The sequence below is a fragment of the Lepisma saccharinum genome, chromosome 22 (assembly GCF_977018435.1).
Source record: "Lepisma saccharinum chromosome 22, izLepSacc3.1, whole genome shotgun sequence".
NCBI classification, from domain to species: domain Eukaryota; kingdom Metazoa; phylum Arthropoda; class Insecta; order Zygentoma; family Lepismatidae; genus Lepisma; species Lepisma saccharinum.
The window spans coordinates 5,077,668-5,321,460 of NC_139250.1; the positions used below are offsets into that span (position 1 = coordinate 5,077,668).

Here is a 243,793-nt window from a genome sequence, read left to right on the forward strand (position 1 = left end):
TTTTGTTTTCGAGACGATGGCAGAGAATGGTGGTGACTCGACAGAGAGTGGACGAAATATTTTCACGTTGGCTATACTTCGATGGTCATAGCTGCTAAGGGTATGGTCACGCTGGTCGAAATTTTACACTGGTGTTCCACAATGGAAAACAGCATACATAAATACATGTGAGTAGTCACACTGGTGCCGTACTCTGGTGTGAACTGCCATGATCCACCGACCACGGATTAGAATGAATGAATTAATTAATTAAAATTTTTGGATGCGTCGGCACATGGTCATTGTGCCCATCCCCCCCAAGGCTAATGGCACAATCCCCCTCAAATCACATAATGCGTCCCCACGGGCCCCGAATCATGTCATTCGTCCCCTCAAACCATGTTATAATCTCCATAAAGTATTTAATTACGACAGCGTGTCTACTGACAGTAACTATTTTTTTAGCTTTACTGAACACTATAGTGCTTAAATATAATAAATTAAATTATATAAATATGCATTTAAACAGTGTTTGTGAATTGGAGAATAAGATTTATAAAATCCACACGTTTAACACAAATTGTTACACAACTTAAGATAGAAAATTCAACCTAGCCAAACAACTTGCTGCAGCCCCGCGACAGGTTAACTTTGCAGGAACATTTCACACATGTAGACCCAAACGTGCGCGCAGAATACAGTTCCGCTGCAATACTGCTGATTTCCTCGCTGCCTGTGACATGAACAGCTCGACGGTTGAGGCAAGGCTGGCACGGGAGATGCTGATCGCCGTTCTCGCGCGGATTAATACATAAACCTTGCTGCAAACGTAACCTGTCGCGAGGCTTAGATAGAAGTCTCTAAGCTCAGGGTGAGAATATAATACGTTTCCTCCTTCAAAGAACTCGCTCCCTCTGCTTGAGGTAAATATAATTATTTTGGTAATACATAACAATAATTACCTGGATTTTATCTTCAATGCAAATCTCACTTGTTAACGTAACATTGTCCTGTGACAAGAAGTTAGAAATGTGAATTTGAAAATATTTATTTTTCTGTTTTATCGGGTAACGTGCAAGGTGTTAACATATGAAGTACACTTAGTGCAACTATTACAGCATACAGGAAATCAATAATACAATAATATTGCTAATAGAAGTACACCGTCCAAATGATGCACCTGCTTTAAATTAAGCAGTATACCAACACTAAGCATTATGTTTTAAGAAATGATGTTATTCATAAATATCGAGAATATCGTCAATGTTTTGTAATGTAGCGATAGTATAAAACTTCACATTCACCCGAGTAAACATGAAACCGTTTCTTTGCAGGCTTTCAAGAATATTAATTTAATGGGGTGTCAATACTTTCTTAGGATCCCGCAATAGTTACTATTTTCGAACGTTCGGCGCCGAAAACGTGAGTTTGTCTGTGATATAATATTCGAACTCCCCCCCCCACTACAGAAATCCCTTAACAATCCAAGACATAACTCTTTATCAAGAGCTTCATATCTCCCCCCTTAAATTTAATACTCAATCCTCCCACCAAAATTTCCATGACAATTTTAGACTTACTGTTTATGTTGAAGAGTGGATATTCCCTCCTCCAAAACAAATATTTCTCAATCCCCGCACCAGAATTTGCGCAACAGTCTAAGACAAGAGTAATACACAAGAATTGGATGCCCCCTTAATTGAATGCTCAATTCCCCCTATACTCTGTCCCGGAAAATCTCCGGAGGAAGGTCGCGCATAGCGGCAGAGAAGGGGGGAAATCGACTGGGCAGAGCGAAGCAGTACACGCTGCTGGGAAAGCTGGTAACTGCAGTCGCTCCCCCCCCCCACCCCCTTCCATGCAATCCCAATACTCTCACATGTTCATTGGCGGAGCCGTCTCAGGCCACTTCTTGCTCAGACGCATTCTCGTTCGCCGGCTCCAGGGTATAACTCAGAGGCGTCTCGTGAACGCATGCGGTGCATGCTGCGCATGCGTCAATTGTTGGAGAAAGGACAGCTTGCTCTGCGACGACATTCATGAGCTTTTCTACATTTTAATTTCTTCATATAGGAGAAGTATTTATTTTACACGAGAGCGCTGAACTAAGGCTGTGTCCGAAAGGTGCAAGACCTTACTTGAAGCGAGCATCCTCCGAGTATGGTCTTGGAGTGCGGTCTTCAAGTCGTGAACTGGAAGTGAATGTCTTTCGAATTGCACTTCGACTGCAGCGCAAAATACGATCAGTAGATAAAACTGAGTACTCGTTGTTTTCCTCGCGTTTTAAACACTTATTTTTCACCATAGAAATCACATAGAATTTTCAAATGTTCGTACACATACGTTTCTACACATTAGAAGAACTATAACCAACAACTTGCTGGCCCATAACATATATACCTGTGTCGCTGGCTTTCTACCTCCGTGATTATAATCAAATGAACAACGAGTGCGGAAACAACGTGACCTAGTCACCAACCATCTGTACTGCGAGCTGTGTACTTGCGTGCTTCTGTTCTTGGCGCTTTCGAACTCTACTAGGTGACGTCACTTCCGCCAAGACCATACTTCAAGTCTGTACTTTGTACCTTTCGGACAGAGCCTAAGCTTATATTACATTTCTTGGAAACCGAAGTGAAAGAAAGTAATAATTCTTTTCCCACCATTGATGCATGCGTCACAGATACAAGAAATGTAATATAAGCTTCGTTCAGCGCTCTCGCGTAAAATAAATACTTCTCCTATATGAAGAAATTAGAATGTAGAAATGCTCATGAATGTCGTCGCAGAGCAAGCTGTCCTTTTTCCCACAATTGACGCATGCGCAGCATGCACCGCATGCGTTCACGAGACGCCTCTGGTATAACTAAAATACCCACCATAATCAAAGACTTAATGCTGATATTGAAAAGAGTTGGATGTATTGTCCCTCCCAACATTTAATTTTCAACCCCCCCCAAAATACAAGTGTCAATTTAAGGCCTAATATGTAAGATTTGGATATTGCCCCCCCCATAACACATATTACCCGTTACAATTCCCTTGGAAGTCTACAAATTGATATCTATACCTAGGTATAGCAGCAATGGTTAATTGACGTGAACAATGTAGCATTGGACACAAGTTTGAATTACCATTGAAATTTCAATTATAAAAATATCCCCCCCCCCAAAGCTCCAAAGTTGAGTGGACACAACATACGTCGAGAAACAGACTTGTGGGCTCCCCTACCCCTGTATACTTTTTTCCTTCATCTAATGGATTCAATATGGTGGATTTAAGGTGTAAACGTTTTACATATATTTTAGAAAAATATATAAATGTTGAATTCTATATTATTTGAAGGTAAAAAAATCCCCCCCAAAAAATCTGCACCATAATCCCCCGCCTGTGGGCACCCCTGATGCCAGGGTCCAGGAATTTTAAATACATTCAATTCCGTTCCAGGAGAGAAAACCAGCAAGCTCAAATGGGTTCTGGACCTTAAAGAACCTTTTTATCTGTAAAGTATTTAAATACCGTCCAGGAACCGTTCTTCCGGATCAACTTTAATACGGTTCAGGGATCTTCTTTCCAGAGCAATTTAAATACGGTCCAAATTCCATATTGAAATGAAACAATACGTAACTTGGACCGAATTTAAATTGTACTAGAAAAAGGGTTCCAGTCCTGTTACGGGACCCAATAGAATTTATAGTCTCCTGGACCTTCAACAACCCTGTTAAAAATACTAGGGGTGTGCGGGACAGAATTGGAACGTCTAATTTTTAAAATCCCGACGTTCGGGACGGGAGTAATTCACCATTTCCAGACAAAATCGGGAAGTTTTACGGACGGAAATGTTCAAAATTTAAACAGTGACTACTGGGACACCCTGTATTTTCGAACGTGGAAAGTATCTCCCTTGCACGGGGAGTTTTGTGATATCTGTCTTTAATCGACGCTGAGCGAAGGGGAGTGAGCTCGCCAGATGCCAGACGCCGAGCTACCGTGACAGCCTGGCGCCGAACCCCTGCACTCGCCGACACGAAAGAAGGAAATTGCATCGGACACGATTGCCCGGCGCTGGCTTCTGGTCGAGGCAGCGAAGAAAAGCAAAGGAATTAGACTGGAGTGAGTGCAACGCACGCGAGAAAACTGCTTGAACCTTTCGCCTCATCCCGCGAACCGTTCGCGAAGAAGAACAGTTCCGGAAACCCGTTCGCACACTTCTATTCGTGCCTGTTGCAAATAATTGTAGCACTGAAACTATTTGCATCCTTTAAATATGAAGGGATATGATTAGGGAGCGGAAGTTGATGAAATGTCATCTTTTTTCTGACATCTCGGACACGATGCCCATTAAATATACACAATATTACATTTCGTCTAGAACCCAAAAAAGGTAATTTTAAAGTGCATTTTTTTTGCCAATTTTCAGGTTTTAGGTCATTTTCCCCGATTTTAGGCATTTTCCCGTCATTTTTCGCAATATTCGGTGTATTGTTTCGTCATATTTTATCACTTTTTTCATTTTGGTAATATTCTTGAGTCTTTTCACCAAGGTGAACATAGGCGTATATAGATCTCGCAGAATTGCAATTTACAAGCACAGATGCGGGAAATTAATGCATTTTACACCAATTCATTCAGTGTATACGATTTTTTCATTAAATTGTTTAAAAAGTATTCGGTTGTTTCCATTGAAAATAGTGTTGCCCACGGGACGAGACGGGACAGGCTTTTAAAAATTCGAGACGAGACGAGATTGACCATGTGTCATAAGACAAACGAATATTTTCGAGACGAGACAGCATTTCCACGAGACTCCACGAGACGAGACAGGCCAAAGTCTCGTCTCGTGGGCAACACTAATTGAAAATCCTCGTTGCACGATTGAATGTGCATTAGGTATAATTTGGTGCCTTTTTTTAAAAAAAAAAAAAAAAGAACAAGATTGCATTTTGTTTAATTTCCTTTTCATTTCAATTTTTAACCTGAAACTAACAAATTTAATGGTCATTTTTTGCATTTTTACATCATTTTTTCCCATTTTTTTTAGGACATTCTATAAGTCATATACCTATATTTTTAGGTCAGCAACTTCCGCTCCCTAGATATGATAGAAACTACGGTCTGGATTTTTATGTATCCAAAACATGTGAAATATGTACATGAATATGTAGAAACAATCGATGAAATATGTGCAAAATAGGCAGGCCTGTATATACTAAAATATGTACGGATATTAATATCGAATATGCATAATATTCCTCACCGGCCCCCGTGGCGGAGCGGTTAGCACATCGCGCTGCAACGCCAGTGGTCCCGGGTTTGAATCCCGACCTGGGCATGGATGTTTGTGAGGGTCCATTCATCAATTTCATCATCACTCATTCCCATTTTCGCAAATTTGCCAAAAGTGGTATAAAAAGCGAAGTAAAATTAAGCAAATCAATAAACAATAAGCATATTATTCCTCATTTACCAGCTGCTTTTTTTTAGGTTCCTGACAGTAAAAAAAAGTAATGATACTAAATTGTTTACTCAATATTATTATATTTTAGGAAGTTATCCTTAAATAATGAAATTGTAATGTGCTACATTACATTGGAGAATTTGTAATCCAAGAAATTGATAATGTGGATGACACTATTTCAAGAATCAGCAGCAGTGAAGATATGGATTTTGCAGCTTAAATGACATGAGGGGGCCATGACACCCCCAACACCCTTTAAAACATTTTCTACTGGATCCCAAGGAGGAAAACAGCAGAAACATCAGAACCATAACCGGATAAAATCTGCACCGCTGTGGTAACCTTTGGCACGATGCCCAGGAAAGACACGTGGTCAACTTTTGATGTATGGCTTTGATACACCAACACGCAACACGTATTCCGCACACGCGAACTTCAGCTATATAAGAAACAAGAGAGCGAGTTTATCGAACAAATCATGCATAACATTGCATTGCTTCTCCACATTAAATAAAAGAGGTAGAATTATAAGGAAATATATATATATACGGCAGGACGGAAAAGGCCTTGAGTTCGACCCTAGCCTTGATAAAGTACGAGAGCACGAAGCGGGTTCGTGGTATTCAGGAACGGTTTATAGCAAGAGTTGCCAGGCCTCGTCTTGTTGAAATGTTGCCAAGTACTACCCACAAGAGCACGCTGGGACTATTAAAGCAGGACGGGAGAAAACATTAAGGTGGTATCTCGCTGTTCGACCTTGAAATGTTTTTGTTTCAGCCAAAATCAGCAATGCAGAGTGTTGAGCTGAACAGTGGCCCACAGAGGTCAGCCAACGACTATTGAATGGAGCGTTCTTGAAAATGAAATCCCGAAGTCCTGACACGATTGTCCCTCCGACACTCCAGGTTAATGCTGGATTGCTAAAGTCTCAGTCCTCATTGGAACGCCACTTTACTTCAAAGAAAGTTCCGAAAGATCAGCTTCCAACTGACAACCATATGTCAAGTCCGCATGGAGCCCTGCTCCCCTCAAACCTTTCCCACCAATAGCGTCCGTTCTAGGAACTTACAGTACTTGTCCATGTGGAGTAAATGCGTGTTGCCAATTCAGTTTCTTTAGAGATTTTACAACGTGAGATTGCGGTTATCTTTACAAGGTTGTGTTATTGTGTTGAACCTATTTCTTTACGCAATGTGAGACCTTGGAAGTATAACGTCACACTGAATAAATGGATGCCTGAACACTGTAAAAGTGACAACTGCGCTTCTCAGAAAAACAGGCGCTGGCTCGGAAACAGGTCGGCTTTCTCTCGAGCTATGTCAAAGATACCGAACTGGCGTTCCAATGAGGACTTGAACCATACTCAGGGGCCATTTCTCCTTGAAGTAGAGTAGTTGGTTAGCACATCGGATTGGAAGTAAACAAACACACAAGACTGTCGTAAGTTAGATCAACACAACCAGCAGAAAGAAATGTATTCACCTGAAGATGGGAGAAGGCAGAGGTGTGCTCATGTGAACTATTGTTGTGTATTTTAGTAAGAAGTACAATAAATTTTTCGAATGGTCTTCTGAAAGAAGAAAAGTACATTAACTGTAAAGCATACAACAGAAATATTTTTTTCTAAAATATAGGTAGATTATGCTACCCTCCGTGTACTTATATGGGTAGACATCAATTACACATATAACTATTTATTTTTATTTCTCTTCTAGGTTACAGTTGTTATAAGCATTTAACGCCGTTTATTCCTTCAAGAGGAAAAATTCACGACTAAAATTGGTAAACGCTGTAAGTGCCAAAATAATTCAAACACCGTTTTCCACGTTAAGAAATGTGCCATGCTTTATAATGTGGTAAACGTGAAAAGTGGCTGGTAGCCCTCTAAGTAGTTCAAAGGGCGTGTAAAGAGGTGACTAGTGTGCACGTTCTTACGGCCTGATGTGCTGAACGATGCGATTTTCCAACACTTTCGCTTTTGGCACTTACAACGTTTACCACTTTTAGTCCTCAATTCTACAATGCAAGCAATGAGTACACACAAGAATTATTTCCTTTCGTGGTGTTGAAGGATGGGCTCCACCCGAACATCTGGCTACTCATCTGTTTCTAATCCTGAGCAGCGATATTTATTCATTCATCTATTTCATCCCTTCACCACTCATACTCAGTGGCAGCGATTAGGGGGGCGAGGGGGGACAGTTGCCCCCCAATTTTCGCCACTTTTGCCCCCGCACTATTCTAAATCTTATCTACAAAGGGAAATATACTGTCTTTGCCCTACTAGTTTTGACACCTTGCCCACCCCCCCCCCACCCCGATTTGGGACCCAATCGCCATCACGTCGCTATTAGCCCAAGGAGGTAGAAAAGCGAGGTAAAATAACCAGATACAAATACAATCCACAGAACAACATCGAAGCGTGTTGCACCAAGTAGGTCACAAGGCATAGGCGACTCAAAATATTTAAAGGGGATGGGACGTGTAACTGGAAAAAGAATCCAATTTCCTGTAAACAGAAAGAGGATCGAAATAATTATAGTGCTCTGTTCATTTGTTAATTCGCTTTGGAGAAATAATTATATGAAGGGAACTGACCCGCAACTCCCTATGGAGTTGAATTCATTGTCTCCAAATCATCTAGTGCTGCCGTGAAAAACATTGTGTCAAAATCCGTTACGTTATGTGTGTGTGAAATGAGAGAAAAAATATTTAATGAAAATATTGTCTTGTTAACAGTGAAATGTAGTATACAGTATATAAATCGCAGCTATAAAATTTGTTTTAAATAAAGTTCTGTGAAATAATATCTGCTTTGTTTGCTCCTTTCTTGACAGAGATACCTGCGTCTTTGTCGAATCCTGTTCTACAGAGCATTTTTAAAACTCTGAAAGTGTAAATGCATTGGAACTAAAGGAACAGAACAGATGCTCAATTCACTAATCGTTATTGTTTAAATGTGAATATTGTAGCACAGACTCGTCTGCCATTTTGAACCCCCCCCCCTTATTCGGTTCAAATTCCAACCTCCGAGGTGGAGTGGTTAGCACAACGCGCTACGACGCCAGAAATCCCGGGTTGGAATCCCGGCCTGGGAATGGATGTTGTTTGTGAGTGTATCTTCATCAATTTTATCACATCACTCAGCCTCATCTTCGCGACTATAAAATGAAACCAAACCAATCTATGGTTCAAATTATCTAATCCAATAAAAGATAATGCAATCAAAAATGTGTCATGATAATCTACTCGTGACAAAGCCTCATCACACATTACCCCATTCTCCTAGTTCGGAAAGAGTCCACCGCAGATTTACAGTGCCCGATATTGCCACCTTCCGTTCGGTACACTCAATAAATGGGAAGAGTTAATGAAATGTGTAAACTCAACTTTTCATTGAGCGTTCTTCACACGTCCGGCCAACATTACACGATCTAAATAGGCTAAGCAAACAGCTCGTGTATTTGCTTTCGACGAGAAGCTGGTCAAGGTCTCCGTGCCAAACAGGTCTGCACTTAAACAACGTAAAACATGAAGTCCTCGCAGATCTCGTCTGCTCACGAAGTGAAGCTAAACCTCACTTTTCGCGTCTGGAAGGATGTGGAAGGCGAGGAATCAACAAAAAACCCAGACGTCCTACGAACAAGCACCGGGATATGGTTCTTCAGGGTGAGAAGAGGAATATGAAAGGCCGACGCTCGTTGGCCCCCTCCCCCCTCGAGAATCTGCATACACGCACGTGAAGTTTCTACAGGGAGGTTATTGCAGCATGCCACCGCTTCAGCATCGGCCGCTTGCCGGCCCAGTCATGCAACAGGTGCCGGCAAATTGCGTAACAGATAGCCCGTAACAGAAACCGCTTGTTTTGTAATGTTTCCACTTTTCACAATTACAGTTACAATTACAATTGAAATAAGCACGTACCTTGTCGCACGGATGCAGGAAAAGGTGTCCTCCCAAATACAAATATTTCCGGCACCTTATTTCTGACATCTAATCTTAGATTAGACATCGCTACTTTATCCTCAGTTGACAGAAAGGGAAGACAGCATCCCGGCGCATAAAGCAAACCGAAAGCGTAAAATGATATTTAAAAGTAATAATAATGATGATCACTAACCTCCTGTGTTATAAGAGATGTTGAAAATTACTTCCTTCAACAGCAATACAACACGATTCTTAGGTTCAAGAGATCCTGTCTATCGTAATCCCTGACCACTTTTCTGCAAGAATTCGTTTTCACGTAATTATCGTACATAAAAACTCTATGTTCAAGACTATATTTGTTTAACGACATAAGTAATGAATGAATAACAATTAACACACAATAAAGCACTAGCACACCAACTCAATAACACAGTATAAACAAAACGCGTACTGATAAACGCGAACAGAAGTGAACATGAATGAGCGTAGACTCACTGTCTGGTAGCCGACAGTGTTGCTAACCATTTTTCGGCAATGTCCCTACAGACGTAGTCAAAATGTCCCTACAACTGACCAAATGTCCCTACGCCAAGTAAAGTGACTAAAAAAAAAAACACCTCATGAGCATGCAAACAGAAGATAAAATATACACATTTACTTACCAAATCTTTCTGCTCGGTGCTTCCACAATTAATGAAGGAGCGAATTTACAATACAGGACCTCTCCCCGATTTTTTGTAATATTTCGCATACTCACTAATTGAGGCCTCCTAATCACGAATTTGAAGTTAAAATTTGGGGGGTCACGTGTAGAAATTGCAAAATAAGTGACATTGAGTGGTCCGCGATCGGCACGATTGCTTATTATTTACCGGAAGATTTTGTGTTTCCAATACTTAAAAAACGAAATATACATTCCTGATATTACTACGACCCCAAATTTTAACTATGTTTGCCTATCCTAACCTAACCTAACCGTACCTGAATGGTTCGTGGGGCTATCCGTCAATGGTTTGTTGGGCTACCCGTGCATGTTTTTTTCGAGCCCAAATTTTAACTATGTTTGCCTAACCTAACTTAACCTAAACTTACCGAGAATGGTCAGTGGGGCTATTCCTGAATGGTTTTGCGGTAATTGTGATTACGAACCGATAAAAAATATTATTTTCGTAGCACTTTAACGGCAAACGTTCATCATCGAAGGCCATTTTCGTATCCTGCAATTTTATGATTGATGTACTGTTGCCAAATTTACCTGTAATCAAATCAGTTCTTCTACATCGTGATTGTCGCTGTCACATGTAAGCACGTTCTTTGGGCAATATACTGAAATCCATAAGTTTATTAATTAGCCCACAGCCATCCTCCTGCACACTCCACCTAACAATCTGTACAACATTAACAACTTTTTTACTGTTCTCTTCCGCCATTCTTACACGATCCATGCTCTCCAAGTATGAAATCAACAGTGTGGCAACGCTGTAGACAGCGTAACTAATTTTAATTTGTTCATATCAACAAATATGGCTACCATACTTGTATACGGAGAATCATTGCGAGAATTGAAAAGCTTATTTTACAACTTCTACACGTTAATGAACATTTTTTCCCCCTCACCCCAACATGTTAACTTGAGATAAATCATCACGAATAATTATTTCGTGAGTATAAGACGTAGCATAGAAATTACAGAAGGGTCCGGTATTGTAAATTCTTGCCTTAATGAATAATAGGGGTGTGCTGGACAGAATTTTTTGGGTCGGGACGGGATCGGGACGGTAATTTTTTTAAATCCCGACATTCGGGACTGAAAAATTTGCAATTTCCCGACCAAGTCGGAAAATTTTCTGGACGGGAAATGTTCGAAATTTCCCGAAGCACTGGAAATCTCGAATTTTACAAGTCATTTTCACTTTAAGTGATTGTTTTTGCATTTCTAGAATAAAAACTTACAACTTTCGATAAGTTCCAGAAACTTACAAGGCAGAAAACGTCGAGAATTAACGACTTTTTAAAGTAAAGAATCCAGCACACCCCTAATGAATAACGTTGAGTCGTTTACTGTTGATTATGTTATTTGAAGTCATACATGCTGCTGCTGTGAAGAGATAGATGTTGGTTGGTGATGCTGTATTTCCTGCATTCTTTAACAATTTTGGTCCCATTTTATTTCCCTTTTTTGTTTTTGTATCACTTAACATTGAAAATATTCTTTCCGTTTCCGCGTTAGAATGCGGCAATGTTAGCACTATTTTCGCGAGAGTGGAAATGTTTTCAAAAAGGAACTTGCCTTGAAAGTTTTTGGTAACCGATAACATGTTCCAAAATTCTGATGGAGATCTGTTAGTTAGTTCTTTTTTCTCCTCCTCGCTAAAGTATCCAGATAAACTAATTCATAAAATGTAATTTACCAAGATTGAAAAAAGTACCTACGTTTTCCCTCATTTGGCAAAATCTGTCCCTACGTTCCTACGCGGGCGAAATTTAGTGAAAAGTCCCTATGCGTAGGGACATGTCCCTACGGTTGGCATCACTGCCGACACGTGCAGTATGAAGCGCCATCTCGCGGCTGACAACTCACCCAACCCCCGATAAGCTGCAGGCGCTGTCGCGACAACTGAGAATAAAGTAGCGATGACTAATCTAAGATTAGACGTCAGAAATAAGGTGCCAGAAATATTTGTATTTGGGAGGACACCTTTTCCTGCATCCGTGCGACAAGGTACGTGCTTATTTCAATTGTAATTGTAACTGTAATTGTGAAAAGTGGAAACATTACAAAACAAGCGGTTTCTGTTACGGGCTATCTGTTACGCAATTTGCCGGCACCTGTTGCATGACTGGGCCGGCAAGCGGCCGATGCTGAAGCGGTGGCATGCTGCAATAACCTCCCTGGTTATTGTACTCAAGGACAAGCAATTCCGCACCAATGCTTAGCTCCTGTAACTGTACTACGACGCACATGAGCAAAAAACAAGTCGATTTGACTTTCAGAAGAGCAAGTTAGACCGAAAGGAAGGTGGGATATGAGTGCATAGTAGCGTCACAGATAATAATTACGTTCTGTGCGCTGAAACATCTGCCTCCATTTGAACCAAATAAAGGGTAGCACCAAGTGGGATTCGCCTACAGAATACGAATTCGGATGAATTCGATTTCATTGCCGAAATAACGGGTGCGGGATTGCTGAGTTTGGCAAACCTTTACAGCTTGATAAAATAGCTTTGAATTATACTGGAAATTTGGCTGACGGTTCCCGATTAAAGATTAAGAGTGCACTCGAAATTGGAATAACGGTCTTCTATTAGGTTAAAAGATCGTGAGTTTGAAATTTGGACCTTGTGCTAACTAACTCTCAAGTCTTCTTAAACCCGAAGGTTTATGGCAGCAGCAAAACATGTTTTCCATCTGTCCCTATCCTGGGCAAGATCAATCCACTCTTTTTCCATCCTTATCGACTCCCTTTAGGTCCATCTCAACCGTATCCCTCCATCTTCGTCTTGGTCTTCCTGCAGGTTTCTTACCATCAGGTTTCCCAACAAGAATCCAGTATACTGTTCTTTCCTCTCCCATTCGTGCCACATGTAACATATGGACGGTTAAAGTTACAGTGGCGTAAGTCACTTTCTTTAGAAAAGCAAAGAGTCTGACTCACAGCACTTTGCTGATCAACACAACAGCTGTTTCCTCTTTAACAAGTACTTCAACTGTCATCTGTTGCTAGTTGAATGCATCTATGACTTACTTCACGTTTTCTGTTTACAGATTGACTTAACTCGATCTGGTCTGTGTCTAAGTATATTTTTTACGAAGTGACTTACACCACTGTAACTTTAACCCGTCCATATTGTAACTGATTGTGTCGATTCGAAATTTGGATAACAGTTCGTGGATTTAAAATTTTGCAAACTTCTCGTTTAATTCTTTACAAATAAAACATAATTTATTATCGAGTAATTATATTGAAATATTCCTACAAGAGTAGAGAATATATATATAAAGAGCTTGCCAATGAATATTATATGCCAAGACTTCTTGTGCAAATATAACAATATAATGCAAACAGTTCACTTACCTGTCACGTGTCTTCTTCAGATGTAAACCAGACAGAAATCATTGCACGTGTATGTATACCTGTAAGTATAAAATTGGGTTTTGTAAGCGGTCACTGGTAAAATGTGAAAAAAGATGTAACTTTCAATAAAAAATTCAATCACTTATTAATTTTTGATCATTCATGATGTTAAAAAAACAACCTTTTCTTAAAATGACTAGCCCCCCCCCCCCCCCCGATTTCACAGTGCGTAGTGGTAAAGACTGCACCACGGAGACTAACAAACCTGAGGGATGTAATCCAATACACTTGATGAACTTGGACGAAAAGTGAAAAAAAAGAAGCCTACTGTAACATTGAACCTAATCCAAGCATATTTATCTGGTGAATGAATTTCTCGTGGAACATGTCAGAGCTTCTACTATTTTTAGGTAAGATGGGATACTTGAATGAGTTTCAAGCACACATTTCTTTAATATCTCAAGAATCCTTGGACCAGTTAATCCAAAATCAACACCAGGAGCAGTTGACTCTCGCTTGCCTGCCGCTTGATTGGGAAGATAACATTTTTCAGTCCCCCCTCCCCCCACCCCTCTGTCTTCCTCTTGTTACCAGTCTCTCACTCTTGTCATATTTATTTCCCTTCCTCTTTCTACTCTCTCGTTCTTGGGGAGGGGGGCTCTGATCACTGAAATAAATTAATGTATGACTACCTCTCTCTCTCTTTTTAAAGTTTTGGCCTCAGTGTTCGGAATCTCATAAAAGTCCATGACTTCCTCAAAAATATCAACATTTTTATTCACAGTTCGAATGCAGTATATCAATTGTCCAGGGATGGATATGTCACAATTTTCGTCAATCATAATAGCAAAATATTCCTGACTTTTAATATCTGCTACCACGGAGCGCAAAACAGATCTCCCTAATATATCAATGATCTCGTTCTGAATGTCATGTGAGAGCCATTTGTAACCAGAACTACCCTAGTTCATGCACATCGTCTCTTGAAACTCTTTTTAGTAAAATTTTTAACAATACCCATAATTACATACTTAGTATATAGTAATAAGTCATGTGTTTTGCTGTCTCTGGTCATAGCCCCCCCCCCCAAAGTTGATGGTTTAGCGGTCTCAGCCCCCCCAAAGTTGATGGTCTAGAACACTTCAAATGTGTATTTAAAGTTAAGTTCATGTGGCACAATTCAGAGTAAACTTTACAGGAGAAGAAAATAATACATTAGATCCTCTTAAGCAAAATTATTTGGGGGGGCTCTGCCCCCACATCGTTAACATTGGTGGGGTTCGAGCCCCCAAGCCCCATGGAGTCGGCGCCTAGGGCATTGTCAATACCATAAAGGCATAAGGGTAGAGAAGAAGATGAACTCTAGATCCAGTACCGATTAGCCTTTCTCTACATAAAAGGAGTTTATACTGACGATTATACTGGTTGTAGGTGCAGACAGTAAAGTCACGTTAGGTCGCAAGATCGCAGTTCCCCATCCACAAGAAACATCCAACATCCAATGATCAAAATTCATGTGGATGTGATAGAGGAGATATAAGGGTGGCTACAACAATTATCCGTTCACTGTGCCTTGCAGCGTGGGTTTCCTCTGTTGTTTGAAAGCACATTTTTGATTTCAGCGAGTGTTTACAAACACACCCAAGAATGCAAATGGGGTTCTCAAAAATAGCTTTCCTCTGGGGCAAGAATTCGGATGCAACGTCTGCTCCACATTCCACATTCAGTGGGTCTTAACTTCGGCCACGGTTGAAAGACTCAGCTACATATGTGTCTAGACATCAGATATATTCCGTAACGTACACCCAACGGCGAAATGTCCACCACCATTTTAATTCGGTCTGTATTACACATTGGGATGACAATGAATTGAAATAATGACGTCAATAAGCAGATAACAATGCCTGCTTCGAATCAACATAGTTTCCTTCCTTAAAGCAACACAGGATGTAGAATAAAAAGGTAATTAAAATAGCGGTGAACAATTTGCCTATCATTATATTTGCCTTTGACTGTACAACTGATATCAAAATCATACGAAATTTGTATTCATACCACGATTTTGATTTGCTTTATTTTACTTTGCTTTTTGTGCCACTTTTGGCTAATTTGCGAAGATGAGGATGAGTGATGACATGATGAAATTGATGAATGGACACTCACAAATATCCATGCCCTGGCCAGGATTCGAACCCGGGACCCCTGGCGTCGTAGCGCGATGTGCTAACCATACCGCCACAGGGGCCGTATTCATATCACGATAACGGTCATATTTCATCAGAATAATATTCTCTGTAACATTAATAAGTTTCTAAAGTGAATAGAAGACATCTGAGGAACATCTTTTCTTACAGACGTTTTCTTGTTAAAACCTCAATTATACGGGGGCTGATCTTTTAGTAGTGGATACTATAGTGACACCGTGCAACGGAGCCAGGCAATGTCGTTTATATCAAAGGTTAGTTACATGCGTACCCTCCCTCAGAGCAAATGAACTCAGTCTTCCCACTCCATGCCCGTACGCAGTGCGCAACGTTGGGGCCTGGGGACTACATCGAAGACCTGTAAAACTTAGAACCACGTATGTATGCTATGTGCCTAGAAAATAAATAATTGCTACTACTTAAAAATCAGCCTATGTAGAAACGACACGAGTCCGAGATAGCCTTGTAGAAATCGAGACGAAAACGATGTCAGACCCTTCTAGACTTATCGAGACAAGACTGAGAACAATACAGAACCCTCTAAAATCAATTCGGAACAGACTTGGTGTCCGAGACTCTTACATATGATACATGAAAAATTTATCTCAACCAAATTTACTTTCCTACAAAACTTATTTAGACATATCAAATGGATGTCCACCTGATTGTTTATAGATAAGTCGTATGTTTTGTTCATAACAATTGTGCAGTGAGTCAATTAGTTTCAACTGTGAACCAGTGATGCGTAGTTGGATAAATATCCAGGATGAAAATATGTTTTATGCAACGAGACTAAAAAATTGCTTTAATGTGCTCATATTGCATCTCTTGCTAGATTTTCGCCTACAAGACAGATTTGCCTATGTGTCCAGGCTTTGTATTCATTATGTATATGTGTAATTAGTAAGTTACGTGTAATGCAAGGATCCAGGTAAACATGTAGTACAGATTAGCATACGTCATCAAACAGAAAGTCACAATTGACGTTGTTCAAGGCGGAAGGGAATGTTTGATCCATTGTTCGCCAGCACAGGATAAAATGAAACTCCAAACGTACTTGTAAGGCACCCTCATACTCTTCCATTAGTATGGTATTTGGTACTTTTCTTTTAATTTCCATTATGTTAATGATAGTCAGGAAATAATCCGATCATGATTGAAAAGAAATAAAAATAATTTACGCTTTCATGCTTATATGCTATTTGGAAACGACGCTTTTCTCCGAAAACATGCGTTGAGGAAGATTGAATTTTGTATTTGTCCTGTTCTACCTCACACTTTAATTTCCTTACGCTACTCACTACTACAAAAATGAAAATTAGGATAAAATTGTTGAAAGGATACTTACGATGAATCATCCTCAAGCCAGGACTTTAACGATATACATATCCTAATTTTGATATTTTCTATTATTGATTTTGAATATGATAAAAAAGAAAATTGAGAGTGAAAATAACTTTTTTTTATCTGAGCAAACTTTAGAATTATGCTCATTTTATAGGTATTTGAATTTTGTTATATTTGTTAAATAGGTTTTCGGTAATGTTCGTAAGCACCACTTATTATCCATCACATTTCTTGTTCTGGCCCTGCCAAACAAAAGACTGTCGACTTTGGCCAACGTTCCTGTTCCTTGTAGATTTCAGTTTAAACACCGCCTACTTTAAAAAGAAATGTCATTCATTCATTTATTCTTCTAACACTGTCAAATAAAAACCTGTCGACTTTGACCAATGTTCCTGTTCCTTGTAGCAAATCAGTTTTCAGTTCCTGTGTAATGTTAATGCATTTATGAGATTTACAATATTTTGGAAACAAAACATGATTCTTGCACTTTTACACTGTCTGTTCTGATTATATTTGACGTTGACATTTGCGTGCATATCCATATAAAATTGAAAAAAGAAATTGTTATTGTATTGAAATGTACTTGCATTGTTGGTTTTGATAACAAAGCGTTCAACAATGTATAGATAGTGTGGTTTTGAAGGACGTTTATTGGACTGACATGTGCTGTTCAGCAACAAAGACTAAACAAGACGATTCCATAGCACCGTGGAATCTACACAATGAGTGTTAATTTTTGTTATGCAACCCTTGCAAGTTTTTAAGTTCCTTCCTGCTTTTGCGGTGCATTTTCGACCAACAAATTAAGTAAGGAAAAATGGCGTTTAAGGAGAATGATACCTTATCGAAGAAATTCAGCAACTACGTGAGGAAGCTTACCTTTAGTGATTCACGATTCTCTACAGCCAAAAACTCGAGATTAGAGCGTCAATCTTCGTATCAAGATACATCTTCAGACAATGTTCGTGCTAGTGAAAGCCTCAAATATTTGCCGAATCTTCAAACATTCCTGAACGAGAAGCAAGTTTCTGGAGTTAAGCATACATCAGAGCTAAACCCAACGTGCAGCAGAATTGAGTTTTCATCTGCTTCAGCCGCTAATAACTTCTTGAACAACCCATGCGTCATGCAAAAGAAGTGGCGTCTATCCACAGACATTAAAGTTAGCAAGCCTGAGATTTCGCCCTTGACTTCTAACGAACTATCCATAGACATTCAAGCTGGCAACAAGAAAATATCGCCCTTGGCTTCTACCGAACTTACAACTCCTGCCACTAGCGTCGCTGCAGCGCAACGAACAGAGAAAACTCGAAAAGTTTTGAAGGCAAAGTTAACCCAAGAGAGATCGGAAGCTCGTGAGAATTTTGAAGAGCAAATTCGCACGAAAACATCAAAGTACATTGTGAAAATCAAGGATAAGAAATTATATAAACATGATCGCAATCTGTTCACGAGGAAGGTCTACACAATCGAACGTCTCTTCGTGAAAAGGATGGATCACGAGATGTCTAACTTGAAACACAAAATCGAAAGGATAATTGACCACGATTACGAGGCTAAGGAAAGTGACTTGACAAGATACAAAAAGCTTCAAAGCTATGAGATAAAAGGTATCATAGACTGGCTTCAAGCTGATTTAAAAGACGAACTTGAGCGAAACAATACTAGAGCATCGTACTACATAATCAAGAAATTAGTTGCTTTTTAAAATCTCAGTAGGAACCATGAAAAGAATAAACTGGAATTGGCTTACGTACAAGCAAAGAGAAACCAGATTCTAACATAAATTAATTCCATCTGTTAAAATGTCAATATGCTAGTGTAAAACAATTGTTACTTTTCTTGAGTTTTTTGCTTTCATTTTTACAAGCGAAGGATTATAGTGTTTGTTAAATATTTGCTCAATAAATTTAAATTTGATTTCTATGTAGAACATAGTGTGTATAAGTTATTGTACTTCGCTTTTCTACCTCTCTAGGCTCATCGCGACGATGAGGATGAAATAGTGACTACATGAAATTGATGGACACACATAGAAACATGCCAAGAGTCAAGCAGGAGTTGGGCAGGACAGTTACGTATATGGTAATTTTTAAAACCCTTGTCTTTGTCTAAATATTCTACGCCTGGAAATGAAAGTTCATTGGAGTATGGAAAGAACATTGTTGAATTGTTTTACTTTGAGACGAATCATATTAGCTTAACTTTAGCTGAAACTTAAGAAAGAACAAAGGAGCACAAAATGGGAGTTTAGAAGGTGAAGGTGCATTTAATTTCTAAATTACAGTGTCATAGTTACCCGTAGAAAATGTTCAAGATAGGCCGATAGGCCATATTTAATTAAGTCCCAGAGAAAGAGAGAGAATAAGTGAACTGAAAGAAACAAGACAGAGACTTACAGAAGAAAATAATGGAAGTGCAATGAAAGAAGGAATAAATAAAATAAGATAGGGAGGAAGAGAGAAGGTAAGAAGAAAATGATCAGAAAAAGTATCGAAAAATAAACAAAAGAAGGTGGAAGCAAGTAAAAATAGTCACTAAAAGTGAGAAAGGAAGGCGAAAATCTAGAAAGAAGATACAAGCAAAACAGAAAGAAAAGATAAAAATAAAAGCTGGAAAATACGAATAAGTAGATATTAATCTATTTCAATGGAGGATAAAGAGATTCTTCCCTTGACGTCCCATTGCACAAACGTTCACAGTCATTTTCTTGGTCTATAGGTAGCAGATACGTATATTCAGGGGGTGCTCGTTGCTATGTGAAGTACGTATGCATTACGTCATCTGGGAGGATCGGGTTTGACGGTGCTCGTTGCTATGTGCAGTAAGTTTGGTGCTGGGTACATTTAGCTACTAACACGTCGCAAAAATCGGAACAAGCAGGTTGTTGATTTTGTAGCGTTCGATTTATTTTTATTGTATTTTTGTACTTGTAGACTGCAATCATGTCTAATTGTGCTGTAGCAACCTATGAAAACTATAACCAGAAAACTAAAGGAACTGACATAAAATATCATAGATTTCCAGTCGATAATTGCGTAAGTAAACAGTGGATTCATGCTTGTAGACGAAATGTAAAAAACGCAAGTGTGCCGTGCCAATTATTGTGAAGAAGACTATGTGCGAGATCTAAAAGCAGAATTTCTGTATTTTCCACCAAAGAACGTGCTGAAGCCAACTGCAGTGCCATCGCTAAAATTACACCCAATTACTTTAGAACCAAATAATCGAGGAAATGGTGTAGTTCTTCTAAGCACTTACCTTCACAATATGATTCGCTTGTAGGACGTGTTGATAAGGTTTGCAGAGATGTACGCTACGAAAGACATGCAATAAGGAGACGTGCCCTAAACAGGCTAAAGACTATGCTGCCCAGGCCCGTAGCCAGGAATTCTTACTAGGGGGGGCAAATTCAATCCTAGAGGGGGCAAATTTTTAATATATTGTGTTGCATTGGCAGATATAGTAGGGTACAGAGGGGCACTTGTCCCCCTCCTCCAAAAGTGATATGTAACAGGAAAGATATGATATCTTTAAACTCCAATAAACAAAAAAATGACTCTTCGGAATACCAAAGAATACAAAGATAAAGTTTAACATAAATAGCGACTGTATCGACTTTATGTTTACAGGTTGAAAAGGTTAATAGACGATTAATATGTACCAACAGTTTTGGGCTTCTCTACAGAACTGATTAAGGAAGTCCTTTATAAATCGTGCTTCATAATGTTTCCCTCTAAGCCCTGCGTCAGGTCAACCTTGCAGCAGGTTTTAGCATATGTAGATCCAAACGTGCGCGCAAGAATATAGTTCCACTGAGACGGGTTCTATTCCGACACAACTGCATACTTGCAAGAAAACAGTTATTTAATTTGTAATATACAGACAAAATAATACATTGATTAGCAGGTATGGACTTAATTGGTTGCAATCACTGTGCAGACGAACTTAGAACCGCAGATTCGCCAACTCGAATCTGTAATGCGTTGAAGAGACATTGAAACTTTAGAGCGAGTCGAGCGAGACTGAATGCGTTGCAGAGCGCGTGAAATCGCTGATACCAGTGTTGCACCTCCCACTATTTTAACCCTATGTTTATTGTAGAGCGGCGAGAATGGCTGAATCTCCTGTTCAGCGCGCGGTTTTACCCGAATGTTATTTTGGGCTTCATCCGAAAGGAAATGTTCTTCAAAGTCAAGCAAGTTGTTTTAAATGCATAATCCTCCTTGCGGCAACAAGATCAAAGTAAAACAGGGCGTGAGGTGATTTGCCGTCAATGTGCACACGAATTGTATCACGGGTGTTGAATGATTTGCGGTTTGAGTTTAGCAAGAGGAAACGATTGTTTGTTGTTTGACGACAAAAGAATCTCCGCGGTATTAAAATATATCGCAGTGAGAAGAAACATGTTTATTATTTGGACGAGACGTCCTTCAACTCGGTGGGTGGGGGAAGGGGTAATAAAACATGGAAGGATACCACCATGCAAAACCACCGCCAGGGCTGAAGAAACCGACGATGAGGGGAAGGGGGAGGCTTATTGTTTCACCCACTGGCGGCAATGAAAGCTTTGTTGAAGGCGCATATTTACTGTTCCGCGCAAAGAAAGGGAAGGGTGATTATCAGCAAGAAATGGACAGACCAAGATTTGAATCCTGGTTTAGTGAAGTGATTCATAAATTGAAACCAGAGTAATAGCGACAGACAATGCACCTGATTGTATATATCACCAATAACAAATCATGCTTTTTTGGTGGTACAACTTGAAGTGCGTGTGTCTTACAGTAACGGATGTATTGCGAACGAAGCAACCAAGTTTTTCATAAATCTATTTCTTTCTAAACCAAAAACAATAATTTGTCATTAAATTCAAGAGGAGCCTATCGTTGTTTACTTTTATCTTTGTTTATTTTTATTTTTGCGTGCTCGAAATATACACACATGCTCTCATGTTTAGAAGTTGTTTCGCTCTTATATTAATGACACATTTATTAAATAATATATGCGCAGAAAGTACTTTTAAAATGTTATGTTTCAGGAGACAAAGAGAAGCAAAAATACAATCCACTTGACATGCATGCGGGTTTTGATGTGTTGTGCGGTTGGCAATACTGTAGATTTTCTCAGTGTCTCCGATGTAAGCAGCTCGGCGGTTGAGGAAAGACTGGCACGGAAGATTCTGAGCTCAGTTCTCGCGCGGATTGATACATAAAACCTGCTGCAAGGTTAACCTGACGCTTGGCTTAGTTTCCAGTATGCAAGATTTTTACGCACAAAGGAATCTAACGAGAAGCCAACACCACCATTGTGTTGTTATGCAAGGAAAATCGAATTAATTAAATCGGGCCGTCTCGGCCAATCCATTTCTTTGGGTAATTTTCATCCAGCCACTGTCGCACGCCCAGGCAGAAGTATGGATGGGCGTAATCAACAATCATTTGATCGAGCCATTTTTCCTGCCCCAAATCTTAAATGGCATCACTTATGAACATTTTTTGAGGAACGGGATGGCAATGTTGTTGGAGGATGTGCCTCTAGCTATAAAGACGTGACATGATTTATCAGCATGATGACTGCCCAGCTCGATCCCCCGATGGATTTGACGCCTTGCGACTTTTACATTTGGAGCCACATGACAAGCCACCGGTAAACTCGCAAGAAGAGCTCGGGGAGAGAATCTTAACAGCTGGTCAACACATCAAGGACACCATCACATCACGAGTTAAGAGACCAAATGTCCGTTAAAACCTGCGTGCCTGCATTCGTAACGGAGGTGCCAACTTTGAGCAAGACGTGTAATGTTCTTTAATTGTATTGTTCATTGATTCCATTCACATGAAGATGAATGAAGTATTATTTCTTGTACACAAATGTGAATGTTAGCAACATTTGTACCTTGTTGGATAGCAGATGACACGTGGAAGTAATTTAAGTAATTTGTACGCTTCCTGTCATACCATTTTTGTTATTAATACGTTGCCAAGTAAACTAAGAGTGCATTTTTTTATCATCACTAGTAGGCTTAGACCTACCCGTTACTTACATGTGATTGTTATTTGGGAAAAACTTTTTTTTTCAACGAACCACTTATTTGTTAGCTATCAGAAAATGCTGAAATAAGTTCCATACAATGATCAGTTTTTCTCAATTCATCTTTTTATGTGGAAAATTGTCATTTGTCATTGTCAGAGTGAGCACTTGCTTTGAGGCATTCTGTAAGTCAATGTCATGTTTTCTTGTTCATGCTCTCTGTAATTTGCAGTGTACAGTTACCCACAAGAATACAGTGAACAATTCTTTCAGACAAATCTATTTTTTTGCAGTCAAACGTAGCACACCCTATCTCTTCCACGATAGGTCCAAAATGAGTTCGGATTGTCGTTTGTGGGACGATTGTAGCCTAAATTGATGTGTCATACATATCCCTTTCTATTTGAAAATAGTGTGTGATATCCAATATGGCACCAATACCCACTTGCAACATGTGATTTTCCTCCGTCCACGCATCTCATTATTATTGGCCTGTGCCGATACTTTTGACTAAACCTGTGTGTATATATATATATATATATATATATATATATATATATATATATATATATATATATATATATATATATATATATATATTATGAAAATACATTACGTGATCAATTCATATGCCAAATTTTCTCTCAAATGTGCACGCTCCTTTTCCTCAAAAGAATTGTTCATGCATTTAAGCAGCAACAATCTGAAGTATATATATGGCCTTACTTCTCTCTCTGGAACGTTGGAAACGGCCCCGGCACCCACCCAGCGTCGAATGACATGGATACCTAAGGGAAACCCTGGGGGCTAAAGGCGGTCAGGGGCGTGATGCTAATCACATCACCCCCACTCACGACCGGATCAAGAAAGTGTGGGAGCACTTTACTTTTTTTTTTTTTTTACTTACTTCTCTCTCGGGTAATTTAGAATGCATTACAGAGAAAAATCATCTTGGGATCGAAGCGAGCAGGAAAATCTTAGATCCAAATATATGCAAACTGAAACAATATTGATTTAACAGGGTGCAAATAATTTCACGGGGTGCCATGGCATTCTCTTTAACTTTTTCTTTTATTTAGATCGTTTTGGCTCCCAGGGCTTTGGACTATAAGAATAGGAAAATGTGTATTCGCGAGCGAAGCGAGCAAGAAAATTTTACGAAATGTATTTTTATTTGTATAAAATTTGAAAGCGAGGGGGCAATTGCCCTTCTGTGCCCCCTGCAACTGCCCTTGGCCGTCTGGAAGAAAAATGCAAGAAAAACTTGAAAACTAATTCCATCTTGAATATCCATTTGTACTGCTATTCTTAGACTCTGCTAGTCATGATTCTTTACTTCAATGTTTGCCCCCCCCTAGATTAGACTTCCGACTAAAATTGGGGGGGGTGATAATGCCCCTGTCCCCCGCTGTGGTTGCAGCACCGTTTGTGAGTGTCTCTTCATCAATTTCACGTCATCACTCATTGTCACATTTAGCTCGAAGTGGCAGAAAGGCAATGCTAAGTAACAAAAATCGAACATCCATTCCCTCTCTCTCCCACATGAATCACTATTACCAATAGGTAGACTTCGGAAACAAAAGATAAAGCAGTTCAAACTTCATAACAACACATCCAACAAAAACATCCAAACACATTAGGTACCTTTCATACAAGACTTCTCAAAATGTCACAACTGTTCTAGGTACTGAAAATTACGAAATCATTTCCCAAAGTCGAATCTAGAAGGGATTTTCTCCACCTAATCCTAGTACGACATTATTCGTAATCCCACACACGTTAATAAATCACAAAATCAATAAGTGTCTTTGTTATGTTGCTAGAGTAGCCTAATAGAGGATATAATTGGAAAGATTAGTAAGAATTCCAGTAGGAATATGTTCTGTATTTTTCACAGGGGGGGGGCAAAGCAGGCTCTCAGGGGGGGCAGTTGCCCCCCCTGCCCCCCCTCTAGCTACGGGCCTGATGCTGCCCAAAAAGAGAAAAATATATAGACAAACTGCAAGCAATATTTCATTGTTGGAAAACATATTCGATCGTTTACAAAGGAGAAATACACATCTGCATAATGAAGCAAATAAATTAAAGATTACAAACAACCTCTTTCAACCGCTTTAACCAAATAAAAAAGTTCAAAATCTAGAACGTAACCTAACCGACAGTACTACAAGAGTTGTCATCAATATTTTGAAACTGTGTTCAACTAGTGCGAAGTACGTAGTGAGCCTAACTGATTTGTTAAGTACATTTTATGTAAGTCGGATTTATAATTATTAACAATTTCATTTAACACAGACCGATGTTGATTGTGATTTGTATGTTCATATTATTGTGAAGAACGTTGTCGGAAATGGGCATTTCGAAGATCGCGTATTAACTTTCACGCTATTGGAAATGAAATTTACTTTCATCTTCAATTCGAGTTACATAGCGTTGTATGCACGATGGTAAATATTGCATGAGTGAATATTACACCCATTATTGAAATTTTTGCAACTTTGTTCAATATTGGTAATTTACAAATACATTGTGGATAATTTTGTAGCCTTGTACTCAATATAAACCAATGGATGTTACATTATTTCTTTGTAGTACATTTCTGTAAAAAAGAGCAAGATCTATGATTAATGTAATGCAAGTTACTTCGTTATTGTACAAATGTGTGTCGCATATCAGCCTTGGAGTATATTTCCGGTTATACAACTCAGACACAAATGTAAATGTAAACTGAAAATCTGCGGACAAAGTTCTTTAACGATTAATCATTTGTACACTTGCACGGCCAATCATTGTGAGTTCATGTAACTTTTCTCCTTTATTGTTTAATTAAACAAAGAACTAAGATATTTTCATCGATATTCTCAAAGAGTTTCATTTACCGTGTGATCATGAATCTATTTCTATAGGCTTGAATTAGTAGGTTAAGACATATAAGTTTGATGTTCCTAGTACTCATCAAGTATTTCGAGTAGGTTAACTTAGTTAAATTAGTACTTGTACACTTTGTCTCGTCTTCTGCACGCGTTTGTATGTAAAGTTCTTAATACGAAAAAATACTTTTCAGAACTATAACTTGCAGCCAAATTTGAACCAGAGAAATTTAAAATATCTGCAAATTACAAACTGGAATTGCGTTTTCAAAGTCTGAAACTACTATCTTACAAACTATTTCATCATTCTTCCTCTACATAAAACTTTCCAAAAAAATTTTGCATGTGGAACTTTGATCCGTACGTAAATTATTGTACAGTAAATAAATATATGAAGAAGGTTGGGAATTCTTTCGAATTTAGAGTAAGTTTCAAATGCAGAGTAAAATTTTATCTAGATTGTATATTGCTTCTTTCACTTGATAATTTCAAATATAAAGTTACATTATGGAGAATGGTAAAGATTGGATTTTAAGTATATCAGTATAATTTTAATACTTTCTGATGTTACGTAAAATTTGAAATGTTCCTGGAAATGATTGCAACGTTCTGAATGAATAAGAAGGAACTAATCAGTCAGAAAACTAAATATTAGGCTTTTGTAGTGCGTTGTGTTAAATGTTGTAAATAGATTATACCGGACTACTATCGGATTAAAAATTAGGGATATTCAAGTTTGGACTCAATTAAAAGTTAATCAGTAGAACCACATAAAAACGAGTTACATCAAAATTCAGCTTATTCAATTCTGTGTTAATCTATAGTTACCAGTTTATTTTTGATTATGCCTTCTATTTTTATCATCGTGAGAACAAAATAGGATTATTTTTTAGTTTGGCAAATTATCGTTCTCTTTGAGATTCTATAAATAAAGAACGGGTGTTTTTTTTATATATAGATTATATATTATATAGTTTATTTATTTATTATCCAAACTCTAATATCCATAATTCATAATCCGATAGTACTCCTGTGACGTTCTGTGAGGCCCGTAGTACCTCGGAGGCCTCTGTCGATCTCCTTGGCGTAGTGGTTAGCACATCGCGCATCGACGCCAGGGGTCCCTGATTCGAATCCAATCGGGTCAGACATTGGTTTGTCCTTAATGAGAAAATTGAGAATTTAGTAAATGTGATAGTATATGTGAAAACAAATATTTATTGATTGATTTGCTTAATTTACTTCGCTTCTTGTGCCACTTTTGGCTAATTTGCGAAGATAGGGATGAGTGATGAAATGATGAATGAACACTCACAAACATTCATGCTCAAGCCAGGATTCGAACCCAAACCTCTGGCGTTGAAGTTTGATGTGCTAACCACTACGCCAAGGAGGCCGGCTTGTGGAAACAAAGAAAGAGATCCTCTTGTGGGTTTTACTTTCATATTTAAAAAAGACAGAAAAGCAAAAATAAACCAAATCTGTCAATCAATTATTTCTTTGTAACTCTTTCACTATGCAATTCTTCTTTAGCATGCAACGTTTCTTATTAAAATCATAATGCGATTTATAAAATGATGAAATCTGAAATTCTAATGAGAACACGGACAACCTTCTTTGTAATATATCGATCAGGTTTCAGAAACATGAATTTTTACAATACGTTTGCATGTGGAATTTTCCCTCTTTTAAAAGTAGCTTATTTTTAATTATGTTACTAATCATTAAAGGAATACCTCAATACCACCCCGAAGTATGATAATTAATATTTACCCCTCAAAACTTGGGGCTTAATTTTGTGGGGAAGGGGCATAATCAAACTTGGGGGGGGGGGTGCAAAATCAAACTTGGAACTTAACTTGGGGGGGGGGGGCAAAATCAAACTAGAGACTTTCCCTCTCCGAAACTCGCATAGAAATGATAGCGGCCGTTTGCTTCGGCCAAGCCCCGAACGAACATAACCGAAGGGGCACCGAGCATAACCGATCCTCCCACATGACGTCATGCGCTCGTGCATGATCGGCAATTTTCGGATGGCGCTACCTTATAGTATATTAAGTTACCTTGACGTATATTCACACAACCTGACTGGTCAAAAAATAGCAACATAAGCGTCCTAGATGCTTCCAGTACCACCACCAATTTTACTCTCGATTTCGAAGCTAGCATTTGATAGCATTTGAAAGGCATCAAGCCGCGCGTGCACAGAAACTTGCAAATCAACAGGTTTGTTTTTTCTATTTACGAATAAGTCAAGGCCGTAGCTCTCTAGTGCTTTTGCTTTACATATTCATGAAGCTGATAATGCATTTTACTGATCCATGATGTCATTTATAGTTTCGCAGCTTTACTGATGATTGAATTTCAGGTGCCACCGGGATAATTTGTTCGTTACGATTCAGTTTCGAATGCAGAAAATTGGAAAAGGGGTCTGTCTCGTTCTCGGTTTCCTCTAAATGGCTCTGGTGCGGGGGAGGGGGGCACACCCAGCTTGCAGCAAATGCTAAAACTAAATGCTAAGAGCTCTAAAGCTAGCCCTCCTAACCTAACCACATATGCATTATTAGACCTAAGTAGAATTGTAGGTAAGGAATTGTTAGGTTAGAAGGGTCAGGTTTAGAGCTCTAAGCATTTAGAGCGTGCTCCCACACCAGACCCACTGTAAATACCTGTCTCGTTTATGGTCTAAATACCCGTCTCGGTATCGTCTCGAAATATACAACATAAGCGGCTCTGGGGCTCACCGAGTCTCAAATCAATGGGTCCCTGGTGGCAACCCTGGAGAATAAAGGCAGCGGGAGCGTGGTGCTGATCACATCACCTCAAAAATAGCCTAGATCAAGAATGTGTGGGGACTTCCACATCCCCTGAATGTGCCTTAATGGCACTATACTGTATGCACGGGGAACTTTTATCTTATCGGTGTATGAAGGTCATCAAGGGAAACTACTTTCCTTAATGGTTATTAACGATTAACATTTGACTCCTCTTTTCGACGCTAACAACCCTCGAAAAACAAAGTCTTATCCAGGATATATGCAACCAAGCAGCACAGGCTTCCGATTCCCACTAATGGGTTGTTTGGTTTGGTTTGAGTTAGTGTTTTAAGTCCACTTTATACACATATAGGCTAATCGGGACTGGACCTACAGTTTAAAGTGGTACCACGATGTACCTCCACCGGGTATCAAACCCGGGACTCCTTCATTACAAGCCGACGACGCTACCACTGCGCCATCGGGGAAGCCGGTTGACTTTGTAATTGTAATAAAGATTGATTGATGTGATTTATGTTAATTCACTTTTCTGCCACTTTTTGCTAATAGCAAAGATGGCGATGAGTGATGATATGATGAAATTGATGTAGGGGCATTCACAAACACCACCCATGCAGAGGCCGGGTTCAAGTCGTAGCCACCACACTAACCACTCCGCCACGGAGGTCGGCTGCAATTACTATAAAGAATATTACTATATACTTTCTATAAATAATGTGGTAGATATCTGCTTGGTGTGTCTGAATAAGTCACGTAGTAAAGTAATTTTGTAATTTTCATTTTCTTACAAACGAGACAAAGAGTCTCAGATATTGTGTCAAATAGATAAAGAATTGAATATTTATTGAATGTAAAGAAAGGATGTTTGATCCAGTTGAGCAAAAGTGAAGTTCCTGGTATATTTTATGAATGTTACGTTATAAGTGGTAATATACCTTGCATAAATCTTCTTTGATACTGTCATTGAAAGTCGTTTGATCACAATATATTTCCTATTTATTTATTTACTTAAAGTTTCAGATATAGTGCTAAAAGACAATTTTGTACTGAAACTGTGCATAAGAATACAAAAACAACAATAAAACAAGACAATACGAGATAATCCTTAGCTTCCAATAAGTTTGGCGTAAATAAGTAACCCTCGATTAAACAACAAGCATATTTTCATTATTTAATTTTATTTATTAATTTTTGTAGTTAGTAAGTCTCTCGGGGGGTCCGGACCCCCAAATACGTCCTTTTATCTAGCCCCTCCCGAAAAATCCTGCGCACGCTAGTGACTAGTAAATTGAATCACCAGGAAGACGTTATGTTACACTGTCTGCTTTCTTGTCTGTTTAGTCAGCTTTATCATCTATGCTTGTCATCGAGATTAATCACCGATTAGAAAGTGACATCTGCCTTCATGTACAGCCTTGTCAGTCACGACGTTTATGAGGGGTGCCGTGTAGTTTCATTATCATATCATCTAAGGCGTTGCTAATTCTAGATAATATATACTCACATTCATAACAACAGCACTGAGTTCAATGATAAACATAATAAAGAACCTGGTTTGGATCCCTATTGTCAACCTCAACCATCTCTAACGTATTCATAACTCATCTTGTCTTAAGGTATATCATGCCACTTGCATGACACAAAGAGTATCCAAAATACCCAACAGAGGGAAAGAAGATTAGCAATAAAATTCAATCGTCACCATTCGTAGCAAAAAGGGATATTTTAGTTTCACCTCAAATGCATAACCTAGCTGCCATATAACACTACAAAACAACACATAAGCTTCCATTTCGTAAAGTGACCTAACAGATGGAAAGCCAATCAGTCTAAATAACACCAAAAAAACATAAAACTCGAATACAACGTGCTTAACCTAAGCAAACTCATCTTAAATATAAAGTTCGTCATAGATGTGCACACTTCAGAATCTAACCACGTAATATATATATATATATATATTCAGCATTCAAAACATTCATTATCATTATATTATGGTTGAGTTTGGAATGGAAAGAAAGCATTTTTCAAAGTTTAGGCGATCGTTTAACAATTCTATATCTTGATTCGTGAGTGGATTATTCTCTGTTTGGACATAAGCACGAACACAAAATAACAGAAGTAAAAGGTAGTGTAGAATAAAGGAAAATAGGACGTTGGGACACGTTTGCACTGCTTGAAAATCAAGTGTTCATAAATCTTTGTGAATACGTACTTTTAAGCAAGTTTTCTCTAACATTATATAGTTTGTATTGTATATCCAACAACAAAGTATGCATACCTAGTAAATTAATATGTTTTTTAACAAACAATAAACATGACGATCACAATTTTACAAACGTATACCTACTGCACTTTACCACAACTAATTTTAATCTCAGCAGACAGACTTTCTCAAGCGACTTTTCCTACAAATTCGCAAGGGTAATCAAGGTTATTGCAGACACAAAGACAGATGATGTGTTTAGGATTTCTCCGCGTGCCTTACGAAATGCATGCAGATGAGACATCTGGTGTCTAGCCGCAAATCAAAATGAATGCCTGGAGCGAAAAGGAAAGTGCTGTTCCAGGAGCTACGCTACTGTTACTCGATACGTCGAAACAGCAAAGTTAGTTGGTATTCACGATGCTACTTCATTCAATACACTCTTGTCATTTTTAATTTGCAGTTGCAATCAAATATTGCATCTGCATACGAAATACGCTTTATTGATTCAATCACTCATCTGAATTAAAATCTGACTGGCTCTGCTTATGCATAATGTATTGGCTTTCAATATGCTAGGTGTGCTCCATGAAGCCATGTTATCGAATTGCACTATTGTATCTCTTCAGTTGTGGTATGTTAAAATATGATTTGCATATTGCGTAAGGCAAGTCTATGTGGTGATTGAGTAAAAAAGTGACCATTTCAAACAATGTTTAATGACATTCCCTCCATAAATGGAATATTCGCAATTTGTTTATTTCTATTGTAGTTGTTATATAAAGTTTTCTCCACGTCTAATTTATGAACTGATAGGCTAATCGCGCTGGGTCTACAGTTTAAAGAGAGATGCGAACCATTATGTGCTTCCACTAGAATCCGGGACCCCTTGATTACAAGGTGACAGGGTTACCGCTATCTTTTAAAACAGGTTTGCCCAATTCTCTGTTGTTTTTTTTTTCATTCAGGACAAAGACAAACATGTCTTACTCGGGACCTCTGGCTTCGTTTTCGCTGTGATAACCACTCCGCCACGGAAGTCCGACTTGCTGGCTTGTAAAATCACATTTTACTAGGCATTAACCTTGTATAATAACCATTTCTATAGAACATATGTAATGCATACGTTACAGCTACGGATTGGAGACATGCTATTAGGTACTGTTTAAGAAAAACAGCCTCCCAAGAAAGAATATCATAATTACGCCACTGGTGTGGACCGCAGCGAAATCAATTATTTGTAGTAGGCTAGGCAGGGCCATAGACTATTCACAACTATACTCGGATAAAATTTTCAACTTTCCGTATGTTCTAGCAAATAAAATAGTTTGAAATGTAATGTAGAATGAAACTTAAGCCTGAATCACACGGGACTGGATATTCAGTAGGAACGCTCTAGTTGACGCTGGACTGGCTACCCATTTGCTAGTTTTCGCCTCACACGGTACTTGTTACATCGTACTTGTCGATAGTGTTTCGTTCCCATAATGGCGGCCGCGTGAGATGTATCACTTCACACTTTTAAAATACCATAACTATTCAACCGAGAGGAATATCGCTTCGTATTAAGTGGTTTTAGGTAGAGAAGAATGGTGGTGATAAAATACATACTTTACAACGTTCACTGTACACGTATGGAAGAATATTTTAGCTTTTCCAATTGTAAACACCGTGCACTCACCATAGACGGTGTAACTCGACGTGCCTTTCGTGCTGTATGTATTATACATTGTAATTGGAACAGCTAACCGAAATGATCCATGAAATGCTTTGGTGTAAAACTGTAAAGAACTATCTGTTATAAGATTTTTGGAAGGATTTACGTAGCATTTATGCCACGTCCACCGGCTTTGAGGTGGACGTGGACGAGCAATTTGAAGAATGTTGTAGGAGAATTACTGCTTTGTGCTTTTATTAAAAAAGGAAAAGTATGTACTAGAGATTGGCTCGAAAAAAGATATGGTAATCAATGCCTACCGAATAAGCTCTTTAACTCGGGTTTGCATTATTCATACATGAGATTCGCAGGATTCATTCACAAAAAAGTCAAACATTTATTAATACACTTGTATTGTAATAATAAGGATTTTCATTTTCAGCTAATTATATTTGTCACGTGCACATCTCATCGCTTTGCATAAATACTTAAATATTAATGAACTGAACACGAATGCACTGCACGCCATCTCTTTACTTTTCTTTTATCGATAAACGGAGAAACTGTAACATAAACAGCCAGCACTCGGAAACCACAGACATCAAAAAACGCTCCTTTGCAAACTCACAGATTATCTTCACATGGCCAAACTTTGCTCTGATTGACTGTTCAACAGAATCCAGTCAAGGAAAGCTTGTAGCAATAAGAACATGTCCTATTCCTCAAAACCAGTCAAGCAGTCAGCCAGGCAGCCATGATTTGAGGACTAAAAGTGGTAAACGCTGTAAGTGCCAAAAGCGAAAGTCTTGGGAAATCGCATCGTTAAGCACATCAGCCTGTACGAAAGTTCACACTAGTGCCTTTTTACACGCCCTTTGAACACCTTAGAAGGCTACCAGCCACTTTTCACGTTTACCACATTATCAAGCATGGCACATTTCACAGTTTAACGTGGAAAACGGTGTTTGAATTCTTGTGGCACTTACAGGGTTTACCAATTTTAGTCTTCATTTCTACCTAGAAAGTCAGTTCAGCGCCAACTAGGGCATTCCTACTAGAAATCCAGTTCCGTGTCATACGGGCTTTAGGGCTTGTTTTGTAGGAACAGGATCCTCCATTTGCCTGACAAAGAGATTGCGTTATCATTTTGAATTGGAGGTCCTGTCGCTTTCCACTTGTCGCTAGCACAATTGTCCCTCGTGATTGCTTTAATAGTATTAGCGACAGCAGCTCAATGAAGAGACTGAATGTGAAACGAATGCATCTGCATACGAGACGAAGTGAGACCATGTCTCGATCCTTTCACGTTTTAAAAAGCAGATATGTAATTGTTGTTTTCAAATGTCCCGACTTAACCAGAATCGTGCCTACAATAGCGCCACGGTACTGTGCCCTCCGAACTACATGCTGCCAAGTGATTTAACATTCGACACTAGCGCCACTGTTCCTAGGCCCAAGTTTCAAATATTGCGGTGCATCACTAGAAAAACTACACTCATCACATTCTGCTGCAAGCAACCTTAAAGACCCCGTAAGTAAAATTTATATTAATGTTGCCTCACTCTGCAATAAAATGAGTGCAACTATAACAGCATATCGAAGATCATTAATACATGTGATATTTCTAATGGAACAACTTTGTTAAAAATCTTGCACCTCTTTAAGCGATAAGTTTAAACTTGAAGCGACTCTTGTAGAAATTTTCATATTGAGAGAGAAGCGCGTGAACAATTTTTTTCGATCTATTTCTTTCAGTGGTGTGCCCAAGATTTCCGAAAGGGAGGGGTTATGCATACTTTTTCTTGGTAGTCAGCCCTAATTTTGTCATACATTCTTACCTTTGCCGTTCTATTTTTTTTTAGGAATGCTGGGCCAAACGGTGGCACTCCACTGATTTCTTGACAAACTGCCAATAATATTGATCTAATAGGACACCATTACCTTCACAATGTTTACTCTTTTGAATTTTATCTCATTTTTTTGTTCGTTCGGCGCTCAAAGCCAAGTAGATCGCCCCCTTGACCCTATCGTAACTTCTGCTCTGCTCGAAACCAGAAAACAGCTATTGTAACACACTGTTAAAATTAAAATACCGTAAAGTTATAGTTAAGATTTAACAGTCTGCCTGTTAATTCACATGAACGGGACCAACTGTCTTTAGTTAAATTTGAATATTGTTTCATCTATAAAGATAGATAATGATTATAACTTTCAGTTGAGTGAACCACAAATAGGCCTATATTCTTTTAAAACTGAATAATTTAATTGACTTTAATTAGGTTAACTATGTGATGGCCGTTAATACTAAAAAAACGGCCATTGCCATTTTTTAACGGTAGTTCGTAGTTTCTTAGACCTTCATTACTCCAGTCAACTTTTTATTAGCTACGTATCACCAGATACAATGAAATGAGAAATGATGGATAGGCCCCAGAGCTGCTTTTGCATGAACATCCACGGAAAAGCCTGCGATCAACCAGGAATCGAACCAAAGCTTTCTTGTGAGAAATTACAGGGACACCTGAGCGTCCAAAACTAACAATAGATTTTCGAATTTAAAATATAATGAAAATCACCTTTGTAGTATGTGACTTACATGATAAGCTGAATCACATTAATTTTGTTGCCCGTAGAAGCTTGCAAGAAAGAAAAAAGACAATCACCCATGAAGTAAGTTTATTGCAATATCTTTAGAATTACATCTGAAAAAGGTTATTATACTTGTATTTTTATATGAGAGAGAGAGAGAGAAGTCAAGTTGTTCGGAAGGACGTATTGCACCCACCATTTGAGTTCAGAGAACTTTTAAATTAGTCAAGATCAGATTGTGAAGGATAGTTAAATGACCTCTTCCATGTGGCAAGTCAATGGGAAATGGCATATATTAAACCTAACTTAAGACAACCTGCACGGAACTTCCGGTTACGAATGTATTATTGACCAGCCTGTCATTTTTACAGCCATTTTGTCACTATCGCTTCCGCAGTTGACAAAAAAGGTAAATCGCGTGAATGTTAGCTTAGCAGGAAGTGTTCTTATCTTCCGCAACACCGAAGGTTAAGCATGTTACTCAATAAAAAGAGCTGTTAACTCATTGCCCTTGGGTTTAACTTCGCCGGACAAGGAGCATCAGCCAGTTTTACCGCTGGCCAACGAGCTCAAAGTGAAAATCAAACTAGGTCATTGCAACAGAAAGCATATATTGACACGTTCAAAGTGTGTGGCTTTTGTTGTTAGTATACAAGGAGAACTAGTGTAACACCAATCAAAAGATATGATTAAGATAATTTAGCAATGGGGCTTGATGCGCATACCCTATCTAACAGACCAAACTTCTTAAAGTAATCTCGTACAACGACGGCAAATATACTAGTAGGTCTACAATCTGTACGTTTTCACTATAATAATTCGTCATATTTTTTTTATTTTGATGAATTGGCTCAGTTCCAATCCGGTTTATGGCAAGTCAGTATTTACTCACATTTCCCCAAAAATAATTATCTCATAAACTCTAAGAATATGACAACGAAAAATTTAAGCCTCTGAGGAAGGTTACTGGTAAGGTGATCATCTCACTCTTGACCAGCGTTTCGATAGGTCAGTCTCGGCCAGATCTCGAAGGCCAACCAGTGTCTTACCACAATCATGACGATGAACACTCGTCTTCCGGTTTCTCAACATGGTAAACCGGAAGTTAGTCAAGTTCACCATCTTTCCATATTTGTGAATAATGTGGGGGCTTGTCTGGGGTATTGAACTGGTACGGTCGGATGACGTCACGTGAATGTAGAGTTGGGGTGCATAAACTGGATCTACAGTTTAAATTGAGATCCTAACCACTGTGCAGTGTGCCACCAACGGGGTTTTCGAGATGCTATGGTCTTACATCAGCTTCTGTGATGATGTCACAGGACTCCGGTACAATTCATTTACAACATTTAACACAACGAATTATAAAAGCGTAATATCTAGTTTCTCTTAATGTTGCCTTCACCTCCAAGAACATTTGAAATATTATGTAGCACTAGATAATATGTAAATAATTTTGATAAATGAAAATTCCAATCTTTACCGTTCTGCATAATCTACCTTTTTAATTCAAATTACCAAAGGGAAAAGCGATATAGATTAAATTTTACACTATGTCTGAAACTTACTCTAAATTCGTAAAGAGTGCTCAGCGTACATATACTTAATTTAATATATTTAATTTGCTGTGTAATAACTTACAGCCCCAAGTTCCGCATACAAGATAATTTTCGAAAGTTTTACGTAGAGGAGGATGACATGGGTACCTGGGGGAAACCCTGGGGGGTAAAGGCGGTCAGGGGCGTGATACTGATCACATCACCCCCACTCACGACCGGATCAAGAAAGTGTGGGGCGTTACCCCGACACCCCCTATACGACTTCATGGCGTGGTGCTAAGCACAGAGGAGCACTTTACCTTTACCTTTAGAGGAGGATAACGAAAGAGTTCGTAAGTTTGGAATATCGTATTAAATATGTTCTCACACTTGGAATTTTCAGAAATTATTAATTTTTTGTGAACTCTGGTCCAAATTTAGATGCACAAGTTATTACAGTTTTACAACTTCTTTGGAATTATTTTCGCATTAAAAACTTTACATACAACGTGCAGACGAAGAGAGAAAGTGTACGAAGACATAAATGACCTATAACTTACTAATTCAAGCCTAAAGGAAGGAATTTGCCATGACACGGAAAATGAAACTCATTGTCGTTGAGGCCCTAACTTAACACCCCCAACGTGACTTCGTGACGCGATCAAATGTACAGAAACCAAAAGCGTAGCCTCGATAATGAAGTGCTTCGAACAATTTTCTCACTCCAAGTATCGGGTTCAAATCTAGCCCTGCCCATGAATGTTTCCTTGTGACTCTTCACTCAACCAATTCATTTAATCATCATTAACCCTCGTCGCGATTTGCCTGAAGAGGCTAGGAAAATACATAAAATAAGAAAAATACTCACAAATCTGTGCTTAAACTTATTCTTAAGTAATTTAGTTATGCGGAGAAAGAATTTCTCTGTAAAACCTGAATCACACGGAACTGGATTTCCAGTAGGAATGCCCTAGTTGGCGCTGGACTGGCTACCCATTTGCTAGTTTTTGCCTCACACAATACTTGTTATCGTACTTGTCGATAGACTTTTGTTCCCATAAGACATTGCGCAGATCAGACAATCTGTAAAGATGGACGAGCAATTTGAAGAATGTTGTAGGAGAATTACTGCTTTGTGCTTTTATTAAAAATTAAAAAAGAAAAGTATGGACTAAAGATTGGCTCGAAAAGATATGGTAATCACTGCGTACCGAACAAGCTTTTTAATTAACTCTGGTATGCATATTCATACATGCGATTTGCAGGATTCATTCACATTTTTTTAAAAAAATCAAACATTTAATTTAATACACTTGTAATAATAAGGTTTTTCATTTACGGCTAATCATATTTGTCACGTATACACATCTCATCGCTTTGCATAAATACCTAAATATTAATGAACTGAACACGAATGCACTGCACATCATCTCTTTTCTTTTTTTTTTATCGAGAAACTAACAAAAACAGCCAAAACTCGGAAACCACAAATTATCTTTACATGGCCAAACCTGTGGCCAAACTTTGCTCTGATTGGCTGTTCCACAGAATCCAGTCGAGGAAGCCAGTAGCAATTATGTAGAACATGTCCTATTCCTCCAGACCAGTCAAGCAGCCAGCCAGGCATCCATCACACCCGGGCAGGTAGCCAGTTCAGCGCCAACTAACTGGATATCCAGTTCCTTGTGATTCGGCCTTAAGTGTTTTTCAGTAAATTGAAACCCTCAACTTAAATATAGTAAGTGGGGAGGGCTACGAGGATACTCTATACACTCTCCTCTTTGATCTACCCATTTCCAAAAAGTTTTGCGAAGTCCTCCAACCTACGTCACTAACACAAGAAATGTCCTAAGAGCCTACCTGTATGTATACACCTTGATTTTCACTAACTTGTTTGTTCTTAAAAATAATTACGAATAGAAAACCTCAACAATAATAACCGGAAGAATTTAATTACACATTAACCTTTTTTATCACATACGATGGTGGGATAGAAGAGGTCAACCATAAGCATTTACGTCAACAACATAAGGAAGAAAACCCCAGAAAATGTTTTTCACCGATTGTCAAGGGTAATGAGAACTGAAGGCCATGGGCATTGTTCGGATGCAACATTCTGAGAAGCAGGCAGATAATACAACCTTCAAATTTCCCCTATTATCTAGCATGCTGGGGGATCACAATATATTACCAAAATCGTCGTGAGTATATTCTTCAGTTCGCGTTATGTACAAAATGTAATCGAAGCAAAATATACAGCTTTGAGTCTCAGAGTTCATTTTATGTTACAGCGGATTTCCCTGGCAGAGGTCAGATACGTTTCAAATATGACGCAAAATGTGAACAGTGATACCACGTGATACCCCCCAAAAAGCCCTCTATATTTTGTATTGAACTTGTAATTACAATGTAAGACTTACTTTGGAAACCAAATTATAGTCTACTGTTGCTGAAACCAATTTGTATTGTTACTACTATCCATAAAAACTAAGAATTATGTATACGTACTTTTATTTATAGCATTATTTGAAGATGTATGGAACAAAGAAGAAACGTTTGTTTAGAAGTGCTCTTTATGCTTATAGGTTATAGACTGGATCTACAGTTTAAAGTGAGATGGGAACCATTAAAATATGCCTACACCAAGAATCTAACCTTGGAGCCATTGTTTACAATCACTATGCTGTGGGTGGAGGCTCCAGATTTTTAAAAAAAGGAAACAAAAAAGGCCATTCTCGTCAGGTCATGCGATGAATGCGTTTGCAAATAATTTCCTGCAAATTTCATTTGAACAAAAAATGTGAAATTGGAAATTGCAGTATTGACTACTAAAAAAGAAGACTGTGTTCCTTCTCACAGCATTCCAAAGAACTTCTACGCGCGTTCGTGAAAAAAAAAAATCAACAGAATCATTATGGAAAGAGGAAGTCATTGAAAAATACATAGTCAAAGGTAACAGAAAAATAAATTATGTAATCAAATGAGACAATTAAATTAGTCTTCTGATACGTAAGCCCAACTTTCCAACTTGAACACTCCTACTTTTCTGTATGATTAAACCTCGAGCAACCTTTATTCATAGCTAATCAAATTAACTCGATGAAAAGATCCAAGTGGGAAGAAACGTTTCGTTGAGCTGTTGTAAGCGCGTTCAATGCTGCCACCTATTGGAGTGTGTGAAAGTTCGACTAATGTCGTGGTTCATTTGTTACATAGCACTCAGAATATTTGATGTGGGCTGAAAGACTATGTGGTAGGTCTTCGGGAACTGTGCACCCTATCTTGATTTTAATTACCGACAGCCTTGGTTCTGCAACTCGTTTAGGGAAGTAGTGAGGCTTCACTCACTTCAGTCAATAATCAGAAGCGGTCTCGAACGAAGCAGAAGTTGAACTTCAGATTGTAATTTGCAAACTGAATCCATGAAATGTGAATGATCACAACACGCAACTGCCGAGCTTCACAAATTAATAGGAGCAGTTGCTCTACGTATGTCGTCATTTTTCACATCTTTCTTTATCATTCAATTGCTTTCGTCCCATGACAATGCTTGCTTTTAGTCAAAGCTGCTTTGTACCCAGGTCAAGCTTTGAGCATTCTCTGCATACGTTTAAAGAGGGAACTTTGATCATGATTATCTTAAAATCTATGGACAGACAACTTTCAAATTTTACTTCAGCGCTGAGAAAGGATATATCTCGCGAAATATTGTTTGGTATTTTTATTTGCTGGATCAACGTTCCAGTAATGGGTTATTACAATTTTAACTATTTTTCACTTTCTGCATAGGGCAACACTGCTACCAGCCAGAAGACAAATACCAAGCAAACTTTAGCGGAAAAGATCATATTTCTCAGAACGGGGGCTAGAGGGGCACGTGGCTTAGTTACTGTACAGTGGGATCCATGAGTATTACCGTGCAAATTGTCAATGACTATTTTCATTATTTTTTCTCTTACATTCTGTGTGTTTTTAAGTGATGGATTTTTATGTACGCTGGTGTAGAAGTTGTCAACAGCTTGTTTTGAGTTTTCTTTCAATTCTTGAAGCTCTTATTGGGTCAAATAAAGTGCACGAATATGGTTATGGACAATTTGTACGATAATACTCATGGATCCCACAGTACCAGATCAGCTAAAATAAAATAAAAATGCGGAAAATATTTAGTTCGATCAGCATTTTGGGTTCGTGATGTATACACTAGTATATTATATGAACATCCAAAAAAGACAAACTTAAAATCAAATTTTGCAGATAATATTACTCATATTATAAACAAGTACTACACTAAACATCTACTCTAAATACTTCAATGAAAAATAGTTAACATGTAGTATTCATTGATTTATAGGAGGAAACCATAATGTAAATTTACAACCAAAAACTAAATTCACTACAACGTCTTGTATAAAACGAGTGGAACGTAACACATGAGAATTGTAATATAAATAATAATTTAGTATGATTAAAAACTGCCACTTTGCTAGGCAATGTAAGCCGGTTTTGTGATTGATTACGAAGAGTATAATATTTTCAAAATTCGACTACACCAAAAGCTTATGCCAGAGGTGCCACCAAAAGAGGGAAGGAAAGTTTTTCCCTGTTGAAAGCAATTTTAAAAGTGTGTTGTCTGGGAAGAATAATTCAGAGAGGAGAAAATTCCTCCTTCCCTTTCTTCAATTCGAATACTGGTAGTTGGTTCCTGGAATTTGTACATTAAATTTAACTCCATGCCTGCAGTTTGAAAATGAACTGCACCGTAAGCGAAAAGAGCTGTCACAAGAAGTATATTTTTTTTGTTACAACATTGTAATTAATTTACCTCTGACACAATAGTAGCCTACTCTTGACGTCATAATCTCTTGATGACTGTTGTCTAGTCACGCACACTTCATTTAAAAATGGAAGAGAGAGAATTATTATGTTTGGTAACAAGAAAGGGAAAAAGTACCCTATTCAAGGTTCTTCCTCTTGAGTCTATCTGCACTGGTACTGACCACGAGGATGACAGATCTCCAAGGCAAGGGTGTGTTGAAAGGGAATCCAGGGGGTTTAACTCCATTCGTTTACTGTTGCCAAAGTAAAAATACATTGTTTATCACATATACAATTATTATTGTTTTTAAATGTGGTAAAGGTTATCAATCAGAACAACTAACGTACACAAAATTCCAAATCTCAAAAACACCAACTCTATAAATGTAATTTACTCTGTAGAAAGGGTTGCCAGCCAGACGTCCTTTTATTTCAGACATGATCTACATTTTAGTTTTAAGGCCAGCGTCCGGGAGGAATTTGAAAAAAAATATTCTTAAATTTGAACATCACATAATTTGCAGTAATAAAATACGGCGTTCATTTGAGCAAACAAAAATGACAGGGAATTTTTTATACTCTATTATAGGTTAAGTAGATTCTAGGGTAATTACTCTACAGTATAAAAGACTTGATTGTAGAAATAGCCATTCAGCTACAAGAAATTAACACATTTTTAAATAATTAATCTGATTAATATAAATTTAATGGTTAATTAATTTTCTAATAATATATATCTATTAATTCTGTGCACAACTATAATTTATAATCATGTCAACCTGGGCATTGGTGTTCATTGTGAGTGTCCCTTCATCAAATCCATCTAATTATCACTCATCACTCATCTTCATCATCGCAAGTAGTCAAAAGTTACAGAAAAGCGAGGCTAAATAAAAATATACATATACTATCAAATTTAATATTAAGTGTCTCCACTTTTCTGCCAGTTTTGGCTAAGATGAGGATGAGCGATGAAATTGATCAGGGCACGGACACTCACAAAGAACGCCCATACCCATATCGGGATTCGAACCCAAGTAGTGTGATTTGACCTATTACTGGCACGAGAAATGATGAGCCCCCCTGAGGCAGATTTGCCTACACTTAAAACTTGCTCAACATGCCCATATGAGCTTTCTGCTCAAGTGTGGAACCCTGTCTAATCCAAGATTTTTGTAAAAATGCCCTCGGGAAGTTCCTGTGAAATGATGAGCCCCCTCAGATTGATTTGTCCACACTTACAAAAGGCACTTCTGTCAGATTGTTGTCCATAATCCTGTCAAAAATATGCCCCTCTTGATATTTTTTTTTGCCCACACCTAAAACTAAGCCAATATACACACACACACATACATACACTTATACACATATACACACATACATATACACACATACACACACACACACACACACACAAAGCATATTGTTGAACCCAACTGATATTTTTTATTAAGTATTTTTGATTTGAACCCCAAGAAATTTTATATAAATACCAAAGCCAAAAAATATTAACACACATACACACACACACACACTAAATATACAAAACACACTGCTCAACCCAACTGATATTTTTTTATTAAGCATAGAATTTTGATTTGAACCCCAAGAAATTTTATATAATAAACATAACAAAATTCTAATATTTATTTTTGTTTAACAGGAACAACAAGTTCTGAGCACATAAGCAGTTTCTGAGGAATACAAGGCAGCAGCAGCAGCAAGCAAATAACTTATAGAAGGCAGTGTGTATCATATCTAATTGCATGGATAATCTTGACACAGGATTTTTTGAGAGAAGATGTATTTCAAAATACATAAAATCTAAGTCACTTGTTGATGATTTAAAGCTTAGATTTTTTGGCCTGTCCGAGTATGACCTGTTTGCTGTGCAGAATGAAACTGAAATGCAGTGGGTGCTTGCCAGTGACAGGCCATTCTAATGCCTGTATCTCAATTTTATCAGTGAGTTTGAAAAATTTATGTACAGCAGGTTCAGGAGAATTGTTGGATTGTTTGTTAATTTTTATACAGACAGGTGCCATTATGATTTAAGGTTGAAATTGTTTGACAATTATTGGTTCAACAATTGCTATGAGCATTGTTTAGAGTATAGGATGTGCATGATTGCATCTCAGAGTTTAAATTGGAGACATTATAAATATTCAAATAAAATTATTAACAAGATATCTAAAAATAAGAAGATTGAATTTGTTACAACTGATAATGGGAATTTGTACAGTGGTGAAGATTTCAATCCAGAGTTTGTATCAAATTCCAACTATATATATTTGAATGAGCTTGTCATGTATTTTATAAGGCAAAAATTTAGAGATTGCACTTATGATTGTATTGTTGAGGCACTGGGGTAGAATAATTTGCATAACATATGCAACTGTGGGAGAGTTTTGTTCAGCCTCTCAGTGTGATTTCAGGCACAGGAATCTGGCAGTTGGGAATCAACCCGCAGCAGGCAGCCCTGATTATTTCAGCAGAGACAGCAATCAAGGTAAATAAATATTTGCTGCAAGTGTAATTTAATTCTCTTCTCATCAGTGTAACCCATTTCCTGTCTTATGCAGTTCCAAATCCCTGCCCCATCAGTGCTGTAGAAATATCAGCCAGGCTCGGGTCTGTATGCAGGAAGAGGCAAGACATTTGTTTGAAATCTGTTTTGAAGCCTGTACCTCATCACAGCACAGCTCTGTCAGAGGATAGGGACAATGAGTAATATCTGTAATTAATAATTCAGTAATCATTTCTAACAAGTTTAATTTTCAATAGGCTCTTCTCATCAGTGTAACACATTTCCTGTCTTATGCAGTTCCAAATCCCTGCATAGCAGTGCTGTAGCCAGGCTCGGGTCTGTATGTAGGAAGAGGCATAGTTGAAATCTGCTTGGGTATAATTTTTTGAAGCCTGTACCTCATCACAGCATAGCTCTGTCAGAGGATAGGGACATTGAGTATAAAATCTGTAATCAATAAGTCAGTAATCAATTCTAACAAGTTTAATTTTTAATAGGATCTTCCTGTCTTGTTTCACATGCAGTTCCAAATCCCTGCCCCATCAGTGCTGTAGAAATATGAGCCAGGCTCGGGTCTGTATGTAGGAAGAGGCAAGACATTTGTTTGAAATCTGCTTGGGTATAATTTTCTGAAGCCTGTACCTAATCACAGCACAGCTCTGTCAGAGATAGGGACATTGAGTATAAAATCTGTAATCAATATTGTCAGTAATCAATTCTAACAAGTTTAATTCTCTTCTCATCAGTGTAACAAATTTCCTGTCTTGTTTCACATGCAAATCCCTGCTCATCAGTGCTGCAGCCAGGCTTGGGTCTGTATGCAGGAAGAGGCAAGATATTTGTTTGAAATCTGCTTGGGTATAATTTTCTGAAGCCTGTACCCATCACAGCATAGCTCTGTCATTGAGTAATAATTAATAATTATTCTTGTCAGTAATCAATTCTAACAAGTTTAATTTTTAATAGGTTCTTCTCATCAGTGTAACAAATTTCCTGTCTCATGCAGTTCCAAATCCCTACCCATCATCAGTGCTGTAGAAATATCAGCCAGGCTCGGGTCTGTATGCAGGAAGAGGCAAGACATTTCTTTGAAATCTGCTTGGGTATAATTTTCTGAAGCCTGTACCTAATCACAGCACAGCTCTGTCAGAGTGTAACAAATTTCCTGTCTTGTTTCACATGCAGTTCCAAATCCCTGCCCAGCAGTGCCGCAGCCAGGCTCGGGTCTGTATGCAGGAACAGGCATAATATTTGTGAAATCTGCTTGGGTATAATTTTCTGAAGCCTGTACGCATCACAGCTCAGCTCTGTCAGAGATAGGGACATTGAGTAATATCTGTAATCAATAATTAATAATTATTCTTGTCAGTAATCAATTCTAACAAGTTTAATTTTTAATAGGCTCTTCTCCTGTCTTGTTTCACATGCAGTTCCAAATCCCTGCCCATCAGTGCTGTAGAAATATCTTCCAGGCTCGGGTCTGTGTGTAGGAACAGGCAAGATATCTGCTTGGGCATAATTTTTTGAAGCCTGTACCCATCACAGCATAGCTCTGTCAGAGATAGGGACATTGAGTATGTATTATTACTGTACCTGCCCCATCTAACATGTTGCTGTGTTTCTTCAATACATTAGTCATAATCAATAAAATATTCAGAACAAACCTCTATAAGATATGACAACCTGCAACAATCTGGATGTATGAGATGTTTTATTTTCTGTATTTTTCAGGCTCTCTTGTTACAATCTTGTTTCTCTCTCCAACATTGCCATCACTATAATTCCACATGTTCTATGCTAACAACTTCAAACCTGAAAACATATCTGTAATCAATAATTAATAATTATTCTTGTCAGTAATCAATTCTAATATTTAATTTTTAATAGGTTCTTCTCATCAGTGTCCTGTCTTGTTTCACATGCAGTTCCAAATCCCTGCCCAGCAGTGCTGCAGCCAGGCTCTGGGTCTGTGTGCAGGAAGTTTGTAGTTGAAATCTGCTTGGGTATAATTTTCTGAAGCCTGTACCCATCACAGCACAGCTCTGTCAGAGATAGGGACATTGAGTATAAAATTATTACTGCACTATATTTTAAAACCTGCCCCATCTAACATTGCTGTGTTTCTTCATAATCAATAAAATATTCAGAACAAACCTCTATAAGATATGACAACCTGCAACAATCTGGATGTATGAGATGTTTTATTTTCTGTATTTTTCAGGCTCTCTTGTTACAATCTTGTTTCTCTCTTCAACATTGCCATCACTATAATAATATCTGCCACATGTTCTATGTTAACAACTTCATAATCGATGCAAAAAAAATAAACCTGAAAACATATCTGTAATCTAATCAATTCTAACATTTAATTTTCAATAGGTTCTTCTCCTGTCTTGTTTTACATACATTCCATCCCTGCTCATCAGTGCTGTAGAAATATCAGCCAGGCTCGGGGGTCTGTGTGTAGGAACAGGCAAGATATTTGTTTGAAATCTGCTTGGGTATAATTTTCTGAACCCTGTACCTAATAACAGAATCACAGCATAGCTCTGTCAGAGATAAGAACATTGAGTAATATCTGTAATCAACAATTAATAATTATTCTTGTCAGTAATCAATTCTAACAAGTTTAATTTTTAATAGGCTCTTTCTGTTTTGTTTTACATACAGTTCCAAATGCCCATCAGTGCTGTAGAAATATCAGCCAGGCTCGGGTCTGTGTGCAGGAAGAGGCATGATACCTGCAGTGGTACATAAAATTTTGAAATCTGCTTGGGTATAATTTCCTGAAGCCTGTACCTCATCACAGCACAGCTCTGTCAGAGATAGGGACATTGAGTATAAACTTAATTGAAAACATATCTGTAATCAGTAAGTCACTAACAAGTTTAATTCTTAATAGGCTCTTCTCTGTGTTGTTTCACATGCAGTTCCATCCCTGCCCATCAGTGCTGTAGAAATATCAGCCAGGCTCGGGGGGTCTGTATGCAGGAACAGGCATAGTTGAAATCTGCTTGGGTATAATTTTCTGAAGCCCGTACCTAATAATAACATCACAGCACAGCTCTGTCAGAGACAGGGACATTGAGTATAAACCTCTATAAGATATGACAACCTGCAACAATCTGGATGTATGAGATGTTTTATTGTTTTTATGTTTCTGTATTTTTCAGGTTCTCTCTTGTTACAATCTCATTGCCCTGCCTCATGTTCTATGATTATATGTTCTAACAACTTATCTGTAATCAATAATAATTTTTCTTGTCAGTAGCTCTTCTCATCAGTGTAACAAATTTCCTGTCTTGTTTTGCATGCAGTTCCAAATCCCTACCCATCAGTGCTCAGCCAGGCTCGGGTCTGTATGTAGGAAGAGGCAAGATATTTGTTTGAAATCTGCTCTGAAGCCTGTACCTAATAACAGCATCACAGCATAACTCTGTCAGAGATAGGGACATTGAGTATAAATTTAATTGAAAACATATCTGTAATCAATAAGTCAGTAATCAATTCTAACAAGTTTAATTTTCTTCTCATCAGTGTAACAAATTTCTTGTTTAGTTTCTCATTTCCAAATTCCTTCACATCAGTGCTCAGCCAGGCTCGGGTCTGTATGCAGGAAGAGGCAAGATATTTGTTTGAAATTTGCTCTGAAGCCTGTACCTCATCACAGCACAGCTCTGTCAGAGATAGGGACATATATCTATAATCAATAATTCTCAATAATCAATTCTAACAAGTTTAATTTTCTTCTCATCAGTGTAACAAATTTCCTTCTTGTTTTACATGCAGTTCCAAATCCCTTCACATCAGTGCTCAGCCAGGCTCGGGTCTGTATGCAGGAAGAGGCAAGATATTTGTTTGAAATCTGCTCTGAAGTCTGTACCTCATCACAGCACAGCTCTGTCAGAGATAGGGACATTGAGTATAAATTTAATTATATTCAGAACAAACCTCTATAAGATATGACAACCTGCAACAATCTGGATGTATGAGATGTTTTGTTTCTGTATTTTTCAGGCTCTCTTGTTACAATCTTGTTTCTCTCTGCAACATTGCCATCACTATAATAATATCTGCCACATGTTCTATCTAACAACTTCATAATCGATGCAAAAAAATAAACCTGAAAACATATCTGTAATCAATAATAATCTTGTCAGTAATTAATTCTAACTCATCAGTGTAACAAATTTCCTGTCTTGTTTTACATTTCCAAATCCCTGCCCATCAGTGCTGTAGAAATATCAGCCAAGCTTGGGTCTGTGTGCAGGAAGAGGCAAGATATTTGTTTGAAATCTGCTTGGGTATAATTTTCTGAAGCCTGTACCTAATAATAGCATCACAGCATAGCTCTGATAGAGAAGCAGCCATTATAAATATACATATAATGCAGATATTTGTGAAAACATTGACAGGCAAGACAGTGACCCTGGAGGTAAATCCAGAAGACACTGTTGCTGCTTTATAGCTGCTGCTGATAATCTGATTCTGATATTTTCCACCATTGTTCCTATATAAACGTTTCAACATATGTTATACATATGTTATACATATGCCTATTAAGAATTAAACTTGTTAGTGACTTATTGATTACAGATATGTTTTCAATTAAGTTTATACTCAATGTCCCTATCTCTGACAGAGCTGTGCTGTGATGAGGTACAGGCTTCAGGAAATTATACCCAAGCAGATTTCAAAATTTTATGTACCACTGCAGGTATCATGCCTCTTCCTGCACACAGACCCGAGCCTGGCTGATATTTCTACAGCACTGATGGGCATTTGGAACTGTATGTAAAACAAAACAGAAAGAGCCTATTAAAAATTAAACTTGTTAGAATTGATTACTGACAAGAATAATTATTAATTGTTGATTACAGATATTACTCAATGTTCTTATCTCTGACAGAGCTATGCTGTGATTCTGTTATTAGGTACAGGGTTCAGAAAATTATACCCAAGCAGATTTCAAACAAATATCTTGCCTGTTCCTACACACAGACCCCCGAGCCTGGCTGATATTTCTACAGCACTGATGAGCAGGGATGGAATGTATGTAAAACAAGACAGGAGAAGAACCTATTGAAAATTAAATGTTAGAATTGATTAGATTACAGATATGTTTTCAGGTTTATTTTTTTTGCATCGATTATGAAGTTGTTAACATAGAACATGTGGCAGATATTATTATAGTGATGGCAATGTTGAAGAGAGAAACAAGATTGTAACAAGAGAGCCTGAAAAATACAGAAAATAAAACATCTCATACATCCAGATTGTTGCAGGTTGTCATATCTTATAGAGGTTTGTTCTGAATATTTTATTGATTATGAAGAAACACAGCAATGTTAGATGGGGCAGGTTTTAAAATATAGTGCAGTAATAATTTTATACTCAATGTCCCTATCTCTGACAGAGCTGTGCTGTGATGGGTACAGGCTTCAGAAAATTATACCCAAGCAGATTTCAACTACAAACTTCCTGCACACAGACCCAGAGCCTGGCTGCAGCACTGCTGGGCAGGGATTTGGAACTGCATGTGAAACAAGACAGGACACTGATGAGAAGAACCTATTAAAAATTAAATATTAGAATTGATTACTGACAAGAATAATTATTAATTATTGATTACAGATATGTTTTCAGGTTTGAAGTTGTTAGCATAGAACATGTGGAATTATAGTGATGGCAATGTTGGAGAGAGAAACAAGATTGTAACAAGAGAGCCTGAAAAATACAGAAAATAAAACATCTCATACATCCAGATTGTTGCAGGTTGTCATATCTTATAGAGGTTTGTTCTGAATATTTTATTGATTATGACTAATGTATTGAAGAAACACAGCAACATGTTAGATGGGGCAGGTACAGTAATAATACATACTCAATGTCCCTATCTCTGACAGAGCTATGCTGTGATGGGTACAGGCTTCAAAAAATTATGCCCAAGCAGATATCTTGCCTGTTCCTACACACAGACCCGAGCCTGGAAGATATTTCTACAGCACTGATGGGCAGGGATTTGGAACTGCATGTGAAACAAGACAGGAGAAGAGCCTATTAAAAATTAAACTTGTTAGAATTGATTACTGACAAGAATAATTATTAATTATTGATTACAGATATTACTCAATGTCCCTATCTCTGACAGAGCTGAGCTGTGATGCGTACAGGCTTCAGAAAATTATACCCAAGCAGATTTCACAAATATTATGCCTGTTCCTGCATACAGACCCGAGCCTGGCTGCGGCACTGCTGGGCAGGGATTTGGAACTGCATGTGAAACAAGACAGGAAATTTGTTACACTCTGACAGAGCTGTGCTGTGATTAGGTACAGGCTTCAGAAAATTATACCCAAGCAGATTTCAAAGAAATGTCTTGCCTCTTCCTGCATACAGACCCGAGCCTGGCTGATATTTCTACAGCACTGATGATGGGTAGGGATTTGGAACTGCATGAGACAGGAAATTTGTTACACTGATGAGAAGAACCTATTAAAAATTAAACTTGTTAGAATTGATTACTGACAAGAATAATTATTAATTATTACTCAATGACAGAGCTATGCTGTGATGGGTACAGGCTTCAGAAAATTATACCCAAGCAGATTTCAAACAAATATCTTGCCTCTTCCTGCATACAGACCCAAGCCTGGCTGCAGCACTGATGAGCAGGGATTTGCATGTGAAACAAGACAGGAAATTTGTTACACTGATGAGAAGAGAATTAAACTTGTTAGAATTGATTACTGACAATATTGATTACAGATTTTATACTCAATGTCCCTATCTCTGACAGAGCTGTGCTGTGATTAGGTACAGGCTTCAGAAAATTATACCCAAGCAGATTTCAAACAAATGTCTTGCCTCTTCCTACATACAGACCCGAGCCTGGCTCATATTTCTACAGCACTGATGGGGCAGGGATTTGGAACTGCATGTGAAACAAGACAGGAAGATCCTATTAAAAATTAAACTTGTTAGAATTGATTACTGACTTATTGATTACAGATTTTATACTCAATGTCCCTATCCTCTGACAGAGCTATGCTGTGATGAGGTACAGGCTTCAAAAAATTATACCCAAGCAGATTTCAACTATGCCTCTTCCTACATACAGACCCGAGCCTGGCTACAGCACTGCTATGCAGGGATTTGGAACTGCATAAGACAGGAAATGTGTTACACTGATGAGAAGAGCCTATTGAAAATTAAACTTGTTAGAAATGATTACTGAATTATTAATTACAGATATTACTCATTGTCCCTATCCTCTGACAGAGCTGTGCTGTGATGAGGTACAGGCTTCAAAACAGATTTCAAACAAATGTCTTGCCTCTTCCTGCATACAGACCCGAGCCTGGCTGATATTTCTACAGCACTGATGGGGCAGGGATTTGGAACTGCATAAGACAGGAAATGTGTTACACTGATGAGAAGAGAATTAAATTACACTTGCAGCAAATATTTATTTGCCTTGATTGCTGTCTCTGCTGAAATAATCAGGGCTGCCTGCTGCGGGTTGATTCCCAACTGCCAGATTCCTGTGCCTGAAATCACACTGAGAGGCTGAACAAAACTCTCCCACAGTTGCATATGTTATGCAAATTATTCTACCCCAGTGCCTCAACAATACAATCATAAGTGCAATCTCTAAATTTTTGCCTTATAAAATACATGACAAGCTCATTCAAATATATATAGTTGGAATTTGATACAAACTCTGGATTGAAATCTTCACCACTGTACAAATTCCCATTATCAGTTGTAACAAATTCAATCTTCTTATTTTTAGATATCTTGTTAATAATTTTATTTGAATATTTATAATGTCTCCAATTTAAACTCTGAGATGCAATCATGCACATCCTATACTCTAAACAATGCTCATAGCAATTGTTGAACCAATAATTGTCAAACAATTTCAACCTTAAATCATAATGGCACCTGTCTGTATAAAAATTAACAAACAATCCAACAATTCTCCTGAACCTGCTGTACATAAATTTTTCAAACTCACTGATAAAATTGAGATACAGGCATTGGAATGGCCTGTCACTGGCAAGCACCCACTGCATTTCAGTTTCATTCTGCACAGCAAACAGGTCATACTCGGACAGGCCAAAAAATCTAAGCTTTAAATCATCAACAAGTGACTTAGATTTTATGTATTTTGAAATACATCTTCTCTCAAAAAATCCTGTGTCAAGATTATCCATGCAATTAGATATGATACACACTGCCTTCTATAAGTTATTTGCTTGCTGCTGCTGCTGCCTTGTATTCCTCAGAAACTGCTTATGTGCTCAGAACTTGTTGTTCCTGTTAAACAAAAATAAATATTAGAATTTTGTTATGTTTATTATATAAAATTTCTTGGGGTTCAAATCAAAATTCTATGCTTAATAAAAAAATATCAGTTGGGTTGAGCAGTGTGTTTTGTATATTTAGTGTGTGTGTGTGTGTGTATGTGTGTTAATATTTTTTGGCTTTGGTATTTATATAAAATTTCTTGGGGTTCAAATCAAAAATACTTAATAAAAAATATCAGTTGGGTTCAACAATATGCTTTGTGTGTGTGTGTGTGTGTGTGTATGTGTGTATATGTATGTGTGTATATGTGTATAAGTGTATGTATGTGTGTGTGTGTGTATCTTGGCTTAGTTTTAGGTGTGGGCAAAAAAAAATATCAAGAGGGGCATATTTTTGACAGGATTATGGACAACAATCTGACAGAAGTGCCTTTTGTAAGTGTGGACAAATCAATCTGAGGGGGCTCATCATTTCACAGGAACTTCCCGAGGGCATTTTTACAAAAATCTTGGATTAGACAGGGTTCCACACTTGAGCAAAAAGCTCATATGGGCATGTTGAGCAAGTTTTAAGTGTAGGCAAATCTGCCTCAGGGGGGCTCATCATTTCTCGTCCTGGTTGTAGTACAAAACACACTACTAACCCAGGGCCCCTCTACGCTGTGCTAACCAGTCCGCCACGAAGGTCACGTACGCCAGTGTGTACGTGCACTGGCGTACGCAGGATATTTTTCGTGGGGGGTGGACTTACAAAGCTGAAGCTGTGCACAACGGCATGCACAAAAATACATTACGTATATTTAAGACTCTGCTCTCAAAAATGGCATTCGGAGGTTATCTTAAGGGGATTTTGCATTTTCCACTCTCGTTCTTCACGAGTCCATTGCTATTATTTGAAAATGTTGATTTTCTAAAAAACCTCGGAGGGAGCTGTAGCTCCATTAGACCCCTCTGCGTACGCCAGTGTGTGTGTGCCTGCAATGTAGCAGAGACATGTAAGAAAAATCTTTCAAATTTAAATTTGTATTTTTTTTTTTTAGAAATAAAAATTGATATTCATCACACAATTGTGTGCTCCAAACATATATTTTTAATAACTGAATCTTTAAAATTGCTTTAATTATTGTTAACTTGGAATTAGCTATTAACGCTTTTTAAAACTATCATGGTCATTTTTTTGGTAGTTGGATGGTAGTGGAAATTAACAGTCTAACACTGTCATTTCTGCAGGCAACTTTTTTGCAGTGTACAATCACGTCTTTCAATGTTGTAGAACAATAAACAGGTTGCTCAATCATGGTTTTTGCTCGCAGTAGTAAAAAAAAGAGGTAAAGACATCAGTTGTTAATAGGCTATAAGGCGTTGATTTCGTAAGGTTTTAGCATGCGATGGGTTTTACCCCTTTTATACAGAGGTCACGGTAAAACTGAGAGAAGGTCATTTACAATGCGTCTAGAGGTTCCTTATACAACTGTTGGATTTCTTTAGTTTGTTGTGTCATGACCTTTTTAGTAATTACATGTGTATTCACTACTTTATGCAGCATTTTGTACAACGTGCAGTTTAACCGGTATTATTTCATTATTTTTAAAGTATAATTTTTTACTTTGTGTAACTAAGCTTTAACTCTTCGTAGTAAAAGTGAAAAGTTTTCTAATTTTACAAAACGTTAAGTTGATTATATCGAAATTGCGCATTTGGGAGTCACTGATTATATGTTCGGGAAATATGGTATATCACATTAATTGCAAACATTCCATAGCAATATACGTATATGTATGTATATATGTATACATATATACATACAACCTAGGAGTCCCGGGTTTCATACCCGGTGGAGGCACATGGTGGTTCGGATCCCACTGTAAACTGTAGGTCTAGTCCCAATTAGCCTTACTGTGCATAAAGTGGACTTTAAACACCAACTCAATCAATCAATCAAACGCACATACAACCTGGGCCGACCTTCGTGGCAGAGTGGTTAGCATACCGTGCTACGACACCAAGGGTTCAGTGTTCGAATACCGGTCTAGCAATGGGTGTTCTTTGAGAGTGCCTCTTCATCAATTCATCATATCATCACTCGTCTTCGTCGTCGCGATTAGTCAAAAGTGGAAGAAAACGACGCGAAATAACAAAAATTAAAATCAAATTAAAGATACTCTCAATGATAATGTCCTGCATTTTGACTTAAAAGTCCTAGTTTTTTGGTAGTTGGTATAGTGTGTGTCCTATTTTTACTTATGGTAGTTCTAGACATATATTTTGTTAGTTGCAATTACGAAATTATTTAGTGACAACTGTGAACTGCACGGCGTGGTTACACATGTTCAGGACAACATTTCGATTTGCGAGGATTCGTAGCATCGAAACGAGACGTCAAGCAGAAAACGTTGAGAAAATTTGTTGGCTTTACACGATGTAAAAGCTTGTAAATGTTTCACATCTTCTTAAACTACGTATTTTGAGACACGAGACGAAACGAAGATTTGCTCTTTAAGACGATAACGAGACAGGTGTTCTTAAATCGAGACAAGACCGAAAACGGGACAGGCATTTAGCATGGCAACAAATTAACACAATCAAAGCATAATCGCATCGATAAGGTGGCAAATGTGAATCGTATAATCAAAAAATACTGCAATTCTGCTCCACTAGAAAAATATATGGCGGAAAGATAATCTCGACGCGTTAATTGTTAAAAGTAAAATATAAAGATTTCTAAAGCCCAACGAATTACAAGTTTTCAACTGCAGATCTTTAGTTTTCGGAATCGAAGATTGTTTCAGAAAGCCTCTTCAGTTTCTCTCCCTTCTCGCGTGAGGGCACCACTGCTCTGGATGAAGGTCGTCCGGTATAGACGGGTCCCCACTGTGAGTGGGAAATCTTCAAGGTGAATCGTTAACTTTGATGTCACATTCTTATTCGTGCGACGTAGATGTTCTCCGTCGTTGGGAATTTTTCTCAGAAGGAGGGATTTTTTTAATATAAAGTGAGGATAAAATTAAATCGGCAGAAAATCCAATATCGTGCTACCTTCATTTGGTGCAAAGGTACATAAACCTTAATCTTAAAATTCAGCTAGCTTATCTACAGGGTAGGGTTCTTTGTAGACAACGAAACCAGACAGGATGCCTTCCAATGGAGACGTTTAAACGAATATATTATTTAAACACAGGATACATGGAGTAAGAATTTTACATGATAAGCTACATTTTCTATAATTTTCTCGTTACAGTCAATTTTCATCTCAATATTCTTTTTATTATTTATTTTCTTTATTTGGATATTCTTCTATATGTACTTCCTTCGTAGTGGGCAGATCTGGATCGGGACTTCCTTCTCAATGGGCGGTCTGGACTTCCCTCTTAATGGACGTTCTGCGTCGGGACTTCCTTCTTGATGGACGGCCTGGATCGGAACTTCCTTCTCAATGGACGGTCTGGATCTAGACTTCCTTCTTAATATGGAGGATATGGACTTCCTTCTCAATGGACGTTCTGGATCGGGACTTCCTTCTTATCTTCTTTGTAAACTTCCCTCTGGATTTCAATTTAGGTTTTGACTATTTAACGAATGCCTTTATCCTTTTCCAACTTTTTCCTCCAAGCTTTGGGAATAATACTAATATCCTCCCTTGGGGCTGCAATTGGAACGCGCCACCACTAACTAGGTACAACAGAGTGTATACTTGGTGCAGCCGATTGACATGCGCATCCAAGTAGGTGCTACAGTTAAACTGCGCAACCAAAAAGTGCTGTGGGGCGTCGATCAGAACGCGCTCGCCACTGATGTAAACAAAATTTCCCCTATAGGAATGGTAAATCAATCATACAGATGCAATATCTGTTCAAAGACACAAACTTGTATCAGTGCTTTGACTTCCTTAATTTTCATATTAACTTACATGTGATCACTGATTTGATTTATAAAATATATATATTAATTTACTTCTTTCATATTTATTCTTTGTCTTCTTATAATATATTCTATTGTTTTTCATCTTTCCAATTTGCTTTGTTCTCATTTATAAAGTTATTCACATATTTTATGCCAATTCTTAACCTTGCACGCCTGGTGCTGCCATCTCTATTCGTCTTTGGCAAACTATTCACATTACTTGGTCCTATTGGGTACGTAACACAATATTCCCCCCGTTGGCCATAAAAAAAAATTGTCGTAATATATATATATATATATGCAGATACATTTTTTTTCAAATTATATATGTACAAGTCTATTATTTCTTCTTGACGCTTTCTTTCTTCTCTTCTGTACAATTATATCTTCTAATGTTATCTAAATTCTCTCTCCTTTCTACATCTGTTTTTATGTGCTTTAGAGGAACTGTATTTCTAAAAGTACTTATCACTTCATATGGGCCTTCATATATGAAAAATAGCTTTTTGATAGCTTTCTCTGAAGCTTTGCTCACCGGATGTGTTTTACAAAACGCCAAATCTCCTTTCTTGATATCTATTTTCTTAACCTTCTTCTCGTCCTTTGTTTTTCTTCTATTTCTCTTTTTATACAGCTCTGATATAACTTTCTTCATTCGCTCTTTTGCTCCATCATATCTGGCCACTCCAATTCTTCAATTGTTCATCTCATGCAAGTCTGCTCGTCTAACCTTCTCCAATATAGTCTTTACCTGACAATGTCCTGCCAAAAAAGTAATTTTCATTTCACCCTTTTCTTCTTTCAGCAATCTCTCTACAGATTATCAGTTAGCTCAGATTTTTCCGTTTCAAAGAACTCTCTCTCTCTTCTCTAAGTTGGCCATCTAAGTGTTTCTATCAGCTGCAACAATTCTTCACATCAGCCTTAATTTCATATCAGCATGTATCTAGATATATTTATTTTCTGTAATTACAACCCATTCTCGGAATACAACCGATTCTTCTTTAACTTCTGGGATTACAACCCGTTTCATTTGCACTTTTCTAAATACATGATGACTCTTAATCGTCTAAGCTTACAAAGAATATATTTTACTGATACTATTCGATCTTCTTTCATATTTTCTTCTCCTTTTCCTGAGAGTTTTCTTCGTAATTAACTTCCTTCAATGCCTAACTGTTCTATCTTCTTCGTTCTTCTGTTCGTAGTACAATTGAAAAGTTGATTTCCACTTTACATATTACTTTCTTTGGCATCTTTCCTTTTACAGGTTTGATCTTTCACTATAGGTCTCATTGTTTAATGGAGTGGTGACATAAATTAGCAGTTATCATTCTTTCTTAAGATATCACTTGCTGAATAGATTTTCCTCCAACGATGACTATCATATATATATATACGTATATCTTTTTACAGGAACTAACATTAAAGAACTAAAATTTTCTTTTTTCAAATAGATCATTACTATTTGCCCAAACTAATAATTCCACGAATTTTTCTTTTGGTGAACTGGAAACTTTTCATACACTTTATTAATTCTAGAAACGCTTGCCAGTCTGTAAATCATAACATCTCCTTCCTTTGCACTAGTCAGTCTTATTTGTTTCTTCCAATGATTTCAAATACTCGATGCTTGTCACTATCTTGTTTTCTTTCTCTTCCTCTTTTTCTTCTCTTTCTTTTATTTTCTTTTCTATTTTTCTCAAGATTCTTCTTCCTCCTCTTCCAACTTTCTTCCAATAAAGAAATTACTTTCATTTCTCTCTTCTTCCAATCTGGTTTCTGCCAAAACTTCTTCTGTTCTAGATCTTCATCAAATGCATGCTCTCCTTGTCTTTTCCGTCTCGTCTTCTTCTTCCTTCTCTTTGGCGAAGTAGAATCAAAATCCGTTTGATCTATGTCGACCCTTCTTAGCATATTATTAACTTTCTTCAGGTTCTTTTCTATTTTTAATTTTTTTCTCTTCTTCTTCTTCCATGTCTTTACGTGAATATATCTAAATCTCATTTTACTTTTCTTCCTTCTTTGTTTACATCTTCGGTTATGTGTATGCTTCTTTTCATCCTCCGTCAGAGACTCGTCACTGGAACTTTCTTCTTTCATCTTCATTTCGACATGTATTTCTTCGTCATTACATTGAAAAGTAAATTTTTCATCCCTTGCTATTCCTCTCTCTTCTTTGTTTCCTTCGCTTAACTTTATAGCTTCTTCGTCTATCTTGCTGTCATGCTCGTCATTGGAATTTTCCTCTTTCGTCTTCCAACTTCTATCTTCTATATAGAACTTCGCTTCTTCTATCTTGTCTTCGTTTTCTGTTATTCTGGAAACATCTACTTCTGTCTTGCTGTCATCTTCTTCTGTTCTTGAAACGGCTAATTCTATCTTGTTTTCATTTTTTTCTGTTCTTGAAACCGATACTTCTATCTTGTTTTCATTTGCATCTACTCTAGAAGATACTGCTTCTATTTGCGATTTATTTTTAACAATTTTTCTTTCCATGCTGTCGGTTCTGTGTATATTCTCCTCTCTAAGTTTTGAAACTTCTTCCTCGATCTTCTTATTTATATCCACGCTTTTGTTTTCAATTAGCAGTGTTGTTTCTTCTATCTTCTTTTCCAATGATCTTCTATTTTCTTCACATGTCTCGGTTATTATCTCGTACATTTTCTTGCTTTCATTTCTTACTTCTTCTAATTTTCTACTATTTTCATCGAGCCTTTCTTTCACTTCCTTGTTATTTTCTTCTAACTTTTCTTTTACTTCTCTGTTATTTTCTTCCAACTTTTCTTTTACTTCTCTGTTATTTTCTTCCAACTTTTCTTTTACTTCTCTGTTATTTTCTTCCGCCTTCCTATTACTTTCTTCAATCTTCTTCAGTTCTCTGTTATTTTCATTTATCTGCATTGGCAGCTTTTGGAACATTTCCATCAAGTTTATTTCTTCTGTCTTCTCCTGCTTTTCTTTTAGCTTTTCCTTCTTGCATTCTTTACATGTATAATCTTCTTCCCTTTTACTTATTGCTATGTATTTCTCCTTTCTTATTCCTTCGCACGTCCAATGTTTCATTTCCTTACATGTGACACAGAAAATAATTTCTTCCTTGTTTCCTTCCTCTCCGCAACAAATGAAAGTTTCCCTTTTTTCTCCGTCTTCCTTCATTGTAGCTTTCCCATTCTCATTTCCATCTTTATCCTTTTCCTCCATTTTCAATTATTCTTTCTCTCTTCGCTGTCTGGTTCCTAATTCTCTAGCCCCAAAAGTTGGTCGCCATTTATTTAATGCTACCTTCATTTGGTGCAAAGGTACATAAACCTTAATCTTAAAATTCAGCTAGCTTATCTACAGGGTAGGGTTCTTTGTAGACAACGAAACCAGACAGGATGCCTTCCAATGGAGACGTTTAAACGAATATATTATTTAAACACAGGATACATGGAGTAAGAATTTTACATGATAAGCTACATTCTTCTATAATTTTCTCGTTACAGTCAATTTTCATCTCAATATTCTTTTTATTATTTATTTTCTTTATTTGGATATTCTTCTATATGTACTTCCTTCGTAGTGGGCAGATCTGGATCGGGACTTCCTTCTCAATGGGCGGTCTGGACTTCCCTCTTAATGGACGTTCTGCGTCGGGACTTCCTTCTTGATGGACGGCCTGGATCGGAACTTCCTTCTCAATGGACGGTCTGGATCTAGACTTCCTTCTTAATATGGAGGATATGGACTTCCTTCTCAATGGACGTTCTGGATCGGGACTTCCTTCTTATCTTCTTTGTAAACTTCCCTCTGGATTTCAATTTAGGTTTTGACTATTTAACGAATGCCTTTATCTTTTTCCAACTTTTTCCTCCAAGCTTTGGGAATAATACTAATATCCTCCCTTGGGGCTGCAATTGGAACGCGCCACCACTAACTAGGTACAACAGAGTGTATACTTGGTGCAAACGATTTACACGCGCATCCAAGTAGGTGCTACAGTTAAACTGCGCAACCAAAAAGTGCTGTGGGGCGTCGATCAGAACACGCTCGCCACTGATGTAAACAAAATTTCCCCTATAGGAATGGTAAATCAATCATACAGATGCAATATCTGTTCAAAGACACAAACTTGTATCAGTGCTTTGACTTCCTTAATTTTCATATTAACTTACATGTGATCACTGATTTGATTTATAAAATATATATATTAATTTACTTCTTTCATATTTATTCTTTGTCTTCTTATAATATATTCTATTGTTTTTCATCTTTCCAATTTGCTTTGTTCTCATTTATAAAGTTATTCACATATTTTATGCCAATTCTTAACCTTGCACGCCTGGTGCTGCCATCTCTATTCGTCTTTGGCAAACTATTCACATTACTTGGTCCTATTGGGTACGTAACAATCGATACATACCAGTGGCGTGGCGTGACTTTTTCAAAAGTAGACAATTATTAACCATTGGGTCAAGTACAATGTTCAAGTACATTTTCTAGTTGGGGTAGATCGCAATTACTTTATTACGATGTGTTCTGAAATCAATGGGCCACTGGTCATTCGACACTAACAAGTAATTTGCCAATCATGAGTCGCCAAAATTGCTAAGAAATCTGCTACCTGCCTGGAAGATGAACTTATTCAGTGGCTGTGAGATTGTTCTTTGATTGTCATTGGCAGGCTCTGTAAACTGTATCACTATATTTCGGAATAGGTCTAACAGGTGTGACAAATGAATTTTTAAAAGTAGGATGACGTTCAAAATGTAAAGAAGCGCTATGTTTCCTTTCTGTTTGTTAGTTCCTCATTGGAGTACCGACAATTGCATGAGAATTAGAGATGTTCTCTCATTGGTTTCATCGTTATATCTATTCCTAGGTAACTAATTCTCCAGCATTCTTAAACCCGAAGGTTTATGGCTGTAGTAACACAAGCCTTCCTATCCTCATCACTGCAAATCTTCGAGAGGGAGAAATACGAAGTTAAACAATAAAATAGTACACAAACTACCTAATTCCTAAATGCTAAACATTGGAAATATTATAATTGGCCTCCCAGCCCCCATAGTCTAGCGATATAATTGCTGCGTTGATATCAAGGGGTCCCAGGTTCGCTCCCCGGTGGAAGTGAATTTCATTAAGTCATTCAGATTCCACTAGAAGAAGGCCCTATGGCGTAATGGCAACGCGTTGACTTGTAATCAAGGGGTCCCGAGTTCGATACCAGGTGGAGGCATATTGCACAATGGTTCGGATCCCACTTTAAACTGTAGGTCTAGTCCCGATTAACCTATCTGTGCATATAGTGGACTTAAATAAAAAAAAACAATTCTCGTTCCGATTAGCCTCTGTGCGCATAATAGACCTTATAGATCTTAATACAAATTCAATCAAGTAATCATTGAAATACGGTGCGAGTATTCAGCAGTCTTGTGCAATTTTCTTGTTCGCAGTCCTAGTCCTACATGTTAATTAATTATAATTTGTTAGGTTAGGAAATTATTGCTGCAATACCATAGTGGCCAAACTTGATTCTGTGCAGAAGAATCAATCTTTCAAGCACTTCTAAAACTATTGATCCAATTCTGTTCAGTATTTATGCATAACAAATTTAATTTAAATCTTCAGCAGTTATTTTCACTAATAAAAATGTCCAGTGCAAGAGTTGCAACTATATTCGTTGCTTTTTTGTCAATGTATTTGTCTCCTATATGTGTGTTGCTTGAGAGTGGCGCCTCATAAGTGGACGGATTTATCGCATCCTCCCCATTTTTAGCCCTACGTTCTGAATTCCAGTTGTTGAACAAGAAAAAGTAAGATATTTCATCATGGAAGAGAAAATGGTATCATTAACATACTTTCTATTCGAGGGTGGTAAGTAAAAGAGTACTCACATTGATTTATTTGATGCCTACTTTATTAAGTTAGTGGCGCTTTTCTGAAGCACGAAAAGCTACAATCTTTCGTAGCTCCCTACTGTTGTGATTTGAACGGTTTAGAGTTATGACACACTGAGGCAGAAAGGAACTAAAACTAAAGACCCTTCAGCAGCTGCTTGCAATGGTTGAAATATTTAAAATTGCTTTTTACGAACTTTAAAAGCTTTGTGTTATTGAAATGTGCACACCACCATCAACGGCTGCTTACGGCAAATCAAGTGTTGCCTTCGTAATCGAAATGGTAATAAGAGGTTGAGTGCTATATTTATTCTGTTCTGTGAGAAAGAGCTTGCAAAACCTTTGGATTTAAACAATGTTGTAGTGTAGCTGCTCATAAGAACAGACGTATCTTATCGTAGTTTCTTGCTGTGGTTATTTTCTTATTTTATCAAAAAAGTACTCACATTGTTTACATAAAAAGAGTGTTTGTTACGTGTAGTATTTATACATAGGTATATCCAGAGAGTTGATAATGAGTGTACTTTTTATAGTGTATTTTGTTTACTGTTCATATGAATAGTAAGTATATGATATTTTTCCTCTCGATAATGGCTTAAGAAAATAAAACAATATAATTATTGCATTTTATTTGATATAAAAGATTCGTACCTGTGGAACAAAATGCAACATAACATCTCAGTGATTTATCTTTGGATCTGACTGTAAAGTAGGTCACTGGTAAAATTATAGTAGTAAAGTATTACGTAATTACCTTTTAGCCGATATTAGTTAGCCCCGAACTCCGTACCCCTCCCCCACTTATTTTAGGCTGGCGCCGTCACTGGTACTACTGTTGCCAGCTTAGTTTTCAACCATTGACAGAAGCCTTGGAGCAGCGATGCCAACCCTAGCACAATAGTGCTAAACCTAGCATAATTTAACAGTCTTTGGCACCTAGCACCCTGTGTTTAGCATAACAGCCAAATCTAGCATAATCTTAGTCTGTGGCATAATCTGCAACCGTCGGTAGATATTGAACTCAAAGGAAAGTGCTCTGAAGAAGTAAAAATAAAAGTAACTGCACATCTCTATTTCAGGAGTGGACATATTTACAGCCAACAAGAGAAAGTAAACCTGCCCAGAAATCCCGTCTCCCACCAACGTCTTTCATGTCTTCCACATCTTCCTGCCATAAAATCGAAGAGGAGGGTTGGGGCGGCCCACCCTCAATAGCTAGTTTGTTCTTTCTCAGCACCGACACAAGGGGTGCCATTTGCGGTGCCTGTATTTTCGCAAAGAATGTTTAGTAGAAAGTTGGATTGACAAATAAAGCTCATGTGTCACCCTCCTTTGTCGGCCAATTTTGACCATCCTTGTCTTCAGCTTGTGTTCGATTCGGTCGGCATCTTACCATTTCGCAAACTGTCTCCCGCGGCGAAAAAATCGTTGTTCGTGTGTATGATTTTAATTCTTCATGCATGCATCTTTCAGTGTATTTTTGGACTTGTGTTTGAGTGTGTCTGTGAGTGCTTTCTTTTTCCTGCTTTTAAATTATTTTTTTGTAAAATATATTTGGAACAATTTCGAAAAATGAGTACTAATAGCAAATGAAGTAACTATGAAACTCCCGAAAAGTAAAAAAAAAGACCGTGGGGATTTAAACCAGAAATGGGAGTCGTATGCTCAGAAATATAGAAAGGAGTGGGAAACAGGCGGGTTTTATTTGTTCGTTTGCTGAGTACCTTTTTCTTTTCCTTTCCTTTTTTTTATTTGGAAATGTTGTTCGTTTACATAGAAATGTATTGTATGAGCATGTGAACGTTGTAAAAAACGGTGTGTGTGTCTAGCGGGGTGTTGTTGGAGGTGGAAATGGATTAATACGTCCTTCCATATAACGCAAAAAAAAAAAAAAAAAAATCAGTAGCATATGAAAGATATTTGTGGATTATACACCTCCCCCGCCCGTAATTGAAAGGGAACGACGCTTATACTGTGTCATGTCATCTTCCGTCTCCCCACCTGCTAGAAAAAAATATGTGAAGAATTTTTACAAATTTACTGAGCCACATGCCCTAGTTCAACCCTTGGCAAGGTATGGACATGTAAGTTTGTTTTTCCATCCCATAGTCCATAGGCCATTTCATCAGTTCTTCATTCACTCTCATTGTCGTATAAACTTACTCCCAGAGACCCTAAGGCAAAAAAGCGACTTAAAAGAAATAGATATTAGGGTTGGATACAATATAACATCTAAAAATAGTAATAAAATATATTGTTAATAATAATAATAACAACAGTAATACTGCCCTAGCACAATTGGGTGGCGTTCTAGCATAATTTCACAGTTCGAACAGCACTTTTCGTAGCTGAGGGGTTGGCAACGCTGCCTTGGAGACAGCACGTGATTTGTCCTCTGCCTACCAGGGGTCGCCGCTTCCTTCGCGTGTCCTTTGTTGCCACGATGTCAAGGACGTGAATGTTCTGGTGGTGGAGACATCTGTGCTTGCACCCCCTAACAGCCCGGCCTGTCGCCACGTTTGCTCGCTTGTGCCGAAATCAGTGGCAACAACGTCCTGCAGACTACAGAGAAGGTTTTGGCGGGAGCCGTACCAGGTTAAGCCTTTTGCACTTTAGGTAGTTCAATCCAGCCTTGGCTTTGCAGTGTAGCTCTAGTTGGTTCAGAGAAATACTATCCGTATTTTAGGCGGGATTTAGCTCTTTTCTGCCAATCCAATGTGACAACACTGTCCTGTGCCGGCAGGCCTGACCGGTTGGGCCCCTAAACAGGCATAGAATAACTCAGTAGCACTTTGTCCGAAAGTCAACCCCGCTCTTCACTTGCATTGGTGGCCACCTCTTCAGGGTAGGGAAACCGGCATCCCTCTGCGCTTGTCGACTACAGAAAAAATGTCCTCTGCAATTTCTACTCGACGGCAACGATGCTGGTTAACGTATTTAACAATGTTGTTATTTTATTGAAACAACTTTTTAATTATTCACATTTTGCTGTTACCTGCGGACTTCACTAACACTGGTTACATGCATGCCACGCCTCTGAATAAACATTTAACACTTTTTGGATGCATGCACATCTTTTCTGGTCTGACAGTCTACTCGATTTTCTATCTCCCTAGGTTACTCGTGACGATGAAGATGAATGAAGAATTTATAAAATATATTAAAGATTAACTTACAAAAGCGAGACTTTTTGCAGGATTCGAGGTGTTCCACACCACGGGTAATATATCCAAAATGTTCTATCTGGGAGGGTGTAAGCTCATATTTAATGAGGTGTAAGTATAAATTTAGAGCAAAAATTGCCTTAAATTGGGCCCTTGTGAAACATTTTAGGTGGGTGTGTGTGTGTTGATAAATCACTGTTCTACACTAACTACCCTTCCACGAAGGCCGCGCCTGCATGTGTATAGTTAACAAATGATAATAACAAGAATACAATTTTCTGGACGAGTACATCAACGATGTGCAAGTTTACGAATATTAGATCCATTACCTCGCGTCTGAAGTCATGGGTTCGAGTCAAAGTGAGAACCTTGGTACTGCCTATTTGTTGCTCCGTCTATTTCATTCAATCATCATCCATCATCATCTTCACTATCAACTTCAAAAGTGAGAAAAATAACGTAAAGTCACCAGAAATTACAAAATTCAATAATACAGTGATTTGTTGGAACAATATCACATGTGACTAAATCAAAGCAGCTTTCAGACATGTTAAGACTTGCAGCACTGAAAATACGGAATGGAGAATTTCTTTTTTGAGAAACAATCACTTCCTGACCTTTTTTGAAGATGCCAACCAGACATGACAAATTTCAAAATGGCATTGACCTGGAAGATATTTGCAAAACTTCTTTTGTAACATAGCTTCCTCAAATCAGGAACAGCCGATTCTCAAATCATTTCTACAGTGACGTACAGTGACGTCGACACTTGGGGTAGCAGTCAGTGGCGTGCTCAAATTGAGCAATCAATCAACGATTTGATTTCATTTTTGTTACTTAGCGTCGCTTTTTCGTCACATTTGGTTAATTGTGAAGATGATACGATGAAACTGATGAAGGGACGAGCACAGGGAACGCCCATGCCCGGGTCGGGGTTCGAACCCGGAATTCCTGGTGTCGTAGCGCGCTGTGATAACCACTCCCCCCACGCTTGGTTGAATTGGTGACAGGTAACAAAACACAACACACTTTTTGTAGTTTCTTCAATGATATTCATTTGACTTTTTGAGTTCTGAGGTACATTTTTCATTTCAAATTATTTCATTATTCACTGCAACACATAGGACAAGAATGCGCACTCATCACGGGTTTGAATCCTGGCCTGGATTGTTCATATGAGGTCCCTTCATCAATTTCATCATATCATCACTCAATCCTCATTTTCGCGATAACCAAATGTGGCAGAAAAGCGAAGTAAAAAAAAAAAAACCAACAACAATATGAACGCGCGTTCTCTTGCCCAAATAAATACATCCGTATTTATGACTTTAGTGACAAAGAGTAGTATATTTAAAAAAAACACTACTAAAACGAGAGTCAGAGAGAGCCTAAGCACATATTTGTAATTTAATCATTATATATTCCATATTTGAAAAAGAAAGAAAGCATAACATTATAGTCTGCACATAACACGTTCCCATTTCATAAATAATAAAAACTACATCCCATATTATACATACACACATATTGTGCAACGTGTAAAAGGTTGTGTAAATACAGAGAACATAAGTACTGCAGAAAATTTTACCCTGTGTTCTTTAGAGGATTTACAAAAAAAATATGAGAAACCAATCCCCTATCTGTTCTATAGGAGATAGACTGGGCGACCTGAAAGCCTGGGCTTTCAACCATTGCAGCGGGGGGCGAGGGGACAAGAGAGGTAGAGGTAGAAATCTTCCTTTTTCATTCGGGGGTCGTTTCTACCTTGAAACTGGTCTGGCGGAAGAAGAGCGAGCTAGGGTATCCAGCCAGCTTTGCCCGCGGAGAACACCGATGGACGAGAAGAGCGTGGAAAAGAAGGTGTTGCATATGAGCTGTGTTTTTTTTACAAGACAATAAATATTGTGAATTGAATATAATTCGAGATGTGAGATTGATTGATCTATCTCTGCTAGACCAGCTACTCCTCAGTGCACGTCACTGCATTTCTACTTGTGTACAATTTCGTTTTAGCAAAACTCCAGGTCAATTACCCTGCTGTAGATCCTTGTAGTTTTTCCCTTTTGTTCGAACGTGTAAACAATCATAATATACTTAGCAATTAGTAACTTCCACATACAAAAAGGAAGGTATGATCAAAACGATCCTTGCGACTTGTCCAGGTAAAATATGAACAGGCAGGCAGACGGGACTAACAGCAAGTAGTTAGGTACTTCACCGAAAGAGAGCAGCACAAACTAAGATCAATTTCTAGCGCTCCAGTCTGTAGCGGACACTATTCTAACTACGAGAAGTCAATGCATCGATACCAAGCCTATTTCATCGTCTTCGTTACACAAGCAGAAAAAGGTTCAGTGGCGGACGATTTCATTTGATTTGATTTGATTTAGTTTTATTTTACTTCGCGTTTTGTGCCTCTTGGCTAATTTGCGAAGATGGGGATGAGTGATGAAATGATGAAAGTGATGAATGGACATTCACAAACAACCAAGCCCGAGCGGGATTCGAACCCGGGACCCTTTGCGTCGCAGCGCGATGTGCAAACCACTTTTTTTTTTATTACATTTTGCAATTTATTACATTACATTTGCAATTTACATTTCAACTCATTGGGCAAGTAAACATTACAGTAAGAAAATTAGCATACAATCTATTTCTTTTACAGTCAGGTATCCTGTGGTATTCTTGATGGAGGTAATTTACAAATTGTATATTAAAATCTGGTTGCCGATATGTCGATAGGAAATAGGCATAGTGTCCTAAGAGCCATTGTACACTTTTACGTTTTGTTTTTGGGTAATAGGCAAAAGCTGGATATAAAAGAATATCTACAGAGATGTTATACACTGATGTTCGACAAATAGTACTCACAAGTTTCCTTATATAAAGCCATGATGTTTCTATTATTTGGCATTCACTCAGTCTATGGACTAAACTATCAGATACATTACATTTAGCACACATTGGCGTATTTATTAATTTAAGATCATAGAGTCTCTCTCCAGTCATTAATTTTTGGTGGACAATTATATACCATGCTGATCGGATTCGTGATGTAAGATGGTGAGCCTGAATATTATTCCATATTTCTCTCCACTTCCTTCTGGGATTTTGCTCAATAATTTTACATGTTGGTTGTTCTAATTTACATAGTCTGCGATGTCACTGGTATTGTTAATATCGGAGATTGTAATAGGGCATAACTAATATCCACTATTGTTGACTTAAAATACCATAAAGTGTCTACCAGTCTAGTAATATCAATAGGAGCCTTTAGTGAAATATAGTCCAAAGCGCTTCTCAAAACTTTACTTGTGAGGCTGAGTGGATGCTAAATCAATGTCTGCGTGTCCGCTTGAATACGTAAGGCCTGGCATTTGAGTTCTATATTCACAAGATTCATTCCTCCCTCGGCAAAAGGCAAACAAAGTAACACAAGCTTTACCCTCAATATCTGACCATTCCAAATAAACCAATTTACTGCACTCTTAAGTTTATTTATATCTAACTTCCGTAGTGGGAGGATTTTTGCCATGTACCATACCTTTGAGAGTGCATACACCTGTACAAAGTTCACCCTTGACTGTAAACTAAGGCTGCGAAATTTATTTGTTTGTAATATCGCTTTAACCCCAGTTAATACTCTATCATAATTTAATTGGATCATACTTTGAATAGAGTGCGTATATATTATGCCTAGTATACGTATCGTTTGTACAACCTTAAAATTACCTCGCTGCGAGTGAGAATGAACCAAATTTAAATTCAAAATTGACGATTTTTCTTGGTTTATTTTTAATCCAGACCATTTTCCAAATTTCTGTAATACTTGACATGTTTCATCAATATCAGACTGTTCATTTATTAATACAGTAACATCGTCAGCATACGCTAACACCTTAATGGTAGTAGAGTGTATGTTAATTCCTTGAACTTTTCGGCCTAATTCAGAAAGAATGGGTCTCAGTGCAATACAAAACGCTAACATCGACAAAGGATCTCCTTGTCTTACACCTTTATAAATATAGAGTTCTTTTGTCAGAAAACCATTTATTTGAATTTTTGCTGTTGCATGACTATAAAGACTTTTAAATACTGAAAGAAAATGTCCACGTATATCGTAGCCCTGCAAAACGTTAAATAGATATTCATGATTTATCGAGTCAAAAGCACGTTCAAAGTCTAATGCTAATATAGCATTTTCAGAATTTTTGTTCTGTAGTCTATAACATGTAATTACTTCACGCATCGTTTGTAAAACATTTGTGATTTTCTTATTTAAACCAAAAACATATTGATCCTCTCCTACTAATTTGTCGAGATAAGGCATAAGTCTGCCAAGCATACATCGCGCCAATATTTTGTAATCCGTACATAGGAGGGTGATGGGTCTATAATGACCAGCTTCGCTTGGTTTTGGACATTTTGGGATTAGAATTATAATACCCGTATTGGAAGATTTACCCATTTGATACTTGCTAAACACTGCATTTATCCAATCCGTTATTGTTTGACCCATCAATTTCCAAAAGGTTTGATAAAACTTATTGGGTATCCCATCCCAACCAGGAGCTGAAAATGATTGCCCTACCTTAACCGCTCGAAACACTTCCTCACTTGTATATTCTTTGTTTAAGTTTTCGCTTTCTTCATCTGTAAAAACCTCTTATTCGGATGCCAATGCATCCATTAAAACTCCATTTTGTGACGCTGGTTGGGAATATTGTTGCTCAAAATAATTATAAATGCAATTACGTATTTCAGGGGCTGAATTGATCTTTGTTCCCCCATTATCAAATATTTCACTAATACATTGTCTTTTAGCATTTTTTTCTTTCATAAATTACATGGCTGATAGAGGCGACCTCATCGTTGGCAAAATGAGGAAGTCTACTACGAATTTTGACCCCTTGACGCCTTTCTGCAGTTATTTTTAACAGTACAACTTGTATACGTTTGACTTCAGTTTGCTCTTTTTTCCCGTCTGTTGCTTGCTGAATTTGTTCACGCAACACCCTGTAGTAAAAATTATATTTATTTGTCCAATCTCTCGACCGTTCCTTACAGTAACTGATACAAAATCTTTTTATACCCGGTTTGAGAATCTCCTCCCACCAGCGGATTATATCTATCCTCCTCAGACGGTGTGTTATCCATCTCGACCAATGGTCATTAAATGCTTGTTGGAAATTTTTCTCATTAAGAATTGAAGCATTTAATTTCCAACAACCGTACCCTCTAGGGACTATTGAAATGTCCACATTTATCATCATAATGACAGCACTGTGATCTGAAAAACATGTCGGTGTTATACTGATGGACTTTACGTACTGACGTAATGTGGGTGTTACATAAAATCTATCCAATCGGGATGCACAATTGTCACGTATATACGTGAAACCCCTCTGCCCAAAACATTTGTCACTCCAGACATCTGTGAAGTTAAAGCCAGTTACTAATTTTTGCAATGAATTCGACGTGTTAAATCCAGGTCTTTGATCCTGCGGATACAATACACAATTGAAATCTCCCCCACATATTATGTGTTCTCTCCTACCCTGCATTTCAACCGCAACTTCCTGCGCAAAAAACTCATCCCTTTGTTTTCTACACTGTGACCCGGATGGAGCATATATGTTATATATCCATACATTTGCAACTTTTGCTGATATGATTCTATTATTAGGATGACATACCACATTTGTGAGGGGAACCGTATTACGTGTTAACAAAGCTGTTCCTGTCGATTGGAAATTTGCATTATTATGAACTCTTATCGTTGGGGAAAAATTGAAATTCATTTGTCCACATTCTTGGAGAAATACAATATCTAATGATGCTTGTATAATAAAGTCCTCTAACGCCGCCTGTTTTGTAAGGGATTTCATTTTGTTTATATTTATTGTCGCAAAACGAAGGGTTGTCATCATAAATACTATGAACAAAATTTTTGGGATTGGGTATTCCCAATACTTATACTCCCACCTTTGCCCCATCTAAGAGTAATAGTTCTTACACTATTTTTATATACCCCTAATGTTATACACCAAAAATTAACAAACACACTAACAACATTATTTTAGTAGGGGGGGGAGGAAATACCCCTTCCCTTTGTATACCTTAATCCATAAATAACTACTATCCCGCAATTCAATATCATTAACTTACTGACAGTCCATATAAAAATATTCATTCCAAATAGTACTATTTTCTAATCTTAAAGTGATTACCTGTACCCAGTATTCACAAACTTTCATGGCCTATCGGACTTGGATCAATAACCATGTCCTGTACATTTGTTTTTACATGTCGCAATGATCGTCTTTTCGTCCGATTGCTGCCTGACGCTTTCCTTATACTCTTTGGTCGTTTTTGTGAGCCGGAAACCGAACGACCCGTACTACTTTGGACACTTCCACTTTCACTATCAGTTTCCGAATCTTTTTCCTGTTCAGCTTCTTGTCGGAAGTCCTTTTGCTTGGTCTGATTCTGCTTCCTCTCCTTCTTGCTCTGTAGCACTTCATCACTCGATTCCTCTTGCACTTTAGTTATGTCTTCTTGTCGTCTTAGTGGTCCACCCTTCTTCTGCTCCATAGTATCCAGGGACATTTCTTCACTTTGTCGCATAAGTTGAACATTTAACACAGGTTCTTTTGGTTGCTCTTCCATATTTTCTTCAGTTCCTTCCTTGGTGAAAGTTTGTTGATCATTCTTGTGAATATTTTTCTCTTCCTGTATATGTATTCCCTGTTGATGCCCTTCTATCACCGTCAGTTGTGCTGATTCTTGACTCACATTTATATCTTCGTGTGTAGATGTAGACGGTGCAATTGCTTCGCTATAGGACCGAACTGCACGACCCATGACTTTGAACACTGTTGGTTTCCGTAAGGTACAATTAAACCTCATGTGATCACTACTACCACACCATTCACAAGTTGGGATTTGACCGTTATATACTACATGTGCCGTATATTGGCCTATTTTCACAAAGTAGGGAATTGGCTTCTTAATTGCCATCAAAACCTGACGCACCCCATTATACACTTTGTACCTAAATTTGTCACTCCAAGTTTCTGCTTTCAATTCATCGATTGTCCCATATTCACTCAGTTTTTCACGAATTTGTCGTTCTGGCACTTCCAAAGGAAGATTAAACACTCGAACCGGCTTCACAATTCGATTCGCATCACTCAGTTTCACTTGTGTCACAGCTCCACTACTATAATAAAAATTCACTTCACCAGTATTTTCTTCTAATATTTTTCTCATTTTTCCAGGACGCACTAATTTCAAAAATACACATTTAATCGTCGTGGGAATTTGTATGGCTGCAATATCATTCACACTCAGTTTGAATTTATCATGAATAAATTCATGTACTTCCAAAGGACTAGGTTTCAAAGTTCCCGTTTCAAAACTGATTTGTATCGTATTTTCGCGATCCATTTTATACTTTACTTTTGTCCAATTCTTCACTAGCACACCCTCTCCCACACGTACGTACCGATATCGCGCTGAACTTTCACTTTTCCTCAAAGCACAGAGCTCGTACAGCACGACCTACCTGTTCCGCGCTAGGCGCGAGACTGACCACTCGGCCACAGGATCCGGCTCAGTGGCGGACGAAAGTTTCTCTCTGGAAATTGAATGTAAGGGTGAACTTGATATAGAAATGTAAATATAGTTTGGTCCAGGCCCGTACCCAAGGGAGGGGCCACGGGGACCATGCCCCCCTCGAACTATGAAATATTTAAATGTGAACCTATAAAAAAGCTATCAACGATTTTCAAATTTGTAAAAAATTCAATTTTGTTCTTGGATAAATGAATGTGTTTAAAGGTGTAGAGAGGCAGACTCCAGGAGTCTACAGTCTGCAATATTGTTTTAGTTTTATAATCAGCTGCTGCGGAGGGAAGGGCCAGGCAATGAGTCATTTTTCCGTGTTGCTCTCGCTAATGTAAGAACGCTAGTTCCGAAAATGGACGAGTTGCCACTTATTGTAAACGAGGAAGACCCTGATTTGTTTGTTATTACCGAAAGCTGGTTGAAGGACGGAACACCGCTCTCTCTCTCTTATTAGTATACAGGGTTACGAAACGGTAACGAAAAACAGAACGAACAAAAACTGTGGCGGAATTGTAGTTATTCACAAATCTAACTTAACTGTTCGTACAATAGAGACGAGAGTAAATACCGAAGGCATCGAAACATTAACTTTGGTTTTGAATTACAGCTTGATGTATGTTCTGTATACCTAGTCTGGCCATAAATACCGTTACACACTGTTTTGTGAATAAATTGAATATGGTTTCAGATTTTAAAAAAATGTTCTTTTAATATGTTACACTCACATATATTACAAACAAATAGCACCAACCAGTTTTCAAAATGTACACTTTTCACCCTTACACAGGCTCGAAGTCTCCCTGGCCAGGCATCTATTGCAGCACGGATGGTCTTGATGGGAAAGTCCGCCCCTGCTGCTATCAAGGAGCGCTTTTGACTTTCAGTTATAGAGTGCCTCTTCTTGCAGACAGTCCCCTCTAGCTCTGGGCACAGTTTGTAGTCCAAGGTACTGAGATCATGGCTATCAGATGGCCAATCAAAAGTGGAGATGAAATCGAGTACACTGGTCTCCAGGCACCGTCGCGTCATCCTTGCCTTATGAGCTGGGGCAGAATATTTCTTGAATATCCAGGATTCATTGTGAAACATTGTTTGGTTCAACAGTGTCACGAGAGGGTCCAGGACACTTTCCACGTACACTTTCGCACGGCTTTTAAGCCCTTTTCTAAAAAATTGGGCCTGGTGGAACTCTCATAGCTCCCCCCCCACCACCAAACCATGACTGAGGGGGGCTGGTGGCATCTCTGATTTTTTGGGAGCTCTCTCACAAACTTCTCGAGAGTTTGAAGCATACACCCTTTCATTTTGGGGGTTAAAACTTTATTCAGTGGTGAACAATTTCTTATCAGTGAAGAGAATCCTGCAATGTCCATTGGCAACGTATCGCTTCAGGAGCCTTTTCGATTTCAGATCCCTCTGCTTCTTCACTTCAGGAAATTTCCAGTACTCCACCGGTAAGCTCCAATTCCAAGGTCTTGATTAAGTGCTATGAACATTGATTGTTGTGAAATGTTCAGCTCCTGTGCCATTATCACTTGCTTCCGGATGGGATTTCGGCGGATGCGAACCATCACTGCTTTAACAACCGCAGCTGTACAGTGGTGGAAAAAAGTTCTTCCCCATAAGACTTTAATGGCAGTAAATAATGCCGGAAGGGTAGGCAACACACATTGCACCATTAGGTGATCGGGTGATTCTGTCTGTCTCAAGAGCAACTCGTCCTTCATGCAAAAGCCAACAGGCACAGGAAATGTAGGAAAGTCACGTGACTTGTCAGGTGGAATGTTGTTCGTCAGCAAATCGCCTTTTCTCAACCAAGGTCGCAGAACCGACAAGAGCTACACGTTATATCTCCGAAAATGATTCCCCTAAAAACGTTGAACGAAACGGTAAAACAGTTCTTGCCTTAATTACTGTATGTGCCGCAGTAGCACAGTCGTTAGGGCGTTTTATTACCATGCGAGGGATCTGGGTTCGATCCCCGACGGGGGATAATCGGGATTTTGTCCACCTGTTCAAGCTGCTTCGGTGCCCACCCAGCGTCGTATAAAGTCGGTAACTGGAGGAAACTCTGGGGAAGGGGGGGGGGGTATGGCGGCCAGGGGCGTGGTGCTGATCACATCATTCCCACCTTCGGCCTGATGAAGAAAGCGTGAGGCCCTAACTCCACTAACTCCACATCCCCTATACGCCTTCATGGCTTGGTGAGCACAAGGTAGGAGTTTGCATTTTAATTTACTACCAGGTGTATAAGCTTAAATCTGCTGTTTGCTCATAGATGGCGTTAGTGAGCGTATGAAGCTACCATGGGCACGCCATATCTGGTGTTTGTATGAGTTGGACATCTGCCAACACGAATCAGTGCACATCGTCAGCACGTGCAGACAACAACAGACAGTGTTCCTGTGGTAAGCATGTCTAGTTTTGTGCCAGAAAAAGAGCATATGCGGGAAGCTCTGCTTTTCTGCTTCCATTGGAAGAAATCGGCTGCCGAATCGCATCGAATGCTTGTGGAGGCCTATGGTGACAGTGCTGTATCGGAAACAACGTGCAGGGATTCGTTTCGTCGGTTCAAAGACTGCAATTTTGACCTGAGCGACAAGAAGAGTGAAAATCGGCCCAGGAAGGTTGAGGACCATGAATTGCAGGCTCTTTTGGACGAGGACGATACCCAAACACAAAAGATGCTTGCCGAGCAATTGGGTGTTACTCAAGCAGCCATTTCCATGCGTCTACGTGCCATGGGAAAGGTTCAAAAGATCGGAAAATGGGTGCCGCATGAATTGACCGATCGGCAGCTGGAGAGACGCCAAAACACATGCGAAATCTTGCTTGCCAGACAAAAAAGAAAGTCTTTCCTGCATCGGATTGTGACTGGCGATGAAAAGTGGATATATTTCGAGAATCCTAAACGCAAGAAATCGTGGGTTGATCCCGGCCAAACATCAACATCTTCCTCGAGACCAACTCGCTTCGGCCGGAAGACGATGCTGTGTATTTTGTGGGATCAACAGGGTATCGTCTACTTTGAGCTGTTGAAACCTGGTGAAACTGTCACTGGGCCGGATTATCAACAAAGACATGACAAGCTGATTTTCCTCCACGACAACGCCCCATCGCACACGTCAAGACTGGTCCAAAACTACTTGGAGACACGCAACTGGGAGGTGCTACCCCATCCCGCCTATTCACCAGACCTGGCCCCTTCCGACTACCATCTGTTTTCGTTGATGGGCCACGCCCTCGCTGAGCAGCACTTCGATTCGTATGCAGACGTCCGAACATGGCTTGATGAGTGGTTTGCCTCGAAAGAGAAGGACTTCTTTTTGGCGTGGTATCCACAAATTGCCCGAGAGGTGGGCAAAATGTGTAGCTCGCGAGGGCAAGTACTTTGAATAAATTTCCTGTTGCTTTCTATGAACAAACCATGTGCTTTTCTGACTAAAAAAAACAGCAGATTTAAGCTTATACACCTGGTAGTTACTTTCTTTCGCCAGACTAATGGTGAACATTTACAGGAACGTAAGGAGTAGTATCGTATTCTATTGGAATTAGATTTCGTGGTGTTTAAAAGATATCATAACAATATGTAAATCTCTTTTGTGACCTACATTTAACGTATTTTAAAGTTTCATTGACATGTGAAAGCGGAAATTTAGAGATCCTTCTTCCTTACGATTTCTAAACAACCGAAGAGTGTGGTTAACGCATCAACGATATGCATTATACAAATGATCCTTAATCAAAAACCCTATTACATCACAGGAAGTGATATTTAAAACAATTCTACCACGTATCCAACGTAACCAATACTCAGATTGATTGCAAGCTTCTGTTTGGGTTATTTTGTGTCGAATTTTTACCTCTTGCGATAATCGCGACGACGAAGATGATGGGTAATGATACGAATGCAATGCTACATCTAAGCCTCAACAGGTTTCAAAAATGGATCGTCTGGCTTTGTAGATAGTTACGGTGATTTTGATTTTTATTTATTTTCATTTGGTATTTTAAGTCTACTTTATGCACACAAAGGCTAATCGAGACTGCATCTACAGTTTAAAGAGGGATCCTAACCACTGTGTCTCCACCGGGTATCGAACAGGGGACTCCTTGATTACAAGGCGACTCCTCTACTACAGTGCCATCGGAAAGGGAGAGAGAGAGAGAGAGAGAGAGAGTTACGGTGACTACGATAACGAAGAATTGAAAGTAGCAGAACGCCTAAGCTATTCTTTTGTCAATATTTGAATTGTTAATGAATGTTATGAATGTCAGTTCAAATTGAAAAAAATTAAACTAAAATATTTCCAGAGTGTCGTTACAAATCGTTAATTTTTCTGTGCTGCATTTTCAGTGTGCTGCATTTTCAGTGTTTGGAATTGCGATTTATTTCTGAGAATGGAGTGAGTAGTGGGAAAAGGATCACCTCACATGTTTGGATTATACCCTACCCCCTACACACACGCACACAAAATATATCGGCTGTTGTTCTTATAAGGAAATATAACATGTATGATTTGTGTCAAGAAATATTGGAGCCTATTCACATCCCTATGGAACTTGGAAGAAAGCCCACGTAGAGATTGGGAAGTTTTGTTCCGACAAAATTGGGATGTATAGTAAATTAAAATGCAAACTCCTACCTTGTGCTCACCAAGCCATGAAGGCGTATAGGGGATGTGGAGTTAGTGGAGTTAGGGCCTCACGCTTTCTTCATCAGGCCGAAGGTGGGAATGATGGTAAGATTTCCGTGTTTCCTTGAGGAAAGATAAGGCGCCTGCTTGTAGTAAGAAAGCACCAACTGCTTCGATCAGTGACCTTCACTGCCAGAGTGACTCACAGCAGGCCTGCGCTCGTTCCAGTGTGCGTATGAAACAGGTATTTTATTTCGTTCGTTCCAATCCACAGTTATATCAAGCTAACATTCTAATATTTTCGTAAAATATGTAGTAAACAAGTTGTATACATTGTGGTTTTCTAGAGTGTTGTTGCCTGCTATTTACACGCGGGAGATGGGGGTGTTGTAAACATTTCTGAACCCAAAGGTCGAGCACGAAGGAAAAGTTGTGTAAGCATTGGAGGTAAGAACAAGGTAACAGAAGTTGAAGGAAATGCTGGAATAAATTATATCAGGAATTGAGTAAAAACAGTTCTCATCACACATAGGGCTACCAGATCACTCTTCAGCGGAAAGTAGGACATGTCTCAAAATGTTGGACACGAACGCATTTGCAGTAACTATAATAGGTTACTAGGACATCTTAGCATATAACGAGAATATGACACATCTTCAGCTCAAAAATTAATGTTGAAGTGAACGGTTGAGTTCAAAATTCCTCAACTGCTAATTAATAGCACGGCTGTATGTGATTTCAACTTGTGTATGTAAGACAGAACGTTTTTCGTCGATGTGGGGCCAGGAAGAGAAAACAATCCATGAATTCGGGAAGGAAAAAATTCACAATTTCATAAACCAAGTCTGGAAGTTCTTGTTTATTAATATGTAAAAAAACTACTATACACTGGGATAAAACAGAATTGTGTGCCTTATTTCTCCAATAAGGAGAAAAATTACTTGTTACTTCGAACAAATTACCGACACTTATATCGATAAAACTTCACAAAGTAAGCATTTTTATACATATATATCCGGACTTTTTCGGATCTAGAAAATCGTGAAGTAATTTCTGAGCTGGGATTGTAATTGTTTTTCCGAACATCCAGTAGCAACCATGCACACTCTTTGATTTAAGCATAATTCTCCAAGGAACCACGTTATCTTAGAATTCCCTCAGTTTTTCTGTTTCTCCATCTAATTTGAAGTTACGTGATGCTCAAAATACGTATAAGACATTTGAGATTTCTTTCAAATTCCTTCCGGAGGCCAGACACAACTATAAAATGTAGGACACGTCCGGAAATAAGAATGATTCTTATAAGTCTTTTTATTTTCTTATTTAGCGTCTTTTTTCTTTTACCTCTTGCTAATCGCGACGACGAAGATGAGTGATATGATGAAATTGATGAAGGGGCACTCACAAAGAACACCCATACGCACGACGGGATTCGAACCCAGGACATCAGACATCGTAGCGCACTGTGCTAACCACTCCCGTCACGGACGGAATTCTTATAGCCCTAATCGTTCCTCAAGCATATTTCATATCTTTAACTACACACGAAACATAAAGAACAATCTAAATAAACAGGTGCCAGTTCACACTCTAACCGTAAAAAAACATATGCATGTGAAAATGCTAAATAATATTTATTTTTAGGTATTTCCCGGGTTCGATCCCCGGCCGGTTCAAATCCGGGAACTTTTCTAACGTTGGAAGCGGCTCCGGCGGCCACCCAGCGTCGAATGACATGGGTACCTGGGGGAAACCCTGGGGGGTAAAGACGGTCAGGGGCGTGATGCTGATCACATCACCCCCACTCATGACCGGATCAAGAAAGTGTGGGGCGTTACCCCCCACACCCCCTATACGCCATCATGGCGTGGTGCTATGCACAGGGGAACACTTTACTTTTTTTTTTAGTTGTAACTTATTATTGTATATTAAAGAAATGTATAAGTGATAAAATGACGGAAGTAGAGGAACATCTCCAATGAAACACTCATTTTAATGGATATTTTTATTTCTTGCCGAACAAGGTTCCGAGTTCGAGTTCCGACCAAAATGGATTCATTGTGTATGTTCATTCATGGCTTTAATGTAATCATAAATCGTCGTCATGAATAATTTAACTTCAGAGGAAGAAAACTGAGGTAATTACTAATAAAAACAATAACAAAACAAATTTGATCTTAAAGCCCTGGTTTTGGGCTACATATTCCATCACGGGGATCATAGGCGTGCGCCCATGGGGATAGGGGGAGGGCAAATGCACCCCTAATCATGGACGTCTGCAGATATTTTCCACAAAGAGACAAGCAAGGTATTTTTCCATGGGGCATATTACCCCGATAATAGTGTTGCATTATCGCATTCCTGCATCCTCATTATAATAATTAATGTAAATTATTATGACTGAAATCAAATTATACATGTGAAAACGTACTTTTTGGTTGACATTCGTTTTCTAAGGGGAAGATGTGGCAATCCTTGCCTCCCTTTCAGACATCTATGCCCCTATATTATTATATTTTCACCTAGAAATTTAGTATAGATGAATCCTATCGCCGTTATTAAACTATATTATACTCTAGCTATATTGCCCTGCCACCCGAGGTTGAAGCAAGGAAAGCTGTTCTCAATATTCAGAACAAAGACACCAAATGCTTCCTCTGGTCGGTGCTGGCAGCATTACACCCTATACCTAGGGAAAACCACTCGTACCGTATTAACCACTACACGCAGTATGAGTCGGAACTGGAGGATGCAATGGCCGGGATTGCCTACCCTGTAGAAGTCTCGCATATTCGCAAGTTTGAGGTTCGTGCTCGTGACTTGTTGGGCCTACAATTAGCCATCAATGTTTACGGTCTCACCGAGAACAAAAATGAGGTCCACCCCATCCGGGTGAGCAACGTGAGCAACAACAACGAGGTACGAGAAATCAACCTCCTGCTCATCAAGGACGAGACCCATCACCATTACACCCTTATCCGTTCCCTCTCTCGGCTTGTTTCGAGCCAACGGAGCAAAGGCAAAACCCACGTCGAGGTGTGTCGCAGGTGCTTGGCTACATTTCATAATCGAGAACAGCAGGATTACCGGCGCATCAGAGGTCCCAACATTGCTGCTGAGAAGCTAGCTCGCCACATGTTCTACTGTGGTACCAACGAGCCTGCACGAACTATCCTGCCCGAACCTGGTGCAGTAGAGTGCTTTCGCATGCACAGTGCTATGGTGAAGCATCCTGCCTATATTGTAGCAGACTTCGAGGCCTTTCTTCAACCTCTGTCTAACTGCGAGCCCAACCCCGAAACATCCTCTACCATTCCTTTCCAAATCCACGAGGCCTCGAGTTACTCCTATCTTGTGGTGTGGCGAGACCAACATATTGCCTCCGAGCCCTATGTGTATCGCGGTCCCGACCCGGTCAAACACTTCCTGGAGAGAATGCAACAGGAAGCCATCAAGATAGGGAAGGTGCTGTTGGCCCCCAAGCCCATGCTGCCTCTGTCTCCCAAAAACAAGCATCAGCACGAAATGGCTCTAAATTGTCCTGTTTGCAACTCGGTCTTCACTGACGATAACAAAAAGGTCCACCACCATGACCATTATGGGAGCGGAAGCTACATTGGCCCGTGGTGCAACAGATGTAACTTGAGAGCCAGGGACCCGCGCTTCATACCGGTCTTTTTCACAATGGCTCGGGATATGATTTCCATCACTTGGTTACACATCTAGGGTACGACAATGCGAGAATCAATGTCCTGGCACAGAACGAGGAGCATTATATTAGCATCAGCAAGTGGGTGCCGATCCCCAACTCAAGCAGCAGCATCGAGCTTCGGTTCCTCGACTCTCTGAGGTTCCTCCAGGCAAGCCTCGATGCTCTTGCTGGGAAGCTCAGAGACGACCAACTAGCCATTACTACATCAAGTTTCCCGAACTTAGATGTCGCACTCATCAGACGTAAAGGGGTCTACCCCTACGAATACGTCACAGACCCTTCCAAGTTCGAAGAAGAGTTGCTGCCTCCCCAGGATAAGTTCTACAGCCAGCTGAGAGGTTCAGGTATTACCGACGAGGAGTACAAGCATGCTCAGTCTATGTGGGTCGAGTTGGGTTGCCGAACTTTCGGTGATTACCACGATGCATACCTGAAGCTTGATGTGACGCTTCTTGCCGATGTGTTCCAGGCGTTTCGGGCAACTGCGATAAACATTTACAACCTGGACCCTGTATATTTTTACAGCCTTCCTGGACTGGCATGGTCGGCCATGCTCCTGCTGACTAAAGTTAAACTTTCACTTATCTCCGATAATGATATCATGCTTTTCATCGAGAGAGCTATCCGGGGCGGCATGGTCCAAGTGTCGCAACGCTTCGCACACGCCAACAATCACCACATGGCCACTGGTTACGACCCCTCCCAACCATCAAGCTACATCATGTACACTGACGTGAATAATCTTTACGGGCACTCCATGATGCAGCCACTCCCAACAGGACAGTTTAAGTGGGTTGATCCTTTATACCACGACATCGAAAAAGAGTGCGACGAGTTTGGGTTTTTTGCCGAGGTGGACCTTGACTTCCCCGAGAAGCTGCAGGATACATTCTGTGACCTTTCGCCTGCTCCGGAATTGAAGTGCCCACCTGGCTCGGATCAACCGAAGCTCGTCATGGACTTGGAGCCCAAAAAGCGTTATGTGCTACACTACCGGAACCTCCAGTGGTTAATGCAGCAAGGGGTCTCGGTCAAAGCAGTTTACGACGTGCTCTTGTTCAGGCAGTCTCCATGGTTGAAGCCGTACATCGAACTGAACACCAACCATCGCACTGCTGCCACTTCGGAACTTGATCGCGATTTTTTCAAATTAATGAACAATGCGGTATTTGGGAAGACCATGGAGAATGTGCGAAATCGCGTTGATGTGAGGTTGGTGACGAAGAAAACACAGTGTCGTCGACTTGTTGCAAGCCCGCTGTTCAGGTCTCGAACAATTTACAACGAACAGATGTCTCTGATTCACATGAACCGGGGCAAGGTGCTACTCAACAAGCCCATCTATGTGGGAGCTGCAGTTTTGGATCTGAGCAAGTTGTGCATGTTCGAGACATATTACGGCATACTACGTGCACACTACAACCACAATATCTCGCTCCTCTACACAGACACAGACAGCTTGGTGTACCATGTTCGCACGGCCGATGCGTATGGTGATATAGCCAAAGTTCCAGCTCTTGTCAAGCTCTTCGACACATCGGGCTATCCCCAGCTAAACCGGTATGGAATTCTGCCCCGGAACAAAAAAAATACCCGGCAAACTCAAGGACGAGAAAGACGGGGATGTGATTGTGGAGTTTGCTGGACTTCGTGCCAAAGCCTATGCGATCCGGGCTGAGGGTTCTGTAACAAAAAAGGCAAAGGGTGTAAGCAAGCAAGTGGTTCGAGAGCACCTCAAGTTTGAGGATTACCTCGAGTGCCTCAGAACAAAATCGCCCATTCTACAAAAAGAGCATCGTATCCAAAGCGTCGATCATGTGCTTACAACTAATATTGTCAGGAAAGTTGCTCTGGATGCACACGACGACAAGAGGTGTATTCTTGAATGTGGGGTCCATACACTTCCGTGGGGCCACTATCGCCTCCAAACTAGTAAGACCTGCCCAGAGTGTAACAAAAAGTTATAGGCAATGCGAAAAAAAACAATTTTAATTTACTTCCACTTCCTCGATTACATGCATGCATGGCACAGCAAAATTAAACTTCTGGAAACTGCTAATTGCAATTTGTACTTATATATATAAAATTCCACATTTCTTATTGTGTGCTATTTTTTTTTTATTTATTTAAAACTGTTCAGTTACTCTTTCATTCTTGACGTCATACACAAATGTTTTCTCTGCAATAAGAATGACACTGCACAGAGTATCTGCAGGCAAGGCATCGTGGAACTCGCATACAATCTTGATGTTGGTACGATCGTTGACCACCACTTGCTTCCTCTTAGATGTGTTGATGACGGTCATGGGTCTCCGTGCTTTGAATTCGCTGGGCGCGTAGTACACGTCCACGCTTCCTTCGGTCACGCGTTTGTAAGCCGTGTAAGCTTCGTAAAGTTTGAGGTAATCGTCTTTGGTCATGTCGAGGTTGTAATTCTCGCGCGGGAACACTTCGTTCCTACCGTTCTTCAGATAAACGTTCTTGATCTTGCAGTCGTCGAACTTGCTGGAATCTTTTTCCTGATCGTTATCGCGTCCGGTCTGAAAAAGCACTACGACGAAATCTGGCATGTCGAACTGTATGTTGTTGAACTGTGTCGTCACGTCGAATTCCATGTGACTTCCCGACGCCATCTTCTGCACGCACTGGTAGCCGTGAAAGTGAATCGGCACCTGCGGACTTTTCAAGATCTCCGCTTTGTACTTGAGGGCGTAGTTCGTTTCGTATTCCACCACCGGCATTCTCAATTCCATGCTCCGAATGACGCATTTCGCTGCTTCGGGTAAAGTGTTGGCTATCGGCGTGGTGCCGTCCGGACCCAAAGTAGCGTATCGCATCAGTGCGTCGTTGTCGTTGGCCGCTCTTCGAAACGTAACCCTCAGTCCTCCCTTCCACATGATCTCCTTGTAGTCCGAGAAGAAACCAGGCAGCAGACGCATGGGAAAGAGCACCGTGTGACTTCTCGTCGATATTTTGGTCCCGGCTTCGAATCCCCCGGCCTGGTAGTACGCTGCGTCCGTTTTGGATAATTTCAACGTTCCCACTGCCGTCGACGTGATGCCTGGATAATCTATTCTGTCGATGACGGTGTTGTGTTTCTTCACCTCCACCTGCGAGAACAGGTGAGGCACGAAGTTGTCCACGAGTATCAAGTTTGCTGCTGCGGGAAACGCGTCTCCGCTTTCCTTCTTCACCACGTCGAATTGAAGGTAGAGGTCCGCTCTGTGAGGATGAATGAACCCGTCGCCTACGTCCACGTCGTATTCGATCTCCCTGTTCGCTTCGTTCAGATTGGCGAACGTGCGACGGTTGGGAGGGAAAGATTGCAATTCGTAACTTTCGATTTGCTCCATTTTACATGTATGGTTATTTATTATACGTTGATCTCCACGATGGCCGTCGTAGTGGCACCTGCGAAATCCACCACGTCTCCTTTCTCGTTCGTCACCACCAACTCTATGTCGTCTATGCGGTTGCGACATACTGGAAAATAGATCGGCGAAGAGGGCGTGTAGATGATCGGTTCCATGAACTCGGAACTTGGTTTGAAAGTGGCTATGATTCCCGTCTGCTTGTGACTTCCTAATAATCCGTCCGAAGATTTCGTGATCATACCTTCCGCCACGTTGCAGTGTACGTTCAGAGTCTCTATGGCCAAGAATTTAGGAATGTTGGTTGCTACGTGCTTGATGCCAGCTTCGAGTTTTGGGTGGTTGTTCTCGAAACCTAAAAGCTCTCCCATGGTGCCCAGGTCCACGGTCTCCGTCGCGGATAGGATTTCCACTCTGTGCGTGACCGAATTTTGAGAAAGGTATGTGCCTTTGGGTAATTGAGCTTGCAAAGTGGAAAGATTGTATTGTCCTGGCGTGACGACGATGTGTTCGCTTCCGACGCTAATTTTGTTGTTGTGCTGCGTGACGTTAGGTATGAGGTACATGCTGTAGAATGCACGCAGAGCCACGGATTTAGGATAGACGATGTCGTCGTGCAGCGTGAGTTTCAAGATTGAAGATTCGCTCGTGAGATGGAACACGCCCATCCTAGTGATGCTGTTTGAGGTTCCACAATGCTTTCTGGAAATCCTCGATCGTAGGGTTATTTATTTTAGAGAGAAACGCGAGCACGGAGAGGCAGAGATGACCGCAGTTCACGTCTCCGAAATCTTGAATGCGTTCGTCGTTGTAGTATATAGAGGTTTTGTTTGTTTTCAGATAATGAATTAAATTTGTAGGTGGAACACCTCCGAAAGAATCGAAAACGAATGCTTTATCATCATTTTTGTGGTAACATATCCAATGCGTGCCTGGATTTTCTTGACCGTCCAAGTTGACTACTCCGCATTCTCTTCTTTTAACGCTTGAAGGTAACGAGTCGGACATGAAAACTCCTCTGAAGTGTTTGATTCGTAACGGTCCGATCAGAGATTCAATGTCTCGGTTGGTGAGTGCTGTTGTTTCTTTTTTTTAAACTTCTTCATCACGCCCTTCCCCCTTTTCTTCTCCATGGCCAGGTTGTGACGTTTCTGTTCTTCCAACTCGGCCTTGTTCTTCTTCGAGTCGATGACGGTTTTCGCGATGGCGGCACTTCCGCCAGCCAAACTTCCAACAGCCCCCAATGCTGCTAGGATGGCCGGGATGCTGAATATGAAACCTCCGATCTTTTGCTGTTTCCGCGAACGCTGCAATCTTTTCAATTGAGGTGTGCTGAGCAGCAATTTCATTCCGTGTCCTTTCGACAAGCAAGAACGTTTCTTCTCGCGTTGTTTCTTGGTGAGTAACCCATCGAGGGCACCTAGATTTTTAAGATTGGAGTATGGTATCTGGTACACGACACCCTTGGGCTTCATGTTGATGCTCTATGTGTTATTTTCACGGTATGTTATTTATATATATATATATTCTGAGATTTTTTCTTGTGTAGTATTTTTACGGTATGTTATTTATATACCCCACCCCAATTTTTGTTTCGTGTTCATGGCGATGGTGGTACCCAGTGCGGCGACCCGTTCACCCAGCGATGCGTCTCTGCTCACGAACCTTTCGAAAGCTGCATGTTCCAATTTTTTGTCTGCTTCGTGACGTGCGTCCAGATCCGTCTGCGTGGTGTTGTAAGCGATGTCGTGATCTTTGCATGCCGCGTCCAACGGATTCACACCCTTGTCTCCTCTCTCCAATCTTTTCTCGAGTTTGGTACCCGGTCCGCAGTACTGGTAGCCAGGTAGATGCATCTCGAAAGGTAACTTGTTGATGATGTCGTTCACGAGTCCCTTTCCTTCGGCCACGTTCCAAAATTTCGGAGGCAGCGTGTTGATGATTTTGATCAGGTAACCTATGCCCTTGTCGTCGTTCACGATGAAGTTGGAAAGTTTCGTGCTGATCATGTCCACGATGCCAACCTTCTCGTTGTAGAAATTACGATTGCCTGCATTCTCTTCGCCGGCTATCACCAACAATCGGTCCACGAGTTTCCTAACGTCGTCCACCCAAACGAATTCTTTGGGTAACGTGTTGTAGCGTTTGACGCCGCTGCCTGTTTTGACCTGGTTCCAAATCGGTTTGATGAGATTCCTGTACTTCTCGCCGCTGCTCGATTTCACCCTATTCTGCGAGGCGTCGTTGTTCTGGTACAAGGCATCCGTCATGATCAGAATTTCCTTGTAACTTTGGTAATCTTCGTCGGTGTAATCTTTCGGTTGCTTTTTGGCGACGAGTTCCCACAGTCCCACCGTACCCGGATACCTGTTCCAACTATCCTTGTCGCCTAAATTGACTTTAATGTCGTTGCCTTCGAAGGTCACCTTCGATTTCCCAATCTTCCACACCACACCGCCGCCTTCGCTGGTTTCCATGCTGGGATACAATCCGAACACTTCATCCTTGTCGAATTTCCCCGTGCTCAGGTAGTCTCGTGCCAAAGGTCCCAACTCGATTTTATCCGAAGACGTGCTGCATATGGCTCGACGTCGTGCCGGTGCATCCTTCAGTTCGAACGGCGTCGAAGGAATGCTCGAAATAGGCGTGGGTACGGCGTAACTTTTAGCTGCGAGCGGTACGAGTTCGTTGATCAAATTTTTATTTTGTTCCGTGACACTTTTAATTTCTTTACCTAGACTGCTGATGGCATCGATCACGGGTTGATCCTGACGTTTCTTCTCTTCGTAGAATCCGCGATTCTCGGATTTCCAACCTTTGAAGCGCTTCGCGAGGTAATCGCGAAGCTTGAGATTTTCGTCTTCGATTTTTCGTTTCGTCATGACGTTATTTATACACGTCGTTTCTCACAGCGTTGCAACGTTTAGAAAGTCGTTGATTTTGTTTCTGTATTTTCCGTCGTTGGGTTTCCTCGTCATGTCGATCGTCGCGAATCCGAAATCGTCACCGTTCCAGCAAGTAGAGCAGCAGCGTTCCGAAAATTGATTGTAGTTCATGTCTCCGCCTACGTAGTCATCGTACGCGTGCTTGAGGTTGGTGTGATCTTGACGAAACAAACATATGAAATTAGCGTTGTCGCGTACTAACTGTTTTGGAATTTTGGAAAACGTTTGAGCTAGGTAGAAGCAATCCATTTCTTTGTGACGACCTTGCGTGAAAAAGTTGCGAATTTCATTTTGATTTTCCAGGATGGCGTCGTCGAACACAACGACTGAATTTTCACGACAATCGTCGAGTGGTTTTATTTCCGAGGCGAACGTTGCAATGTCCAGACCATCGTACAGTTTCATCAGTTGCTGGTATTTGGATTGCTCCAAACTTTTCGAGAACACGTACAGGTGCCTGTTCTCAAAAGGTAACTTGTCACCTTTTGAGATGTATTTACCTGGCTACCAGTACTGCGGACCGGGTACCAAACTCGAGAAAAGATTGGAGAGAGGGGACAAGGGTGTGAATCCGTTGGACGCCGCATGCAAAAATCACGACATCGCTTACAACACCACGCAGACGGATCTGGATGCACGTCACGAAGCAGACAGAAAGTTAGAGCACGCAGCTTTCGATAGGTTCGTGAGCAGAGACGCATCGCTGGGTGAACGGGTCGCCGCACTGGGTACCACCATCGCCATAAACACGAAACAAAAATTGGGGTAGGGTATATAAATAACATAGAGTAAAAAATAATAATAATAACAACATGTCTCGTATAACTGATTTGCCACCCGAGCTACTATCTAAAATATTCAAAAAAGTAGTAAACGGAGATGTAGGGAAACTTGTAATCATAGCAAGAACAACGCCGGAATTTTGCATCCCTTGTGAAATGGTTCTCAAGGACCATCTTCGGGAGATCAGCGGCCTGAGGTGCGGTGATCTCAACATTCTGCTTTCGGCTGCAGGGGAAAAATTGAACGAGAGGTTGGACGAACTGGACGAGGCAAGGCAGGGAAGAAGATGGTACACAGTAGATTGGTACAAGTCTATGCAGGAGACGGAAGATATCATTACGCACATCATCGCGTTTTCCGAAGCACGGACTTTCTTCCTCTGTTAAAAAAATAATAATATATATACGTGTCAAAAAAAACAACAACTTGAAGTTGGCAATAGTAATATTTTTTCCACACTTAGAGCACAGTTTGGTCGCACATATTCGCTTTCCCCGGCACACAAGTACGACAGTGCTTTTGAAAATGTTTACTTGACACAGCAGTTTGGCACGTAGGGCAATTTTTTACAGAACGCATAATGCAGAGATTTTTTGGGGGTATGTTATTTAATATCCGATGCTGTGCAATGCAAAATATAATTGTTCACTTTTTTTTTAACTATTCTCTATGACCTTACTTGGTTTTTTTTTTCGCCAAATTATATGCTTCTAGTCTCCTATACAATACAATATACGAACAATATTGTCAACAGTATCATATTTGAGCAGGTCGCTTGTCACCTAAACACTACAGCTCACAGGTTGGTAAAATCTGACATGAAAGCAGATAATACGCTTAAGTCTTATTTATATGTAATTTTCACGAACGTACAATATTTGTCAACAGTATCATATTTGAGCAGGTCGCTTGTCACCTAAACACTACAGCTCACAGGTTGGTAAAATCTGACATGAAAGCAGATAATACGCTTATGCCTTATTTATATGTAATTTTCACGGGCGTACAATATTGTCAACAGTATCATATTTGAGCAGGTCGCTTGTCACCTAAACACTACAGCTCACAGGTTGGTAAAATCTGACATGAAAGCAGATAATACGCTTAAGTCTTATTTATATATATAATTTTCACGGACGTACAATATTGTCAACAGTATCATATTTGAGCAGCTCGTTTGTAACCTAAACACTACAGCTCACAGGTTGGCAAAATCTGACATGAAAGCAGATAATACGCTTAAGTCTTATTTATATATAATTTTCACGGACGTACAATATTTGTCAACAGTATCATATTTGAGCAGGTCGTTTGTCACCTAAACACTACAGCTCACAGGTTGGGAAAATCTGACATGAAAGCAGATAATACGCTTATGCCTTATTTATATGTAATTTTCACGGACGTACAATATTGTCAACAGTATCATATTTGAGCAGGTCGTTTGTCACCTAAACACTACAGCTCACAGGTTGGGAAAATCTGACATGAAAGCAGATAATACGCTTATGTCTTATTTATATGTAATTTTCACGGACGTACAATATTGTCAACAGTATCATATTTGAGCAGGTCGTTTGTCACCTAAACACTACAGCTCACAGGTTGGGAAAATCTGACATGAAAGCAGATAATACGCTTATGCCTTATTTATATGTAATTTTCACGGACGTACAATATTGTTAAGAGCACCAGTTTTTGTAGAGCTCTCTTTTTCCATCTTTCCTCTATACAGTGAAGCTGTAGAAGACACAATTAGCTAACCTAGCATACAACATACCTTCCTAATTAATATGGATATTGTCACACATTCCTCTTATTTTATACTGTTGTAAATGGAAAAGATTATGTACGGTAAATATTTTGTACATTATAGGGAAAAAATGCAAAATATCCCCCAACTTTAATTCGATCCACCTCTGAATCGAATTTTTTACATATTTTCACGCCGCCATATGTTGTTCTATTTTGCTTCTTTTACTTGCCTTGCTTAATTAACTCTCGCTAATTAGCATTTTTTTGGAAGAAGTCTAATAGAACAACATATGGCGGTATGAGAAATATGCAAATCAAAGAATATTTTAGCAATATAAGGGCCCTAGCAATTAGCTTCGTCGACTAAGAGTACTCTTTTAAACATCTTCAGCTAGATCGTATTACTACGCGAGGACGTTTAAAATGTTTGGGTGTTGAAAAAGTTTGACCCTACTTTTTTATTTCTATTGTTTGCTAATAGATGGCGCTAATAGTACCCCTCCCCTCCCTCTCCCCTCTTCTCCTCCTCTGCTGTATGACAAATAGCACAAACATAAAAATCAAGATTTTGGAGAGCAAAACATAAAATTTGCATGCATCTGATGTCGAACTAAGAACTTTTATCTTTCGGGGAGTCAACATTATTTTTTTACTCAGTCGTCATATAACATGAACACACGCAAATATTCACATGTGCTTTTTATTATTTTGTGTTCGGTAAGTACAAGTATATTCTTGCATAAATTATTGTTTAATTTAATAAATTGTAAAACTCGGAGCCTGCTATACTAACACTCCTTCTGTCTATTGAAAGCGAATGTTGCGTGCATGCGGAAATAACACAGAAAAAAAAGCGGATGGAAGCAATTTAAAATCAGTGGAGCAAGGTTAGTATTACGAGAGCGTAAAAACATGTGCTTTCATTCAACTTCGAAAAATAAGAATAAATGTGTGCATACAGAACACATATGCTTTCTTTTCACAGTTGTAAAATCATATAAATTGTACATGAAGTAAGTTACGGGAAGGCTCTCTCTTTTATGTCTGTGTATATGTATGTTGTACAATTAGGTACAAGTATTGTACAATTAGGTACAAATTGTTGTACAATTAGGTACAAATTGTTGTACAATTATTTCCCCCCCCCAGTTGCCCAGTTGGAGTTGGGGGCACAACACTAGTACTATTTGTAATCACAGTGCTTACTCATGTATTTTGTTTAATATTTTATTTCAAATTCACTGTCAGAAACTAGTGTTGCCAGTTCCTGGATGTAGGTTTACCTACTCTGTTGGTTGTCACTGTCAAGCTTCCAGTATTCGTACAGCATAAAAAGCTATAACCCCCCTCTCAAAATATATACATTGTATAGGGGCTATCCACGAGTAAACAAAAACATATCGAACGGCACAATCGATTCTCGAACTGTAGCACAACAACTTCCGGTTCACGGCGGCCGGGCAATTCAAGCGCGTACTTGTGGCATTTCTTCTCGTTTTGTATACCGGATGAAATGGATCATATAAAAGCACTTGACGACGAGGAGAATAAGAGATATCAGGGCAAAATAGAGGCCTTTGCATATCAATTGGATGAGCACATAGGAAGTAATACGGCATTATCCCAAGATGAGATCCATTTGCTGATCGTCGTTTCATTGGCGATATTTGTAGCCTACATATTAAGTAGAAAGTAATTTTTCCTACAGAGCGAGAGCGCTTAAATGCATACATTTATGTTTTAAGTGAAAAAGTGCGAGATGTACGGACATATAAAAAACGGAAAAAGGGTCTTCTTTTCTTCTTTCTTCAGTCAGGACGAGTCAGAGGGATGCGATAATGCACACTTGCTGGTTTCGTTCTCGTTTGAACGCAGAAATACAAAACGTTCATTGTTATTTTAAGTCAATTTTCTGCTATTTGTGTTAAACATGACGATGAAGATGAATAATAAACTGGAAAAATTAATGATGGGACAAACACACTGACACACCATTGCCTCACCATGGTGTTCAAACCTAGGACCTCTTCTCCATCAATGTTGATTTGATTGATTGAGTTGGTGTTTTAAGTCCACTTTGTGCACAGTAAGGCTAATCGGGACTGGACCTACAGTTTAAATTGGGATCCGAACCACTATATGCCTCCACCGGGAATCGAACCCGGAACCCCTTGATTACAAGGCGACGAGGATACCACTGCGCCATCGGGGAGGCACTCTATCTATCAATGTTGAAAAGATTTCCATTGCAAAAGACGAAAATTAATACTAGTACCCGCACTTATTTTTCTGGCTACACAAAAAAATATTTCCTCTGGTTGCACAAAAATTTATTTCCTCTGGTTACACACACAAAAAAATCTATTTACACAAATATTTAATACAGTTCGTGTGTACTTCAAGAACTTAACGTGTAACCTATCTGTTACAAGTGTTGCAAGTGGTGCGGGACGCAAAATTTTTGGTTGGGAAGGAAACAGAACGGGGTATTTTTAAAGTCCTGACGTTCAAAACGGGAAAAATAATGTTATTTCCCGACTAAATTGGGAGATTATAGGAGCGGAAAATATTCAACATTACCCGATATTAAAAAAAAAAAAAAATATACACACAATTTCACCCTCGGGTGATGATTTACTTTGCATTTCTGGATTAAAAACTGCCAATTTCAATAAATTTCGGACATTTAGTACAAAAAAAAATGTAGGGAATAAACTACTTTTAAACTGCGCCGTCTACTCCTGCTAATGGTCTTCCAATTTTCACGCCTGACAGCTTGAATGCAATAATTTGGCGCCTAGATCTCGAGGAAATGGATGAAGAGAGATCCATGAAAGATTATTTAGCCCTGATCGTAGTTTACATCCTCCTTGTACACACCCATTCGTTCCTTTCATACATGACACAATCTCAGCTCCCTTTAGCGGCATGTTGTGAGCCTACGAACCGGAAGTTGTTGTGCTACAAGTATGGCCTCCGCGCGAAGGCACTTCCTTCCGGTGGATAGCCCCTATACGCCAAGATGCTCAATAGCCTAGCAACACATCATGAAAAAACATGCCAAGAGGACCCAGTGGGTTTATAAGTCAGTGCTACCAACTCCTATTTGTAGGTTAGTTTAACCTGTGAAAAATCATATAGTAGAATTTTTGTAGAGTGGGTACGCAACACCGACGAGCCTCAAATGATAATTCAAGACTCGTCGGTGTTGCCAATTTCTATTTGTAGGTTAGCTTAGCCAGTGAAAGATCATATAGTGGAATTTTCTTCGGATGGGTTGCTAAAACCCGAGCCTCAAACAAAACATCCAATAGAGTTGCCAAATATAAAAAGGGGACAATAGGTACCCCTCATAAAAGGCTACAGTAAAAACCCACAGTGTCGCCAACACTAGGCCCCCAACAGTATTGCCAGACATAAAAAATACATGGACCCCTCAGACCCTTTGATGAAAATTTACAGTGAAAAACCCAGTAGGTTAACAACACTGTCAAAAAATCTACGGTAGTGTTGCCAGATGTAAACAGAGGGCAATAGACCCCCCCCCTCATAAAAAGCTACAGTAAACCCACAGTGTTGCCAACACTAGGCCCCCAACAGTATTGCCAGACATAAAAAATACATGGACCCCTCAGGTCCTTTGATAAAAATTTACAGTGAAAAAACCCAGTAGGTTAACAACACTGTCAATCTACGGTAGTGTTGCCAGATGTAAACAGAGGGCAATAAACCCCCCCCTCATAAAAGGCTACAGTAAACCCACAGTGTTGCCAACTCTGCTCTCAAAATATACATCATAAAAGGCTACGACGAGCGCCACAACCTTGGTGATTTTTTCGGGTAAGAAGTTGGCAACACTGCGCCATCAAGTGGAGATCATGCCTTACGAGAGAAATCCATTAAGGCGATCGAGCCCCACATGATGATTCGAGCCCCAATTGAGGGCTCAGTACCGGGCCACTAGGTCTACTGACGTTCAAATTTTCTAAATATTCGATCTTCTGCTGAACCGTGCCCAACGTGTCTTGAATGCTCGTCAACGCTCTTGCTTCAGCGTGAATATTTTTAATTTCTTCGTTGATCAATTCCAAGGACGCCTGAAGCGTGGCGATGGTGGTTTGAATGTGTTCGAAATCTTGATAGGCCTCCAATTGAATTTTTATGTTCGCGACGCTTTTACCGATGACCTGCAGTTCGTCCGACGATGGTAGGTTCGTCATTGTATCTTCCAAAGTCTGCAACTTGGATTTAATTTCTTCCAACGTGCTGGTGAATTCTTCTTGTAATTTGGAAACAACGACATGCAAGCGTTCTGCGTCTATATCGTTCACGACGGTTTGAAGTTCAGAGAAATTCTTTTCTATTGCGGAAGTTCGTTCTTCGATTTCGAGTTTCAATTTTTCCAAATCTTCATTTTTCGATTGAAATTGCTGTAATTTGGCCAAATCATTTTGAAGCGAATCCACGCTCAACTGTATATTTTGAACGTTGTCGTAAGAAGGTACGTCGACATAATTTTTTATCAGCGTCTTCAGTTCGGAATCGATTTTCAGAATGGGGTCGAGACATTGCGTTTGGAGCGTAGCGATTTCCGACTCTAAACTTTTGTTTAAGGTCTCCTGCAAAGCAATCAAATCGGTCCTCAACTTCTTAACTCGAATGTCCAACATGAGAATCTCTTCTGCGTGGTCTACACGCTTGGTGTTGCCGAAAATGTCGTTAGGCATTTTTGGTTAACGGTTATTTATAATAGGATAAACGATTCGTAATTCTACAAAGAGAGGAATGAGTTTGTCGTAATCTCCGAGAAGTTCCATGTAAAGATAATCTCCTGCAGAAACATCGTACGTAATGTTAGAAAGCATCTTGTCGTGCTTGATTCGAATAATATTCTTGCCGGTAGAAATTTTGATTTCGCCTGCGTTTTCCGGATTCACGGTGATTTGAAGTTTCCCGTCGATCGGAATTTCGTAGAAATGTAAATTGTTATTAAAAACATAAAACATCTTGCCCACATCGTCATTCAGTTTCGTCCAAATGCTGTTGAGATGAACAATCAGTAAACCATTGAGTTTAGATAATACGGAAGGTAAGAGGTTATTGAAATTTGGCGGTGCAGTCTCCATGTTGATCTGTTTGCGGAAGCCAAAAAGATTCATTGTCCTTGTTAGTTATTTAAGAATACGGTCAAAGTTTTTTTTTGTAATAACAGGCAAAGTTTTTTTTGTTTGCTTGCGTCACAATACAGGCACGCGCGCGCGCGTGTGTGTGTGCGACACATTGTTCCCGAAAGAGGTTTACAAAGGTCACGATATATAAACATTTGGTCCCACAGTTGGAAAAATTACGATAAGATGCATTCATCCTTCAAGGATGAGAGAGTGCATTCGTCACAATACACGCGCGCGCGTGTAAAAATTATACACCGTGAAAAGCTACGACGAGTTGGAAACACTGCTGGTAGGGTTAACGTACACCATAAAAGGCTACGCCTCGCCCCCGAGTTGGCAACACTGCTTGTGAGGTTAACATACACCGTGAAAAGCTTCAAAATATCATATAGTGGAATTTTTGTAGAGTGGGTTGGCAACACCGACGAGTCTTGAATTATTATTTGAGGCTCGAATCATCATTTGATGCTCGAAATCATTATTTGAGGCTCGAAATCATCATTTGATGCTCGTCGGTGTTGCCAATTTCTATTTGTAGGTTAGCTTAGCCAGTAAAAGATCACATAGTGGAATTTTCTTCGGATGGGTTGGTAAAACCCGAGCCTCAAACAAAACATCCAATAGAGTTGCCAAATATAAAAAAAAACAATAAACCCCCACCCCTCATAAAAAGCTACAGTAAACCCACAGTGTCGCCAACACTAGGCCCCCAACAGTATTGCCAGACATAAAAAATACATGGACCCCTCAGACCCTTTGATAAAAATTTACAGTGAAAAACCCAGTAGGTTAACAACACTGTCAAAAAATCTACGGTAGTGTTGCCAGATGTAAACAGAGAGCAATAGACCCCCCCTCATAAAAAGCTACAGTAAAAACCCACAGTATTGCCAACACTAGGCCCCTCAAAATATACATCATAAAAGGCTACGACGAGCCTCAAATGATGATTCGAGCCTCAGTGAAAAAAACCCAGTAGGTTAACAACACTGTCAAAAAATCTACGGTAGTGTTGCCAGATGTAAACAGAGGACAATAAACCCCCCCCCCTCATAAAAGGCTACAGTAAGCCCACAGTGTTGCCAACTCTACCCTCAAGTGGAGATCATGCCTTACGAGAGAAATCCATTAAGGCTACGGCGAGCCCCACATGATGATTCGAGCCCCAAATGATGGCCCAGTACCCGGCCACCTGTACTACTCCTATCTTACCTTCAAATTTGGTGGGAAAAATTTAAACCGAAAAGATGCATGGGATGAGTTGATACAACTGGGTATTGTTAACAATAAAAGGTCTCACAATAATACATCCTCATTCATTAGTACTATTGAAGATTTAGATGCTGTCAATGTTCATTTTGGCAAAATTTGTAATGAATCTGAAATTCCTCTTCCACTCAAGACTCGGCAAATAAAGTATTTCGAAAACAAAACCTGTTCCGCAGGGAAGCAATATTTTAACTTCACTGAAATAACTGAAGAAGATGTATGCAAAACTATTTATAGTATACGCTCAAATAGCTCCGGAGCAGATGGTATCAGCACTAAAATGCTCAAAATTGCTTTGCCTTATGCATTATCTCCGCTAACGCATGTCATTAATTTTTCTCTTTCCAGTGCCGTCTTTCCTGAAATGTGGAAAGGCGCACGAATTCTACCACTTCAGAAAAAACAGATCGCTATCTCTTACAATGACTTTAGGCCTATCAGTATTTTGCCTGTGCTATCTAAAGTTCTCGAAAAAATAGTGCACTCACAAACGTTGAAATATATTAACACAAATAATTTACTGGCCCCACTGCAATCTGGATTCTGTGAGATACACAGCACAGCCACTGCACTGCACTTGTTCAAGTAGTGTATGATATTCTCTATGCCACCGATAAACAGCAAGTCACAATTTTAGTACTTCTGGATCTCAGTAAGGCTTTTGACACTGTGCAGCATGATTTATTATTAGCTAAACTTAAATATTACAAGTTTTCAACATCCAACTGGTTTCGATCGTATCTGTTTAACAGGTGTCAAAGGATCATATTGCATAAATCAACGTCTCACGTATCTCAGCCTATAATTCTAAAAGCAGTTGTGCCACAGGGAAAGATACTAGTCCCCCCCCCCCTCCAGTTTACACTTTATACTGCAGATTTGCGGTAAGCCATAAAATTCTTCACTCCACATTTTTACGCAGATGATACCCAGTTATACTTTTCAGGTCATCATGCTTCATTGGAACATAATCTGCGGTCACTGAACTCCGACTTAACAACGTCAATAACTGGTGTGAATCTAACGGTCTTAAAATCAATCCGGAAAAATCCACTTTCATGGTCATTGGATCTAATTATTCAAGGTCGTTAATGAAAAACATTAACATGGATCTCAAAATAAACAATTTGTCTATTGTCAGGAGTAACACTGCCAAAAATCTTGGTCTGGTCTTCGACGAAACAATGGACTGGTCAGAACATGTAAAGACGCAATGTATGAAAGCTTACGGAACACTCAGAAGTCTAAGTCGTTTCCGTGACTTCCTCCCTGTTGAATGCAAGCTAAGACTCATCCAAGCATTAATATATCCATTCTTTGACTATTGTGATAATGTTTACGGCCCTCAACTCTCGCAAAAGCTCAGTATAAAAATACAGATGGTGCAAAATGCCTGCATCTGATACATTTTTCAACTAAAAAGATCCGATCATATTCTTCCGATTTTAAATAACATTCAGGTTCTTACTATGGCAAACAGAAGGAAAATGCACTATCTCTGTTTCGTCCTCGGTATATTAGCAGAAGGTAAACCTCAGTATCTGTTCGAAAAAAGGCATTCTCGTAGAGATATCCATGAATGCTACCCGCAAGCGGAACAATTTCGATTTACCACATCATTCTACCACGGCCTACAAATCATCTTTCTCCTTTCCGGCTCGCAAAGCATGGACTGCATTGCCTACAAACATTGCATTCATAAGGAATCCCTTAAATTTCAGAGGTTTAGTAAGGATATACTGTTAATGGAACAATGGCAGAGTCGCGGCACATATTGAAGGTATCAAGTCACTACATGAAATAGTATTTTTATTATGACGTATTACTTTTGTCTTTTATTATTACTTATTATTTTGTCTTTTGTATTTGTAGTTAATCACTTTGTGTATTCATTTAATTTTGTGTATCTCTTACAAGTATAGGGTGTTTTTTTAGAGTGATAGAACTTGGATATGAAATAAAACACATACAAAAATAAGTTTGAAGCCAATTGTGTTTTCATTTGAAAGATAACTTTCTGACATTTAGTTTTTGAAAATAATTTCCGGCATATGTCCACCACGACTAGCTGTGATAAACCGGATTCGATCAGTTCAATTTTGAACCACTTTTTCAAGTAATTGGGGACGTATGTCGTTAATAACACGAGTTATGTTGGCTTCCAAAGCGTCAATTGTTGCTGGTTTATCAGCATAAACCAGAGACTTTAGATATCCCAAAGAAAATAATCCAGTAGCGTTAGGTCCCATGATCTTGTGAGGCCAATTCACTGACAGCACCGATATTTCCGAAGTGCTCTATACGTTTGGCGAACAGAACATTGATTTTGGAAATATATTTCCACAATGGACATTTCCACTTTGACATGAAAAACGTTTTAAATCCATTCATTTTACAGATAATGACACAAACATGAGATGTGCAAATTATCTCGGCGATATTGGTTTCGGTTCTCGAAAAACACGCCTTCAAACACCGCTGAAATTCACCTACTACGTCACGGATTTGAAAACGTCCTCTCCACAGACAGGAGGTCCTCTGACGTCATCACTTAGAAATGCGTGCAGGCGGGGCTTCTGCTCGTCCCGACAACTTAGCATGAGCCGCGGAAGCGACAGAAAATTCACTTGCTACTGTGTAAAACAAGTATCTTACAACTTCCAGTGCAAAAATCTGTGCTCCATTTCTTGGAGATGAATTATGCCCTAGCAGTATAGTAGTATTTACTATAATTCAGCCACTCGGTAGAGGGTTTTCCCATTAGGGTGACAAAGCAAACCTTGTAACAGTCAATGGCTGAACACGTGAACAGCCTTGTCCATTGCGAATACATAGGTTAGTTCTGACTGGCAAGAACTTAATATTATAGGAATGCCTTTTCTGGAATTACAGTTATTTTCATCATAATATTTTCTTCACAAATTTTAAGATAATACTTTTAGAACACACTGGTTTATACGCCAATTACTGCAATATAAGAGGTGATACGGTATAAAAAGGTACGGTGAGTTTTTCAATTTCCTGCAGTAAATGACAGTTTTATTCAGTTAATATATATATTGCAAATTTTTGTATTTAGCCTACTTTTACGTCGCTTTTCCGTCACTTTGTTTAACCGCAACGATGAGAACGCATGGTTAATTTATTATAATTTATTTATTAATTATCATCTCTAACATCACATTTCTTCCCACTTTTGGCTAATCGCTACAATGAAGATGAATAACTACAAGCTGTATTCGAAGTCGGGGTGCAGGAGTACATCCCTTCCCCCACACACACACTACCACCATCTAAGTATCACCCAACCTGCCATGATAAGAGACGAACTTTTTCTTCTGTCCCATCTCATTTCCAAAACATTCACTTGTCCCATCTCCTTTTATGAGACGAGACGGAGCATGCCTCGTCTCGTGAGCAACACTAACATTAACAATAGAAGCATCCCCCTAGCTGTCCCCAAAGTCTCGAGCAAACATTCTCCCATGTAACAATTTCCAGTTCAATGAAATGTCACTCACAAGGAAGGAAACAGTCATGCCCAGGTCGAGTGTCAAACCTGGAACATGCGACTTCCTCAGATAAATCATGAATTTTGTGTATAATAATTACAACGCCAGTTCATTCCTGGTAATTCTGAATCTGCAGTTTGGTTTGCATATATAAGCAGGATAATATTTAGTTTTCGAGGGCTGTACCGTCGAAACGAGGAGTAAATAATAATAATAATAATAAATATATTAAGAAAGGTTTTTTCCTGTATTTATAATGATAAGCCTCTGCATACGTTGTTAATTCTATATTTTTCTAGACTTGAGACGAGAACGAGAATTGCCCTCCCAAACCGAGACGGATGTTTATAAATTGAGACGAGACTGTCAATGAGACATTTACAAATAAACACGAGACAGACATTTACAACTCTCAACGAGAACGAGACCAAGGCTGCCATGTCTCGTCTCGATAGGATCCTTAGTGGTGAAGTTATGAACCAACCAATTAATGCGTTCGGGGTAACGAGATGAGGCGGCTTTTTTCGCAGTACAAAATTCAAAATAATTATATCGTATCATTTCAGTATGGGATATTGTTATACACATGGGCGTATATATAGTTCACGGGGGGGAGGGATGGATCAAATTTTGGTATGATTAGGGTTGCTTTTTTTCAGAAGTGAAAATCCAGGACACTGCTGGCCGGAAGCTTGTTGGGGAGCATGGGGGGAGGGGATGTTGGACCCGACAAAGTTGTGTGTTTGTAGTCACGAAGTATTGATACTTTTCTGTTCATCTTGTGTCACTACGTTTTTAAGAACCAAATTTCTTTAATATGATTCGAGGGGGGAAAAATAACTCATTTGATAGTCTCAATGCAGTTTGTTATCGCAGAAATTCCGAAACTATCAGGAAATTTCAGATATTGGTCTGCAGTCCCATCTGGTGAGTGGAATTATGAAATTTCCTTCCCATCCGTATCCCGTCCTATACGTCTCTAATTTAAGAGAATGAAATAAGTCCGAAGGATTTTTTTATGAACAAGCGGATAGAACAAGGAAACTGGTAATTTTAGTGAACCAAAACAAGAGAGGGGTTGGACCCGTTGAATCCCCCTTAAATACGCCAATGGTTATACACATTATTTCCTTGTAATACTTATACAAAAACTAAGTATAGATATGTACTGTGCAACTAATGTAATCTTCTCAGTGTATTTTCTCTTATCTGCACAAAAATATTTGATCATAATTTGCGCAACAGAAATGGAACACAAACTGAAATTGCTTTATGGAAAAGAAAGTTAAATATGCTTTTTAAATAAAGTGAAGAATGTGAAAATTCCTATATATCGATAAATATAAGTTTAAAAAATATTTTTGAGTGTCTGGTCAGCAACAAATTTTATATGCAATATTTTTCGCATGGCCTGAGAATACACACGCAGCTGAACCCTTTCATTTATCTTGCACGTGAGCAGCACGGATATTTCATGGAAGAATGATCATTACAAAGCATAGCTTTCCTTTCTCCTATCGCTCCTTCTTCCATTATTTAAATCGGTACAGATTTGTAAAACTGCTGCACGTGTTCGCTCACCGTGGGCTACCCATCCGGAACTGGACGCTCGAAGCAGACGACAAACGAGCTCTCCCTAAGGAGTGACGTAGTAACATGGCGGCGGCGTGTTTTCAGCGCAACGCTAGCCTCCCAACTTTGGAAGTCTCGTTTTTGTCTTAAACTGGACGCAGAGAAACGCGAGAACTTGTAGGGGTCATTTTTCCAGGGTGTAGTTTTTAAAATTGTTGTAAAAAAAATTGAGTGGAAATGTCCATTTGTAAACGTTGTTGCGGCGTCAGTCTTTCCATGATCATTTGCCAATGCTCACTGATATGAAATGACAAAACAACATGTCATCAAAACAAAACAAATGACAGCTATCCCTATCGAAAGTTCTATCACTCTTAAAAAAACACCCTTTATATATGAATTAATTTACTTGTAGCTCACTGCTCCACATGCAGTTTATTATATATGTAACATTACATTGACAAGGGTTAGGTGGCAGAGCAGCCTATAGGCTGAACCTCGCCCGCTTAATAAAGAAATGTATTATTATTATTATTATTATTATTATTATTATTATTATTATTAAGGCTACGTCCGATTTACCGATTTAGTCCAGACAGTCCATTCCTTTTAATACCTGTCCCAACTTTTTTTCGAACTGCAGTCGTGAGGCGAAAATGTTTCTTTTTTGTGTGCGAGAACTCACATTTAGACATGTTCTCTATTATAATAATATTTATCACTTAATTTATAGGGGAGACCGACGGATTCGCGAACACTTGGGTAATGGCGAACACCATTTTTTCAGCTTTTATTCCTGGTTAAGAGTGATCCAATTGGTGCTGCCACCTAGCACCTGTCACGGATAATGTGTTTCGTCCACTTTGCTTGTAATGTAGACGGTGTGTTTACGTCGAGGTAAGTGCTGAATGGTATATTATTTTTTATTGTCGCTTACTGTTGTAGACTGTACATCTTTTCTGACAATTTTAATCGCGCTGCTATGATTGTAAATGAAATACAGTGCGCATGGTGATAATGAAAACAACATGGCGCAGAAAGGGGAAATGGCGAACAGATGTTCGGCATTACCCTAGTCAGTTAGTTTATATTTTTATCATTTTGTTTTGAACAACCACAACAAATAAATCAAATCATGGCATCTTGCATCTATATTAGACTTCGACTCTTGATTTTTGTGTTCTGAAGTCTCCAGATCGAATCTCCAGGTCAACACTTGGGGGATTTCTTGCTATATTTTATTGAATTACGTTTTTATAGTGTTTTCTTGACAGAAATTGGACATTCACAAACAACCAAGCCCGAGCGAGATGCGAACTCGGGACCCCTGGCGTACCAGCGCGATGTGCTAACCACTCAGCCACAGGGTCCGGCCAAAATAGGTAAATATCGCGAGAAATATGCATCGAACGGAAAAATGTCCCATATGAAAGTATAATAGTATTGTGGGGGCAAGTCACCTACGCTACAATGAACCCACCCCGCCAGCCCGAAAATACGTGGTTTTGTCGGATACATTTTGTTCCATTCGTAATAGATAGATGGCTCCGTCTCGCAATCCACCGGTGGACGCGCTGGTGCACCGCTGATGCACGCTTTGTCTACAGCGCCTGTACTTTGGCTTTCCGTATTTCACCTGAGCGCACCAAAGCTTTCACCAGGTTAAACGATGACGTCATCAATTTACACCAGCCTCAAGAGATGGTGCGGCTGGTGAATCAAAATGGCGTCGTCTGCAATGAAGCTTCCTCTGATTCATGATATGCGTCCTGTAGGCAATTGTACGGAATGTCACGCCGATTTTGTTGCACGGAGGGCGAATAGACTGGATGCAGACATAAACTGTCGACATTTTAAATACTACTGCTTCTTCACTTGCACGCAAAGTGAACTAAAGTATGCCAATGCATCAAAACATGCATCCATCTTCTGCTGCAACATGCAAGAGAGCATCCATTTGCAAAATTCTATATCATTACAAAAGAATACCACTTAAATTCGTACTGCACATGCAAAATAACATGTTGTTAAGTGAAAATATAAAATATTTACGAAATATCTTCTGTAATTTAGTCACAATCATTGATATTTTCCAGTGACGTGCGGTGATGTCGACACTTGGGGTAGCAATCAGTGGTTTGCCCAAGGGAGGTTGGTGTGGGTCATAATCTCCCTCCCCTCCTTTAGGGCCCAGTATTCCTAAAAATAGAACGTCAAAGAAAGGAAAGGATTGCAAAATGACTACTGAAAAGAAGTACGTGTTAATCCCACCCTCTTTCGAAAATCCAAAACATGTTGATTTGACTATTAACCCAGATATCCCGGGTTCGAACCCCGACCTGGGCATGGGTGTTAAAAGCTAATCGGGACTGGACCTACATTTCGAAGTGGGATCCGAACCACTATGTTCCTCCACCTGGTACCGATCCTGGGCCACTTGCACTCCCCCACGGAGGTCGGCCGACAACAAAGATGAGTGGAAAGCTCTAACTATTCGGTTACTTGGGTATCGGTAAAGCGAAGTGCGTATTTACTCAATGGTACGTAAATTTCAATTGGATTTTTGAAACACCATATTTGCATATGATAAACGTTTTTCCAAAAAAATTGCATTCCTTGAATTCCCTAATTTCTTCATCTCACGATCTCGTTACTGAAGGATCCGGGCTCGAGCCCTGGCCTGTGCATGAGTGTTCCTTTGTAACCAATTTTCATCCGTTTAATTTAATCAACGTTTATCGTCATGGCAGAAGTTAGGTAAAGTGATGGAAAAGCAACGCTAAAGAAAGGAAAAAGAAAATACAAATAACTTCTTCCCAGTGCATCTGCAGGGCACTGTGAAATCAGGAGTCCAGAGTTCTCTGTTTATGATTGTCCCTCGTGACTTCCATAAGCTCATTAGCTACTTATCGCTGGAAGGTGGCAAAAATTAAATATATTAGAGGAGATGAACAGGTAACAAAACACACTTTTTTGTAGTTTCTTCAACCATATTCATTTGGCTTTTTTAGTTCTGGGATACACTTTACATTCCAAATTATGTCATTATTCACTGCAGAGTACAACACATAGGAACAAGAATTCGCGCTCGTCACGGGTTCGAATCCCGGCCTGAATTGTTCTTTGTGAGGTCCCTTCATCAATTTCATCATATCATCACTCATCCTCATTTTCGCTATAACCAAATGTGGCAGAAAGATGAAGTAAAATAAACCAAACCAACAACAACCATTAGAATGCGCGTTTTCTTGCCCAAATTAATACATCCGTATTCATGACTGTTTAACTTACCCATTTTTTTTTATTGGAGGCCAAATTATTAGAATATTTAAATAAAACACTACTAAAACGAGAGCGAGAGAGAGCGTGAGCAAATATTTGTTATTTAATCATTATATATTCCATATTCGAAAAAAAGAAAATAAACCATAACATTTTTGTCTGCACATAATACAAGTACGTTCCCATTCATATACAAATAAAACTACATCCCATATTATACATAATATTGTACAACGTTTAAAAGGTTGTGTAAATACAGAGAACATAAGTACTGCAGAAAATTTTCCCCTGAGTTCTTTATAGGATTTACAAAGGAATCGAGGGAAACCAATCCCCTATCTGTCCTATAGGAGATAGACTGGAGGACCTGAAACCACGCGCTTTCAACCATGGGAGCGGGGGGCTTCTGGCGGTTGTCTATACCTGGAACTGATAAGGCGGAAGAAGAGCCAGCTAGGGTCATGGTTCTAAGACTAGTAGGTTGGCTCGTCCGGCGGACGACTTTCGTCCCTTCCAGCGCATTACGTCATCTGGTGAGCAAATGTCGCAGCCAGCGGGTAGAAAACACATAGCAGGGGTTCTTTTTCATTGAATGAAGTTTTCCGGGGAAGGTTTAAAACCTTATTTACTGCTTAAAAGGACTGGTATTTCTTTGTGCACAAAGTCAGTAAAAGTAGGAATGAATAGAGCGTAGGGGAGGAGCATACGGAAGAAAACCTGTAGCTAATTTAGTAGCTTTTTCGTCTGTATCTCAAGTTAACACATGTTGCATTGATTCTTGTAAGTGTTTGGACAATGTGATAATATTTTCGCATTTTCACCATGGCTGTTGCTTTTTTCTTCTATATTTCGCAAAGGCAAGTAACAGAAATGCTTTACCCGGTATTCGAACTTTTGTAACTCACTACACACTACTTGCGTTTAATAAATGATATATTGTCTGATGATACGTAAATTTAAAATGAAGCCTACGTATTTAAATTCCTAAAATGTAACGTGTTAAAACACATTCTAAGATCCTTCAGTGTCATTGTAATAATTTCAGTTAGTTTAATAATCAGTGTTCGTGAAAAGTAATAAAAAATAGGTTAAATATAGTACATAGGGAGGTAGTCACGGTAGTCATCCAAGATACAGTTCGTCGGGTAGAAACAGTATCAAAGAAACAACAAAAATCTAAATTGAATATTTTCTTTAAAGGAAGAATGAAGAATATAAATATAAAATTTTATATAGTGTTTTTTTTTGTAAATGATATTTCCAAAACGCCTAATGTTTAGTTACATTATTTATAATGTAAGTTTGTACTGCAATTTTTTTTGTTCAACACAAATTTTATAAAGTACACAAACAACAATACAGTACCACACTGGGGGGGGGGGGTTTACAGGGGTTCATTGTACCCCCCTAGATTTTTGAAGGGGGTATTGTACCCCCTAAATAGATTCTAGTTGTACCCCTTGTACCCCCTCAGATACAAGATGCTATTGTTAAAATAACCTAGTATTTTCTAATTGCTCAATATAAAAAGCGAAAATTGTAAGCATTATTTTCCTTACCACAGGAATTCAAACCGTTGTAAACTTATTCTACATGTACTACATTGTTCTTGCTACTACAGTTAGTTCATTGATCTTTTTAAGGAGATGAAAATTATTTAAAATGTGTGTGGAACGATGGAATGAGCTAAAGTTTACTTTCAGAAAATCACGCTGCAGACGAATTCCCTTCGTATACATGTTTTGTAAACAAGTGATCGCGTCGATTCGAAGATATATCAGAAGAGAATATGACTGACCTTCTTTCATTTTGAATTTTTCAAATTGAATTTTCCGAAACGAAATACTTCCACAGAGATTTTTGTCTCATCTCGATACCATTCCTAGTTGAAATGGATCAGCGATATTTCCCAGACATTAAAACAGGGTGCCATTTGTGATTTTATCAGAAGGAGACATTACCTATGAATTAGATATGCTTAGAATTGGACATAAATTGCTTAAAATATAATTTTGATATTGAATGCAACACAAACACAACACCATTTCGAGTTAAATTCTAAAGTCAAACTGTAAGAAAATTACATTATTCAGTTGAATGCACGAAATTAATGAGGCACTGCAGGTTCGATGATTTGCCAGTTGGCTTGTCAAGGACACTGTAATGCCTGATACTTGATCCATTTTGTTGCAAATTTTTCTGCATTAAAACAATGCACTGGGAGTCTACAAGTATTGAAAGAAAAAGCAGGTTTAAACTTCTAAATTATTTCTCTAATCAGTTAAGGTAAAGTTCATGGCACTGACCCCGCTTTCACACTCAGCTGTCGATATTGGTACAATTTGGATTGGATTCACAAGGTCTTTCAGTGAGGTGGGAATGTCTATTGAATTTTCTTTGTAGATGCGAAAATCTTCGACTGGTGACGCGTACATGCTTTCGCTTACATTAAAGTTCACTTTTTGATATAAAGGAGGAATTAACATGTCACCATAAAACACACATATGTATCTGCATTTAATACGACTACACCCGAAAATAAACCTACCTTTTTAAACCGGCTCTTCATATTGTCCATCAACCATTGAAAAAATTATTTCGAGCGTATGGTTTTCCTCTAACTTTGCTTGCTCTGAGATATGAAGGATTTCGGTTTAGCATATGCAATGATAGTACTTTCAGCGTTTAAAGAACAACATAAGGTACAGCTAATTACATTACAAATAATTACTATGTCAAATGTTTTACAAATACTTCAAAGTTAGATCTGTTGCGAGTTGATCGGGAATCATCTCGATTCAGTATTTTTTTAAAAAAGGCAAGACAACGCTATAGCTGTCAACAAGCGTTCGAAAAGTGCTGTTAACATACGTCAAAGTTTTCGTATTTGATAGAAAAGTACATGTAAAACACCTTCTAGAAGTCTGAGAAAATACCGAATACATGGCTTCTAAAGGGCACTGCATACGGTACATATCTGTCAAAAATTAGTTTAACCTTTAAAGAGCCGAGTCGGTTTTCGGAAGTAATCCCTCTCTCGCCGCGGCCTGTGTGTGCGATTTTTAAATTTTTACATTTATTTCAGAAAAACGTTATATCTCTGAGACTATTTGAGCAATCTACTTCGGATAACTTTTGTTTGAAAGCAAAAACATCGGAGCACGCGACCGTGTACAATTCAGAAAGCTCAAGTGAGAAAAACGGGGTTGGGAGGGGCCAAGTCCCGAGATTTCAATGAAAAAAAAATCTGGCGTTCGCCCCCTCTTCTCCCGTTATTTTAAAAAAAAGGGCGCAAACTTTTGCATTGTTTTCAAAGAATAGACCTTTTCCAACAACAAAGTGAAACTTGTTTCAAGTGCCTAGTCCTCATTCAGGCTGAAATATGACGCAATATGTACAATCCTGCATTTTGGCAAAAAAATAGCTAATTTGCATATTAGAGAAAGGGAGGGAGGGGGTGGCTTTTCTTCCACATGACATTTCAAAGTCTTATCTCAACATCAGCGTTTACAACCTCACATACAAGTATGAAGGTCCTAAAAGCGCGTGAATGTTGTAATCGGCACCATTGGTCATATATGACCCATTAGCTGTTTTCGCCTATACTTTCTATGGGTCATATATGACCCATTGGCTGCTTAAAGGTTAAAGATATTATATATATATGTATGGGGTTCTAAAAGTACGATATCTTTAAAAATATGATTTTCATATTCAGTGGGTGGGAAATGATTATTCCTGATTTGGAATGAATCAAGTTAGAGGAGGGGGAATACTCCTCACCCCCTTTATATAGCAACCTGTATTAAAATGAATACATGTAACTTTGCTCGCAATTTTCATATTACAAACTCCTGATTTTCCATCCCATTAAATTCAAAATGAGCTCAGAATAAGCTCCAGAACTTTATATGTTTTGGAATTGTTATCTGGTCTTGAAACCTGTTTTGAAATAGTCATAAATTGTAAAATCTAAATAATAATAAATAAATAAATAAAAATCATTTAGGCAAATTTTGCATTAAAAACTCTATATTCGCGTCTAAAATGGAATTCCCCATGCTCCACATTTTACCTAGGTATGCGTATATGTGTGAAGTACACACGCTTCTACAAAGCGAAATCCACTGTTTTCGTGCATTTTCATCTCTCGGAAATCTAAAATACCTAACAGCTCCTTCTTTAGTCTTACGGTTGTAGTTATTACATCGGAACACAGCACAAGCCATTTTGAAGAAAACTCTCACTAAAGAAAGAAACGTCTATTTGTTAGCGAGAGACAAAGATTCACTGCCAGATGTAGCGGGCGAAATCTCGAGTTGCTCACCAGTTGACGTCACAGCGGTCCCGGGGAACCCCCGGCGATGCGCATGAGCCTACCATGTCTCTTAGTATCATGGCTAGGGTATTCAGTACAGCGCCTTGAATAAAGCCCCTATCACACGGAACTGGATTTCTAGTAGCTTGGCGCTGAACTAACTTTTCAGGTAGCAATCATGGCTGCCTGGCTGACTGCTTGACTGGTTTGGAGGAATAGGACATGTTCTAATTGCTACTAATTCTTCGACTAGATTCTGTGGAACAGCCAATCAGAGCAAAGTTTCGCCATGTGAAGATAATCTGTGAGTTTGCAAAGTAGCGTTTTTTGTCTGTGGTTTCCGAGTGCATACAGCACGAAATGCATGTCGAGTATCATCTATGATGACTGAGTGCACGGTGTTTACAATTGAAAAAGCTAAAATATTCTTCCATACGTGTATAATGAACGTTGTAAAGTATGTATTTTATCAGCGCCATTCTTCTCTACCTCAAACTATTTAATACGACGCGATATTCCTCTCGGTTGAATAGTTATCGTATTTTAAAAGTGTGAAGTGATACGTTGTTTTCATCTCGCGCGGCCGCCATTATGGGAACGAAAGACTATCGACAAGTACGGTGTAACAAGTACCGTGTGAGACGAAAACTAGCAAATGGGTAGTCAGTCCAGCGTCAACTAGAGCATTCCTACTAGAAATCTAGTTCCGTGTGATAGGGGCTTAACGTAGTGTGGAAAACGACCCAAGAAACTGGTTCCCCAGACGGATGACAAACATAGATGGCAGTGCGATCAGTACGACTGCTAATTTTCTTATGAAAGTAATGCGGCTTAGTTAGTTTTTGGAATATATTATGTAGATTTGTTTGTCTTGAAAGGCGGTACGTGAATTGATGGAAACAGTTATATTTGTGGAGTGATTTGCAGTCACGAAATGCCATTAATTTGGAAAGAAAAGTAAAATAAAATTAATAAATAACTAGCATGCGTAACACAAGAAGAAACATCGCAAAGTGATTCCGGACGTCAGGTGTTGGATTGTGTACTAGAGTTTTATTTTTCTATGTTATTAGAATATAAATAGTATCCTGAGTAATATTTCATACCGAGGCGACAAACCACAAGTGTCGCTTGGAAGCGAGCAGTCCGTAATCAATGCAGCCTTTCGAACCGTAGGGACACAAGCTCTGACTGCACCGTTTCCTCAAGATTTTACACCAAAGCGACACGCGACAAACGATACGAGGATTTCACACCAAAGCGACACGGGTTCTTCGGTCCAAGGCAACTTTCATACCAAAGCGACACATGTTGCTTGGAAACGAGCCAATCAAGAGCAACATTTCACATCGTAGCGGCATGACGAGAAGCACAGGCCAGCGTTCCGTTGGTGAAATCCTCAAGCGATAAGTGTCGCGTGCCGCTTGTCGCTTTGGTGCGCAATCTCCCTAAAGCAATACACTCATTGCATCGCGCATGCGCGAACAACAAACCACGGCAACATGTTGCAAGCTACTGAGGAAATGGTCCAGTTTGAGCGACGCACAAGCGACAAAGCGACACGTGTGGCTTATCGTGTCGCCTAGATCTGTTGTTGTAATGTGCGGTTTATCGTGTCGCCTATCTGTTGTTCGCAAGCAACGATTGCTAATAGACTGAAGGCACCATGTCGCTTGTCACTTAGTTGGGAACTCCCCCTGTAGCGCGTCGCTTCGTTCTCAGCATCCTTCCTTTAAGGAGCTTTCCGACGGAAGTAACAAGTAGCACGCGAATACGCCATATGAACGTATCGTTTGCCGTTTGGACCCTCATGTGCAATGAATGCTGTTTTACAGTCTGGAAGTGTGTGTCACTAGTGTGACAGTGAGAACATCCCGTGTCGCTTGTCCCATTGGTTTGAAAGTTTCCTTACACTCATGTCGATGGCACTAAGAAAATCGCCGCGATTACTTTAAAGAGGAAGAAAAGAGACAGTAAATATAAAAAATACAAATGCTTCAGTGTGTATACCTTTCAAAGAAATGATGATGATAATAATAATGAACCTAATTCATGCACAAAAATTTAGTTGCCAAGAACATTCCACGCGTATTTTGTCTCCCGTATTATTAACGAAAGTATGACGATAACAGGACGTGGTCGACTGTCTAGAATGTTCGTTAATATCTTCGCGACCACTGTACCAAATATCATAGCAATTATCACATTCATAGAAATGCTTCATGTAAAAGAATCAGACGTTGCGGCGAAAACTCCATTTACAACCTTAGTGACAATCATGGGCGTCCGGAAGGGGGGGCCGTGGCCCCCCCTGGAGAACGAAAGTCAACATAAAAATACATATTTCACACATATAATTTAATTTCAGCCACAATAATGTGTGTTAATTATTGCACGAACATAATAAATTCAAATTTAAGCAATGTTTTTTGAGGGATGAACACTATTAATGGGGAAAATGTGCCATGTTGGCCCCCCCCCTGGAAAAAAATACCTTCCTTGCCCCTCCCTGGGAAAAATCCTGCGGACGTCCATGGTGACAATGAAGTTCTACCAGTCACAAATATAGGAGTGCGTTGTGAAAGAAGGAGAACACATGCATATGCTGAACATATTTTATTCAGCAGGCTACGTGGAACAAAGGAAAACATAAATTTCCGCTGCAACGCAGCAATGTATGGTGTCCACACAAAATAAAACATTTTCGTCCATCTACACGTGACATTGAAGTTCGACCACTGTTAGAGAGGATCCTGTTTACCATGGTGTGACGCCGCCCCGTCGGCGAATAACTGTGGCAATGCGTCGGGGCATGCTGCGGACGAGTCGTTCAAGGTATTCCACATCGATGCGGTGCCATTCCTCCTGCAGGCAGGCGATAAGAGCAGCCACTGTCGTGGGTCCCCTCTGTTGCACACGTCGCTTAAGAACACGCCACACATTCTCAATGGGCGAGAGGTCGGGACTCGATGGTGGCCATGGCAGAGTTCGCACGTGATGGCGAGTCAACCATTCTCTTGTCAGCCGCGCTTCATGAGGCCTGGCATTGTCGTGTTGAAAGATGAGACGCCGCCTGTGGAACAGGTGTCTTCGCACGGTGGGAAGATGCCGCTCCAGTATGCGTGTATAGGCGTGTGCATTCACAATGCCCTCACGGACGTGTAGTGGGCCAACACCAGATGCCGTCATGCATCCCCATACCATCACTGACGCAGGTTTCTGTACCCGACGTGCATAACATTTTGCTTCATTCTGTTCCTCCTTCTGACAAATGACTGTTTTCCGTATTTTCCCGTACGCAACATTGAAAATGGATTCGTCCGTCCACAAAACCCTGTTCCACTGCCGAAATGTCCATCCCCGGTACATTCGTGCCCACGTAGTCGATTGCCTTTGTTCAACATGGAAAGGAAGGGTTTACGTTTCGCCTTTTACACTCGGTAACCGCATCGCTGTAGGTAACGGCGAATGGTTCTGTTGACACTTGAATGTGAAAGCGTTCTCGAGTCCACAGTCGTAATTCGGCCACAGAAACATGATTGTTGGTCTGGATATAGTCCCTAAATATCCGTAGGTCACGCACGCTCAGCAGGCGTTTTTGACCGGGGGCCTTACCTGGCGCTGTAGTACCCGTATTTTGGTGGTGTTTGATGATGCAGTGGACGGTTGACTTGGGTAAGTTCAGTTGGCGCCCTATTTCCCATTCACTGAGTCCATCCCGTTGCAACTCCACCACTCTTCTCCTCACGGTGTTGTCAATAGGTTTGCCCCTGGCCATGGTGATGATGCACTGCGGTTCCTCGGTGCACAGCACGCGCTTATATACGGCGGACTCCCTTATCGTGTCTGTGACGTCATGCTTCCGTCGAATGCGCCACTATCTGGAATTTTCCCGTATGGGTCTGGTTCCTGGTCGAAGTTCAATGTCACGTGTATAGTTCCCCGTTTTCGTTCTTTACGTGACCTTGGGTGCAACATGCTGGGATCACGATTCTTGCCTGCTCAAACGCCTCCTCTTACACACATGCGTCACTTCTGCGGGTCACCCATTCCACCGCCTATGCCTCTGTGCATTTAATCACGTATTCCTTTCTGGTCGAACTTCATTGTCACCAAGGTTGTACTTCCATTATAAGCAGACGAATACCAAGCACCGGAATCAACACCAGCGCCTCTAGCGGTATCCTTTCTGAGTGTGACCTGCCAGAGAGGCCAAAACCACACTACATTATTCAAGGCACTGTAGTATTCAGCCTTGCCAGCTGATCACATCGAGGGACAAGAAGCGCGTGGAAAGAAATGTTGAATATGAACTGAGGCTTCAAGATAATAAATATTGTGAGATTGATTGATCTATCTCTGCTAGACTAGCTACTCCTCAGTGCACGTCACTGATATTTTCCCTAATAAACGTGAATATGCGCGCGCATTCTGAACCTAACTTTCACTTACTGCAGCATGAAGCTTTCCGTATTTCACCGAATTTGACGTCATTTTTGGTGCACCAGTCTGATGCACGCTGGTGAAATCTGGAAAGCTCTCAGTATTTTTTTATTTTATTTGAGAAATCCTGAATACAGAAAGAATCCATTTTAAATCAGGATATCAACAGCGAGAAAAATAGAAATTAACAAATGTAACAAGAATAATACAATAAAAATAATAAAAATTATACAATAATAATAAAACAATATCAAGGGTATAACAAATATTAATTTCTCTTCAGCTGCTTGATGCACGCATTTCTGAAAGCCTGCTTAGATAGATGGAAGCCTGGAGGATCAACTAGTGTATTGTACCTTGTTTGTAGCCTATAGAGAAATGACATTTGTTCTAGGGAAAGCCTTGTAGTTTTTGTATAAAAAAAGTTGTTGCATTTGCTGTTGGTACGTGGGATCCGGATGTGAAGATGTGGCAAGAGTTCGTTAGTGAAAAGTTGTCCATTCATGATTTTGAAAAGAAAAGTTAGATCTGAAACTTGACGGCCTAGGGACGGATCGTGAATTTGGAGAGTGGATAGAATTTCAGTGATTGTATGATTGTATGGTCAGTGCAGTGTGACCGCAAAGAGCCGAACGACACAATTAAGTGGGGTATTCAACATCATGGATTATCTATCCGTAGAAGAGAAAATTGAAATGATCCTTGTTTATGGTGAATGCAGTAGGAACATCGACGATGCTGTGGAACGTTTTCCTGACAGACTACGATCGCGTTTGTTCGAGTTGTCAAACAGTTTCGTGCCGAAGGAAGTGTACTACCTAGAAAAAGGTTTCGTAGAGCAACTGGAGAGCATATTCAAATTGCAGTGCTAGCCGCGGTGGCTCATAATCCCCAGGCGTGTACGCGAGTAATATCACCACAGTCAGGAATTTCTCGCAATAGTGTTTGGAGAATATTGAAACGTCACAAATTTCATCCCTATCACGTGTCCATGCATTAGGAACTTGAGGGAGATGATTTCCACAATCGAGTGGTGTTTTGTGAATGGGCACGCGAACAAATACTAGTCGACCAGCAGCTCTTTCGGCGACAAACTGATTAGTTCCTACGTTATTGGCGGTACTCTGGACGGGTACAAATATCAAACGTTTTTGCATGAGGAATTACCGACATTGCTTGAGGACGTAAACCTTGCACTGCGACAGCATGTGGTTCGAACATGACGGTTGTCCAGCACATAATGCAATAGTAGCACGGGAGGAATTAAATCGCATGTACAATGGTAGTTGGATCGGTAGAGGCGGTCCGGTACATTGGCCTGCCAGATCCCCAGACCTTGCGTCGCCGGATTTGATCAGGCGCGGTCGGTCATAAGGACGATACGGACGCCGCACTGCCGTGTGCACACATTGATGCAGGTACACATCTCCGTTGTGTTCAATCATTTGAACAACGGATCAACAAATGCATTGAAGCTCGAGGACATCATTTCGAGCATTGCATGGAATAATTGCATCTAGCACCCCGATGGTGAGAGGCAAGGGGACTCAGCCAAAACAAGCACCCCGATGGTGAGAGGCGAACGGACGGCGCCATCTATCTATCACGAATGGAACAAAAAGTGTCGGACAAAACCTACGTATTCCCGGACGTCGAATTCGAATCTGCAATAAAAAAAATGGGGGTTCCCATTTAACATTTCAAAGTTGCCCCCTGCCCCCCTGGGGGGGGGGTTCATTGTAGCGTAGGTGACTTGCCCCCACAATACTATTATATTTTCATATGGAACATTTTTCCGTTCAATGCATATTTCTCGCGATATTTCCATTTGTCAAGTTACATGGGACACCCTGGTTTGGTTTATAATGAAAATGAATCCCAATAATATCGTTCGAGTAAAGCAAAGCAAGGGCATCCTCAGGATATTCACGGGAGTGGCAAGCGAGGCATTTATTCTCCAAACACTGCTTCAGATTGAAGTTATCGTGTATGCAATAATGTATAGTACCAGCTTTACTTGAAATTATCAATCCATTGCAATATTAACGCAAAATACTGTAGGCTACACAAACACAGTCAGAGACAGGCATTGTCCTTCCTTCTTTGCGTGTGTTATCCTTAGTTGTATATTTGGAGTCAAAACTAAATGCTTATCTTTGTTAGGACAAAAACTCTCCTCCCAATTTTTTTCGTGGTTTAACAAGATTGTTGGTGGGGGAAGTTCCCCTGTCTCCCCCTCAGGATTTTGAACCCTGTTTGCATACTCCCCGAATTCCTACAAATATCGAAATTAAATAGTGTATAGTGGTAATTAATTTCATACTTCTTTAGCAGGATTAAACATCTTGCTTGTATAATAAGTTGTATGAGAAATTCATCTTCAGGGCTTCTGCCCCCAACTTTTCACATTTAGATGGCTGCTGCTGCAAAGGTATGCCCCCTCGCCACGAAATAAAATTCTGGCTACGGGCCTGCTCATCGCCTAATTTCACCAAAAGCTAAAACATTTTCTATTTCTTTGCATAATAATTACATAACAAGTTGCCAGAGGTTTACAAGAATCAGTCCATCTAAATTTATAACCACAGTAAAGAGCTTGTTAATGAAACATTTGTTTTCTTGTGCAGAGGATTATTTAGTTTACATTTTCCATTAATAGACATTTGTATGTATTATTACATTACACTGCATTACTTTGTAACTTTCCCAAAGTATCATTGTTTTTTTCATATTTCTATATACTTATTATTGTTTTTTTTTAAATTTTCTACATTATTGTTCTTTATTATATTAATTGATGTAAGTGTAGGTTAATTTCTGCGTATTCAAAGCTGTACGTTAATGTGATTGGCCTATCCCATATCATGGTGCAAATTGTAGCTGTATGATCAATTGGAGGAAAATAAATCTACTAGGGGTGTGTGGGACAGACTTTTTTTGGGTCGGGACGGAAATTTTTTTAAATCCCGACATTCGTAACGGGAAAGATTCCCAATTTCCCGACTAAATCGGGAAATTTTCGGGACGGGAAATGTTCGAATGTTCCTCGCCCCCCTGATCACCGCCACCGAAAGTGATTATTCTTGAATTTCTGGAATAGAAACTAACAAGTTCCAATACCTTCCAAACCCTAACAATGCAGAAAAACGTCGAGAATTAACGTCTTTTTAGAACGACCATTCGGTATTTCCCGACTGGACGGAATCCCGAAAAGTCGGAACGTTATTTCCCGAAGTTTTTTTTTCCGATCCCGGACCCGACTTCTCGGGATCCCGCACACCCCTGAAATAAACCAACCACTGTAAAATTCGATGAAAACCTGTTTACAAATTAATTTTGCGAGAGAAGTCGCAAAGCCCAGTGCATCAAGTAGTTCACAAGCAGTTTCATAGATGGCAGTAATGAACAAATAGAGTGAAGCACTTGTTGTGCCATCTATATGGGATATCGGTAACTTTTACGAGGATTCAAACCTTCCCCGAAATTTGGATTCAGTGACGGAGCCAGAGTGGGGAAGGGGGCTGAACACAGAGAACCAGTCCTCCCGTTCTCCAGAAAACAACAATATTAGAAAAGGAAATGATCTTTAACCCAAAAAATATATATTTTTGTATGGCATTTAGGGGTATATGAAATGTGAATGTCTCCCAGAAAATATTGCCGCACTCATTCAACCTTTTTTCCTGGTGCAAAGGTCTAATTTAAGGTCGATTTACCTCTAAATTTACCCTTACCTCTCTATATACGAACTTCCACCGCCCGATAGAAAATTTTGAAAAAATCCCTCATATTTAGGAGGCTAAATATGGAGTCAACGTTACCATAAATTGATTTTTTTTAAAAAAAAACTTATGGTGGAGTTGAGGAAATTTTGGGAGGCATTAGGGCATATTAATATAGATATTCACTGTGTGAATATCCTTGCAACTTACCAAAAATTTAAAGCTGGCAGCTGCCTATAAAAGCGGTTTTAAGTTGCATTTAATGCAGAGGACAATAAAAACGCACACTTGTGACGAGCAGCTCGCTAATAGCGTGCCCAGAATTATCGTAAGTGGATTTTGACCATAAGGGCTCGTAGTTATTTTTTTAGTAATGTCCCATATTTTACTATATTTCCTTCATGTGAAATGGAGTTATACCTTCCCCGTGGGCACGTCATTTGATTACCAACTTGATATCAACCCCAAAATTTGGGGCTCCCTGATGGCGCAGTGGTAGCGTCGTCGCCTTTGTAATCAAGGGGTCCCGGGTTCGATACCCTGTGGAGGCACATAGTGATTCGGATCCCACTTTAAACTCCAGTCCCGATTAGCCTTACTGTGCACAAAGTGGACTTAAAACAACAAATTAACACAAAGTAGCCTACCCCAAAATTTTTAAAGCGGGTGTTAGCTTAACCTCGTCCAGCAATAAAATCAATTCAATACAATTCAACGCTGAAAAACATTTTCTTGTGCAATAATGAATAGGAATATGCAGCGACATAATTATATTTTGTATAGTAACATTAAGTCCAAAGGGGGGTTTCTGTCCCCTAGTGATTCCCCTTCGGTGTGCCTATGATTAACAATATTATTCCGCTTACAAACCTAGCGATAAGATTTATGAAAAATCATATTCTAACAGATCAATTGTAAGCACGAAATATGAATTTGAAGGCACCCGCTAGTTGAAACAAAGCATAGGAGGTCGAATTTAAAACGCGGATTGACTCGAGGTTCTGTCAGGCTTTCGTGTCAGCTCGCGAGAGGGAACTCGTCGTCGGCGTGTAAGATGGTGGAATAACACAGCCGAAAGTTGGAACGCGTGCGTTGTACGTACTCTTTCCCCATTTACTGTATTACATTACGTTGCGTAATTAGTGATCTCGTCGGTGATCTGTTAATTTAAGTGTGTGGTGTTGAGTGTGTAACGAGGGGAAATGTAGTTTTTGCTATATAGCAAGAATTTGATAGCTGCTCGAAGTATGAGAAACTATGTGTACATCAAGAAACGAAAATTATCCTAAACATCACGCTTTTGGCTACGATAATACGTCTAGTTTTATAAACTTGGATGAATATATAATTCCGTAGTTAAATTTTGGTGCGTGTGTGAAGCATTTTATAAGAATTTTTTTCACGACAGAGTGTGAATTTACTTTAAAAGCCTCGTTTTTAACTGCGAATAGCAAGGAATTGTCCTTCATATTTGCGCGATTCTGCGTGCGCTAATAAGAAACTTCGGTGGGAACCTTCGACGTAGTCTTGCTAAGGTAAGAGTTGTCCGTATATATTAGTTGAAACATTCAAACAAAATCTTCAAGTCTAAAAATAAATAAAATTATAATTCTATTGCAAGGTTTGTATTTGTGTGAGAAATAAATTTCTCATAGCATACCTCGACCAATAGAGGAGCATCTATTTTGTTATTGGCTGAAAATTTGAACTGTACTTTTGTTTAAGCGGTAAAGAAACAAACAGGGGGAAACAGGGTAATTGTGTGTTGTTGATTTTATTCTTTCAAACAGTAATGATATTAAGTTAAGTTTGAAGAGAGATGACTGCTTAAAGTGTTGTTTTATTGCTGCACGTGTGTGCTTGGGTATACGATAAAGTTCGTAGTTAACGAGATAGGTTGTAGTGGAAAATATGGCGATGAAAATGAAACAAGCTCCGTTGAAGGTGAGTATTAAAATTCATTGAAGTTGCCTTACTATTAATTTAACTTGTAATGATCTGCAGAATTTTACTTGGAACCTCGGACTTATTAAAGTTTATAGATGGCAACTATGCAGAAAATTGCAATTTTTCCCAGTTACAATTTCGTCACTTATATTTTGTGCATTGGTGTTTGTGATGGAATAATGTGAAGTGTGTGTAACAAGTAGTTTATATCTTGATGGAAGTTTGAACTTTGAGGATCAATAGCTGTTTAGTAAGCAAAAAAATGCAATCTTGTATCAAACTAAAGACACATTTTTGTAAACCAAAATTGGTACTACTTTACTATACCTGAGACACCTGGGAATCATTTCTTTCGCACTTTTTTACATTGCTAACGTACTATTCTGCATTCCGGAACACTTATTTAGGTGAAATAATTTAATTTGTTAGGAAAGTAATGTATATTTCTTACATTTACGAGTACTTACTGTTCTTGTTTATTTCCACACACAACATGGCGATGATGGTTCCTTGAGCCAGTGTGTCAATCACATTTAAATATCTATATGGATAAATCATCAAACACCAAATGTTGAAGCAGGAGGGGATACCATAATAACTGATATTGTTCAATGATGATTTCATATTAATAAAATAATATAAATTATTATTATTATCATCATTATTGTCATCTTCATTGCTATTCTGTCTCAGGTAATGTTGGCATATCATCAAACTGCTGCTTACAAAGAACACAACATTAAACAAAGATTTTTTTGAACCATATATATTTTGCTTATATATGGATAAATTATTTTATAAATAAGCAAGGAAATAATAATACAACAATGCTCAAAGAATAAACAAAAGTGTAGAATTTCGAGTTTGCTTCACTGATTAATTTATAACACATTATTTGATTGATTTTGAGTTAACCAAAATATTTTAATACTCCGGAAGCCATTTCATCCAAATATCAGACATAAGTATATTATATTTATAGAAGGAATAAAATAACCATAACTTTTATTGCTGGGTAAGTTAGAATAAATATCCAGGTTAATTTTAAAAATACTTATGCTGGTATTAATTCATTCCCTTTTAATGATAATTGAAATTTTAGCAAGGCATGTTTTCGGCAACAAAATCCCGCTAATATTTTTTTTATTAATTTTTGTTTTACTAAAATATTGATATCATGTGATGTCATATTTTTTTTCTGAAATGCCTATTGTTTGGTTAATATTGTTGTGAAATTTCAAAAGGATTGAATCATGTGTGAGCAAGATAATTTTTTTTTTGTAAAGCACTGCAGGTTTCAATTAGGGTTTCGGAAATGAAGGAAAGCAAGAGTTGGCTGAAAGTTTGTGAGGCCATAACTCTGAAACCAGATGAGTTAGAGGCGAAATATTTTATGTGGTTTCTTACCACCATGGAAGGATTGAATGTACCAAGTTTCATAAAAATCTGAGATGGTGGGTTCCCAAACCTCTTTTTTTTTGGTTGAATTGATATGGAATGACCCAATAGTGAAATTCATTAGATTTAGTACTAACTGTTCGATCTCGGTCCAACGTATTTCATCATTTTTACAGATGAGTTTATTTAGCATTTTAAAAGTTCGTGTAGGTATTTTCTTTCATCGTGTAATGTATGTGACCGGGATTTCATTTATTTTGGAGGAAAAATAATGTCTCTGACGCACAATAGCCGTTGCTCTTATGTGCTTCCTCTATGTGAACCGGATGTTGCGTACCTTTGATGGTGTAACCCTCCTGTCAGTGTTTCCAACCACACCCTAGTTTTCCTAAATGTGCATGATTTGTGATTTTGAATTTCAGTATGAACCCTTTTTTTTTTAACCATGTTAATGTAACTTAGCATGATTTGTGATGTTGAATTTCAGTACGAACAAATTTTTAACTATGTTAACCTAACCTGTGCATGGATCACGAGGTATTAGCATAATTTCGAACCCAGGCAAATATACAAAATCAGTAACACGAAAGTAGGTATTTTTCTGTGAAGAAGGTTGGAAACACTGCATACCCACTGATGATCCACAACGCTACTCGAGCTGTGCCCGCCATATTGTGTGTTACGCAAGCAAAAAAAAGAAAGAACAATAATTACTGTTAATGCGAAAAATTGAAATTATTTTCATGACAGAAGCAAAATCCCACCTTATAGAATGTTTTGCAATGCACAATAGGTAATTACGAATGTAAAAAATGATGAAATAAACGAGAGAGATGTTGGGCCGAGATCGAACAGGTAATGATTTAGTATTTCCTCCCTCCAGTAATGTGTTGAGTGAAATGAGTTAAATTTGTTTGCTAAGTGAACCAGAATACTTTAAAAAGAACGTTCTCACAATAAAACCACATAAATTTTGACAAATAATCTGCAAAAATAACAATATTCAATGGATCACATAAGTGATCCATATGACCACAGACATGTATTTTTTCCACTCGACCACTGCAGTGATAAAAATAAGTGCAACACTATTGTGTTGACAATACAGCTCCTTACTCAACGAGAAAGCAGAATTTTTTATTGCTTTATTTTACTTAACTTTTTCTGCCACTTTTGGCTAATTTGCGAAGATGGGGATGAATGATGAAATTGATGAATGGACACTCACAAAAACCATGCCCAGGCCGGGATTCGAGCCCTGGCGTCGTAGCGCTATGTCCTGACCTCCGTGGCAAAGTGGTTGGGAGAAACAAAACAATGCCAGCGGTTCTGGATTGGAATCCCATGGTTCTTTGTGAGTGTTCCTTCATTAATTTCATCATATCGTCGTCATTGCAATTAACCAAAAGTGGCAGAAAATCAAAGTAAAATAAATCAATCAATCAAAAACCATCAAGATTATTCAAATACTGCATTTCATGTAAAATATATAAGATAAATGGGAAATATATAAACCTGAAAATATTTATGAAATTCACATATGTCATTTCTAACATTGTAATTTGCAGACATTTTGAATTTTTGATCTACATACAAAGGGAAAAAAATGTAATAACATAAACATCCATAATGATTACATGAAAAGTTCTTACGTTTGTCATTTTTCTTCTAGGACCTTTTTGCTAAAATGAACTCTAATACGAACCACGAAGGCACCACAAATGGTGAAGTGAAATCTGAGAACATTGAACATGTTGCTGCCAAGAAAGCGACAACCAATAAGAAGCTCTCGGTTGAGAGGATTTATCAGAAGAAGACTCAGTTAGAACATATCCTCCTCCGCCCAGACACATACATAGGTTAGTACTGAGTGAATGGTACATACATGCATGATTACTGAACACTTAGTATGTGTGTGTTGTTCAATTGTTTTCGTCCTGCAATACAGAATGGATCATTACTGGATCTGTTTTATGTTATAAATTGTATGTATGTGTGTTTCTATACTGTCTTTTTTTAAATTCTTCGTGGTTGGGGTAGAAGGGTGTGTCGTTCGACAACCTAGCGGGACCTATAAATAGGAATGGAACTGAGCAGTGGCTCTCAGATGTTTGGCGGAGTACTGCGATGTAAGACGTATCCTCTTCTCTAAGGGGAGTGAGTGGGAGAGCTTTCTTTTAGAGTGTGAACAGACCGGGATCTTTTCTTTCTTCTAATACACTCATTTGGTATCTTCACACTATTTCAATAATTAACTCTGATAAACCTACTTTTTATTTTTCTGTGTAAATTTCTTTCGCAATCGATTTCACCACCCGTCTGGTGGCTTCGTCAGGCATGTTCACCGAAGCCACCAGGTATCTGAGCGATGCTCTCTGAGCAAGATGTTCCCACGTTGAGCAGACAGATCATTTGCTTGACGCAGTTTGCTCAGTGATCAAAATATCAGTGCCTTTGAATAATCTGTGATGAATGTGACTGGGTCGAGTGGACAAGATTTCGGTGTTTCAAAAGCTGTTAATTATGGAAATAGAATAGTTGATGTGAACAACTTTCCAAAACTACGGTGTATATTTAATATTTTTGGAATAAACAACACTTTCATTTTAATACAATTACAAAAACTGGAATCACCTTCTGTTACTTGAACTTCCTCTGTAATTATGCTAAATTACAAGCCATTCAGTTTATCATAAATATTTCCTCATTGGTTGCCACGCCACTCGCGCCTAGCCACCCTGCCATCCTCATACAGTTTTCCTCTTCTTCCCCTTGCCTCACGACATCGAAAGACAAAAAATGCTATATTCTGTGGCGAGCAAGGTTCAAGTGCTCAGCTATCAAGTGAGCACCGCTCATGGAGCAACACCTATTTGGCCATCAAGTAGCTGAGCGATCGCGTTGCTCACTGAGCACTCAGATACTTGACGTGCTCCTGATGGGTGGCGAAATTGATCGTGAAAGAAATTTACGCGGAAAAATGAAAAGTAAGTTTATTGGAGTTAATTACCTATCTCCGCGTAACTACCAAACAGATATCTTTAGATACAATGTGACTATTTCAATAGTTTATTTCATGTGGGAAACCAGGTACACATACCTTCGGCCACCTTTTTTTGGTACTGAAGGGTGGTGGTAATATTTTTACTCGTGAAGCCAGTGGCTACATGAATCTACACTCTCTCTTCGGGTCGGAGGGACAGGCTACACAATTATGGGAATTTTCAGAATAATGGCCATGTTTTGATTTCTTATATAAATAGTTTATAACAAATAAACCTCTATATATAAAAAGGGAAATGGGCATTATGATGGTTTGAAGAAATTCCTGTCTATTGTCAATAGTTACTTCTATATTTCCACAGAACTTCAGATACTATATGTTTGTTGAATCTAGGGACACAGTTTTAAAATGTATGGGTGTGTATATGGAAGGTGCGAGGTGTAAATCGCATAAATACATAACATAAATTCTATACAAATATAACAACGTTTTATCCATTTATTACAAGGAATAAGCATTGCTGGGGTCTAGCATTAACATTGGAATGGGGAATAAGTCCCAAGTTATTAATTGAGGATCTTGTGAGACCTTAATTGTACTATTTCTAAAGACAAAACTCATAGCCTGTTTTCAGGCTTTTGGGGAGACTGCTACTATGTGTGGGTTAACACAATTGTTTTGCTATCTGTTTAGTGTTTTGACACACACACACACACTTGTCTTTGACATGAACAGTATGTAAATTAAACAGTGTTACTATGGATTAGAAATTACAGATCTATCAGAATCTGAAAAATATACCAAGGAAATCCTGTAAGCAATGGAAGCTCAAAAATTTGTTTGGATTGTTCAAATCTAGTTTGCTTTAATTTTTTCATGTATATAGTTGTACTGACAGTTTGTTGAAAGATAGTCTGCTTAAGTTAAATATGGTCTGTAGTTGACTACATCGTATTATTCATTTATTTGTGTATATTATTTTAAAATTTGTTGTACTTTATCTAAATGAAACTATGCATAATCCTGCATTTTCACATTTATATCCTTTTGTGCAGTTCTTTGTTTCCATAATTTTGTTATTTTTGTGTGTTTTTCTCCTGTATGCATGTATATATTCAATGGAGTTAGCCACAGGTTGAGCCTCATCCTCATCTTTTGGTAAACATGAATTTGAAGTTAAGGAACATATCCAACTATTTCTTATGGCTGATTCAATGGTGGTACCAGATTCAAGCCAATCATCATGTTTAGTCCAAAAGTTAGAAAGGTGATGTGAAATAGACAATATTCAAAGAAAGGAAAATGTTTCACAATCTGCATAGTTTCTTTGAAACTTAAAATTGAAATCTCGTTTTTTTTTTTTTTTTTTTTTTTTTTTTTTTTTTTTTTTTAAAAGAATTGCAGTAATATATTTAGCCAAGAGTCGAAATTATAGGTTGACCCTTGATATTTATAAGTTTTGTCTGATTTCTTGTAGGTTCCGTTGAGCCTGTTACCGAACAGATGTGGGTATACGATGAGGAAGATGGCATAGTACAAAGGGAAATAACGTATGTTCCTGGTCTGTATAAGATATTTGATGAAATCCTTGTCAATGCTGCCGACAACAAGCAGAGGGATCCAAAGATGGATTGCATCAAGATAGATATTGACCCGTAAGTTTATTACATGTTGAGACTTACTTGGCAGAGTAAGAAGTTTAGTTTCGGTGTTGAAAATATGGTACGGAAAATCTGTCCCTGCACTCATTTGCTTCTTTTGTGTGAAATGAACAGTTTTGAGGTCCATTTCCTTGTGAGACAGTGTATTTGCAGATTCTCTGTATCCTCTGTATACAACAAGTACAGAAACTGGTATCTATAACTCAGTACTAAGCTGCTGTAGCTTTTTCTAATCAAAGATGTATGTTTCTACAACAACTTCTGTCATGTGTGTTATGATGTATGTTTCATAGAAACTGGTGTGCAGAGTTCCAGGTAATAATTTCAAAACAAGCATAAATAGGGGAACATGTATGTCGTAGGGAAGGACCCCTAGAAGTTATTTGACCAGTTTGTGTCAGTCTTGCCAAATACACCACTTTTCTTCCATGTTACATCTTCCACAATTTTTTTACATACAGGGTGTACCAGAAGTGATAGTGCAAATTGAAACTGTGAAAAGTATTATAGTAGAAGGGAAAGAAAGTCTAAGTAAACATGAGGTTTCCGAGATAATTTCAAATGAATGGTTATTTATCATCTGCCGTTGGCTTGATTGTACACATCACATGCTTTTCACTTGTTAGGTGCAATAGTCCTACTTAGTAACAAATAACAGAATTAAAAGGTTCACCTCGCTGGACATTACTGTTGCTTTTATTAAAAAGGACTATTGTACTGTACAGTATGTTACATGCTCGGCGGCAGTGTTCAGTTTTAAACAATGAGGCCTCAGAGTGTGCAAGGAGACAAGCATACGATGTGTGCTTATTAAGCATTATTTTAGTGAAATATTCCATTTAACATGATGGGAGATGCAGTATAATGGAACCACGAGCAAAACAACCTGCGCAGGCTCGCGACTCCTGTGCACCGTACCCCCGCAAGTAGAGGAGGGGGAGAGTGGAGCATGCTTTCTTATGGCCCGAGGTGGAGTGAAGAAGGGAAAGCTGCACGGGGATTTTTCGTCCCAAGGTTTTTTTCCTTGTGGTTGATCTATAATAGGTAATACAGGTACTCACGTTTTCCGTGCAGCAGAAACATGCCAAGCAACGATACAATGAATTCCAATGATGATGGTGGAAGTGGCTACCGAAATTAATATAAACTTTTACTTAAAACAGCTGCACGGAAAACATGAGTACCTGTATGTGACCATCAGATGTAGTTTCTCACTTATGTCATAAACTTTTTAGAGCTTTGTGAAACTTGGAGTAAATTGAATATTTGGACAAATTTATAGATTTTATTCAAGTTTGGTTTTAGTGTTCAATCAGTGACTTTGCTGTGGTAATTGAGAATTTTTATTTGCAAATCACAGCAGTGAGTAATGTAGACATATCCACAGTCAACACACAGGTATTTATTATATTCCTGTAGTTTACGGTTATTACAAGCATAAGAAAACAGTTTTTCTTTGTGACGTTTCAGGAGAACACACACTCCTTTCATCAGACATTTTCATTTTGACTAAAGATACAGTTATAACAATGGTTAGCAATTTTTTAAACAGAAATAATCCCTTATAATGTATGTTGTCAATGTTACATTGTTGTAATATAGCAACTTAACTGTGAAAGGAAGTAGTCTGTTTTATTTTTATTTCAGATAAAAAAATTTTGATCACATTATTTTTTATTTAAAATTATGAATACCAGATATCATCAGGTAATTGTCGTCATTGTTTTCACAAAGTCTCTTGATGTTTTCTGTTACATTAAATTTTAAAGATGGTGGCTTACTCCATTTGTGAAAAAGAAAACTCCATACTGGATCTATGTTACCATTTTCATTACTTAATTTATTCCAGTGTTGTTCTGCAATGAACAAAGCTTCCCAGACATTCAACTCTATGTTTCCCATCAATCTTTCTAAAACCCTTCTCTTTTTGATCAAATGCTTCTCTTCGATGATGTGAGCTGACAAACCTGTTTTGGGTTTAGATTTATAATGTCCAAATCGTGTTCGTGCCATCTTATTGCCATTTTCCTTGCTGTTTGTCCTACATAATCCTTTGAACATGTATATATATCTGGTAGAGAGTTTCTCATTTTGAATTCATTAAATGTATATTCCAAACTTCTTGGTGATCTAAAAACAATTTTGAAGTTAAATCTTTTAAAAAAAATTCAATTTTATGTAAGAATTCCTTGTGGAATGGAATCCACACAAATTTCTTTTCAACAGATTTTTCATCTTTATCTGTATTTCTCTTTTCCTTTAGTTTTCTTGCGATTTGTTTTTTGATTTGGTTTATTCTGTTAGTGTGAAAGCCATTTTCTTTTGCTATATTAAAAAGCCTTTCTTCTTCATTTTTGATATCCTTATTATTAGAACATAGTCTTTGTGCTCTCAGGAAAGAAAATAAAAATATATTATCCATTGTTATACGTGAATGTTCTGAATTGGCATGGGTGTATTTTTCCCCTGCTAATTTTTTCCTATGGACTGATGTTTGAATTGCTGTGTCAGTTGTCTTAATTTTCAAATCAAGGAAAGAAATTACATTCTTATCGATGGGTTCACAAGTGAATTTTATGCGATGATGTGATTTAAATTACATTGTTATTCATCACATCATTGCATAAAATTCACAGAAGAACACTGGAATAAATTAAATAATGAAAATGGTAACATAGATCCAGTATGGAGTCTTCTTTTTCACAAATGGAGTAAGTAAGCCACCATCTTGAAAATTTAATATAACAGAAAACATCAAGAGACTTTGTGAAAACAATGATGAATTTGAATTACCTGATGATATTTTGGATTCATAATTTTAAATAAAAAAATGTGATGCAAATTTTTTATCTGAAATAAAAATAAGACAGACTGCTTCTTTTCACAGTTAAGTTGCTATATTACAACAATGTAACATTGACAACATCCATTATATAACGGATTCTTTTTGTTTAAAAATTTGCTAATCATTGTTATAACTGTATCTTTAGTCAAAATGAAAATAAATGTCTGATGAAGGATCGTGTCTTCTCCTGAAGCGTCACAACGAAAAACTGTTTTCTTATGCTTGTATTAACCGTAAGCTACATAATGTAATTCTACAATGCAAGCAATGCATACATACAAGAAAAACACAGGTATTTGGTGTATGAAACTAATTTGTTGTATTAAATTTCTACTCCATAGGGAGAATAACCAGATATCCATTTTCAACAATGGCCAGGGTATACCTGTAGTGGAGCACAAGGGGGAGAAGATGCCAGTTCCAACAATGATTTTTGGGCATCTGTTGACCTCTTCCAACTACAATGATGAAGAGGAGAAGGTTACGGGAGGAAGAAATGGTTACGGTGCTAAGCTTTGTAATATTTTCAGTACAAAGTTTACTGTGGAAACTGCTTCAATTCAGTACAAGAGAAGTTTCAAGCAGGTGAGAGGTTTTATGTTTTTATGCTATAGTTGCATCTTGTGTACAATATACAGGTGTTTCTAAAGTTTGTTTCCAACACGTAGGAGGTGATTCTACAAGTGAAAATAAGCATAGAAATTCATGTGATGAAATGCCGAAAATGGAACCCATTCGGATTTATTGAAGTGGGAAAAAGTGCGAACATTATGTTTACAAGGAAATAGTTGCACAACGGCCAACCATATGACCGCAGCGAAGGGCATTCCACAAAGAAATGCAGCATGCTCTATTCAAAAATGCACATGGCAGATGTGTGAAGTTGATGCACAAGAGATTCCCCAAAGGAAACGAATGGGTCTGTTGAAGTTATGGGGGTTGGGGAATGGTTTAGTGAGATGTGTTATCCATGTGGACTGGCAGAGGAAAAAAGAATGCAATATGTAAACGTTTGTAAATAATATCAAGTATCTTTTAAGTATTTTTTGTCAATTTGCTATTCATTTTTGTGTTATTTTGTTACTTTTAATTATTATTATTTGCTTTTTTTCATTGTTGACAATTTCAGTGTAAAATGGCCTCCTGTGCTGTATCTGGAATTTTCTCAATAAATAAACATGTTCACTGTGTGCAGAGTGGAAGTGCCAAGGGACCACATCACAGACTATTTTCAAACTGTCTGCCATTAACTTCCACACAGAGATGACAATGCCAAATCAATGATTGTCTAATGCGAGCAAACAAGCCTGCGGTCACATTAATGCATGCAATGAGATCCTCGGCCGACACGACAGGTGTTTCGTATACAAGGTGTTTCATCTCTCCCCATAGAAAGATGTCCATGAGAGTTATGTCCAGTGATCTTGCTGGCCACAGCACTGGCCCACCCCTACCAATACACCGATCGTGGCAGAAGCCATTGATGAAGTGAAGCACATTTTGGTCGAAATGTGGTGGTACACCATCGTGTTGGAACCATAGTCCTTGCCTCAGTGCCAAGGGAACAGTTCGGGCAAAACATCACGAAGAAATATCATGATATGTGCCACCACACAGGCAAACCGGGAAAATGTACGGCCCAATCAAACCGGAAATCTGTGCTGATGGTGTGCCACGAGAATTGCATGTGGATTTGCAAAATCCCAAACGTGACTGTTTTTACTATTGAACGTGCCTCTTCAGTCCACAACACTCTGTTTGTAAAATTCAGGATAGTTTCCATCTGATGTAAAAACCATTGGTAAAACACTACATGTGGGCCAAAGGCTTGAGGTAAAAAGGTCTTGCACCTTTTGGAGTTTGAAAGGGTACATCCCCTCTTCAGACACGAAGCGCCACACATTAACATGGGAGGTGTTGTGGGCACTGGCGTGGTCTTCCAATTTCTCGAAGGAGTGGTAGCACTGATCCTGTTTCCCGAAGTCGAGTATGCGCTTTTTGAATGAAGGTGTGCGACGGAAGCTTCCTATTTGGAAAACGTTACCCGTGGAAATGCGGTTCTGCATGGCTATTACTTCCTGTCTCGCCATAAATGAGATGCTCTTTTGCGGTGTATGCAGTCATCCGTATTGCTGGATATCTGCCGACCCGTAGACAACGAACACTAGTGCACTGTACACAATGAGCCGTGCCTATCGATAACACCTAGCAGTGCCTATTGTGAAGTTTGCCCAATTCGACAAGTTCATGTCCTTCCACTCGTATGTATTTAACCGCTAACGTGAGATGGTAACCTGATGGTGATATTGCAATACGTGAAGCACGAATGGCAGCAACCGGTGCTTTCCTGTTGGAAGAAAACCGCTGTGTTAGCGTCCCTAGTGGGAAACAACAAAGTCAAGGTCACACTTTGCCCGTTTTGCATGTGGGTATGTACAAATATCAACAACACAACATCGCGAATAAAAACTGCCCGGGTCGCCCATGCTAATCATTCCATAAAACCCTTCCCTACCCCCATGACTTCAACAGGCCCATTTGCTTCCTTTGGGGAGGGAATTGCTTACGCATCAACTTCACACATCTGCCATATGCGTTTTTGAATAGAGCCTGCTGCATTTCTTTGTGGAACGCCGTTCGGCGCAGTCATATGGTTGGCCGTTGTGCCACTATTTCCTTGTAAACATAATTTTCGCACTTTTTCCACTTCAATAAATCTGAATGGGTGCCATTTTCGGCATTTCGTCACATGAACTTGTGTGTTTATTTCCAGTTGTAGAATCACCTCCTACGCATTGGAAACAAACTTTAGAAACACCCTGTATAGCCTTTTTTAGGTGTTTTTTCCAGAAAGGTTCAAGCACTTTTTTATCTTAGGTGGTGTGTGTTTGATAATTGTGGACTTCATTTGAGGCTGGAAAACTCGGGGAATTTTCTTTTTACATAATTGTAGACACCCTGTACATTCAGAGTTTGTGCAACACGTGTATCTCTTCCCATATGATTAAAGGCATGTACATTTCTTTTTTGACGAAAACCCGTTGTAATGTTAATTTTTCATGCTTTTGAAATGTGTGAGGTGCATTTTGCTACCATGTTTTGTCACAAAATGAACTGCAAAAATGTTAAATAAACTCTTAGTTAAACATGACGTTTAGGGTTTATTTACCAACTTGACACTTTCTGAGGTCTGAATTATCCTGTGTGTTATGCAAATCGTGGGAAAATTATTCTGCTGTAAATATTTGGGAAGAAAAAAAGGACTCCTTTGCACAGGAATAAAGTTTAATACTCTGATCAATGTGCTATTCTGAGGGATATGTTTATTTTGTGTGATACGTGCAATTTTAAAATCAAATTTAGGATTATGTTTACAATTTTAAGACAAAAATGTAATGTCATATACCACTTTTGATCCGATTTTTCTCCGCTATAAGATGAAAATTTTTATTTTATTTACTGCTTTTGAACCTGAAATTGACTGTTTTTGTTTCGAAATTTTACTTTTTTATTTAGCAAAAATAGTGCCTCTAGAAACATGATTCAAATTTTACATTATTGTACTCATGGAAGGGTTGTAGCGTGAACATACAATGATGTTCGTTTGTTTTTTTGCAGACATGGGCGCACAACATGAGTAAAGCTTCCGATCCCAAAATGAAGGACTTTTTCTCCACGGACTACACGAGAATCACCTTCTCTCCCGACCTGGCCAAATTCAAGATGCAGTGTTTGGATAAAGATATTGTTTCTCTCATGACCAGAAGAGCGTATGATATTGCTGCTTCCACCGGAGGAGTGAAAGTATTCCTGAATGGCAAAAGGTTACCTGTGAGTGTCGCTCTTGCTTATCTTACTTTCTTTATGAAGCTTAATCACCGCACCTTGTTTTTAAGTCTGTACTTGGCAACACTGTAGTAAATGTTTCAAAGAGTAATATATCGACTATAATGTAGAAATCAATAACATTTAATGTAGGGATGTGCCGAAGCCGATTACAGATGTATGAAAATCGGCAGAAATTGACACATTGGCATCGGCAAAAATCCGATATTTAAACCGGTACAGATTATACTAGAGTTTTACCTTCTAATAAGTTTTATGTTCTAGTTTTGTAAGATTTATTGAAAATTTGGTTATGATTCGTCATTATTGTAGAGTTTTTGTAATAAAATTATTTCAAACACTCATTCAGAGGATCAACCTAACTATAAATCGGAAATAAAGCAATACATTGCTGAACCAGGATCTGCTGTTGTATTGGAAATTCAAAAATGAGTATTCAAACCTGAAGCAAGTGCTGAGAAAATACTTGGGCATACCTGCTGCATCAGTATTCAGTGATTGAGTGTTCAGTGTTGCTGAACAGATTTGCGATAAGAGAAAAAGTAGGTTACTTCCTGAAGTGCTTCCAAAACTCGTGTTTCTGAAGTTGAATCTGGCAGAACAGGAATTCATTTTGCATTTCAAAGAACTGGTTGTGTACTAATGTAAAATCTCTTGAGAATCCATGTCCGTAAAGGTTCACATAACATTTTGTAGATGCAAATGTAAATTCGCATATCTTGAGAATATATATGTATATACATATGATATGCAATACAAATGTGCATAGCAAATTTATTTTTGTCATGCTGAAAATAACATCCCATTTCTGTTTAATAATCTTATGTATCGGAATCTGTTAAATATCGGTATCGGTTCCAAAAATTATCAGTGAGTACATGGCATCGGTAATTTTTTAGCTTCATCACATCCCTAATTTAATGTGTTAACTTCTTTTTCAGACCAGAAAAGTGTTAGGTAAACTCTGACGAAGAACGATTTGTACTATTCAATTTTAATGGATATTCACATTCTAATTGACGAAGAACGATTTGTACTATTCAATTTTAATGGATATTCACATTCTAATCTTGCTACAAATACAGTTTAGTAATAAATGGTTTTTAAGTACCAGAAAATGAATCACATTTTTTTAAAGAGAAAAAGCTTCACTTAAGGGTCACACCCACTTTTTTACAAAAATGTGTGGCATATAATCTGCGGTTATCATACGTGATATTTGATAACTCCTATTCCACCTATCTGATATAAAATTGAAAATGTTCCTAAAAGAACGAAAACATGATTGGTGTGTATATTAACCTCATTAATTCATGTTTTTTGGGAATGAAGGACACCATAATTCATACACTGACATTGAAAAGTCAGTGAAATCAGCTTAGGAGTGAAAAGACATGGAATTGTGCATAAACATTCAATATCATGAGAAACTGTTTTTTGTACATGTAAGGATTAGAGACTGAAAAAAACACATTCACTTTTTTCTGGATTCTATGTATTTCATTACATATTGCTGTAATTTATATTTTTAATCATTATTTTCAATAATGTTTTATTTATAAATACAAGGTAACCAAAAAAGTTCTTGCCATTTTTGATGTCCCATTAATCATGCGCTCACAGATAGGAAACAAATTGACGCAGGTGCCTGCCAAGCGATCGGGAGTTAGTTTGACCATCAACTGTCAGTAATACAGGCACGTTGCGCATACACAGCAGTCGTATCTCGTCCAGTGTCGAAGAGAAATGGAGGTATCGGAGCAGCTTGTTCGCATGTGTTTGTTGTATGACTTTAAAGTGGGCCTGTCAGCTGCCACATCAAGTCGCTGCATTTGGCAGGCATTTGGGGAGAATGCCGCGAACGAACGCACTGGCAGGCATTTGTTCCAGAAATTCAGTTCGGGAGATGTGAGCCTTTCGGATGAACCTCGCAGCTGACGGCCACGTGTGTTGGATGACGAGACCCTGAAAGCAGCCATCAAGGAGGACAGTGATCTAACGTGTGATGAACTTGCAGAAAGGTTCCATGTTTCCGCTGAAACAGTCAGACTGCACCTGCATGGGATAGGGAAGTCATACAAGTTAAGCAAGTGGGTACCCCCACACATTGTTGGCAGCCAACAAGGAACAACAAGTGACAGCCTGTTTGTCCTTGCTCACTCGGCACCTGAACACACCCATATTGGTTATTTTCACGTGACCCTGTTCCTCACACTACTCTCAGCAGTTGCAAAGGGTGCATTGCGGCAGAAGGAGCCGGCATTGGTGAATCACAAGGGTATGCTGTTCCTGCAGGACAATGCCAAGCCACATGTGGCAAAGAGGACCAGGGAGACCCTTCAGCAACTTGGCTGGGAAACACTGTGCCATCCACCATATTCACCGGACCCTGCACCAACAGATTACCTCCTGTTTCATTCCCTTGACAACCACCTCCGTGGGAGATCCTTCGCAAATGAAGGAGACCTGCGGAACACACTCACGGACTTCTTTGCATCCAAGCCCGCCGAGTTTTATCACCAGGGTATTGTGCAGCTGCAGGAACGTTGGCAAAAGGTGTTGGATGCTGATGGAGATTACTTCGAAACTTAAAGGTACGTACCGTCCACTGTATTGCTCTTTGTTTAGCACTGCTCTAGAATGGCAAGAACTTTTTTGGTTACCTAATTTATCAAAATATCTTGTCATTTTAACTCAATTATGTTTATTTTAATTTTTGTCAGGTAAAAAACTTCAAAGACTATGTCGAACTGTATATCAAAGGAAAGGAAGACGAAATGGGTAGACCAATTAAGGTGCTATATGAGAAAGCTGGTGATCGGTGGGAAGTTGGAATAACCATGTCAGACAGAGGATTTCAACAAATGTCGTTCGTAAACAGTATAGCAACAACTAAGGTATCTGTTTTTCACCATCATTCATGATTAGTTTTGTACATGTTTTGTAAATGATAATGATGTATGTGAAAATGAACCATATTGATTGTATAAATTAATGAGTTCTTCCTTTCACTATGAAGTGCCCAAAACAAGGGAACCCAAATTGATGATTTATCAATAGGCTGTAATTGAATTGGTCAGTATTTTGCAATTTTTTTATGGTATTTTGCTCAGTTCAGTCAGTAATTTTTACCTTTTTGCTTAGTTTTCGCCTTTGTTGCTTATATACAGGATTGAAATTGCCATTTTTTTCAAGGGATTTGTCACTTCAAAATTAAACTTAGCTTATTCAAGTTATTCACCTTGCTGTCTACATGCTGTGAAAATTAATGGTGTATAATGTCCCAACTTTAATGAATATTTTTCATTTAGTTGTTTGTATGTTTTTATTTACTACCTGAATGGAAATGTGTAAGCTGAGACCAATTAAAAAAAAAGTGCTCAATGTATAAGCTGAGACCGATTAAAAAAAAATAATAATAATTCAATCGGAAAACTTTTTGGAGGAGCGTGTGTTTTACATTGAGAATACTACTAAATCCAACATTAAATCGTCGATTAATGTGAGAGTAAATAACGATCTCCCATTTTGATATCTGAAAATGCGCAGGTTTCATAAAGCTTGTTTTGAGTTCATTTTGGGCTAATCGGGACTAAATATACAGTTTCACTTTAGTGAAATCCAATTTGGGAGGGGGTTGAATTAGAAGTTGGTTAAAGCAATGAAAACGTGACTATTTTACGATGTATTTTACACAGCTGACAGGAACAAAAATTTACAGCCCCACTTTTTTGCTTTTTTTGTCTAGTGCCTAGAAAGGTTGTGTTTTGTCTTTTTTCTCTCGAGAGATCTTGTTAACAGACAATGCTCTAGTAGACCCGTATTAAATCCAACATTCATTCTGCCCAAGTTTCTCCCGACTTTTGCTGGCGCCAGTGTGACAGTTCTCAAGATTATTCAAGTTTTGCTTGCAATAAGCGAGAGAATGTGTTCCTTTCCATAAGTCTCAGTTCAAACGGGTTTCCCATGAACTAGAATTGTAAGAATTTCGTGGAAGAGCAACGACTGCACAATTAATAGAAAATAGTGTTATTTTAAATCCTTTTTTGTGAAAACGTTTTATGTTCTTTTTTCTCACAACGTGTAGCCTGTGCATAACAGGTTTTATAACTACCAGGATAAATTGTTACCGTCTCCTAGGAATCTGTGTATCCATTTGAGCTCAATTTATGCTGGAAAATTGGTGCAAATTCCAATAACGACCCTTTCCCGGGAACGGTGAATGGTCGTTGTTTCGAGACTTGACTGTATACTGTTCGTAATCAGGGCATATTAATTATATATGAATATTCATAAAAATAACAAAGTGATAGAATTATACACTAAATTAAGGCTACATATAGACATATATTTTAATTGGTAAAGTTATCGATAATGCTACCAATACACCTATATTGGCAAATGTTTTATTTTAAGGAAGTTACTTTGTAAAATTAATCAGTGTTATTTACTTTTGACCCTTTCACTATGCACTAACATTGAAATTTGAAGCTGTTATGTATTTCTTTTGTAAATATCAAGCATAGAATGATTTTCATACAAAGTACTTTCGTTCTTATTTATCCAGGGTGGACGTCATGTGGACCATGTTGTAGATATGATTGTCAAGAAGCTGGTGGAAGGCATCAAGAAGAAGAACAAAGGTGGTGTAACAGTGAAGCCGTTTCAGATCAAGAACCACCTGTGGGTGTTCATCAATTGCTTGATCGTGAATCCCACATTTGACTCTCAAACAAAGGAGAATATGACGCTCCAGCCAAAGAGTTTTGGTTCAAAATGTGTTCTGACCGAAAAGTTCACCACAAATGTAAGTGTTTGAATATGTTATCTTGTAACGAAAACCCAGATTTGAATCCTGGACTGGGCATGGGTGTTCGTGAGTGTCAATTCATTAGTTTCATCACTCATCCCCATCTTCGCAAATTAGCCAAAAGTGGCACAAAAAGCGAAGTAAAATGAACCAAATCAATTATTCCTGTGTAAAGGAGTCCATTTTTGCTTCTCAAATATTTACAGCAGAATTAATTAGTTTTCTGTGATTTGGATAATTCTGAGGATAATTCAGACAACAGAAGGTGTCGCATCTGTAAATAAACTGTAAATTTTGTGTGTGAGTTTATTCTGCATGTTTCAGTGCATTTCGTGACAAATCATTATTCCAAGTATGGGATGTAGTTTAACCTTACTTTGCAACGTCCGAAATTAGGTGACAAGTTACCTCATATTGACCAAAACGAGTTGAATCTAAAAGTTGAGATTTTTACTGAGAGTTAGGTTCATGCAGGGCTTCTTTTGTGACAAATTTCAGAATTTTTCAAGAGGACCAATCTGAGATATTTAACCCCGAAAACCGTCAAAATTCAATGAACGGCCATATTTGAGCCCATGCTGTAAAAAAGGGTTGCATTTCTAAGCATTGATATTTTATTTACAGACAACCAATCAAGCCTTAGACTAAACCCCTTCATTGAAAAAATTGGGCTTAAAAATCCAATTTTTTAATTATTGTTACCCCAATTTCCATCATAATTTTCGTACTTACGAGGGGGTATCAAAAAGTTTTAATTATCCCCATGAAATAATTGAGACAGAAAGTTGAGTTTTATATCCTTTTATTGTGACTTCTCTACAAAGTCACCATGCAGAGTTACACATTTCTACCAGCGTTTTTTGATCTGTCGAAGACTATCATTGTAGAACTCTGCAGATTGCATGGCAAACCAGCGCTCCACCTCCAATATGACATCGTTAGTGTTGTCAAAATGGCGACCGCGAAGTGGATTCTTCATATGTGGGAAAAGGAAAAAGTCACTTGGTGCTAGATCGGGAGAATAGGGCGGGTGCGGTAATAATTCATAGCCTCAACGGTGAGCTTCAAGAACCGCTGCTTGCGATGAATGAGCGGGTGCATTCTCCGCAAGAAGACGGATCCCTTTGGAGAGCATGCTGCGACGTTTTTCCTTCACAGCATCTCGTAACTTCCTCAGAAGTGAGCAGTAGTATGTCCCAGTGATAGTTTCTCCCTTCCGAAGGTAGTCTGTAAGGATGACCCCATGACAATCCCAAAACACTGAGAGCATGACCTTCCCAGCAGACTTTGCTTTTTTGGGGGAGGGGACGAGGGGCGCTTCCATTGTTTGCTCATCTCTTTTGTCTCAGGATCATATAGGTAGATCCAACATTCATCCATAGTTATCATACGGACAAAAAAATCTTCCTCGTTTTGTTCCAAAATGTTCAACATCTGACTCGACATGTCACGCTGTGTTTGTCTCTGAAGAGGAGTGAGCATACGCGGAACCCAGCGGGCCGACACCTTAGACATATGCAATTCCTTATGAATAATATTCCAAACACAACCATAACTGAGTCCACTTTGTCGCATGATGTTTTGGATAGTTATGCGTCGATCTTCCAGTATCAGATCCTCGATTTTCTTCACTGTGGCGGCGTCATCCGTGGATGATGGGCGTCCAGATCTAGGTTCATCTGTAACAGACATGTGACCTGTTTGGAAATGTCTCTTCCACCTCACAATAGTGTCAGAGGATGGGCAATCACCACCATACACAACTTTCATTTCCTCATGAATTTGGCGGGTGTTCTGACCCTTCAAATGCAGAAACTTAATAACGCTGCGAGCTTCGATCTTCTCCATTTTGCACTTTACTGACAACTAGCGCCACCTATAAAGAACAGAAATAACACACATTAATAATTTTCACTACAGAACACACAGAAGGTCTAATGACTACAGAAGCAAAGTTTCATCGAAATCACTCAATAAATTCTGGGGGATAATTAAAACTTTTTGATATCCCCTCGTATGATGCAATTTTATGCAAAACATACTTGAATATCATAGAAAGTATACTTCATTTGCTACAAAATGAAATTTGTTTCAGGACTCTAGCTCTTAATAGTTTTTGAGATATTAAGGTTTGTGAAAAGTGCTACATGAGCAAAAAAAGCCATGCGCCAAGTTGGAAAAATGGCTGCCCCAGGAGAACTAAAGACAATAATTTTTTTGGAACATTGGTTTTGATATCTAGAAACATGTACAAACGTATATACTAAAGATGAAATTTTTCTAAAATGGTCATGCAACCACCATTAGATGGTTTGCCATGGAATGACTCCTAAATGTAAAATCGAGGAAAATTTTATAACCTTGTGCTGTGTTGGTCCCATAAATATTTAATGTACGAGGCGCATCCAGAAAGTAAGTTTCCCTATTTTTTTAAAAAAAACCAACAGTTTCAGGAAACCATTTATTGGCAACAGGTACAGCAAAGGTTCAGCTATTTTTCAACATAGCAACCACCAGAATCGTGGTATCAACTTTTGGATCCCACTGTCGTAGAACTCTGCCGCCTGTGAATGGAAACCGCGTGTGACAGACGTCTTCAGCTCTTCGTCGTTGCCAAAACGCTCACCGGAGGACAGGCATTTCTTGAGGTGCAAGAAAATGTGAAAATCGCTGGGAGCCAGATCAGGACTGTAAGGTGGATGATCAAACAACTCCCAGCCAAATTCCTTCTAAACAGCTGCTGTGCGCCGAGCCGTATGTGGACGAGCATTGTCATGGAGGAGCACAACACCTGCAGTAAGCATGCCACGCCTCTTGTTTTGAATGGCACGTCGTGCCCGACCCTGTGGCCGAGTGGTTAGCACATCGCGCTGCGACGCCAAGGGTCCCGGGTTCGAATCCTGGTCGGGTATGGTTGTTTGTGAATGTCCATTTTCATCCATTTCATCACTCATCCCCATCTTCGCAAATTAACCAAGAGGCACAAAACGCGAAGTAAAATAAACTAAATCAATCAATCAATCAATTGAATGGCACGTCGCAATTTCCTTAGTGTTTCACAGTAATGGTCAGCGTTCACCGTTTCACCTCTGGGGAGGAAGTCAATGAGGAAAATGCCCTTCCTGTCCCAAAACACGGTGCACATCACTTTCTGTACCGACAGCGTCTGTTTGAATTTCTTCTTGACAGGAGATCCACTATGCCGCCAATGCATTGACTGCTGCTTGGTTTCCGGGGTGAAGTGCGAAATCCACGTCTCATCGCCCATGACGATCCTGTCGAGGAAATCATCGCCGTCATCATGGTACCGTTGCAGGAATGTCAGTGCTGCTCCTGAACGTTTTATTTTGTGTTCGGATGTCAGGTTTTTCGGCACCCACCTGGCACACAATTTTTTGAACAGCAGGCGCTGCGTGACAATCTCATGCAACACGGATCGCGATATCTGCGAAAAAAGGCTACTCAACTCAGTAATCGTAAAGCGATGGTTCTCTACGATGCGCTGCCACACCAGCTCAACCAGATCATCAGTGATGAGGGACGGACGCCCACTGCTTGCTTCATCATGGACACTTTGATGACCTTCCGAAAACTGCCGACACTAGCGACGCACCATCTGCTTACTCATAATGTTCTGCCCATAGACCTCACAGAGCTGACGATGAATGTCAATTGGCGCAATGCTTTGTGCATTCAGGAACTTTATCACCGACCGAACCTCGCATGCGGCGGGAGAAGGAATACGAGCTTCCATTTCGGACCACTGCTGCCTCAATACTGGAATGCGGCAGGAGAAGGAATACGAGCTTCCACCTCGGACCACTGCTGCCTCGCTACTGGCGCCGGGCGGGATCTGTCCGCCTGGCATATGATTGATACGTCTTAGCTCAGCTGCGCATGCGCAATTTACACGGCTCATTATGTTTACTTTCACGGGAAAAAAATAGGGAAACTTACTTTCTGGATGTGCCTCGTATAATGCAGGAAAATGTAAAATTGGGGTTCCACTGTACATTAAATACTTGGTCCAAACTTTTGTACTGTTAATTTTAGTATTCTGGCTACAGATTGTACCATGTTGCATTTCAGCTGCAATGATTTTAGTTTGTACATCTAGAACCGCTTATTCCAAGCAATTTTTATGCAACGGTGGAAGCGGCCCCGGCGCCTACCCAGCGTCGAATAACATGGGTACCTGGGGGAAACCCTGGGGGGTAAAGGCGGTCAGGGGCATGATGCTGATCACATCACCCCCACTCACGACCGGATCAAGAAAGTGTGGGGCGTTACCCCCACACCCCCTATACGCCTTCATGGCGTGGTGCTATGCACAGGGGAACACTTTACCTTTTTTATGAATTATTTCTCCATAAACTTGATATGCACAGAGCACAAATTGAAATCAAATATTTATACATCTGCTTGCAGGTTACAAAGTGTGGTATTATTGAATCTGTACTTCAGTGGGCTAAGTTCAAAGCAGAGAATCAGCTTCAGACGAAGTGCAGCGGTAAGAAGCAGACTAAATTGAAAGGTAAGTTCCTATCTTACTTATGCATGCAAGTGTACAATTGTTTGTTTTAACACGTTGCCTGCCACCATGGGTGCCCCCCCCCCATTCCAAGACTTATGACTAGAGGCACATATTTTTGGTAAATGAAAAAACAACATTTCGGTACAAAAACAGAGTCAATTTCGGGTTGGAAAGCTGTAAATAAAATAAAATTTTGCTAACGGTGAAAAAAAAGCAGAATATAATATGACATTTTGGTTTTAAAATTGTGAATATAATCCCAAATTTGATTTAAAAACTTCACTTACTACACAAAATCCCTTGTAATAGCACATTTATGTAGTTTTCAGAATATTAAGTTTATTCCTGTATAATGGGGTCCATTTTTGCTTCTCAAATGCACATTTCTGTGAATTTCATAACTCTCAGGATAATTCTGACTTTTTAAAGTGTTGCGTTGGTAAATCAAGTCTAAATTTCGTGTTTGAGTCTATTTTGCAGTTCATTTGGCATTATTTCGTGACAAAACAGTGTAGGAAAATGCACCTCGCACCTTTCAGAAACATGAAAAATTAGCATTACAATGTGTTATTTCACATTTCGTGTTTTTGTCAAAAACAAAATATGCATGCCTCTACCTATAACACACTTCCCACAAAAGGTAGAAGATTCCTCCCCCCGCTCCTTTTATGCCAAATTATTTAGTAAAATTATTTTGCTTAGACAAAATTTGCACCAGAATCTATTATTACACTTCATGTCACGTGAATTATATTTGGCTCACAAGCACTGTTATTGTTTTTTCTGAGCATTGATTCTTATTGATTCTTTCAGCTGAAAAAAACTTTCGGCGAAAAATGAATAGTAAGTGTATCAGGGTTAATTACCTATCTCCGTGTAACCGCAAAACTGATATCCTTAGATGCAATTGATTCTTATGTTTTTTGTAACATGACTCTGCCATATATTTTTGTATTGATATTGTTCGTGGAGCTGGCCAGCAATAATTCAAGGCCAAATACACAATCGGAAAAACTTGAAAACAGTTCATGACTGAAAATGTTTTTTTTTGTTTACCTGTCAGATTTAAGTGAAATTGAAAGACAACAATAAGTATAAAATATGTTAATGTACATCTATTCATTTGATACATGATTTATAAATTGTTTGTATATATTGATTGTAACAATAACAGCTTTACTAAAAGATTTTCACGAGCCACCTGCAAAATTTTGTCCACGTGACCACTCTTCCTGTAACATGTATGGGTAGCATGAGTTGCCTGTGCACCATGAGGCACCCAAGGTTCATACGGTTCACAAGGCCCGGGCGTAAGACTAGCATGAGTTAAAGTGTTTACATAATTTTTGTTTTTTGCTAATCATGAAGATCATCATCATCCTTCGCTGCTTCCTACCTCTGGCTGGGTCAGCATGGAAGTCAGGTCTCTCCATTTTTTTCCTGGTCTTCTGAAGATAAAAAGTGTCCCGATGATGGGACACTCTTAAAGGAATATCCATGCCCAGGTCATGATTTAAACCTGAAACATTTGGTTGTATCACAGATCATCATAAAATTGGTTATGTTGTTGGTAATTTTTTTTTTTTAACATGAATGTAATTCCACTTTCATAGAGACATGTGTCTGAAGTATTTTGCTTTGTGAATTTCCTACTATATAGTGATAACCATATTTTGCTGCACTTCAAACAATAATTTTCTGAAAGTTGTAAATTGAAATCAATCATTCTGCAATAATTAAAAAAAAATCCCTCAAGTTTAGTGGCAAAAATATTTTATAGAAATTTTTTGGAAGAGATTTTTTCATATTCAAAAATTTCTGTATAAAGTGATTTTCCTTAAATTGTAAACTAGAAGCAATCATGTTGTATACATTAAAAACTGTGCTGGTAATACATAAAGAGTTAGTGGCAAAAATGTTGTGTAAAAAAAGGTTTTCGTGTGAGCAGTTCATGGCAAGACCAGGAGCCCAGTTTGTGCATGTCATATGTCTTGACATGTGTGAGATGTTTGTTTCTGGAGTGAATAAATTGACTTACGGACATGAAGTGAGTCCGCAATTTATAAACGCTTACCAAAAGCACTGGATATTAATGTAGCCCTATGTGTACCTGTCTGCAAAATTACAAGAATTATTTTTAATTTTCTTCCAGGAGTTCCTAAGTTGGAGGATGCAAATGATGCTGGAACTAAACATTCAGAGGACTGTACGCTCATTCTCACCGAGGGAGATTCAGCCAAGGCATTGGTTGTTTCAGGACTTGGTGTCGTGGGGCGTGACAAATATGGCGTTTTCCCTCTGCGAGGTAAACTGCTCAATGTCCGTGAAGCCACACACAAACAGGTAATTGGTGTTTTGTGACATAAGTGTGGCTTTGTTGGTTCAAACTTTGCAAGCAGCCATTCTGACGTGATATTTTCCCATGATTTTTTTTTTTTCAAGCTAAAGCTGCAATGGTATATTTCATGAAGGCCATGTGTTTGTTGTCCTGTTACGGTTAACCTAAAGTCAGAGGTCAGCAGCTGCCTTATAAACGGGAATATACGTTGGTGTCGTGTTTAGTATAATAATTGCAGCTGTGCAGTAAGCAAGTCCCTATTCAGGAAACTACATTTATAAACAAGAAGGGGGTTTCGGATTTCAATTACGTTAGGCATGGATGTTACATAAAAACAAACTGATAGCAAACATACCAAAATACCCTGACATAGGGGATGCAATGTTTAGGGTTTTAACGGCCCAGGAATTCGGCCAACGGATAGGAAATTTCTAAATTTCTTATTCGTTGGTCTTCAAGCCAAGAGATTAAATTATGTTTCACGAATTAAGAAATCAGAACACAGATTATAAGTGACACTAGAAGTTTAATTCATGTTGCGAACATACTTACAAGATCTCGTCCTATTAAACGCTCACCTTCTTCGCCGTCATTTGTTGACAAGCCCATATTGCACTGTCTTCATGATTTTAAAAACTAACTTAAAAACACAGTATATAAAGTGGAACTTTCGATGCACAAAGTCCAAACTTGGTCAAGTCCAGAGAAAGTCTTTTCCCCTCCTATGGTGGAGAAAGCTGATTCGAGAGTCTCTCTTGAAGTTCTGTCTTTTTTCCTCGTTGTCTGAGTACACTGTTACCGAGAGGGATTGTTCTCGTTCCCTATTGGTCCACCCACTTTAACTCCTCCCACACGTGACTCCATGTTTGCACTGAAGAGCGATAATCGCGTATCACGGAAACACAATAGTTCCTTGTTTGCGGGGTTGATTTGGAGGGCGAAAAGTATTTCGCTCTAATTAATTTTAGCTGCTCATAACTTTGGTGTGAGTAACTCAGTTCGGCCAATTCGTTAAAGGTATCCATTCTGCGACGGTCTAAACTTCACTGAGACGAAGAGATATCTTCGGGCAGGGTTGTAGTTCAAATTTTCACATCAGTCACATTGACAGGGAAATGTTCAAACCGTAGACTGGCTGGCGTGCTCGCAGGAGTTATGTCATCTGCTCCGGTCTGTTATGTGCAGAGCTGCTGTTTTGATTCCGGGCCCGGGCAGCTGCATACTCCCTCGAGAACAGAGGATCGTTGTTCAGGACGAAGTGCGAGAGTAATGAGGGGAGGGCATCTGCCACCACCGCGCCAGCCCTGTAAGTACCTCTCTAGCCTTCTTAAATCTGAAGGTTTATGGCTGCAGCAACACAAGCCTTCCATCTGTCCCTATCCTGGGCAAGATCAATCCCATCTTTTCAATCTTTACCAATTTCCTGTAGGTCCATCTTGACGTTATCCTTTCATCTTTGTCTTGGCCTCTTACCATCAGGTTTCTCAACAAAAATCCTGTAAACTCTTCTTTCCTCTCCCATTCAATTAAATTGCCTGATATGAAGTTTTTACCATTACCATGAAAGTGGTTTTTTGTTGTTCGGTTAATTTCAATGATCACTGCCATCACTTGTGAACTTTAGCATTGCAACTTAGTTTGGTTTCACTTGTGTTGTGTATTTCTGTGCAGAAATCCACTGGCTAGGAAAGCCACAACTTCAGAAATTAATGGACAGTGAAAATAAAATAGAAACACACACAAATAAAAAAAAAGCAACATTTTGGTACAAAAACAGTCAATTTCTGGTTCAAAGCGGTAAATTGAATAAAATTTCGCTGTTATAGCAGTGAAAAATCAGAATATGAAATGACATTTTGGTTTTAAAAATGTGAATATAATCCCAAATTTGATTTTAACAACTGCACTTACTACACAAAATAAACATATCCCTTCTAATAGCACATTTATGTCGTTTCCAGAATATTAAGATTAATCCTGTATAAAGGGGTCCATTTTTGCTTCTCAAATATTTACAGCAGAATTAACCAATTTTCCAGGAATTGCGTAACACACAGGATAATTTTGAATTTGGAAAGTGTCGCATCAGTAAATAAACTAAATTTTATGTTTGAGTCTATTTCGCATTTGGCATTATTTCATGACAAAACAGTGTAGGAAAATACACCTCACACCTTTCAGAAACAAGGAAAATTAACATTACAATGTCTTATTTCACATATCGTGTTTTCGTCAAAAACTAAATATTCATGCCTCTAATAATAAATAAGAAAAATCAGTTTCATAGAAACTGTAACTACTGCTTTCGAGTAAACTTGTATGAATTGCTGCTTTTTCATTTGCAAAAAGTGTAGAGAAATTGTTGGCCAGATTGAGAAATATTCAAACTAACAAGTTTTTCTTTTTGTTCTAGATTCTCGAGAATGCCGAAATAAACGCAATAATCAAGATCCTCGGTCTGCAGTACAAGAAGAAGTATGAGACGAGAGACGATCTGAAGACTTTGAGATATGGTAAACTTATGATCATGACAGATCAGGATCACGTAAGTTATTTTATTTCTTGTGTTCTAACTAGCACATACTATTGTTGAAATAAAGAAATTAATTTATTGCTGTTTTTAATATTCTAAATGATATGAAGTCAATTTTTTTATTTGTGTGGACTGTTAATTGCTTGTTGGTTATCTATGATAAACAAAATACGGGGAGTAAAGCTCTCCCCTGTAAAAAAAAAAATAAGGTAAAGTGCTCCCCTGTGATTAGCACCACTCCATGAAGGCGTATAGGGGGTGTGGGGATAATGCCCCACACTTTCTTGTTCCGGTCGTGAGTGGGGGTGATGTGATCAGTATCACGCCCCTGACCATCTTTACCCCCCAGTGTTTCCCCCTAGGTACCCATGTTATTCGACGCTGGGTGGGCGCCGGGGCCGCTTCCAACGTTAGAAAAGTTCTCGGATTTGAACCGGCCGGGGATCGAACCCGGGACTTTTAGCATGGTAGTCACGCGTTACCGACTGAGCCACTGTGACCACTGTGCTATGCATTATGACATGCAGGGAGTATGGAGGTAGGGTTCCATGTACTTGATCAGAAAGTGGAGGTGATGTGATCAGCACCATGCTCTGGCCATCTTTACTCCCTGGGTGCCCCTGCTACCCATTACTGTAAGGCTGGGTGTGCTCCAAAGCCACTTTATGCATGGACATTATTGTAGATATTCAGGGCCTGTCTCTAGTCCCAAGTATACAGCAGAATGATTGTTTGCTGAGGTTCACTAAAAAATATATACTAGAGATGGTCACAAAATCTGGATAACTGATATCCGAATTTTTAATTATTAAATATCCATTTCGGAAGCAGCTGTTAATCCGAGTATCTGGATAGAACAGATTGGATGAATGATTTATAGAAAATCTGTACATTGAAGAAGAAAATTATGAATAGAAGAAACTATAGACAGTCTGTAAAACTGATAAACTATAAATATGTCTGGATAATTCAAATATTGGATATCAGGATTATTTGGATATGCATATAATCCAAGTACCAGAATATCTGGAATTGGCCATCCCCACCACTTCTTTCAGTATAATACAGAAGTGTAATTTTTATTGCTTTATGCAAAGTAGAAGTAAATTTTAATTGTGAATTTTAATAATTAATTATTGAATGCAACGTCTTGCTTATTTTACCTACAGGATGGTTCTCACATAAAAGGCCTGCTGATCAACTTTCTGCACCACAATTGGCCTACCCTCCTACGGCTTCCCTTCCTTGAGGAGTTCATAACCCCCATCGTGAAGGCCAGCAAAGGCAACAACTCTCTCTCCTTCTATTCCCTGCCTGAATTTGAAGAGTGGAAGAAAGATACGGACAACTGGCATACGTACAAAATCAAATACTACAAAGGTTTGTATTTTTACTAATCTGTCAGACTTGAGTTTGGGATTGAAATGAAACTGTCAGTTATTACAGTTATCAGTGTATACTCCTGTTCACATAAAGGGCACTATTTATGGGGTTGAACAGTTGTAGTATGTGCCACTTTATGCGGACAGGAGTGTACTTGGAAAAGCTTCTTTCTACTTCAGCTGAGCTATAATAAGAATTGTAATATGCAAGTTATCAAAATTTCCTGGCTCCAGTCCTGAAAATTGGGAAATTATTTCCAAAACTTTGATCGAGATGGGAAGTTCCCCTACTCTATTCCAGACAGTTTGGAATCCTGTACCTTTGGGGATGTTTTGTAGAAAAAAGTATTTGCCTTTTTTTTTCCGATAATGATTAATTCCTTTGATTAACATGCAACCCTGAAGACTGCAACACTAATATATTACTGTGTTAAATCATCATAGAGTGGTTCAGATAGATATTTGAAAATACATGGACAAGTCAGGGAATTGAGTTTTGAAATTTGACATTATCCAATGTCAAATGCTTCTACTGTTTACATCTATTTTAAAACTGTTTCACAACAATACAACTTCTGGTCTCCAGTTGAGCAACTTCTCTTTTGTGGGTGCTGAATCTTATGACAGATGTGTGATTTTACTACAGATGTGGTGCCCTTTGGAATTCTGTACTACTTTCTGCTCTATTTAACTTACTATTTCTAGTTTCTGAAGGGGGAGGCCCATAGAAAAACAATGAAAAATGTCCAATTATTGCTTGCTGGCCCAGTTTTTCTGTTTCATAATATTTGTTCAATTCTGCAAGTCTTGTTTTTATTGTAGAGAAGGACTGATACTTGAAAATTGTAACCATTCATTCAAGTTTAGAATTAACGATATTACGATACAGATCCTATATAAAATTCCAAATGGCCTCCTTGAAGAACCTGAATGGATCATTGACCTCCTTAATAAATGCATGTTTGAAGGTGACTGCAATGCAATGGAAGCTGCATATTTAGTCACTTCAGTTTTTAAAAATATATGGCATGGAGATAACCCCAAAAAATTATAACAGACTGACAGAATTTTGCACTGAATTATAAGATATTTATAGATATATTGAATCAGTAAAATGATAGGTAATTTTACTGATGCACCAATTGTCAAAAGACAATTAAAATCACACATGCTAAACAATTGGATCTAGATAAAATTCCCAGAAAGCAATCCGTTATATATTTAGCTCACGAAATCTGCTTTCTATATAGGTATTTGTGTGTGAATGTGTGTGTGTGTGTCTCTCTCTCTCCATGTGGAAACTGTATTGATTTTATTTTTAATTTTACTTTTCAGTTATATTTTTTCATTGTATTAGTAAAAATAATAAGCAATGTAATTAATGGTTAATCCACGGCTTGACTGCTCGTATTCAAACTGTATTGCTTTCATTTTATTTTCATTTTACTTTCATTACTTTATTTTTCTTTTATTACTTTACTTTTCATTTATCTTTTTTTTAAATTTTTTTTATTGAACTGTAAAGAAAAAATCGACCCCTGTATTAATGGTTAAGTGGAAGAGAAGGCATTAATGCCTTAACTTCGCCATGTAAACAAAGTATTTACTCCCTCTGTCCCATGATTATAGTCCGGTATGCCAAAATCGTAACGTTTTATTTATGTTATTTTGGATACTTGATAGGCCAATTTGTACTGATCCTTGAGTAATAACGTTGTATGACTCATTCCCGTGTTTCATTTTCTTCTTCTGTATACTTAAATGTCACAGTTCGAATATTGGACAAGTATTTTGGGACAACAAACAAAAGTGTACCGGACAATAATTATGGGACAGAGGGAGTAATAAATAAATAAATAAATATGCCAATATCGGCTGATACCAAAAGAGCACCGATTGATCGATTTTAAAATACATTTTCTGTTGGAATGGTACCATAGCTGTCTATCAGAGAGTTTTGCTTTTAAAAGATCCATGAGAAAGTTATTAGTAACAAAGTCATTTTCTCCTCACAATGTTGTTGCAAAATAATGAAAATTCACCTTTCACATAATATACAACATATTTAGGCTCTGCGAAAGCGGTGCATGGCATTTTTGCAGACTGCAAAACGTCTGGACTCCGGAAACTATCTGCCGGATACTGGTATTGGCCAGCACAGATGCATGAGTATTGCCTCAGCCCATTATTATTATTATTTTCTCTTTACTCGAAATAGGTTTGGGAACCTCCACATCCAAGGAGGCCAAAGAGTATTTCCACGACATGACCAGGCATCGTATTAGGTTCAGATATTCAGGCAACCAGGATGACCACAGTATTAACATGGTAAGAAAGCTTTTATGCACATAACAAATTATTTTCACTAATTACACGGGCCGGGGGGAAAAAAAATCGAGTCCTGACACCATTCCTGCTGATTCTTATGTAAAATGACCTCCTGAATCCAAATATAACCCCCTTTTCGCCCATCACCCACCGTTTTCGGGGGAGCCCCCCCACCTATTTTTATCAGTTTTCGATAATTTGGAGGGATGAAAAGGATTATTTCAACCTTTACATTTCTTCTGAGGGGCTAGAGAGGTGAAAAGTTCTAAAACATGAACATTTGTAGCAAGGAGGTAGATTTGGGGGGGATTTGCCCCCTTAAGTTGTAAAAAAAATCATTAAAACTGATCTATTTTTCCAGTTTTTTTGCAATTTTTTCACTTATTTTATACATATTCTAGCTTCCAGCCCCTTCATCCTCCCCAAACACCCCCAAATAATAAAAAAATTAGAAACAATAATAAACATATATAGTAACAATAATAAAATATGTAGCAACAATAATAAAAATATATATAGCAACAGTTCAGAAGATTCACTGTACCACGCTGGTGCTCTCAATACTCTCAAGAAGTTTCTCGTACCAAAAACCAGCAGTACTCTGCTAACATGCTCGCGTTCCACTTCTCTGAGAATCTCCTCTCGAACTTATTGATGTGTTGATGGAACCGTTCCCCGTGTTCATCCAAAACTGCTCCTAAATTTTCAGGGAAGAAGTCCAGGTGTGAGTGAAGGAAATGCACTTTTGCACTTTAAGAGACATGTTACACCCCATGGCCTTGTACGCTGACAACAATTCCTCGACATGAGCGACATAATCATAAATTTTGTTATTACCCAAAAGTTGTCACACACGTTTTGGAATGCAAGCCAAGCTCGTTTTTCTTTTCGATTCAGGTGTTCAATAAACGTCGAATCTTGGAAAAGTTGTCTTATCTGGGGGCCCACGAAAACTCCTTCCTTGATTTTAGCCTCACTGAGACGAGGAAATTTTGTTTTCAAAAATTGAAATGCATCACCAGTCTTGTCCATTGCTTTTAAAAACTGTTTGATCAATCCGACTTTGATGTGCAAAGGCGGCAAGTAAATATTTTCCATCGGAACCAGAGGATCGTGAGTGACATTTTTCTGACCATGAGTAAAACTTTCTCGCAGAGGCCAGTTCCGTACGATGTAATGTTTGTCTCTGGCTCGGCTATCCCATTCGCATAGGAAGCAGCAGTATTTTGTGAAGCCTGATTCCAAGTCTGTGAGTAGAGCAAAAACTTTTAAGTCAGCGCAAAGTTTCCAATTATAATCATGGTAACTGATTCTATCAAGGATTCGGCAATGGAAGTCATACAAACGTAACAATCTGTGAGATGACAGCGACGTTCCAGCCAAACCATGGGCACAGCAAATGGCATTGATTTACGGGTACCTTTGAGCCGACCTTCCCCGTCCCTCCGTCTCCCTTCATTCGGGGTCCTACTATTGAGCATCCTCCTATACTGAGGGAAGATAAGGATTGCAGTGCAGGACTGTAGTGACGAGCAATGCAAGTTTAAATTTGTCAAAGCATGAAAATTCCTATGAAAACCTGTTCCCGCGAGGTATTGAGAGCGCCAGCAAGGTACAGTGAATCGTCCGAACTGTTGCTATATATTTTTATTATTGTTGCTATATATTTTTAATATTGTTGCTATATATTTTTATTATTGTTGCTATATATTTTTATTATTTGGGGGTGTTTGGTGGAGGATGAGGGGGCTGGAAGGTAGAATATGTATAAAATAAGTGCAAATATTGCGAAAAAACTGGAAAAATAGATAATTTTTAATGATTTTTTTTACAACTTAAGGGGGCAAATCCCCCCCAAATCTACCTCCTTGCTACAAATGTTCATGTTTTAGAACTTTTCACCTCTCTAGCCCCTCAGAAGAAATGTAAAGGCTGAAATAATCCTTTTCATCCCTCCAATTTATTGAAAACTGATAATAATGGGTGGGGGGGGCTCCCCTCGAAAACGGTCGGTGATGGGCGAAAAGGGGGTTATATTTGGATTCAGAAGGTCATTTTACATAAGAATCAGCAGGAATAGTGTCAGGGCCGATTTTCATGCAGACCAGTGTTATAATTTGACAAGGCAGGTAATTTAGTTATGTCAATTCCTGTGTGTTTTTTAACAAGATGAAGAGAAATGTATAATGTTAATTTAGGTAATTTCTGCTTATAATCATCAATATCATTTGAAACTATTCCTGTGTTTTTTGCTTATTTATCAACCTGTTATATACCCATTTTGGGGTAGTTGTTACAGTAATAATGATTGAAAAATTAAGGACAGTATATGCTCTTGTTTGCCATTGATATTCACTGAAGTGTGACTTTCACTACGATTTCAGTTGCGTAATGGTTTGTTTCTATTTCAGGCATTTAGCAAGAAATGCGTAGATCAGAGAAAGGAATGGCTCAGTAACTGGATGGAAGAATGCAAGAGGAGACGCGAGCTGGGTCTCGCGGAACTCTACTTGTACGAGAAGGATACAACGGCGGTGAATTACTCTGATTTCGTGAACAAGGAACTTGTCTTGTTCAGTAATCTTGACAATGAGCGCTCCATTCCGTCTTTGGTTGACGGGCTTAAACCTGGTCAGAGAAAGGTGTGTATAAAGTCTTAGAAGAATATGTGCAAAATGCGGTAAAATTCATGGTTCAGATCTATCAAAAATGGATGAAATAAGAGAGCTAAAATTACATGAAAATGTTGAAGAATGAATTTAGCGTGTCATTTTATCCACTTATAATTTCATGCAAGTATTGATGTTTTTGATTGCTATTGCAATTGTGAAAACCAAGACCCCTATATACCCACAGATTTCCCAGGTTCCTGGCCTGGACATGTGTGTTCTTTGTGAGTTTTCCTTTAAGAATTTTATCATGTCATCACTCCTCCTTATTTTCACGATTAGCTAAAAGTAGGGATGGGCCGATATGAAATTGTGGCCGATACCTAGGGGCATGCATATTTCGTTTTTGCCGAAAAAACACATTGTAGTGTTAATTTTTCATGTTTTTGAAAGGTTTGAGATGCATTTTGTGACCATGTTTTGTCACGAAATAATGCGAAATGAACTGCAAAAAGCGAAATTAACTCTTAAACACGAAATTTAGTTTTTATTTACCGACGCGACACCTTCCGAGGTCTGAATTATCCTGAGAGTTATGCAATTCCCGGAAAATTGATTAATTCTGCTGTTAATAATGGAGAAGCAAAAATGGACGCCTTTACACAGAAATAAACTTAATACTCTGATAACTACATAAATGGGCTATTAGAAGTGAAATGTTAATTCTGTGGAATAAGTGTAGTTTTTAAATCAAATTTAGGATTATATTCACAATTTTAAAACCAAAATGTATTTTTATATACCGTGTCATCCTAAAGAATGAGGGGATCTGAACCAGTTGTTAATGCAATTAATTGCTGGGGTGATGTAAACTACTCATCATTCATCCTCTTGATGAGACCACTCGTCAGTGGCATGACGAGTTAACGCTTGGCAATGCGAAAGGTACAAAATCACACTAAGGAACTTAACTACAGAAAAGACAATGGTCACTCGTTGGGTTTTCTGAACTGTTGAACCTGAATCATGGCTGGGTGTAGGATAATTACCTGTCTATCTGAAGTAGTGAGCTGACTAAAATAAGCGAAGTCCTCTGTAAGCTGCTCCACTATGCTGACCAAAGCGTTCTTCCACTTCTGACCTACTGCCTTGCTGACCACCTCTTCTCTCTCAACTCAATCCCAAAAGTCAGTCCCCTCTCAGCTTGTCTCACCTCTATATTACCAGGCCATCGAGCTCTTCCTCTATGCCGAATCGTGTTATTAATTGCCGCTATGCAAACCGCTGACTCCATAACCAGAAGGAACTACCTGTTTTCCTGAATGCTCAGGAGGTTTGCATAACGCAACACTGTGCATAATAAACATGCCTCAGAGGCTTGAGACAACTGAGAAAAACAAGTGAACGCCCTGGTCAACGTGAAGCGTTCAGAGAGACTTAATAAAATAAACATATAATCTTTAGGGATTGATACGATACCACTTTTCATCCAATTTTTCACCGCTATAACACCGATATTTTATTTTATTTACCGCTTTTGAACCCGAAATTGGCTCCGTTTTTGTACCGAAATTTTGCTTTTTTATTTACCAAAAATATGTGCCTCTACCGATACCTATAAAGTACCGATATAAAATTTACCGATACCGATATTCTACCGATCCGATATAAAATTAGAAATGGTCCTTGAAGAACCTGAAATGATCATTGATCTCCTTGATAAATATGTGTTTCGAGGTAACTGCAGTGCAAAAGAAGTTGCATATTTAGAAAATTACTTTTTTAAAAAGTAGGGCATCTAGATTATCCATAAAAATTACAATAAAATGGCAGAATTTTGCACTAAATTATAAGATATTTATCGATATATCGGATCGGTAAAATAATCGGTAATTTTACCGATACACCGATAGAGTACCTACCGATTAATCGGTCCCATCCCTAACTAAAAGTGACAGAAAAGCTAAGTAAAATAAAGCAAATCAATCAAATATTCCCTGACATAACATGTAAACAACTGAAACCCAGTCAACAACAGTTAGTTTGCAAAAATCTATTCAAGATGGCTACTATTGTTTTAGTAAAAATTCCATTGTAGAACAATATGTTTTTGGCAAAATTTTGTAAGGCGTTTTGGTAAGCAGCTACCCGTGATGTTTTGTCCACGTTGCCACGTTTACCAGCTATTTTTTTATATTTAGCTTTAATATATGGAGAATTGCTTATTTGATATTATACAACCATAATTTATACCCTGTACCAGCTAACTGTAGATCAGGTGAACGAGAACAAGTCTCTGCAACAAGTGACTCAAAATGGCTCCATCAATGAACAGTGAGAGAAACCGGATTGTGTAATGGACAACTGGAGTTGCCCGCTTTCCCTGCTTTGCTCTGTCAGCGTTGCAAACTTTTGAAACCGGTAATACCGTACGCACATGGCAAATGGACCGTATTTGTCTCCAGGTCCGTACGCTTGGTTTAAATATTTCTTAGGGAAATATTAGGGATAAAACAGCAAATGTAAATTTTGATAAGCCGTACATTTAGCATACGGACTAAGGTCTTTACTGTGCATTTGGCAACGCTGCGCTTTCACCTCACTATTTTCCTCCTCCTTCTCTACAGTTAGCTGGAACAGGGTATAAGTAAAATATTTAAAGACTGGTTACGTACTCCACTGGATCGATCGTACATCTCGCACCCATCTGCTAACCAGAGTTCTTCCCGAGTTGTACGTTGGGACCCCTTGATTACAAGGCTATAGCATTGCAACATGCCATCAGGGATGTGTGTACTTTTGAGTGCGCAAAATGTAAGTAAATCCATAGTGCATCAAAACTAATATCCTCAGATTCTGTGGTATGTCCTAACAATTAAAGAATAATAATTTTAATGTGTTTCGATTCTTATTTCAGGTAATTTATGTATGTCTGAAGAGGGACAATAAGGAAATCAAAGTACAACAGTTGGCAGGTCGGGTGTCGGAACAGTCAGCGTACCATCACGGTGATGTTTCTCTGATGTCGACCATCATCAACTTGGCGCAAAACTATGTTGGCAGTAACAACATAAATCTGCTCATGCCAATAGGTCAGTTCGGCACTAGACTGCTAGGAGGGAAGGATGCAGCTAGCCCTCGATACATTAACACTATGCTCAGGTGAGTAATTGATCTTTACAGAACAGTACAGTCGCGGGTGGGACACACAGACTACATTTTTTTTTATATTAAAGTAACTATTCTACTGATAGTTAAGGGGAGGAGATACAGCTACACACCAATTGTGCATTTATTTCAGTATCACTCGAATGTGCACTGCTACTAAAAAAAAAAAAAAGCTGGGTGTATCCAAGAGTATGAATTTCTCTCCATGTTGCAAGTGGAAACATTTTTTTATGTTTATTATTAAGCTGGACACTTGTGTTGAAAAATATGGTGAATAACAATTTTTATAATCTCGTGTATTCTTTATTGGAAATCAATTTCAACATCAAGTTACTGCTAATCAAATGGAAGTTTTGACTTTTCTGCTGGTGAAATACATCTTCAAACTGTCCTCTTCCTGTTCATATAATTTTCTATTCCATCGGAAGTTTGATATTCTCAAGAGAACAAATCAAATAATACTCCTTGCCTACGGCCATGCTGGCAGTGTTGCCTAACTGATGAGCATAAAAGAGCTAAATTTCACCTTAAATGGAGTTAAACTGTCTTTCAAGGAGCTAGATTTACGAAGGCTGGATAAAGTGCTTCCCAGGGTAACGTTAGTTGTCAAAGGGATGAGGGAGCTGCTATTACCGTTAACTCTAATTTGATGACAATTTATTGTTAGTTTTCACCATCTAGATCTGGCGGCATCTCCCATCTTAATAATCCACGCCGATGCTCGTATGAAAACAAAAATAAAGGATTCCCTGATAACAATATTTTACCAATTTCATGTCAACACTGTTCTATAAATAAAAGTAGCTGGATATATAAGAGGGGGGTGGGGCAATGCAGTCAATATAACAATATCATGTCATGGCAAAAGTTGGTCTATCTGGGCCGGAACCAGTAATGGCATCATATTAGGGCACGGGTCAGGCACCCCAGTTCACAGCCAAACGAGTGCATGAAAGAGCCAGATCTGGCTCTAAGAGAGGTAAGTTGCCAACACTGCCACATGGGGAAGAGCCCCGTGGGGACTGTTCCGCATGCTCTTAAGCAACATTTTCTTACAGTTTCTGTGCAATGAAATATGAAACTTAACGCTGTTGATTAAACACATTTCTATGCGGATGAACTTGCAGCATTGCATTTCATTTAAAAAATTGACATGGAATGCCCCAGTCAGTAAAAATCCTTTTTCATCCTGCTCTATAAATGGTTATTTTTTTTAAAAAAAAATTGGTTACTAAATCAGTATTTTATGTTTGTGTCACTATATGTGGGAGGTTTATTATTTTATTTTTTTTAATGAAAAAGCTTAGCTGGAATTTGGTGTACAATGACTTTTTGGTGAAAACCAAACATGTGAGGAAGGCTGCTGAGGAAAATAATATAATTTTGTTCATAAACAATACACAACACAAAGGCAAAGATCGAGAATGTGTGGGAGCTTACCTCAACACCCCTTATGCGACTTAATGGCAGTGGGTAGATTTACCTCTTTTTTTTTTACCTTTTAATTAAATTATTATGAAGCTACATGTTCCGACTTCTACTTTATGGCAACATTTTGCACTAAAATACAGCCTTGTTATATAGTATTGGTAGAATTATTTACAATTTTGTTAACAAACAATAAACCATTGTTGTATGGGTGAAAGCACTCAATTATCAACATCACTTCCACCTGTACCGCATTTGTTACAACCTGTCCCCTTTCCCATGCTAGGAGCGCTTGACAGTTTCGGTGCCAATGAGAAACGAGGAAAAAATCGTCTGCTGGGCAGCAAGGAGCGAATGGAAGCCAGAAGAGAGGCGCTTATGTAGACGCTGTTGCGACGTTGCGTATTTTAATTGGCTGCCTGGCTTTGACTTTCCCCAGCACCGAGAAAAGCCAGGGAGCAACTAGTGCGGAAACCGGGACAGGTTGTAACAAACGCGGTATAGTATACACAGGTAAACTGCTTTTGTGCAGGCCAACGAGGCACTTGCATTTGAACCTGGTCAGTATAATCATCTGAAGGGCTGTTCATTGTCCTTTTGTGTACTGAGGACTCTTTTATGTCAGCTTTTAAGGAGAAAATAGTTCCTCAGACACACATGTTGATTTTAGTGGTGGTAAGGGGTTTTACCCTGTGTAATGTGACTGGTGCAAATAGCCCAAGTACTGATGCACCCACCATTTCTATCATTTAATGTGCTCCATCCAAAAGGGCATGTTTTTACATGTATTATTTTGGTTCATTTATTACTCGAAACTTGGTTATCACGTTAAAGCACAACAGAACAGTCTGAAAATTTATTTTAAAATTGCCTACATTGTTATTGTTTTTAGCAGGGATGGGTCAATATCGATAAAGTATCTTTATAAAATTTACCTATAACCAATATTCTACCATTCCGATATAATATCCCATGTGATATTATAAATGTTTCCAGGTGACTGCAATGCAAATGAAATTGTATATTTAGACATTTACTTTTTTAAAAAGTAGGACATGAAGTTTAACCATAAAAAATTATAACAAAATGGCAGAATTTTGCACTAAATTATAGGATATTTATAGATGCATAGGATCAGTAATTTTACCGATAAACAAATAGCGGCTGATACTGGTATAGTGCTTAAGAATGTGTCCCATCCTTAATTTTCAGAATGAACAATCTGCGAAAATATTAGTTCTGAAATAACATAAATTTGCTTTTTCTTCTGTTGCAGCCCTCTGACCAGGCATATCTTCCACCCCAACGATGATGCCCTTCTTCGACACCTGTATGATGACAACTTGAGAATTGAACCTGAATGGTATATTCCCATCATACCAATGGTGCTTGTGAACGGAGCTGATGGGATTGGTACAGGCTGGATGACGAGAATACCTAATTTCAACCCTAGGGAAATAGTGCAGGCCATAAGGAAGATGTTGGATGGGGAGGAACCAGCCACATTGGTTTGTGTTTGCTCTTTTTATGATTTATTAGTAGAGGCACATATTTTTGGTAAATAAAAAAGCAAAATTTCGGTACAAAAACAGTCAATTTCGGGTTCAAAAGCAGCAAATAAAATGAAATTTCGCTGTTATAGCGGTGAAAAAGCACCATATAAAATGAAATTTTGGTTTTAAAAAATGTGAATATAATCTCAAATTTGATTTAAAAACTGCACTATTACACAAAATAAACATATCCCTTCTAATAGCACATTAATTCATTACCAGAATATTAAGTTTATTCGTGTATAAAGGTGTTCATTTTTGCTTCTAAAATATGTACACCAGAATTAATCAATTTTCCGTGAATTGCATAACTCACAGGATACTTCAGACTTCAGAAAGTGTCGCGTCGGTATGAAAACAGTAAATTTCGTGTTTAAGAGTCTATTTCGCATTTTGCAGTTCATTTCGCATCAATTCATGACCAAACAGGGTAGGAAAATTTACCTCACACCTTTCAGAAACATGAAAAATTAACACTACAATGTGTTATTTCACATTTCGTGTTTTTGTCAAAAACGAAATATGCATGCCTCTATTTATTAGACTGCTTGGGGCTGTGTAAACGCAGCTTCAGATTTTTTTTCTATTTGACTTCTATATGTTGCTTTGACTATGCAATAACTAAAGAGGACTAAACCTATATGTATATTAATTTAAATTGTTATACATTCATATTTTAATTCTTATCTTATTTTGTCAGTCTACTAATTGTGGCCAATAAAATTTATGCAGAAACAGCTAAAATGTAGAATCTATTTTGAGAGAAATTCTTGTTTAGCACAATTTCACCATTGAGTTAATCAACATGCAATCTTGTACGTAACATCCAGACACCAGAGTAGTGTCCGCATTTCTTCTCCTATGTACATACTCTTTTCCTTGCAGAATACTTTGGTTTACAGTTGTTACAACCATTTAAACATGTTATTAATAGTAAAAAGTATATCAAACTGCAGGGTGAGTCAGAATATGGCTACATGTTTTAAGTAAATGTAGTGTGTTCCTGTACAATGCAGAGGGGAAATGATGCATGTTATATTAAACTTGAAACATCGTTTCAGATAAGTCATGCACCCAAACTTACGTCATTAGCCAAGATGGCACTTAACATGCAGTTGGAGCGTGGGTAATTGCATACCAGAATGATTGTGAGGGCTGTGTGCACACCAATGGACTTAACCTTTACTGGCCCGATGATACCATATGGTATCATGGTCCTGATTACGAAATGAATGTGCTTTTTGGACCTTCATACTCTTATGTTTGGGTTGAAACTCTTGACACAGGTCTGGAGCAAGCCTGGGAAATTCACATTGATGATCCCCCTCTTCCTCTCCCCCTTTCTGTAACATATCCATGCCACATTTCCAAACAGAGTTTCACATTTTGGCTCATTCTTCAACTTGTATGGCACCCAGGAACATGAAACATGTTTCATTTTCTTGAGAAACGTCCATTCTTTAAAAGAATACTAAGGTTTGCACCTTCTCTCCAAAATAGCGGGGGAAGGGGGGACTAACTCCAGATTTTTGTTGTTTTTTTTTCCATTGAAATTCGGGGGTCATGCTCCCTAACCCCCCTTCGGTTTGGCATTCTGAATTGTACACGGTTGCATGCTCTGATGTTTTAGCTGCAAAACAAAAGTTATCCGAAGTAGATTGCTCCCATAGTGCCAGAGTTATAACAATTTCCTGAGCAATATGCAAATTACAGTAGAGCGTCGATTATCCGAACGTCGGTCAACCGAACGACCGCTTAACCGAACTGTGTACTCGCTCACTTTCAGATATCTGTAATGAAAAAAGTACGTGACTTAGCTGCTCGTAAGCGTGTAGGCTTGCTTAGACAGACCAAAATAAAGGATTTTTTTAAACGTTAATTTTGTGTACTGTGTGTATTGTTCATGCAAAATGCGTATGTAATATGTACATATTTTCGTTTAATAAACTGTACCACATACTATATATTCCTACTAAAGTTGCCTTTGTACGTTACTTTGTAATACATACTTAAAGAGATGCCTGTTTTTATGAATAAATTTACTGTACAGTACTTCTTTTTGGCAAATAAACATGTACAGTTCGATTATCCGAACAAACCAGTTTTCCGAACACCCATGGCCCCCAATTACTTCGGATAATCAACGCTCTATTGTACATATTTTTTAAGAAACAGTTTCACATTTTGGCTTATTATTCAACTTGTATGGCACCCAGGAACATGAAACATGTTTCATTCTCTTGAGAAATGTCCATTCTTTGAAAATAATACTTAAGTTCGCACCCTTCCCAATGTAGCGGTGGAAGATGGGACAAACTCCGGATTTTTTTTTTTCCATTGAAATTCGTTGCTCATGCCCCCCAAGCCCCCCTTCCTCAGTCCGGCATTCTGAATTGTACACAGTTGCATGCTCTGATGTTTTAGCTGAAAAACAAAAGTTATCCGAAGTAGATTGCTCCCATAGTGCCCGAGTTGTAACAATTTTCCTCCAAAGAGTGTTCGAATTTAAAATCCCCGCCGAGAAGCCTGGGCCAGAACGGGGTTACTTTCGTAAACCTGCTTGGCCGTCTAAAGGTTAAACAACAATTTGATGTAAGCAGTTGTTTTCTCCACTTTCTCAAAGTTGACGGCAACAATGTTACGTTCAAATAATGTCTCGCCAGTCTCACGATAATTCTGGTGTGCAATTACCCATGCTGCAACTGTAACTTGCTGATGCATGGTGAGCACCATCTTGGGTAATGTAAGCTCGGCGCGTAATTCTTATCTGAAATGATAAAATGAAGTTTGAAGTTTATTGTACCATGCACCATTTACAGTAACATACTACATTTACTTCAAATGTGTAGCCATATTTCTGACTCACCCTGTAGGGTCATTCCATACCAAATCATCCAATGTTGGTTGCATGGCCATTTTAGAAAAAATCATTTTTGGTACATAGGTTTGTACATGTTTGTAGATATCAAAACCAATGTTCAAAAGAAATTTCTTTCCTCGGTTCTCCTGGGACGTCCAGTTTTCCAACATGGCACATGACTTTTTTTTTTTTTCATGAAGCTACAGAAACCTTAGTATCTCAACAACCATTAGAGCTACAGACCTGAAACAAAATTAATTTTGTAGCTAATGAAGCATACTTTCTATGATAAAATTTAAGTATGTTTGGCTCAAAATTGCATCCTAAGTATGAAAATTATGGTGGAAATTTGGGTAACAATAGTTTAAAAAATGGATTTTTAATCCAGATCTTTTAATGAAGGGGTTTAGTCTAAGGCTTGACATGTTTGTTTTGAGTGGACCTACATGCTGGGTGTCTGCAAATAAAATGTCAATGCTTAGAAATGCACCCCTTTTTTTCACCATGGCTTCAAACATGGCCATTTATGGAATTTTGACAGTCTTCGGGGTTAAATATCTCGGATGGGTCCTCTTGAAAAATTCTGAAATTTGGCATAATGGAATCCCTGCATGAACCTAACTCACAATCGAAATCTCAACTTTCAGACTCGACTCGTTTGGTCAATATGAGGTAGCATGTGTGTCCTAATTTGTGACGTTGCAGAATAAGGTATGCTATATGCATACCTAGAATAATGAAGCTTTTTTTTGTGTTAAAAAATAGTCAGAAAATATTGTAACACAGGATTCTAATACATTTGACTTAAGAAATTGAAATGGAAAAATGACTGCCCCAGGAGAACCTAGGACAGAATTTTTTTTCAAACATTGGTTTTGATATCTAGAAACATGTACAAACATATCTACTAAAAATGTTTTTTTTTTTTTAAATGGTGATGCAACCAATTATTTTAAAATTGCTTGATTTGACATGGAATGACTGTACAAGTAAAAATCTGATGAATTGAGCGCATGTTCTCCTGAATCATTACATCAGAAAACATTTTTAAATGCTTTTAACAACTATAAACTAGAAGAAAAAATGTCTACAAGGATCTTGATTTGAAATAATATTTCATATCTTTTTCAACTTGAACCTGTGTGATAAAATTCCTCTGCGTTGTGTTAAGTATTTCTTATTTTTTTTAAAATAGAAACCATGGTATAAGAATTTCAAGGGTACCGTTCAGGAGTTGGGATACCAGAGGTATGTCATCAGTGGGGAGCTTTCCATTATCGACAACAATAAGCTTGAGATTACAGAGCTTCCCATTGGAACCTGGACGCAATCTTACAAAGAGAGTGTTTTGGAGCCCATGCTCTCATCAGAAAAGACCCCAGCCCTCATCAAGTAAGTGTCGATTACATTTATGTAATAGTAATTTCTCCAGTATAACAGGTGTCATTTTAAAACTAGATGTGTAAGTAGGCCAAGTAAGAAACAAACAACAACAAGTGTAAAATGATACAAAGCTCTAAATTATTGATATATTAATTTTGTACAATTTTCTGCAAGTTCATTGCAAATGTCAAATTAAGAGCTTAAAATGTTTGCGTGGGTGGATATATTTTTAATCGTCTGTTGTAATTTGTTTTTCAGCAGATTATTTTTAGCAACTGTTTGATCAATTCACATTCCACAACACCGAAAACATGGGCCAATACATATGAAGCACCGATAAATCTGTCCCACATCTATATTATATACAGGGTGTACACAAATGAATCATTCCTAAGATGGAAGAGTGACTCAACGAGTTTCCATAACATGTTAAAAATGTACAATGTGACACGGCACACATCCGTAGTCCATTTCTTCCCACATTTAGGTAGGCACATCTGGTGTAATCGACTCAACTGCTGCCAGAATTCTGCAGGTGGTACGGTCTGAGTCTTGAGTTGTTTTCTTAATACTTTCCACACTGTCGTGGTGGTCATTGTTAATTCTCAACTCGCTTGCCATACAGATTTCCTAGGACTGTGCACGAAAGCCACTCTGACTTGTTCTCATCTGACATCGGTCGTCCGGTGCTCGTCATTCAAATCTTAGGCCCGTTTTACTGTAATCACTGAATTACACCTTGCGAATTCCAAGAGACAAAATCCTTAAGCTCAGGACTTGCTACCACATTTACAACAGAGTTAGGAAACAAATTTGGGTGCATAGAATCAAAACTTCCACAATTCACATATAGGAGACAACCTGCTGGGGTTACTTACATAACCATACGAAACACTTAAAACTCCGATATTCATTTGTGTACACCCTGTATATCCTGAACAACTTTAATTGTTGCAGTATTCAAGTATTGATATTGGTGAAATGTCAAGTTTGTTTTGGTTCAACTCTAATTTATATTATTTGTTTTTTGAATGTGCTAATTCTGGCTGGTGTTAATTTGTTTACAAATCATTCCCATAACAATATCTCTATAAAGCATGACCTTTTTTAATAAGTTGATTGATTGCACTTTGCACTCATGGCTCCAGAAATAACATCAATGATTGAAGTATTAGATGTTATTTTAAAATCATTTAACAAGTTCTGTCACCTTTGTAACGTGGAATGTCTGTCTGTGCAGGTATGAATCTCGCAACATGAAGGTGACGAAATCACTGAGAAAGTATTCTGAGGTGAAGATCCTCATGCATGTAGCACCATTCCATGAAGGCACATTGAGGGGATGTGGTGCCCCACATATTCTCGATCTCTGCAATTTTGGAGGTGGCGTGATTACCACCATGTTCCAGCTGCCTTACCCCCTCCCACCTAGGGTTGGCTACAGGTACCCATTGATTTGAGGCTGGGTAAACCCCAGAGTCACTTTATGGTGAAAAATTCTGATCTTAGATCACCCGCCCTGGGAATCGAACCCAGGGCTTGCACCCTACTGAAGACTGGGCATGGGAAGATAGCAATAATGCAGGGCAGCGATCGGAAAGGGATCAGATCGAGAATCAAGATTGGGAGGGAGGGGACAGCAGTGATTAGAATTACATGGGTTGCAAGGTTTAATGTACTCAGACATGTAACTTCCATACTAATCTCTCGGTTACTTGTAGAAGATGCACTAATACTAATATTGCTTTGTACTCTAGTGACTACAAGGAGTACAACACCGACACCACTGTGAGGTTCGTCGTTACAATGTCCGAAGATAAACTGATCAAGGCAGAGAATGAAGGTCTGCATAAGGTGTTCAAGCTCCAGACATCCTTTTCTACATCTTCCATGGTATGTTATGGATAAGATCTTTGTACATATTATATTAAGTGATTATTTATTGTGATCTCTAGAGAAGAAGTTTTTTTCATTATTGCTAAACTAATGTTCTGTATGATGAAAGGAAAAAACAATCCTAGTTTTCTGGATAAATGGGTTTGTGAATGGGAATGATGCAACATTCTGAAGTGGAGGCACTTCACCATTTATTTGAAGAGTAAGTACAATATTCATAATAGTACTGTGTATCTAATTTTCCACATATCTTAGTTTTTTTGTTATATTTTTTCTTTGCCCTAGGCTGAGTATCTGAGGGTTATTTTTTATAGTCAAAGTTCTTTTGTAATTCGTAGTAGTCTCGGTTCTATCCACTTTAAATTATTGGGCTTTACTGAACTACAGATACAGATTATTGATATGAAAAACTCAGTATGCTGACCAAGGCCGTAATTTATTTTATTATAAAACATAAACTAAACGTAACGTTTCAACCTTCTAGAAAGGTCTTCTTCAGACTCTGCACCAAGTACAAATGTAACAAGGTACAAAAACAGGACGATATATATATACACAAACATTGCTCCCCTCCAGACTATTAGAAAGTTGTTCTGGAACATTCTAGCAGGAGGCTTTGATGAGGCTAAGCAGATAGGAAGGGAGAAGAGAATACTAGTGAGAAAATGGAAGGAGGCCAAGGAAATAGAGAAGAAAGGTGAAGAAGACACAATGAACTGGAATGGGGGACTGAAGTTAAACAAGGAATGGAAGAAGGTGTTAGAAAGAGTGGAAAGGACAAGAGAGAAAGAGGAGAGAAGAAGGAAGAAGAATGAAGGAAAAAGAGCGTGAGATAAAGAGTCCAACCACATTCTAGATGGAAGTAAATATGTTTAGCCTTTTAGGTGAAAGTACAGTTGACAAGGGAAAGCCACCTGCTAGAAAGTTCAAGAACACTTTCTAATAGTCTCGATGGAGTAATGTTTGTGTATGTATAATACTCTGTTTTTGTATCTTGTTACTTTTGTACTTGATACAGAGTCTGAAGAAGACCTTGCTAGAAGGTTGAAACATTACGTTTATTTTATGTTTTTAATAAAATAAATTACTACCTTGGTCAGCATATTGCGTTTTTCATATCATGGAAACAGGCCTTAATGGTGTTAAGATTATTGATCACGTAGCATTTTTTTAGAGACTAGTTTTGCACCTGCCAAATCTCCAGCAGACTATGCTGATAAGTTGGTTAAAATGTATAAAATTAATTGTGAACAATCAGTGAACTCTTAGAATCACTTCACATTTACTTTTCCAGGTCTTGTTTGATCACAATGGCTGCCTGAGAAGATTCGACAATGTTGGAGAAGTTCTGAAGGAGTTCTACGATCTGAGGTTGAGATACTATGAGAAGCGGAAGGCGTACATGGAAGGGATGTTGCAGGCCGAGGCTGCAAAGCTCTCCAACCAAGCAAGGTATAATTCGTGTTACAATTTTGAGTGGTTGGTGCTCTGCCTTTGGTGCGAGTGGTCCAAAGTTCAATCACCTTTGGTAGCTCCATCATCATAAGAACAATTTGGGAGCTACTTGATAGCAATAATAGCAGACTGGTGTCAAAGCCAAAAACAGCAGTGATTAGGGTATTGATAGGGGCACATATTTTTGGTAAATAAAAAAGCAAAATTTCGGTACAAAAACAGAGTCGATTTCAGGTTCAAAAGTGGTAAATAAAATAAAATATCGGTGTTATAGCGGTGAAAAAATGGATGAAAAGTGGTATATAAAAAGACGTATTGGTTTTAAAATTGTGAATATAATCCTAAATTTGATTTAAAAACTACACTTATTCCACAGAATTAACATTTCACTTCTAATAGCACATTTATGTAGTTATCAGAGTTTTAAGTTTATTTCTGTGTATAGGAGTCCATTTTTGCTTCTCCAATATTAACAGCAGAAATAATTAATTTTCTGGGAATTGCATAACTCTCAGGATAATTCAGACCTCAGAAGGTGTCGCGTCGGTGAATAAACCCTGAATTTCGTGTTTAAGAGTTAATTTCGCTTTTTGCAGTTCATTTCGCATTATTTCGTGACAAAATATGATCACAAAATGCATCTCACACCTTTCAAAAACATGAAAAATTAACACTACAATGCGTTTTTTCAAATTTCGTTTTTTCGTTAAAAACGAAATATGCATGCCCCTAGGTATTCATTAATTCTGCTGTAAATATTTTGAGAAGCCGAAATGGTCTCTTTTATAAAGGTATAAACTTAATACACTGATAACTGCATACATGTGCTGTTGGAAAGAAAATGTTCATTTTGTGTAATAAGTAGTTTTTTTTAATAAAATTTAGGATTATATTCACAATTTTAACACCAAAATGCCATTTTATATAACGCTTTTCAAAATGTGCTCTGCTTTTGTACTGAAATCTTGATGTTTTTATTCACCATAAATATCCACCCTACTAATAACATACTGATAAATTGGAAGAGATAATAAAAAGAAAGTACATTTTGCATTTCAGAAAAGAAATTTAATATCTGCATATTTATTTTACATCACTTCTGCCACTTTTTGGCTAATCACAACAGTATGATTAGATTAAACCAATGAAGGGGGATGCACATGTATGCAGGTATGTTCATGCCAGGATCAGTTATCAGATTGGTAAAATTGATATTTTTTGTTGGTATTTATCAGCAAAAATCAGTCCATCTGTAATAGATGCCTTGTCACTACACATTTATTATTTTCTTTTGCAAAATATATTATTAAACATTTTGAAATTTTCAGGTTTATTTTGGAGAAATGTGATGGTGTTTTGATCATCGAGAACAAGAAGAGAAAAGACATAATTCAAGAGTTGGTGAACAAGGGATACGACTCTGATCCAGTGAAGGCTTGGAATCTGAAACAGAACAAAGATGCTGTCTTGGTGAGTTGATACGATGTATCATTAACACTGTGTCGTGATTTCAATATAGTAGTTGAAGTCCTGATTTAAATGCCAGTTCGGTATCTTTGACCCAGCTCGAGAGGAAGCAAACTTGATGCATATCTGGTTTTGAGCTACCCCTTGTTTTTTTGAAACGTGTCATTTTTACCTGCCCTGCAGTGTTTAGGCATCCATTCATTCACTGCGAAGTTATACTCCCAAAGTCTTTGCATTTTATCAAAAACCAGCACAACCAAGCCAAAATAACTCAACCACAACTTCACGTTAAGAAATCTCTAAAGAAACTGAGTTGGCAACATCTCATTTACTCCATGTGAACTTGACAAGAGATGTCATTTCCTAAATCGGAACGCTATTGGTGGGAAAGGTCTGATGGTAGGATATGGTGGACTCCACAACAAATGGTTGTTTACTCCTGTAAAAGAGGAAACTGATCTTTTGAGACTTTCTTTCAAGTAAAGTGGCATTTGAATCAGGACCTCTACTATATACATTATTGGATTTGGTTTTTCTTACTCTTCTGGATTCTGACAAACATCAAACATGTAACATTTTTTAACCAAATATTCTCAAATATAAGGAAAGTACGTAGTTATATACGTATACGATATCCTTTATTGCATTTTGTCGCAGCAAAGCCATGAGGAGTTAGATAAGTTTAGTTTGTGCCTCACTGAATCTTTGGCCAACACCAGCAAAGTAATTTTTTAAAAATTGCTAAAAACCAAATAAAGATGTAGAGGTTTGGAAAGAAGAAATAGAGAGGGGGAGCTGTTCCCCAGCTTCCCCCTCATGAATTATAGGTGTAATTTTATCAGAATGTGGAATATTGTGTTGGTTTTTCAAAAGGGAAGACATTTTCAGATGACTGATGCCTCAGGCCAAAGGTTCAGTGGAGCTTCAATGCATAATTTTTGCTTATGGTGAAATGGTCATCCTTGAAATAAAAGGAACGCTTTGGTGTAAAACACAAACGACAAATGATGTGTGCAAAAAAAAAAAATGGTACAGAAGCTACATACGTACCTTACTCCACATATTCGCCATACACATTTAACCACTTATCATAGCGTAATACCAGTTTGTCGATAACATCATTCTACAGTACTTGGTTGCCGACAAAGTATTCAACAATGTAGTTACAGAGACTTCGGGAACAAGGGGTAATCGCTGGATGCCAAATCTGGGCTGTATGTCGATTTCTTGAATACATCCCAACCAAAACGTTGCAGTGTTTGAGAGTAGGCCTCAGCATTGCTGTGTGCTACAGTCGAATGTTCCTTCTTTCCTGAATGCACTTTGTCACAAACTCAAAGACACTCTCACTACATGGTTGAATACATTGGCGGCAACCAAGTACAATGACGGTATGGACAAACTGGTATCATGCTATGATAAGTGGTTTGAATGCGTATGGCGAATATGTGGAAAAGTAGAAGAGCAAGGTGTGTAGTTTCTGTACCAAAATTTTTGGGTGCATATCATTTGTCGTTTGTGTTTTACACCAAATCGTTCCTTCTTTTTTTTTCTGGGTGACCCTCATATTTTTATTTTGTGCAGGAGAGAATGGGTTGAGGTTATAGATTTATGTGTTTGTAACAAACAAAGAAACTGTTTGCAAAAGTAAATTGAATGAAGCAAACTGGTTGACTGTTGTTTTTCTTCCTCTCTTTCACAAGGAATCAGGAATGGCGGTAAGCTATTATAGAAATTGCAGTAACAATAAGAAGAAAACTGTTTGTTGTATGTACAGTAGGAAATGAAGATGCATGCACTTGAAGGTGCTGGTTGACCTGGTGTAGTAGTGTAGAATCTATTTACAAGTTTTATAATTGTAATTTTTTGTTAACATGCTTACTTACTGTTGTACAAAAGTATATGTGGGAGTGGTAGTTGTCAAGTAGCATGCGATTGTTGAAATGTGCTTCTTATACTTGTATGTTTAAAAAGAAATAGCAACAATTTAAAACGTGCAACTGGCCTAACGTCTCTAGTACTAATAATCTTGATATGAATGACCCGATGTTGATAGTACTGCATGAACATTGTCAAAAGCAACATTGGGTGTAGCCGGCTTGGTGGCCAAGCCTGGTAAGGTGTTAAGAATCCACGCCTGGACGTGGGTGTTCTTTGGAAGTGTCCCTTCAACAATTGTCACTTATCCCCATTGTTGCGATTACCAAAAGTTGCAGGAAATCAGCCCTTAGTAACAAAAATATGTGTTTTTGATTGTTGTACTGAAGTACATTGTTGCAAATTCTACTACAGGAAGAGGAGGCTGAAAACTCGCAACCTGAAGAGAATGTGCTGGACAAAGGTCCAGATTTTGATTATCTGCTCAAGATGCCCATGTGGAACCTGACGAAAGAGAAGAAGGATGAGATCTTGAAGAAAAGGGATGATAAACAGCAGGAATACAGATTACTTCAAGCCAAGACCCCATCTCAGCTGTGGAGAGACGACTTGGATGCCTTCATGGATGAGGTAAATGTTTATTAAAAATAAATTAAAGGTAGGGTGGGATTGATTGATTTTTCCTCTATTAGTAGAGGCACATATTTTTGGTAAATAAAAGAGCAAAATTTCGAAACAAAAGCAGTCAATTTCGGGTTCAAAAGCGGTAAATAAAATGAACGCTGTTATAGTGGTGAAAAAGTGCCATTTAAAATGACATTTTCGTTTTAAAAAAAGTGAATATAATCCCAAATTTGATTTAGAAACTGCACTATTATCCAAAATAAACATATCCCTTCTAATAGCACATTAAATCATTACCAGAATATTAAGTTTATTCCTGTATAAGGGAGTCCATTTTTGCTTCTCAAATATTTACACCAGAATTAATCAAGATTCTGTGAATTGCATAACTCTCAGGATACTTCAGACTTCAGAAACTGTTGCGTCAGTATATAAACGATAAATTTTGTGTTTGAGTCTATTTCGAATCATTTCGTGACAAAACAGGATATGAAAATGCACCTCACACCTTTCAGAAACATGAAAAATTAACATTTGAATGTGTTATTTCACATTTTGTGTTTTTATCAAAAACAAAATATTCATGGCGGTATCGGCTGATGTAGGCATATCAATGCATTGGTTTATCGGTAAAATTACCAATAATTTTACTGATCTGATATATCTATAAATATCTTACAATTTACCGAAATATTGAGCCATTTTCATCCCGCTTTTCCATTTATTTCAAACCAAGACACACAACATACTCTTTACATGACTATTTACTGCACACTTGTGTGACTAGTCATGTAAAGAGTGTGTTCTGTGTTTTTGTTTGGGAAAGTTCTGGGAAACCAGGATGGAACATCGCATGAAATGTAAAATATAAAAAGAAATGAAGCAAAGTAAACTGCTCCCCTTTGCTTTGCACCACACCATGAAGGCATATAGGGGTGTGGAGTTAGGGTCCCACACTTCCTTGATGACGGCCGAAGGTGAGGGTCCCACACTTCCTTGATGACGGCCGAAGGTGGGGGTGATGTGATCAGCACCACACCTCTGGCTGGCTTTACCTCCCTGAGTTTCCTCCAGCTACGCACTCTATATGATCTCTGTTCTCCCCTGCTGGGGATTGAACCCAAGTCTCTCACATGGTAGTCAGATGCCCTAACGCTACCATGGCTCTCTGATAACAAAAAGCTAACTTTTTTGCATATATAAAAAGTGGTCATGCGAACTTTTAAGAACCTAGATACTGTGCCATTTTGTTACATTCTTTTGTGGATATAAACATATAAGCTCCATTCTCTACTTTTTCAGAAAAAAGAATACAGTCAACTCTCGATTCTACGACCCTGGGTATAACGACCCTCTCGAAGTAACGACCCTTTTCCCGGGAACCGTGAAAAATTTAGAAAAAGATAGAAAAGTTTGAAAAAAAAAAAGTTGAAAAATTGAAGGAAATCGGCCGAAAAATGCGTTGTTTTTTTCCCAACTCATTTCCTTCACGAGCGCTCTACCGCTCACAATTGGGTCTGAACTAAAAGTAGACACCACCACACCATGCTTGAGTGATATCGAATAGCACTTGACCTCTGCCCTCCCCTCCCTCAAGTGCACCAATGTTACCCCGCACCCGACGGCCACTACCAAACGCGCCAGGCTTGTTTTGCCACGCTTTCTCTTGGATACGCGAGAAGAGAAGATCGAATGTGCTTGGATGTTATTTTAAATCGACCTTTTGTTTCCTTGTCCTAAGAGCTGCTGAAAACTCGCGGGGAAGGGTGGGAGCAGCCCGAAATGACTGCTGGACTTGCAATCTTTGCCAATGTGTATGGCAGGTCAAGCTCTTTCATCAATAAATACACCACCTTGAGAGATAAGATCGCAGGAATGTTCGAAAATACAGATGTGTGGCACCTGTAAGTCTGGCCCATCTGTCCAGTTCAGCAGGTTCCCGTGAGTGAGCAACTCTCGGCCTTGTAGCCGACAACTTCCGGTAACCGCTTTCATTCAAAATGTGTTCTTTGTTCCCTGCAACACTTCATAAAAAAGCGAAACTGTTAGAGATAATCAAAACCACATAGGTGAACTAAAGATCGTCAACCCGCTTAATGCGTTGTCATCCAGGTTTCCACAAAAGTTTACTTCGATCTTACGTGCATCATAACTCCCATTTCCCACTTTATATGTTTTCCTAATTGTGTCGATGTTGTAATATCTGCTAAAAAAGTGTTCCGTTGGCTTACTGACTTCTCCCTCTTTTCCTGTCAGGAAACGTAGGGGGGGGGGGGGGGCGATGCAGATTGTTTCAGCCACGATTTTCTTGCTGATGCGGGCTGATTACAGGCGAGGGTGGAAAAGGACCCATCCCTCTTCCTTTCCTTTGACGTCTAAAATGGGGCAACCAGTTCTGGATATATTCTTGAAAACGAACAAAAACCATAGAACAAGTAAAACAAAAAGGGACCCCCCCCCTTTCCCCAGCTCATTCTCCGCCACTGGTGTGCACGGCAATGTTGATAATTGCAGAATTCAGTTGTTTTTTAAATTTATTTATTATATATATTTTTTAATGCTGTTGTCTGCATAGGAAATATTGCCCGTATTATTGTCTGTTGCGTGGTAAAATGGTAAAACCTAAAGCAAGGGTCATTTCTTTCTTCTTTACACTGCTGTTAAAAGTTCCATCTTTGACAGTTGCGATCTTTAAAATGCTGGGACTTTTCTCTTCCGCCACCTGTTGCTCGAACGTCCAGCTGGTCTCTTTGTTTTTACGATGCAGCTGGCGCCAGTGTTTTGTCTAGCTTCTGCTAAGCTCTTGCTTGCAGATAACAGCGATGACTCATCCAGCGCGAAGAAAAAAGTTATTGTTTTGAATCTCGCAAAGCTGTTTTGATTTGAGGATAACGAAATTCGATCTCCAAGAGTTAAAATAACTTCATGTTCTGCGCCTTCTGATAAGCACAACTGTAAATTTAATTTACCTTTCTTCAGAACCATTCATGTGGAGGAAAAAAAAAGTGTGTTCAATGTAGGAATGGTCGCTGAGACTGATTAAAAAGACATTATTCAAGGGGAAAATGTTTGGAGGGGTGGGTGTTTAACATCGAGAATACTCCTAAATCCAACATTAAATCGTCGATTAACGTGAGAGTAAATAACGATCTACCATTTTGATATGTGAAAATGCGCAGTTTTATAAAGCTTGTTTTCAGTTCATTTTATGCTGATGGGCTAATCGGGACTAAATATACAGTTTAAAGTGAAATTCAATTCCAAACCCGAATGATTATCAACTGCCAGGTTGTTTAATGACCTGTCCTACAATACGCTTTGGGTGAAAATAGATCGCAAGTTGCGCATTTCCTTTTTCACACTGGATTACAATGCAAGTCAAGGAAGGAGTTTGGACTGCTCCCTTGAATGGGGAAGGAGGGTGAATGAAGTTGGTTGAAGCAAAGAAAAGTGACTTTTTTTTTACGATGTATTTTACACAGCCGAACCAGAATGAAAATTACAGCCCTGCCTTTATTTTTTTTGTCTGGTACCTAGAGAGGTTGTGTTGTTTCTCCCGAGAGATCTAATCTTACCAGTTAATCTTGTAACAGACAATGCTCCAGTAAACCCGTATAAAATCCAACATTCATTCTGCCCTATTATCTCCCGACTTTTGCTGGCACCAGTCTGACTGGTGTCAAGATTCTTCGAGTTTCGCTTGCAATAAGCGAGAGATTGTTTTCCTTTCCATTGGTCTCAGTGCAAACGGGTTTCTCATGAACTAGAATTGTAAGAATTTCCTGGAAAAGCAACGACTGTGCACAATTGAAACAAAGTAACATTATTTTAAATTCTCTTTTGTGAAAACTTTTTCATGTTCTATTTTCCTTCTCACAACATGCATCCTGTGCATAACAGGTTGTATAACTACCAGGATAAATGGTGTTACCATCTCCTAGGCATCTTTGTGTCCGTTTGAGCTCCCTTTAAGCTGAAAATTGGTGCAAATTCCAATAACGACCCCTTCGAAATAACGACCCTTTTCCCGGGAACTGTGAAAGGTCGTTGAATCGAGAGTTGACTGTACATTGAAGTCAAGTCACATTGTACAGACTCCCTATCATCGCCATTAGTTGCATGATTTCAGTTGTACATAAAAAAATTGTCAGTCAAAATCCACTGCAACACATTCAGGAATTCCACTTTCGAGAGTCAGTGTGCATAACGTGAAACAAACTTACTTTGCACAGAAAACCCTAGATAGGAAATTCAATATAGAGCTCCCATGAAATGTCGATATATTTTCCTCAGGGTATATGCCTTTTGGTTATCCAACAGAAGAAATGCTGCTAGGTCAACTTATTTTTTGTGTTATTTTGTTGTTTTCAATTTTTCTCTTCTCATTGTCAATTTCAGCGTAAAAATGGCCATTTTTAATAGGACTGAGCTGACACAACTTCGAACCGATTCCCACCGATACTTGAAAATTGTTAAAAATATTGGTTAATATTTGTGTGTAAGTAGTCCAGTCTAATTATATGCATCAATTAACAAACACATTTAAAATAATCAAGAATTATATCGGATGATTAAATTACGTATTATGTTAAACTTCAAATTTTGCATAATTCCCAAGATAATTTGACACTGCGGAATTGTCGCGGGGTATTTTTTACGGAGTCCTTAAAAGACCAAAGTATCGGCCGGTATCTGAAATTTTTGCAATAAATACACATAACTGGGACCATGAACCAACAAAGTAGCTCAAATATACTAACTTCTAAATCGAAAATTTAACCGAGGAATGCTCCTTGGTGTTTTAAGGGTAAATTATTTAAATGGAAGAAAAGTGTGTGTACATCCTTAATTCCATTACAATAATAAACAATGTCGTCTTTCAACATTGATTTGCCTTTCTCTTAGCTGGATAAGGTAGAAGCACAAGAGAAAGCGGAGGCCCTTGAGGGTGTAACTGGGAAGAAAGCTGCCAAGCTGACGGTAGGCAAGACAGGCCGAAAGAAGGTTCAAGCCCAAGAGACCCTCCCTTCGCCAATGGGCCAGCGAGTGGAGCCAAGGATTGATCCGGAGCTGAGGAAGAAAGTGGAGAAAGCTGTTGCAGCCAAGGAGAACAAGGGAAAACGGGTAAGCTACCTTCTTGTTCCTTTCTGGATCATGTGCATGACTTGTGTGTTCGTGTTATGGTGTTTAAAGTTCTACCTGTAGATTAATGTTCTAGATTACAGGTTCCGGTATTTATTGCATACCGACAATTTGCCCCTGAGAGAGAGAGAGAGAGAGATATGAAAAAGAAGGTTCCTTTCTCTTTCTCCGGGAGGGAAAAAGAGAAAGAGAGGAGGGAAATTTCTCTCTCTCTCTGCCTCCCTCTGTCTCTCCCTCCTGGAAAAGAAGAAGCCGTGATAAAGAGAAGAGAAAGAAGAAAGAAAACCGTGGTATTTCTCTTTTTCGATGGGGAGAGAAAGAGAGGAAGATCTCCCCGCGCACTTCTCCAGGGAAGGGGGTACTTCTCTCTTAGGAAAGAGAGAGAGAGATATTCTCTCTCTCTCTCTCTCTCTCTCTCTCTGAAGAAAGAAAAATATTACAACCCCCCCCCCCCCCCTGTCGAGAGAGAGAGTAACGTGAAAGTTCGCAGGGTGCTTTTCTTTAGTTTAATTGCGGCTGGGCCTCATCGTTATAATATTTACCTTAAGGCCGGGATCTAATTTATAAGCACCTCGGTGAACGTCACAAAATCAAACGGGTGGAGGTTAATGTTGCGTTGTTCGCAACACCTAAAGTTACTATGAACTTCAGTATCCCTTGTCTTCGGGATTGTAAACAATTATAGAGAGGGGGAGGGGGGCGTCAGCAAATGGTCGACAAAATACAAATTTGACCAAAGGGGTATTCGTAAGATCGAGTAATGTAATAACGTAAATAGTACAACTATTCAGTTTCCAAAAATGCGTTACGCACCGTAACAAAAATAACTTATGACACTCCAATACCACTATACTACTTTCGCTATTCTACAAATATCACTAACTACGATAGCTGATGTATTCTCGCATACATGCATCTTAACCGTATGGAGAATTGGGAAGGTAACTAGCGTTAATTATGTCAAGAAATAGGCAACTGTCCAATTTTAACAATTTTAATAACAATGCAACTTTTTTTTTTTGGCGTTGAACAATCAACAATAAATTTGAGGTTAACCCCTCCCTTTTGTTACAGCAAAACCAGGTTAAGTCAATAACTACATTAACCAATTCAATATTTGTTTTTAAGTAACATTCCCATAAAATTTAAGTCAAGTACCAAGTTATGCCCTTTTTAAATACGCATAAAATCGCAACATCCACACAATTTGTGCAATAAGAATTTTCACCGCATTTATCAATAACTGCCTATGTTTTCCAACTCACAATATTAATCAATTATTCAACAAGACGATTTCATTAAGAACAACGCCTCAATTCATGTGCAAAAAACTTACAATTTTATTCAACTCCCGTTTCTATCCAAGCTTAACCTTCTTGAATTACATTGCTTAATCAAAAACATTTCTTACACATTTAATAACAATAACCACCAATTATTATTACTACAGATTCATAAAACTGTGGACAGTCACATTTGAAATAACGGCGCAAAGAATTTACAAAAATCTTTTGTACGAGGAAGAATGTTTCTCCTTAGATGCTCATTCCCAAACAGCGTAATTTATCGCCTTGTGCAGTTCGACAATAATTTAATCAAATCTTATTATAAAAAAAAAAAAAAAAAAAAAAAGGAAGTAGTGGGTGGGGGGATTAAATGGCGTTGGCTAAGTCTTGTCGCGATTACCTCAAGTACGGATTTGCGACGTACTTTACAAATGCCAACCCAAAACTTTTCTTAGTAAAAAAGGAATGTAAGGGCGTTCCCAAACATCAAACAGTAAGCAGTTTTGCACTCGCGTGTTTCATATTATCATTTTTAACTTTTTGTCCACACGCTTAAAGTAAACTGGGTGACGTAATATCACGGTCTCGTGATGAACCATTACTTTTTACGATGAGCGGTATTCAGATTAGCAATTTTGTGAGCTTTTACCAACTCGAGTAACAAAAGATTTATTTTTACAACATGACGCGCTTCGTAAGCAATTCACACAATTCGTAGTCAAATAAGAAAATCAGGTTTTTTCTGTCGCACTCCTATTCACCACAAAAATACAACAAAATCCACTTTTGCCTCCTTGTTTTGATTGTGGCAACTTTCTCAGTCCTGGAAAAGGGACACGACTTCCTTCAATTAATGGCAGTCAAATCCACATTGATGAGTGCAAGCCTCGGTTGGAATTCCGAAGTAGTACGTGTTTCTCGATATCCAATATGACTTCCAATAGCAGTTTGTCAAATGGCCTTTTTTCAAACTCACGCGTCCATTTCACCAACTAGGTACCATATTTACAAAATAATACTTGCAAATTTTACAACAAAGTTTCTCGAATTAGACTTAACGAAGCTCGGCATTTTCATCGCGTATTACGACTTACAAGTCAGACAATCAAAGTTCAAACTTCGTTACCGATGACGACATTCTGCAGAGTAGAGTACAAAGTTGTTGGTGGTACCAAACGCAAAACACGACTAAGCTCTCTACACGCACATGTCTGCACACTTTCACTTCCGTTGAACCAGGGGGCGTGATTTTACGATTGATAACTTGCTAATGACTAGTGGAGCCATCTGTCGTGAATCGTAGGAATTAAATAATAAGCGATTGTATATCGCGTATTTTGAGCGTAGCCATTTCCAACCATGAAGTTGTAAGTTGTAAGATTTATGCGAATTAACATGCCATAAATCGCTACAAGAGAATGGGAGAGAAAGAAAGGATTCCCCCCCTTTCATATTTCTTTCTTCTTCTCCCCCTCTCTCTTTATCCTCCCCCTCTTTCTTCTTCAGAGAGAAAGAGAGACATCTAGGGGGGGAGGAGAGGAGAGGAGGACATGGGCTCTGCCCTCCCCTCAGGGGGGGCAAGAGGGAGAGAGAGAGAGCGAGAAAGAGACTCTCTCTCTCTCTCTCTCTCTCTCTCTCTCTCTCTCTCTCTCTCTCTCTCTCTCTCTCTCTCTCTCTCTCTCTCTCTCTCTCTGGAGGGGGAAGGGAGAAAACAAAGGGAGAAAGAAGGAAAGAGAGAGGGAGAGGTTGGGATGGCCCAGGAACCTTACTTCCGCTTCTCTCTCTCTGCGAGGGGGGAGGGGGACATATCTCTCTCACGCCCCCTCTCATCTTTTCTCTGCTTGACCTTTCTCTTTTTTTCTACCTTTTCTGGGGGAGGGCGAGGACGAGAGTCTCTCTTCCTTATTTCTCTCTCTCTCTCTCTCTCTCGAGGGAGAGAGAGTAGAGAAGAAGAAGAAGAAATATTCAGGGTGTCTACCTGTCAAGAAATTATGCTGGTGGTCAATAATTTTTGCTATTTTTTCATTATAGTGAATTTACATTGTTATCTATCTGTACTAGAATTTGTTACAATTGAATATTTGGAAATCTAAAATTGTATTGAGTTGCGGTTACGATTTGTTCACTTTGCTTCTTAAGAATTACATTCTTTCATGCGTGAAGGTTTGTAAAATTAAAGTAATGTGGCCATTCCCCAACCAGGATGAAATCTGTCATTCATTTTTACTTAAAGCAATTCTAAATCTCCTGTTAAATTACAGCTTTAGTTTTCCCTTGTGGTAGGGGTTTTTCATTGAATAAAAATATAGGCAATTAAATTGATGTTAAGGAAATGGAAAGACAAACTCAAGAAAGAGCAAAGGAAGATCAAGAATTCGGGATTTGTTATTTTGGTAGACACCCTGATATTGACGGTCACCATCCAGAATTGTCCGAGGACCTGTATGAATCCATCCCAGGTTCTAACACAGTTAATGTCATGGATGTACAGTCATGGACATTTCTGTGTTGTAGCAATTTCATTTAAAGTGAATGGGACCGTTACAATCCAGAAGTAAATCCGGCAATAAAAATAGGATCCACAATCCCTAAAATACTCGCTTCTCTGCAAGGAGATGTGTGGGTTGCCATGAGTAGATTTTAATAGAAAATGATCAGTTTCAAGTGTTCTGCCACCCATAGAGTTAGGCAACATGCATAATTCCTTGTAGGGAAACAGAGGTTTTTTTTTTTTTTCAGGGGGACTCTTGTGAAAAACTGAAATTGCGGGAAGATTGAAAAATTGAGGAAAATTTTATAAAATTTTTGGCTCGAGAATTTTGTGTGGATTTTTCTCCGTAGACATGATAAATTGTAACGTTTATTAATCCATATCCCATTCAATTTATACATATTTAAATACCCCGAACCAAGTTTTTAATTTAGGTGTTTATCTAGAAAGAAAGGGAAGCTGCATGGAAAATAAAACTGAATTCTCTCGATCCATTTACATTGTTAGTGTGCTTTGCGGATCAATCTGACAGGCAAAATATTATTGCAAGATAAGATACCATGAAGTTGATTAGTTACATTTGACTTCTAAAATTCTTAACATTTGTGACTTGTGTCTGTAGATGTATTTAGAGTCTGAGTATGTGAAACGCCAAAGGAAAACTCCGCACCGTAAATTTAATATTTTAAATAATATACCGTTTAACTGAATTTTTGGATACATTAAATTGCCCACACTCTTTAACCCTTTAATATATGTGTGGGTGGTGAGAGGTGGTAATACATAAAGTTGAAATAGAGAATACTACTGTTTTTTACCCATGAATTTTTGGAAATTTTGCCTTGAAAACTGAGAATTGTTCTTGAGTTTTATCTTGGTCCTGGAGTGGCCACACTGTTGTCCCACCAACCATTCATCCTCATTGTTGCAAATGATCCAATATCCCAAGAAGTAGGAAAGGAACAAAAGCAACCAAAATAGAATGAAATAAAGAGAGATACATATTGATATACAGAAATATGGAAATTTCGAGCATACTGAAAATAACAGTTTTGGATATCACTATTTGAGTATTGCCAATACTGAGATGGGTATATCTGTAATGGATTGGTACATACTCTGACTTGCAACTATTAATTTCTAGCACTGAGAGTTGATATGCGAGAGTATTGTATTAATTCATCTCCGTAACATTTGTTTTCAGGCAAAGAAGTATGATGATGACGAGAGAGATGAGTTTGATCAGATGCTGGAGTCCAACAATCGCTCCCTAACAGATAGGCTAGGAACATCACCAGATAAGATTGAAAAGAAGATGAAAGAAAAGAAGAAGGGTAAGAATCGTGTACTTCATTAATCCTGATGAATAATGAACAGGTGCCTTTGTCAATTTCTCACATGTTTTTGGGACAGAAGGGGAAGGTGGGAAAAGTTAGCGGTGACGAATCTAAATATTTTCCGATGTTTAACAGATTCCAATACGTAAGATTAATCAACAGAAATGGAATAATATTTTCAGCATGACAAAAATAAATTTGCTATAAACATTTCTAAATGCATATATAAAAATATATATATTCTCAGAGATTTAACATTAGTACACAAGCAGTTCTCTGAAATACCAAATGAATTCCTGTTCATAATATTGTAATTTAATGCTGGCAGATTCAACTTCAGAAACACAAGTTTTGAAGCACTTCTGGAAGTAACCTACTTCTTGTCAAATCTGTCCAGCAACAGTGAACACTCGTTCCCTGAATTCTGATGTAGCAGGTATGCCCAAGTATTTTCTTGCCACTTGCTTCAGGTTTGGATATTATTATTATTATTATTTGCAATACAGTGGACCTGGTTGTGTGGAATAGTCACTTGAGCACTGTACTGTTCTATTCTGATGGTAGTGATCCTCTGAATGAGAGGTTACAATAATTTTATCACAAAAACTCCACAGTGATGAAGATCCATTAACCTAATTTTCAATGAATCTTACAAAATTAAAATATAAAACTTATGAAGGTAAAATTCTAGTATTATCGGACCTGTTTAAATATTGGATTTTTGCCAATACCGATGTCAATTTCTGCCGAAATTCATACATCGGTAATGGGCTTCAGAACATCTGTAGAGAAAGTGTACTTCAGCAGGTGACAGAAGGCTCAGCTCTTTTTAGTTTATGGAGACAAGGGCTGAACCTATACTGATACTTAGGGAAACAAATTTATAGTAAATAAAAACTGAGGAGAGCGGTAACTAAAATGTTAGATCAGCGGTATATACCAGTGATGAAAAAAACAACTAATCTTGCCGCTGCTACAGCTAGCAAGTTCAATGAAACTGGAAGTTGAGTAGACATTCGGGGGAAGAAAGGAATGCAGCTTGACAGGGAGCGAAGTTTTCGAACTGAGATTATGTGCATGGGAAATCCCAATTTGCAGCATCTTCCTGATGTGATCGAAAATAAAACGTTCTTCAGCTGCAAGTGGTAGAAAACTTTAGGCAAACGTTTCGTTACAAATAGACAGTTTGCGCGCACAACCTTGATTGCTGGTTTTTGCGTGTTTTCTGCTGGATTTGATGATATTTCACGGTTATTTCACGAACAAGCATTCATTTCGTGGAAAAGCACACATTTCACATTACTTTGCGAATAAAACTCATGCATATTTCATCGTTGGGGGTGTAGTTACATCCAGAATGTTCAAAATTGCATCTTTTTTTCACATTTTGCAATTTCGCACATCGCGAAAATTCAATATCCCCACCGATACCAATGTTTGAGAATTGCAACAATTAAATTTTGTTGAAAATATTGATTAATTTTAGGGATGGGACTGATTAATCGGTACTCTATCGGTATCGGCCGATATAGGTTTATCGGTAAAATTACCAATTATTTTACCGATCCGATATATCGATAAATATCTTATAATTTAGTGCAAAATTCTGCCATTTTGTCGTAATTTTTATGGATAATTTCCATGCTCTTCTTTCTAAAAATTAAATGTCTAAATATTTAGCTTCTCATGCACTGCAGTCACCTCAAAACACACATTTATTAAGGAGATCAATGAACAATTCAGGTTCTTCAAGGGCCATTTTTAATTTTATATCGGATCGGTTATCGGTATCAGTAAATTTTATATCGGTACTTTATCGGTATCGGCCAAAATTTCATATCGGCCCATCCCTAATTAATATTATTATGTGAGTATTCCACTTCAATTACAAGCATAAATTTACCAGAGTTTTGTTTAATGTTAAAATGGTTATTATTCATTCACACTCTTGCCACACATTTGTAAGTGTAAAATGAGTTACAATTGCACATTCTCAAAATGTCTTGGTTGTTTTCAATGAAAATGTTGATTCACCTTTTGTGTACCCCGTGGGTTATCCAGAAAAGTGTCTCGTGCAGTGTGCTCTGCAGCACCCTAGGGTGCCATGGCTGACTAACAGGGGCACCGCGCAATGTTCCAATATTTTCAGTGAAATGATATGATTGCTCCAAATATATTTTTATTTAGTACTTTTTAGACAAAATGTTTCTGAATTTTAAATATGTGTTTATATTTAACTTCAGGCAAGCAACCAATCATCACTAATTGAGCTTTGCAAGTGTTAGATAGGACTACATTCTGACTTGGGCACTGTGGAAATGTCTTGAAACACTAAGGGTGCCGTGAAACGAAAATGTTCGGGAACCCCTGGTCTAGTGGTATCAATTAAAACAATCAATTTCACTATTGGTTCAGTCAGCCCTTGTGATTTTAATAAACTGATTCAGAAATACACTACGATAATTCTTAAAAAAAGAAATATTGTGTGTGGTAGTGTATTACAGATGGTCCACAGTCTAATTGTAAGTTAACAGTTGTGATCTATGATAAGGCTAAGTACACAAAGAGTACTATTTAGAATTGGCTATAATCTGGGAAAATCTTGTTAGATATGGAAATAACAGAATTTTATAATTTCTGTGGCAAACAGTGTCTTGCAAATAAATAGTATACTACAATGGTAGTTTAGCTAAATGATATATTGGGGTGATATTTACATCAAACATATTTAACTAATCTGTTGGTATTGACCGATATATTCATATCTGTTTGTTACTAAAATTGTCTATATTTTGAACCATTCTGATATTTCTATGTTGAGGGTAACGTACTTTCAGTCTAAGATTAAACCAATCAGAACAAGGGCCTCTGAATTCAGTTTAAGGGACAGCCATTTTGTTCTCACTTTAAACTGTAGATCCAGTCCCATTTATCCTCTTGGTGCAATCCTGTTATCAATGAGAAAAGTGACGAGAAATGTGAAGTTCATTTATTATTGGCATTGTTATATGATCACTTAATTGATCTTGGGAGAATTCATATTATGACATCAGTAGTATCTATGCTTTTTTTAATGAGCCACGGTAGCTCTGTCGTAGAACATCTGACTACCATGCGAGATTCCTGGGTTCGATTCCCAGTGAGGAAGAACTGGGACTTTTTCCACCTGTTCAAGCAACTCCGGCACCCACCCAGTGTTGTATAAAGTGGGTACCTGGACGAAACTCAGGAGGTGAAGGCAGCCAGGGTGCTGATCACATCACCCCGTATATGCCATCATGGCATGGTGCTAAGCACAGGGGAACACTTTACTTTTGCTTTACTTTTGTATGTGTGTTTTAGTTCAAAATATGTCAGTTCAGCTTTAGAATTCTAGTGTTTATTTTTCTTTGTTATATTGCCTTTATTTATGTTCTTCTCCTGTTTTCTTTTAGATGGTCTTAAGCAAACTAAATTGAACTTTAAAGCAAAAGAGAAGGATGGCTCACCGAAGAAGAAAAAGAAGGAGAAGCTGTCATGGGACAAGGACGATAGCACTGGAGATGAGTCCATTGCATCAGACGTTTCCCTCGACATGGATGTTGCTCCCAGGGATAGATCAACATCTCGCCGAGCTGCAGGTATCACATCCTACTGTACCATATTAATGTTAATTCTGAATGTGATTTATACTGAATCTGTAATGTGTAATAGTTAGGCATGCATATTTCGTTTTTGACGAAAATCCAGGCTGCTTCAAAATGATGTGAACGATTTCAACTCCTTATATTTTTTTTATTTTTCGTCCAAATTGCTTTAAATTTTACATGTAATTCCTAAAACTGTCCAAGTTTTTTTTGATAAGAATTTGAACACAGTATCTCACAAATGTTCTATGTGAGCCCCCTTTGTTACCCTGCATACATCAATTCGGTAATCCAATTCCACCCAGATCCGTTTCAACATGTCTGCATCAACAGTTTGCACTGCAGCAGTAATGCGCTTTTTCAGTTCATTGACATCTGCGGGTAGAGGAGGTTTGTACACAATGTCTTTTAGATGTCCCCACAGAAAAAAAAATCACAGGTGGTTAAATCCAGGGATCTTGGTGGCCAACATAATAACTGTTGATCATTTTGAGTAGATCGCCCAATCCAGCGGTCTGGCAGTCTGTTATTAAGGTAATTTGTAGTAAGCATGTGTAGGAATGTTTGTCCAGTCACAGTCCAGTCACAGTTTCTTCGTGAGAGAAGTACGGACCGTACACTTTGGTAGATGAAATGGCGCAAAACACATTAGGCTTCGGTGAATCACGTACAACTTCAAGGATTTGACGAGGATTCTCAATCCCCCAGATGCGAACATTTTGCTTGTTTAGTCTTCCTGTCACATGGAACGTAGCCTCATCACAGAAACAAAGTTTGTCAATAAAATCATCATCACCACTGCATAACTCTAGAAATGACTCTCAAACATTTTTGCGGGACGTGTGATCATTAGGTGTCAAATGTTGTAACAACTGCACTCGATACGGACACATCTTTAAACGCCTATGCACTACGTGCCAAACAACTGCTCGAGGCATTGTTAGCTCTTGACTCACTTTCCTTGTAGACTTTTGGGGGCTGCGTTGAAAACTAGCTCGAACTCTTTCCACGTCTGCCTCAGACGTGGACGGTCTACCGGACGATTTTCCTTTGCAAATGCATCCCGTTGTCTTGAATTTATCATACCACTTACGTATGGAGTTCTTGTATGGTGGTTCTTTACGAAATTTCGTACGAAACTCACGCTGAACACTAACAACAGACCGACAAACGTGAAACTGTAGGATGCAAAAAGCTTTCTCTGCACCACAGGCAGCCATCTTGGAACTTATCACCCTGCCACCTAGTGGAGAAATTTGGAACTACTACGACTGTTGCAAACAAAACTCGAGGATATGGTTGAAAGTATTTACATAGAACTTTAATTGTTGATAAAGTTTTATTGCTCCTGGAACGGTTTCTTATCGTTCAAACCATTTTGAAGCACGCTGTACTAAATGTGAAATAACACATACCCTATTTTGTCACAGAATAATGCGAAATAGACTCTTAAACACGAAATTTAGAGTTTATTTACTGACGCTACACTTTCTGAAGTCAGAATTATCCTGAGAGTTATGCAATTCACGGAAAATTGATTAATTCTGCTGTAAACATTTGAGAAGCAAAAATGGACCCCTTTATACAGGAATAAACTTAATACTCTGGTAACTACGTAAATGTCCTATTATTTATTTTATTTATTTCCTTCAACAGAGAAATTATCTCCTTTTACAGAAGGTAGCCAATAAAGAACAAAAACAAGAGAAACACAATATAATACAGTGAGACATAACACAGGTAGAACACATACACAATATAATGTAATATAATTGACTAAACTATACTATAGAACCATATAACACCCAATTAGCAATTTAGAAGCGCTTAAATCTTATAATTTATGTTGTAAACACTTGTCTTAATACAGTCAACTCTCGATACAACGACCTTTCACAGTTCCCGGGAAAAGGGTCGTTGTTTCGAAGGGGTCGTTATTGGAATTTGCACCAATTTTCAGCTTAAACGGTGCTCAAACGGACATAAAGATGCCTAGAGTCGTTTTCACGTTCAGAAGAGACAACGGGGCTTATGGAGAAACCGCACAGTGTTGCCAATACAGCGCTAGCTCATGTCGCCGGGAAATGATGACCTTCCTTCACAATGAAGGTGTTACATATTTTGTATATATAATGATAATTATATGTAATTATTAACATTAATATTATACTGTGAACGTTTCAGTTACCCTTTTTACTATGATCCATTGCGATCACTACACACGCGAGTGTAATGCACGAATATGACACACACAACTGAAAACACTTTTTCGGGAGAGGGAAAAAGTCTAAACAGACCAAAGCAGATCTCTCACTCAAGTAAGGGGACTCTGGCACATGGGTTAGATTCAAGTTGCAACCCAAACAAACAAATGAGTTATGGCCCACGTGAACTGATAAGACGTGAATGACTCAAGCAAGGCATGTCATATTTCTGTCTTGAAGCCCCATATTTTGTCACGTGTTGGAAAGCCTTTCAAAGGTTAATATGGTGTCTATTAATTTATGTGAAAGGTGATCTTCATTTCAGCATTAATGTCGACAGTAATGTAAACGAAAACAACGTGTATTTGCGACAGCACTAATGTTGCTCACAACAGCAGCATTAGAAATAATTGTCAATTATTAAATTTAAGTAATTTCAATTCTATTATAACAAACTGCATGAAGTTCATATTTTTACTGAATGGAAATAAAATAACAACTGGAAAACTTGGTGGTGATTAGCCGGAATGCTGCGGTGAGTCAGCTCAAGATGGCCAGACAACGTCTCCTTACTTCGCGCGCGGTTCGGGTTAAAAAGAAACTCCAAATGCATGGAAGTAATATTTCTGGGAACCTTTGAGTGGTTATAAAAAATAATTTCATTATTTTCTCCACAACTTTGTCGCTGAAAGTTTTTACTTGGAATTACAGAACAAAAAATGGCCAGCGACGACATTTTCTACTGCACGAATATAAAAAATCTCCACATACTTTATTTGAATATTTTTTAATGCGAATATGCTTTAAAGTATTGATAAATTCTGAGTACCACCATCACCTATGACAATTAAAAAACAGTGTCAATTTTTTTAATAATGAATGCTTCAATTTTACGGCATGTTTCAACGTTAGGAATGAAAACAATGTAAAAATTGTGTTTTCTCAGAAAATTTGCATTTTTAATTTATCTAAAATTATGTAAGCAAGTTACCAGTTTTTTGTGTTCACCATCGTATTCTCTACAAAATTTCCTGCAAAACTGCAGGTACCGATTTTACTTAAGCTAAATTTGTAAATCCAGAAATTTGACAACAGTGCGCTCGTATTTCCCATAAGAAAAGCATTGCCCATAAGAGCCCATTGTGTCTTCTGAACGTGAAAACGACTATAGGAGATGGTAACACCATGTATCCTGGTAGTTATACAACCTGTTATGCACATGACGTGTGTTGTGAGAAGGAAAACAACATGAAAACGTTTTCATAAAAAAGGATTTAAAATAATGTTACTTTCTTTCAATTGTGCACCGTCGTTGCTCTCCCAGGAAATTCTTACAATTCTAGTTCATGAGAAACCCGTTTGCACTGAGACCTATGGAAAGGAAGACAATATCTCACTTATTGCAAGCGAAACTCGAAGAAACTTGACACCAGTCAGACTGGCGCCAGCAAAAGTCGCGAGGTATCTGGCAGAATGAAGGTTGAATTTTATACGGGTCTACTGGAGCATTGTCTGTTAGAAGATTAACTGGTAAGATTAGATCTTTCGGGAGAAACAACAAAACCTTTCTAGGCAAAAAAAAAAAAAAAAAAGGCGGGGCTGTAAATTTTGTTCTGGTTCGGCAGTGTAAAATACATCGTAAAAAAAGGTCACGTTTTCTTTGCTTCAACCAACTTCATTCACCCCCCTTCCCCATTCAAGGGAGCAGTCCAAACTCCTTCCTTAACTTGCATTGTAATCCAGCGTGAAAAAGGAAACACACAATTTGAGATCTGTTTTCACCCAGTGCGTATTCTAGGACACGTCATTTAAACAGCTTCGCAGTCGATAATCATTCGGGTTTGGAATTGAACGTCACTTTAAACTGTATATTTAGTCCCGATTAGCCCATCAGCATAAAATGAACTTAAAACAAGCTTTATGAAACTGCGCATTTCCACATATCAAAATGGTAGATCGTTATTTACTCTCACGTAAATCGAGGATTTAATGTTGGATTTAGGACTATTCTCGATGTCAAACACCCATTCCTCCAAAAGTTTTCCCCTTGAATAATGTCTTTTTAATCGGTCTCAGCGAACAGTCCTACATTGAACTTTTTTTTTTTTTTTTTTTTTTCACATGAATGGCTCTGAAGAAAAGGCTGATGCGAATTAAATTTAGTTTTGCTTATCAGAACAGAAGGTGCAGAACATGAAGTTGTTTTAACTCTTGTTTTCCTTTCTGGAGATCGAATTTCGTTATCGTCAAATCAAAACAGCTTTGCGAGATTCAAAACAATAACTTTTCCCTTCGCGCGGGATGAGTCATTGCTGTTATCAGCAAGCAAGAGCAGCTTTGCAGACGCTTGACAAAACACTGGCGCCAGGTGCAGCATAAAAACAAGGAGACCGGCTGGAAGTTCGAGCAACAGGTGGCGGAAGAGAAAAATAAGACTGAACTTTTAACAGCAGCGTAAAGAAGAAAGAAATGACCCTTGCTTTACGTTTTACCATGCAACAGACAATAATACGGGCAATATTTCCTATGCAGACAACAGCATAAAAAAATAGGACCTGAATTCTGCAATTATCAACATTGCCGTGCACACCAGTGGCGGAGAATGCGCTAGGGAAAGAAAGGGGACACTTTTTTTTTTTTACTTGTTCTATGGTTTTTGTTTGTTTTCAAGAATATATCCAGAACTGGTTGCCCCATTTCAGACGTCAAAGAAAAGGAATAGGGGTGGGTCCACTTCCACCCTCGCCTGTAATCAGCCCCTGTGCACACACGAGCAAGAAAATCGTGGCTGAAACAATCTGCATCCCCCCCCCCCCCCCCGTTTGCTGACAGGAAAAGAGGGAGAAGTCAGCCAACGGAACAATTTTTTGGTAAATATTACGACATCGACACAATTAGGAAAACGTATGAAGTGGGATTATGATGCACGTAAGATCGAAGTAAACTTTTATTGAAACCTGGATGACAACGCATTAAGCGGGTTGACGATCTTTAGTTGGCCTATGTGGCTTTGATTATCTCTAACAGTTTCGCTTTTTTATGAAGTGTTACAGGGAAAAAGGAACACGTTTTTTCGGAAGTTGTCTGCTACAAGGCCAAGAGTTGCTCACTCACGGGAACCTTCTGAACTCTAGGTCAGAGCTGGACAGACGGACCAGACTTCCAGGTGCCACACGTCTGTATTTTGGAACCTTCCTGCAATCTTATCTCTCGAACTGGTGTATTTATCGATGAAATGTGCCATACACGTTGGCAAAGACTGCAAGTCCAGCGGTCATTTCGGTCTGCTCCCCTCCCTCCCCCGCGAGTTTTCAGGAGCTCTTAGGACAAGGAAACAAGTCAAGGTCGATTTAAAATAACATCGAAGCACATTCGATCTTCTCGCGTATCCAAGAGCAAGAGTGGCAAAACAAGCCTGGCACGTTGGGTAGCGGCCGTCGGGTGCGGGGTAACATTGGTGCACTTGAGGGAGGGGAGGGCAGAGGTCATGTGCTATTGGATATCACTCAAAATGATGTAGTGGTGTCTATTTTTAGTTCAGACGCGATTGTGAGCGGTTGTGAAGGGAATGAGTGAAAAAAAACAACGCATTTCTCGGCCGATTTCCTTCAATTTTTTAACTTTTTTCTCAAATTTTTCACGGTTCCCGGGAAAAGGGTCGTTACTTCGAGAGGGTCGTTATACCCGGGGTTGTAGAATCGAGAGTTGACTGTATTCTTTTGTACTCATTGATTGAGATACTAAAATCAAGATTAGATTGCAATATAGATATTTTGTTGTACGCAAGGACATTCTAAATAATGGCGAATTCTTGAATCTTTCTGTTTTTGGAATATCATAAGACATCAATTGCCGCAGCCTTAAGCCACATTGCTTTGCATTGAAACATATCTTTTGGAGAAAAATAGGGTTATCTATGATGCCAGTCATTGTTTTGTACAGAAATATTTGTTGTGTTATTTCCCTTCTATTAATAAGACTTTCATAATTAAACTCATTAAGTAGGTCATTGTATGATAAGTTATTATAGTATGATGGTACATTATACTTTTTGTAATACAAATATCTTAAAAATCGTTTTTGAATTCTTTCAATTACCAACTCCTGGGATTTATAATATGTAAACCAAACATTAGAACCATATTCAAGCTTACTTAGAAGGGATATGTTTATTTTCTCCAAGTTCCAAGTAGCTTTACAAAAAAGATATGTCCCAAGTTGTGGGTTAATACTTTAGTAGTGGTGGAATATTTTCAAAAATATTGTCCAACTACAATAGTCTTGTAGCTTTAGCATACTGAACTCACAACACGTGTCTTACGTATGAAATTTTCTCATTTCAGCAGCGAAAGTGAAGTACAACTACGACAATGAAAGCGAGGAAAGTGAAGGCGACCTTGAACTTCATGATAATGAACTGGAGCCAGACTTCAAACCTGCAGCATTAGAAGAGGAGAGGTATTATACTTTCTGAAACTGTCTTTATAAGTAGAAAAACTGGCAATATTCTAAGATGTAAAGTGCAGGCCTGTGGTGGAGTGGTCAGCATAATGTGCTACCAAGTCAGTGGTCATAGGTTTGAACACTTTGGTAATGGCTATATTACATGGATCATCTTGCAGTGTTAGGGGTATGCATATTTCGTTTTTGACGAAAAAACTAAATTTGAAAAAACACATTTGTGTTAATTTTTCATGTTTTTGAAAGGTGCGAGATGCATTTTGTGACCATGTTTTGTCACGAAATAATACAAAATGAACTGTAAAAAGCGAAATTAACTCCTAAACAAACACGAAATTTAGGGCATCTTCTGAGGTCTGAATTATCCTGAGAGTTATGCAATTCCCGGAAAATTGATTAATTCTGCTGTTAATATTGGAGAAACAAAAAATGACTCCTTTACACAGAAATAAACTTAATACTCGGATAACTACATAAATGGGCTATTAGAAGTGAAATGTTTATTCTGTGGAATAAGTGAAGTTTTTAAATCAAATTTAGGATTATATTCACAATTTTAAAACCAAAATGTATTTTTATATACCACTTTTGATCCAATTTTTCACCGCTATAACACCGATATTTTATTTACCGCTTTTGAACCCGAAATTGGCTCAGTTTTTGTACCGAAATTTTGCTTTTTTACTTACCAAAAATATGTGCCTCTACCAATTGTTAACCTCACTTCCACATAGTACACCCTAGACTCCATTTTGCAGAGTAAAGAGTCTCTGGCATCTGAACCTACAGCCAGTATAAGCCTCGTAGGGCTGTGTGTGTGTTGGTCCTTTGTTTTATCCTTATGTGTGCTGAGTGCCCCTTCACAGCCTCAGTCTTTAAACCAGGTAAAAATATCTTTGTCCTCCGACATTACAGTTATCTTATATTAATTATATTTTAGTTATGGTAAGGGGATGGACCCCGTATAATGTGACGAATGCTGACTCACCCAAATTTCAAATTCTGGTCTTCCCACGTGTAGCAAGACAATGCAGTATTGCCTCTCCAGTACAGTCACACGCAACTCTGGGTTTACTTTCAATAGAATAGTTACAACTCAGAAGTGTCCGTGAATGTACAACAATCACACAGGAGAAAACTAAACACCAATACTATGCCTTTTCCACACTGGCATTGTCACTAATATTAATGGTTTCAAGTCCTAATTAAATTCTATTCCTATTTTTCAGCCCAGCGAAGAAGAAAGATGGCTACATTTCAGTGAGCGAATCTGACAGCGAATTTGAAACTAAGAGCAAGAAGAGGAACGTGTCCGATTCGGATGACGACTACGCTGTTTCAAAGAAGCAAAAGAAGAAGCAAACGACCACAAATAATCGAGGTAATATGATAAAACATACAGATAACTAATTTAGTGCAGAAATTATTGAGGCATTCCCGTATCTACCAGTCTGGAAATCCTGGAAAAGTCAGGGAATTTACCATGTTTCTGGAAAAGTCAACATTGTCCTAGTAGTTCACTATAAGTAGTTTTTTTTAACAAGAAATATTTTTTTTGTTTGTTGTCGATAAACTATGCTTCAGTTTGATATACCTAGTATTACCGGTAGTTAGAGTACAATTTGTATTTAAATACTCTAGATAAAGTGTTATGTTTTAAGCTATTTTCAAGTAGAAATGTACTACAGTAAGTGACTACTGGCATTTACCACTTTCTTGTTGCAATTTGTTGGGTTTTTTGGTTGATATTGGGAATATTAATACATTTTAAATTTTATTTACAGTAATTATTTATCGTATAATTGTTATGATTTTTTACATGAAAAAAGAATTCTTTGTTTACCATTACCATACATGACATACAACACCCCTGATGCTTCTATCCAAAAGTCAATTTATTCATGTTAAAGGGAATAAAAAAACTGTTGATAATTAGAAGACGTGAGTGAGTACTAAAAAGATTTTGCGGAAATCTTTTTAGTGCTCATTTACGTCTTCTAATAATCAATTTACGTTAATTTTCTTTTCTCATTTTTACTTTTAACATGTGAAGTTAATATTCTAAAAACTTTGTTAGGTAGAATTCTAAGTGTGATGTTTAGTTAAAGTATAGTGACCATCTTCCACACATATTTAAATACAGTAGAGCGTCGATTATCCGAACGTCGGTCAACCGAACGACCGCTTAACCGAACTGTGTACTCGCTCACTTTCAGATATCTGTAATGAAAAAAGTACGTGACTTAGCTGCTCGTAAGCGTGTAGGCTTGCTTAGACAGACCAAAATAAAGGATTTTTTTAAACGTTAATTTTGTGTACTGTGTGTATTGTTCATGCAAAATGCGTATGTAATATGTACATATTTTTGTTTAATAAACTGTACCACATACTATATATTCCTACTAAAGTTGCCTTTGTACGTTACTTTGTAATACATACTTAAAGAGATGCCTGTTTTTATGAATAAATTTACTGTACAGTACTTCTTTTTGGCAAATAAACATGTACAGTTCGATTATCCGAACAAACCAGTTTTCCGAACACCCATGTCCCCCAATTACTTCGGATAATCGACGCTCTACTGTACAAGAATTGTCCTAATGACTTGATCTGGAAAATTTTGCTTCTTGGTCTGGAAAAGTCGGGGAATATTATTTTTATGAAATGGTGGACACCCTGTATATAATTATTTGAAGTGTTTGTACGTTATTTTGGGACACCATGAACTATTAGTATGCAATGAGACACGTGTGTCTTCTTTTAAGATTCCAAGTCGTCAGATGATTTGTTCAACTCCCTTCTCGGAGGCAGCAGCAGTGGTGGGAGTGGCCAAGTGACTAGTTCTGCACAAGAAGCAGCAGATGATTACAAATTCCGGTCAGACTCTGATGAAGACGTTGAAGTTATACCAGCTGAACCCAAAGCTAAGGCTCCAGTGAAGGCAGTAATTATTTCGGACAATGAAATGTCATCGGCTTCTGCACCTTCAGTACCTCCACCTGCCAAGGAGCAAGAAAAAGGTGAGTGCATAACCTTTGAATTCTATTTGAGCAGTACAGAAAGACCTTGATTTTCACTTTGCTCATATGGCTGCAGGTAGTGATGGTGACATGGCATTAAAATAAATAGATCAACAAATTTGTAGATATCTTGTGTATGCAGATGTTGTGAAACAGGGTGACTACTCAGAGTGAATTAATTCCTTGAAGTCTGCGTGAATTTGTCTCAGATGTGAAAAATTGTAATTCCAAATCGCATTGAATTTATACATATTTATAAATATCCTGAGGCAAGTTTTTCATGGTTTAGCTTTTATTTTTATTGAGAAAGGAAAAGAAAGCTGCATGGAAAATACCGGCTGATCTGTTTGGGATGTCATAAAATTAAAGTATTATGTACCAGAAACCATTCAAATTTATTGCCTGTTAATGGTATATACATGTGTAGAGAGTCACAGTTTTTGTATCCCAGCACATTAGCACTCAACAGGACCGCCATTGTGGACACGGCACGTGCCACGTGGCATGCAGCATTTCTGGAGTGATCTGTTGAAAAGCTGCTCTAATCTGCAATCGCAGGTCGGCTTCAGTCTGTGGTTTTTGTGCATACCCCCAATGACTTGACGTACCCCCACACAAAAAAATCTGGAGGCATTAAGTTCGGGCTATTCGCAAGCCATGGGATTGATCCAGCACGGCCACACCAGCGATCGTTGAATATCCCATTAATATGATCCCGCTAAGAAAGTCCAATGTGGTAGAGCACCATCCTGTTGGAAGATAATGGTGTCCAGTATCCCAGTTTTGCATACCATATGATGCACTGAGCACGCTGTTGTGGCGTGACACTACCATCCTGTCTCTCATCCATCCATGCGTGCTTGCGCCGCCACGCGGTTGAAGGCTGTCAACCTCCGCTCACTCGAAACTTAACGATTTTACTGCTTCGAGTACGGCAAACTGTTCAGAGATATGTACATTCACCTTGTGTGTATAACACTTTTACTTTTCTGGCATCCCAAACGGATCACCTGGTAGGAAAGAATTCTCTCAATCCGTTTACTTTGTTAGTGGCTTTTGCAGAATAATCTATCTCGCAAACCAAAGATACCTTGAACTTGCTTAGTTAAATTTGTGTTTATTTATTTATTTATTGAGAAAATTCCAGATACAGCACAGGCACAGGTGGCCATTTTACACTGAAATTGTCAACAATGAGAAAGCAACAATAATAATAATAAGCAAAAATAAAAAATAATTAAGAGTAACAAAACAACATAAAAGTGAATAGCAAATGAACAAAAAAATAAGTAAAAGATGGCACTATGTGATATTAATTACAAGCATTTGTTCTGATGGATGACGGAAAGGCAAACTCGGAGGAAAATATATCAGTATTAGAGGGAAGATCATTGTATTGTGCTGCAAGTCTGTAAAAGAGAGATCTTTTTTGAAATTTTAGTCTAGGTTTCTTTGTATAAAATAATCTTGTGTTGTGTGTTGTGCGCATAGGTACTCAAAATTGGAATTCCTCAAGAAGTGTGTTGTAGCAGATTTGCCATTCACAATTTTATATAAATAACTGAAATTATTCTGCAAACTTCTCTGATAAGCAGTTTGTAAGTTTAGAAAAGACAAGAGATGCAGAGATGAAAGAATGCATAATGTTTGAAATTCTCATACATTTAACAATTTTTGTAGATTAGTACAGGGTGATTTTTTTAAAACTCATGGTTTTCTTTGTTGTGTAAAATTTGTAAATGAAGTATTATTTTCATGCGGTTTGTGGCAAATGAATAAAGAAGGATGGGAGATTTATTGGAGTATGTTTACCGGTTTATAAGCATCCCGGGTAATATCACCCACGCCTCAACAGAAACAGGAAATATTCACCAGTGTACCCTACAATAACATTTAAGTATTGGATTTTTGCTAAACTGAATTAATGAAAATGAGTTCCTTTTTTTGTATTCACTCAAACATAAATAAAACATAAAAATTATGGCACAGACATATGACATAACATCTCACCTTTAAAGAAGGTGCTGAAAGTGTCGACCTCCTTCCTGTAAACAAAGTCGAACACGCCGTTCCATGTTAAGGGCTGTCTGGCATAGTGTTTCTGCGCTAATGTTCGCAATTTCAGTGATAATGTTTTGCTTCAACATTTCCAGGGATGTAGGGTTGTTTGTGTACACATGTCCCTTTAGGAAGCCCCACAGAAAGAAGCCAAGTGAAGTTAAGTCTGGAGACCTCGGAGGCCACAATGCCTTTGAAATAACCCTATTCGCAAAGAAACTTTCAATCAGTGCCATACTGTCATGCGATGTATGGCATGTAGCACCATCCTGTTGAAAATAACCCTGTGTGAGTTCAATGTCGTCCAAACTTTCAACAAATTCCATGAATATTGCCCTGTACCGCTCTGTGTTCACTGTTTTATTGAATAAGATTGGACCCACTATACGTGATGCTGAGACAGCGCACCATACCCCAACTTTCTACGAGTGCAACGGAATTTCGATTACACTATGTGGATTTTCAGCTGCCCATATCCGTGTATTCTGAGAACTGACATACTCAAAGAGATGAAACCAGGCTTCATCAGTAAACCACGTTATTTTCAGAATATCAGGATTACGCACAATAAACATTAAAAACCAATTACAGTAATCTACATGCTTAACTTTATCTGGATTTTTCAATTCTTGAACAGCTGTAATTTTGTACGCCCTTAGTTTCGCAGTTTTCGCTGCCTTTTGACATTTTGAATAGCTATAGCCGGTTTCTTGTGACAAACGACGGAGAGATTTCTTGGGCGACCTCAAGAGTCGAGCACTGATATCTTCCACAACACCTGCCTGCGGGGTCCGATCCTTCCCTGTCTCACACAGAAGCGATCCTGCTTCCAATTTCTTCACTAGCGACAATATTGTGTTCCTGTCTGGGGCAGAACGTGAGGCAAATTTGTTTCTAAATGCCCTTTGCGTAGCAACAACAGAATCAGTTTTCCAAAAACTTTTCACGATAAACACACGTTCCTGCAAGGAGTACACCATTCTTACTGTGTGTCCTGATCACAATAACGCAAGTTTTCAGCACAACAAATATGCAAAAGCACACAACTTTCCAGAACAACAATATAACAGCTCAGTTTCCTGGTTATTGTTGACAATGACAACGGTGCTATCTACAGGAGGAAACTTAAACCTCCGCGCTGCATCCAAACCCCCAGACCATATAGACGCGAAAGGTACACTGGTGAATATTTCCTGTTTTTGTTGAGGCATGGGCGATATTACCCGGGATGCATATAAACCGATAAACATACTCCAATAAATCTCCCATCCTTCCTTATTCATTTGCCACAAACCGCATGGAAATAATACTTCATTTACAAATTTTACACAACAAAGAAAACCATGAGTTTTAAAAAAATCACCCTGTATATCCCATAACATTTGTGATTTGTGTTTGTAGATGTATTTCGAGTCTGAGTATGTGAAATTGCAATTGTAAACTTTGCACTTTAAATTAAATATATTGAATATGTATGTAAACCATTTAATTTAATTAGATTTTTTGGATATGTTGGAATTACAGAGACACTTTATATTGGAAATATATTTGTACATGTATGTGTGTGTGTGGATGGTGAAAGGTGGTAATACATAAGGTTGAAATAGAGAAAACATCTGCTTGTTTGCCTTGAAATCCGAGAATTATAGTTGAATTTTTTCATGGTCCTAGAGTGGCCATCCTGGAATAGATTAGATAATACTGTAAGGAGTCAGGTCATTCTTAATTGAACTTACCAGAAGACCTAGAGTAGTTGCTGCAATTTCACAATGTTACCAGAGTGCAAACAGCACCTATTAGCAATAATCAAGACTCAGTATTACCTTTTACCTGTCCACCCATTTTTATTTGAACTTTTTGGTAAGTTATGTGAACATTATGGTTTATGCTGATATTGCACCTGAATCTTCGCCATTTTCTGTCAATGAGCCACCACAGAGCTATCAAACCAGCATCTAAAGCCCGACTGGTCAAGGAATGAACTTCAGGAAACTCAGACTTTTAGCCTCCAGTTGCGGGAGTTTCAAGGGGGGAAAGCTGTGTTGCTACATGCCTGGTTTTTGTCCAGTGTTACACGACACCATTTGCTTGCTACGCAGCGGCAACCATTAGGCTTTGCCTTGTAGAGGATGCCATCTGTTTCAAGAACGACTCGAAAGGAAAAATTGGGCAATGCAGAATACCATGAGATTTTCCCTCACCACGGCAGTTGGACAAAGCCGATTGGTTCAGAGGTTCATGTGACCCTCCCTGGCTTTCAATGAAACAGACAAGAATTGAATTTTGAAGTTTATTCTTTCACCAAACCGGTTTTACCTGTGCAATGTTCCTTTTTGCTTGTTGTTTCATGTTGTCACCGTTTACTCTGGTATCATCAGTATTTAATGTAACTTTTGCTTGCTCAGTAGCACAAAAGAAGAAAACCAAGAAGTTGAATAATGATGCTAAACCGAAGCCAGCAGCCAAGAAACCAGGCCCCAAGAGGAAAAAGAATGTTTCTGATTCAGATGAGGACACGTTTGATGATAAGCCCAAGAAGAAGGTAAGCTATTCTTTAAATCATGGCTCTGTGTGATTATACATATGAGGAAGAGGGAATACATATATGATATGGGAGTTGCATTGTAGCTAATAGACATAATTTTAAACAGAGAAGTGCTTCAAACAGTTTCTCTCTATGGTGGGGAGCCAAGATATATTTAATATACCTTTCAATTTAATGCGTAAATTGCATATTCAGAGCGAAAACTACTGATTTATCATTGTCCTTATCTGTAGGGCTAGTGATAAGGGGGTGGAGTACACTATTATTTTTAGAGAAGAGTACAAGATAAAACAAAATGCATGCAGTTTATTTGCTAGAAAAATATATATATTTTAGGGATGGGCCGATATGAAATTTTGGCTGATAACAATAAAGTACTGATATAAAATTAGAAATGGTCCTTGAATAACCTGAAATGTTCATTGATCTCCTTAATAAATGTGTGTTTTGAGGTGACTGCAGTGCAAGAGAAGCTAAATATTTAGACATTTACTTTTTAGAAAGAAGAGCATGGAAATTATCCATAAAAATTACAACAAAATAGCAGAATTTTGCACTAAATTATCATATATTTATCGATATATCTCATCGGAAAAATAATCGCTAATTTTACCGATAAAGCGATACACCGATATGCCTATATCGGCCGATTCCAATAGAGTACCGATTAATCGGTCCCATCCCTAATATATTTGAAACTATTTTAACAGATAAAGTTACCTCCTTCATACGAGGCGTATTCGGAAAGTAAGTACCGAAAGGGTGTAAAAAATAAAGTAAAATAGTTTTGTACCTTTTTTATTTTCATTACATTCTACAGACCTTAAACTACTTTTCTACGTAGTTTTCACCATTGTTCAAGCATTTGTAATAGCATGGCACTAGTTTTTGTATCCCATCATCATAGAATGTTCCAGCCTGTGACGAAAGCCATCCATGCACTGCTGCTTCGACGTAGTCATCCTCGTCGAAACGCTGACCAGCAAGAAACTTCTTCAGATGAAAAAAGAGATGGTAGTCACTTGGTGCCAAGTTAGGGCTGTTGGCGGATGAACAAATTGTTCCCAGTCGAATGACGTGATGACATTTTGAGTTTGTTGGGCCGTATGCGGACGAGCATTGTCGTGAAGCAACACAATGCCTTCGCTAAGCGTTCCGCATCTTTTGTTTTGAATTGCAGGACACAGTCAGATTAATATGTCACAGCAGGCATCTTTGTTGGTGGACTGTTCTCTAGGCAACAATTCAACCATTCTTGCATTGAGAAAACAAATCACAGACTGGACTTCACAGTTGTGGCCCGATTTGATTTTCTTGAACATTTCAAACCTTCAGAAAACTACGAAGAAAAAGAATGACCTGCTCCCACGCGTGCCTGTGGCTAACTAATGGATGAAGGACGTCAGCGAGAACTCACGCGGTTGCGACTGCATTGCTACAGCGGCAATATTTGCAAACGGTACATGCTTGTGGCAAAATTAGTTTTCCATCTGTGATAAAATGTATACATTGAAGCCAGGGGTGGACAAAACTAAAATAATTCAAGTGCTAGCTAATTTTTCTCAGGAGCAAGCCTTTTTTTTTTTTTAATTTGTTTCAGATATGGGCTTCTTAGCCATGAATCCAACTAAGATAAAGTTACACATTTTTAAATATGATCTTAAAACATTTAATTTATTAATTCTTATGTTGGCCACTTATGTTTTACTAACTAACTAATTCTCTAGCCTTCTTAAACCCGAAAGTGTTTCTGACACATTTGGGTGTCTTGAGAAACAGTTATCCCTTACGCCCCTCAAAGCCAGTGAGTCCTATAAAAAAGGACAGTGTGTACAGGTAGCAAACAACTAACTGCTTTTCCTAAATATTGGACAACATCTAAAAAATGAGGTCTCCGAAAGAAATGCCCTTTGAAGCATTTTGCATTTGAAAAGCGGTTATGAGTTTTCCTTAGTAGTTAAAATATTCATGGATCAAATAACAGTTTCATAAGAAAAGGTCACGTGAAATGTAAAGTAAATATCTAAACGAAGTGCTTTTAAAAAATAAAAACTTCCTTTCTGAATAAGTTACCCAGGGGAAATGATGCATTAGCGTTCTAGTCTCCCTCCATACGTTACTAACTTACTCTCTAGCATTCTTAAACCTGAAGGTTTATGGCTGCAGCAACACAAGCCTTCCAGCTGTCCCTATCATTGGCAAGATCAATCCAAACTTTCATCCTTACCGATTTCCTTTAGGTCAGTCTCAACGTTATCCCTTCATCTTCGTCTTGGCCTTCCTACAGGTCTCATACCATCAGGTTTCCCAACAAGACTCATCTTTGCTCCCATTCGTGCCAAATGGCCTGCCCACCTAAGTCTTCATTTAATTATTCTAATAATATCTGGACACACATACAAATTATGCAGTTCCTTCTTTACTCCCTTTTACGTCCAAATATTTTATTAAGGATTTTATTTTCAAATACTCTTAATTTTTGCAGGTTCGATACCTGGTGGAGGCACATGGTGGTTCGGATCCCACTTTAAACTGTAGGTCCAGTCCCGATTAGCCTTACTGTGCATAAAAAGGACTTAAAACACCAAATCAATCAATCAAACTCTTAATTTTTGTTTCTCTTTCCATGGGAATAAAATAGGTGAAAATACCACTATATGTAATGTAATTTACTGTTTTAAATGGGATTCTAAGTGGGAGAGTTTAGCTAAGATATAGTGACAATCTTACATTTTAATTGCTCTATCAATCTGATCAGGAAAACCTAGAGAAGTAATGGAATTTTGTTCCTAAAAAATTGCAGACATTGCTTTGCAATTTTATGAGATTGGTAGATTTATTAAATTTTATATTGGCAAAAATTTCTTAGCAGTCCATTCCTAATATGTATTATTAATATTCACTAATGAAGTTATGGTTTATTTTTTCGCGTAGTTTTTGCTCATGATTGATTCCGCCATGTGTCTGGTGGCTTCGTCAGGTGTGTACTCGAGGTGGCAAAATCGATCACAAGCAAAAATGGAACTGTAAGTTTATTACTGAACTACCTCTCTCCACGTAACTGCCAAATGGATATCTTCAGATACGATGTACTATTAATGCGTCAATTTGCATACCATATGTGCTTGATTACAGAGAAACTTTGTACTCACATTCTCCCTTGACAACCCAGGTATCTATGATGCAAAGTGTGAGTGCAAGGCTCATTACATCGGCAGATCAATAACGGAGAGAATTCAACAGCACCTAACAGACAGAAAAAGTACATGTCAAACCCAAAATGCACAATCTCATAGACACCAAGATCTAATTTGCTGCACTTTCTGACTCTCTTTGCTCTACACAGTGCAACACCAACTCTTCTACTTCGTCATTTGGTGTCTGCACCGTTTGCACTACATTCTAAGCGGTGTAGCATGTGGTGTATGATCACGTGGTGCATGCTAACTAATCATATGGACATTTAAAGCCGCCTACAGGCATTTGTTGAATCTTCTGAACTGGAACACCGCTATTTGTCTAGTTGGTCGAATGTCATTTCCTTGTACCAGCCTTACACCGGGAAACACCTCCACTTCCAACTCCAACTGAACATCAATAGTGGACAAGGAATGGATTCCCGTACTGCAGCAATTAACACAGGTGAATGGCAGGCAACACAGGCACCTAGCGAGTCGAGGAACAAAAAACAACAGAAACATGCCAAGCAACAATGCAACAAGTGGAAGTAGCCACCGAAATTGATAGGACAAACTAAAAACAGCTTTGTGGAAAACGTACTAAGTTTCTCTGTAATTATTTACTACGACACCACGGCTTTCATTTCCCAAAATATGAATAAATGTTTAATTATTTCATTTCAGCAAACCAAGGGAAAAGGAAAGAAGAAAATCACTTCGGACAGTGAAGGTGACTTTATGGATGACTCGTTCGATGAATCGCCCTCCGTGGCTCCTAAAGATCGAGAAGGTGGCCGAGCCAGGAAACAAATCAAGTACACATTTGACTCCGATGATGTGGAGTCTGATTTCTAAAGAACGAGTTAGTTTACCAATTTTCTGCATCTCAATGCAGATTCCCGTCACCTAACATTGCTACAAATGTACGTGAAAGTGGATGTGTTTGTGAAGTGGTGATTCATATTTTTTTATGAATGATTGATGTATTGCATGTAGTGGCTAGTGAGGAGTGGTGTGCAAGCACGGAGGACCATCGTCATTTCATAACTGCTTCTCAAATAAACAAATGCGTTCGATTTGGTTCCGTGCGAGTAAATTTTACAATTTATTTTTAGCAAGTGGAGAACCGAGTTGTACTTCATAATAATTTATGGCATGCTAATGCAAGTAGCCCAAGTGAATTAGAAAACTTTCACCAGTGTGTGGTGAGTAGTTTATCATAGGAATGGATAAAGATGAGGAACATTTTTTTTTAGTTTTAAAAAAGCAAAACAGCTAATGGATCATCTTCAAACAGTGCAGCTTTATCTCATTTTAACTATTGTTTAAGTTTGGTTTTAACTTCAGATAGCATTTGCAATTTTTTTTGGCATGTACTTTGAAAATATACTTGTTCACTGTCTTAATGTTCTTTTTTATTATTATTAGTAATGATGATGAACATTTTTCATGTGAGCATCATCCAGCAATGTTCTCCTGGATTGTGTATTGAATGTTAACTATATCTTATCAATCTGAGTAAGCTGACAGTGATTAGTACTAGGTTAGTATTGGTTATTTAAAAAAAAAAATAACTTTAATGCTCATAGTAACTTTTGATTAGTTGTTGTGTCTTGTATCTGTTATAAAACACAGTTCAAATGTTCCACTTCATGTTATTATTTTTCTTGGCCTCTGCTTGCTGTCTGTGTTACATAAAAATATATTACCAGGTACAAAATAGGTGTTCTGACAGACCAGAAATCATCACACATTTTCAAAGTTGAAAAGAAAGAACATTTTTTTTTTTTTTTGAGTCTTTTGACCTGCATCGTCTCGATTTTTAATCAAATTGTAGGAAAATGTTCATGAACATGGACAAAATTTGCTGTAGCAAATAAAAAAGGTATCGTGAATGTTGCTGAATTAGTGTGTAGTCCATAAAAAAGAAAATGGCTCGATTTTACAACTTTTTTTTTTCTTTTCTCCATTCCAGACTACTGGGTAACATTAGATGTACTAGTGAAATAAAAATGTTTGGTACATTTTAAATCATTTTGTATGTAAAGATTTCTTGCTTGGAGACTATTTTCTGTCTGTGCTTTCTTCTGAACTCTTCTGTGAATAAGAGCCCTCAATGTGAACCTGAAATTTTGATAAATAAACAGTTTCTGTAAGTTTGGACAATTTTTAATGTATTTATGCATGTTGGAAGTGTCCTGTGAAGGATTTATTGGTGTATCATCTTGAAGGTTATTTCCATTGAGAAAGAACTATGCTGGTACCATTACCAGTACATCACTTCCAGGAGTGTATCATTTGGAATTAAATTGCTATGAAGTTCTTGTATCTTCCGAGTTATGCAAGCTTCTGCATTATGTTGAATGATGCATTATATGTGGGTTGCAGATTTAATAGTGGCAATTATTTTAAAGTGATACAAAAGAGATACGAGGGCTGCTGGAAAAGTTTGTGCAATCAATATGAAAAAAAGACGTGAAATTCTGGGAATGGCTTTATTGTTTTTCAAAGTATTCACCCTTAAGATCAATACACATTTGCATACACGCAAACCAATTTTGAAAGCATTTTTCCACTCTGAAGCTGATACCTCGGAAACTGCTGTTCAGAATGCATCATGTTATATTTCATGTGTGGGAACAAAAAGTCATCATTAGGTGATAAATCAGGTGAGTATGGACAATAAGTCATTAATTCGACATTTTTACTGGACATTGTTTCAGTATTAAACTACATTTGAAATCATAAAAAATCATTGCCCGAAAGTGTTCACGAGAAATTTCCATTCTCATACGAAACTACTACTACAAACTGCTGTGAAAAATAAACAAATATAATTTAAACATAAAAAAGGTCTATTCTTCCGATTTTTATAATAGTGGAACACTAGTGCCACTGTTGGTGGTAGTTTGCAGAAACTTTTCCAGCAACCCTCGTACCTCTGCGAAACTCTGGAACAGTTTGGAAGCGAATGCCACGAAATCAAATCAGTCACAGGGGCTTAAGTCTGGGTAGCATTCACGAGAATCACCGTAACTTTCACATTAGTGGGCTTCTGACTACACAACTTTAGACCGCCAACTCCAACGATACTCTATTCCTCTCGTCACTGCGCATGCACCTATTGTTGCAAGTAAGATTCTATTTACTGGGAGGTAGGTTAGGTGCCAAACTAACGGTTCAGTTTCATGGTGTATATACAGCAGTGTTGCCACTATTAAATCTCCAACCTGCGTACAATGTAGGGATGGCCAAATTCTGATAAAATTTTATCTGGATATTCGTTAATTTTCTATCCAGATTTCAAATATTCAGATATTGGATTATCCAGATATCCAAAATGTGTTCTTATCTGGGCAGTTTTAAAGTTTATTGCCTTCAATTTGGCAACCCTGTAAACTGGACATCAGCCGGCCGATGCTACTCGGAAGGAACATGAATGAACTTCCAGACGTAAAAAAGTAATAATTTTATGTAGTCTATTCATCCCGTAATCAATTCATTTGCTCAAATTGTATTCGCTAGTGTATTCATAAGTAAAGCAGATTGTTATTAAGTTGTTAGAAACATAAATTACATTTCTTGTGCCCCATACCAGCATTTCACGGAGCATTCTGTACTTTTCATATGTGACTAATCATAAAATATAATAAATATCCAATATTGATGTCATTAATATTCTTAATTATCATGTGCAAAATAAATTAGCCACGTCAAAGAGCTATAAACATGACATAGAGGTTTAAAATATGTTTACGCAAAAAGCAAATTCCATGCTGACACTGAGGCACCACATGCTAAGCTTTTACTTGTATTAAGTACAAGGGTTAAACTAAAACATCAAACAAAAATTCGGGAAACAATACAAACTCTTAAGAGCATAAAACTGCTTAACCTAACAAAAACTGTAGAACACAAAATCACTAATTCCTTCACTGTAACATATCTTTGCAAGAGAAAAACAACGGAAATATAACACCTAATTTCTAAACCATGCGAAATTATCCACTTTCTCTCAGAGAGTAGACAGTCACCAGCACTCAGCATTATTTTAGCCTTGTACATATATGGGCTATATGCAAACAAAACAAATATTTATATATATGCACATCGTAATTACAATGTACTGTCTTGAACAAAATCTTGGCAATTATGTCATAAGACTGCTAAAATTAAGACGTACAGAACTATGTACATAAGATTTATTTAAACTGAATGTAACACTTGTTCATGCTGGTTTATCACATCCACAACTACTTTGTACGTCTTAATTATAGAAATTTAAGGCCAGTGTGTTCGATCTTCCATCATTCCAAAATGCTAGCAACTAAAGTAAAGGCAAACTACACATTATTATAAAGTTCCATACTGCGTATGAAATCTCTTGCGTTTTCTGCTTATTTCCAGTTATTTAACGGCAAATTTATATTTATATTGTTAATGTATGTTTTTTTGCACTTACATCGTAATATCAATCTTCTGTCCAGATTTGGAAAAGAAAAACATTTTACACAGATTCCCTTATTTCTTTGAGTCAACATCAATTTTGCTATTCGCGCCCATGCTATGTAGCTTCATGTTTAGGCCAGCGAGACAGTGTTGCCAAATTTAAGGATTCCGGCCTTTAATAAAGCGGGCCGTGGCTATCTACATATTCTTTTATTTCTCATTTTCATATTTCACTATGGATTTTCTGTAAATCCTTCATCAATCTGTTCTCTCCGAGTTATATGGATATCCATACTATCCAGATATTTGGATTATCTATTATATCCGGAATGGATATCGGATAATTTGAAATCTGTATTTTATGGCCATCCCCAATACAATAATGGTACCAAAGGGCTGTCTTCCATTCAATTAATATTTCAAGTGGTTCAAATTGTAGTTTAGCCTTGCTATGTGTGTACACATTTTCTTTGGCAAATTCTTCCTGATGTCTAAAAGAACATGAAATTTGTCCTGTTGGTAATTTTTAACAATAACACACCATCACTTTTATAGCTTTTTATTTAAAAAATTAGATTTAAACAAAATTATAGTTTTTGTTAGGTACAGTAGTTATAACAAATGAATATGTAGAATTATGTAACAAAACAGTGTCTGGAACTTCCACGAAGCACTTTCTTCCTGTTTGCAATGGATGTAATGTAGTTACTGGTAATTACATATAAAGCAAGCATTGTTTGTATAATTCAGTTATGTTTACACTTTCAAATTGTCAAGTATGGGAACACATTGTGTTAACACTGTGCTGAAAACAAAAGAAGAAAGAACCTTCAAAATATTTTCAGTGGCAGCTTTGCAAATGAAAGTTTAAATCATCTTGCATAGGTTTTTTCTTTTGTTATTTTAAGGGATTCCCATGGGAAACATTTATTTTAAATTGTCACACTGCACGAGAGTATTGGCCAATGTACTCATTGAAGTTTGTCGATAAAAATTACTGTCCATAAATTTTGTGTAACTTAGTTCAAAATTCTGCTATTTTGTTAGTAATTTTGTGGCTCTAAAGGTATAAGTCATACTCCCTGGGTTTCAATTCAATTCAAATTTTCTTTATTGAAGGCGAGGTTCAGCCTGTGGCTGTTCTCCCACCTAACCCCATAAATTAAATGTCTAAATGCTTTTAAAAGTGCAATCTATGGCAGTCATCTAGTTATGTAATAACCCATGGTGCAACAGCCCATTGAGAGCCTAGGCCTACCTACCGACTGCCGGCCTCACTCACTCACCCCTCTTGCGATACACCTCTCGCAAGCAAATAACTTTGAATATCAGGCTTCACATAGCCTATCTACGATCCTTTAATCTAAACAATCGGGTGTTTGTACGATGTGGTCCATCCAGTTATGTGGTGAAGGCATGACTCGAATCTGGGACCCCGTGCACCATAGTCCGATAGCCTAATCATTTCATAAAAAGGGCCTGAGTATGATAGAAGCTGGAAAGAGCTTCTTTCAAGCAAATGCCACTCCGATCTTCAGCGGATGTAAAAATAATCCGCTGATACAAATTCTTCCGGAATCTCAGGAAAGATACTGCAAACACAGCTTTACGCTGAAAGCACCGTTATTGAGAGACGCGGTCTCTCAACGGCTGAAGTTTGAATTTTGTTTAAATAGCTCGGGAGAATATTTCTACACACAGTCGGTACTGAAATCTATCGCGTGCACAGTCGGTGCCTCGGAATTATACAAGTTGTTGAACTAAGAAAGTTATGGCGTGAATAGTTTTTGCCTCCGACTTAAAGTCTGATTACGGAACGTTACAAAAGGAGTTTTAGCGAGGAGTAGTACACTATCGGAAAGGAGTTTTATTTCAGGAGAGTTCATCAACGAACCAGCGAGTCGATCGTCACTTCGAGATCTACAGGTAACGAACGTTCCTCTATCCTTGTTTTTCATTCTCTCACACCCCTGCCAGACCAGTCAATTGTAGTATTTAAAGTTAATCGTGAGTGTTGTTCTTATTTCACAGGGCTAGCCCTCCTTGTTTGGTTAAGTGTAGACGTAGCTCTTCAGAGCTATATCCCCTCTTACGATACACCTCTCGCAGCCAATTAACTTCGAATATCAGGCTTCACATAGCCTATCTACGATCGTTTAATCTAAACAATCGGGTGTTTGTACATGGTGGAGGTGAGGGTGTGTGTACGATGTGTGCTCAGCAGGATGAACCCCCAGTCATTGTAGGTTTCCGTGACCGGGTTACGCCACTCATTTGTAGCTCCCTAAATTCCTCAGGATGGTGGGTGGCAACCGGTCCCATACACAGGCCGAAATCTCAGGAGAAAAGTTGTTACGCTTTCCAAGAAACTTTAACCTGTGTGCATCCAGAACCTGAGGCCCAAAGCATGACACCTTAGATCACAAGGCCACGGTGTGGCACACCTAGTTAATTATATTAAAGAACTGAATGAACCATTTAGGCTGTTTTGTATAAGTATCAGTAAAAATGTCAAATCTGTCTATTCCTAGATTAAAAATTCCTTGAAAGGCCACTTGAAAGCATAATAAAAGTGCGGGGGTATGGCTTATTAGAAATACAATTTCTTCCAATATTGTACCATATTCAGTTACGGAAATGTAAGAAGTTAAAACTTGACATTAATACACTACATTCTCAAAACACACACACAAAGTTGTCACTTCTATTCATCGAACGAACTGTTAATAGCGATTGCTGTTTCTGTCCGAATATTTTCCGGAATATTTGCTGACGGAGTAGCGATCGCTATAACGGTCATCTGCGTACTTGTCTTCTGCTTTGTAGTGGATTTCAGGGGAGCCAATGTTCTTCTGCCAGTGATGAGTCCAATACAAATCCTGTGGATTTACGTCTTTTGGGGATTTGGCATCTTGGCAAACAACCACACAGTATATTAAGCTGCCAATCAGTGTGAGGAAGCCAAAAATAAGGAACACTATTCCTAGAACCCTGAAATAGAAAATAATTTCAGTCATTATAATGAAATCAATACAAATGTTATGTCCTATGGGATGTCTCTACACTAGTTGTAACCTTGTCCCTCAAAATTTATTCTAGTTATGACTTGTTAAGTGTAAATAATTCCCTAAAACTTAAAAATTATTATCCCCCCTCCCCCTCCCTGAAATCGAACCATAAGTAAACCATTCTCTCATGGGCAATGTGAGGGGGGTCAAACTTGTCAGTCAATACTCCCACCCCATGAAAATTGGTATCCTTCACTTACAATTAGAAAAAAAAACCTCGAGCTGTCTAGTCAGTAGGGTTATCGGACTGCCATGAGGGAGGGTTTGATTACCGGGGGTGAGTGATCTAACGAAATTTTTCAGGCTTTGTCCCCGCATAAAGTGGCTCTGGGGCTCACCCAACCTCAAATCAATGGGTACTTGGGATAAAGATGGCTGAGCGTGATGCTCCAAAATGGCCAAGATCAAGAATGTGTGGAGCCGTGGAAAATGCAAGAATCTCATTGAAACTTCATATTTTCATATTCTTCCACTTGATCCAAAGATAACTAGTTCCATGAGTGTTCAAAACTCAGTAAATTATATTTGTATTTAAGAAGTCAAATAGATAATGCTTATGGTTAAAATTCTCCCCTAACATTCAAATATTATTCTTGAGTAAGGTGTATAAAAGTTAATAACAAAATTGAATGATTATTCATTTCAGTTTTGTAACTTGTGAAATTTAAAAAAAAATAAAGAAAAACAATTGGTTAGATATTCACTCATCTGGTGGATTGAGTAGGAAGAGTCTCCCAAAGAATATAATAATTAATTGAACAGTGGTTATTATTAATTTAAAATAGAATGAATCGCTATATCATTGTTTCTATGATTCAGCTTTACGCCAAACACCCCCTACAAAAATTTCTGCGTTCCCTGCAAAGTTCATTAATATATTGACACGTCTGCTAAAAACTCTGTGTAGTGTATTCGATTTTCACAGAGATAAATAAACATTGTTAGTAACGAGGAATGAAATGTAATATTTACAGCCACCATGTTAAGCTAGACACACTACGTACATTGTACATAGATTTCTGAAACAGTAGAGTACAATTGACAATAGATTCTGTCTACTGTAAACAGTAGAAATTTCCAGCAGGGTGAGACTTTAAAATGATGAAACTTGCAGCTTTCATGGAATTAAAAATCAAAATTAGGTTTGTGCAAAACTGAATCACTCCTTTGCATTAAACTGCAGTTTAGAATGAGCAGTTTTGGGATCTCTATGGGACACTTACCACACAAACACAGGCTGGTAAAACTGGATGACTATGACAAATCCTAAAGTGACTAGGATGAGTCCCAAATTCACCAGAAGCATGAGGCAACAGATCCCTTTCGTGTTGGGGCAGAAGGGATTTGGTGTGGCCATGGTTTCAACGACGACTCCTCCCTTGCGAGACGTCTTTGTCTTCACTGTAGACACATCTGAAGGTGCTCCACTGCGATAACTCCGATACGAGTAGTGGCTAGGAGCATGGCTGGAATCAATAAGAAAATATTAACACATAATATCGGCAAGTTGCACACACTGTTTTAAAAAAAGGTAATTTCCTTTATTACGGGTAAGTTACAGCTGTTAAACATGTTGCATGCAAATAGGTTATTTTTATTATTTTTACTGATGAGCATGTAAAATTTACACTAATTTATTTTCATTAAATTCCTCGAACGATTGATTGAATTTGAAATTTGGAGTGCATCAAAACTTAGGCTATTTTGTCCCGTCGTATGTGGGATTCAGCCCCTTACCATAACTAAAATATAACATAAAATAACTGTAATGTCGGAAGGACTAAAATATTCTTACATAGGTTAAAAGCTGAGGCTGTAAAGGGGCACTCAGCACACATAAGGACAAAACACACACGCAACCCTACAGGATTATACTGGCCATAGTGCGAGTCGCCAGAGCCTCGTTAGTCTGCAAAATGCAGTCCAGGGTGTACTACGTGGATGTGAGGTTGACATTTGTGTGTCAAAATTCCTCGAATGTTTAAATATGAAAATATAAAGGCAAGAAATTCAAAATGAATAATATACCTGCAAAAATACTTCACACAAGTTTGTATGAAGACTAAAATTGAAGTTAATTACTTTTTTTTTTAATGTTGAAACATACAGAAGGGTAACTGCTTATTTTGTTACTTCCTAGCTGAAAAAGTAACTGTTACAAGTAAATTGTTACTTGTAAACTGCACATGCACACAAGTTTGTACACAATGGTAGATTAAGGATCCCATGAATACCCTTTTTTCAGCTCTCGCTCACTTAGTTCATTTAAAGTTTAGTTTTGAGCACTGTGTCTGGGGGTGATTACTTAAATTTAGATGTGAATGGAGTGATCACCATTTACTCTGTCAATGGTTTGGGACTGATATCTTTAAACTTTTATTACTGCCTATTACAAGTTGACAGTTTGGTAATTAGGATATTACCAAAGGATTGCAATTTATGTTACTCGAACATTTTTTTAGATTTAACGTCATTACTTTCCCAGATTAATTGCAGCATCACTTTTCATAAGTGATTTGTCCACACGGATCCAATGTATTGGCATTTTGACTCTAAATTGACCCTTACACATTCGTAAATATGATCTTGCATATTTTTTGGAAGGGGCTAATGCTCCCCTCCACCCCTTTGCTAATTCTGTCAATGTTTAGATTGATTGTTTGATTTGGTTTCTTCGTAGCATGCTGTCAGTGTTTAGAATGTGGCCTTTTCTTTCTAAATCTTACTGCCCAAGTATTGGAAGAAAATGAAGAAAGACCTTTTCCGTTTGATGACTCAACGAAACTGTCTTACTGGTGGATGTGGGCTCTTAAAACGTTGTTTGCCAACCTCATATGTACGGCTTACCGTAGCCATCAAGTAACATTCAATTTCATGGTGGCCTCTTCAAATACGTCATACATGACGTCACCCACATTTATATCGTTCTTCTGTTTTATGCAACCTTGTCACGGCTTGCTGCTGTGTTTTGAAAGTGAATTAACATCTTGGTTGCAAAAGTTTGGGCTCGGGTGTTACCAAGCCAACTAGACTTAAAAACTTTAAAACGCAAATTTTCTTGACTGAAATGGATAGTATCATCTCCCACCCCACCACCACTTTCAGCACTGCTCTCTGAGATCATCTCACAGGGTGTCTACCAAAATAACAAATCCAAAATTCTTGACTCTTTCATGACTTTTTCTTTACCTTTCTTTTCGTTTTTCTTAACCTTTATTTATTCTGCCCCCTATACTTGAAGCCGGGAAGCGCTTTTTCTTTTTCCAGTCAACTTGTGAATGCGGGTTCATTTCTTGCTCTCTGATTGGCTGTTGGAAAGTTACGGTGCTCTGTGAGAATATCTTATTTGCGCTGTACGTTAAGTTAGGTTAGGTTAGATTAGATTAGAAAGCAGCAAATTTGCGCTGAAAATAGGAAATAAGATATTCTCACAATCAGAGCACCGTAACTTTCCAAGAGCCAATCAGAGAGCAAAAAATGAACCCGCAATCACAAGTTGACTGGAAAAAGAATCGCGTAGGTAAAGTTGGAAATTAGCTATTAAGAAAATATGTAATTATTTAATGAAAACCCACTACAAAAATGCCAGTTAAGATGAAAACTGAAGTTGTATTTAACAAGAGAATTAGACTTGCTTTATCTATTAATGTATCCTGGACTGCATTTGGCAGACAAGCGAGGCTCTGGCGTCTGGACTCACAGCCATTAAAATCTTGTGTGGAGCTCGTGTTGTCGTCCCTATATGTTTGTGATTGTCCCTTCATCCATCTTATCTTACCACCATTCATAGGCACCGACTCCATGGGGCTTGGGGGGCTCGAGCCCCCCAATGTTAATGATATGGGGGCAGAGCCCCCAAATAATTTTGCTTAAGAGGATCTAATTTATTATTTTTCTTCTCTTGTAAAGTTTACTCTGAATTGTGCCACATGAACTTTAAATACACATTTGAAATGTTCTAGACCATCAAATTTGGGGGGGTTGAGACCGCTAAACCACCAACTTTGGGGGGGGGGGCTATGAACGGAGACAGAAAAACACATGACTTATTACTACGATACTAAGTATATAATTATGAGTATTGTTAACATTTTTACTAAAAAGAGTTTCAAAATAACGAGGTGATATGACAATTATACCAGTATGTTGTTTAGTGAATTCTGAACAATTTGAGGTCGTAAACACGACTTTCAGGCAATATTGATATGTACGATATTTAGTTATCCTCGAAATCTCTTCCTGTAGTCCAAAGAATAAGTCCTCTAGTCCAAAGAATAAGGGGAAAATAATTCTAAAGTCTTTGAGTTTATTCAACACTGGCTTGCAGTAAAGTACGCAAGGAAAGCTTATGTAAAGTCTGTATTGCGAAAACGGGAACGGCTATGATCAAAGGCATTATTGCTAAAGCACGGCGTGCTATGTGTTTATTTATTATTGCAAAATTAAATTTAAAAAGTAAAATATTGTAGCAAGAACAAAAAGGTAAAACTATTTTCCTGCGATTTGTGTTAGCATTTATGTAAATAATTAAATAAAACTGTTAAATATTGTAAATATTCGCTATTTTTATGGGTACGTGCCCTCGCCGGGACTCGAACCCGACACCTCCGGATCAAAGCGAGTTGAGCCGACCACCCAACACGCTCGGCTAACGAGGCCGGCATAAAACTGTTATGTTGGCCTCTTAATGTAAATACATAGCCTACTTTTAAATAAAAATGTTAATTGTTATCTAAAAAACAAATGAGCAGACACGTTTTTCATGTTTCATTTTATTTGCATGAGGAATATAATAGCTGCTTAAGAACTGCTATATGAAGACGTAATTCTTATTTTTAAAAAAAGGAGGGAGTGAGTCATTCATTCATTTATTTCAGTGATCAGAGCCCCCCCAATAATTTTGACAAGTCGGCGCCCCACCATTCATCCTCACCTTCGCGATTAGCCAAAGGGGCAGAAACCTGTAGTAAAATAAACTAAATCAATCAATCAGTAATTGTAATAGAAACAATTCTTGACCACAATTCTTTTTTTTTACTTTCTTGACGAATCGAACCCGGTTTTCCAGCATGGCAGTCCGGAGCCTTTCAGACTGTCTCTCTTCCGAACACCTGCATCGTCCACAGATCAGTGATTTCTCGCAGCTCCCCTCCTTCCTTTTTATTAGCTCGAACGGATCTCGTTAGCGTAACAAAGTTGTCATTTCCGTGTGAAGAAGTTTCATTTTCTTTACATCCAAACTGATAGTCCCGTTTGCAAATAAAAATGGCGCGGAAGTCGTTATCAACGCAATTGTTTTCCCTCCAGATTCTGCTACGGTTATAAAGCTTTACTTATTTACATTACATTTGGTACCCTGACAGCATCGCTGAGAAAGAAGAAAAGAAGGAAATACGCATTATTACTTTCACTTGTATGTGGGAAAGGGGTTTCGATTCGTCTTCAAGCCATCAGCGGCATGCTACATCATTTGAGGTTCAGCTGATTCTGCTTCACTGACCTACTTATGTGCAGAAAGCAAACTTGGATAGACCCCCCCCTTTCTCATGTAGTCTTCACGCTAAATTCTTTACAAAAAATAACATAGGAAGACATTTGCAGAAACAGATATTATGGTTTAATTTTAAGAAAAGCACCTTGTTTATGCTCTCAACTTCAAAACAAGTTTGCTTCCTGATTTAGTTGTTTTATTTTGTTGGTCATGGACTCTAGTTTTAAGCGACCATTTATCGTTTTCGGAGTCACAGTTGTCTAGTCAGTAGGGCGCCTGACTACTACGCGGATTCGTTCTCGGGGTGAGTTCTTTAAGGTGTTCCTGCATAAATCGGCCTCTGGTAAATGGGTATTTGGGGGCAACGCTGGGACGTAAGGCAGCCGATCACACCACGAGATCGGAAATGTGTGGGACAGTTGGCGATTTGGTGCTAAAACTAGTGGAGAATGAACAGTTTACCCTTTCTTGGTAGACAAGGCTGACTTAGTATTAAGAAGCAATAGTGCGGGGGCAAGTGGCAAAATGTGTGTGGGGGGGCAACTGCCAGTCCACTCCCCCTAATTGCCGCAACTGGCTATGTATACACGGGCCAAAATACGTGCGCTCGAAAAAAAATATGTGAACTACAAGCTTCTCCATGACAAACATTCGACATTTTTAAGAGAAGCAGAGAAAGAGAGAGAGAAAAAAAGGAATTGAGATAGGGGAACAGAAATATCAAGTGAGTAAGAGAAACGGAGATAGAAAGAAATATTAGAAACGAGAGAAATTAATAACAAGTTCGAGAAAGAAAGAAATTAAACGAAAGAAAGAGAGAAATAAAACAAACTGTAGAGAGAAGAAGAAATAGAAAGAAAAGCATATAGAGAGATGGAAGGGGAAGTAGAATAAAAAAGAAAAGGAAAGGGAAGATGTAGAAAAGGAAATAAGAGTAAACTAGACGAATGGATTTTAAGACGTAAGAAAGAAGGTGAAGGAATAAAAAAGGTAGGGAACAAAGGGAAGACATTGATAAGTAAGTTTTTTTTTCTGTATTCCGGGGTCAAGGCTCAATCCTCAGTGCTGGCGCCCACAGACACACACTTTCGTTGTGAACAGGTATTTATTGCTTATTTATATCTTTCTTCCTTTTTCAAAGTTCTAACTTTGTTTTTAATAAACGAATGTACATTAAATCTGATGTGCAACTTCTTGAGGTGTTCAATAAGTACACATATGATCAAATTCTTCAAATATTTATGTTTCCTTACCTTAGTTCCGAAGGAGCTTTGTAGGCGGCGCTAGTGACATATATTTCAGACCCATCGTCATCGTATCGTTGACTGGCAGCAGACGTTCTCCCCACATGGTTCCTTTCGTGGTTTCTGGCATGATCCTTGTGTTTGTTGTGATGATGATGGTGATGATGATGGCGACGGTGATCCGGTGTGACTATACGTTCATTAGCGATCATGTATTCGGACATTGTGCGATCAGAAGGCGCTCGTTGGCTTTCTTCACCGTCTGTCGAGTATCCTGTGCGCCGATCGTCAGCTATTTTGGCGGTCACACCTCTGTGGATATAAACAGGTGATTCTCCGGAAACGTAGCCACTGTTCTTTCTCGCCATTGTGGTTTTATTTGCATGAAACCGGTTTTCTCTGTTTCCCTTCACCGCAATCTTGGCTTCATCGATTCAACCACGGCAGAAGCTGGAAATAAACAATAGAAAACAGTTAAGACAGGGTTATCAAGCAGAAAGGCATGGTGAGCGAAAAGATTTAGTCATGCTTTCAAATGTAGTTACTAGTTAGCGAGAGTTCCATTAAACTGGAAAAACACTTCGAATCAGTAGCGGTGATTAGGGGTGTGTGGGAGAGCAGCAGCCCCCCCACTTTTTGACGCTTTTGCCCCCCCCCCGAACCATGCTAAACCTGGTACGTTTGTTTGGCTATAAAATATTATACCGTATATTATATCATACATATTATGATCTCACGAACGAGAATAAACAAAAAGAACAGTCACTCCAAACAATTACCAGTAAGTGTTTACAAATTATTTTGAATCTTGTATCTAAACCAATTAATTCAGATTTTGTTTTATTGGAGCCGCAGTGGTCTATAAGTCAGTACGGCGTGCGACAGCCACGGAGGAGGCCTGGGTTCAATTTCCCGGATGGTCCGACAAATTCCTCTGAAAAAAGCGGCTCCAGAGCTTGCCCAGCCTCTAATCAGGTATGTAACGACCGCCATGGGCAGATTTCAGTTGTATATTGGCATTTATCTTATTCGTATACTTTCAAGTTAAGAACTTGTATTAAATTATTTATACTTAATTGTTCTTATAATTCATGTATATATTTACGTTTTATCTTATATTATTCGCGTATTTTTGCAATATTTATTCAGAATTTATAGGCTAATAACATATGCAACGTTTTCATTGTTTTTCAAATCCAAAATGGCTAGGATTATTTCTACCTTTCACCCAAATCTTGTTGTTTAAACACAAGTTAAATACATTGCTTTTAATATCGAGTTTTGTTCAACAATGTACAAGATTGAAGTAATTTATCCTCGTTATAAACTAAATCTTTATCCATGAGCGTGAACAACGTGTTGTCCTTTCAGGTACCTCTTCTAACTTTCTTCCCGTTTTGTCTGGAGTTCCCCAGGGGAGTGTCTTAGGGCCGCTCCTATTCCTTCTGTACATGGATGACCTCCCTGAAAAACTGTCCTCCCTCCCTATCAATATACTTTTGTTTGCGGATGATTGTAAACTCTTTAAGGAGATCTCATCGATTCATGACATGATGATTCTTCAAAATGCTCTCACAGAACTTGTTAAGTGGTGTCGTCAGTGGAATTTAGAACTAAACCCTCAGAAATGCTCTTTCCTTACTTATTCCCTAAAAAAGACCAAAGTAGTGTCTACTTATTCTATTGAAAACAATCCAATCCAAAACGTTTCCACCCAAAAGGACCTAGGTATTATCATGGATGAAAAACTCACTTTTAATTATCATATTATTGCTACCACTAAAAAAGCCATGCGTCTTCTCGGTCTTCTATACAGATTTAGCGAAATTCAAAACCCATCATCTCTTGCTTTATTCTTTAAATCTTTCATCTCGCCCATCCTCGAATACTGTTCCCCAATTTGGGCAATGGCCTCAAAAACTAATCTCACCAGAATAGATTCTGTTCTCAGTTTCTTTCTTGCAATTGTTCGCCATAGAATACCTTCCTTTCGACATGTATCCAAATCAGACACCATGGCTGCTCTGAATATTCACACTCCATCCTTTCGTCGTGATCTAGCTGACATGAAATTTTTATACAAAATAATAAATGGCAAAATCAGAACAGATCTCCTAATCAGTGAATTCTCACTTAGGGTACCCCAAAAGCTAACGCGTAACCTGCAACTCTTCCACAACCCAACCACTAGGCTATCCCTTCTACAACGCTCCTTGTTTTACAGGCTCCCAGAAATCTACAACAGACTTCCCCTGAATGTAGATATATTTCTTCCAGAACGTAATTTTTGTATATTACTGACGAAGAACATGTAAATCTATCCCATCTTGTTATTGTTTTTATCTTTTGTTATTTTTTGTTTCTACTTTATGTTGTTTCAGTGTAAAATGGCCAAATAAGACTGTATCTGAAACTCTGAGTAAATAAATAAATAAATAAATAATCATTTTTATGTACAAGGGCAAATATGATTTATTTGATAAAATCAGTTTAGTTATTTCTATATAGTTTAACATTGTAATATTATAGCAAAGTATTTCTCCCTCGTTTTCAATAAAATATCGTTTTTCTATTGGCTGTTTATGTTAGTAGTGGGGGAACCACGCTTCGTGTTCTTGGCGATGTAAAAACTTCACGTTGGCATTTTTAATTGTTGCCAACCACAATCAAAGCTTACTATCGCTAATTAACATGGATGTGTTGTATAAATTATCAGTTTTTCTTGTGTTATTTTATGTTATGAGTTTGTATTGTAAGTTAGAACAATCTGTTATGTTGCGCCTCGCGCTTGAGGTAGGTAGGAGTTGAGGTCTTGCTATTAACTGTGAAGGCGGTGCGCGGACTCTCGTGTTAAATAAATTGCTTATCACTGCCTGCGAGCTTGCATGACCCAACAAATTATAACTTTTAACTTGTGCGAATCAGTATGTACGCGCGCGATTCGTGATTAAAGATTTTGGACATTTTAATTATAAAGTATTTGGAATTTTATTTACTGTCACATGTCGCAATTCGGTGGTTTCCTTCCTGGAGGAAGGGTGGATCGTCTTAATCCCGAACCCTGGGTGAGAACTGTTGCTCCCAACTGACCAGCCAGAGCAAGGAGCGGTGTGTTGCCAATTCGGATCTCCATACCCTGGAGTTACGAGTGGTGGCACGTTGCAGGTACTTAGAGTCAACCTTGTACAGGCGAACGGATCATAATAGTGATAACATCATCATTATGCCCACATCACCCGTGTGCCTAACTTCTTATTGCTGAATTGAATGCCATTTAGAGTTAGAGTGAGCCTAACATTTTTTTACGATTAGTGTAGGTTAGGCTAGTTAGATTGGGTTATGTTAGAATTGCCACACTCTCGTTCCCCTCCTGTACTCGTATGGAACGTTTTTAACATGAAAAAAGCTTCGAGCAACTGCAATTCTCTATCTAACTAGGGCTTGGAAGTTGAAGACCTATAAATTGCCAAAAAAAAGACCTATAAAAAGACGTAAAAATATAAAAAGAAAGGACCTAAAAACGGAATAAAGGACGTATAAATGTGATCCAAATTAATTAATAAAGTCAGTTTTAATTACATATTTAATGAAAAAAAAGTACAAAATTCTGGTGGTATGGAACACACAGTGCGAAAAAACTATATGAATGAAATGCATCTTCTTTCAGTCCAAAAATGTTTTTCTTTCGTTTCAGGGATGGTTCAAGCATATTTATTTATTTTTATTTCTTTATTACAGAAAGGATGTTTAAGAGGTGATAACTGATGATGATTCGAATTGAGAATGGGCAGTAAAAACGTAGTCGAAAGAAGGTGAAGTTGCAAAAAAAAGCCGTTAAGACCTAAAAAAGGACCAATAAGTCAAAAAACGCAGAAAAGGGCAAAAAAGGACAAATAAAACCCAAAATTAACATATATTATGTTGGGCCTTGTCTTCGGACACTAGGGGGGAAAAAAAGGATTTTTCAACTTCGGAGCACTAGTTATAACTCTCTCTCTCTCTCTCTCTCTCTCTCTCTCTATATATATATATATATATATATATATGTTTAAAATTAATAATTTTCATGGTGTGTAAGCTCTGCAATTACGTCAAAGACGATTTGGCACTAAATTTTTATCTTACATGTGTTCCTATGGATGAAAACATTACACATTTTCCCAATCCACGAATAAGATGACTAGCATTTGGCTCTTGGATGTTTGGGTCATTTAGAATGCACAGACGACTCTACAAAAGTTTAAGCAGGTTACATTTCGGACTCAAATATCAACGCTGATCGATAAAGAACTTTCAATTTTTTCCCATTTCCTTTCTACCCGTGAAAGCAATGACCTAGATGAGTCGCAGCTGGGCCCTGTGTAGGTTGTGTCGAGGTATCAAAAGAGCTCAAAGTGGTACAGATGAAAGCAGCGAATGGAAAGGAAAGAAAGCGAGAAAAAATTAAAAGGGATCTGCAAGACAGAGCGAAATCACAGCTTGGGTGTTGCAAATTCTTGCCTTTGGCTGCTCCTAAATATCTCTTCCACCAATCGGAAGGAAATGACGATTGACCTAGTTTTCTCTCTCTTTGGATGAACGGCTCCAGTTTCTTGAAGCCCAGCTGAATGATGAAACTACAATTTTTGCTATGTACTCTTTACAGGGTCAAGAAGTTGACGTTTTTGTGTGAAATATTAAAATAAAAGGTATAACATTTGCCTCAAGCGCGGGGAAGGGGGCGCCAAGAATTCTCATCCTCGGCGCAGAAATCTCATGTTACCTCTCCCTTCTCTGTTTTGGGAAGGGATGAGCCTTTTGGACAAACGCAGACACATACATAATCTTGTAGATGTTAAAAGTTAATCAAAACTTATTTTGCGTTAACTGGATTTTTTCGGAGAGGCTGAAATTGTAAAGGTGAACATTGAAATATTTCGTATTACAATTTTTAACCTTTGTTTGAAAAGTTGGTAATCAGCCACTTTAAGGGGGAGGAGATGCATTTGCCATTTCTCTCGAGATCTTTACTGTTTTTATTTTAATACTTGTTTTCCTCAAGATTTCGAGAGGGGCCGTAGCCACACCTGCGTACGCCAGTGACCTAAATATCACCTTTATTTGGGATAGAAAGTTGTTTACCAAAGTTTGTTTTTCTGTTCGTTCCTTTTTTTCGCGTTCTCTGGCCACGTCAATGCTACATATAACGTTAAAAATAAGTGGTAACCTTCGAGCCACTATGGTGGTGTACGAATAAAATAATGCCTACAAAAAACTGCAAACACGATTATTAGAGTCCAGCGCAGATAATTCTGCCGTGCAATGCGCGACAGAACTAAAGAAGCAGTGTTGCTAATGGAGCAGATAGAAAAATCGCTGCGGTGCGCCGATGCACAGCTGTTACGTACAACAATAAAATTAGAGAATTCAGGTCTATCTAACGTTGAGTTTTAAACGTCATGCATTATACCAGGACTAGGATTAATATGTACTAACAAGTGGCTTTGTATGTAGCTACATACATATGGACTAAAAATTCGCAAAATATGAACTAACACATAAGTACAATTACCAAAAATTCTGCAAAGAAGACTTCTTCATACGATTCCTTATTTGAGTGATTTCAAACAAAATAAAAAAAATATATACGTATATATTATTTTTCATTGCATTAATGCACTGGTGGCGTTCTAACTTTTCACTCCCAAAACCCGTATACACTGGTATGGAACTGCAACGGCAGATAATAACATGCCAACGTGTTAAACCGCTACAATTGCACCATAACACTCCTCCTCAAACAGTATTATTATTTCCTCTCTGAGATCTGTGACAGTCGGTTGCCTTTGTTGTACATTTACAAAGGATGCCGGCTTCGACAACAATAACAAGTACATATACTGCCACTAGATGATAAGCTGCGCGGCTTTTTCTTTTGTTATGAACCAGGGCCGGCGCTAGTCATTTTGCCTCCCTGGGAGGTGGCAGTAGATGCCGCTCTATTTCGACCCCCCCCCCCCCCGGTCATTACGCAGCAACGGAAAATTGAAAATCAATATATTCCTAACTAAAACATCAAATATAAAATAAATAATGAGACTTCTTATGCTATTTCAATACTATTCAGCGCAAAAGAATATCTCGCTCGATCACAGTTTTCAATAGGCTTATTTTTTTCTTCTCTTCAAATTTTGCCGCTCGGTTCGCCCTCCCCTTCCGCCGGCCCTGCTATGAACTTGGTCACCCATCAAAGCATGGCAATTTTAACACAGAAAACAATATGTATCGCATTAAGCAGCAAAAATGACAGCCTCCTCTATGCAATTTCTACAAGAACACCTGCCGGAGCCAGAGTTGAATTGCTTAGAATTTCCCGAGCTTGGCTATGCAAGGTTTTTGATTTCAACTTCGACAGAACTGGAGGCATTATGGAATTTAACGTTCATTAGCAAACACACACTTTTACATACACACACGCAATACACGCACACAACGTCAAACCGGTCAAATACTTAGTATAAAATAAAAATATGGTGCTTCCAATCCAACAAAACTCACCGCCACTTTACCTGCTTTCCCCTTCCGTGACAGAAATAGTGCTTCATTATTACAGTTGGCAACACTAGTTACTAGCTAGCCAATGAACATGCACTGCATAAAAGAAGCAACGACTACGCCGTGCTATATTGCCACATTGCCGTCCCTGCTGACCGGTGGGAACCGCGAGCTGGAGCGCTGTTCAATTGTTTTCAATGAAGTTTGCGCGAGTGTGTCCAGGAATGGAATGACAATATGGCAACAATAGCGAAGGTTTTCGAGCAGGGTAGAACACGTGATGCTAAGAGAGAGGGAGACGAAACGAAAATTCGTTTCTACGCAACGGCAAATTTACGTGTGTGGCACTCTACAGAGCAGCCCCTTTTTACAACATTGAATAGGTACCGCATGAAAGACTGGGGGGATGCAGCCCCTCCCGTGGGTGCGCCACTGAGAGCTACCTTGCATAAATCCCACCTTTGGATGATGATTTATTCGTAAGCCGATTGAAAACTGTAAACAAACATGAAAACAATGCCCAAAGGGCAACAATAGACGTTCAACGGAACCGATAAATTGGCCTTGCCCAATTCAATACATGGTCACGAACACAGACGCTTCGCTCAAGCAATCTGTTCTTTAAAACAATGGAAGTTTCTGGTAGACCAATCCCTTTCTTTCATCCACTTCCTGATTCTTAAGGCCACGTTTCGAGAAGGCACGTGACCATGAACCCTGAACTGGTATCCGTAACATTTCGCTCCTCGATACTCGCAGATTCCAGTTGGTGAAAATGTAAAAGAATGTGACCCAACCGAAGCACGACCCGTATACAGCGGAATGAACCGTTTCTATGCTATGCATCATAGCGACGGTCTCCTTGTCGAATCTGTTTTCGTGCCCTGGTTCGCAGTCAGTATGTATATCGCACTCTTAATTTAACGCCTTATGCTTTAACATGTTGTATAACGGAAGCAGTGCCGGTTTCTGATGCTGCCTTGTCCCGTGTTGCACAGATTAGCCGTGTTGTCAACTTCCAAACGGATACATTCACGATTCTCCTTGCACGATTCTTATCTCGAAGCAGAGGCGTTTCGTGAACGCATGCGGTGCATGCTGCGCATGCGTCAATTGTGGGAAAAGGGACAGCTTGCTCTGCGACGACATTAATGAGCATTTCTACATTCTAATGTCTTCATATAGGAGAAGTATTTATTTTACACGAGAGCGCTGAACTAAGCTTATATTACATTTCTTGGATCTGAAGTGAAAGAAAGTAATAATTCTTTTCTCACAATTGACGCATGCGTCACTTCAGATCCAAGAAATGTAATATAGCGCTCTCGTGTAAAATAAATACTTCTCCTATATGAAGAAATTAGAATGTAGAAATGCTTATGAATGTCGTCGCAGAGCAAGCTGTCCCTTTTCCCATAATTGACGCATGCACGGCATGCGTTCACGAGACGCCTCTGTCTCGAAGCAGCTGTCGGTGGCGTTGGTGTGGTGTAGTGTTGTCCACGGGACGAGACGGGACAGGCTTTTAAAAATTCGAGACGAGACGAGATTGACCATGTGTCATGAGACAAACGAATATTTTCGAGACGAAACGGCATTTCCACGAGACGAGACAGGCCAAAGTCTCGTCTCGTGGGCAACACTAGTGTGGTGGGTTGACGAAATATTGTCTGGGATCTGCTATGTTCTCTCCCTCTCTTTTTTCTACCTCTGTTTCTCTCTCTTCCTATTTTCATCGTTTCTCTTTCCTTCCATCTTTATAGACCTCTTAGCTTCTTCTGTTTCACTTACTTTCTTATTCTGTTAATGTTACTCTATGCTTTCTTCTTTCCTCTTCCTAAATTTTGCTTCTCAATCTTTTTCTCTTTGTTTATCCCTATATTCGTATATCTTTTTATAAACTCCTCTTTCATAATTTACCTCTTAACCATTCACACTCTCTCTCTCTCTCTCTCTCTCTTTCTTTATTCCCATATCCCATATGCCTCTACAGCTTAACCACCCACCTCGGTGGCGGAGTTGCTAGCAGTGATGCCAACCGTAGGGACATGTCCCTACGCATAGGGACTTTTCACTATATTTTGCCCGTGTAGGGACAGATTTTGCCAAATGAGGGAAAACGTAGGGACTTTTTTCAATGTTGAAAAATAACATTTTATTGTGCAAAGGTGCAAAGAACTAACTAACAAATCTCCATCAGAATTTTGGAACATGTTATCGGTTACCAAGAACTTTGAAGGCAAGTTCTTTTTTTAAAACATTTCCACTCTCGCGAAAATAGTGCTAACACTACCACATTCTAACGCGGAAACGGAAAGAATATTTTCAATGTTAAGTGATACAAAAACAAAAAAGAGAAATAAAATGGGACCAGAATTGTTAAATTCTTTGCTAGTGATAAATTCTTCCCTTAAGGTACGTGAACAAGACTGCAAGAAATAGAGCATCGCCAACCAGCATCTATCTCTTCACAGCAGCAGCATGTATGACTTCACTTCAAATAACATAATCAACAGTTAACGACTCAACGTTATTCATAAATTGTGGAAGGAAGCACCGAGCAGAAAGATTTGGTAAGTAAATGTGTATATTTTATCTTCTGTTTTGCATGCTCATGAGGTGTTTCTTTTAGTCGCTTTTCTTGGCGTAGGGACATTTTGACTACGTCTGTAGAGACATTGCCGAAAAGTAGTTGGCAACACTGGTTTTCAGCACAGCGAGCTAATTCGCAAGGAGGGCTGGGTTAGAATATCAGCCTGGGCATGGGTGGGGTATTCTTTGTGAGTGTCCCTTCATCAATTTTATAATATCATTACTGGTCCTCATCTTCGCGATTAGCCAAAAGTGACAGAAGGTAAAGATTGACTTAGGTGGGCAGGCCACGAATGGGAGAGGAAAGATTCTTGTTGGGAAACCTGATGGTAAGAGACCTGTAAGAAGGCCAAGACGAAGATGGAGGGATAACGTTGAGATGGACCCAAAGGAAATCGGTAAAGATGGAAAAGAGTGGATAGATCTTGCCCAGGATAGGGACAGGTGGAAGCAGTACCCAAAGGGAGGCAAGGGGGCCATGCCACCCCACTCGAGCCATGAAATATTTTAATGTGAACCTATAAAAACCTACAAAAATAACACGGACGATTTTTAAGATTTTGCAAGAGTTTCTGTTTTCTTCTTTCATAAATGAATGTGTTGTTTATGGAGAGAGGCAGACTCCAGAGGGCTGCAGTCTCCTATATTTATTAATTTTAGTTTTATAACCATTTATGCGAAGGTACCAAACGTCCCAATTTGGTCAGGACAGTTCAGTATTTTCACTCCCTGTTCTGACTTTCTTTCGAAATGCAGTCTTGATGAGGAAATTCCTTTTTTTTTTGGTTAATTCACATTCAGACATGTTCTTCATTATAAGGATCATTCCATAGCGTTGGTGGTCACATACAGGGTACGAATTCCAACGGCGGAAGGGGGATCTCCCACCTTTCCCCCAAAGATTTTGTTCTATTAACATTTTCCCCCCATCAAAATTTTCCGAGCGTAAGAGTTTGTGTTATAACAACAAAGATAAGCAATTAGTTTTGACTTCAAACATTCTATACTAAGAATAATATAAACACATACGAAGAAGGAAGAACAAAGAATGATTTCTGTATGTGTGTGAATGTTGAATAGATCTCTTGTTCTCTCTCTTCTATCTTTGGGGCTGGTAACAGCATGGGGTAAAAACGTACATCTACATTCATAGATAAGATTTTAAAACTATATCAAATTGGACTAGTAAGAAATGGAGCCGTAGCTGCGAAGGTGGTTGTCATTGTCACCTAGGTCCCTGGAACTTAGAAATTATACCGACTTGGTATTTCTCCTCCATTTCTCACCTCCTTTTGTCGGGAATAATACATAGCATGTTAATTTCGTAGGAAACTAATGTCTTCTTAAAGTATCTCATTTTTTGTCCCTTCACCTAGTAATCTTTAATTTGCAATCGAGTTTGCAGATTTGAACAATAACACACACTGCTTGAATGAAGATGATATGGGATGGACAACCGAACCGACTTCCCTTTTATTAGCCACATTTCATGAATGCTAAGTTTTCTTTTCATCGGATTCAACGGAAAAGAGTAGGTACGGGGAAACCCTGGGGGGTAAAGGCGATCAGGGGCGTGATGCTGATCACATCACCCCCACTCACGACCGGATCAAGAAAGTGTGGGGCATTACCCCCACACCCCCTATACGCCTTCATGGCGTTGTGCTAAGCACAGGGGAGCACTTTACTTTACATAAAATTTATTCAATGTCTAAGTATTCCAGTTACATCTAGGGGGGATGCAAATTCGGTACAGGGGGTGTGAAAATCTATTCTCGTCCTGGACGATGAAATCTCTAGCTTCAACTCTGATAAGGAAATGTTTCGAGAGACCATTAATAGATTTACATCATTATAGAAACATAACACAATAAAAATATGAAAATTTAATTATCTTTATTAATAAAGAGCAAGAATTAAATAAAATCTAACACTTATTAAACACATTTCACTTATCTTTTAATTTCAGTTGTTAAAGGAATTAATTTGCTAGTTTATAAATGTAGCAAATTAATTTGTTTATATATATAAATTGATTAATCAATGCTATTAATTAATTATTGAATAATTGTCATATGACAATGATATACATTTATATTTATATATATATATATAATCATCACCACGGTTTTGGACTTGGCCCCCCTCCTCAAAAAATTCTGGGTACGGGCCTGGGTGGAAGGTTTGTGTTGCTGCACCCTTCGGGTTTAAGAAGGCTAGAGTTAATTAGTTAGTTACAGATTGGCGTTCTCATTGCTTGAGAAAATGTATGCGTACCACTACTATAGCCTGACAAGTTAAGTCCCGATATGCGCAGATCGCTGCGGAGCACTTCCTATTACGTCATCCTCCCCACCACTCTTCTACTCACTGGTCTGGCGTTGAGAGTACCAGTGGTGCCAACTCAGCAAAATTAAGCTAAAACATATATGACAAACAATTTTCACTGTTTAGCGTGACGGTGCATGCAGGCTCCTATTATATCAGTGGTTCATTTAATTTAATCCGGCCTTTGAAAATGCGTGCGGTGCGCCGATCGTAAACTGTAGTATTATGCACGTGCGTTAAGGTTTATAACGAAGAGAAACTACAGTGCGAATGACTTCATTTTCTGAATGCGACATCGAGCAGTGGCCAGTTTTTTTTTTATATATATAACTTGTGGGGTGGTGGTTCGTTTGTTTATCCTACAACAATCACTACGAGAACGCAATCTGATAACACGCTTGCCTGTGTTCTTTTCTAAAGCATTGAAATGTTCATGCTCTTTAGAGTGCCACACACGTAAATTTGCCGTTGCGTAGAAACGAATTTTCGTTTCGTCTCCCTCTCTCTTAGCATCACGTGTTCTACCCTGCTCGAAAACCTTCGCTATTGTTGCCATATTGTCATTCCATTCCTGGACACACTCGCGCAAACATCATTGAAAACAATTGAATAGCGCTCCAGCTCGCGGTTCCCACCGTTCGGCAGGGACGGTAATGTGGCAATATAGCACGGCGTAGTGCTTGCTTCTTTTATGCAGTGCATGTTCATTGGCTAGCTAGTAACTAGTGTTGCCAACTGTAATAATGAAGCACTATTTCTGTCACGGAAGGGGAAAAGGCAGGTAAAGTGGCGGTGAGTTTTGTTGGATTGGAAGCACCATATTTTTATTTTATACTAAGTATTTGACCGGTTTGACGTTGTGTGCGTGTATTGCGTGTGTGTATGTAAAAGTGTGTGTTTGCTAATGAACGTTAAATTCCACAATGCCTCCAGTTCTGTCGAAGTTGAAATCAAAAACCTTGCATAGCCAAGCTCGGGAAATTCTAAGCAACGTGCACGAGTTCATGAAGGAGGAAGCCAGTCATGGTGTTAGCATCCCAATAAAGCATTTTGGCAAGAGAGCAGCGAACAGCAGCAACAAATTGTTCATATTTCATAATTTTGGAATTATTCAAAATAAATAAATTATGTGGCTCCAACATCATTTCAACTCTGGCTCCGGCACGTGTTCTTGTAGAAATTGCATAGAGGAGGCTGTCATTTTTGCTGCTTAATGCGATACATATTGTTTTCTGTGTTAAAATTGCCATGCTTTCATGGGTGACCAAGTTCATAGCAGGGCCGGCGGAAGGGGAGGGCGAACCGAAGAAGAAAAAAATAAGCCTATTGAAAACTGTGATCGAGCGAGATATTCTTTTGCGCTGAATAGTATTGAAATAGCATAAGAAGTCTCATTATTTATTTTATATTTTGGTGTTTTAGTTAGGAATATATTGATTTTCAATTTTCCGTTGCTGCGTAATGACCGGGGGGGAGGGGGGTCGAAATAGAGCGGCATCTGCCGCCACCTCCCAGGGAGGCAAAATGACTAGCGCCGGCCCTGGTTCATAACAAAAGAAAAAGCCGCGCAGCTTATCGTCTAGTGGCAGTGTATGTACTTGTTATTGTTGTGGAAGCCGGCATCCTTTGTAAATGTACAACAAAGGCAACCGACTGTCGCCGATCTCAGAGAGGAAATAATAATACTGCTTCAGGAGGAGTGTTATGGTGCAATTGTAGCGGTTTAACACGTTGGCATGTTATTATCTGCCGTTGCAGTTCCATACCAGTATATACTGGTAGTGAAAAGTTAGAACGCCACCAGTGCATTAATGCAATGAAAAATAATATATATATTTTTTTATTTTGTTTGAAATCACTCAAATAAGGAATCGTATGAAGAAGTCTTCTTTGCAGCATTTTTGGTAATTTTACTTATGTGTTAGTTCATATTTTGCGAATTTTTAGTCCATATGTATGTAGCTACATACAAAGCCACTTGTTAGTACATATTAATCCTAGTCCTGGTATAATGCATGACGTTTAAAACTCAACGTTAGATAGACCTGAATTCTCTAATTTTATTGTTGTACGTAACAGCTGTGCATCGTCGCACTGCAGCGATTTTTCTATCTGCTCCATTAGCAACACTGCTTCTTTAGTTGTTTCGCGCATCGCACGGCAGAAATATCTGCGCTGGACTCTACTCTTGGCTGCAAGATTCTTACTTTGAAAGAGATGGACTTATGGACGAGCGTGTAGATGAACTGAATTAGACTTGGTGAAGCCGATTCAGACACTGACACACATTCATCGTTAGACAAAGACTCGGATGAGTGGGAGAGTGAAACTGAATAAGGAGAACTGGAAAACATTTAAAAGGTGAGCTCAGTTCTATCGTTTATATATTTTTCATTTTTCTATCGTTTTATTTCATACATTTCTTATGCTGGTAAGAAATATCCCTAATATAACTTAATTCATTTAAGGTTTAAAGGGAAAATATCAAAATGTATTTAGAATTTAGCGTAATCAATAGGTAGCGTAGGTAACGGGATACTAATTCATGCCTTTCACATTCAAATTTCGTTGAAAATTCTCAGACAATTCCGCTCCCTCCGGGTTTCAACACTGCGAACGAACGTCGCCGCAGACAATGGAGTGGGGAAATGTGATGTGAGGTGCGCAAACAATGGATTGCAGCGTCTTGTTTTTAAACTTGTCAAGTTATAATAATAATAAGCATAAAAATAATGACGGGCGACTTTACTTTTAACAGTCGGACTTAACAACCCATTTAATATTCAATAAACAATCCATTTACAAATTTGTTGATATTAAATTTTGTTGTTTGGTATGACAGCTGTTTTTATATACATTTTAGTGAACTTAACTAGGCATAGGCTAAATAATGAATATGTGCTGCTATATCTCTCTTCTTATATCATCTTTTTACCTGTTCATGTAATAATAAAAATAACAATCATTATTAATTGATCTATATTAATATCATTATGAACATACATTAATCTTATTAACCATTTATTATAAACTTTATTATTACATGTGAAACATTTGATTCTTACCCTTCCCCCCTTGCTGTTTAAAGTTTGCATTGTAACCCATGGATCTTTCCAGTGCAAAGTATGGGAGCAGCACTTATTCATCTAACAAACTTTCACTTTCCAGGCTTGTAGCTTACACTCAGCCAAACGGTTGCACGAAGCTACTTTATGCCTGAGTAGGTACTTAGCTTTATGGCTTGTCTCTTTAACTGTTCAATTTGTAAACAATACATTATGCTTCGTTCACTTTGCCGCTGAAGCTGTAAAAACATTACGGAACTACAGCATTTTATCATGTAACGTGCACTTACTGCATAACCTGTTAAGAGTCACCAATGAAACAGGAACTTGCCCCTTAAGTCAAAGCAATCTTGGATGAACAATATCCGGGTCTTGCATAGCACGTTGAGGGGTTGAATCAAGTTGAGATCTTTGGAGATTTATTTTCCAGGAATTGTTTATATAACACAGATGCAATCAATGGCTTACGCAACGGAGGAGCTGGTGGGGCTACAGCCCCTCCAGAATGTTTGAGAAAATCAGTTAAGAACTCGAAAAGAAATGCAAACACCCCATAAAATGACCTCTGATTACCATTTTTGTCTTCCAGCACAATTCTAATGGAGTGAAAAACTTCAAACATGCGAAATATTTTGCAATTTATCCCCCCCCCCCTTACAGAGCAAAATTATGTACTATTCACCTTTATAATTCCTGCGTACGCCAATGGATGCAATGTTAGATTATAATTAGGATTAAAGTGTGTGTGTGGGGGGGGGGGCGAATCATGTAGATTTAAACCACTAGCTTTCCCTTTAAAAATATGACTACTCGGCACGTTAATGGCGCATGTTTCCACGGTTCTTAGCTACTTTGATTGAAAAGTATAAACATTATTTTAAAAATTAGCCACTTTTGAAACACATTTTAAGCTCCTAATCGAAACACGATTATTTATTTGTGACTTATAAAGCCTAACCGTGTCATAGAGGCACATGGGTGTGGAGGTAAGCTTCGCACGTTCTAGATCTCGGGCATAGTGGAGCTTGTGCAATCAGCAGCACGCTCCAGCAGCTGTTGCCAACCAGGGTTTCCCTCAGGTATGCATTTATTACTGGATGATCCACAGAGCCTCACTATGCGGGAACATTGCGGACAAATTTCCACACCTGACATTACCCATCCTGGGAATCGAACCCGGGTCTCCCACGTGGCAGTCAGAAGTGGTTCTGAACTACCGTGGCTGATTTAGGAATGAAAGTCAATGTATAATTCAGTTGTTGTTTTTTTTTTAATATCGAATAGGTACATTATCGATCAATGCCCTGATATCCCTTGAACGAAAGGGCTATGTAATTGCATAAGGGTATATTTTTCAGTTTCCATATCATTACTTTGCTAACAAGATCATAAGAAAGCCGATCGTGTTCCGAGGGAGAAAGGGGGTTGGGGGGGGGGGGTATTCTCCCAGTATCTGCCGCGCTGGTACGTGACTCTCCCGCCCACTTGTCCCCACCACAGCACAATTGTGACCTCCTCTGTACACACGTCTCAATACGTGTCAACGCGTTGCTAGTGTTGCTAACTGAGATATGTGATGCGTTGCATACATATAGCAACACTATTCGGATATGTTCAGCAGCAGCGGCGAAAATCATTGCAGGTCGCTGGGACATACAAAAGAGGAATGCACAGGGAGTGCCACTAGGCTATCCTTGGCTATAGCTTAGGGGTCGCACAAAAATGAGACGCTGATGGGGCAGAAGTGACAAATATATATAAATTAAAATTCCTTAATATTGTGATAATGAAAGAATGTAGAAGGAAGGTGTTTTAGCTCTTAAATAACTCCTTACATCATAATATATTTTCAATATTGTATTTAAACCGGAGTTCAAGTCTGTATGGCAGACTGCAAAGGAAGCCGGGCGAAATTACAATGCTCGAATGTAAACAATTGTTCCTCGAAGAAACGAATGTAAACATTTTAGATTTTGAAGTATTTTGAAAGTGAAGTGGAGGGATATTAACGGCTGAAATCAACAATGATAACAAAACTGTTAATAATGATAATGATTCATTTCCTACCTTTGACGTTCTTTTTTAGGAATAATGGGTCAAAAAGGGGGGGTGATGACCCCGCCCCTTTGGGTACGCCACTGGTGAGGTACCATGTAGCTGCGATCTAGGGAGGGAAGGCAGGACGGGATACCCTATAAAATATTTCGTAATGGCGAGTTTTAACATTCGTTTTTAAATTATATTATCGGTGGCTATTTTTAGGGAGTTTTCATTTAACAATTTGGTTCTTCCCGAATTCTTTACTGCTTTCAACTGAAAATCTTGATTTTCGAAAAATTTCGGTATGCTGTAATCCCATCAGCTCCACTTCTCATCGGTGGAATTCTGCAAAGCTGGAAACACTACATATTACATCTAAAGACCTTGGGAGTGGCTGCATACCAATCCAGATGTCTCTCTGTCTCTCGTCGTTCCTTTTCACACAGGAAAGTTCTCAACATTCGGCAGAATGAGATCGATACACTTATTTTCACTTTCGTTCTTCCTGCAAATAAGACTACGTGCTGTTATATTTCACATAGATCGTGGTAGTTTGATGTTACAAAGCCAGGTTTTAGGAACGACTTCACTCCCACCGACAGAGGGCAGCACTTGCACCTACGTGGGTTTTTAAAAGAAGCAGAACATCTTCCGCGATGGTGGAAACTTTCACTAACCACGTTTGTCTTCTTGACACTTTTACTGACCGTATTTGTTACGTAACGGTTACGTGTCTTACAACTCACGTTTACAAAAGATATGATCATAAAGTTTCAATGAGGAGCTGAAAATACATAATATTCAATTTAAAATACTATTGTTTGTATCGTGCGTAATACTTTGGAGGGCGGGATGATAGGAAACCCATTCTCTCTTTGAGGAGGTAAATGCACACAACTACATTATTATTATTATTTATTTGATTTTTGCTTCGCTTTTCTACTACTTTTGGCTAATCGCGAAGATGAGGATGAATGACCATGAGGTTAGTGAAGGAAGAATCACAAACATATAGGGAACACAACACGTGCCTCACGGAAGATTATATACTGCCATGAGTCCAGAGCCTCGATAGAATGCAATATGCAGTCCAGAGTGTACTACGCGGAAGGGACTTGGGAAGCTCATAGACGGGCAAGGTAATTCTTTTGAGAGGGTGCAAGGGAGGCATATTTTCCCCCATAATAGTGATGCCCCCTCAATAAACACTATTGCCGTCTCAAATTATCATATTTCTTGAATGAATTTATAATAATTAACATATATTACTGTGACTGGAATGAAATTATGTGTGAAATATATAATTTTTAGGTGAACATTCATTTTCCAGGGGAAGCGTACCACCCTTGCCCCCCCCCCCTTCCGGACGTCCATGGGGAGGCTGACATTCGGCTGTCTTCGAAAGTGGTCACCCCTTATTACCACAAGTAACAAAAGTTGCTTGGGGTAGTTGGTAATGCAAAACTAGCGCCTTCACATTGAGGAAGAAATGAACAGTAAGATGAAGAGGAAAATAGGACGAACAGTGGCGTGCCCAGGATGTTTGAAAGCGAGGGGTTATGTACAGTTTTTCTGGTAGTCAGCCCTGATTTTGACATCTTTTCCTACCTTTGACGTTGTTTTTTTAGGAGTACTGGGCCAAAGGGGGGGTTATAACCCCCACCAACCCCCCTCGGGACGAATAAACTAGAAGTGAGAGAAGGAGCTCACAGACCTCTCCCCTACATACGAGGGGAGGGAGGAAGGGAGTTTGTGTATGTGAAACTTCTGTACTACTGTTCACATTTTTTACATAATCATCATATGGACCCGCAAAAAAAATCCAAGGGGGCAGGGGGGACCTTCAGTTAGATATATTGGCATTATGTTTACATATCATCATGAGAAAGAAGTGTTTTAGGCAGTGTGCGAATTAACGGGGGATGCCGTAAATCCCCCCAAATATCCCCTGCTAAAGAAAATTACCATTTCCTAACTATGTAACAATCACAATTGAAAATCATTCGTGTCCATTAATGGTCCAGCCATAAAACATTTCTTTGCCTTGTGGATTAAAGAAGGACACCATTCTGCAACAGGCCAACCTAACCGAGCCGAGATATCAGGCTGTTTTCCATGGCATAGTGCTGCTGATATTTTACATGTATTAAAGTGTTCACAAGAAAGTTGTAGTTTGATAGCTCTTTTTATATGAGTTTAGGTTTAATGTAGATAGGCTATACTAAGCGTTTCTAAATTACGTGTAAATGTTATCATAACATTTAATGTCCTAGGTTAGAACCGCAAAGGCAATAGCTTAGTTCACTGACTGGTAACGTACACAAATTTGCATACCCAAAAGAACCTACTTCCCAAGTGGAATCACAAATACGCCACTGAGTGGACATCCAAGCAAAGAGTTTTATGTGGTTTTAAGAGAGAAAAAGACAGGAGAGAAGCAGCAGTTGAGAATGAAGGGAAATGAATTAAAGAGAGGGAGAAGAAAAGAAAGAGAGATAGAATCAAGACAGGCAGAAAGAGACAGAGAAAAGAAAGAAATAGAATCAAGACAGGCAGAAAGAGACAAGAGAAAAGAAGGAGATAGAATCAAGGCAGGCAGAAAGAGACAGATAAGAAAAAGTAATAACAGAACATCGATAGAGAGAAAGAATAAAGAAGAAACGGACAGAAAATGGAAGAAAGAATATAAAAAGAAATGAGCAAATAGAGAGGAAGTAAAGACTAACAATGAGGTACTTAAACTAAGAAAAGAAGATCGAAAGATACAAGGAAAGAAAGAAAGAACAGAGTTACAGAAAAAAAGAAGGAAGGAAGGAGAAGTCGGCAATATTTTCTTATCGCAAAAGGTCATGTGTCCCCCTTTCAGACCATATCTGCTGGCGTCAATGTTACCAAATATAAACGCAACGCCAGAGGGAGAGACAAGACTTGATTTGGTTTCGTCTCGAATTTAAATGCCTGTCTGACTAATAACTTTTTATTTGACGCCTCGTTTCTAATCTACGACCCCTCGAAAAAACAACAACGAGATTTTATCCTGAGTATGTATGCAATCACGCAGCACATACTTACACTTGCCATTATTGGATTGACTTGGCAGTTATTATGCAAAATACATGACTTACTGGTTGATTGATTGCTTTGGCTTATTTTACTTCGCATTTCTGCCACTTTTGGCTAATCGCGAAGATGAGGATGAGTGATGGCAGGATGAAATTGATGAAGGGAAACTCACAAAGAATACCCATGCCCAGGCCGGGATTTGAACCCGGGACCCCTGACAATACATGACTTATCTCTAAAGATTTGTATGTCTGAAGAACTCGCTTAGTAAAGTAATCAATATCATCACCGCGATTTGTTCAGAGGCCAGAAAAGCAGAGTAAAAATAAGCGAAATACAGCATAAACCTTCTTCTGCAATACAGTACAGGCCATTAACTGATTACAACACGAAATACAACCGGTTAGAGATTTGTTTTCTGAATTTCAGTAGCATCTGTTCCAGCAAAGTTGAAAGTATTTCGTAACATTTATTTGGCCTTCGACCACTTCGAGGAGAAGACAGAGAAATTGAATTTAATCAGATCGGAAAACAATGCCATATTTGGCAACGCATCAGTAACTATAACATCCTGCGCTGTGCACTGTTAAGAACCTAAAAACAAGTTATTCGTCTTCGGTATTGACAGCCGATTGTTGCATATGTGTAAAAATCCTTTCAAGGCCGTTATAACATGGCGTTGCCTGAAGTCTCTAGCCACAGATGGCAAGTACTCACGGTTTCTGATCCATCCCGCAAGGGGGCGTCGTCTTCCGCTGCTGCTACCTGCACATACACCAATGCAAATCACCTCGGCATCACAGGACTCCTCACACTCACTTCCAAGCACCACGAACTCTGTCAACAGACTGAAGAAACTGGTTCCAGGTGTGGGAAATCCTTTTCGTGGAATTTCCCTCCAGCGAGGAAAAATTCCCTTTCCTTGCATAAAAATTCCCACGCCATACAGAACGCTGCAGATAAACATATGTGGCCCTGGGCATTGCACTGTGCCATGAAGGGAAGCATGTAGGAGGGCAGTGGCGTGCACAAGGGAGGTTGATGGGGGTAACAAACCCCCTTCGGCCGCTACATCGTGACACGTTCTGTAGTCAAAAGAAACTGATTTAACTAAAAGAGCCAATAATAAGTTCACATGAAAGATTCGAAAGCATTCGCGTGATGCCTCTCAGGGTATGGGGTAATATCTCTCTGTTAGTTCGTCAAGTAAAAATCAAAGTCAAGTTTGCACTAAGAAAAAGGAAGTCTATTTTACTTCTTTGCAAACTAAATACTTATATCCTAATATATAATCCATGTCACTCAAAGAAATTAAACTTCTTATAATTCAACTTGATCACTCTATTCAAAAACCGAGCCCGAACTTCAAAAGTCAAGACAAAACACACTCGTAATTGCCATGGAAACACCTCTTAACAAGACAAGTATATACAGGTTAGTCACTATCCTGACATTATCAGTGATAGGTAAATTACAGAAATTAAGATTTAAGAACCATAAACATTTGTACAAGAGAAAAGGTAATTAATAACAATAAATATTAGTGCATTGGGAAAAGACGTGTCAATCGCTAAACAAATAACGTCAAATACTGGAAAAGATGGAAAAGAATATATATAACTACGGTCAGCCCCCTCCCCTCTCCCTGCTAAATTTTGAAAACCCTTGGCACAAAACTGGAGGTAGTATTCCATACATTCTATTCTGTATCTCTTTCTTTTCTTTATTTATTCCCATATGTTTCTCTCTTACTTTCATCCTCTGTATCTACATGTTTCTTTCTATCTTCATTTCTCCTTCTGTTTCTCTACGCCTTTCATTCTGTCCTCGCCGTTTCTCCTGTTTCTATACCTCCTATCTTTCTCCTTTTTCCGTCTTTTATTCAGTGTCTCGCTGTTTCTCCATGTGTATGTGTGTGATTCCTGTTCTACTAAATGAATCTAAAAATGTCACTTAAGCTATTTAGGTGGCTAGAATGATAAGCTGATACTGAGAGTATTTTAGGCAGGGTGGATAAAAAGAATGATTTTTAATTAAAGTATCATTGTTGATTTTCTTATTTAAATCGATATTTAAAAAAAAATCACGCTTAAAATTGCTTGTAAGGTTTTTGGCACCATACATATAGATATATGTTTTTATAGAAATACTTTTTTCTACTAAACGGCCCTGTAAAATATTTGAACAGTTTGATTAAAGCAAATAAAAAATATGACAAAATATACATTTTTCTGTTTCTGATACTGTACCTACTATGGAAATATTGTTGAATGTGTTATTGAAACTAATAATAATTTCAGTAACTTTTCATCAATTGAAAATAAAACCTTCTGTAATTGTAACTTAACGTAGTAACTTACATATTTTTATAGTTTTTGTAGCTGAATTTTGGTGATTTTTTTAATGATAGTTTGAAAAATATCAGCTACCATGTTTATTTACAGTTTAATGATAATGTCACTATTTATGCTTTAACATGATTAGCATTTTGTATATTTTTCTACACAAAATGTTAGCTACTTTTGCCTATGAAAATTTTTCAATTTTAAATCAAGAGAAATGTGTGTTTACATTTCATTTCATTTGAGCTTCACACCATCAGTACATATATTTTATTTCCTTTATTTTCCTATCTTAGAGCCTAATAAACACTATTAAATGATTACGAGATTAATGTACTTTCATCAAAAGCGATTCTGATATCTACAAAAATCCTTAACTACGTTTCTTTATAAATTATTTATTTAAATTGATTTAAATCGATTCACCTTAATTTTAGGAGATATTACTTACATGCAATGGATATGTACGGTACAGTAAAATTTTTCATTTTTCTCTTTTTGCAAACACCCTTTACAAAAAATCCCTCACGTTGAGAAGAATTTCCCACAAGCAGTGAAAAAGTTTCCCACAGTAAGGGAAATTTCCCTCAACCTTTGATCTGCACTGGTAAAGATGCAAACACCGTTCGCCCTCTCCCGTCATGCTCGGTGACGTCACGACGTGTATGTCCTTAGGGCTCGTGGCATGTTTTCTTAGAAGCATTGGCGTGACGTGGGTGCCCCAGCATCGACTCTGCCCACTTAAAAAAATACTGCGGAGCGCAACGGCTAAACACCGCGAGCTGGAGCTGCGGTCACGGCACCTTCCGCGAATTTACTCCAAGGATATTGAATCTTCCTAATTTCGTATTGACAGTGCAGCGATCTTGTAGACATTGGCTCTTGAATATATCGTAGAACCAATAATTTTCTAGTTCCACTCAGGCCCGTGGCCAGGGGGGCTGAGCCCAGGGGCGCCGACTTGTTAAAATTATTGAGGGGGGGGCTCTGATCACTGAAATAAATTAATGAATGACTCACTCTCTCCCTTTTTTAAGTTTTGGCCTCAGTGTTCGGAATCTCGTAAAAGCCCATGAATTCCTCAAAAACATTTAAATTTTTATTTACAGTTCGAATGCAAAATGTCAATTATTCACGGATGAATATGTCACAAGTTTCGTCAACCATAATAGCAAAACATTCCCGACTTTTAATATCTGCTACCACGGAGCGCAAAACAGATCTCCCTAATGATCTCGTTCTGAATGTCATGTTAGAGCCATTTGTAGCCCAAACGTCCCATCCACTACCCTAGTTCATGCACATCTTCTTTTGAAACTTTTTTTTAGAAAAAATGTCAACAATACTCATAATTATATACTTAGTATATAGTAATAAGTCATGTGTTTTGCTGTCTCTGGTCACAGCCCCCCCCCCCCCCCCCCAAAGTTGATGGTCTAGAACATTTCAAATGTGTATTTAAAGCAGTGGCGAAGATATAGTACAAGCAATGCAAGCACTGCTTGCACAATTAAAATATTATTTAATGTACTTAACGTTGAGTGCATTATTTATTTTCTATCGCACTCGATTTCGCGAAATTTTACGGCCGCAAATTCTCTCCGCAGCCCGTTGGCAAGCAGCAACCTCTCTGCTTGCAGCCACTGTGCGGGAAACCAACGCTTCTCAAGTATCATATGGCGAAGGGTAGATGCTGGTGAAGGTAAGATTCCCAAACCACTAATAAAATAAAAGCTCTGCTTTTCGGAGCTTTTCGGCTTCTCGAAAACACCCGAGCCAAGCAGAGAGCAGACACTACTATCAGAAAACATATAAGTGTTAACATGATCTCGAAGATGTATATTTGCTTTATTATAAACACAGAATTATTGAAATAAATTATTATAACTGTTCCAAATTCCATGTAGATAAACTTTAAAGCATTACTTTGAGTTTCAAGATTTGTAAAACGTGTCAATAATGTCGACGTTCAGGGATTAAGACAAACATGGTGTTCCGGCACTGGGGAGCGCTGGAATCTGCAGAACAGCTGGCTGTTGTCCGCTTCACACTTCTCTTGTCTCAAATTACAACGCACGCCAGTGTTGACAACTACCAAATAATTTACACTATATTTATCGTAAGTTTTCATAAAAACAATGAACTGATGTTTTTTTTCGATAAAACGTATGTAAAAAAAAGCAATGAAACTCTCTTCTGAGACCTGCAAATAGCAAAAACGTTAAGTCATAAATGCTATCCAACTCGAAATATTATTTTTATTAATATAATACATCATTAAAAAGAAGAAACAGCGCATGTTCTTCCTATTGTAATGGCCTATTATTCGAAAGCTTAATTTATTTTAAGCTTCAAGTCAGTTCTATTAACCCCCCGTGAACATTAATTTTTACAACGAGGTTGACATCACTTTTCTGTTAGCTTCTGAGCTTTTCGGAATATTTTCCATTTATGTGGGAAGAACGAGTGGTTGAAGTGAGTGTTCTCTTTTGTGAAACAAACATGAATATTTCAAATTTCGTACGGGAAGCTGTAAGTAATAGCAAGTATTTTATTATCAATAACGTGACAAGAATTTTGAACTTAGCAGTATGGCCGTTGAGAGAGGAGTTCATGGATATATTATTATTATTTAAAATGTCCTTTCTTTCCTAGAAAAACTGGGGCAATGGACTGTATAATTTATATACCCCCCCCCCATTTTTCGGAGTACTGCATTGCTTTCCTTCCTCTTAAGACCACGCTTCGCTACTGATTTAAAGTTATGTTCATGTGGCATAATTCAGAGTGAACTTTACAAGAGAAGCAAAATAATACATTACATTCTCTAAAGCAAAACTATTTTGGGGGGCTCTGCTCCTACATCGATAACATTGGGGGGGGCTCGAGCCCCCCAAGCCCCATGGAGTCGGCGCCTATGGCTGAGCCCACCCCCCGAATCTGCCGTCAGCCCCCCTGGCACTGCCATCAGCCTCCCTTGACATTAGGTAAACTATTTTGCATAATTTTTTTGCAGTGAAGAGTGAAAATGTAGACAGCTCACAACTTTAAAGATAAATTCACAGAATATGAACAGCATCTATTATTCGCCCATTTTCTTTATGAACAGAAGTAGCTGCAAGTATTTAGAATATTCTCTAGACTTCAGACAGTTCTTTCACAGGGGAGCTTCTTTATCTGTACCTTCACTGTCACTGTTGCAACCTCCCGTTTAGACAGAAATCTGTGACTTTGATGTCATCATGCGAATTCCCTTCTCATCTGCATCAAAGGTCAACAGCTCCCAAGTTTTGGGAAGGAAGGGGTGGAATGTACTGATTGAATAGTGTGCATTTTTTTGTGTGTGTTAAAGAAATATCTATCTTCTAAAGTAGTATCGAGTATGTAAGGGATGATTTCAGTATCAGTCAATTAACACTTCAAGAGATGTTTTAAAAGATGTAGAAAGAAGTAGCATTTGTGTAGTTATATGATATTTATAAATTTTATATAACTTAATCAGCCCCCCCACACATAATTTACCTTAATTCAATACTGTTAAATTTTTGAAAAATGGACCTGGTTTACAAAGCCCCCCCGGAGATCAATTCTAGCTACGGGCCTGGCTCCACTGAGTTATTACTAAAGTTATTATTATTTTTATTTATCTCAAAGTGTTACAATTAAGCCATACTAAATTTCATTTAGAACAATATTAATATAAATAATGGCTTGATGCCCTATATAGTAAAAAAAACTATATAAAAGCTCCATCTAAGGAAAGAAGGAAAGTTAGATGATTTTACATGAGCGTTCTGCATATGAAGTAAAATAAATAAAGTTTGAGTGCTATATATATTTAAAAGAAATGTAAGTGTAAGGATTAGTAAAGTTTTCCCCTGTGTGTATCCCCTAGTTCTTCCACACATTCTCAATCTGGGCAGTACTGGTGATGTGATCAGCAACACTCTCGGGTTTTTCTTGATGGGAGGTACGTACGTACATGTAGATAGGTATATATATATATATATATATATATATATATATATATATAGAGAGAGAGAGAGAGAGAGAGAGAGTCTTCTAATAACATTTCATAGTCCCCTCCCGATGGCGCAGTGGTAGCGTCTTCGACTTGTAATCAAGAGGTCCCGGATTCGGTACCCGGTGGAGGCACATGGCCTTTCTGTGCTTAAAACAACAATTCAATCAATCAATAACATTTCAGGTTCTCTCCTATGGCGCAGTAGTAACGCTGGCGCCTTGTAATCAAGAGGTCTCAGGTTTTATACCTGAAGATCCCACTTTAAACCGCAAGCCTAGTCGCGCTTAGCCCATCTGTGTATAAAGTGGACTTAAGAAGAAAAGCTAGTAGCATTTCAATACCAACCTTTCCAAGAGACTGCATAAAAATTCCGAGACCTTTTGCAGAATGAATATGAAATTGAACTCGGAAATTATTCATATAAGTTTCAAAGAATCAGTATGAATTTTATATTATAAATTAGATATCAAAGGATTTACCTGCTAATTTTCAGGTTGATTACCCGGACATGGACAGTTTGCTTCGTGCCCCTTCTAACTCTGCAACCGAGAAACACAGCAGAGTTAAATGGCTTGCCTAACATTTCGGGGGTGTTGCAGTATTTGCCAAGTAATCTGTGGAATATGGCTTTTACTCTTGGCTTTCGTTGGTATTATCACAGATAAGAGTATATCTGTGGTATTATGAACGTCCGGAGGAGATGCAAGGAAAGATGGTATTTTTTGTCGGGGAGGGGGTTGGGGCAAACTAGGCATATCCTCTCCCCCGTAATAGTGTTGCACCCTCAAAAAACACTCCTCCAGTTGCATGTTCCTGCAACGTCCTTATAATAATTAACCTAATTTTCTGTGATTGAAATAAAAATTATATGTGTAAAATTGGGAGGCCATATTGAACAGTTCTTGTAACCATAGTTCCTAATAAACATGCCAGAATCATTGTTCTCGTGTGTTTGATCTTTCCTGCCTATTTCCTGTAACTATACCACGTTTTGACTGCTTACAGCGCCATTTTTTACCCTGGTGGCGAGAATTGGAACTTTTTTTTTTTTTGCATAATTCGCGAGCGCATTGCTTCATTAGCATATCTACGAAGTTTCAGACTGCTACTCTCATTACAGCCCGTCCTATACCACTCTGAACACCGTCACTTTAATTATAACCACCTTGTATATAATTTTAGGTTGACAATCATTCTCCAGACGGAGGGGTGTACCTCCACCGCTTGTACCCTATTTCCATACGTCCATGGTCGGTGTGGAATGCCCGTTATTTTTTTAGTCAGACAAACAAGATGACACGTCCTTTCCCATTGCACTAATATTTATTGTTATTAATTATCTTTTCTCTTGTTCAAATGTTTATTGTTCTTTAATCTTAATTTCTGTAATTTACCCATCACTCATAGTGTCAGGATAGTGACTAACCTGCATATACTTGTCTTGTTAAAAGCTGTTGCCGTGGCAATTACGAGTGTGTTTTGTCTTAAATTAAAAGTTCGGGCTCGGTTTTTGAATAGAGTGATCAAGTTGACGGACGCAATGGAAAGCTTATTCATGGTGAGCTTGTGTTCGGCTACGAGGTTTTTCGGATCGTGATTGTGTTATCCGGTTTTTATTTCGTAGTTATTACGTGTTTGACTATAAAATACCTCTTGTGAGGTATTCGAACTGAAAATTAATTTGGATTTATTAACTTAGTGTGTGTATTTGTGTAAATAAGAGTATAGTAGTGGTAACGATAAACTGACTCACCTGAACGCTATTAATCAATGTAATGGGGGAAGAAGCAACCCTATGTGCTGCTGATACCCTATTAGCATTAAGCGGTGGTGAAACTCCCGTCTTTCTACAGACTAACATGTAAAGAGTGAATGACGA

The 243,793-nt window shown here is 38.5% G+C and overlaps 3 protein-coding genes across 6 annotated transcripts in view; 1 reads left to right on the forward strand and 2 right to left on the reverse strand.

Moving 5' to 3' along the window:
• Positions 1-13,481, reverse strand: part of LOC146004565 (putative E3 ubiquitin-protein ligase RNF144A) — a 200,152-nt gene extending 186,671 nt beyond the window's left edge. The window contains exon 1 of the mRNA XM_083143433.1: positions 13,440-13,481. The gene's annotated coding sequence lies outside the window, so the exon portion shown is untranslated. The remainder of the gene's footprint in view (positions 1-13,439) is intronic.
• A 104,913-nt stretch (positions 13,482-118,394) lies between these two features.
• Positions 118,395-203,830, forward strand: Top2 (DNA topoisomerase 2). Of its 4 annotated transcripts, none has more exons than XM_083143535.1 (28): positions 118,395-118,472; positions 122,396-122,582; positions 125,205-125,382; positions 128,575-128,818; positions 131,852-132,064; positions 134,803-134,976; positions 136,647-136,886; positions 141,318-141,423; positions 143,576-143,766; positions 146,175-146,306; positions 147,464-147,674; positions 149,895-150,004; positions 152,416-152,646; positions 155,531-155,775; positions 158,486-158,717; positions 162,818-163,014; positions 164,763-164,898; positions 166,196-166,353; positions 167,685-167,826; positions 170,116-170,331; positions 175,231-175,449; positions 180,449-180,578; positions 184,016-184,201; positions 190,755-190,869; positions 192,102-192,253; positions 193,638-193,892; positions 198,356-198,492; positions 202,359-203,830. In XM_083143535.1, exons 2-28 carry the CDS (start codon positions 122,411-122,413, stop codon positions 202,527-202,529), a joined length of 4,893 nt encoding a protein of 1,630 aa, XP_082999661.1. In that variant the 5' UTR covers positions 118,395-118,472; positions 122,396-122,410; the 3' UTR covers positions 202,530-203,830. The 4 variants fall into 4 exon arrangements, with proteins under 4 accessions (XP_082999661.1, XP_082999660.1, XP_082999658.1 ...); XM_083143534.1 differs by having other exon boundaries at positions 118,404-118,913; XM_083143532.1 differs by lacking the exon at positions 118,395-118,472 and adding an exon at positions 119,139-119,322.
• Positions 203,831-206,668: 2,838 nt separating this feature from the next.
• On the reverse strand, positions 206,669-236,388 carry LOC146004697 (uncharacterized). Its single transcript, XM_083143647.1, has 4 exons — positions 236,266-236,388; positions 215,936-216,376; positions 210,415-210,657; positions 206,669-209,114 (listed from the first exon to the last, which is right to left on the reverse strand). Exons 2-4 carry the CDS (start codon positions 216,292-216,294, stop codon positions 208,847-208,849), a joined length of 870 nt encoding a protein of 289 aa, XP_082999773.1. The 5' UTR covers positions 216,295-216,376; positions 236,266-236,388; the 3' UTR covers positions 206,669-208,846.
• Between the last annotated feature and the right edge of the window lie 7,405 nt (positions 236,389-243,793).

Excerpts from the sequence above, each read along its gene's own strand:
- Top2 (XM_083143532.1), top strand. The coding sequence starts at position 119,290 with ATGGCGATGAAAATGAAACAAGCTCCGTTGAAG. Across the intron at positions 119,323-122,395 it reads TGAAACAAGCTCCGTTGAAG|GACCTTTTTGCTAAAATGAA; the intron begins GTGAGTATTAAA and ends TTTTTCTTCTAG. Across the intron at positions 193,893-198,355 it reads TGCCAAGGAGCAAGAAAAAG|TAGCACAAAAGAAGAAAACC; the intron begins GTGAGTGCATAA and ends TTGCTTGCTCAG.
- LOC146004697 (XM_083143647.1), bottom strand. The coding sequence starts at position 216,294 with ATGGCGAGAAAGAACAGTGGCTACGTTTCCGGAGAATCACCTGTTTAT. Across the intron at positions 210,658-215,935 it reads AAAGCTCCTTCGGAACTAAG|CCATGCTCCTAGCCACTACT; the intron begins GTAAGGAAACAT and ends TATTGATTCCAG. Across the intron at positions 209,115-210,414 it reads TACCAGCCTGTGTTTGTGTG|GGTTCTAGGAATAGTGTTCC; the intron begins GTAAGTGTCCCA and ends TTTCTATTTCAG.